Below are 259,326 nucleotides of genomic sequence, written 5' to 3' on the forward strand. Positions count from 1 at the left end.
TAGCAATTGCAATGTTTCCATTAAATAAGAAATAAGAGACAATCCCCTTATACGTGGGAGCAGCTACATATACGACATTTTGGGGAAATGACAGCAAATGACATCATTTTTTATGCTGTGAGAGCTCTGGAGAAAAAAAACAGAAGAAAAAACCCCCATCATCCTCCTACCACTTCCTGTTGTCATCTTCATCATTTTTGCCAGTAGTAACATCACATTACTTATGGGATCCAAAAATACATCTATTTCGATACAGCTGAAAAAACACCTCATCTTAGCGCAAAACCGTTTTATCAAAAATACGCCTTTTGTTTCTTAGAGCGTGTTTCTGTTAATTATTTTCATAATTTCAATTTGCACAATTTTATGGTTAATGGAAACGCAGCCACTGCTGTGAAACATAAATGCCACAAGCACAGGTTTTCTGGAAAACCCATTTTTTTCAAACTGATCTTTAACTGAATCAGAAGATTTGTTTTCTTAAACATACAGCGTGACACAATTCAAATGTTGTATTTCGGTTTTCTGGGCACCTTTTATATGAGTTTGTAAGAAGTTAAAATTAACAGCGTCGCTTAGCTTTGTTTGCATATTTCAGATAAATAATTTCTTCAAGACACGAGAGACATAAGAAAACTATGGCTGGAGAGCAAGACATTAGTGAAAACAATCTAATCAGAACCATCCTGCTGAGTCGTGAGAGGAAAGACGGAACGAGCAATAAGCAAATTAGTGAGTCCCCAACTGAACGGTCATCTGATTAGTTTACCCCTTAAGCCTCATGTGATCTCTCTGGGTCTTTGTCTTTCATTTCCGCTGCTGGTCATCTGCTGGCAGTGAACACTGATCCACTACACTTTCCTGCATCCCCCCAAAACTGGTGCTCATAATGTGACTAGCATGTAAAGCTCAATGTGGAAGTTCAGATAACACATTACAGAGCGGCAGAAAATAAAAGCCTGCTGTACCGAAGACAACGAGAAGATCTATGTCCTCCTCTGTATGGAGAAGTCGATTTTACTATAATACTTCACTGTTCATCCTCTGGCAGTGAGACACATTGAATCAAGAAGATTTAGAGGGAGGCTGACTGATTGCCTCAAGAGCTTGAGTTAGACTGGTAATAAAAATGTTCACGTCTAATGTTCAAACTTCATTTAATCAGAAATTTATTTCAGAGCCAATGGACGGCCTTTACTACCATGAAAATGATTGAAGCTGAGCCAGAGACTCTTTCCTCCCTGAGTAATGGCCTGAAGTACGTCCACTGCTATCGACTTTATCCCAGCCCCGGATTCATAGAGCAAATACCTCAAATGAACCGAAGTGGAGACGATGTCACATCCTGTTTCAGTCTGCCTTTAGGTTCACCCAAATTACACACATTGGATTTACAAAAAATGAATCTACTTAATGTAAACCTGCCAATTAAAAAAAAATATATATTTTTTTTTTTCAATAAGTTTTTGCGCCAGCATGATGTGATTTGTCGGCTGTATTGAACTGCAATGGAAACGTGATCAACAATCGGATGTTGGAAGTGGTAGGAGGATGACGGCACTGCATGTTTTAATGACTTATCTGTTATGTTCTGTATTTTTCTGTGTATTTATTTTGTGTTTCCATGACTTCTGAGTTTCCATGTTGTCCTGTCTTATCCTTTAATTGCTCCCTGGTGTGTCTCGTTTCCTTGATTACTCCCTCTGTATTTAACCCCACCTGTGTTCCTTGTTCCTCGTCGGGTCCTTGTCGTTTGTAGTGTCAGTCTGTCTTTATGTCGCTTCGTTTATCCGGTCGCTACCGGCGTTGAGCCCAGGCTTCCGCTCAGTCGTACTGCCAGGTTTTGTGGACTTTGTTACTTTCTGGATTATCACCATTAAACCATCATCTTCTCATTTCAACCTGGGTCTCAAGCATCTGCCTCACCACCTCATCCACCAATTCATGACATTATCACATAAACAAGTTCATTTACGTGGAATTTCATTACGTGTCATATTTATGTACATTTTGCTTTTCTCACATTAGCAGAATATTGACAAAGTTTTGTGTACATTGGAATGTTTATTAAAAGTACTTAGAGGCGGTGTGCCGTGGTGGCGTAGGGGATAGAACGACCCACATTTGGAGGGCTTGAGTCCTCGACGCAGGTTCGATTCCCGGACCCGGCGACAGTTGCCGCATGTCTTCCCCCCTTTCCTGTCAGCCTACTTTCATATAAGGGACACTAGAGCCCACAAAAAAAAAGTATTTAAAGGGTTAACTCTCCTGACAGGCTGTTCACGCTTTAATATGTTATGTAGAAAACTTAACTATTAACATTTGCAGTCTGTGTTTCTGCATTCATAATCAGTTGTATTTCGGTTCACAACTTTTAACATTACCTTCATTCTTCAAAATCTTACTGATCATGTGGGACAACACAAAATGTTCAATGCATGTTAAAAATGTAGAAAATAGTCAGGAAGCCTGGAAGACCCGGTATTTTTACATTCCTACATGCTAATCTGGTTTTATCCTGGTAAATGTAGTGAAACTATCCTGTTGTGCTTCCTGGAAAAGTTTTCTTTAGTTCACCTTTTAGTTGAAGACTTTTTTTTTTTTATGACAAAAAGTACATTTCTTGAAATGTCACCAGACCCATCCATCCATCCATCCATCTTCTTCTGCTTATCTGGGGTCGGGTTGCGGGGGTAGCAGCTGGTCACCAGACCATTGGTCAATATAATGGATTAGCTGTGGAAATGATCCACTCCGCAATGGTTAGAGTTAACACTAAAGCTGAACCAAAGACATGAATGAATCTTGGGATTAATACAAACTTTACAGTATAATTTCTATCTAAAGAAAAAAAATTAATAAATAAACATATTGTCATTGATGTAACATAATTGTTAGTAAATGTTAGGAGGCAAGCTTCCAAACAGCATTAAGTGTTCATCACCTGGAGATCATGTCCTCATTTTTCTTCTTCTCCTGAATTATTTGCTTCATAGCATGGTGCTTCTGACTCACCTCAGGAATAATAAGACTTGTTGGTTGCTGGTTTCCAGAAAGGCTGTGTGTCAGCAGTCGTTAATTAAAAATGCTCCATTTTGGGCCACCTACCCCAGCAGCCAGCAAGAGAAAACACTCTGAATGAATTAGCACACCCAGTCCTGCTGTTTCACTGCCACTCATCAGGAATCACAAGGAACTCTTAAAACAACATCTGCAGGTCTGGGTAAAGTTAGCAATGAAATGCATGTTTAAGAATCAGGCAAACACTCGGTGGTAGCATTTGAGTAGTTAGTTGCTTAGAAAAAAAATTAAAAAAACAAATGTCTGATCTGTGACTTGATTTAAAAAGACTTTGTCCTCAGTTCCCCTGTCATCTGAAATTCTAATGTCATATCTCTGTGTCACATACTTTCATACGCAGCCACAGAGCACACACAACTTCTGCTGTTTAACGGTCTTAACACCAGTGTGACCGTTGTTCACACTCAGGCTCACAGGAAGTACTGTTGGTGGGTGAAAGTCACGACCATCTGCCTCAGTGCAGAGTGGCAGAGATTGCTGGGCTGTTATTTCAGACAGCACGGCCTTGGAATGGACCAGCAGAGCCTTAACTTTCACCAACATGGCCGACATGATATATTAGCCATTTATCTCTGATGAGCTCCAACTCTTTGAGGTTGGAAGGTGTTCGTTCGCTCCCACCATGGATTCTTTATTGGATTCAAGATGAAACTCCGGCTGAGTCACCCCAAAATATTAACACTGTTTCCAGACAGAAGACAAAATGATGAAAATAAGACACACACAGACAGGAAACTAGAAACAGACTAGCCTGGAACTGGTCAGAGAGGCAACAGTAACACTAGCTGCATTTCCATTAGCCATAAAATTGTGCAAATTGAAATTAAGAACATAAATTTGTTTAATGGAAACACTCCAGCTTGAAAAACGTCACGTTTTTCAATAATAAAAACTTCTTGCGTCAAGATGAAGTGGCTCTTCAGCCATATTGAAGCTAATTGAAACGCAAGTTCTGTCTGAGCGTCCACACAAAAAGGAGTTATAGCATTATTATTTTCCAATACAGCTGCTAAGCTTTAGCTCACTGATATATTGCTATCCATCTTTGTTGATGCCAAGTAGGGTATAATGCTAACCAGCCAATAGTCAGATGTTGAAGTCTTAAGACCCCACCCTCCTCATTTGCATAATGAGGCAGAAATGCATAGTTGAAAGTAAAAGAAGGAAAAGTAAAAGGAGGAGACGAGGCAATGTAAGAAGAACAAACACTAGTATAAGGGAAAGCAATATATATATATATATATATATATATATATATATATATATGTTTTTATTTGGTCCTCCATCTCCAACAGCAGCTAACTGTAAATCTAGTCATGCTGGTTGGTGCAATACCTCAAGGTAGCACATTTTAATGGGTAGGGTGTTTTGTTTAAATTATGTAGTAAAAGTGTAGACCAACATTACCAAGAAGCAAGAACTGAAAGCTCAGAAGTAGTTAGCACTTGCAGAATGCAAAAAAAAAAAAGCAACTGTGAAAACAGACATAAAATGGATCAAATATCAGGTCTGCAGCTTTGACCATTTGATGCTTCCACAGTGAAGCTGCAGCTGTGGTAGTGTGAATATTTTAAATCAATTTTATGCATCTTCTTTAGATTAAAATTTAAATAACTGAAGTAAACCTTTTGAATACTATTAAAGGTAAATAGCGATGCTGGAGTCTTCATGATGGGAACGCTGGTCTTTTCCATGGACATGATATTAAAATCCTTTACATGCAGCTTTTCAGTGGGACACAGACAGTTCTACTTCTGTTTAGCTAACAATCTAACAACACAGTGACATGGTTGGAAGTAACTGTTTTCCTTCATCTAAGCAAAAATGTTTTGGTTGCAATAGTTGCATGAAACAGGAGGACGTGTTGCCTACACCTCTAATGACAAACTGCTACATTTCACATAGTTCTGAGGTTTTCATGTTGTAAAATTCCTGCTCTGAATTTAATCCAATTGGACTGACAAACATGTTTTTTCATGATCTTTACTTTATGACATCACAAGTGGATTTACCTGCAAAATGACCAAAGTGATTCCTCAGTGCAGAATCCATTCGTTCTTCTCTTCATCCCAACAGTTCTGGCTTTCTCCTCCTCCAGGGTCCACCTGAGACTTTGGGGGCGTTTTTACGCCCAACAGTTCACACTGAGCCCAGGAACATGTAGTTTCAGCCACTTTCAGTGTCTGATTGGCATGTTTCGTTGTTTTTTTAGTAAATAAGCATCTGCTAGAATGTTTTGCATTACAATTCTCCCACTGGGAAAAATAGTAACAGCTTGATACAGAAATATTTTTCACAACTTTTTTATTACCCATGACTTTCTTCCTCAAACATCATCTCTGAGCTGCTCTCACTGTCACTGAAGAAACGCAGCACTCCTGACCAAAAACAACCAATGTTGCTGCTCAATGTGCTAATGGCAGAAAACATTACGGGTTCACAGTTACAGGAGCTCTGGAGGAGGACTCTGATGCTGGGGCAGCTGTTTGCACTCCTTCAGACTGGCGTTTGAACAAGAAAGACAGAAAGTTGCTGTTCGTTGTTGAAAGACGGAAACAGAAAGCGCAGTTTGCTGCAAACAGTTAGACGATGTCAAAACCGGCTTTGAATCAACAGTCATCATTTTGTCTTGAACTGTCATGTAAATCTCTATCAAATGGAAGTTTGTGGTTGTAAAATGAAAATGATGATAACAGCATGGATAGATGTGAAGATTTAATGTGGGTTCATTATTACTGACTGAAATGGTAAATACACAGAATTTATGAATAAATTCATACACCGATTAGCATTGGTGGCTAGCTTGGGCTAGCTGCCTTGCCCAGGGGCACATCAACATGTAACAGGAGGAAGCTGAAATCAAACCTTCAGCCTTATGGTAAGACATTTGATCTACCACAATCCACCCAGTATGCCTTTTGTTTTTCATTGTTTATTTTTAAATAAATGTAAAAATCCTTTTTAGCTGTATTTTCTGGAAGTTCTGAAGTTGATGATATGTTGGAGGCCACAAATGGTCACAGTGTGAAAGGTGATGTACAAACTGACACACATGAGTCAGGTGAAATCCATATCAGCAGTTAAAAGTGACCTGCTGCGTTAAAATCATGGCTAAACAAAGTTGTGTCATGACTGGCTGTAATTGAGGCTGCAAATTCAGAGCGTGGCACGGTGTCAATAAATTGATCGCTGTTGATTAACCTTTAACTCTGTTGTTCATAGGTGTCAGATGCGTAGACTGGCTTTAAGGAGAATTGTTTTCCTGATGCAGCTAAAAAGCAGCTTCATAATTGTGACTGATAGAAATATTTATTGAAGTTAATCTATTCTTGGCAGCATGATATTTCTGGAAAATATTGTTGTACCATTTAGCAAAGAAAATGAATGAATCAATCTCTTGTTTTAATTTGATCTCAGCAGATGCATAGTGTGCATTAATTTAACTATTTTAGGCAGATTTACACATGTGGACAAATGTTCACAGAGTTTGGTGTCAGTGTCAGCTCATTCAAAGGATGCTTTCTTCCTCAGGATACACAGAGAGATCAATATCCTATCAATGAATCCCACTTGGGCTTTCTGTGTTGTATTTAGATACAACACATGCTGGATGTGAACGTAGCTCAGATCAGACAGTAGAGAAAGAAAAGGCAGAACAGAGTTCAAATCTGAGGATATTTTTAAAAAATGATCCCCTTTAACATATTAAAGGGGCAATATAATGTGTTTTTTCAGGGACAAAGACATTTTTTAGCACAATCAAGAAACTGTTATTTTCAATTGTAATAAAAATTATATATATATATGTGTGGAGGGGGGGGGGCGTGGGGGGGGTGTTTGTCTGTGTAACTTAAAAGAAATTTGACTTTGTAATTTACTACCTTGAAATTGGGCCTCTGTCTCTTTAAAAACTCCTGCTCTTTCTGAAACTCCACCCTCAGGAAGTCATCACAACATGGCTCCTCTATTAACCCTTTAACAGATTTTACCAGCGTTGCTCTGATAATTAGCTCCTATAATGAGCTCAGCAGTTCCACTAGGTCTTTGCTAACTGCTGCTGACTAGTCTGAAGGAGCTGAGTGGGGGGAGGACAGCTCTGTGAGGCAGAAACTTAGAATCTTGTAAGCTACAGCTCTGAGGAGGAGCTGTGTCTTGAAGGCGGGGCTAGGTCCCCCCAGGTATTTCACACAGCTTAATGGTGGCCATGGCAGATTATAGGAGTAAAGGATTTCTCAATTGCTTTAATCTCCTCAGAATTTTATTTGATGAGGGGATCAACTTAAAACACGATGTAAAGCTCAAAAAGTCAATTTACCTTCACTGGCAATTTAATGTGACAATACAGGAAATAAAGATTTAAAAAAATCTCAGCTCTGGCTGATAGAATGGACAGGAAATGTGGTTTTATGTAACTTTATGTAACGACTTGACTGAGGATAATATAATATGTTGGTGAACTGAAATATTGAGTTTATACAACTGGGATTTTGACATGCCTGTTTGTTGCTGTTTTTTAAAATTATATTTCATTTCATTTTTTTTCCTACAAAATAATTTCCTGCCTCCAGCCGTTTCATTTTGTCCTCCTCCTTGGTTTCTATTGTAATGGTGTTGAATCTAGCAACTTCTCCATGCCTTTGATTTATCCTAAATATCTTCAGTGTGAGTCAGGGGTTACATTTGCCTTCTCAGAAATGACTGGCACCACAGGAACGAATGTCTGACGCCAAAACCAGAAGAAAACAGGAAAACAGAAACCCAACCCACTCCTTTTAGTAAATGAGTTGACAGCCTCGTCCCAGGCATGTGCTCCCGTCTGAAATGTTACCAAAGCTTCTGGAAAGCTTGACTGAGTTCTGTCAGCCCTTTGATTCACACACTGTGGAGGAGGTGGGGAAGCAGATGAATGGTGCTTGAATGAGTGGGTGGGGCAGATGTGAATGACTCCAGCAGGATGATTTCCATGGCAAAAAAATGACTCATGTTTATTCTGGACAAACAGCCAAAACATGCAGCCAAAAGGCAGGGAGTAGAAAGACTTTTGTTCTGTCGCCGTCACATTTAGGCCAGTATGTAAACGAAGAGCTGCTCGGGTGACATTAGTGGTTTCAACTGCCAGCGTTCACTTAGTGATGACATGTGAGCACATTTCATCTCTCCGCCTGCGCGTGTAAATAGTGAGTTTCATAGCGAAGAGAAGGCACATCTAGAGGAAGTGAACCAACCGCCAGCGGGGCAGATCCATTTGAAGTCAGGCATCACAGTTAGAAGTTCTCCAAAAGTCAAACAAAGAACATCCTCAGTGTGATAGTTCTGCTGTGCTGCAGGTGTTCACCTGCTGGCCTTCAGGTCAACACAGTAACCGACGGTGAAGTTTGTTCCTGTGCAACTGCTGCTCCTGCTGCTGAGGAAAGCAGTTCATGTCATCTCTGTCTGAGCCGGAGACACGTTTAGTCACGAGGTTTGATTTAAAGAAACAAAACCTGCTCAGGTGTGCAAACATTTAAAGGCACAGTTCACTCTTCATATTTCAGGTCCATGATCCCTTCCCTGGTCATACTGTGTTCGTGTGAAACATGTTGAGCAACTGTAACTGTTGAAATAGCTTTTTCTATCAGCTCTCTACTCTGGGTAGTAATGCAAAAAGTCAGATATGTATGATAGTCATGGCCACACCACATTTACTAAGCAGCAATTTCTCTAAAAATAAACTAACTCTATTTAGTTAACCCCCAAGGCTTCCAGCATAAAGGGCTGGTTAAAAAAGCTCCCAGTATTTGATTCTTATCAGGCTGAACTGGATCTTCTGATCACAAACCAAACAACACTGGGTTGTTCACATCACATTCACATGCATTTTATTTAAAGTTAAAGTCATTTCTTTTCACTGCTGCCTCCAAAGACCACTCTTTCCTCTCTGCCTATAGCTGATACTTATATTAGCATCGTGTCACCTGACATCTGGCTGCTCTGTGTGCTGACATCATCACAGCTGACCTCCAGCGGGCCGTGCGTTGCAGCGTCCGCCCCAAATCCACGCTCCGGGGCTTAAAAGTTATCAGTGGATGTCAGGCTCTGTTTAGAAAAGAAATCAGGCTTTTTTTTTTTCTTTTTTAAGAAAACAAACACATTCTTGGCTGCTGTGGGGACAGAGGCAGCTTAAATGTCGATTTCCTGTTTGTGCCATGTTTGTTGTTCTTCTGTAAAGTTTCAGATCTTTGCTTGGTGGCTCCCACTGCTCACTGCTCCGCTTTGGTACAAACTTTGTTCGTGTGACATGGAGAAGTAGAAACCTCCAGGCAGCAGAAAGAACCAGGAGGACGGCTCCGCCGGTCGCCTGGAAGACGGTTTTTATATGCACACATACAGCAGCAGGACGTCACTCAGACTCTACGTCTTAGAGTCTAAGACATCAGGAAACACACAAATGTTGTGTGCTAAAAAAAATAAAAGAGGGAGTGAAAACCGACTGGAGAATTCTGCCTGAAAATAGTTATTGCATATTTTTCTACTTCCATGTCTTCAGGGCAACTTCTGCTATCTTACCGGATGTTCAGTTAAATTAAATTAAAATATATATATTTTATTCATCTTGAAGGGAAATGTTGTAACTCATATTTTTTCAGAGTTATTGGAGATGGTGATGGCTGTGGGCAGGACAGAGCTCCTCTAGCCGTCTGTATTACTGTGACTCTGCAGAAACCTCTAACTAAAGACATTCTGTTTTCCCAAGACAGTCTCATGAAGAGGATGGTCAGGGTTGTCCATAATTTGATGTAAGATCATATTTTTTGCATCATAATCTCCAGAGGTTCCACAGTCATCCCCAGAACAGAACCAGAGCAGAACCAGAAAAGAACCAGAAAAGAACCAGAACAAAACCAGAACAGAACCAGAGCAGAACCAGAACAGAACCAGAACAAAACCAGAACAAAACCAGAACAGAACCAGAGCAGAACCAGAAAAGAACCAGAACAAAACCAGAACAGAACCAGAGCAGAACCAGAATTCTTTATCAGGTTGCTGAGCTTTTATAAATCCCTGTTTCTGATGCTGCTGCCCCAACAGACGACAGCATCTACAGCATCTTGGTAGAAACCCTGAATGATCTTATCATCCTCAACAAGTCCAGTCTGCTCTGTTCCTTCTTATAGATGCTTCACTGTTGCGTCTCCAGTCCAGGCTGTTGTCCAGATGAACACCAAGGTATTTATATTCCTCGACCACTTCCACTTCTTGTCCCAGAATGGAAATATGGTTTGATCTAACTCTGTTTCTCCTGAAATCTACAATAATCTCCCTTGTTTTGTTCACATTTAAGATGAGATGATTGTTCCCTCCCTGACACAACGCGCTCCACCAGCTCTCTGTGCTCAGACTCTTGTCCATCTCTGACACATATGGCAACTACAGAGTCATCTGAGTATTTCTGTAGATGAGAGAAGTCAGACTTTTGCAAGAAGTCTGATGTGTAGACAGTGAAAAGGAGTGAGGAGAGTACAGAGCTCTGTGGTGCTCCTGTGTTGCTGATTACCTAGTTAGACACTCAGTCCTTCAATCTCAGTCCTCTCATAGATCCAGGTGATTGTTGAGGCATCTGCCTGTGTCTTCTGGAGTTCCTGACAAAGCAGATCAGGCTGAATTGTATTAAATGCTCTGGAGAAAACTTGGACATTTCTGAGTTTCAAAAGTAAAAGAAAAAATGATTTCCAAGTTGCTGCGACAGACTGGCGACTTGTCCAGGGTGAACCCCGCCTCTCGCCCGGAACGTTAGTTGGAGATAAGCACCAGCAAAACTCCTGACCCCATTAGGGACAAGAGTGTTAGAAAGTGAATGGATGGATTTCCAAGTTGTTTTTTTCAAGAACATTTCTGAGATTAATCTTAAAAATTTTTTTTAAAGTTTTTGTCTGGTAGAAATTTAGTCTTTTTTTTTCTAAAATATTCCTGATATGACATCATAAAACTCTAACTCAAAGGAGTGTTCAGTGCTTTTAGATCTGAAACTTTTTGAAATTCTGACTGCAAATAGATATCAGAAATAATTCCCAGAATGTCTTCCTTATTTATCTCCTCTGTTAAAACCTGTAGGACTTCATGTTTTTCTTCTGATAAAAAAAACTAATACTAGATATGTTTATAAATCTTTATTTGTTTTTTTTTTTGTGGAGGAGAGATTTAAAGAAGCAAAGAAAAGCTTGTTGATCACTGAGAGAGAGAGAGAGAGAGAGAGAGAGAGAGAGAGAGAGAGAGAGAGAGAGAGAGAGGGGGGGAAGAGAGCAAGAGAGGAAACTGCATGTGAGAAATCAGCAGCACACACACACACACACACACCCGGAGCATTAACCATGCTCACGAGAATCTGAAAGAAAGACAGAGAAGTGAAGGAAGAAGGCAGAGGGAGGGGAAAAGGCAGGTTTAATGAATTCAGGCGAGAGGGGAGAGATGGAGCGTCTGCTGAGGATCCAGTGGCCGCTGCTGCTGCTGCCGCTGCATGTAGCTGAGCGTTTGCAGTGAGGACGTCTCTGTGGCTCGCTGGGAACCAGACACCAGTCCTGCACAGCCACAACTCCGCGTCTGTGAGACACGGGCTGGAGGACTGCCTGAGCCGGCAGGGCAGAGACCGGGGATGGTGGACGGTCTGGGCTGGGATCAGCAGAGCCCACAGGTAGGACAGACTCCGTCCCTCCGTCCCTCCGTCCCTCTCTTTCTCTCTCTCTGGTGTGGAGGAGCGTCCTGGTTTCTCTCTTCGTCTGCGTGTGTCATCGGATGTTTGTTGCTGTTTGACTCTCGTCCGGTTTTGGCTTGCTTTGACGCATGTCACATGTTTTGTCTGAATTTCTCCCTCGTGATTCTTAAACTTACATTTTATGCTTCCTTATCGCGCCGTTTTGTGAAGTCGACGGGTTGCTGCTGAGCCAAGCAGCATTTCAGCACATGATGCGATCAATACTGTAGTCTGATCAGCTGGTGTTTAATGAAAGCAGCAGACATTCCCTCCCTGGGTCAGGTCACACTTTGCCAGAGAGAAACATCTGGTCAAAGACATCCTTCAGTCAGAGCTCCCCATGTTGAGAGGAGGCTCATTACTAAGAAATGATCATGAACAATGAGTTCATGATCAGTTCTGAACTCATTTCTGAACATTTTGCATCCACTTCAAGCTAATTCTGACTGTAGTTGTTTTGACCAAGAGCTGCACAGTCTTACACTCTTTAATCCCAGCCTGCTTGATTCAGAGCGACGGTTTAGTTGGAGGCAGCCGATGAATTTCCTCTCACACACCTAATCACATCTCATAAAGCAATCCCCAAATGTCACGGTTGCTGTTTTCCTGGACGGAGCCCACTCAGTGGATCGCCGTCCGACTATTCTGTGTGGAAACACGATCTGTGAGCTGGAGAGGACAGAGCTGAGTGGAGAGTGGATGTGAGCAGGGCGTGTTGGGAGGATCATTTAACTGCACTCTGAACATGTGGCTCACGCTCTGAGTGTCAGGATGGGACGCATGCATCGGTGTGCTCTGCATGGGCCATGCGCCTGCTTTAGGTGAGAGGACTGGACCTGAGCATGCTGCTGGACCCCTCTGATGATGAGCCACCAATCAGGACGAGGCTTAAGAAGGAAAAAAACAAAACAAACACGGCAGTTTGTCTGGATGAATACTCACTTCGCTTCCACAGGATGAAACACGGAAGGTTCTGTCAGGAGACCAGAAACTCACTGACTACTGATCCACTCTCTCAGCAGAGATGGTTGCCTTCCGGGGCTGTTTGAGCCCTTGTGTACCGTATTCTGTGTAATCAGGACAAAAACTCCCGTTTGTTTTTGTTCTCACTGTGATTCAAACAGAACCAACACACTGAGCAAATGGCTGCACCCGACAACTATCATGGAGAAACAGAAATGTTTTTGCTGTCATCATTCAAGTGGCCAAGAAAACAAAAAAATCTGCCAGGAAGTAAACTTAGTGTTTGTGTTGGGACAAAAAGCCCAAGGCCGAAGGGGCAGTATTATGTAAAATCTTTTTCAGCTCTACATCATGTTATGATATTATTCTGTCATCAAAAACCTACCTGGAGTTTTGCCTTAATTATTTCATGCATGTTTGAGAAATCCTATAATCTCCCATGGCAACCAATCAGCTGTGGAAAACACCTGGGTGGACCTAGCTCCGCCTTCACAGCACAGTTCTTCCTCAGAGCTGCGGCTGCCAAGCCTCCGCCTCACACACCCCAAATCTCCCCCCACTCAGCTCCTTCAGACTAGCCAGCAGCAATTAGCAAACACCTGGCGGGACTCATTATAGGAGCTACTGCTCAGAGCAACGCTGGTCAAATTTATTAAAGGGTTAATGGAGGAGCCATGTTGTGATGACTTCCTGGAGGTGGAGTTTCAGAAAGAGCAGGAGGTTTTAAAGAGACAGAGGCCCAATTTCAAACCATTAAATTAGGAAGTCAAATTTCTTTTAACTCATATTTGATCTATAGCAGTTTTGTAACAACTAAAGTTAACATACAACACTGACAGATGTTTTGGTGAAGATCCGTCTGATTTTGTTTTTAATCACAAGATCCCAGGTCAGGTGTCCAGGCAAAGGGTTTGGGTTAACATTTGTTTCACATGACAGAGATGATTAATCATAGTCTTGTTATCTCATGAAAGGTTTTTAAAGGATTTAAAGCAAAGTACAATATTTGGACCCAAAACACAGAGTGAACATGGACAGGTACTGTGCCTCCCAGAAGTATTCACACATTTTAAACATTTGTCCCTTTCCAGCACCAAGCTTCAGCGCATTTTATGTGACAGAGCAAAATAAAGTAGCACAGCTTTGGGACGTGGAAGGAAAATATGAATTATTTTACAAATAAAAAATCACATGTCATGCAGTCAGTACTTTGTAAAAGCACCTGTGATTGTAGAGACAGCTGCACTGCGGTGAATGCAGCTTTAGAACAGAAATGTCATGTGATGATCTGATTACATTAATCTAAAAACAATACTACTGAAATAGTTTAATATCATCTATTTATAATAGTATGTTACAGTGTTAACATATATATAGTATATTATTATTGCTATTATTGTTGCTATTGGTAAGCTTATTTTAATATATTTTTGGAAGGTTTGTGTGAGCCTATGCATGTCTGACGCCTGAATTTCCCCTCCGTGGGACAATAAAGGCTATTTATATTCCTATTTGATTTCTATTTTTATTTCCACACTTTAGATTCAGACAGCCAGACATGCTGAGGGTGATGAGAGAACACATCTCAGTCCTTTCAGAGTTACTCTTTTCCAAATCAGCTGCTTCATGTATTTCTAAAATTTTTTAATGAGTTTCAGGATCAGATAAAGGCTGAACTTCCTGTTGAGTGTCAAGTGGTGAGATTAAATCTAAAGTAAAACCACACAGAGATACTGTGATGAGCTGAGGTGCTCAGAATACACAAACACGGAATTTAAGGATTTTCTTCCATTCACTGCCTGCATGTTGGATCTGTTTTACACAGCTGGTCCTTCTGCATGTGTCGCCGTCACAGTGGGATTCAGACAAACCTCATGTCTGGACAGCAGATTGATAAAAATTGGTGGTTCATGAAAAATATTTCATTGTATCTGCATTACCTTTATGATTCTTTTTTTCTGACTGTACGAACATTGATCATTGGATCACTGCCTTCAGAGAATGTTGATGCTGCACATGTTTACAGAATATTTCTATAATTTTAGCAGAAAGTTTTTAATCCATAGTTTCTATAATTTAGCAAATCTTATTTGTCTTACTTCCTTCAGTATATTAATTTTTTTTTGTCCAGCTGAACAAAATGAAACAGTAAAAATCCAAACAGCTGTCATCTTGTTGAGTGGTGCCAGTTCCCTTATAAATTAGGTCAAATTATGATTCATTGTAATATTAAATATACAGTATATGCGTACAGTGAAAAACATGGCATGTCCCTTCAGAGAATTTGATGAACTCTCTCAGGACACACTGGGGGCGTTTCTATAGTAACAAATTGCAGGACTGGTAAGCTAGCCACTAGCATGATCAACACATTGAACTGGTTAAAAGCAAACATACAGCAGTGAGCATTAGCAGGAAAAAGAAGCAGTCTGTCTCAAGTAGAACATGTTCTGTATGTCCTCAATGGGCTGCCGTCTGTAAAGTTACACAGTAAGAAATGAACAGAAATGATCTGGGTTTTTTAGCCTGTTAGAGAGTAAAAAAAATGTGGATGTTAATTTTTTTAAAATAATACTTTAACCATGTTTTTCATACATTTAGAAACATGAGTGTTCCAAACTAAATATTTCATTCACAAGCTAATTCAGAAGCATTTACTTTTCATACTAAATATATACTTTCCAAGCTAAATATTTAGGTCAGACCTCAATAGTTGCGAGCTGAACATTTTTGCTCATATTTATAGATATTAGTTTGAAAATTTAATATTTAGTTTGCAAGTGAAATATTTAGCTTCTTAACTAAATATTTAATTAAAAAGCTAAGCATTTAGTTTATAAATTAAATATTTATTTTGGAACTCTGTATTTACAAATGTGTCCATAACATGGTGAACATATTTCTTTGTTCTGTATGATAAATTATTGCTGTTAATTTTATACTGTAACTGTACAAGCGGCAGCCCAGAGTTCTGCTTCACTGACTACGTCCAGCACAGTTTGTCAAGCAGTTCATCTGCCAAAAAGCACTGACACCGATTCTTCACTCCATCAAAAACTGTGAAAAAAAAAAAGATTAATATCACATGGAGCCAAAAATAAGCACAGGGAGGAACAATGGACAGCTGTGTGTTCACATGACGGATCCTAATGCTTCCTTAAAATGTAGCAGAGTCTGTTCTTACAGGGACTTATTTTGTAGAGACGCTGTGATGGAGTTGATGTAAAAACCAACAATACTTTAACACACTTACATCAGTAGTGTTCTGTGAGAAGCAGTCTGCCCTGCCTCTGCTGCTGAACAGGCTTCATACATGATTTTGTAGTTTAACATTCAGTTTATCTGAAGCACATGGAGACCTTAAGGTGGACCTGACTCAGATCCTCCCAGCTGCCCTGAGCGCAGACGGAGCTTTCTGTCGGCAGTAATGCTGCTTTAATGGAGCTTGATGACTTGTGGAGTGAAAAAGGCAACAGCAGAAGAACAGCAGAACACTCTCAGCTCCGAACTTATGCAGCGTTTTATGACATACCAGATGTGCTCAAAATAAAGTTGTTGTTTGAACACATTAAGCCTTGATGAATCAGTCGCCCGTGTAGCTCTAGTGCTGCTTTTAGTCCTCCATTCTGATGGAGATATTAATTACATAAATTCTTTGTGTTGATGTCTGATGACATCACCAAAGTTTGGTGTCACTATATAAAGCTTTCCATTTCAGCTGTGATGTTCAAGCTGAATGTTGCTTTTCTTAATGATCTGGAGCTTTAGAAAAGTTCTTCTCACATTTCAGCACAGACAGGATCCAACTGAACACACAGACACGTACAGGACCTGATCCTTCCACTCTGAACCGGATCACTGAGGACTTGTGGGTCGATAAAATGATGGCAGAACAGGACGGCTGAGAGGACTGTCTGATTCTAGTTTGGAACATTTAAGAGCTTGATTTGGTTTAAGAAAATTCTACTGTATTTGCAGTTAATTCCTAACAGCTAACAGTTTTTTTAAAAACAGCAAAAATATTCTTTGAAATTATTTTGTCTTCAATCAATCAATCAAGTATGTTTGTATAGCACATTTCAGCAGCAAAGCACTTCACATCATAAAAAAACCAAAATTACAAAGTTATGAAGAAACAAATGAACAAAACAGTCACTGGCCTCGTTTTCTTCAGTAAGCCAATCTGTTGGTGAGATGACGTCACATTTATGCAACTGTTCTTTTAACTTTACTATTGAAAACAAGCAGCTCAGTAGCTGATAAACTAATAACGGTAAAAAGTAAAGCATCAGAAAACTTCTGATATTCATAGAACAAGAAGAAAAAAATTGTTTTTCTTTTTCTTGCTTCATTTCCTTCTTTATGTCCATATGTCAGTTGGAGGTTCCTTCTGTTCTCCACCTGTGACCTTGTTACACCTTATTAAAAATAATAATTAAAAAAAATCAAGATTACTATAGAAATATGATGTCACGCTTTCTTTTCTTGTTTTATGTAAGTCATTACCATCAACATCAGTTTGAGTTATTTGAATGATAAAATCAAGAATTGATTTTGACATCAAACTGCAGCAGTGCTGTATTTAAAAAAAAAACTGAATTGGTGTCAGACTGTTCTATTCAATTTATGTGGAAACAAACTAATCCAAGAATTCAATTTACTTCAACAATACAATACAATTGATCTAAAAAGTCGACACATTTCTGTCAGAATACCAAGTTTTCATAATGCAAAAAAGAGACAATTTAAAATTATCATTTTTTTTAACCACCATAATTTAATTTCGATTCAAGTTTATTCATATGATTCACAACAAATCTTCAGCCATTTCATAAAACAAATAGAACCAGTTTCTGTGCAGGACTATAAACTAGATCTGAACCAATTGCAGCTTTTTGGCCAATCACCAATTACAAATCTTTAGAAGGCCTGAACTGCAGATTCCGATTTTGACCAATACCAATTGTTTTTGTCTGAAATATTGCTAAATGTAGCAAGAAAGTCGCAGAAGTTGCAGAAGTGCATGCAGGCATGTTGCATGTTAACTGCAAACAGACATGACCTGATGTCAGTCAGATCTCTCTCACAGAGGCTGATTTTTAGACCTTTGCTGAGGTAGATGAGATCAGGGGATAGAGTGGGCTTCAGGGATCAGTGATTGGCCGATTACTGATCTCCCAAAATCCCAAAATAAATCAGCCGGCTGATAAATTGGTACACCCCTAATATAACATCAAATCAGTTCATTCCAAACAGATAGACTCACAGTGAGTTACTTATGTTCCAAATCAGTATTTGTTCTTAAACAAGTTGAGGTCGTTATTTGTTGTTAAATAGTCTCCCTAGAAACTCTTGCCTATTCCAACCCTCCTCCTGAATGAGCATGTGGAGATGATGGAAAGTCACCTGAACTGACTCATTATCTTTACCACAATCCCTTCTGCAGCTGCAGTGGGAGGGAAAACAGGAAGAAACTTTCAGCAGAACCAGACTTGATTAGAAAACAAACCCAGACACATAAAACTGAAAACCACTGACCCAGGAGAACTTTACATCTCTCCTTTACTACTTAGGGCTGGTCTGCATTAGCAAAGACAAGAAGGGACGATGTAGAGGCTCCAGTGGTGTCTTTGGTGGGTTTATCCAGGAGAGAAATACAGCCCAGTAAAATCTGCAGAATGAAACAGCACATACAGTTTGTCAAGGCATATTATCTGTAGGAAAAGAAACATGATGTTATTGGTATCAATAGCTCAGCCGATTCTCCCTCCAGTCACAGCTGGGCCAGCTGCAGCTCCTCTGGAGAGAGAAGCAGAGTGAACATAAAGGAAACAGCAGCAATATGTTCAGATGAAGAATAGTAAGAGTAGAAGAAAAAGGAGCAGAGTGAGGAACAGTTATCACCATGTCTTCCAGACATGTCCTTGATTGGACATCAAGTTCAGCTAAAAACCAAACCAACCTGAGAAGGAATGACAGCGAAACAAAGCAGCAACAACCCAGGTACAGCAATGGGTACAAAATAAAAATGAAGACTTTGCTGATTCTCCTCTGGGAGAAGTTTAATGGCGTCTCACATTTCGACTTGGTGCTGTTGGTTCTACACAGAGAGTTCTCCACATGGATCAGACTGTAAGAACATGTCCTGTACACGGCCTTAACAAAGTTTCACTTTTCCTCGCATAAACTCAATCTTTTTCTTGATTTTGAATGCATGTTTAGACTCAATTTGATGCTGACAAATAAATTCCTCCTGATTTTTTAGGACAAAATTGTATCATATTTGAGGGGGCGTGCCGTGGTGGCGTAGTGGTTAGCGCGACCCATATTTGGAGGCCTTGAGTCCTCGACACGGCCGTCGCGGGTTCGACTCCCAGACCCGACGATATTTGCCGCATGTCTTCCCCCTCTGCTTCCCCATTTCCTGTCAGCCTACTTGTCATATAAGGGACACTAGAGCCCACAAAAGACCCCCTGGAGGGGGTGGAAATAAATTTAAAAAAATTGTATCATATTTGAAACATTTTATAATTTCATCCAACGCCAATTCCCTGAAATACAGTGATCCCAGATTATGATGCTGCCCCTACCCTACTTCTGTCAAGGTTTTCTTTCTTTTTTTTTTTTTGCAAAAATGTGAATGTATTTAAGGCCTAAAGTACAAGTGTGTTTTCATCAGACCATCGTCCTTAAAGGTGTTGAAAGTTCTAAAGAGTCTTGGATGTTTTCTTTAGAATAAGAGGCCAATGCCTTCATAATCCAGGTGTGGAGTGAACTTTTGAAGAATTTTGATTGTTTTTTTAATAGCTTTAGAGAAACAGTCAGGTTCTGTTGAGTCAATGGAGACGTGCATGAAAAGACACAAGCAAACCTGAGAATAAAACCTTCCATTGAAAGGACAAAACAGATCTGAATGTCAAAGGACTAAAATGATCCAGTTCTATTTTATTCTCCATCTTCTGAGTTTTTTCGGATCAGATTTTCTCCTTGTGCCTGCTGTTCTCTGTTATTCTTGTTGTGTTTTAGTTTCTCTGTCATTTCAAAGGGAGCACCTCCCTCAGGATCCTGCTCCATAACACACACCGTAAGATTCTCAGTCTGAGCAGGAGGCATGTAAACGTCACACCGCCTGTCACTCTTCTTCTAATATAGTGGAATTAGTTGTTGTGGAGAGTCTGGCCTTTCCATCCCTTTCCCAAACCCCCCCTGAATTTTACACACAATCACCCAGTTGCCATGACAGCCATTCCTTCCATAAATACTCTGGTATTTGTGAGGCTCCATCTCACAAATACCACCGGGTGGAGAACAGAAGGCCTCGTGTGAGGCAGCAGAGTTAATCACAGATCAATTGGCAGCATTCTCATGGTTGGAGGGTTTCTGATTCCGCTCAGCGTGGCGTCCATCACACAACAGAGATTTCCTTTGGATCTCTTCTTGTAAACTCCATGGTGTACACCTGCTGCAGGCGAATGGCCATTGCAGGACCAGAGGATGACTAATCGCCTTCATCAAGTTACAGGACGAGAAAACACCTGAGTTGTTAGAGAAAGCATTTAGAGTGAAAAAATATATAAGTGGAAATACTGAGAACGGGAATAGGATGTAGTATGAAGTAAGTCTTTGGAAGTCCTCACAAGAGCTCAGCACCAGTTCTTTATGGTCGTGGAAGCTGAACGGGTTCTCAGGTTGCAGGTGATATCAGAGGCACAAACACCATGTGGAAGAACAGCAGGTTGATTCAAGTCCAACAGAACACCAGCGGCAGGCCCGGCTCCAAAGGTTTGTGATACATGATCAGCTTGTTCTTAAGGTTTCCGTTTGTCATCGCATTGATTTTAAAATGTTACTGCTCACTTTTAAAGTTCTTAAATGTTCTAGCCCCAACGTGTCTATGTGATCTCCTTAACATCACAGAGCAGCTGCGGTCAGCTGGCTGGTTTCTCCTCGATGTTCAGAGACCCGAAACAAACGTAAAGGTGGAACCTGGAACTGCTGCTGCGCAAGTTACTCAACAGGTTGTTGCTAGGTAACCAAGGAGCGAGCTAGTTGATGCCACAAACCTAGCTTAGCTCGCTGTGAGAGGTTGAGCAGATAAACCCTTTCCTCTGCCTACATCCCCCAGAATGCTGTGCGGTTCTGGATTGGATTTCAGTGATTATTTTACTTATTGGATATTCTATCAGATCTATTATCTATTGATATTGATTGTGTGTCTATTGCTACATATATTGTTGTTGATTTATTATCCAGCCCTAGAGTTTATACCGCTCAGATCATTCAAATATCAGCTAAAACACATTTTTCTTTTCTGGTCTGTGATTGATTCTGTTTGAGATACTTCATAGTTCTTAGAAATCTCCATTTACTTTCATTACTGTTTTACTCTGTTTGCTGTTTTATGATTATTATTGTAATTGTTAAGCACTTTGATCAAGTGTTCTTTTTAATGTCTATTCAACATTGAATTGTAGTCCTGTTGGGACTTTGGATGTAAAATACTCCCTCACTTTAAATGTATTTATATGGCATATTCAAGAAAAATAAGTCTAATTTACTAAATATGTCAATTTAGTTCATTTTCATCAAGATCTTGTGTGTTCTGTGGTTGGCACTGTACACTAAAACATTACATGACTGTACTGGGCTGAAAACGGCCCACTTAACATAACCAAAAGTGGTCAAAATGATCATAAAGCAGTTCTAACTGGGTTGTAATTTTAGAACCAGCCATTTGCTTCTTCTGGATTTTACAGGATGAGAAAACACCTGAGTAGTTAGAGAAAGCATTTACAGAGAAAAAATATATTTTTGCTTTAATATCTATGCAAAACCAAAGCCTTGTTACTCTGCCCTTGGCAGCAGCATCTGGCATCAGAAGTTAAAAACTGGAATGACTTCATCATTTTACTTCTACTGTTGATCCCATAAGAGCATACATAAATATGAGAACGTTCCAAAATATGATTAAATACGATTACTGTGAGCAGTTAAGCTGTAAAAGTCCTACTTTGTTAATGTTGCAGGTGATCTGAAGAAGCCTTTTTAAAAACGGATTGGTTTCTTTCAGAGCAGCATTTGTGTTTCTTCAGCCTAAAAGGTACTTAATTTTTTATTGCTACTGTGGCGGCACTAGATTAAAATCAGGAATATTGTGTAATTTAAATTTCTGGACCCAAATAAGTTGCTCCACAGCGCCACCCTGGGACTTTCACCCAGGGAATATTACCTTCTTCTTAAGGCACACAGGTTCGGTCATGCATCGATGGACACATCCGAGACAGTTTCAAATGTGCAAAAAGCTGTTTATTAAATTCTTTTAAAATACTCTTGTTTTTAAAAGCAGTTCATCCTAACAAAAAAAAAAAAAAAAACTGAAGAAAACAGAAGAAACTACAGTTGCTGAGGTTACCGGCAGAAGGGGCCACTATAGGGACGGCATCCACCAAACAAAAACCCTTTAAAGCACCAGACGCAGTGAGACAACCCAAACTCAGGAATCACGGCACACAGAGGAGGGAGACACCGTCACCACACCAACACCGGACCTCAGCAACTGCCAACGGAAAAAGACAATTAATAAATGCAACAACCATAAACTTAATACAACAAAAGAAAAACAGTATCAGCCCAAATAAATAAATAGTTATATAAAGAACCAAAAGGGACTGGAAACAAAATAAAGAAAACATAGAAAATGCAAGTTAAATTAAAGCTGCAAGCAGCCTCGAGCGGCCCTCGCAGCAAGCGCCGCTCCGGCCTATTGGCCACCGCGGGGGTTCCGGCCACCGCAGAAGCTCTCGCTCGGTTTCCAGAGCCGCAGCCCGCTCCCCACCGCGGAAGCTCCGCCGCAGTTTCCAGCACCGCCGCCCGCCAGCCGCCGCAGAAGCTGTCGCGCATTTTCCCCGCCCGTCCACCGGGCGACACGCGTGAATGCGTTCGGCGGCGGTGCCCGACGACCGTCGAAAAATCTGGCGCAGATCGGTCGATGCGTCGAGGAGATACGGCCCATGTATTAACTTAGGGGGCGCAGTGGAGCCAAATTACATCTCAAACCCGTCGGGCTCTTTAGAGGTGAACAAAGGTCATACATATCCAGTTTGGCGCCAATCGGATGATCTATGCATGAATAAGAGCCAAACGTATGCATATGGCGAGGGACTGATATTCGCCATTTGGCCACGCCCACACGGTTCAGCCAGCAGCGAGCATTGACAGAGTTTATCATCCGAATCATCTTGATTAGGTCAAGAGAGCCATAAACGGAGCTTTCCAAGGAAAAAAACGGCACTTCCTGTTCTGAGGGGGCGGGGCTTAGATGACGTCATAATATGATGACATAGGGTCGTCAAGGATCCCACCAGGGTCACTCGTGCAAAGTTTGGTGCAGAAGTTATCGACCGTTCACAGTAAAATACGAGACTTCCTGTTGTCAGAGGGCGTGGCCTACGTGATGTCATCATTTGACCATTGGATATTATTCTACACCCGAGGATGATCAATATCTCAAACTTTGGTGTCTCTGTGATTTTTTGTGTTAGAATTACAAATTATTTAATTTTTTCCTCTTTAATTCAACATTGAACTGTCATTCCGTAGGGCAATGCTGCCCTCTGGTGTCGATTTACTGAAATTACTGAAATAGTTTAATTATTTCAGTAATTCGACACCAGAGGGCAGCATTGCCCCACACATGACAAAATAATCCCCTTTGTAATTGACTGTGTAACATATTACACAGTCAATCACAGGGGATCTTTGAGCCTTGCTAACCCCACTTCAACATGCTCCAAAACTCACCAATTTCATAACTTTAAATTAAACATGCCTTATGATCAGACTGACCGAGTTTGAAGTCGATCAATCGAAATCCCTAGGAGGAGTTCGATCAAATGCGAAGGCTGTAAACGTCAAAATTGAGGTCAAATGAACTTCAATCTAAAATGGCCGACTTCCTGTTGGGTTTAGAGCATGGCTCTAAGAGACTTTTTTGTACGTCCCGACAAGATACACATGTGTACCAAGTTTCGTAATTCTAGGTTTAAGCATGGCTTGGGGCTGTTCATTTAAAATACTCTAGGGGTCGCTATAGAAAAATTAGGCCACGCCCACCAAATATCTCTATGGATTCCTGTTCGGGGATGGATAAGGATCCATCCTAGTGAGTTTGGAGCAGCTCACCCCGAAACTGTGGAATTCAGAGCCAAACGAAATTCGACGGCGTTCGCAACGCCGCCACGCCCACCTGCTTCATCGCAGCCGGTCGGGGTTGGAATCCACAACACACCAACATGTCTTCTGTCTCTGGACACAGTTTCATGTTGATTAGGTCAAAGGGCTAAGATAGCGACCGTTCACAGTAAAACATTACACTTCCTGCTCTCAGGGGGCGTGGCCTACATAAAAAAAACATTTCACTGCAGGGTATTTTAGGACACCCGATGTCGATCAATCACTGAAAGTTTGGTCCCTCTATGTGTTTTTGTATAGGAAATATAAGAGGTTTTTGTTTCATGGCGTGTAGGTGAACTTTGACCCCTGCTAACCCCCCTTCAACATGCTCCAAAACTCACCAATTTGATAACTTTAAATCAGACATGCCTTATGATCAGACTGACCGAGTTTGAAGCCGATCAATCAAAATCCCTAGGAGGAGTTCGATCAAATACGAAGGCTGTAAACGTCAAACTCGAGGTCCAAAATGGACCTTCAATACAAAATGGCCGACTTCCTGTGATACTTGCACTATGACATTACTTGTAAATTCTGAGCGTGTTAGTGAGCTCTACAACTGTACCGAATTTCAAGTCTCTACGATGAAGTAAGTGAATAGCAATGGGTCTTTTGAAAATTGCTAGGTGGCGCCGTTGAGCCAATTTGTTTGCGATTTTTGCGGCGACCTTAAAATACGAAATTTTTAAACTCCCCGTATGCATCCGCCAAGTTTGGTGAGTTTTTGAATATGCTAAAGCCTCCAAAAAGGCGCCTCTTTGGGGGGGCAGAAAAATAAGAATAATAATAATAATAATTAAAGCTGCAAGCAGCCTCGGGCGGCCCTCGCAGCAAGCGCCGCTCCGGCCTATTGGCCACCGCGGGGGTTCCAGCCACCGCAGAAGGTCTCGCACGATTTCCAGAGCCGCAGCCAACTCCCGACCGCAGAAGCTCCGCCGCAGTTTTCAGCACCGCCGCCCGCTAGCCACCGCAGAAGCTGTCGCGCATTTTCCCCGCCCGTCCACCAGGCGACACGCGTGAATGCGTTCGGCAGCGCTCCCCGACGACTGTCAAAAAATGTGGCGCAGATCGGTCGATGCGTCGAGGAGATACAACCCATGTATTAACTTAGGGGGCGCAGTGGAGCCAAATTACATTTCAAACCCGTTGGGCTCTTTAGAGGTGAACAAAGGTCATACAGATCCAGTTTGGCGCCAATCGGATGATCTATGCCTGAATAAGAGCCAAACGTATGCATATGGCGAGGGACTGATATTCGCCATTTGGCCACGCCCACACGGTTCAGCCAGCAGCGAGCATTGACAGAGTTTATCATCTGAATCATCGTGATTAGGTCAAGAGAGCCATAAACAGAGCTTTCCAAGGAAAAAAATGGCACTTCCTGTTGTGAGGGGGCGGGGCTTAGATGACGTCATAATGTGATGACGTAGGATCGACGGGCATACCACCAGGATTACTCAGGCAAAGTTTGATGCAGCTCGGTCAAAATATGTGGAATGTAGAGGCAAACGTATACGAACGGCGTTGCCGCCATTGAAAACACTTGGGACTTTAAAGCAAGCGAGACCAACTTCCTATCTGTCATCCAACACAGAATCAACTTGATTAGGTCAAGAGAGCCATAAACAGAGCTTTCCAAGGAAAAAAACGGCACTTCCGGTTCCGAGGGGGCGGGGCTTAGATGACGTCATAATGTGATGACGTAGGATTGACGGGCAAGCCTCCAGGATCACTCAGGCCAAGTTTGATGCAGCTCGGTCAAAATATGTGGAATGTAGAGGCAAACGTATACGAACGGCGTTGCCGCCATTGAAAACTCTTGGCACTTTAAAGCAAGCGAGATCAACTTCCTATCTGTCATCCAACACAGAATCAACTTGATTAGGTCAAGAGAGCCATAAACAGAGCTTTCCAAGGAAAAAAACGGCACTTCCGGTTCCCAGGGGGCGGGGCTTAGATGACGTCATAATGTGATGACTTAGGATTGACGGGCAAGCCTCCAGGATCACTCAGGCCAAGTTTGATGCAGCTCGGTCGAAACATGTGGAATCTAGAAGCAAACGTATGGCATCGGCGTTACAGGTCACTTCGCCACGCCGCCACGCCCAGCTGCTATCTCAAAGCCGGTCGGGGTTGGAATCCTCAACACACCAACATGTCTTCTGTGTCTGGACACAGTTTCATGTTGATTAGGTCAAAGGGCTAAGAGAGCGACCGTTCACAGTAAAACATGACACTTCCTGTTCTCAGGGGGCGTGGCCTAAGTGATGTCATCATTTGACCATATGGTATTGTAAGCCACCTGATGTCGATCAATCACTGAAAGTTTGGTCCCTCTATGTGCTTTTGTATAGGAAATATAAGAGTTTCGTGTTTCATGGCGAGTAGGTGAACTTTGACCCCTGCTAACCCCCCTTCAACATGCTCCAAAACTCACCAATTTGATAACTTTAAATCAAACATGCCTTATGATCAGACTGACCGAGTTTGAAGTCGATCAATCGAAATCCCTAGGAGGAGTTCGATCAAATACGAAGGCTGTAAACGTCAAAATCGAGGTAAAAAATGGACGTTCAATACAAAATGGCCGACTTCCTGTGATAGTTGGCTTATAACATTAAATGTAAGTTCTGAGTCTTTTGGTGAGCTCTACATGTGTACCAAATTTCATGTCTCTACGATGAAGTACGTTCATACCATTGTGTCAACAGAAAATTGCTAGTTGCTGCCGTTCAGCAATTTTTTTTGCGATTTTTGCGACAACATTAAAATTCAAAATTTTTAAATTTTCTAGTCGCCACCGCCAAGTTTGGTGAGTTTTTGAATATGATAAAGCCCCCAAAAAGGCTCCTCTTTAGGGGGGCAGAATCGTAATAATAATAAGAAACAGTACAGATACAATAGGCCTTCGCAGCGCTTTGCTGCTCGGGCCTAATAATAATTAAAGCTGCAAGCAGCCTCGGGCGGCCCTCGCAGCAAGCGCCGCTCCGGCCTATTGGCCACCGCGGGGGTTCCAGCCACCGCAGAAGCTCTCGCACGATTTCCAGAGCCGCAGCCAACTCCCCACCGCAGAAGCTCCGCCGCAGTTTCCAGCACCGCCGCCCGCTAGCCACCGCAGAAGCTGTCGCGCATTTTCCACACCCATCCACCGGGCGACACGCGTGAATGCGTTTGGCAGCGCTCCCCGACGACTGTCAAAAAATCTGGTGCAGATCGGTCGATGCGTCGAGGAGATACGGCCCATGTATTAACTTAGGGGGCGCAGTGGAGCCAAATTACATTTCAAACCCGTCGGGCTCTTTAGAGGTGAACAAAGGTCATACATATCCAGTTTGGCGCCAATCGGATGATCTATGCCTGAATAAGAGCCAAACGTATGTATATGGCGAGGGACTGATATTCGCCATTTGGCCACGCCCACACGGTTCAGCCAGCAGCGAGCATTGACAGAGTTTATCATCCGAATCATCGTGATTAGGTCAAGAGAGCCATAAACAGAGCTTTCCAAGGAAAAAAATGGCACTTCCTGTTGTGAGGGGGCGGGGCTTAGATGACGTCATAATGTGATGACGTAGGATCGACGGGCATACCACCAGGATTACTCAGGCAAAGTTTGATGCAGCTCGGTCAAAATATGTGGAATGTAGAGGCAAACGTATACGAACGGCGTTGCCGCCATTGAAAACACTTGGGACTTTAAAGCAAGCGAGACCAACTTCCTATCTGTCATCCAACACAGAATCACCTTGATTAGGTCAAGAGAGCCATAAACAGAGCTTTCCAAGGAAAAAAACGGCACTTCCGGTTCCGAGGGGGCGGGGCTTAGATGACGTCATAATGTGATGACGTAGGATTGACGGGCAAGCCTCCAGGATCACTCAGGCCAAGTTTGATGCAGCTCGGTCAAAATATGTGGAATGTAGAGGCAAACGTATACGAACGGCGTTGCCGCCATTGAAAACTCTTGGCACTTTAAAGCAAGCGAGATCAACTTCCTATCTGTCATCCAACACAGAATCAACTTGATTAGGTCAAGAGAGCCATAAACAGAGCTTTCCAAGGAAAAAAACGGCACTTCCGGTTCCCAGGGGGCGGGGCTTAGATGACGTCATAATGTGATGACTTAGGATTGACGGGCAAGCCTCCAGGATCACTCAGGCCAAGTTTGATGCAGCTCGGTCGAAACATGTGGAATCTAGAAGCAAACGTATGGCATCGGCGTTACAGGTCACTTCGCCACGCCGCCACGCCCAGCTGCTATCTCAAAGCCGGTCGGGGTTGGAATCCTCAACACACCAACATGTCTTCTGTGTCTGGACACAGTTTCATGTTGATTAGGTCAAAGGGCTAAGAGAGCGACCGTTCACAGTAAAACATGACACTTCCTGTTCTCAGGGGGCGTGGCCTAAGTGATGTCATCATTTGACCATATGGTATTGTAAGCCACCTGATGTCGATCAATCACTGAAAGTTTGGTCCCTCTATGTGCTTTTGTATAGGAAATATAAGAGTTTCGTGTTTCATGGCGAGTAGGTGAACTTTGACCCCTGCTAACCCCCCTTCAACATGCTCCAAAACTCACCAATTTGATAACTTTAAATCAAACATGCCTTATGATCAGACTGACCAAGTTTGAAGTTGATCAATCGAAATCCCTAGGAGGAGTTCGATCAAATACGAAGGCTGTAAACGTCAAAATCGAGGTAAAAAATGGACGTTCAATACAAAATGGCCGACTTCCTGTGATAGTTGGCTTATAACATTAAATGTAAGTTCTGAGTCTTTTGGTGAGCTCTACATGTGTACCAAATTTCATGTCTCTACGATGAAGTACGTTCATACCATTGTGTCAACAGAAAATTGCTAGTTGCCGCCGTTCAGCAATTTTTTTTGCGATTTTTGCGACAACCTTAAAATTCAAAATTTTTAAATTTTCTAGTCGCCACCGCCAAGTTTGGTGAGTTTTTGAATATGATAAAGCCCCCAAAAAGGCTCCTCTTTAGGGGGGCAGAATCGTAATAATAATTAAAGCTGCAAGCAGCCTCGGGCGGCCCTCGCAGCAAGCGCCGCTCCGGCCTATTGGCCACCGCGGGGGTTCCGGCCACCGCAGAAGCTCTCGCGCGTTTTCCAGAGCCGCAGCCCGCTCCCCACCGCAGAAGCTCTGCCGCAGTTTCCAGCACTGCCGCCCGCTAGCCGCTGCAGAAGCTGTCGCGCATTTTCCCCAAATTACATCTCAAACCCGTTGGGCTCTTTAGAGCAGAACAAAGGTCATACATATCCAGTTTGGCGCCAATCGGATGATCCATGTGTGAATTAGAGCCAAACGTATGTATATGGCGAGGGACTGATATTCGCCATTTGGCCACGCCCACACGGTTCAGCCAGCAGTGGGCATTGACAGAGTTTATCATCTGAATCATCTTGATTAGGTCAAGAGAGCCATAAACAGAGCTTTCCAAGGAAAAAAAGGCACTTCCGGTTCCGAGGGGGCGGGGCTTAGATGACGTCACAATGTGATGACGTAGGATCGACGGGCAAGCCTCCAGGATCACTCAGGCCAAGTTTGATGCAGCTCGGTCAAAATATGTGGAATGTAGAGGCAAACGTATACGAACGGCGTTGCCGCCATTGAAAACTCTTGGCACTTTAAAGCAAGCGAGACCAACTTCCTATCTGTCATCCAACACAGAATCACCTTGATTAGGTCAAGAGAGCCATAGATGAAAGTTTCCAAGGAAAAAAATAGCACTTCCTGTTCTGAGGGGGCGGGGCTTAGATGACGTCATAATCTGATGACATAGAATTTTCAGACATCACACCAGCATCACTCAAGCCAAGTTTGGTGCAGCTCGGTCGAAACATGTGGAATCTAGAAGCAAAAGTATGGCATCGGCGTTACAGGTCACTTCGCCACGCCGCCACGACCAGCTGCTATCTCAAAGCCGGTCAGGGTTGGAAACCTCAACACACCAACATGTCTTCTGTCTCTGGACACAGGTTCATGTTGATTAGGTCAAAGGGCTAAGAGAGCGACCGTTCACAGTAAAACATGACACTTCCTGTTCTCAGGGGGCGTGGCCTACGTGATGTCATCATTTGACCATATGGTATTGTAGGCCACCTGATGACGATCAATCACTGAAAGTTTGGAGTCTCTGTGACTTTTTGTGTTAGAAATACCAATTTTTTATTTTTTCCTGTGTATTACAAAATCGAAGAATTTCATCTGCAGGGCAATGCTGCCCTCTGGTGTCGAATTACTGAAATAATGAAACTATTTCAGTGGCCAGCAGAGGGCAGCATTGCCCTACAAACGACGAACATGTACTGTTTATTATGTAATTACACAGAAGATCTCTCTAATTCATTCTGAGGGGGCGGGGCTTAGATGACGTCATAATATGATGACATAGCATTGTCAGGCATCACAACAGCATCACTGAGGCCAAGTTTGGTGCAGCTCGGTCGAAACATGTGGAATCTAGAAGCAAACGTATGGCATCGGCGTTACAGGTCACTTCGCCACGCCGCCACACCCAGCTGCTTCATCGCAGCCGGTCAGGGCTTGAATCCACAACACACCAACATGTCTTCTGTCTCTGGACACAGTTTCATGTTGATTAGGTCAAAGGGCTAAGATAGCGACCGTTCACAGTAAAACATGACACTTCCTGTTCTCAGGGGGCGTGGCCTACTTAAAAAAATAATTTCACCACAGGGTATTTTAGGACACCCGATGACGATCAATCACTGAACGTTTGGTCCCTCTATGTGTTTTTATATAGGAAATATAAGAGTTTCGTGTTTCATGGCGAGTAGCTGAACTTTGACCCCTGGTAACCCCCCTTCAGCAAGCTCATACAGTCACCAATTTGATAACTTTAAATCAGACATGCCTTATGATCAGACTGACCGAGTTTGAAGTCGATCAATCGAAATCCCTAGGAGGAGTTCGATCAAATGCAAAGGCTGTAAACGTCAAACTCGAGGTCCAAAATGGACCTTCAATACAAAATGGCCGACTTCCTGTTGGGTTTAGAGCATGGCTCCAAGAGACTTTTTTGTACGTCCTGACATGATACACATGTGTACCAAGTTTCGTAATTCTAGGTTTAAGCATGGCTTGGGGCTGTTCATTTAAAATACTCTAGGGGTCGCTATAGAAAAATTAGGCCACGCCCACCAAATATCGCTATGGATTCCTGTTCGGGGATGGATAAGGATCCATCCTAGTGAGTTTGGAGCAGCTCACCCCGAAACTGTGGAATTTAGAGCCAAACGAAATTCGATGGCGTTCGCAACGCCGCCACGCCCACCTGCTTCATCGCAGCCGGTCGGGGTTGGAATCCACAACACACCAACATGTCTTCTGTCTCTGGACACAGTTTCATGTTGATTAGGTCAAAGGGCTAAGATAGCGACCGTTCACAGTAAAACATTACACTTCCTGCTCTCAGGGGGCGTGGCCTACGTAAAAAAAAAATTTCACCACAGGGTATCTTAGGACACCCGATGACGACCAATCACTGAAAGTTTGGTCCCTCTATGTGTTTTTGTATAGGAAATATAAGAGTTTTCTGTTTCATGGCGTGTAGGTGAACTTTGACCCCTGCTAACCCCCCTTCAACATGCTCCAAAACTCACCAATTTGATAACTTTAAATCAGACATGCCTTATGATCAGACTGACCGAGTTTGAAGCCGATCAATCGAAATCCCTAGGAGGAGTTCGATCAAATACGAAGGCTGTAAACGTCAAAATCGAGGAAAAAAATGGACGTTCAATACAAAATGGCCGACTTCCTGTGATAGTTGCACTATGACATTACTTGTAAATTCTGAGCGTCTTAGTGAGCTCTACAACTGTACCGAATTTCAAGTCTCTACGATGAAGTAAGTGAATAGCAATGGGTCTGTTGAAAATTGCTAGTTGCTGCCGTTGAGCAATTTTTTTTGCGATTTTTGCGGCGACCTTAAAATTCAAAATTTTTAAACCGCCTAGTCGCTTCCGCCAAGTTTGGTGAGTTTTTGAATATGATAAAGCCCCCAAAAAGGCTCCTCTTTGGGGGGGCAGAATAATAATAATAATAATTAAAGCTGCAAGCAGCCTCGGGCGGCCCTCGCAGCAAGCGCCGCTCCGGCCTATTGGCCACCGCGGGGGTTCCGGCCACCGCAGAAGCTCTCGCTCGGTTTCCAGAGCCGCAGCCCGCTCCCCACCGCAGAAGCTCCGCCGCAGTTTCTAGCACCGCCGCCCGCTAGCCGCCGCAGTAGCTGTCGCGCATTTTCTCCGCCCGTCCACCGGGCGACACGCGTGAATGCGTTCGGCGGCGCTCCCCGACGACTGTCAAAAAATCTGGTGCAGATCGGTCCATGCGTCGAGGAGATACGGCCGATGTATTACCTTAGGGGGCGCAGTGGAGTCAAATTACATCTCAAACCCGTCGGGCTCTTTAGAGGTGAACAAAGATCATACATATCCAGTTTGGTGCCAATCGGATGATCCATGCGTGAATTAGAGCCAAACGTATGCATATGGCGAGGGACTGATATTCGCCATTTGGCCACGCCCACACGGTTCAGCCAGCAGCGAGCATTGACAGAGTTTATCATCCGAATCACCTTGATTAGGTCAAGAGAGCCATAAACGGAGCTTTCCAAGGAAAAAAACGGCACTTCCGGTTCTGAGGGGGCGGGGCTTAGATGACGTCATAATATGATGACATAGGGTCGTCAGGGTCCCGCCAGGGTCACTCGTGCAAAGTTTGGTGCAGAAGCTATCGACCGTTCACAGTAGAATTACAAATTTTTAATTTTTTCCTACATTACAAAATTGAACTCTGTCTTTCCGTAGGGCAATGCTGCCCTCTGGTGTCGAATTACTGAAATAATGAAACTATTTCAGTAATTTCAGTAATTCGACACCAGAGGGCAGCATTGCACTACGGAATGATAAAGGATCCCCTTTGTAATTACATATTACACAGTCGATCACAGGGGAACTTTGAGCCCTGCTAACCCCGCTTCAACATGCTCCAAAACTCACCATATTGATAACTTTAAATCAGACATGCCTTATGATCAGACTGACCGAGTTTGAAGCCGATCAATCGAAATCCCTAGCAGGAATTCGATCAAATACGAAGGCTCTAAATGTCAAAATCGAGGTCAAATGAACTTCAATCTAAAATGGCCGACTTCCTGTTGGGTTTAGAGCATGGCTCCAAGAGACTTTTTTGTACGTCCTGACAAGATACACATGTGTACCAAGTTTCGTAATTCTAGGATAAAGCATGGCTTGGGGCTGATTTTTTAAAATATTCCAGGGGGAGATGTAGAGAAATTAGGCCACGCCCACCAAATTTCGCTATGGATTCCTGTTCGGGGATGGATAAGGATCCATCCTAGTGAGTTTGGAGCAGCTCACCCCGAAACTGTGGAATTCAGAGCCAAACGAAATTCGATGGCGTTCGCAACGCCGCCACGCCCACCTGCTTCATCGCAGCCGGTCGGGGTTGGAATCCACAACACACCAACATGTCTTCTGTCTCTGGACACAGTTTCATGTTGATTAGGTCAAAGGGCTAAGATAACGACCGTTCACAGTAAAACATGACACTTCCTGTTCTCAGGGGGCGTGGCCTACGTAAAAAAATAATTTCACCACAGGGTATTTTAGGTAACCCCATAACGATCAATCCCAGAAAGTTTGGTCCCTCTATGTGTTTTTTAATAGGAAATATAAGAGTTTCGTGTTTCATGGCGAGTAGGTGAACTTTGACCCCTGGTAACCCCCCTTCAGCAAGCTCATACAGTCACCAATTTGATAACTTTAAATCAGACATGCCTTATGATCAGACTGACCGAGTTTGAAGCCGATCAATCGAAATCCCTAGGAGGAGTTCGATCAAATGCAAAGGCTGTAAACGTCAAACTCGAGGTCCAGAATGGACCTTCAATACAAAATGGCCGACTTCCTGTTGGGTTTAGAGCATGGCTCTAAGAGACTTTTTTGTACGTCCCGACAAGATACACATGTGTACCAAGTTTCGTAATTCTAGGTTTAAGCATGGCTTGGGGCTGTTCATTTAAAATACTCTAGGGGTCGCTATAGAAAAATTAGGCCACGCCCACCAAATATCGCTATGGATTCCTGTTCGGGGATGGATAAGGATCCATCCTAGTGAGTTTGGAGCAGCTCACCCCGAAACTGTTGAATTCAGAGCCAAACGAAATTCGATGGCGTTCGCAACGCCGCCACGCCCACCTGCTTCATCGCAGCCGGTCGGGGTTGGAATCCACAACACACCAACATGTCTTCTGTCTCTGGACACAGTTTCATGTTGATTAGGTCAAAGGGCTAAGATAGCGACCGTTCACAGTAAAACATTACACTTCCTGCTCTCAGGGGGCGTGGCCTACGTAAAAAAAAAATTTCACTGCAGGGTATTTTAGGACACCCGATGACGATCAATCACTGAAAGTTTGGTCCCTCTATGTGTTTTTGTATAGGAAATATAAGAGGTTTTTGTTTCATGGCGTGTAGGTGAACTTTGACCCCTGGTAACCCCCCTTCAACATGCTCCAAAACTCACCAATTTGATAACTTTAAATCAGACATGCCTTATGATCAGACTGACCGAGTTTGAAGCCGATCAATCGAAATCCCTAGGAGGAGTTCGATCAAATACGAAGGCTGTAAACGTCAAAATCGAGGAAAAAAATGGACGTTCAATACAAAATGGCCGACTTTCTGTGATAGTTGCACTATGACATTACTTGTAAATTCTGAGCGTCTTAGTGAGCTCTACAACTGTACCGAATTTCAAGTCTCTACGATGAAGTAAGTGAATAGCAATGGGTCTGTTGAAAATTGCTAGTTGCTGCCGTTGAGCAATTTTTTTTGCGATTTTTGCGGCGACCTTAAAATTCAAAATTTTTAAACCGCCTAGTCGCTTCCGCCAAGTTTGGTGAGTTTTTGAATATGATAAAGCCCCCAAAAAGGCTCCTCTTTGGGGGGGCAGAATAATAATAATAATAATAAACAGTACAGATACAATAGGCCTTCGCAGCGCTTTGCTGCTCGGGCCTAATAATAATAAACAGTACAGATACAATAGGCCTTCGCAGCGCTTTGCTGCTCGGGCCTAATTAAAGCTGCAAGCAGCCTCGGGCGGCCCTCGCAGCAAGCGCCGCTCCGGCCTATTGGCCACCGCGGGGGTTCCAGCCACCGCAGAAGGTCTCGCACAATTTCCAGAGCCGCAGCCAACTCCCCACCGCAGAAGCTCCGCCGCAGTTTTCAGCACCGCCGCCCGCCAGCCACCGCAGAAGCTGTCGCGCATTTTCCCCGCCCGTCCACCAGGCGACACGCGTGAATGCGTTCGGCAGCGCTCCCCGACGACTGTCAAAAAATCTGGCGCAGATCGGTCGATGCGTCGAGGAGATACAGCCCATGTATTAACTTAGGGGGCGCAGTGGAGCCAAATTACATTTCAAACCCGTCGGGCTCTTTAGAGGTGAACAAAGGTCATACATATCCAGTTTGGCGCCAATCGGATTATCTATGCCTGAATAAGAGCCAAACGTATGCATATGGCGAGGGACTGATATTCGCCATTTGGCCACGCCCACACGGTTCAGCCAGCAGCGAGCATTGACAGAGTTTATCATCCGAATCATCTTGATTAGGTCAAGAGAGCCATAAACAGAGCTTTCCAAGTAAAAAAATAGCACTTCCTGTTCCGAGGGGGCGGGGCCTAAGTGATGTCATCATTTGACCATTGGATATTATTGGACACTCGATTATGATCAATCACTGAACGTTTGGTGTCTCTGTGAGTTTTTGTGTTAGAATTACTAATTATTTAATTTTTTCCTCCATTACAACATTGAACTTTCATTCCGTAGGGCAATGCTGCCCTCTGGTGTCGAATTACTGAAATAATTAAACTATTTCAGTGGGCAGCAGAGGGCAGCATTGCCCTACAAACAACGAACATGGACTGTTTATTATGTAATTACACAGAAGATCTCTCTAATTCATTCTGAGGGGGCGGGGCTTAGATGACGTCATAATATGATGACATAGCATTGTCAGGCATCAGACCAGGATGAGTCAGGCCAAGTTTGGTGCAGCTCGGTCGAAACATGTGGAATCTAGAAGCAAACGTATGGCATCGGCGTTACAGGTCACTTCGCCACGCCGCCACACCCAGCTGCTTCATCGCAGCCGGTCAGGGCTTGGATCCACAACACACCAACATGTCTTCTGTCTCTGGACACAGTTTCATGTTGATTAGGTCAAAGGGCTAAGATAGCGACCGTTCACAGTAAAACATGACACTTCCTGTTCTCAGGGGGCGTGGCCTAAGTGATGTCATCATTTGACCATTGGATATTATTGGACACTCGATTATGATCAATCACTGAACGTTTGGTGTCTCTGTGAGTTTTTGTGTTAGAATTACAAATTATTTAATTTTTTCCTCCATTACAACAGTGATCTGTCATTCCGTAGGGCAATGCTGCCCTCTGGTGTCGAATTACTGAAATAATGAAACTATTTCAGTGGGCAGCAGAGGGCAGCATTGCCCTACAAACAACGAACATGGACTGTTTATTATGTAATTACACAGAAGATCTCTCTAATTCATTCTGAGGGGGCGGGGCTTAGATGACGTCATAATATGATGACATAGCATTGTCAGGTATCACACCAGGATGAGTCAGGCCAAGTTTGGTGCAGCTCGGTCGAAACATGTGGAATCTAGAAGCAAACGTATGGCATCGGCGTTACAGGTCACTTCGCCACGCCGCCACACCCAGCTGCTTCATCGCAGCTGGTCAAGGCTTGGATCCACAACACACCAACATGTCTTCTGTCTCTGGACACACTTTCATGTTGATTAGGTCAAAGGGCTAAGATAGCGACCGTTCACAGTAAAACATGACACTTCCTGTTCTCAGGGGGCGTGGCCTACTTAAAAAAATAATTTCACCACAGGGTATTTTAGGACACCCGATGACGATCAATCAATGAAAGTTTGGTCCCTCTCTGTGTTTTTGTATAGGAAATATAAGAGTTTCGTGTTTCATGGCGAGTAGCTGAACTTTGACCCCTGGTAACCCCCCTTCAGCAAGCTCATACAGTCACCAATTTGATAACTTTAAATCAGACATGCCTTATGATCAGACTGACCGAGTTTGAAGCCGATCAATCGAAATCCCTAGGAGGAGTTCGATCAAATGCAAAGGCTGTAAACGTCAAACTCGAGGTCCAAAATGGACCTTCAATCCAAAATGGCCGACTTCCTGTTGGGTTTAGAGCATGGCTCCAAGAGACTTTTTTGTACGTCCTGACAAGATACACATGTGTACCAAGTTTCGTAATTCTAGGATAAAGCATGGCTTGGGGCTGATTTTTTAAAATATTCTAGGGGGAGATGTAGAGAAATTAGGCCACGCCCACCAAATTTCGCTATGGATTCCTGTTGGCGGGTGTATAAGGATCCATCCTAGTGAGTTTGGAGCAGCTCTCCCCGAAACTGTGGAATTCAGAGCCAAACGAAATTCGATGGCGTTCGCAACGCCGCCACGCCCACCTGCTTCATCGCAGCCGGTCGGGGTTGGAATCCACAACACACCAACATGTCTTCTGTCTCTGGACACAGTTTCATGTTGATTAGGTCAAAGGGCTAAGATAGCAACCGTTCACAGTAAAACATTACACTTCCGGCTCTCAGGGGGCGTGGCCTACGTAAAAAAAAAATTTCACTGCAGGGTATTATAGGACACCCGATGCCGATCAATCACTGAAAGTTTGGTCCCTCTATGTGTTTTTGTATATGAAATATAAGAGGTTTTTGTTTCATGGCGTGTAGGTGAACTTTGACCCCTGGTAACCCCCCTTCAACATGCTCCAAAACTCACCAATTTGATAACTTTAAATCAGACATGCCTTATGATCAGACTGACCGAGTTTGAAGCCGATCAATCGAAATCCCTAGGAGGAGTTCGATCAAATACGAAGGCTGTAAACGTCAAACTCGAGGTAAAAAATGGACCTTCAATACAAAATGGCCGACTTCCTGTGATACTTGCACTATGACATTACTTGTAAATTCTGAGCGTCTTAGTGAGCTCTACAACTGTACCGAATTTCAAGTCTCTACGATGAAGTAAGTGAATAGCAATGGGTCTGTTGAAAATTGCTAGTTGCCGCCGTTGAGCAATTTTTTTTGCGATTTTTGCGGCGACCTGAAAATTCAAAATTTTTAAACCGCCCAGTCGCTTCCGCCAAGTTTGGTGAGTTTTTGAATATGATAAAGCCCCCAAAAAGGCGCACGAAGAGGGGGTAAGAATAATAATAATAAACAGTACAGATACAATAGGCCTTCGCAGCGCTTTGCTGCTCGGGCCTAATAAGAAACAGTACAGAAACAATAGGCCTTCGCAGCGCTTTGCTGCTCGGGCCTAATAATAAACAGTACAGATACAATAGGCCTTCGCAGCGCTTTGCTGCTCGGGCCTAAATATCATCAGTACCAGGTGTGGCCCTCTGGCCACGCCGCAGCAGGAGGCGAACTGGGCGCGCCGATGCCGCCCTCCAAACATCACCTTAATCAGGGCGTGTAGCCGCCACCACAGTCCGACTTTGATTAGTACGTGCAGAAATCCGGGAGACAACAGAGCAGCAATGGTCCAAATATGGGGAGACCTATAAAAGTTAATTAGTCACCGTTTCAAATAGAACTGCAACAAACTGGAGCTTACAATGAGCGTCAATTCCTTACCTGCCAATCCACACAAACGCGCACACACACACTCGCTGAACGAGGAAGAGGAGGAGAGAAGCAGTAGCGTTTCACACTTAAACTTAGATTTTCTGACAAATAACAATAGTGCAGGGAGAGAGGAGATCTACCACAAGGAAATCAGAGCAGCATGCACCACACTTGGCGATATGTTGCCTTTTTACCGCCAGAACCCAAGAGACGCGGGCCGCACAGTGGGATCATGAGGAAGATCTGTCTCCGACTGGACGCAGCGGCTTCTTATATACCACGCCCACTTTACCCAACCGGAACTTCCAACTTGAAACTATTTGTGTAGAAATATGTATATTTCTATACCACTACACTACTTTTATCGTTTTCACGATAAATCCCATATAATATTGTGATAAAATTTTAAGATCATATCCACCACGGTTATCCTACGTTGGATAACAATGTCTGACACAGAAATGGGATATTTTATTCATTTATATGGTAAGAAACCGTTAAGAAAGCCACAGTGAAAAGGTGAATTCACACACATGAAGACCAGAAACAGGAAGAGGCAAATCTTCAGGGCAGGGCAGCGGATGTGTTGTGTTTTTATAGTCGTTGCCTCCATGTGATGGACTCGTGTGAAGTGGTTTTCACTGAAGCTTATTCAGTGAAAACACACACTGAAGAAAATCTAAGACATTTGGTTGAGGACAATAAGTGTGAAACTGGACATGAGTCATTCTTGTTTGATGGAAGGTAACATCGGCGTGTGCTGCGTTCTTTGGTCTGGTCATAAGGTTTGCCTCAATGTTTTCTGATCTGTGTTTCTTCCTCATGCTTTTTTTTAATCTCAGTATATTTGCTGAGGGGCAGCAACACTTTCTCTAATTTGTGTAAAACAGAATATGTGAACTTCCCAATTGTAATATGTGTATGCATTAGAGTTTCTGAGGCACAGAAGGTTTGGGGTGAAATGGGATCTGAATGTTTCTGGAACAATCCAGCAGCTTCAGACTGACGTTTCTGAAACTGGATCGTTCTCTCGCAAACAGACCCATTAAAGATCAACCACCAAACACTGAATCACATCAGACGCAGGCCGCTGTTGGAGTTGTTCAGCAAGCTCAGACACAGTCATAGCAGCATGTCTATATTTAGAATTGCTTGAGACTTGAAGATTATCCCTGTGGTGTAAGTGACTGATGTTTGACACAGGAAAACTGCAGCATGCTTCCATTTAATCATTCGGCTGCAAAGTCCTCCAGCTTCCTGCAGCAGATATCTGCATGCTTGTCCTGTTCTGAAGTCCTGCCGGACCCATTCTGCTGCCAGCTGAAGCTTAAAGCAGCTGGTATATTAGTGGTATTATTACCCAACAAGAGGAATAATAACACCACCTGAACTTTTTTCATATTACAACCATAGTTTTATTCGGCTTTTATTGTCTAAATTGGTGTGTGACGGCATAGTGGAAAGATAAAAACACAACTTGTTTTCAAACCTTTTATGAAAAATAAAGAAAACATGAGTGCTGCACGTTTATAATAAATCCCAGGGCAAACATTTACCAAAACATAAGTGAACAAACCACATAATGAAGTCTACAAATACCGCAGAGATGAGGTAAAATAAAAGAAAAAGAAAAGAAAAGCAACAATATCCGCAGAGCTGCCCAGCCCAGAATTTCAACATACACCGTAAATAAAAAAAAACAGGTGATCCAACTGTAAAAAATGTAGTTAATTTGTAAAAACTAATCAAGTTACGTTTATCCAAGCAAATATATTAAGTTTATGTTGTCATGCTAAACAAACTTAAAGTAAATTTGACAAATTCAGTTTTATATTACGGTACATATAACAGTTACCTCTTTTTTTTTTTAAGTTGCGGCTCCATTCTCTTTCTTTACTAAAAGATGATGGCACAGCTGCAGACATGGCCACTAACTGACATGTTGGGAAAGAAAAGCAGCCAAAAGGCCCAGAGTGACTGGAGGAGCTGCAAACATCTGCTGCTCAGGTGGGAGTGTCTCCAGACAGGATCACTGGACTTCAAAAATCTGTGGCAGACTTTGTTGAAAACAAAACATACATCATTTTCTTTCAGCTTTGCAACTCTGCACTACATGTGTTTCCATAAAATACTAATTAACACACTGGTGTTTGTGGTTTTGCCTGGCGCTGTAGACTCATGACTTCCATGTTTGTCTCTGAAAGCTGGGTTCCTGTCTCCATCTATAAGTCCAATTCTTATTTCAGTTTTATTTTTGTATGATCAGTCTTTTCATTCAGCTGTACAGCTTTCTGCAGCAGCCAGGCTGTGATGAACTAAACTGTAATAAAGCAGTCAATAACCATCTCCCTGGTTCAGCCTGACTTAGGAGATTTTTCTTGATGCTGTCCCAAGAACCATGAAAACTGGCACAAAATTACCAAAAACTAACCCAAATCCGCTTTTTATTTATTTTTTTATTTTTTTACTGGGCCAGAAATACATAAACTTTTATTGGCACAGCGGCTTTTACAAGCATGGAGAACAAAGCAGACAGAGTGAATATAATGTGACACAGAGGAGTAAAAAACACTCTCTTCTTCCCTGTCTCCTTCTCTCCTGGTACAGATGGGCTCTGGGAGTCAGTGCGGCTCGTTAAGCAGCACAGAGACAGCTCTTCCCCACTGGGACCTGGTCACTTCCTGCTGGATCTTTATGATCAATTAAAGACACTATGCAAAGGAATAACTGTAGAGATGTGAATTTGTGTTTTTATCGGCACAGAAAGAAATGCTGAGTTAAAGTGGATTCAAAATATTAAAAAAGTTAGGCCCAATGCAAAAATCTTACCTCTACATATCAGTAACATGTTTCAATGACTATTAAAGTCACTAAAACCACAACATCTAACAAACTTGTCTGCAGTCCAAGTTTATCTCCCATTGACAAAATATGATCACAATTAAGTTTGTATTGAGGGCTGGCATGTTGCTGTTCTGCAGTATTTCAAAGTTGCATTTTAAAAACCCCTGAATTTACCTTCCTTCCAGTGGTGGATTCTAAAATTCCCAATGTAAGATAAAGTAGCAGAATAACTCTGGCTGTGCTGACAAACACAGCCAACTTCTTCTCCCACGCTTACAAGATTGATAAATGGGGTCTTTAATTAACTTCCAGTCATTAAAAGCATGGTCGCTGTGTTTCCATTAACCACAGAATTGCGCAAATTGAAAATGCAAAGATAAATTTGTATAAAATTTCAGCCGAATCAAAGTAGATGTATTTCGCAAAACTGCAATGGTAACACTGTTATCTCATCACACGAGCCTCATGAGCAACAGCCCGATGTAACTACTGGTGAAAACGACAAGGAAGCCGACAGGAAGTGGTAGGAGGATGATGGTGTAAAAAGTTGCGTCATACTGTTGAATCCATATCTCTTCTGTAAAATTGCCACTACAATTTCCCCAAAACGGCGCATCGGTAGCTGCTCGCAAGTCAAAAGGGCTTGTCATTCTAACGCCTGAATAAAATTTCAACAGAGACATTTAAAAATGCCTCTATTGATACTTTATGACATCTTCATTTTTCTCTCCTTGAGCAGTTTGTCCTGCAAATGCTAAACTGCTTCTGTTTCCACAAGTGACATGTAAGAGCGCTCTCCCATCATTCTTTCACCCAAAAATGTAGCAGCAGTGTCTGTGTACTGTCAGAAAGCTTCTGCTGTTTCCCATCAGGCAGTCAGGATAAGAGCCTTATTCTTACAAACCACTGCTGCTCAGACAGGGACAGGTCAATGGAGTGGAGGTAGAAGTACTCAGTAAAGGCTGAATAATACAGACACACTCTGTTTATCTGAGCATTCCCTGCTCTACACCACTAGAAGCTGTGCTTTTATAGACTCACGAAGCCACTGCTTTATGTTGTCAGTTATTCAGAAGCCGGTGCAGAAGGTTAAAAGGGTTTTAAAAAGTCTGTTAATTTGTTTTTCTAAAGCACTTGAGAGATGACAGTAACAGTTATCTTCCTGTATGTATTGCTTAATTAAAATCTAGACCTCTCATTGGGAGAGACCTTATTTATTATTAACATAATTACTTTTCATGATCCTGTTTTTTCATGAGACGGTTACACTCAACATCGACATAAATGTCATAAAAATATCTGTGTTCATTGGTAGATACATTTCAATGGATGGATGGATGGATGGATGGATGGATGGATGGATGGATGGATGGATGGATGGATCTGGGGTTTAAGCTCGGTGTTAGTCTGTTTTCCTGTTCTTATTCCCTCTGATGCTCCCAAACATGTTTCTTTGCATCATCTGATCATATCATCTTACACCAGATTGATCAGAGTGTTTCTCTGCTTCAGGCTAAATGTAAAGACAATGTAAGATAGTAGGACTGATGGTCTGTGTGTTTTCAGGTGACTTTTGGATTGTTCTTAAACCTGATGACCAAATTCATTTCATTATGGGGTGTAACATGGCCTTGAGTTCAGTATTTTGAACCAAGGATCTTAAAGTCTTGGTTCCTAAAGTCTGTCCCAGCCTCTGTATTTCCTCTTCAATCTTCCCTGAGCTCCTTGGGTTTTGCTATTGTTCTAAGTACATGCTGCTCTTGCAAAGAAGTTCTTTTTATGCTTACAATCAAAAACTTCCAGCTGCAGTCCACCATGATCATTAATGAGAAGTTCATTCTGACCATTGGAGAGGAAAAATAAAGCTACATTGTGTTTTTCTCTCAGTTAATTTGACATGTTGTGGGTGATGATCATCTGTTCCTACTACTTCTCCACTTTTTCAGTTTTTACTTTCACCTTTTCGTCCTTCCCTGCTTGTGTCGTTCACAAACTCAAGTAGAAAGCAAACTTCTACTTTCTGTAAACATATTTCAGAGAACTTCCTTATCACCTAATCCTTTTTTACATTCCTGCTTGTTTGCAACGCCAACTGAGAAGCAGCCATGTTGAAGAGAACATAACCAAAACAATTCCCTGCTGCTTGGAAATCACTCCCCGTGCGTTACACCTTCAGAGGAAACAGACGCAGCACAAATCTTTATCAGTGCACAGTAGTGATCTCTCTGTTTCACTCTGCTTCCCGTTGTGGTGAGCTCCAGTGACGTCACGGTTGCCCGGGCAACCTTGCGAGCAAAACAGAATCCCTGTCCGCTCAAAGGGGTGGCCCCACACGCTGGACGGGCGCGTGCCTCCCCTCTGACTGTCAGGCCCTCTCCCAGTGTACTACAGACCTTCCCTTTTGTTCTCTTTGCATGAGTACATCACTAAACATGTGCAGCCCATTAGTGCCTGTTTCCATGTAGCCCAGCAGCGAAGAGAGCAGCTGATGAAGGAGAGCACATGAAAGGGAGAAGTAGGACACTTTTTCACGTTTAGAGCCTGCTTCACAGTAAAAGGAGTGACTGGAGGTAACGTCTTCTGTTTTTGTTCTCTAGAATAAACACTGGAAAAAAAAAAAAAAGCAAAGCTTCTGCAGACGGAATGTGATCAACTACTGGCAGGACATTAACCAGTCCAGGGAGACACAGGTCATGAACTTTCAGATGAACTGAACTTGTGTATGAGAAAATATTACAGTACTGATTATTTCCTTGTTACATATGAAAAAAACAGTATATTTTATCCCAGTTACGTTTGGCACAGTTGTCTGAATCAGCAGGGATGGTGTGATATCTCATAGATAATGCAGAACAATTCCATCACGGCTGCTTCTCATGACTCCACATTCTAAATTATCAAAGAAAGGGAAGAAATGCTAGCAGTTCTAATGCCCACTGCATCACCTCCTCTTTCAATCTGAATAGGTTCACAGTTTCATATCAGGACTGTTAAGTGATTTGGTTAGCCAAGTTAAAGCAACACGTCATGGGAAATTAGTTGAGTTGTGTCTGAAAATAGCTGACCTGTACTGTCCTCACTTTACTTCTAGGAACTTGGATAAGTTCACTGACCAGCTTTTAGACCTGAAAATGACCATACTTAGTCAAAAGACTTATAAATATCATTGAGAACAGGAGGGGGGAAGTATGTATTCCTCTGCTGTCTGACAGAGTGAGCTGGTGTCCAAGGGAGTTTCTAGTGACACCTTTTGGACTTAAGGGGTTTTAGACTGAGGTTCTGTCTACAGCAAGGTGGATCAGTGTTGAAGTTTCCTGCTCCAGTTAAACCCTACATTTGTTCAGTGTTTGCTGAGAAAACCTGATACTTTTAAAACTCAGTTAGTGTTGTGTGTGGGCTGGGCTGACAGAGAGGAAAGTTCTTACTTCCTGTGGTAGAAACCACAACAGTGGAGTCATATTTTCGGGTTTTTCCTCGTCTTTCTTGTTCTGAGACAACACAAGACTCAAGAGCCTGGGGTGAAACTTTAGCCTAGCACTGCTTTAGTCATGCTCAGGACCTTTCTCTTTTGAATGTTGATGTTGTTAATAATATAATAATCAGATTTTTATTCTGCTTGCCACATGGATCCCACAGAGCAATTGGATGCAAAACCAGAAGAATATTGAATTCTGGACTCACTCTGTGTTGGTGGATCAATCTGACTTTTAACTGACCATGATCAACAAATTCAATCAAGATTCAATTAATTGATTCCTTCAAGTTTCAGGTGCCAGAACTCTGCGACTGATGTAACTTCCTAATCTGTGGAAAGGCTGCACATTCCTGCAAAAAAAGTTTTTTTTTGCAGGAATGACAAATAATAACTACCATGGTTGAAGTTTTGTCTTGGTGCTTTTTAAACAGCTTGTTCAAAGAAACACATCCATAACTAGAAAAAGGGACAGACTGTCTTTTCTTGAACTTTGTTGTTTAAAGGTGCAGAAGGTCGGTCGCTGGTCTCCCATTACTAATTTACACACAATTTAAACACAATCAGGGTCTCCCCTCTTGAGCGAGACCCCAATTTCTTATTAAACTTTTACAATATGTAATTAAAGAAAAAGAAAAAGCCTACATTTTAATTGGACCTCAGCAGTTTGCATGTCCTTCAGTTGACTTTCTGCAGTGGCAGAAAGGAGCTACGTCTGCTCTGTGATGCTAGCAGAAGAACAAAGTTTCATTTGCATAAACTGCCTGACCAGAAGTGAGCGATGTTGAGTGAAGCTAAGTTTAACACTAATACTTTCACTCAGGACATTATGAAGCAATTTATCATTGTAGTGATTCATCTGAAAATGAAATCTGTACTATTAGCATAATGTTAATTAAGACGTTTTGCTAGCAGCCAGGGTTATTTGCTGCCTTCCCTGACAGCATGTCACTGACTACACTGACTTCACAACTCATTTTTATCACGTCAAAGTGTTCTGGCACTAAGCTCCTTGTGTTTTATAGTTTAATAAAATGGCTTGAAAGTGTTTATCATGACAGAAGGCTTGTAAGTCAGCTACGACAGACCTCTTTAAAAAGGCAGGTCACTGTGCATTCATTACATCCTTTAACGACACCGAGTGTGTCAGACTGAGGGCTGAAGATAACGAAGGTAGAACCTGACAAAACCTCAGGGCTAAATGTGTTCAATTCATGTGCAGGTATAATAAAACATGACAGGCAGCTCGGAGCGTAACAGACAAGCAGAATATTTGTAAAGTTTGTAAAGTAAAGTTTGAAAGCATTGAGAAGAGTCAGCACTCATACAATCAGTACACAATGGTTCAACCCAAAGAGTGATAATAAAAAAAGAGTCTCATCTGCATGTCAACTAAAAGAGCTACCACTAAAATAAAACATGGGGAATGGCAAACATGAAGAATTAATTATGCCTGCGCAGTCTAATCGCACACTTAGATCCAATTACCAAGCAACTAATGCCCAACCTTTCTGTCCTGGGATTAATTAAGTGCCTAATGAGAACACGATAGGTCCTACAAGGTAGGCTGGACAAAGGGAGGCTTAGAAATATTTAGATGTATTTTGTTGAAACATTTAAATGATGAACCCTGTTAATTCAGACATTTAGTTGTTAAAAAAAAAGAAAACTATTGTTAAATGCAACAGCAAGCGCTCCAGCCTCCAGACGTGTCTATCGCTGGAAGGTTTTGATGGATCAATAGGAGCCGAACTGAACGTCATCAGGAGGCTGAGAGCAGCACGTGCTCTTCTCACGCGCTTATCAAAAAAATATTCACTAAGATCCAAAACACTTAACAAAAGGTGTTCGAATTAATGACCCAGAAATAATAATCTCAGTTATTATTGTTTCAACAAGGTGTTGCGCAATTTTGTGAGTTTCGGTACCATAAACAATCAAGCAAAAAAAAAAAATAAATAAATAAATAAATAATGAAATAAATGAAATAAAATGAAAAGGCGACTCAAACACCGACTCTCTGACGTCACTACCGTGAACAGGAGTTTAAATTAGCCAATCAACCACCTCTGTGTTCAGGGGAGGGATTATTAATAATCGCAAAGTAAATATCAAGCCTGAAAACGTAATATGGTAACGGATTGAATGTTTGAATGTTTTACATTTTAACGTAATCTCTGCTCGTCTTGCGGGGCTCAGGCGGTTGCCACGGCAACGGGTGTGCTTAAACGCTTCAGAGAAGAGAGTAAAAAGGTAGGAGTGGTTTTAAGTTATCATCTGTTCGGGTTGTTTTACCTGCGTTCACCTTTGTTATGGCGCTGTCATTTCTGAACCTTCAATAAAGGACAAAAATTGGACTAATTACCTCGTTCGTTTGCAAGTATACGTCATTCAAACATCAAATAGGACGAATATATTTCATGAAGTGTTTAACAAACAAATGGCTCCTACCGCGATAATTATGTGAGCTTAAATTAATTGTCTAATATTGAAAAATAATAGTTTTGGTGCTCTCTGGCGTCTTGCTTTGAGCACAGAGACACAGAGGCACTTTACTTTTCCTCTACCAAACGTGCTATTGATTTCCGTCTCTTATTTAGTGGAAATATTGATGTTGACTTATTTCAAAATGAAAAGATTTTTTCAACCTACAAAATGAGGAGATGACATTCACAAAGGACATTGAAATTCGAATTTAATATGTTTGTTTCTTGTGCCTAGTTATTGTTTGTTACTCTTATTTTAATTTTGTTTCTTAGGTCTAGTTATTCTTTTATGTTAGATTTATTTCCTAGTCCCCTCTGCCACTTTCTGCTCTCTCCTCTCACACCTGCAACCCGTTTCAAATCAGCCATCTGTTTCCTGTTCAGTATACTGATCAATCTCCTGAGTACACATACAACTCATTCTCAGCTCCTCCTTGCTGGTTCCTCCCGTCTAATCCTGTTTAATTCAGTCTAGTCCCAGTACTTCCCAGTTATTTCTGGTTCCTGTTGTGTTTGTTCTGCTCTGGCTCCTTGTGTTCTCCATGGTTGTTAGTTGTAAACTTTTCTTTTTTTCATTCTTCATTAAAACTTCAACATGTGCTCTACATCCTAGCCTGCTGCACGTGGATCCTATACCAACACTCACCATGACAGTTTATTATGAAATATAAGTTGTGATATAGAATAATTCAGTGTAGATTTCCAAAACAAGCTCTGTTCATGAGGAAGAACACAGCTCAAGTTTGACTAGTTTAGGTCTAGTTTAGTTTCTGATCTAAAGAGTTTCAAATTATAGCTGTTTATTCAGTTTGGTGCTGGGATTAAGAAGTGAATGAACTCTTAACTGTGGTCAGCTGCATATTAAAGTCAGCAATAATTTGTGAATTGTTTCTTTCTTCAATATAAGAAACTCAATTAAAACAAAGACACATTATGTCAAGCTTATAGTACGTACCTTTAAACCAGGGCCAGATGGAACAGAGGTTATTCAGACAAATGAGATGTTTCACAGCCTAAGTCATTCTGTTACTTGATCTTGTGACCTTCAGTCCCATGAGGTGCATTCAGTCTCTTTTTTCATTACTTAGTTTAAAGGGGCAGTATTATGTAAAATCGACTTTCATGAGCGTTGCATCATATTATTCCCTCATCAAAACCATACTGGGAATGTTTCCTTGATTTTTGTATGCATGTTTGAGAAATCTTCCAATCTCCCATGGCAACCACTCAGTTGTGCTAAACACCTGAGTGGGTCTAGCTCCTCCTCAGAGCTGCAGTTTCCCAACTTCTGCCCCCACAACTCCTCCACTCTGCTCCTCCAGACTAGCCAGCAGCAATTAGCAAACACCTGGTGGGACATCTGGTGAGTTCATTATAGGAGCTACTTCTCCATGCAACGCTGTTGAAACGTTGTTAAAGGGTTAATAGAGGAGCCATGTTGTGATGACTTCCATAAGGCGGAGTTTCAGACAGAGCAGAAGCTTTTAAAGAGGCAGAGGCCCAGTTTCTATGCATCAAATTTCTTATAAGTTGTGTTTGATATTTACAATATTTTAATAACAATTTAAGATAAAGTAGTTACAAGATTGTGCAATGAAATGACACTATGTGCCTGAAAAATACATAATCCTGCCCTTTACCAGATAAAAATTATTTTGAAATGTAACTAGAAAAAAACCCATGAAAATGGAGAAATAACTGAAGACCCTTTAACAATATATTGTGTGTAAAATCATCTAGAACTGTTCAACTATGTTCACTGTCCTTTCTTTAAATGAGCTGTGTTACATTTTCTCATCAGAAGAAATTGGAAAGGAAGATGTTTAGAAACACATAAAGTCTGAGCCTTCGTTTACAACATTACAAATTCATGCATTGTATTTATTCCCTTCATTAAATTCACACAATTCTTTTCCTCTCTGCAATTCCAAATGTAATTTATTTATTTATTTTTTGTAACAATCTGCGCTCGGATCAGTTAGAAATAAAAACATTTCCGACCACATTTGTCTCAGCTGAGACTTGTTTCTAAAATTAACTTGCTGTTATTCCCCTGGTGCATGCAACTTAGTCACCCATGCTTTTATCTCCTCCCACCTGGAACTACTCATACGTTGGCATCGGTCGAAACTCCTCCTATTTCCAATTAAGAGAGAAAACACCAGGGCCAGATGGGTCAGGGCGCCGAGCTCCATCCCGTCAGCCATCTTCTCTCTGGGAACCTGCTGCTCTCACAGGAGGCTGATGGCTTTGGACGTCAGCTCCTTCTTTTAATTTGCAGATATTTTTGACTTATCCCAGCAGTAGAAACAGAGGAAGAATTAATAACAGTAGTGACAAACCTCTACTATTAACTTCCCAGTAAATGACTCCTGTGAGGCTGATGTGTGTGCAGCCAGTAAGATTGCACAATAACACTTGGATTTTTCTCCTACTTTTACATGTTCTTAGAAGCAGCCCTGGTTATCTGCCTCTAATAGTTTTGTCTCTCACATTTAAATTAATCTTTTTCCTCTGTTTAGTCCTGTAATTTGACTGTATTTTGGTTGGAATTATCCTTCTTTCTGCTCTATATTTTTGAAAGCTGCCTTCTGAAAAGTTGGAGCAGCTGTTTTCTGACTACTTAATCAGTTAATGAAAATGAGCAAAAGGAAACTTACAATTAAAAATAAACATAACAGAGACACAGAGAATCTAAAAGAATCAATACTAATTTTTTTTCTATGTCCACTCAGGAGGCAAATGCAACCTCAGTCAGATTTTTTTCTTTTGCCCACATGTAACAAATATCTGACTTTTCTTGTCAGTCTGAATGTCCAATTGCAATCTTTTCACCCCCCTCAAAAAATCCACTTTAAGCCCGTTTTAAATATGATATTAAATCTGACACGTATCCTATCTGTCACATTTCATCTGACTTTTACATCATTAATGTGGAACACGCATCATCATTCTCCATGAGAAGAAGCCAGCTGTAGTAAATTAGGATGTAAAGCAGTCTGTGACCCAACCCAGTCCCACCATTCCTGGTTCTGCACAGACAGACGTCTCCACAGAAGCTGCAGTCAATCTTCTACAAAAGGCCGTTACTGTTAGTTGTGTTGTCTTTGATTTTTATTCTTACTTTGTGATCCATAAACGGCGGCCATGATTCTTACTTCTGTAAAGAGAGTGCTGCTGTGTGACGTCTGCGTTCTTCTTCTGCGCCTCCGGGTCGCTTTGGGCTCGTCAGCCTGTTTGGGTCTGATTGTGGTCGCAGTTACTAAGTCAGCTTTGTCTTATTTCAAGTGTACTAACATATTTGCTTCAGAAACTAGACCAAAATATTTGGTAAGATTTTGTGGTTTGTAGTGAACAGAGGTGTGAACAGGCCCAGTGTATCAAAACATGCTTCTCAATTCTTCATATTTATATCCACATAAAACACATTTTTCAATATCTTAACAAACGTGACAAAGACAAGGAAGTGAGAGCAAGTGAAGCACCCATGCAAAAAGCAGCTTTATTTTTGACACATTACTACATGTCCAGTGCTCTAGGAGTCACAGCCCCAATTATTATAATTCATTTCTAGGATGTGTGAAGCACCTGTAACGAGACACCAAAGAGCTCTCAATGAACAAATGACAGGCAGCCTCAGGGCATGAAAGAGATGCAAAGTGGGATGCAAAACAACAAAACAACCACAGGAAGATGTATCACAATGAAAATTAGATAAGAAGTGACTAAAACAGGACAGAGATGTAATAAAGAGATTCAAACATACCACAAAGATGAAAATCTCACTTTTTATGCAAATACAAAACCACCAACTAAAACAAGCAGAAATACTGAGACTGTCTGTGGTTACAGTATGCTGAGCAGGTAAACTTTTACATCTCTGTCTACCATATGTCATGTGCATACAACAATGTACGCTTGTTTACGCTGTTATCAGAGTCCATCTGTAAATATGAAATATGTGGAAATAATAAGTTAGATACAATGCTTCATTGTTTGGTCTTTTTCTGTTCTTCTGTGTTTAGATCCTGTCTTCAGTCTGTTTTCCTCTCTTCATCGTCCACATCTATCTGAACTGGGATCAACTTTTTACAGTCTTCTTCTGTTTTTGTCTCTTTCCTATTTCCTTTTCTAAAATATGAGCAATCTTGACTAAGGAGTGTTTTCTTCATTCTTTTGTGGCCCCTGCTCCAGGTCAGCCCTGCTGGGAAACGTTTATCCACTGAGTGATGAGGAGTAATTACACACCGATGAATCTGTGGACCTGCGCCTGACCGGACTTTATTGTCCCTGCTGCAGTGATACAAGGAACCTGAAGCCAACATATATAATTTTTTTATACTTTTTGGGTTTTTTTACATTTTGGTAATCGATGCCAACCTAAAAGGATTCACCTTCAGCTTCAACCCCCATCTGTATATACGACCCCCTGTAACTGTAAAACGACAGGGACGATATCAGAGAACTTCTCATTTGTCTTTTTACCCAACTCGATACGAGGATAACCATCACCCCTCCACCCCCAACCCAACACAGACACAGGGACTGGTGGCACTTGATGTAGAGACCATAAAGAGCTGCTTTCAGGAAGCATGGGAGAAATGAGCTGGGTGTCTCTGAGCCCGGCAGAGTTCAACCAGCTGCAGCAGTACACCGAGTGTAAGTCTCAGGCTACACTTTGATTCATAATGACACACGTTTTTCAGCTTAAAGCTGCAGTATGTCACTTTTATAAGAAAGATACATATTCGTTAAAACTGTCAGGCTGCACAGCGCTCCCAGTGCTAACCAGACTCTATCATAACCTGACTGTGGTTGGTTGTTTTTGGTCAGGAGTGGTGCGTTTCTTCAGACCGCAACAGTAAGTCAGGGAGGAAATGGAGATCTTTTCACAATTTATCTGTCTCATATTAAACTGTCACAACTCGGTAATAGATTAAGACATATTTTTTATAAAAGCTACATACTGCAGTTTTAAAGAGATTTTTCTTCCTTTATTACACTGACGTTGATCATTTTTATCATTTAATGTATGTCATCTCATCATCTGTTCTAGTGTCCATGTTTCTTCGCATGTAAGTGAAACGTGAAGAGATTATGATGCAGAACGGATTTATGATTGAATAGTTGGTTTTTACAGTTCACTTGTTGTAGCAGCTGATCTGCTAGAGTGAGAAACCCAGCAGTTTATTATTATTATTATTATTATTATTATTATTATTATTATTATTATTATTATTCAGCATTACTTCTTTGTTGTCATTATATGTCCCCTTTTGTTTGTGCATTTAAAACCAGTTTGAATTGATGTTCAGTCCTGAAAGTTACTGCGCCGTTAATAAAAAAAACAACTTCTTTTTTTCCTTCACTAATCCTAGATTTTCTGATTGGATGTGATTACTGCACCTGTGATGACATATGAATTAAGCCCTTTCAGGTTTTGATTACATCCAGGTATTTTGAATTGGAGCGTGCTTCAGGACACCACTTATCAGCCTGCTGGATGAGTTTGTGGCTTTCTGCTGTCTGCAACATTTGTTAGTCAAAGCAGCATCAGTCCATGTGCTGCTGTCGGATGATAGACAGAGTCACGCAAGCTTCCTGCTCAAGAAATACATTGTTGTGCACAAATTATAGTTTTGCAGACTCCAGAGAACAAAACCATTGGATTAGATGACTTGGAAAAGTATTCATATAGGTTGAACTTTTCCACATCTTGTCCAGTTGCAACCAGAAACGTCAGTGTGTTTTATTAGGATTTTTATGTGACAGACCAACAAAACGTACAGCACTAGAGTGAATTTGAAACAAAATGAGACAAAAAAAATTATACTTACATTTATAATTAAAAATAAAAGTGTAACACTAAAAAGTGCTGTCACAAAAAAAATCTGATGATATCTGAACAGAACAGCTTCTACCACCTCTGATGTCTTATGGCTTTTTGTTAACTATGGCTTTCTTCTGGCCATTGTTTATTATCCAGGTAGTTTCTGATGGAAATCAGTTCTGCTATATTTAATTTTATAAGCTGCAGAATGTAACTTGTGTTTTTACATATTTGTTAAAACTGTCTCTTTGTGGTGACAGTATAGTATGAGATACTGTCTCATACTATAATCGAGCTCTTCTGCCTTCTCCCAGTGGTAACTGTAGAAATACACCGATAAGTTAAAAACAACCAATTATAGCCAGGAGGAGGATCTTAGTGCTGTCAATCAGCTTGTATATGCACAACTCACTCACTCTCCCTTGCTAAGACTAGTTAGCAGGGCCACTGACGATGGCGGATTAATAGCTTCCTGGAACGGTAAATGGTTTCTCCGTGTAACATTATTGACACTCAGACCCTCCTGGCTTTGATCGGCTGTTTTTGACGGCAGATGGCAGTGGTAGCCCAGGGAGAATCCGAAAAAGATTTATTTTTGTCACAGATTATCTGTTTCATACCATACTGTAGTGATATATCAACACTTTTAATAATTATGTTTAAAAAAAAATTAAAAATTTAAATGTACTTATTGCAGCCAGAATGAATGGAATGGAATAAATGTGCATGTTTAACTTCTCAGATTTGCAAATGGGTTTTGTTTATATTCTTATTAATTCCAGGAAATCAGAACTACAAATGTCCTTGGCTGTTTTTCTGAAAAAGAAGAAAACAACAACAAAAAAACACATCATTTCACAAGTATGTCTGCCTGAACTTTTTAGCAAAGCCTGAAGATGAAGCATCAAGACCATTGCATGTATAAAAACTACAAAATGTTGTATGAATGAATGAAGGGATGAATTAAACCACAGAGACAGCAGAGTCCAAATACCCTGGTCTGGTAACATGTCTTTATATCTCAGGTTTTTGAAAATGCTGCAGATACCCACATGAATGAGGAGAGGAGAGCATTGCTCCTCTGATGTTCCATGTTTTAGATTTCTGTCACCCTGGTAGTGGCAGAAATGGCGGACTTGGCTTCCAGCATGTAAAACGACAGTCAACTAGTTAAGATACTTAGCTAGTCTTGGTTGGTTCTAATGGTTGCTGTGGATAATGGTCTGTTTGTGCTCTGTAATTGACACATGATCATAGGAGGAGGTCATTATTATGGTTAATGTTCTGGACAGATGCTGTGTGTGTTTGTGTGTGTGACTGTAGGATTAGCATATAAAAGTGAGAGGGACACAATGTCCTCTCTGGCTAACCAGGGGGTGACTCAGCAGTTTGCTTCATCTGATGTTCCTGTTTATCAGGGGACTCATTAAAGAGGATGCATCTTTACTCAGTTTTATTCAGAGACCACTCTGCCGTGAAGAGAAAAATAATAATTAGTTTCTCTTTGCTTTCATCCTCAGACTCCACAAAGAAGCTGAAGGATGTTCTGCAGGAGTTCCACAAAGGAGGAGTTCTTTCCAAATACAATCCAGCGCAGGTGAACAACTTGTTGGTTCCTTTTTTTGTTCTGACACACACAAAAAAAAACATTTTACCGTAGAAGATGCAGTTCATTAAAATGCTCAGTCATCCGTCCCTTTTTCAGTTGAAGACAAACCCTCAGAAGCAACTGTTGATGTCAGCAGATCAGCGCTGAGCTGGACTCCATCTGGAAATCATACTGAGGAAAAACTATTGTCTCATTAGAGTCAGACTTTTTTTTAGACTTTCAATTTATAAGACAGAAGTTCTATCCTGTGCAGTATGTGCATACACCTGCAAATATGGTGACCTACTGGTGACTCAAGCCAAAGCAATCATCAAATTATAGTTCCTTTGACCCGTCGACCTCTGGTCTACTCCAACACATTAGTCTCACAGATAAAAGCTGCTTGACTTGACAGATACCTGGATGAACCTGCGGTCTGCAGCTCCTGGTCTGGAGGGCCGGTGTCCTGAAAGTTTTTGATTTGAGAGTTTTGGAGCAGGAAAGCGTCCAAAAGTTTCAGGAAACCAGCCTTCGAGGCCTGGAGTTGCTGATAACTGGAATACACTCTTAGATCTGCTCTGTCTGAAACTACTGCAAAAAAAAAACTCATCAGAATTTGTTTCGATTTGTTTGTGATTCATACCTGTAGTCTCACGTATTCTATTTCCTGCCAAAGCCTTCTCAATATTTCAGTTAAAACTAACAGTCTGACTTGAGATCTGGCACCATAGAGTTTAACTTTCTGAGACCCAACCACCACCTGGCACCACCGTAATGGCCTCTGCCGTATAATCCACACACACACACACACACGCACGCCCACACATCCACATATGTATACATTGCTTACATTGAGTTTTGTGGAAAAGTGTCCCCTCTGACATCTGTTTTTCCTTTTCTTGTCCCACTTCCATGTCTCAGATCATCAAGAATATGTTATATACTAATGTTGGTTTTATTTATTTATGAATTAACATTGATTTATTTATACATTTTCTTCAGCTACACAAGCCTCACCATTGACATTAGTCAGCTTTGAAAGGTTTAGTAAGACTTTTCTAAGGCTGTGGAACTCCAGCAAACACCAGTAACTGGGACTAACTGGAATACAAAAACTTCTCAGAGAGTGCATCATCCAGCAGGTCAGAAGTGACACCAGAACAGCATCTATAGGGTGAACTTGTCTAAGTTAAAGTCAGGGTTCAGTATTTAACAATAAGACAGAGAAACTAGGCAAAATGGCCTCCATGGGAGAGTTTCAGGTCAAACCCCCTGATGATCAATCATACTGAAGCACTTTGGGACAGTATTCTGTCTGGAGAGACGAAACAAGAGTGTTTTGGAAGGCAAACTAGCACATCATTTTAGAAAAAAGAACATTGTATAAATTTGTGGTGGTAGAGTGAGGGCTGCATTGCTGTTTCTGGGTCAGGGAGACACGTTGTAACCACTGAATGATGAATTCTGCCTTTTACCTGGTGATTCTGCAGGGATCCACCTTCAGTTCATGATCTTAAGCTCCATTAAGATCGTAATCATGCTGGTGATCCAAAGCACACCAGCACATCCACCTCTGAATGCTCAAAAAAAGAAGGAAAAGTTTAAAGTATCCTGAAGAAAATTGGGTGTTGAAAAGATCATTAGTTGAAAAGATTAATGTTTTAAAAATTATTTTGATCCAACAGGTGAACTATTTTAGATATCACCCACTACAATCTCAAAGAAATCAGGATCACTTCCTGTGTACAAATAAAAACATGACAATGTTTTACACCACAACAGGGCTTGCTTTTCCAAATGTTGAATAGCACCACTCTGCGTCTTTGCTAAAACCAATTATCTAAATTAATAGATAATTAAGAAAGGGGAAACTCCAAACTGGGTTGAAAATGAGCAAGTACTCACAGAACTTCTCCCAAGAAAGGCTTTTATATCCCAAACAGGAGGAAAAATCCACAAAACCCACAATTACTATTTACCAGAGAAAGTTGGGGTGTGCATCAAGTTACAGCCAGCCTTACCAAAGTCACCTGTCTGGAGTAATAAGTTAGTGAAAGTGGGGAGAAAGACTTTATACTGCATAACATACATTTATAGGATGATGAAGAAATGAGTCAAACTGGTTGATAAACGAGGAATATTTGGTTCAAAATGTGCCCCATATACGAACGCAGTGGACAATGGTTCATTTAAGAGGAAACTTTCATGGGGAGGCAGACATGACACAGAGCTGGACCCTGTTGGTACCTTCAATGTAACGGGCACCTTTCTGCCGGAATATTAAAATCAATATTTTCTGTGTAAAGCTGCATACAAAGAAGAAACTGGGCATCCTGGATAAGGAGACAGAAGTGGAACTCCTGCTTGTTTCTTAATCTGAACCTGTTACTTTCTTCTCTTTTGCTATTTGCTTTGTTTTCTTTTCTGACATATTAGAAATTGCATTGGGGTGGTCAAGTCGCAAACACTGATAAAAAGTGAGGTACAGAAAGAAAGAAAGAAAGTATCCTAGTCGAAATTAAATTCAAAGTCCAACTGAGATGATTTGGCATAACCTCAAACAAACCTTTTTATGTGGCAGAACTAAGATAATTTATCAAAAAGTGTTGAACCAAAATTCCTCCACACTTGCTGTGTTTCCATTACAAGTGTGTACAAATCTTTGTCTATATTTTGTTAATGTTAAAGGAGCACAATTTCACAATTGCGATGTTTCCATTAAATAAGACATGAAATTAAAATCACACATGAATAAGCATGTTCATGTGATAAGTCATTCAAATTACAGCAGCAACAGATGTAAACAGTTACATGGTATAGTGTATATTCATAATTCAGCCGATCCTAGCGTTCATTCTCTGTCAGCCAATCAGAGGAGATATCGGTGTCTTATTCAGGCGTATAGCAACAAGCCCCGCCTACTTAGGAGCGGCTATGTATGTTGTGTTTTGGGGAAATTGTAGTTTGTGATTTTACAGACATGTTATGGATCAACAAGTTAGAATGACACACAACTGAACTGTGTGATGCTGTCAGAGCTCTGGTGGAAAAATGTGATTTTTTTTTTATTGTTGTGTTTCCATCAAGCACATTTATTTTCAGAATTTCAATTGCTGCAATTCTACGGTTAATGTAAACGCAGTTAGTGAAGTAAAAGACTCATTTCTAATTGGTGCAAATGCTTGATGAGCTGCGGTAAGTTTAGGGCATTACTTTTTTACTTAGGGTGCGGTTCATCCCATAAGAACTGAAATAATCATTCAACACTGCATTCACCAACACATAACCATAGCAGAGGCCTTCTAACTGCTCCTGTTGACTTTTTCACACCGAAAAGGTCTGTGCATCTGTGCCAAAATGAAACAGATTAAATGAAGCATGTAAATGTGTCGTAGCGACCCCCTGGGAAATATTTGCAGACTGGCAGCCATGTGTAGAAGTCCACTCACACGGATAAGATTAGACCCAGACATAAACACATTTTCCAGGGGGGACTACATTTTCACAATTGCATCTGGGTACACTTAGATTCTAAGACATCTAAGGTAGTTGTGTGTGGGGAGCGGGGAGTGTTTGAGGTGGCATGTTGGAGTTATTTCTCTGAACCCACAGTGCTTCTTCATGATGGACAGCACAGTACCGCCTCCTGGTTTGCTTGACCAAATAAGGAGAAAGCAGAGATATGAATAACGGCTGGCAGAGCTCTGCAGCTCATGGGGTCAGGTCAGCGGGAGGAGCATCATCACCACTGTGTGTCCTTCTGTGACAGGTGTCTCTTACAGCTCGTCCTAACTTTTTATGTAATAGAGATTTAAGTAGACACGTGTGTAAAATTAAAGCAAGAAGTAAAAGTGAGGGTTACACAGCATGTCATGTTTCACTGAAATCATGGAAAAGAAACAATGCAAGTGATCTGTACATCACTAGGTTCTGAAGTCATTTTAACCTTAAATTTTAATTTAAGCATAGAAAACGCACAACAGATTCCACTATATACAATTGGAATCCACACACAGTTCCCCTGATGAACAACAGGGGAACAGTGTAAGGGGGAAACTAAGTACACCCCGTGGCTGATTGTTGAACCATATTTAAGGGGCATTTCCAACTTTTCCCAAGTTCATTTAACTCCCACTGGAGCTGTGGGGTCAAACTGAGATCTGGACTGGTGTGTTTGGGATCATTTTTCTGTTCATGACAGGACTTAGCCAAGTTTCTAACTTGGGCTGGACGACATGTCTGTAAAACTGGTCACGATAAGCGTTTCATATGAGCTGTTTCGATATCAATAATTACTCATTATTGATAATTGTTCGTCATTCAGTTATTTGTTTTAAATATCTAAAATACCAAACTGCAAAACTAGTGGCATGATTTATTCCGTTTTCACTCCACACTGTAGTTTATTTTTCAGCAGTCAAAATGACCTTCCATATTGTGTCATTGTACAGACATTTGTGTGTAAAGAAAACAAACTGAAGTTAATCTTTAGTGATGTTGTCAGAGCATTCCCTAAATGTTTCTCAGCACTTTAGATTAATATATGGCTTACCTCCTTTTATTGTAGCAGCACATGTATTGATATATTGCCATATTTACCACCACTCTCTCAAATTCTTGATATTTAGCTCTCAAGCTAAGAAAACAATGTCTGTTTGTCTTAGATATTAAAAGTACAGCATCACAACTGGAAAACAGTTGGAGTTTCAGTTCATGCTTTGCTGGTCATGATTTTTGTGGCTCTAACATTTTTTTGTAGCCTTGAGAATGAGAACATCACCATGACTACACACACCATCACCCCCATACACACCATCACACACCAACACCACCACACACACCATCACCACCATACACACCATCACCACCACACACACCATCACCACCATACACACCATCACCACCACACACACCACACACACCATCACCACCATACACACCATACCAAATGGAAACTCATAAGACAGTTGTGTGGGTGCCAGGATCAACTGGTTAAGAACGTATCCGTCTACCTCTCAGGTAGATGGATACGTTGTCAAGTTACAAAGGACCTCTTTTCATATTTCTGAATCTTGGTTAAACATATCTACATTTCGATAGATATGTAACATCTAAAAACTAATTTTAGAAATCTAAGAACCTTCCACTTTCATACCAAATATGTTCCAATGTCCCAGACTTCTTATGCTAACATAAGCTTTGTTACAGCGTTTTTCCAACCATAAATAGCTGACTGTCATTTCTTATTTGCTATATTGCAGTGAATGTTTCACCCAGAAGCAGCCATAGCCATTCTAGATACAAAGGAAGTGGCATGAAGCTGCTCTGGTTTCTGAGTGTAATGTGTGATGGCCTTTCCTGCATGCTCAGCACCACATGCATCTTCACCAAAACTGTCCACACACACCAAGTAGCTAACTCCCTTCTCTTGTTCTACCCACTCCTCCCTCCCTCCTGCTGCTCTCCACTGCTAAACAGATGCAAGATGTTCTGAACCAAGTAAGCCCAGTGCTCTCTGCATGCTGTGTGGTGTCTGTGTGGGCAGACTGCATGCACATCCTGTCCACTAACATGACCTAATCCTCTTACCCACCAGCCCCTGTCACAGGGCAGTAGGCCTCTGTACATGGGGGCATTCCTCTGTACATGGGGGCATTCGTTGGGTTTGGTTCTATTGTCCAAATGCCCCTGGACAGGAGGTTGTTCTGCACCTCAACTCAAATGACATTTTGCTGTCTGTGTTACTTATTGTTGTTTTTTTTCACAGTAATAATCTTAAATCATACATTTACCTAATCAAGGTGTCTAAACCAATCAGGACAATAACTTGAAGTGAAATCTCCACCACATGCTCTCACTCATGTGGTGTGGTGTGAGCTTCCCAAGAATTCAGCTAACGTCTCCTGCTTCTCTGTTCCCCTTCAGCCCATTGACTATGAGGGCTTCCAGATCTTCATGGACACCTACCTGGAGAACAACATTCCAGAGGAACTGTGTCAGCATCTGTTCACCTCCTTCAAGAGCAAGACGGGGCGCTGCTCTCCGGACCAGCCTCAGGCGGGATCCAGCTTACTGGGTACGCTGATGTTTATGTAGCTGTAAGGTCCGACCACTGGAAACCAGCTTGATACTGTGTCCATGCTGTGTTTGTGTGCACTTCTAGGCAAACCATGAGCAGGACTTTTTCTTTGAACTCTGAACTGTCCAGTAGTGTAACAATTAGAGTTGTTGTCTGAGTGCCAAGGAGAAATGCAACAGATTCACTTTCACCAGTGGAGCATTAAAACTCCACATGAGATCTATTGATATCTGTTGAGATAAATGTGTGCATTACAATGCGTAGAATAACATTGTAATCTTTTTCAGACTGACAGATGTCAATGATTTGGTTTCTCATCTTAAAAAGCAACATTTGATGTTGCTTTTTAAGATCTCCTGGCCTACTTTCTGCAGTCAGACGCGTTCTGTTTATGGGATGTTTGTGATTCTACAGTTCTGGCATTAATCAGGGGAAGTGAATCTAGAGAAATCGAGCTAAAACTTGATTAATCACAGGAGGTTAATACAAGGAACACAATCATATATTTACACCTGACTGACTTCCTTTGGATAACACATAAAAATTTACTGTATTTTGGAATTGAGCACATCGTGTTTGCCTTTTAAAACTTGTCAGATGTTAAACCAGTCAGATGTTCTGAAGCATCTAAGTGTGACAAAAAAGAAAATAGTCTAAATAATGTGTATAGTTTCTGTTCCCAAATTATTTATCGTACAGAAAGTGTTTGCAGTGCTTGGCTTAAGGTTTTACCTCTCCATATTGATAACTAGTATTAATATGTCTGAGGTAAAGCATTGAGACTTTGTTTCCAGTAAGATTACCTCTGGAGCTATTGGTGCTGAGTAAGCAGTATTATTGCCTCCTGTTTGGGAACAGAGCCAACTGAAGTCCTAATAAATTTCTAGCTCAGCATGTTGACTCAGAGTTGGGGCTGCCAGTGAGAGGGAGATTCCTCCTTACCTGATGAGTTCAATTTATCCTCAAAAACTCTTCTTCTTCCCCAGGCATGAGACCACACAGCATGTCTTTAGATGATATTTTGTCGTCATAACTGCTGCAGTGTCGTTGATTTCAACACAGAATCTACATGTCAACCTCGTTTGGAAATGAGTCTATCTTACTTCCAGTCACTGGGCTTACATCGCCTCATAGCTTCCCAAAAAATGCATAAGTGCTATCTTATGTTTAAACCCCTTAGACTTTTTCACGCCTTGTCACATTAAAACAAAAATCAATATACTTTGTTAGGATTTAATGTGATTGACCAGGTAGTGCATATTGGGGAAGTGGAAGGAACATGAAACATGGTTTCATAAAAGGAAGTGGAGGGAAAAGGAATGTCTTCTGCATCGGTTAACATGTTTATCCTCACAGCATGATGCTTCCACCACCTCTTTCACCATGGAGACCATGATTATTCTGCCTCATGTCTGATATTAATTCCTCCCAACCACAGCATTTACCACGTAGGGTTCTCTGATTAGCTTAGCTGAATGGCCATATCTTGATAGTTCCCATTTGTACTATCATCTTTCAACATCTGGTTGTTGATCACCTGGATTTGGTTTCATAATTCCAATTTGCACAATTATGTGGTCAATAGAAATGCAGCTGATGTAATATTTTCCTTCCATTTCCACAGCTACGCCCTAAAACACATGACGTTTGTGGTGGTAACAAGATGACATGTGATAAAGCTCAGATACTTTTGCAAGGCACTATGGATGAGCAGTGACCCATGTCTGTGGGTTTTATCACCAAAAACGTATTAGTCTCAGGCTCCGCAGTGACCGGGGCAGAAGCACATAAGAGGACAGACATCTCAGCGCTCTGTGTGAACCGTCTGGCTCTGCGTTTCCACATGGATGCTGCGTGGGCCCGAGCTCCAGTCTGCTGCTCCCTGCAGAGCAGCTGAGGACACAGATGGACTGCTGAATTAGAAACTAGTTCTGTTCAGAAAAGTGAGAAACGTGGCTCTTATCATCCCTGTGTTAGGTGGTAGTTAGGGTTGTGTGTGAAGTCTCCAGCACAAAATCTGAAGATCCAAATTTGGCTTGAATACTTTCATGTTTTCCCAGGAGGGCCAAATTGCAGGGAAGCCATTTCTTCTTTTTTTTGTTCAGTAAGTTTTCTGAACATCCTGCAGCAGCAGACATTTCTAATCACTGCCTTTACATGAAGCTTTTGCTGTGATTTGGAACTAAAAGTGTTCACATACATCATGTTAGGAAAGGACTGAGCACATGTTTTGTTGATTAAAGTAATTTTTGTGATCAAAACAAAGTATATATTATCACTAAAATAAGTTTGTTTGTTTGTTGTTGTTTTTTTGGTAAAACTGATTTTTGGAGGGGAGAGGGGGAATCACCACTTATTTATTTTCAAAAGCTGTCTTAGGCACAAAAGAACTCACTTTTGTCAAAAAAAAAATCTTTTTAGGTCATTGGTTTAGGAAAGTGACAATATGTCAGTTTTAGACACAACAGTACCTCTAAATGCCCCTCCACCTCAGAGCTGCTGTAGGAGCAGAAGGATCTCCAACCCTTCAGAGGAAGTCATGTGAACATGGCATCAGATCTGACTGACCGTTCACACTGCTATTAGGCTCGTGAAAGTACTTTAGAAACTGACTTCAGCAGGTTTCTGCTGCTTCAGTATGGATTGTTGTTCAGGCTCTCAAAGGAAGACACCTCAGAGTCAATGCTGACACCTGCTGGTCATCTTCTAGAAGTATATTTTCCTTCTTATATACAATTGGTTCTGGATCACATAAAAAAGTATGGACATGTTTTCACATTACTTTTTTTATTTTATTTTTCCTGATATCGAAACATTTTTCTATATGGCTGTTTTTCCTGTTAACATTTTGCCTTTGTTTTGTTGAACTCCTGAGCAAGAGCTCAGTGTGCCTTTTTAATTGCCTTCTCATTGTCCACTTATATTGTTCATACAAGTAAAATTAATCTAAAAAGATCATAAAAAGCATGGCGTTCTTTTTAATATCCATCTTTGAGGCAGCTGAGCAGCCATTTAAAAATAAAAAACAGTCCAAAATGGGGCTTTTATTTTGGTGAGCTCAGCGCAGCCTTTTAGAAACTCCTGCACTCTTTCTTGGCGGTTCGTCACATCTGCTGCTGTTTTTTTCTTTCCTTGAATCAATGACTGACCACAGACGCACGTTCCATTGATGCAGGCATCTCAATTCAGACTGAAGTGGCCTGTGCCCCCATTACAGGTACCGCAACAGGCCACCGGCTTGTGTCGCCATGGTGACACCGGCTTAACAGGATAAGAGTTCTGCTGGCTCCCTTGGTGGTTGTGTGTTCTTGTGTTTTTGTGAGTTCTTGGCACAGTGCCTTGCAAATGTATTTCTAGCCAGTGAATTGTTTGTCATGTTGTAGGGTTACAGCCTCACACCATTTCATTACATTTTTCTATGATAAACCAACACAAAGTGGTGCATGATTGTGAAATGGAAGAAATATGTTTCCTGGTTTTCAAAATGTTTAACACATAAAACATGAGGCATGTTTTCAGATTGAGTCCCACTGAGTCAGTCACATGTAGAGCTTTCTGTTGGGGTTTGACTATCAGCTGTGCTCATTTGGACACTGGTCTTCTTTTCAGAATAGTAGAAACTTGGACAGATTGGCTGATGAGTGTCTGTGAACAGAAATCTTTTTGCCACAGATTCAGAGTCTGTTCAGCGTAGTCGTAAGGGTTTTCGTTTTCATGAAGGTCATGAAGAGTTGATGCCATCATCTGCAAAAAAATAAAATAAATGTATTGTTATTAATGAGAATGGTCTGGATCCCAGACACCAAATATCACAGCCAGGAAGACCTAAATCATTTTTTCTGCATTGCATTTGTGGAGTACAGGACTGATAGTTGTCATGTTGACAGGTTCTCTTGGCTGCTTCTCTTATAAATGCTCCTCTTCTCAGTTTGGGTGGATGTCCATGTGTTGGTACATCTACAGCTGGTCGATTCTCTCTCCATGTGATGGAGATGATGGATTGATCAGAACTCTGTGAGATGTTCAGGGCCTGGGATATTGTTTAGAACCTAGCTCTGCTTTGAACATCTGCATAACCTCCTCCCTGACCAGCTACTTGGTTCTACTGGTTACAGAACATGAGAGATGCTGCTTGTTCTCTAATGTTCTGTAACCAACAACCTCTGAGGCCTTCACTGAGCATTACGGAGATCAGCTTGGATGGACTCCGTTTATTAATTATATGACTTTTGAAGATTTCTAAATGCATCGGATGCACTTGGATTAAATTGATCTTAAAACGTACATATGCCATGATTTTTATTTTTTATTTATAGAAAATATTTCAAAATATTTAACATTTGCCTTCCACTTCACAATCGTGCACTTCTTTGTGTATTTAATTCAATTCTATATGTTTATATATCGTCCAATGGACAAAAAAAAATGTTTCAAGGCATTTTATTACAAAAAAGAAATACATTTACGTACATAAAATCCATTCAGTGAACATTCAGCACATTTATTCCAATTTGCTCCTCGTTATGAAACAATGCTATCAACTTCAGTTTGTTCGTCAGATTTGAAGATTTGAGCAGATTGCATTAGTCACTTAGTTTGGATCATCCACCTGTGACAGATAGCTGGTTGCACAGTGTTAGACTGTGCTTTAAAGAGACAGAGCAGACACACAAACACACACACACACACATACAAAAAATAAACAAACACTAATGCAGTAACCCAGGAGCACTTTCTATTTTAAAGAAAAACTAAAGAGTTAATGACAGAAATGTTCCTAAAGTAGTTTTATCTTGGACAGAAACAGTGAAGCATTTTGTCTGAATCAGCAGTAAAATCTATAGAAAGAGACTATGAACATTTTGGCAACAATATCTCCACTGATGGGTCCCGCCTGAGGAAGGGGTCACAGGCCATGTGTAAATGCTTGTGAAAGGAAAGGAAAAGCACTTTGAGAAATCAAATGGCAGATTATGCAGAACTGGAGAGTAGTAGGAGAAAATATAGCAGAGGAAGGAAAAGTTCTCCATCATCATATCCAAAGAAATTTGTGGTAGCAATGTGAACGAATGGAGAACGGACCATGAATACTTTTGCAAGGCACTACATTCAGCCTGTGGATCAGTGGGTGGCAGTGTAACAGTGATGCTGTGTAGGTGCTCTGGCAATAATTCAGTATTTTACCTGCTATTCATCCAATCCCATCCCCTCCCAGCTCTTGCTTCTTTCATTTTATTTTCTTAGCTGCTGTTGTGAAGTTTAATGTTAGCTTTTACTCCTCAGAGCTAACCTCCTCTCCTGAAGCCTGACCTCTTTTATATTTACTCTTATGACTGACCTAATCAGGGATGAATGGGAAAAGCATCCTGTCTGCGATGGGCCTACACACTTCGGAGCACTCCACTACGAAGAGCGCAGCGGGCTCTGGAGCCACTACGTCCTCCTCACAGCACTCAGGTACAGCAGTCAACACACCAGGGGGTCCCCATCAATCACAAGGAACGCAGGTCCAACCTTCAGCCGCCTCCAGCAACGCCCTGATCCCCAAAGCTAGTTCTTCCAAAACTCCTGGATCCCCAAACCTCCAGTCAGGTGAGCATGACTACAAGGTGCTTCCTTTAGTCTGAAAATGTAGCATAAAACAGCTAGCTACACAGTCTCTCAGGTTACTGTGTCTATTCTTACTTTATAGTGTTTTATATTGTCACCTTCTTAACATAATGACCTATGTCATTTTTTGCCTAAAGTTCTGAGAGGGTGCGATGGAATAGCTTCCATCACTGCATCCGCAGCTTTGCATTGACATAAAGCTGCGGATGACTACAAAAGTCTTTGCAAGAATAATTTCATAAACAATATGTCACTTTTTAACATCATAAAATGGCAGCTGACTACCGTAACTTGACTTGTTGCATTTAGTAGCAGCAAGTCTTGGTTCATCCTTTCACACAATGCCGTATTGTTGTGTGGCCTTACTGCCCCTTCTAGTCCTGTGAATAGTGTCTTGTCGGCCCACTCTCCACAGCTCTGTTTCGTCTCTACGCTATGCAGAGCTCACACCTCTCTAAAGCTGTCACACTAATGCCTGAATGTGTAATTTACTGCTGCTCTCGCTCTACGCGCCTCATTAATTGAAGCAGAGGGGCTGCATCACAGCACAGACAGTGATGGATGCCGCGAGTAGCTTTGAAGGTTTGTGTTGTGCGCCAACAGAGGAGAACAACTCTGAGAAGCAAGTTTCCCTGCAGAAGAGCCCGTCGCCTCAGAAAGACTCCCCACAGACGTCCCTTCAGGTGGTCTTTCTTAAGGACATTGTCTGCTACCTTTCGCTGCTGGAAAGGGGGACGCCAGAGGACAAGCTGGAGTGTAAGTGGCAGTTCTCTTGCTATCTAAAACACACCCACAAAATTCTGTACTATGCAGGAAACACTGTCCTGTCACTGATTCTGTTGGCCTTGCAGACGCACACTCCAGCTCATCGATGAGCTGTGGTCATCAGGAGCTCCTGATGACCTTACATCTGAGATGGGGGCCAGACTTTAAAACGTAGCCCAGGGTCCCAGTTTTGGAGAGGGCCCAAAGATCTTTCCTTTCTTTCTTTTTGGAAAAACTGTTTTGCAAACATTATCTTTTATATAAAACTCATAGACCTAAATCATGTGAGTTGTAATATTTTAGGATTTCTGTCAATGCCAAATAAAGTGGACAGATGATTATTAAATAGAGGATATATTAAATGTACAATATGTCAAGTTCAATCATGTTTATTTGTAAAGTACTGTTCAGCAACAAGGCTGTTCAAAGTGTTTAACAGCCTAAAACACAAAAATACAAAGTCATGAAAACACCACACAGTCAACAATTGAGAAAACCAGTAACAAATATTACATTTTGATGAGTGACATCATCAAAATCAACAATACACATCAAATATGCTGGGCAATGTTTCATTTATTATGGTTCAAAAGCAGCTCTGAACAGTTGGGTTTTAGTCTAGGTTTAAAGCTACTCAGTGTTTTGGCTGTTTTGCAGTTTTCTGGAAGTTTGTTCCAGATTTGTGGTGCATAGAAGCTGAATGCTGCTTCTCCATGTCTGGTTCTGGTTCTGGGGATGTGGAGCCTTTAGTGGATTCACAGCACAGACAACAAGGGCAGATTTGTCTTCAAATGTGTTTGATTGTATCTGTTTGTATTCTCAACAGGATTTAGGCTTTTTGTTAATACTATTATGATTCTAATTTTGTCAGTCATAATACTAGAAGAGGAGAAAAAAGATTCTGTTTTAAAAGTTTCTCTCCACAAAAATAAAGTTGGATTTGTTTGAAAACGGGTCAGTTAAACCAACAGAAATCAGATGGACAGACAGATAGATGTTAGATTTACATTCAGGAGGCAAAAAAATCTTTTATTATTATGTATTAATGTTATCTTTCCCCTGTGTTGTTAAACTTGTGATTTTGTTTGTCCATTGTTTGGGTGTTTCTGGACTTCGTTTGAGGCAGCGATAACTGATTTTTCAGTATAATTAGACGTATGAAGCTCAGCTCCTTCCTCCCTGGAGCCTCGACTAACGCCTTCCTCATGGGGCCGGTCGCTGACATGCCTAAGCCCTCCTGAACCCGACTGACTTCTGTCTGAGGCCTTGTGACGGGGCTAATCTCTGCGCAGGCACTCTGGAGCGCTCTGCGCTCTGGAGCGCTCTGCGCTCCAGAGTGCCTGCTGGAGAAGCGGCACTCTCCACATCTTCAGAGTCCAAAGGAAAAGGCTCCAGTTTCTAACAGGGTCTCTGTTCTTGTTTTCCCCCAGTCATGTTCCGACTGTACGACACAGACGGCAACGGGCTCCTGGACAACTCAGTGAGTGGATAATCTTGTCACTGTCCTTCTGCTCTGTGTCTGTTGTGTGTGTGTGGGGGGGGGGGGTGTCTGCCCCGAGCACCCTGCAGCTCCAGGAATAGAAACCTGAACACCATGTGAACTCTGAATGTTTACATAAGATCTTTCTTAATGGATCTGGCTGGTTTAATGCGAGCCGCTTGCTGAAGCGATCACATAAACGGAGGAAAATGTTGCACACTGCAATGAAACGATCCCAGCGGCGGCAGCGTCCGCACTGAAACATAGAGACCAGGGTGAAGGTGCAGGTTTTCATGTGTTTTTGTTTGTCCAGGAGCTGGATCACATCATCAATCAGATGGTCCACGTGGCCGAGTATCTGGAGTGGGATTCAACAGAGCTACGGCCGGTCAGAAAAAAACACACACTTCACTGCAGCAGGTCCAGGCTCTGTTTGTTTCTGAATACCAGCAGAAGCATCAGCTGATGCATTACAAGAAGCTATAGGCCCACATGAGCCTTATGACAGTAAAATATCATGATTTCGTGCACTAATATCATGATATTAATGCCAGCATTTAATAGTGTCATGTATGGCATGTCACTATTATAATAGTCACAATCTAATTTCTTTTAAAACTAAAAAGCAGTAAACAGTAAATTCCTGCTTCTAAAATATCATTGCAAGTCCAATGATGTCTAGAGTGTTGACAGGAATTTGCTTCAGATATTCATCACTATTGCTGCTGAATTCAGAGGTGTAAATGCTTATTGTGCAGAATCTGCTCCTGTAAAAGCTAACATTAGCTAGCCTGCACTCTGCTCTGCACTTTTAGAATCATTTTGAAAGAGAATTGCCTTGAAGTCGCAGTATGTAACTTTCATAAACAATTTTTTTTGCACAGTTGTTAAAATGGTCACTATCCTACATTATAACATGAGACAGATAATCTGAAAAAATGGAGCTCCTCTGCCTCCTCCCTGTTGTCATACAGCCACCTGCAGAAACGCATCGCTCTGTCAGAAACAACCAATCAGAGAGCCAGGAGGAAGCGCTGTCATTCATGCTTGTGTACAAGCTGCTCATACCCTCCCCATCGCTCTCTGCTATGCTACAGCTAGTTTCCAAGGGCAGAAATGAATGCTAAGGCTAGTTAGCCTGGCCACCGATTAACAGTTTTCCTCTAATAGTAAATTGTTTCTTTCACAGATTATCTGTATAGTGTAACAACATGGTGACGGTTTTAACATAGTGTAAAAACATATTGCTTATAAAGTTAGCTACTCCAGCTTTAGAAACAGAATGGTTTTCCCTTCTCCTTTCACAGCACCTCTGTCAGATTGGATAGAAAACATTTGTGACTATCAGTTTTTAGTTCTTGTCTTGTCTGGACTTTGTCTAGGCTGCTCTAACACATGAGTACTTTTGGATTCAAACCGTTGTAGCTCTGGCAGTATGCCCTGATGGCAGATTCATCTCCACACCAGCCCCAGGTTTTCTGCATCTTCTGTCAGACTTTCCTCCAGTGTTTCCCCCTCAGTCCCATCAAATCCCATCAGCCTCACCAGCTTCCAGCATCCGGAGATCATAATGCTTCACTGTAAATCCTATCATTGCATTTAATTGAAAAAGATGAGTGAATGCAACTTGACTCTGGTCAAGGTTTCACTAACATTCATTTAAACTAACTCCAGAGAATTTTTGGGTGCATTAACGAATTACAAAGTTGACCTTAACCAATTAAAATAAGTGGATTTATGTTGCTTGTTTCAGATACTGAAGGAGATGATGAACGAGATCGATCTTAACCAGGACGGGACGGTCACACTGGAGGAGTGGATTAGAGGAGGCCTCACCACCATCCCTTTACTGGTCCTGCTGGGAATGGACGCGGTACGTTTTGCTGTCACGTTTCAATAAAAAGACATAAAATAATATGACATTTACAACAGACTTATCTTCATTGTCAGCCATTTGTCATCTGGAATGTAAAACTTCTAAAATGAGTCAACCGTTTTATTAGCGTCAACTCTTCCAGATTTGTGCTCTGCTAAATGAGAAGAAAATGTTGACATGATGCCTTGTGTCCTGTTGGTTTTAGAGTCTCTGTTTGTCTCGACCAGGTGTTACATGATAGTATTGAATGCCCAGAGAAGGAGCTGAAATAATTCTGTGTTCTGTTGTGATACGGCAGAACATGCAGGAGGACGGGCAGCATGTTTGGCGTCTGAAGCACTTCAACAAACCAGCCTTCTGTAACTACTGCCACACCGTGCTGCTGGGCGTCCGCAAGCAGGGCCTCTGCTGCTCCTGTGAGCCTCTCTCTCACCCCATCACTGTCCGTCTGCGTCTCCTGCTGCCTCTTGTCTTTTCCTCTCTTTATCTCCTCCTCCATCTTTATCTCCTTCACTTCCTGCAGCCAGCTTAATTCAAAGTATTTTATGCTTTGTGCCTAAATGCTTTTGACTCACTGTTGCTTTCAATTATGCGTCCTTGCAACCATCATTAGAGAAGGATCAGCAATGTGATTATGTGTATTTTCATTATTGAGTTTCCCAGGCTGTGCCCCTAGGGCCTATGAATGCATGCACTCACTTACTGTCTGAACTGATTGCTAATGTGGTCAGCTGTAAATGAAATTACCTCCCAGCCATGTTGGATCTGTGTTTGTGAAGAGCGAGCCCTGGCTAATGCAGCAGCTTCCTGTCGTCCTGCAGCATGCAAGTACACGGTGCACGAACGCTGTGTGTCCAAAAACATCGATGCCTGCATCAGCACCTACGCTAAGTCCCGCAGGCACACCAATGTAAGTGCAAACACAACGTGAGAATAAGTTTGTTCTGATGGTTCAAGAACCATGAACTCTGACTTGCTTCTCAAGGTCTTGGGTCCCAGATGTTTCTGAATCACCTTGGGACATTAAGTTTAACAGCAATGCTGTCAGTTGTGGTTGATAGCAAACCCAGAATCTATGCTGAATCTATGTCAGTGTGGCCTGGCCACTGCCTTCCTGTGCAATTCCCTTCGATTCTTACCTCCTTTCAGTCCTCCGTCTGGGATTTCTCCCATTGACTTGGATTCCCCCTGTAGAATTTCTACTGGGTCGATCAGTGGACAGAAGGAGAAGCTGTGAACAATAATGAAATTATAGTCTGCCGTGGTTGTAGTTTGGTAATAGGAGCAGAGGAAGTGAATGAAGCCATTCAATCTGTGTTGGCCACACTTTCAAATATTGAATGTTTTTGCCAGGCTAATGTAAGTGGGCAATGCCACAGAACATGGCCTCTTCAAGTGGTGTGTGTTTGTAAAGGCCATGAAGCTGTAAATGGAGGTTTGAAATTTGCAGTGGTACTGTCTTTTGGAAAAACCTTTAATGCTTAGACTGTGAAAAAAAAGGTGTGGACAGCTGCAGGGTCAGTCTAGCTACAGATTAGCTAAAAATGGTTTGGGATCCTCTATGAAACCAAACACTCTGATCATTCGATTGTATGTCCTAATCATCAGATGGTTAATTATAGTGGTATTTTGCCAAGTTAAATGACAGGACCATTTGGATTTATTGAAAATGTATAATATCAACTCAGTTTCATTACGTAAAATCGTTTGATGTCAGTGTGGCCAAAATGCGGTGGCTCCAAAAGGCAGTGAGTCCTGAAATCATAACATTTGCGATAACGTAATGAGTCATCATGTGACTGTCTCTGCTCTGCTCCAGGTTATGCAGCATGTTTGGATAGAGGGGAACTGTCCGTTGAAGTGCGAGCGCTGTTACAGGAGCATCAAGTGCTACCAGAGCCTGACAGGCCTGCACTGTGTCTGGTGTCAGGCCACGGTGAGTCGCCCACCATGTCGCATTCTACTCTAACACAGGCCTAATTAGATAAACAGGAGCATGACCACTGCCCCCCAGAGGCAGATAGAAGCAACTACAGATGCAATGTAACAGAAATTTGTAGAAATGTTGGAGCATCATAAACATTAAAGGTATGTGTGTAATACCAAAAGCAAAACTGCTTATTTAGAGAACGAAAAATGAGTTATCCACCTTTAACAATATCATACTTTATCATGCTACCACCCTAAACAAACTGCCTTACATGATTACAAGGAAAATAAAACAACAAATGAGTAAAAATGATTACTTTGCAGTGGAAAAGTAAGTCTTGAAACACAGGTGATTTTTTAATTATGTTTTTTATTAATCATAGACAGCTCTAAACAAATGGGGCTTTCAGCCTTTAATTAGAGGAACTCTGTGTTTCAGCAGTTTTGCAGTTTTCTGGACATTTGTTTCAGATTAGAAGAGCGTAAAAACTGAATGATGTTTCTCCGTGTTTGGTTCTGGGAATCCAGAGCAGACCAAACCATCTGAAGACTGATACAACGACAACAAGAGAAGACTTAGAGGCACACACAGGACAGTCTAAACTTTGACTAGGTCATTCTAACATATGAATATGACTTGATCTCACGGTTCTTATAGCAAGTATTATTACACCAAAAGAAATACAGATGGCGGTATTGGTCAGTTTATGTCAGGAAAAAATAAATAAATAAATAAATATATATATATTCTTTGCTGTCGATAAGGATACATTTTTAGTCAAAAATACAAAATATAATTAATAAAATTTTGCGCATCACATTTTTTTATACTCCCCTTCAATTAAAAAAATATAATTAAAAAAACACAAACCATGACATTTTAATCTAGAATGTCCGTATTTAATATGATAATAAAAACATTGGAGAGAAGTCCTTATGGTCATGCCTGGGTCTCCATAGTTTTTGCAGATTTCTGGTCTTTCTTCTTCTGTGTGCCCTGTATGGTTTGTAGCAAACGGCGCTACTTCTGGCGTTCACTTAGCCATGGTTCAAATTCAAATTTAAACTTGTTGGTTTCATAAGAAAAACTTCTGTAATGTTCTTTAGTGGTATTTTTCGGTACCAATATTACCTAATAATTAAAATGAAGATAATGAGGAGTCTGCTTAACTAGTACAGACAGAGTATTCTTAGCTCATTTGTACATTAATTAAACTATAAAACTGCTGAAGAGAATTTAGTGCTGAGAGGAGAGTCCACTTGGCCGAGGCTCCACCATGATGATGTAACAGTGGCAGTAAATTCTGAAGAGCTCAGTTTATGAGCTATTTTTAGACATGGAGACAGGCTAGGGTCATACCAGAGTCATTGAGCTCATCCTCAATAAATAAAGTCAAATAAAATGACTTTATTTAGCTACGTCTAAAACAAACTTACAAAATAAGAGCGAAAGTTGTTCAGAGCTGCTCGATCTTTATTTTTAACTCTACCTTCGCGTTTCACATGTGTCATTGCGTCCTGGTTCCACTAGGTGACACTGTTGTCCGTGATGTGAGGTAAAAGTTTAGACCAAGCAAACCAAACACCTGCTCCTGCTTCAGCATGGCGCGCGGGGCGTTTTCATCGACCCTCCGTGGCTGATAAACCGAGCAGCCATGCTGTCACTTTGACTGACTGAATGACTTAACGCAGAGTGTCAGATGGAAGACGCCTACAGTCCTTATGGTTCTCCTTCTCCTGTCCACCGCAGTACCATAACAAGTGTGCGTCCCATGTGAAGCCTGAGTGTGACGGAGGGAGCCTGAAGGACCACACCCTGCTGCCGTCATACATCTGTCCTGCGGTGCTGGTGAGAACCGTTCCGCTGTATATCATGAAAGGAGGGCAAGAAAAACTTTAACTGTTGCTGCAGAGCCAAACATAGTAAAATACAGTCAGTCTATTAAAAGGTGTAGGTTTTATTTGATAAAATGTGTTTATCAGGGGCAGATTCTGGTTTCCTCATGTAAAAAAAAAAAAAAAAATCTGAACTCAAGTCCAGAAGTCTAAAAAAAAACAACACAAAAAACGTACAAACAAGAATAATGTGACTGTTTCATATTCTCTCCAGCAGGGGCGCTGTAAAACTAAATTTGCAATTTTGTTCTGTGGTGACTAATTCACAATTCAGGTCATGTTGTTTACCAAAAAGCATCAATAACAGAGAACAAATATGGGACAGATTGAAAATACTAAAAGTGCAAAACTCAGACGATACACTGAAGAAAGAGATCTGAGCTCCAACTTTAGAAGAGACGGGTCAATTTGTTACATGTAATCAAGTTAGTCAGATTACATTTGTTTACATTTGTTTAACATGACAACTTAATGAGCTTGTATTTACTTGGATAAACTTGGTTTGATTACTTGTTACAAATTAACTTAATTTTTTTTAAGTTTGAACCTCCTGTTTTCTTTTTTCAGTGTAGAGAAAACAGGAGACACTCCAAACTCCTGCAGGACTTTCTTCCCAATATAACTCTGATTTGATTAGAAATCAAATCAGTCAAAGCTTAAGCAAAATACAATTAGTTGTAGCAAATTAAAGTATTTCTTTAAAGTTGGTTCAAAAACTGTTTTCAGTTCAGAGTATCTAACTACTCTCGTACTGTAGACCATTGTGGCCTTTCAGTACATTCATACGAAAAAAAAGTCATAGAAAATCAAATCAGCAGGATGTTCTGTGCCAGTCCGTTCAGCGGTGAGCGTTCAAAGTGAACGTCTCAGCAGCATTAAACAGCTGCAGTCATCACAACTTTCCTCAAACATCTCAGGATGAAACTTGTGACCACCTGCCTTTCATTTCACGCTGGCTTTTGACTCTATTTCTGGACTCTGCCGTCAAACCTCCTCCATCCCCTCCAACAACGACACATTGATTATATGCATGCTGTTTATCTCATCATTGGAGATTTCATGCCTTATATCAAGACTCGGGCACCTGCTGACCCATTTACTATTTCCTCCACAGTCCGTCAGCTCTTCTGTTCTCCACAGGATCGTCATTCCATGGCGAAGCACCGGGAGAGCGACTCCACTCCCAACGCCAGCCCTGACGACGCCAGCAAGACATTTAAGTTCCCTTCTGTAGACAGGCAGGCACTGCAGGTACTCATCTTCACACTGGTTGGTTGAAGGCAGGTAGCAGGTTAAACAGAGTGTGTGTTTCCTGCTTGCAGATCACCCCTCTCCCAGGAACACACCCCCTCCTGGTCCTGGTCAACCCTAAGAGTGGAGGGAGGCAGGGGGAGCGGTGAGTTTGACCTCATCGCCGGCGGCCATGTTTCCAAATCTAACACGTCAGTTTATTGGTGACCACTGGCAAACCAGTGTTACTCTGTTTTACTGCTGTGTTACTCAGTCTGTAACACAGCAGTAATTAAACACGCCTTTTATGTATGCATACTTTATGCATACATAAAGTATTCAACCCCATCACCACAAAAACACAAAATCTTACCAAGTCATCTTTGTCTAGTTTCTAGTGCAAATATCTTATTACATTTGAAATGGGACCAAACTGTGGCTCTGAATGTCGCCATTTAAAGGTGGAGTGCTGGAAATAAAGGCTTTTATTCTCGCCTCATTTGCCACAAAGCTCCCAGCAATCATGACCAATCAGAACCTGCTGCTTTTCTTTCTAGCAAGCGTGTTGCCCCGGCAACACACTTTTTCTTACTGTACAATGAGAAAGCCAGTTATTCTCTATCAATGGGCAAATAAGAGTAAAAGAGATTTACCAGGACAACAGTTGTTCTATTTTTATCTGTGAAATTTTCATGACATTTAAATAAGTGCTTGCCCTTTAGGAAAAAAAAAATTAACAGGAAATCTCAGAAAGAAAAGAAAAAAAAAAAGCCTACCGAGCAACACACTGAATCATTTGTTATGGGGAGCAGACCATAATAAATAATGTCAGTTCTAGTCATAATAGGAATTCCTGGAAGAAAACCTGTAAGAGGCTGCAGAATACCTGAGAGAGGGGTCAAAGTTCACCTTCCATCACCCGAATGAATTTCATCTAATTAAGGAACTGACATTAATTACAGTCCAGTGCAGTGATACAGCAGGAGTGATAAATGTGTGACATATTGAACAACCTGCTGGGCTTCATTCATCTGGAGTGAAACAGGGAAACACAAACTAGGGTGGCAACGTTCCGAACGAAGCACGAGACTTATGAAACAATACTGTTTGGTCAAAAGAGACTAAAGTTACCTTCTGAATGTGTAGGATAATTTAATTAATCACCATGTCACTAAGTTAAAGAGATAGATAAAATACTCTTATTACTTTTAGCCTCTCCCCCATCCACCCTTTTTCTTCTTTTTATTCTCTCTGTTCTAGTTTGTATGGTGTTTTACATGTAAAAAAAAAAGAAAGAAAGTCCGAGATGCTGTGTAATTATGCAAGATGTATATGATGCTAACAACATTATGTAATTTATTGATAAACAAATAAGAAAAGACACCATAGTTGAGATGTTCAGCCATAATGCACACCAGCATGTTTGCTGGAAACCGAGCAACTGTTATGTATAGTGGTGGAGGAGTGATGATGTGGGCTGTGAAAGAAAAAAAACTATGTTCATTAACATCAATGAACTGAAGCAAAGTAGTAAAGACTGATAAAGTCGTGTAAAATGATCATGAATCACAGGATGGGCTTAGCTTGAAACCTTTCTGTCCGCCCTGCCTGCACCCAGACTGCAGAGAGGGGGAGAGTGAGAGTGGTACTACTTCAATATACTTTTACTCAAATGAAAGTAAAAAGTAGTTGTCCAAGAAGTTATTCAGGAAAGAGTAAAAAAGTATTTTGTAAAATGGCTACTTAAGTACCGAGTAACAGAAGAAGTCATCAGATGGAGAAAAATTTACTTTAGTGCACAAATTCTGTTATTTTAGGGAATGTTGATGAAATAATTAATACATGAAGCAACAGTAAAATAAATTCAGGCAGAAAAACTTTTCGAATCTTTTCTTTTTTTCTAAATAAAACTTGTGAAACTAATACTATTCCACAGGTGATGTGTGTGTGTGTGTGTGTGTCGGGGGTGGGAGGGTGTGTACTCATAGTGGGTAGAGAGGTCAGAAATTTTAATCAAGTAAAAGTAGTGATACTTCATAATAATATTACTCAAGTAAAAGTAAGACCTACTACTGCAATTACTACTAAAAGTAATTTTTTTTCCCAAAACGTTACTCAAGTAAACATAACTGAGTGAATGTAAGTTACTACCCACTTCTGCTAAGCTATGAATGTACTAATGTTTGTGTTCACTTCATCATTAAATCTACAATAAATTTACTGCAGCGTCTGATGGCAACAAAATGTTGCACGTCCAACAATTCACACAATGCATCCAACCAGCTTCTTATAATTGAATATTAACCCAGTCATTTACATCTGAGCTAATATTTGTGTATAGAAGGCTTAATCCATGTTCCTTCATGTTGTGGTTTTTCTCCAGTGTCCTCAGAAAGTTCAGGTACCTGCTAAACCCCAGACAGGTGTACACACTGGAGCACGGAGGCCCCATGAACGGGTGAGTCTGCTACAGTCAACTTTACATTGTCTGTTTATTGCTGGTTTACGTTTACCATGGCGTATTAAGACCATTGTAGATAGAAAAAGGAGGAGTAAATTTGTGAATAATCTCAGAAATTTTCTAGAAAAAATCTTTAAACTTTTGAAATTCAGAAATTTCAGATGTTTTTTTCTAGCAAGTGTCTGAGATGAATCTGATAATGAATGAGTTTTTTGGCTGAAATTTACTTTTGACTTTTTTTTCCATCCACAATGGCCTTAATGCACCATCAGGAAATAACTAAAGTCAGCTTTCTAACAATTAGTAGTGGACAAAAGAAACAAAACTCTTTTTCAGCTGAAGGTTATATTGTGTAGTGAAGCAGATTTAGGAGGTGAGTGCTGAATCTACAGTTCTGTTCCCTCCTCGCTCTGTCAGGTCAGACTAATCTGCAGTAGGTTGAAGAGGAACGCCGCGTTACCGCCGTCGGATTGTTTTTACCTCTTAGTGCACACAGAGACGCGTGCATATGTGAGAGCTGAGCACATGGTGTACTTTGAAATGAATTCTGGTGCCGCTCTGCGTAGCAGAGAGGCTGTAAATGCTTCACCTTAAGGGCGTCTCACTCAGTCACGACAAGCAGAGCTACTGCCCTCTGGAGCCTCGTGTATGAAGAACGACTCGGTGACGCACGCAGCTCCCCAGGAGATAAAAAGTGCTGGAAAGATACACGTGCCATCAGACATGAGGGCTGTGCTACTCTGATAGGTTATTGGAAGATTCTGAGTGGAATGTCACCGCAGGTCAAGAGAATTATAGTTAATCTGATGTAAGAAATGTATTGTTATGTGGTCACTGAAAAGACATAAAAAGATACTTTCAGGATCTGAAAGCTTTGCCCATCATCTGTCGCCATTAGTGAATTTTTATATCAATATAGGGTTATTGTTAGATGAAATCAACTTAGCAGAGCCAAGATCTGGGTAAAAATGATTTTAGCGTGAGGAAAGGCCTGGCTCAATGCTCAGCTGGATGAAACAGCAAGATTCCGTTTTCCATCAAAACGTTCTACAAAAGTTCAACATCACTAGGTGGTGTCCAAAGTATGGTGTGGGGGCCATTTGTGGCCATTGAAATGGTTTTGCTCAACCCCTGATCACAAGTCAAGAATGGTAAAAAAAAAAAAATTGGCCAATAAAATTGAAAAAAATGGGGAATGTAGCTGTTGCTGGTGGAGCTGAAATTTGGTCAATCAGACTTGAATTACAATTTAACAGTGTAGAATTCATTTCTACGCTGCAGCTTTACCCTGGAGTCTCAGTGGTTGTGTCATTGTCTGTAGAGCTGGTCAGTTTGTCCTGGCATTCTGTCTTACTGGCCGCTCTCTAGCTGCTGTTACTGTACGAGGGTGAAGTGGAAGTGCTGCTCTGGAACACATAGAAATGGAAATGAGCTGTGCTGTGACAGAGCGCGCTAACCCGTCACCAGCTCAACCCTCCACAACTGTTACCATGGGTTCCCTAGCAACAGGCTCAGCAGACTCTGAGGTGAGAGTTGGCTCATTCTCAGTGATTTGTTTTAGGAGTGCAATTAGCTTTCTGTACTGTCATTATTTTAATGCTCATAAAATCCGTTTAGATTTTTGTTGAAGCTAATGCATCTGGGATTAATAACTTTCTGGATAGGCCTGCCACAATACAGTAAGTTGATGCAATAAACGATAACATTGTTGTTTTTGAGACCATTTTCAAGCAATAAATTGCTAATGGCATAATAATGCAAGTTTGCCTTCTCAAAAACCAGTAAACTTTAGTTTTGTAAAGAACACCTCACGCTGGAACTGGAAGACATTTGAAATATCCAAAATTAAACACAATGACCAAGAACAATAAATGAAACAGAAATAAAAACCACACAGATCTGAAAACATAAATGCCAATGCATCTGGGATTATAGATTATAAAATCTTTGTAAGCAAAGTTGCCCTTCAAAAAATCTTATCATCTGAATGGAAGTTATGGAGCTCATTTTAATTTGACCATCTCCTCCACTTTGCTTTGCTCTAAATTCTCTGCATGGCCTATAGAGAGCGCTGTTTGCCTTACATAACATTCAGGCAACAGGAACAGCAACACATGAACACACACAAAATTAAGCTTTAAAAGTAAATTCTTAAATACGACCAGTTGGACATTAAATCTGAACCAAGGGGATCACAAGGAGCTCATCCTGTCAGGGTAGGTTGGAAACTCCTGAGGTGTCATTGTTGCTGCTGCTTCAGGCTACGACTGGAAGAAAAACAACAGTATGTGGTTGCTACACCGCCACGCTGCAACTCTGTAAATGTGGCACTGTGTGGTTTTTGTTTGTTTTTTGTTTTTTTTTACCACGTCTTTATGTCAGTAACCCTGCTGCTTTGGCCGCTTGCCTCAGTTCACATGAATAAGGGCACTTATTCACTCTGCTCACATGGCAGGACTCAGATTCTGAATGCACTCCAACTTCCTGGGCCTCTCTGTAGGACTGAGCACCAAATCACTGCTAAGCTCCTGATAAACATATAGGCTGTTTAAATATGAATAGATGCTCACAGGTCGGACAAGATGAATAATGGCTGAACATTCGTTGGGAATAGTTAATGAGCATATATAAATGGAAACTTTGCATTTACGGTAGAAATTGGATGTTTACGTACACTGCAAAAAAAAACAAAAAACTTTTTTCACTTTGGATGTTCTCTATCGCTGGATGTATGCCCTGGACAGGTCACCAGTCAACTGGTGCTTTCACGCAGCACATGCTAAGCGCGACTCGACTCAGTTCTCAGGGATTTCCACTCTCAACCTTTACATGGTACCGGCCCGTTTCAGCTCCGACTTCTCTGACGTCCCAAATTCTGACTGAGAACACGACGACAGAACACTGCAGGTCACTATTTGGTGGAGTCACTGGTTGGGTCACAAGATAATGAACTTTATTTAAAAAGTGACAATGTTCAACTAAAACAGAAATGTCACCATTTGATGTGCTGCACCAGAGTAAAGCTAATTCACATCTGTAGCCCCCTGACTCTCCACAAATGGATACAAGACAGAAAACACAACACTACAACTCGCTTTCTAATCACAACACACAAACACACGCACAGAACTGATGACTGTCGCACACACACACACCCGCCGTCATCTAGTTAATGTTCACATTCCTGAGTAGTTTTTAACAATATCTTAATCAATCAATCAATCAAATTTTATTTGTATAGCACATTTCAGCAGCAAGGCATTTCAAAGTGCTTTACATCACATCAAACACAGAAACACAATGCAACATGGAATCAACAATCAAAACACGACATTAATTCAGGTTCCATCAATAAATTTGTAATTGATTACGTTTCAAATACAATCATAAACAGGTGGGTTTTTAGTCGAGTTTGAATCCATAGAAGGTTTTACCTGTTACACTCCTACTGTGTTATATGGAGCAAAATACCTGTTGCTATTTTTACTCCCACTCACAATCACACAGTTTAAAACGATGTAGTCAGCATTTTAATGGGCTTCTGGCACAAGGCTCCATATTCCTCTTTCACGTAATTTCGAGCAGGGACTCCGCCGTCCCTCACGGATTTTTGTGCAATTCTATGGTACCTGTTAGTGTCTAGAATTTACAGGGTTTCCTTTACGCGCAGTGACCCTCAGTCACTCACCGTTTTTCTTTGTTTTTCTTCTTCTTTCTTAAAAACCAAAAAAACCAAAAAACTTGAGAGCTGCAACGCCTCAAGAAAAACTCTCCCAATAATGCAAGGCTGAACAATATGACTGAAAACATGTCATGATAGAAGCATTTCTTATCAGCCAATACTGACAATTATTGATTCAGTTTTTTGTTTCAAATGTCCAAAGTATAGCCAAATTAGAGACAAGACCTTTCCTTTTTTATCCACAAATCCCACCACAACGATTTAATAAAATGCTACGATAGAGATTATTTAGATTATTTTCTTCAACTTTATTCAAATACAGAAGTTTATGTACAGTACAGACCAAAAGTTTGGACACACTTTCTCATTGAATTCAATGAGAAGTTGTGTCCAAACTTTTGGTCTGTACTGTACATTTTCTTAGTATTTGATTTTTTAAAAAGGTCCTTATGTCATGTATTTGCCATCTATTACCTGCTATAACAGGTGATTTTTTTGTTGTTTTGATTTAGTGCATATTGAAAGCATTACGCTGTGGGTTGTTGTGGACTTAAAAAGATCTTAGAATCTTCTTAAAATCAGATTATTAGTTTGTCCTAATGTGTGAAATCTTAAACTGAAACAGGTGTGCTTTCTTTTCACCGTTAGTGTTAAGCTCTTTTTGTATTTTTAAAATCTGATTTATAGAGAAGCAAACCACCTGAAAAGCGTTAGCTCTCTACAGCTGTGTCCAGTCTGGTGGAGTGAGTTGTGAGTTTCCTGCATGCTAAATGCCACTTCTTTAACTGCTCTGGAATTTCCCAAGTTGTTCCGAGTTTCGTCTGTTACATCCTGTTAGAATTGAGGCAAAGCCGTGTGCAGAGGGCCTGAGCCAGTCTGGCTCTGAGTGAGTGTGCAAATTCTCTGGCATCCTAGAAAAATGAACTTGGTGATTTATTTTTTTCTATAGATTTTTGTCCACCACCTTTAAGAGTGCTGAGCGTGTGGACTAACTGTAATCATTTTACTCTTCACCTTTTTTGTTATTGACATTTCTTTTTGGCATTTTACCAGCCAGTCATCTGTTTTTGCACATGAACGCCCCTAGTGTGGTCTTTGTCTCTTTGTCTTTTACAAGGTCAAACGGCAAATAGAGAAAGAATCTGAGCTGCTTTATGGTTTTGAAGTTCTGGTTTCGGTGCTAAATGCTCCTGTACTGTTCAAGTCGTTTTGAAGAGAAAGCGTGTCTGTATGGAGGCTGGTGTAACGCCACACCTCCCATCCCCAACCTGTTGCTGTGCACAGCCAATCAGCGCTCTGAGAGTTTTCCACAGTCGTTTTACTCTATTCAGATCAGAACGGCTAACTGACAGTGACAGTCTATATGAAAATGACATTAAATACTTGATCTACATAACACCATAATAGCTGTAACAGTGAATATGTATATTTTTTGCAGCAATAAGAACAGCTGTGGGGTTTGTCTTTTATATAAAATAAATTACATCTTGTTATGAAGTTTTGCTTTAAATGAAATCCAGTAATACCGTAGAACTGTAACCCCTGATATGTGGTTTCAAGTTTAATGAAAAGGTTTTGGGTTTAGAAGCTGTTCTCACTGCTGACATTAATTTGTTTGAGTTTTTATCAGGTTATTCCTCTTCACATTTCACATTTCAAAAAGCTCAAAGTTAAATGAACATTAATTAATCTAAGCTAATGCAACAAACTTCATGAGTCCTTTAAGGCTTTCCTTCCTGCTTTGTGACGGCCTGTGCTGCTGCGGTTCTGGACAGGACCGGCCGGACGTAAGGTCCGAAAGGGGCCTGTGGCCCTTTCAAAGCCGGCTGAACAAAGAAGGCAGAGGAGGAAAGCTTACGCCTGCAGCTGTATCCCCACACACATTAAGGGTCCCTGTGAAGGACACACACTCACACATCAGCCTTTCTTCATTAGATCATCCAGAGCTTAGAAATCCCTCAAGAAACACAATCAACGGATTATTGACCTGTAAACAGCTTTCCTAATCCATCTGGTGGTAAGAATTAGGGAACTTTCCCCTCCTGACTATATGTTTGTGGACCACCTGTTTCCTGCATTTGCTTAATTCTCCCGGATCTCCTTTCCATCCAGGCTCAACTTTTTCCATGATGTCCCAGATTCCCGGGTGCTGGCCTGTGGAGGTGACGGTACGGTGGGCTGGATCCTCGACTGCATCGGTACTGAACATCTGACCTCTTGATTTAAGACACCAATGTGTTTTGACAGGAAACATTCAGCATTAGGCCTCCTCTGAAGGCAATAATCCCATTTTTGCTGTTGGTATTACAGATGAGATTAAAATTGTTTTGCCACTGTGGAATAATAATCCATCAGGGCAGGAAGCTCCGTCAGTGTTTCGACCTTATCTTTGTGTGTTTTTAGCCAACATCGTTTTTGCCATCATGGTCGATTCATGGAGGGGTGATTAAATGACAAAATAATTACTGTAACTTTAGTTTGTTTAAGGTTTTACTTTCAGTGTCACACATCACTCGCAACAGAGTTTGACTCGTCTTCATCCTGCTTGCAGATAAGGCTAACTTTACCAGACACCCTCCAGTGGCCATCCTCCCTCTGGGCACAGGAAATGACCTGGCACGATGTTTACACTGGGGAGGAGGTGAGAACTTCCTCAGATTTTGTCATTACTGTAATGTAATGATATCTCCATATCGGAGTCCATTTTTAAGTCATATTTGATATACACATCATTTTCATAATAACTGAAGGTAATGTAGTTGCTTGATTGTGCTGTAAAACGGCACCATGTGCCTGGAAAACACGTTACTGCCTCTTTAACAGCTTGAATAAGAAACTGAACTCGAGTGCATTGTTTAATAACTAGAATCAATTCTGAATGTGGATTGAAATGAGTTTTTTGGTAAGTCCTTTGAGATGATGCGTGTAGTAAATTGGTCTTATATATTCTAAATAAACTGAACTGAATTGAATCCAGTAATATTTGGGATCTATCAGGTTAGGTCTGTCATACATATACTGTATTGTTTTCTCCACTAAAAACTAACTGCTTATTTTCACATGCTGCTCAGCCTGATCTGCTTCAACCTTGAAAGATGATCCGATCAGCAGAGCTCCTCAGTCCCCTGGAACTGGAAGCTTAATAACAACATTTTCATAAGGCTGAGTAAGAGCTGGGCTCATCTTCCCAGCAGCAACAATAAAGTAGTCACAACCAAGCTTTCATATAACAAGGTCATGGTTCTGTGATTAATCAACACAAGGCAATGAATTTACAGTACAAGTGCTTTGTGTGTGTGAAGTTTTTAATTTAGCCATAACAGCTCCCACTTTCAACTTTTTCATTTCCTGGAATCGTGTTCTGAAGCCTTTCTAGAAACCACTGTCAGTCTGGGAAATGTTTCCCTCATCAGGATCATCAGAAAATATGAACAAATACGTGCTCCCGTACATATTTCTTCCATTTTTACTTATTTCAGATCATCTAGTCTATCTATGGTCTCTTCCAGGAATCTGGGTTTTGTCTAACTTCCATTCTCTTACCTCAATGATTTTGAAAAACAGATATTTACATACACTGAATAAAAAGACAAAAAAAAATTCTCACTGTGAAGTAAAATCATTTCTTGTTTTAGCTTAGATAGAATTACCAAGATAATTTTTATTTGCTTAATGCTAGAAAACTTGGTGAGAGAAGTGATTATGCACTATGGACTGATGTGTGTAACCATATTTTGTCCTCTTTTATCAGTACTCCAGTAAGCTGTCACTGTTTTGTCTTTTTTTATTTATTTATTTTTTGCTCTATTGTTTGTTTTTTGGTTTCTTTGGTTGTTTAACTCTGAAAATTATAAATGAATTTATATTAAAAGAAAAGTTTTGGGATTTTTTTGGTAACTTTTCTTAAACTTAAAAGTTTGCAGACATTGGTCAGTATGAGAACTGTGTTTTTTAAATGTATGACTTGGGTCAAACCTTTAGGTTTTCACAATAGTTTGCGACTGTCTGACATTCTTACATTGCCCAATTTTTTTTTTTAAGTGGTGCTTTTCTACCAAACTTTCTTTTACTTGTGTTATTTCTTTTCCTTCCTGTGTGGCTGTCCTGACAGGCTATGACGGCAGCAGCTTGATGAAAGTTCTGCGGGACATCGAACACAGCACCGAGGTGGTACTGGACCGCTGGAACATCGACATCATTCCTGATGACAAGGAGGAGAAGGGCGACCCCGTCCCTTACAGCATCATCAACAACTACTTTTCTATAGGAGTGGTAAGGCAGACTTTACTTCTGCTGCACATTTTCTGTGTCCTGTTTATGCCGTAATCATCACATGTATTCATACTTTAGTACACTGGATACTAAATAGATGTTTCTAAAAAGTATAAAAAGCAATGATGATTTTCTTGGCTGTGTAACAACAGATAAAATAAATATTGAACGCAGCTTTCTTTTCCTTTTCCAATTAGACAACTGAGATCAAATTAGGAGAAGTCTAAGAGAGCTTAAGAAAGACACAGCAGATACTGTTTTTCCTATGAAATGCAGTCAGCTGTTATGAACACTAAGCACACTCACTGTACAACCCTGGACTGTTCTCCAAAGCCCAACTGTAAAAATGAGGATAACTCTTCTGAACTCTGGAAAAGCTTCTGCAATGATCCGACACTTGGCTCAACAGAAATACGTTGTTGGAAACGCTGATTTGAACTCTGGTAAACGGCTCCAGATGCACTTTGATCTCGTCATGAAAACTTCAGTAGAAACTTTGTGAGACAGATGAGTTGATCTGTGTGGATGCACACAATTAGTTGAATCGTCTGTTGGTTTCTGTTTCCTCTGGGGCATGTTTGATCCCTTAATTGGAGGAAAAGAGCCTGTTGCCAGGTGACAGTTGCTTAGCAACCATTTTATGCCATCTTAGAGATGCTTTACTGGGGCCTCAGGGACATTTATGCAGGTGACAAACAAGGTGCTTATGAAGTTATCACAGCGCAGCACAGCTCTGCTCTTTTAGCCCCACTAGCTGCACAGGCCTGAGGAAGTGGTGGGTAGGTTCTAGGTTTTCTTAATCAATCATTTCTCCTTCTTTTGTCTTCATTACTCTTGACTGTATTTAAGGTATTGCCTTCACTATTTACTATTTAATTATAACATCATCAAGAAGTTCATGTGTTTCACTAATTCAGTGTTTTAATTCAGAAAGTGAAACTCTTATAAGAGATCACAGCATGCCCTTTGGTAGTTGTTGCAGAAAGTGAAGTCTCTGCTGGGCTTCCAAGCCGTTTCTGTGTGAGGACCAGCTCAGCTTCAGAGCAAGGTGGATTCCTATGAACCACAAGCGATCCAAGTGGACACCGTGTTCAGTAGAAACGGCTGGTGAGGAGAATGGTGAGGAGACTCGATGGTGGGGGGTTGTTCTCCTGAAGTCCATCATCATGACTAGAGTCTTGGGCAGGTTAATCTACAGGAGGTTCTGACCACACAAGTGCACCAGCCAATCCACATCCTGTCTGGGTGCAGACTTATTGTTGTCATGAATCAGAAAAGTTAATTGCGCTAAAACTAAAGTTATGGTATTTAGGACCGACTTTCAACCACGTGTCGATGAGAAAACGTGCTCTTACATAGTATGTTGTCCTCAACAGAACCAGATTAGTAATACATGCATACATGTACTGTTGGTGGAACTGCTGAAGTTACTGGCAGTGACAGCGGCGTCATGTGAGTACAACAGGAGGCTCATACACACACAGGTCTGCCAGGTTGCAGTCTTCTGTGTAGAGAGAGAGATGAGTAGGGAGAGAGCACACCACTGGTTTGGATGGTTCTGGTCCCTGACCATTACCATTCCTGTTAAATAAGAAACGCAGTTAAAACCATACGTGAATAAGTTTGTTCACGCGATAAGTCATTAGAAAACATACAACACTGATCCTCCAACTAGTTCCTGTTGTCGTCTTCGTTGTGGTGAGTGGCAACATCCTGTTGTTGATCATGTGACTCGTATGATGCGAAAAAAGTGTTTGCATTGCAGTTTTGCGAAATAAACCAATTTCCATATGGACAAAAAACACCTGATCCTAGAGCTAAAAGTTTATCAAAAAATATGATTTTTTTTTTTATTAGCAGGCTTCCGGATGAATTTATTTTCAAAATGTCAAATTGCACAATTATGTGATCAATGGAAATGCAGCTTCAGCGCCTCCAACTAAGAACTCAGGGAAGTAATCGTGGCAATGAGAAATTAAGAAGAAATACCTTCTGATATTTATTAGTTATTGAACTTTAGAGAAAGCGACTGAGTGGTGGCAGACAGCAAAACAAACTCACCAAAACACGATACAGAATCGAGAGTGAAGCACTGAGGCTGGGTGGGACTGATGTTCATTTAGGTCTGTGTGTAACTCTAACCTTGTGTGGATTCGAGAAAAACTTTGTTTATGGAGAATCAGGACTGTTTAATATGACAAGTATTTCCTGTGTAGCCACATTCTGACACAAAGGAGCGTATGTCATTGTGTGTGAGCATGTTTTGTTTCTTTCCAAACCTGATCCAAGGAGCCAGGAAAAGCCGTACTGTTTGATTTGGGTTTATTCTGAGTCAGCCTCACAATCATCTTCCCACTAATCTGCTGCTTAAGCAGTCACAGTGATGTAGGCTCACACAAACAAACAACATATTTGTGTCCCAATTTTTTAAAAAATGCTCTCAAAATAATGAGAACATGTGAAACAGGGACCAGAGCGTTGCTGGATTTGGTCTGTTCAGAGGACAGCTTGATGTGAGAAAGTGCTGACTTGTGGGTTTAATGTAAAGGTTCTCTACGTGAGGCTGCATGCCAACTTTGACTGTGCCAAACTTGGCTGCAGATTGCTGACCCTCCAGGAGCCGCTGTGACAGATGGCTGAGAGTCTATGTGCACACGGCACCTGAGCAAACCTGACTCTGACTCACATCGCTGATGGCGCCGTTACTAAGACCTCAAATCTGCTTCGCAAACCATACAAGGCCTGTGTTTCCTGCTGTCCCATCCCAGACCTTGCTGCTCGGGCTTTTGGTTGCCACAGCGACAGGAGGCTGGCAAGGCCGAATCTGAACGCTTCCACAGTCATCTGTCCTTTATCTCACTGACTTAATTGTGGATGACACAGTGTGGAGCATGTGGCCGGCTCAGCTGAACCGCTCAGAGCTGTAAATCAGAAGGTGAAGTATTTTATTTCAACCTATGAATGCATCTTACCAGACAAAAATCAATTTTTGGATTCTCCATATATGACTTTCAGGTTTTTTACTACTTCGGAAAAAGCTTTAAGCTTCTCTAAACTTGCTTATGTCATCAATCATGGAGTTCATCTACTGTCTTGGCAACCATTACTGACTTTTCTAACTGGGGTTGCTTAGAGAGGTTATGAGGAGACAGGATCCAACTTTGTACAAGTCCTCTGTTAACAAGAACAGGTTCTATGTTGGTCTAAGATGTGCTATCATAGTTAAAGTTGAAGCAATACATCCAGTCCATCAGACCAGATGATACTGATTACTGGGATTATGTGAACAAAATTAGAATTTAAAACATTTTTTGCTTGTTTAAAGAGACAGTGTTATGTATTCACCAGGGATATAGTCATATATTAGCACAGTTATGTAACTACCTTCAGTGTTATAAAAATGTTGTATATACCAAATGTGACTTAAAAGAAATTTAACTTCATAATTTAACACCTTGAAATTTGATCTGTGTCTCTTTAAAAACTCCTGCTCTTTCTGAAACTCCACCTTCAGAAAGTCATCACAACATGGCTCCTCTGTTAACCCCATCTATCAACATTTCTACCAGCATTACTCTGAGCAGTAGCTCAGAAAATGCGCAGTTCCACCAGGTGTTTGCTAGTTGCTTCTGGCTAGTCTGAAGGATCTGATTGGGGGAGTCGTGGGGAAGGCTGCTCTGTGAGGCAGAAGCTTGAAAGCTTGGAAACCGCAATTAAACACCACTTCACTTCTTACCTCAAAATAAGACTTTCAAATATGCAACAGCATGTCAAGCTTATTTCACTGAAGTTCACATCCTTATAGTAACAGCTAAACTTTCTTTGACAGACAGCATGGAATGCTGTCAGCCTACTGGACAGCACTTTACAAGGCAGACCTCACTTTGTAGAGAAATATTGGCACATTTCATTACCATGTCACCCCATGTTGAACAATAGACCCTGATGCAATACCATTCAAGAGTTCAATTCACAACTCGCATCACAAACTAGGTGATTTTTTTACAACCAGAAATATTTCTAAGCATCCAAATTTGTTTTTCTTGTAAGTGCAGAAAAAGTGCAGTAACCGTATTTCAGCCAGCTGACCTGCAGCCGGTGGGGAGGGGCCATGAGCAGAAAGGCTTTACATAATAAAATGGTAGATTATAATTTTTTAAAGGGGACCCATTATGCACAATTCATATTTTGCATGCTTTTGTACTTCCAATTGAGTTTCTTAACAGCCTAAGCAGTTAAACAAACACCCAGCCTCATTTTGGAAATAAGTTAATGGATTTTGGTGCCATTTCAAAAAACATCACAAATCAGGGGGTACTGCTTTCAACTAGCAACCCAAGCTCCAGCACATTTTGTCAGCTGGTTTTACCACTGTTTGGGCTGTACAGTGGCTGCAGGAAAAGATACGAGTTTTGTTCTTGACTTACCATCAACAAACGACTTTCTGCTTTGCTGCTGGTTGTGCTGGAGGTTCCTCTTCTGCTTTTCAAACCTGTGCGGTTGAATAATTGCAGACTAAAATGTCATTTTCTAGGAACTACTGGGCTACAAAACATGTTCAGTAATAAACATGTTTTGTAGCCAATAGACCTGTCCTAACCTGTACAAGGAAGCATAACAGGTCACCTTTAGCCTTACAGAGTTTGAATGAAGGTTTTGATCATGTAAATGATCAAAATCACAAACGCAGCCTGAAGTGTGCATCAACGCTTCCACCACAACGAAGCAAAGGGATGATCTGATGTTGAAGAGATCAACCTTTCAGAGCTCCCCAAGCAAACACTGATAATGTTTTTATTCTGTCTTCCATTTTCCCCTAATTAGTTCCACTCAACACACTTGTATCGCTTCCTAAACACTTTGACTTCACCTTTGGCCTGGAAACTATCTGAGAGGAGGAATCGGGGAGAAGGAAATGACACCATGTCAGCAGCTATGATAGATGGGACCTCATGTTTCAGAGAGGAAGCTGACCCCAGGCTGTCAGTGTGTTTATATGTGCCTGTATGTCTCTGCTCCTCGCTGGATGTGTGATGTGCTATGCTGTGGGATCATTCCCAGTATTAGTGACCAGTCTCTGCTGCCTTCCCTGACTTTGGCATGTTTGACTGGAGAACAGTCAAACATGTTCTCCAGGTTTCACTGGAGAACATGTTACCACCAGAGCAGATACAAGGATGTTAAGTAGTCTGATATTAACAGCAGTTTATGGAGTTTAGTACACATAAAAAGTCATTGTTCCATATTCCAAACTGTAGAAACTGTACAGAGACGTGTGTGTGCGTGTTGGGGTGTGTGGGCGTGATTTTTATGAGATAGAGCAGTCCTGGCACTGCCTGAAGGTCAGGGGAAGTATCAGTGACAGGAAGCCAGCTACTGCCAGGTTCAGGCCAGGTTACTGCCGTAATGAATGACCGTGCTGAGTGACACCTGGCTGGTCCTAAAGACACGAGGTGCAGCGTGCACATGCTTTGATACACAACCTCACACACACATTAACGCACAACGAGAGAGGTGTTAAAAAGCAGAGAAAGCTGGCTGCAGCTCCTAAATATATTCCTATCAGGTAACTCTATATTATCAGGGACAGAGAGTGACCCCAATGTGTTTTTTTCCCAGTCGTGGATTGTTATGCCTCAGTTTTGGTCTTGGTGTTAGTCTGGTTTGACAAACTGGGTGAAGGCTGGTTCAACACTATAGCTTTTGTCAGAATCACAAAAACTTAACTCCCTTAACAGTCCAAGACCGAAGCCTAGCCCAAGACCAGGAAAAAACAAGTCGAGACCCCAAGACTGGTCCTCCATCCGTGGTACATAGTGACGTGTAAACTGTTTACCAAGCTGCTTTGCTGTTTATTAACATTGATCTGATTGCTTAATACTAGGTTACAGTATATTGCCAAAATTATTTGATCACCCACCCAAATGATTGGAATCAGGTGTTCCAATCACTTCCATGGCCACAGGTGTATAAGATGAATCACCTACACATGGAGACTGTTTGTACAAACATTTGTGAAAAAATGGGTCACTCTCAGGAGCTCAGTGAATTCCTCCGTGGAACTGATAGGATGCCACCTGTGCAACAAATCCGTGAAATTTCCTCACTGGGTCTTTCCTCCCGGTGGGACGTGCCCTTAACTCCTCACCAGGGAGGCGTCCTGGAGGAATCCAAACCAGATTCCCGAGCCACCTCAACTGGCTCCTCTCAACGTGAAGGAGCAGCGGCTCTACTCTGAGTCCTTCCCAGATGACCGAGCTTCTCACCCTATCTCTAAGGGAGAGCCCATATACCCTACGAAGAATACTCATTTTGGCCACGTGTATCCGCGACCTCGTTCTTTCAGTCATGACCCAAAGCTCATGACCATAGATGAGGGTAGGAACGTAGATTGACCGGTAAATCGATAGCTTCACTTTTTAATTCAGCTCTCTCTTTACCACAACAGACCATTATTCTCTGTCTTTACTTTGTTTGCTGTATTATTTTTTATCCCTGCTCATTTTTATTAGCAGGGACATTAGCAGGAGAATCTGTGCTGGCACCCTGCCTGCCTCTGCAGGTGTTTCACTTCTCTGCAACAAGAGGAATCAGAGTTGGCACAAGACAGGTGGATGAGTGTGATGACACACATCTGTTTGTTCACGCTCACATCGGCGCTCTGCCTTGCTCTGTTCCAGAGTGGTGAGATCTCACAGACATCGGATCTTAAAATAGAGCGTCATCTTCAGTTTAACTGAGCCAAATTTGATACTGGGTCCTGTGGCGAGAGTAGACATCACTGCAGGCTAACTTTAGGCACAGCTATCCATCTTAACACCTCACTATTCTCAGTTCTCTTGCTTAGGTTACTCAAGATTTCAGACACATCCAAAGCATGCACTTGATTAAAGGGATAGTGCTTACAGGCAGCAGAAGAAGGTTTTCTTTATATTTGGTCTAAAGAGACGGACGTATATCTGATGTTTAGGAAGAACCAGATGTTTTTGTTCATTGAGGGACATGAAGCAGTTACTCTGTGCGTTGTGGTGAAGTGGTCCCGCTCCATCACATGAGCCTCATCCAGGAGTTACATCTGCATTAGCCACATGACGTCCTCTGACAACTAGTGGATTTATAACTTACAGCAAGTCCAGTGGTTGCTTATCTGTGAAAAGCACATTACATCCTCAGGCCTGGGTGCAGCAAAAGCAGCTCTGGTCCAGCTCAGGGCCAATTAGGCCTGCTGTGTTCAGCTCATCCCATCCACTGTGAGCATGTCTGTGTTTCCGTTGCTTGACTTAGAAGATCACAATGGATTCTGTTCTCTTCGCAATGAGTCAAAGTATTGTAGGACATCTGCTGAGTGACAAATCTTGTATTTTTATATGATTTTTTTGTTTTTGGTTTGTGCATTTTATTGCACCATTAGGAAAGAACTCTTATGATGTATTCATACCAGCCCTGTTTAGTTCAAACCCTAGTTTGTTTGTCTAGATCAGGGGTGCCCAAAGTTGGTACTGGAGGGCCGGCATCCTGCATGTTTTAGTTCTCTCCCTGGTTCAGCACACCTGCATCAATTGATGGCTCATTAGAGGCCTAAGGAGAACATTGACATGCTGAGGAGGTTGTTACCTCCTCTAGGGAGAGAACTAAAACATGCAGGACATTGAGGGCTGACTTTGGGCACCCCTGGTCTAGATGGTCTGGTTTGTTTGTGGAGGTGTGAATGCACAATATAGTTCTGAGGCGAACCAAGAGTAAACCGTGGTTTTCCTACAACCCAAGGTCTGGGTTTGGTTAAAATGAAGTCTGGTGAGGTTAGAATGAATATGTGAACGCCAAGAGGACCGGAGATTGCTCCAAAAGCAGGAAGAGGACTATAGAGAAGGGCATTCTGGGTAAATACAACCAAAACAAACACAAGAGTCTAACAATAGAGGTACAAATGGCATGTTACCAAAGATCAATAGAAATCACTAAAATCTGACGCTACTCCATATTCGTTTATATTTTGTGAAGAAGGCAGTTGCACTTTTCTTTGGAGGTTTTCATGCCCTTTCTTCAGTAGTTCTTGGTGCAGTGCCATGTCATGTGGTAGATATCAGCCAACTGGTGAGAGTAAAAGTAGATCTTGGTCTCAAGACGTTTTTTCTGCACCCCTGATCTAACTATTGGATGTCATTAAGGCCTTTGAAGAACTGAGCCTGTATCAAAGAAAAATGTTAATTGTTGAATATGTATGATACTGGAGGTGTTTTCTCTTTGTGAGGTCAGTCTGAGGCTGCTCTGGTGACTCATCAGGCTTACATTCACCCCTGCCCCAGAGGTCAGAGGTTAAACACATGGGAGGAGGAGGTTAGATCCCATCGGAGCTGCATTCAGACCAACCTCTGACCTCTAGCTGCTGCTTTTAACATTCCGTTGTTAGGAGGAGTTTACCAGACCAATCATCTTTGATCAACTTTACAACAGAAATGCCACAGTTTTTTAGGGGTTTATTATCTTTATGGTGAATAAAATCTTGATGGCTTTAAGAGCTCTTTCTGCACAGCCGTGTTCCAAACATTTACTGCTTAAACTGCCAGGAAATTTTCCAACTGGTTTGTTTGTGAGTCACTAAGTGAAAATAACCAGAAACAGTTCTTAGTTTAAGTTCATGTTAATTAAATTAATTTGGTTCCTTTAATGATTTTTTTAATTTGTGGAGCCATTATACGACATATTTGGGTGCAAGTGGAATGTTTTGTGGAGTTTAATCCACACATGCTCAGAAATATACATGCAGACTCATGTGAATGGAAACCCATACTAATATCCAGTAGCAAGTTGTACATTACCCATTGCTTCTGACGTTGATGTTGCGGGATATTTCTCCACTTTTCTCAGGAGAATTGCTAGAATTGGTACGTATTGTTTGGCAAAGTCAAAACAGTAAAATATTCTTTCAGCAGGCATTGTGTGCAGCACTAAAAACTTCTTGACTGAAAATCTGTTGTAGTCCTAGAAGTGTCTGGGATGATGGTTTCTGTACTTTAGTCCAAAATCATTTGGTGATATTTGGGCCTTTACTTTTAATTTAATGCTCCTACATAGCAACAATAGCAACTTTGAATCTGTCAGAGTTTATATGAGTTCCATAAATTCCATGGACTGTTATTGTGGAGTCTCATCAGGTTTTTTCTTTACAACTGCTGCAGAGTTGTCAAAGTTTTGTCAACTATAGCATTGCATAGTTTCATACTGTTTTGCCAAATCTCAGCATAGCATGCCGCAGACACCAGGAATTCACTGAGGTTAAAGATCGCAGCCAACCATTAATAGCTTAAATCTACGAATACTTAAAACCCCTTCTAAAACAAAAAGCTTAGAACTGCCTACTTCCTTAGTTCACACACCAAATATACCTTAATATGCATTAATACACACAGTGGAAACGGTCTTTGCACTACCATAGAAGTTAATGTCTTCTGTACTATTGGTCTTAATGGAGCAACTAATTAATGGCAAGGATAATGAATGGTGCTCCTGGATTGGCTGCTTTGTGGCCATGCTGTTTGAGACGCTATCGGCACCAGGGTGTCAAGTTGCTAATGTTGTCTCCTGTTCTTCACACAGGATGCCTCCATCGCCCACCGCTTTCATCTGATGAGAGAAAAACACCCAGAGAAGTTCAACAGCAGGTTAGTGGATTCGATCTGGAGCATTGATACGGGAGTCCAAACTGCTTTTCACTTCATTTGGAGCACTGTGGAATGACGACTTTCTGTGACTTCAACAGAAACTCGTCACTTCCTCTGTGTTGTCCAGTCGAGATGATGTTCTCAACTAAATATGAAATCAGGCTTCTGGTCTGGAAGTCTTGAGAGTGAAATAAAGATAGGCTGTAGCACATATGACACAAGTGGAGATTTGAGTCATCCTAATAGCACAGAAGTAGCTTTAAATGGCCAGCCATGAGAGCAAGTACATAGCAGTCTAATTAAAAGTTATATAATGTTCCAAGCTGCCTGAGGAAGGTCAGGGCTGAGAGTCACAGTGATCCATATAGAGGATGTAAAGAAATATCTGAGGAAGGACAAGCTGCAGAACATACAGTTACCCTGCAACAATCTGTCACAGTAACAGCTTCATCAAGTCACACATTTTATTACTCTGGTGTTTCAGACTAAACTTAAAAGATATGAAACAGAATGCTGTCATTTCAGATTTCTTGTTAACTCATACTGGTTCCTCTGAGGACCAATAACAAATACTAGATTTCAATATTTGTTCTAAATATTTAATCACTGTAACATATTTCTGTATGTAATTGTATTAATCAGGTGGTGTTAAATTAAACTAGCCCAGACGTTTTTATACATTTTTTTCTGTTTTGCAGAAAAAATAATCTTTACATAAAGAAACGTTCTGTTCCAATTGGTCCACAAAGAATTTTATTTTGGAAATATTTAAAGGAAGTCAGATGTAAATAATCCCCTTACACCATAGCTGCTCACAGTGAGCATCAGTGTTTAACTTAACTTCCTACTTTACATTTAAATAAACAGGAAATCATATAATGGCTTGAAAGACACAGCAGGCCTGTTGATGTTGTTTTTGTAAAATAAATTCAATCATCTGCAAAGTATTATAATTCAGATTAACATTATCACTACACATAGTAGAAAATATCAGATCTAATCAATGCGTGAAGTGAGATATTGCTTGTGTTGATCATTCAACAGACCAATGTACAAAAAGAATAGATTGTCTTTAGCCTCTTGCAGTAGTTTTTGTTTGTTCATGTTTTGGTTCATTTTTAAGTGCAGATTTCAAAAAGGTCAAACTTACTGACATTTTTGTGATTACGTATAATTTGATTGCATAATGAATACTCAACAGAAAATACCGTTTTGAAAATTTAACATCTCTGGAGTTTTCTCCCAACTTTTGCTGTCGATGTTTTGTAGACTTCACATGAGTTTGAAAGGCTAATAAATAGGTCATAAACACAAAAGGTAAGAATCTTCTGTCTATAATTTTAGTATGTTTTAATTAGTTTTATAAACGCACAGTATAGTTCCATCTAGTTAAAGTTATTTCTAAATTAATTACTGTTTTTATTTATTTCAGTTAACAAAAATGTTTTCTCAATTTTATTCTGCTAGCTTTTGTTAACTGTAACAACCCTGGATAAAATAACCAGTCCATTGCTAGGCAACATAGAGACAAACAATCCTGCACCCACCACCATACAAGGGGCAATTAGGGAACCTGTTAACCCAGCAGTCATGTTTCTGGACTGTGGGAGGAGCTGGAGTACCCAGAGAGAACCCACGCATTCACAGGGAGAACAACATGCAAGCTGTAGAAAGACCCAGGTTGGGATTTGAACCCAGGACCTTCCTGCTGCAGGGCAGCAGTGCATTCTACATACAAAGAACACAGATAGATCAATGTTAGAACAAGTTCAGTTCATTGAGCACCAGCTCAGCATTTCAGCAGTTTTGCGGCAGAAAGCTGCTGCTCCAGCTCTTGATGTCCTTCTGCTGACAGCAACACTTTACTCCAGTTCATCACCTTAACTCCTTGGTTCCCAAACATCCCAGCTTCCGACCCACAGGATAGAAAGTAAGAGGGTCATAACTCTGACTCTTAGTAAAACACACAAGGATTTTTGCAGAGTCAGTAAAGAATCAGTGCGATGATAACACAACCAGCATCAACAGCCAATATACTGACCAGCATGTTTCTTTAACTTAGTTTCCGGAGCTGATTTTTTAAAATCTTTTACAACATTTCTAAAATGCATAAGCTTTCATCATTGTTGCTATGTAGCTTAATTTCTAAGGATACCCTAAGACCCTAGACTTCCATATTCATGACCCCAAGTGGGGCCTTGACCCCAGCTTTGGTAACTTCAACCTTAACTGACTGCAGTTACAAAGCGTAGTCATCTTCCAACAGGAGAGTGAAATATCATAGCTTGTTTTGAATGCCGGTGAGTCCCATAGGAGCCTGTTGTGTTCCATGTTGTCATCATGCAAACAACACGGAACACAAAGCATGCTGCTGTTTTCTTCCCAAGTTAATTAGTCTGTGGAAATTAAAGGAGAAGAATGAGACAAGAGAAGGAAGAAGAAAAGGAAAGCTCCGTAGTTTCTTCTTTAGCTCTGAGGGATGAAATCATGACGTGTGTTCTCTGCTTGTATCTGCTAAATGGTTTAAAGATGTGATAAGGAGAATGTGGCTTACTTAACACATGTAACTACACAGATTTAAGATGATAAGCTGCAGAGCTCTGTCATTAATGAAATTGCTGCAAATGTTTACTAAACACACATTATTGACATCGTGTTTCAGAAAATAGCACCAACTGCCTTCTGTACAGTGTTTACAGTAAGCCAACACTGGGCCCATTGTTCTGCCAATAGAGCAGAGAGCTGACGGACAACTGTGACTGTTTTATTAAGACCTGACTGATGTTTTGGCTGGGAACGGTTCCCTCCACTTTGACAGTGGTGTGAACTGAAACGAGTCAGTGTTCAGAAGGAGCAGCTTGTCCTCTGCGGGTGCACATGACAAATCACCTTTGACCCCTGAGAGAGGCCCACGGCTTCATGTAGCACTTAGCTTTATTGTCCTGGCCGTCACTCAGCGCTCCACGCTGCCAGCATGGGGGCTCCTCACAGGCACTCTGCTGCTCTGCTTCTCACCCCCCTCTAGTCTCACCCCTTCCTCACCCAGGGGTCTGTTGGGACAGAAGGAGTGTGACTCCTCACACCCGGCCTGTAGAGCTCAAAGAGCCACTGCACACTAATGACATGTCACATGGAGTCCAGTCTCTGTTTTATACAGCTTCTGACTGCAAGTGAATGCATCAGTTTTAATGGAGGACAACATAGTTTAATATTAAACTGCAGAAAAGTACTTTTTCCCAGTTGTTAATCAAGTACGATAATGATCAAATTTTTATTTTCAATAACAGATGTCTAATGTTCTCATCAAACTTTGGCATATCTGCATTTCAGTGTCTTAGAAAAGTTATGGTTGATAACATCATTTCTTAAACATGCATAAAAAAAATTAAGCCAACTCTCGAGGTATGTTTTTGAAGGTAACATGATGAATACTATTACAACATGATGTAAAGCTCACATAAGTTAATTTTACAATATATTGATTGAATTTATTTGAGTGATGTGATAGGAAGTGTGTTATTTTTCTGTCCATTAGAGCAACTGGAGTTTCTGATTAACCGAATGTGAATTTAATTCCTGATCTTATCTCGTGTCACTTTGTGAACACTCAAAGGTTAGAAGCTAAATATGAAGCTCTGTGATGTTTGAAAGTGGAACAGGAGCATGCAGACTTCCTCCCTCCCTGCACACGTTTAACCCCGTGCTGACGTAGCGCCCGACACAGACTCCTGCTGACGTCCAACATGGGGCGGAAATGTTAGCAGGCCTGACCCGGCAGAGCGGGTGGAGTGACCTGGCGCCTCACCCCACTCCAGACCAGGTGCAGGACAAACACAGAGCAATGTGGAGCCGGCGTCTGGGCAGGAGGACAGACGTAATGTGGCTCTCTGTTCCATCAGGCTGTCAGTGTGTCTGCACAGCCAAGGCTCTGAGTGAAGTGTGTGGAAGACGACCTTCCTGCACAGAAACCTGCCTGAGCTCAAATGTGCGTAACATTTTGTCTAATGTTAGAAAAAAAACAACTAAACTTTACAACGGCTGTTTCCATTAGATAAGAAATGCCATTAAAATCACACATGAAGGAGTTTGTTCACGTTAGAAGTCATTAAACATGCCTCGCCATCATCCATCTATCACTTCCTGTCTTCTTCTTCTTTGTCGCCAGTGGCAACATGTTGATCATGTGACCCCCAAGCGTTCTTGCCTTTGCAACTTAACACTATTGGAGCAGTTGGACTTGAAAAACGAACAAGCAGAAATACAAAAAAGCAATATAAAAAACATAAACATCTCTGCTCTGATAGCAGTCATGGTCAAACAGTAAATATGGTCACATTTATAACGTCAGTGACACATTAATCAATCAATCAATCAATCAAATTTTATTTGTATAGCACATTTCAGCAGCAAGGCATTTCAAAGTGCTTTACATCATTACAAACACAGAAACACAATGCAATATAGAATCAATAATCAAAACAAAGCATTAAGTCAAGTTCCATCAATAAATTTGTAATTGATTACGTTTCAAATACAATACTAAACAGGTGGGTTTTTAGTTGAGATTTAAAAGAAGTCAGTGTTTCAGCTGTTTTACAGTTTTCTGGAAGTTTGTTCCAAATTTGTGGTGCATAGATGCTGAAAGCTGCTTCTCCTCGTTTGGTTCTGGTTCTGGGGATGCAGAGCAGAACCAGAAGACCTGAGAGATCTGGAAGGTTGATACAACAACAGCAGATCTTTAATGTATTGTGGTGCTAAGCTGTTCAGTGATTTATAAACTAACAACAGTATTTTAAAGTCTATTCTTTGAGCTACAGGGAGCCAGTGGAGGGACTTTAAAACTGGTGTTATGTGCTCTATCTTCCTGGTTTTAGTGAGAACGCGAGCAGCAGCATTATTTGTTGTAAACTCTTATGCGCTGACCTCTGAATCTCTGCTTTCCAACGTCCAACGGCAAATAAGCAGAGTTTGCAAATCTCCACTTTGGTCAGAGTTTTTATTTTGAAGCGTTTTTATTTATATAGCCGGGGCATTTTGTCCCGGAAGTATAGTGTTGCGCATTCTTCCTTTGCCCATATATGGAAGACGCTGTGACAGAGCACAGCTGGTTCATTAGCCAGACAGGTAATCAGCAGTTGCATTTAAAAGCAGGTAGATCGCTGAAGAGATCAGATCCCAGGCTGATGATTCCTACAGAGGAGAGATACTTCTAGCGAGTGACGTACAGAGCACCATTGACTGGTTTTGCTTTAAAGAAGGTTGGCCTGCTACTGTTTCAGTTTTTGCTTTAGTTTAGAATTTCTTTCCTTTTTTGGGGTTAGTTATTATTGATTAAAAGTATTTTCTTTTTGGCTAGTTTTGTTGAAGGAAGGGGAGTTTTTATTGTCTAGCCTTTTGGCTTGTTTTAAATAATAAAAAAGGACCTATGCTGTCCCTGGGTCCCAAGCTATTTTATTCAGATTGAGGAGACTAGTGGAAGGGGAGTTTTTCTTTCCTTTGCTGTATCACCAGGGCTTTTTGTGTGAGTGTGTTTTTGTTGGGGAACACTTAGGTGCATTTAGTTGTATTTGTGTTTTCTTATTATTCCTCCCCCAAACAGTCTGTTATTTAATTGGGTTTAATTGTCTCTTAGCTTGAGGTTTCCAGGGCCATCATAGACTTTTGCTTTTAATGTGGTCAATTTTGTATAATAAAATAAACTATCTCTGTCCAAAGGAACTCATGAAATTAATAAACTGTATTTAATTTGCAACAGTGCCTCTGATAATTCTTACAAACATATCTGTGTGATCTGGTAAAAAGAGGATTTAAGGTTCTCCACACATAACAGAAACTATACCCCCAAGGTCACATTTATATTAACCAGAGTTTACACATTGGTGAAAGGCCAAATTTGTCATGAAGTGGGTTTGGTGATGAGCAAGAGTCTCGGTGGAGGCACAGGGTGAAGTAGAAGAAAGGATTTAAAGTGGTCAAAAATCCAGAAAAGCACTCAGACACAACAGAGAGGCAGGTGAGCGACAATAAGACCCGGTCAGGAACCGACCGCCCAGGTGGTTAAATACGGACACAAATAATCAGGAAATGAGGAGCAGCTGGAACCAATAATGGTGAACAACGTGACACAAGGAGGGCAAATTAACCGAAATACAAACACTCAAACAAGATACTCACAAAATCATGTAAAAATCTATTCAGTTTCATATCTGACTAAGGCCTAAACATTACCTGTTGCATAATATAACAAAACAGAAAATGTTTCCTTCCCAGCAATGATTTCTTGTAAAATGACCTTAATGGGAAGTTCTAAATAAATTAGAGCTCCTTAATGTCTTTTTATCTTCATTGCATCACACAAGGTCAGCTGCTGGTCTAGCAGTTAAAACATTTCAGAACGGATCTGGTTGGTTGGATATGTTTTTGTTATTTTTTTGTTTGTTTTTTTCGAAGTACATTCACAGAAATGGCTAATGATGAGCTACTTATTTAATGACCAAGAGCAGCGGATTGGCATGCAGACACTGCTGATGCTGGAAACACGTGTGTTGCCATAACAGCCATGTATACTGCGGGTGCCTCCACCTTGGAGGAGAGAACACAATCCTCAGAACATGAACACTTTCTACAAGTGTCACACCAAACGCCGAACACTTTGGGATTGCAATGTAAACATTTGTTTTGTGTAATATATAACCGCAATATCTTCAGCACAACTGTTCATTTTTCTGTCTCTAATTGTCCTACTTTCTCTTTCACCTTAATGCCTCCCCAGAAAGCTGTGCTGCTGTCAAATCAGAGGATTAGAAGCGTAGTTGAGATCACAATTAGGAACAGTTGTGATTCTTGGCGAGGCAAACTGCCTAACCTCATTAAGCCGCTTCCACTTGAGACCATCTGTAAAAAATGCAATTAGCTCATGTTTTTCCCCGTCTCCTATGCACAGTGAATGCAACAGGGAGGCTTAAGCCATTCTGCCATCACTCCCATGTTTCTGAGACAAAACTAATTCAAACCTGGGGCAATAAGGATCTTCAATAATCTTTCAAAAAACACCCAGTGAGAGGAATGATGCTTTAATCTCTCATTATGACCTTCCAGTGCAGAGCCCCTGGCTGTGGTTAGCCACTCAGTCCCAGAACACATTTGGTCCGTTAGCTTGCTCTGCAGTAATGCCTTGTTGTTGTGAAAACACTGTTCAGGTGCCTTAGCACAGCTTCATTAATCCCTAATGATTAATGAAGCATGACCTCTCTACCTTTCAGAGTCCCCTCAAGCTCCTCCCTTCATGGCTGTTGTGAAATCGGGGTCAGTGAGGTCAGTGAGGTCAGTGATCTAGATTAATTCATATGGACATCAGGTCTAAGTTTACCAAAGGAAGGTTCTGCGTTACATTGGAAACCAACCACAGATGAATGGAGAAACTGAGTCTCACACAGAATAACGGGAGTCATTTCAGGATCATCCAGTTGAAGATTTAAGATTAACACTTCTGTGAGTGAACAACACAAACTCAGTACCTCGCAAGATTTAGTAAACATGTATTCTTTTCGCATATTCTACTTTAAACCAAAAACCTAGGTGTATTTTAACTAGTGCACAGTGGTAAAGTGGACAGAAAATGTTACATTTTAAACATTTTTACAGATAACAATCTTTCAAAATAAGAATTTATGTTTTAAGCTCTCTTTACTTTCTACTTAAGGTGTACTTATATGTTTTAAATTAGTGTTTTATATTTTTGTTCTTACTGAAAAGCATTAAAAATAAAGTCTTGTGACTTCTGCTTGACCTTTGGTAAATGCTAACATTGTTTATGTACCAGGAATCAGTTAGAGGTGATGATGTGTCAGCTTTTGAGTCATTTCTCAGCGGGATATTTTCACCGTTACCAGAAATTAGTGCCAAAGGATAAGAGGAGGAGAACGAGTACAATCTAGGAAATGGTAATTAGTCTTCATATAATCACAGTTTTCAGGCAAGTAAGAAAGGAGAATGTTTGACATTACCTCTGAAGCAGGGATGTCCTGTCAGTTTTTTTTTCCTAATAATAATCACAGCCATTTAAAAACAGACTTTTGCGAACATAAAGTTCTGTCCGATGCTTGAAAATGCTGTGAAATTTTGTGCTTTCTTGTCATTTTTGTTACATAACACTGACGTTCCCAAATCTCCAGTTTTGTATTTCTGAATAGCAACGTACATTTTGTTCACACAAAAACTCAGCTTTTTGCCACTGTCTACGGTGCTTTGAAGTTGACTGGTTTGGTGAAGGTCTAGACTACCAATAGAATCTGTCTGTCCTCTCTGTTTTGATACAACTTGTTGATCACTTGGTTTGTAACGCAAGTTCGCACAGTTCAAGGAAAATTAAGTGAAACCCAAAATACCGATCTTGTGCTTGTGTGTTTGGTATTGGAGGGGTGTGATTGTTGGAGATTAACTCCAAACCTTTTGCGCCGTCTGGCAAAAATTGGATTGGTGCAGATTTTGATGACGATGTGCACGGTGCCATAGACCGGAGACGAAAGCAGTGTAAATCGGGGGTTGCACTTTTACAGTGAGTAAAATATTGTCAAAGATATTAACAGTAAAACATTCCCTAATGGTAAACAAATACCAGTGCCTTAGATTAATGCACAATTCCCTGCCTTACTATCGTTTTCCTGCCCTAAATGACACAAATCTCAAAGAAAAAGCTGGTAGATCTCATTGGAACAGACAACACATCTAGCTGCTGATGTCTGTATGTCCCTGGGTAAAAAACCTGTTTCCTCTGAATCTGGTAGGAGTCCAGAGCCAGAGGAGCCACTCTACTTTGTTTCAGCTTTGTAGAGGGGGGTCAACCTGTCTGTCATTCATTATGGAGCTGCTAATGTCTCCATCGTTCGAACAGCAGAGACCTCCCAGGTCACATGACTCCCCTCCCCCACTGGGCATTCTGAGCTGTCAGAAAACGTGAGATGACCCAGAACCATGACGGGCATCTCTGTGTGACAGCTGTATACTAAATAACATCAGGGTCACAAAGCTGCACATGGGGGCTGAGTCAGGACGGTGGTTTGTCTCCTAACGCACTGTATCTTTTCCTGACCTGCAGAATGAAGAACAAGCTGTGGTACTTTGAGTTTGGCACCACTGAGACCATATCCGCCACCTGCAAGAAACTCAACGAATGCATAGAGTTGGAGGTGAGTCAGAGTTCCTTCAAAACATGAGCAGAGACTAAGTGAAGAAAGAGTGTTTTAAATAATCTGGGCTTGGTTCAGAAGATCTCACAGGGTCTTACGGTCCAGTCCCACCTAGAGCTGTGGATCTGTTCAGGACGGCCAGGCCAGGCTGATGTGATGGCTGGTTCTTTTGCCAAAGGGGACTGAACACAGTCTCTCCTCTGCCTCCTGGTCTACATGGAGCTGACTGTTTCTGTTCAGCTGTAGATGGAATGAACTCGTGGTTCAACGGCCTCATTTTCCTGTCCTTGTTCATCTAAGAAGGCAGGACGCCATTTTGCCAATCTGTCACCGTAATTAGATCAACAATAACAGACAAAATAATCATGTCAGCAGTACTGTGTCCTCACTCATCCGCCTCCATGGGAGTCTGGGTGTGCTTGTTGTTGTCTCTGACCCAGCTGGCACAGGTAGTCCATACAAATGTGGTGCCACACCATGTGCATGACTTGCTCACACTTGCTGTATGAAACGTGTTTGCATCTTCCACCATTTCCTAACAAAGAGCTGCGGCTCTCACACAGTGAGGCCGTGTGCAGCCTGATGAAGGTCAGAATCTGATGGAGGGCCTGAATGCAAGGCTCCAATCGCGCATTTAAATAAATGCGGTCTTTCTTTTTTTCTCTCTCTCCGAGTTACCCACAGGCACATTTATGCTCAGAGGTCCTTGACATTTAATTATGCAGAATAATTTTCCCCCAGAACAGGAGCGTAGATGTGACATGTGAAATCGGTCCAGGTTGCCAGTCAGAGTGCGGCTCAAGCTGCTGGGGCTTGTTTGTGCTCTGTCTGGTATGACATGACACATAAGATCTCAGCGTTCCATGTTAGTTCAAGCCTGACCCTTCATACAGGAGCTGAGTTTACATTACAAATGTGTGCAAAACCTGGTCAGGATTCAACTAATGTCGAATAAACACAATTTCACAATTACAGTGTTTCCATTAAATGTGAAAGCTATTAAAATCACACGTGAATAAGTTTTGTTCACTCGATAAGAAACATGCCATCCCATCATCCTCCTACTACTTCCTGTCTTCTTCTTCAGTGGTAACTGAAGAAGAAGACAGTGGTAACATCCGGTTATTGGTCATGTGACTGGTACGATGTGGAAAAATAAGGGTATCCATTGCAGTTTTGTGAAATTAAACAATTTCGATTCGGCCAAAAATACTCGAAAACAAGTTTTTTTCTAAATTGTCATGTTTCCATTAAGCACATTTATGGTTAAAATGTCAAAATGTGCAATTATATGGTTTATAATCTACCTAGACTATTTGGTCTTTACTGAGACCTATTATATTTACAATTATACCTCAAGGGTACAGAAAACATACCATCTTCACCATTTAAAATTAAAAACGATTATCCCTAACTCTAAGTAATGGAGTACATTTACTTGAACCCTAAGTAAGCCTTGTTTTTCAGTGAAATGATCCTTCTAAGGTATAACTCTTAGATTGCACAGTTCTGGTGACATGCTTCAGGCACTGATGGACACAATGACAGCAAAAGCTCCACTTTATTGGGAACAGTTTAATCTAGGTCAGACAGGTCAGGGTCAGGTCTGTGTGTTCAAGTCAGGCCGATGGGGCGGTTCCAGTCCTCAGGGTCCGACTGAGGACTGGAACTCGTGGCTCAGTCACAAGTTCTCTGCTTCGACAGAGGGGTCGAAGCGAGAGAATCTGAACCCAGGTGGGGCAGGTCAGGATGGGGATGTGACGCGAGGCTGACGGTCCGAGGAGAAAACAGACAGTGATCCGCAGACAGCCTGAAGATGTTACAGTATTTTCTTTCACAACAAGCTGACAGTGTCCAGGAGGAAGATCTGACCTTATATGGCAGCAGCTGCAGATGAAGGTGATGATGGTCAGGTGTGAATGGTCACAGCTCAGCAGCAGCTGTGATATCTGGAGCATTTCTGACCCACTCTGATTCACATCAAGACTTCAGTTTGATATATATATATATATATATGGTTGTTCTCAGAGAAATTTTGTTTCCAGTGGTGGACAGTAACAGAGTACATTTATTTGAATATGATACCTTAGTACATTTTTGAGTATCTTGACTTTACTTGAGCATTTATTTTTTTGGAGAATTTATGATTTATCCCTCCACTACATTTCTAGGAAGCCTGTTGTTACTCGTTCCTTTTGGGTCAGCGTAGCTTTGTTCTCTGCTGTTCCTGTTCTCCTTTACGGAAATGCAATTATCCACACACTGTGCTCCACACAAGAAGATGGACCAATCACAATCACCTCTCACACCTGGGATTTGGAATTACATCATTCTCATTAAGTGTGGCAAGCTTCTTAGCTTGATGTTTGTAGACTTCTGTGTCTATGTTGTTAGTTATAGATACTGTTGTTGTTTTTGGGGAGAAAAAAAGGGTTGTTTTTTTTGGAGTGGGGATGGGCAGAGTGGTTCTACATGGCAGTTCATCATCAGGTGATTTCTGCAACTTAGAAGGTTCTGTGAAAACACTGAGGAAACTGTCATTTACTGTCATTCCTGCACTTTATATTTTATATTTAGATTTATATTCATATTTTATACTGTATTTTATTTTATTCTGGAGTCACGTCACAACATTGGAAGCTCAAAACACTGTCCTGAGCCGTATGCAACGAAATTTCGTTCTGTATACACCCTGTGCATGCAAAATGATAATAAAGTCAGTCTAAGTCAGTCTAAGTCTAAGTCTAACAATACAGTCATGCACTGATAATAGAAAATATAATTTAGACTTTTGAATACTTACGTATTTTCAAAAGTACTTTAGTATTTGAGTAAACCTTTGATGGTGCAACTTTTACGTATAGTCGAGCAATGTTGATACGGCTATCAATACTTTTACTCAGGGAATAATAATCATAGTATTATTGTTAATAATAATAAAAATAATGAAATGTATGTATACACACTTAACATGTAAATCTCAAAGTGCTACAGAATGACAATAAAAATATGAACAAATGAAAAAATAATAATCCGACTCTGCAGTACTTTGGTATACAGAGGAGTTCCTGAGCAACTCAAGTGTCCACTGTAGAATAATGTAGTCTATGGTTAAACTGCTGCTGGTGTTTTGATGTGTTGCTTTGTTTTCCAGATGGTGTTTTAGTGCCTGTTGGTGATGTTTTCCAATATCTGTACGACCGTTTTGACAATGGATTATATATTTGTCTGCTTCATTAGCTATAATTTAGACAGAATTAAAATGTAACTGCTTAGTACATTATGTTGTTTGCTGGCCACCAAATAAATGCATTAGGAGGATTTCCATTATAGAATTTCTTTAAATCAGTTTTAGACTCTGGAGCTGTTTCCTCATCTAGCACAGAACGGAAAAATAAGCCTTCGATTATGAAAATGAATGTGTCGTATTTCTGCCTCCGCAGTGTGACGGGATCGTCCTGGACCTCAGCAATACATCCTTAGAGGGCATCGCTATTCTGAACATTCCCAGCATGCACGGTGGCTCCAACCTGTGGGGAGAGACGAAGAAGAGGAGGTCCTACAGCCGAATGAGCAAGAAGGTTGCAGACAAGATGCCCAGCAGCACCGTCACAAACCCTAAACAGCTCAAGTTCTGCGTTCAGGGTGAGTCACTGAGGGCGAAGTCCAACATGGCGGCTGGGACTCACTTCACTCTAACTATAGATTTCAGTTAGTTTATGTTAAAAAACAACTCCTCTCAATTTCATCTACAAATCTTCAACAATTATCAACAGCAAATGCTAAACGTTTTGTTATTGGTCGATTGACACCAATCAGACCTCAATACACACTAACGCTAACATTCAGTCACAAAAGCAGAGCTTGATTCTGTTTGAAACCTCTTTTAATTTAAATAGAAATATTCCTCCTGTCGGGTCTTGAATAAAAGTTTCCAAGCAATGAAGAAATCATCAGTAAATGCAGACAGTTAGTCAGATGTAGAAGCTGGAATGTCAAGGTGATTAAAAGAAAAATGCTGAGCTGTTGCCAGGAAACTAAGATACAAGAACACCCATCATCTATAGGCCATATTCATCAGACAGTAATACAACAGCCTCCTGGAACAGGAAGTGATGAAAGCTGATGTCCATGAATCTATAAAATAACCTCCAACGCTGCGTCACACGACAGCGTCCTCAGTAAACAGTAGGTTACATAAGAGGCTGTGTAAACAGAGACGCGTTTTCTGCTTTGCTGTTCAGACCTGCCTGTGGAAAATCCACCAGAAAATGTATTTCTAGCTGCCTTTCTAGCAGTAAGTAGAGCAGTTTAGGTCATGGAACAAATAAATCAAAGGATTAGGTTTTGATATTAAAATGTGGTAAGAATTATTCTATTTATTTTTGTTTTTGTCATTTTTAACCGTTCGATTAGGAACACACAACACGGGAATAAAAACAACAAAATCTTCCTGTCAATGGCAAGAACACGTGTAGAATGAAAAAAATGTAGGCAGAAGCATGTGTGTTTTTTATAAATACAGAATCATTAAAAATCAAAGCAGTAGATTATTTCCTGTATATGTTTCTAAACATATCCCCAGCTAAAAGAAAACATGATCAAACCTAATGGTATTACTTTAAGACATTATTTTTACATTAAAAGTCCAAAAACACAGTTTTAACTCCTACCTACAATTATTACACACCTGAATCCCTCTAACAGAAGTACCTTTATGTTTAATATTCATTATGATCTTTAATCTTTTAAATTAACCATTCGCTCTTAATTCATAATTTGTTTCTTTAATTGTGAACCACTTCTGTATTCACCTTGGAAGAAGTTTATTATTGGCTTTGCTCATAGTCAAAGTTCATAGTCATAGTTCTGAGCTCTACTAAATCATAACATTTTATGCAAAACTATGAAGTTTAGAGCTGATGGTGAGACTATTAAAGAATCAAAGTATTAATCTGGAGACTGGAGGAGAGCACAGAGGTTAAAAAAATAACAATTCTAATATCAACAAAGGAAAATATTTTGTTTTATGTTTGTTATTGCTTGCTTGGCACCAATAGCACGTGTCATGACCATGTGCTGCAACCACAACAGGCAGATTTTACACCACTAATTGAGAACAGGCACAGCCTATTTTCATGTGCATGTCTTGCACAACATGTCATAAACCATCTTATAATCGGTGGTTTTCAACCTTTTCATTGACTTTTTATTGATTTTCACAATAAAAAAATCGGAGAGGCTGCTGCAGCTGTGGTCAGAGCAGCTGAAACATCGGCCATTAACTTTGACTCAGTTCAAAACAGAGTGCTAACTTTATAAAGCAAAAGAGTAACTTTATCTGTAAGATTTATGTCAGTGGAAAAAAACTGGAATCTTATGAATAGTTCAATATATAACAGATGTATGTGTGGTTGTCTTGGTGTTGGTTTAGACTAACTTAACCCATCCCTCACTCCATTTATCTTTCCTTGGTGGCGATACACTGCTGATTTCTTTAGTTGTGTTTTCTGCTCCACAACCTGACAGTTTAATTTCCATAATCCTTTACTCAGCGTTGGCGATATGTGTGTGTGCGTGCGTGTGTGTGTGTGTGGTGGTGGGTTTCTAAAACGGCGGCCATCATTGCAGCTTTCAGTGGGAGTCTGCATTTGATGGCCACCAACAATAGAGAATAACCCTCTCCATGCTCACACCAAAGATCTGTCACTGCATCTGCATTTCAGCCGAGTGTACAGAACCTTGTTTCCATGGAGACGATAGCACGATGCCAAGGCAGAACCCAGAGTAGAGGCAGTCTGAAAACAGTTAGAGGAAGGGTGAACTTCATAAAATAACCTGTTGTTATTGATTGTTTTGTGCTCTTGCTTGAGCTCACTGTGGTGTTGGCAGCTTTAAAGCAAAACAGCACAACAGAGAGTTTAGAGCAACATCTTCTGCTTTTAAAGTCATATTTTTTCATTGGACAGCAGGGATTGTTCAACAAGTTACTGTGAAACCAGTTTCTCCACTCTACAGAAATGGGTTTGGGAAATTACTTCACTAAAAATCCTTCCATCCATCCATCCATCCATCCATCCATCCATCCATCCATCCATCCATCCATCCATCCATCCATCCATCTATCCCTCCCTCCCTCGCACACCCACACCCACACACACACACGCGCAGACCGACCGACCTTCCCTTGTAGGGTCAGAGGGGAGCTAGACGTCCAGCAGGACACAGAGCAACACAAAGACACACAGACAAACAGCCAAGCATACGCTCCACTTAGACATCAGTTAACCCAACAGTCATGTTGGCAAACTGCATGCAGTTTTCAAATGTTTTGCTGCAGAACAATAATGCTACCGACTGCGCCATTAGTTAAATATCCAGTAGTGTGGACTGTTTCCACCTGCCTGCCCTGACTGTAAGTCTAAATCAGTTTTGGCAGTTCAATAATTAACCAAACACTGAGGTTAGACATATTTTCTGTTATGACTGTTTATCTGGTTTGAACTAGAATGGATGTGTAATAAAAACAGTTATTCTTTGCCATCCATTTCCAGAATAGAAGTTATATGTTCAGATTTTACTCTTCATTCTTTGTCATTTTCCTGCTTTACCCTGAAACCTCTGGCACTTTGACTAGGTATTCAGAACAGAAACCAGTTCATCTAATGGTGCTTGTAAGAACCTTTGGTGTTGTTGACTTCATTAAGTTGCTGAACCAAGTTTGAATTCCTGACTTAATTCCAAGACAGAAGCTTCTAAATGAAGGAAATCTGAACTAACCTCTCTTTTCTGTTTCTCATAAAACACTAACTGTGTCTCCATTGATTGTAAAATTGCACAAATTGGAATGACAAAAATAAATTTGCTTAATGGAAATGCACCGGGGGGGGGACCAGAAGCAAAATTATTGTATTCGCAAAACTGCAATGGATACTTTTTGCATCACAAGTCATATGATAAAGAGCCGAATGTTACTAACGGTAAAACGGGTGGAAAACTACGACCATGAGCTGCAGCAAAACTTTCTGCTGTTTCTTGATTATTATCTAAAACTAGAACTAAGCGGGTTAAACTGGCCTTATTCAGATTAACTTCCCTGCATATAAGTGTGTCTTGATTCTCCCCAAACTGGATTAAGTGAGTGATTGTGATGGAATCTTTTCTGCTCCCTCGGTTTGAAAAGCCTCTCATGGTAGTGGTGTGTTTCTGGTGGAAAGCCCGTGTGGGTGCTCTGTATCCGTGCGTCCGCGTGCCGCCATGTTTATCGTACCGCTAACCGTTTATGGCAGCTGCTTTCTCTGGCACTATAAACTAAAGCTTTTAAATCCATTTGCTGCAGATAATGCAATCAGCTCGAGTCGCAGGGAGAATGAAAGAAGCTCCAGGCACTCCTGACCTCACAGCCTCTCTGCTTTGGGTTTGCTCCACACAGAAAACAGGAAAGTCCAGCCTCAGCATCTGTAGCATTATATTTAAATACACCCACCATGAGGCTTTCAAAGGAGCAGCAATGAGCTGAACCACAGCAGAGTTTCTTGGTGTGTTTGCAACGTTTCATGGAAGTTTGTGAGATGCAGCAACTCGAGGAATTTCTAAAAATATGATACATTTCTATACTATTTCTGCAATCTTTGAAGGTTGCAGGGGACTGGAGCGACACACATACACACTCCGTGTTCAGTAAGCTAACATGCATTGGACAGTATTTTGTATGATGGAAATGTGTGAATGTGAATGCACTGAGAGAAGTTGTGAACTCCACAAATAAAAGCCCCAACAAGGATTTAAACCTTAAGATGTTTTTTCTGAAAAATTAAGCTATGATGCAAAGTTGATTTGAATTTTTCTTACGTTTGTGATAGAGAAAATATTTTCATAACAACTGAAAGTAACATTGAAAAATAATTCCATTTTTATGCTCAACTAATCTGGAGCAAGCTTCCTGGAAACTGCAAAACGGCCGAAACACTGAGTTCCTTCAAATTAAGGCTAAAAACCCAGCTGCTTAGAGCTGCCTTGGAGTCATAATAACTGGAACATTTATTCATATATTTGATGTGTATTTGCTTAATAATGTTGATGATGGATTTTGAGAAAATAATGCATATTGATTGTTCCATCATTGGTTACTGTATTGTGTTTAAAGCTCATTGAACCACCTTGCTGTTGAGATGGGTTATACAAATAACACTACATTAACTTGTCTGTGGTAGATAAGTTAATCTACCACATAAATTATTTTATTAAAATAATAATTGTATTTATTATTTATAATAAATAGAATAAATATAAAAATATTTCTTTTATTTATTATAAAATAAATAATTGCTCTCCTTTAAACTCATTTCTTGGTGCTGCAGCCGTTCTGCTCATCGTCTCCTCCCACCTCTGGAGTTACGACCAATAGGGTCACTCCATTTTTTTTCACCTCGTGACTGTAGACTATGATGCGGTTGTGTCCGTACATGGTAAAATCATCGTGGGCAAGTGGTGTTATTGGGGTAGGCTCATTAGCCAGTGCTAAAGGCAAAGCTGTGTCATGATTTTCTTTGTGCTGTAGAAGACTCTTCAAAATTTGCTGCAATCAGGCCATGTTCAGAGAGCTCAGCGGGTCTTCATCCATGTAACAGGATGTCTTGCATACGTCCTCTGATCTGCTCACACTGTGCAGTGCTAACAAATGCCTCGTTGCCTCATTCACATGAGCAAACCTCCATGTGAAGAGTCAGCTGAAGAATGAAGATGCTGACCACAATCAGCACTGCTGAACCTTTTCTGTTCATCCTTCTACTGGTGACGTTTTTAATCCCTTCTTTATAATCCATCCAAAGAAACAAAAACTTGGATATGAATACTGTTTGAAAAGTAACAGCGTTTTATTTCCTTGTTTACCTGGTATTGTGAGCAGATGTGAATCGTTAAATTTAAAAAGTGAGACTTCTCATTGTTTCACACAGCTTTTATCGTGCGCACCGGTTTCCTTCCATCTGTATTTCCTTCGGTCACATTTTCCAAGCTTTTTCTGCTGCAGATGAAACGATAAGAGTTGCAGAAAAATAAAACATGGGACGACATCACACTAGCTGAATTTTATTTGGCCATGTAATTGCAAAATTTGACTATTTGAAATTTTGTTTTATTAGTAGAAACACGGCAATTAAAAAAAAAAGTTTTTTTATTTAAAAAAAGTTTTAGTGTGTTTTTCTGTTTGTATCAAAACAGGTTAATTTCACATTAACCAATTAATTATTTATCTTTTTTTCTTATCACATAAGTCACATGATCAACAACTGGCTGTTACTACTAGTGCAAACCATGAAGATGACAGGAAGTAGTTTGAGGATTGATGAGACGGCACGTTTTTTTCAATGACTTAAAGCATGAACAGTCTTACTAACGTGTGATTTTAGTTGCATTTATTTGATAGAAACACAGGAATTGTGGGGGGGGGGGTTCACATTAGCAGAATATTCATAAAGTTTTGTGTCCATTTGTAATGGAAAAACCGCTAACGTCTAAGAGATCTTCACTGAAAACAGACCAGCCACCATATTGGCATTATTCAAGTAACTGGCTTGAAGTTAACGCAGAGGGTTAGTAGATGTTGGCAGAACTGATGATGTTGTAATCACCAGCCAGCTCCGCCTCTGCACATGTTTTTATGGTAGGACACACACACACACACGCCCACACACACAGCACTCCTCCACTCTGTCTCCTCCATTTACACAAGTTTTTATTGTAAGAGAACCAATGTTAACATTCTTAGAGGATTATTTTAGCTAGCTTCCTTCTTCTCTTCATCCTGATGTTCATTTCTCTGGCATAAAAGGCTTCAATAGCTCATAGAATTACTCATTCTAGATTCAGACATTACACACATCTTAAAGTTGTTTTTCTATTATTATTTTTCTTTTTTTTTAAATGCCAAAACATACTCACACATATGTCATAATGTAATCAAGCATTGACACAACTCTGGTGCCTTGTTGAAAAGAACTGCAGTCATTGTAACATTAAGGAGGAGTCACTCAAACAAATTTCTGAAAATAACAACAGAACAAGTCACACAGGAAGTGTATTCAACCACATACTGTATGTGAATATATAGGAAATATGAAATGTGTTAGTTTTGGGAGTTAGTGAGAAGTTAGTTGTTTTCTCGTTTAAATTTTTCTATCTCTTTTTCAAACCTACTGAATCTTCTAGGAAGAACGGCAGAAAGATGGGAAAAGAACTGGGTCTTATGGATTGTTCAAGAATTTTTTTTATTCTTTTGCAAATCTGACATGTTTCTTTACTGCTCTTCTCATCAGACAAGTGCACCCAGATGCTGTCGCGTTTTCTTTGACACCGACTGGTGATGGAGGTACAAACGAGACCAACTGCATTGGTTGCATGAAGACTGGAAGCAGTTTGAGGCAAATTAGTTACAGTAGTCCACAGGGACGTCTGCTGTGCAGAACTGTCCAGTGATCTGGTTTTCTAATGTGTCAACAGAGTTTACAGACGTCACAGAGTGTGTGTTCGCTGTGTGTGTCCGGAAAGCAGTTTGAGTGAATTCATGGTGTCATGAGTAATCGGTAATCAATCCAGTGATCAGAGTTCTGGGGTCCGGTTCTGACGGCCTCAGTGCTGCTGGTGAAACATGCCGTCTCTGGGACATTCTGTCTTCTCTTGGTGACTCATTTCTTTTCTCTGTCTTCTCCACCCTCACCTTGCCTTCTTTTGCTCCTCCCTCCCCGCTTGGCTCCACTAAGCCCCGCCCACTCTTCCTAGCAGCACTCCCACCGAGTCGCACAATAAGGGAAAGCTATTTCAGTCGGGTTCCATCAGGAAGCTGTGTATTGTTTTCTCCTCACTCAACAGAAACAGCAGAACTATAATTACTCTGATCCTCCCACACCCGTGTGTGTGACCAGGAATAGTTGTATGTGGAACTGCTGTGTGGATGGTGGGAAAGTGATACGGCCACTCAGTTACTGAGTTGACATCCTGTAAGAACGCCTGATCATTGCTGTCCACTTGGGTCTCATTAGCTTAGGCATTTCTGAAAGACTCTTTAATTTCACCATTTCTTTCTCTCCAATGTGGAAGAATTCTGCCACCGATGTGGGCTGAGGTATTTCATCTCCGCAGCAAGTGGCGCATTTGGTGTATTTCAGTCCTGGATCATAGTAACACAGTGTTCTTTGTCACGTCGCCAAGTGCGCTCCCCTGTACCTTTCCCTCTGCCAGGGCTGGCAAGGTGAGTTGCAGCTCTCTCTGACCATCTGCTGGGACTCGGACCACCCTGAGACAATAACAGGCAGGAGGAGGAGGAGGACGACTGTGGGTGGAGGAAGGATACACAAATATATCTGCTCATAATTATAGACTAACACCTCATGCTGAGGCACAATGAAAGCAGCACTGAGCTCTGAACTTGACTCAGCTTTCAGTTTCTAATTACAGGCCTTGTTTATAATAGCTCGTCACTCGGCTGAGCACCGAAAGGATGAGTTTAGACTAAATCAGCAAACCTCGTTTGAATGGTGATTTGATCCTGGCTTATTGTACTGTCACTCTGCATTCTCTGGGATTAAAGATGAGACCTTACTTTGATCAGTTTCAAATCAAGGATGTGTAACTTGCAGCTCTGGATAAAATGAAGAGACCACTGCACTGAACCCCATTGAAATCTCATGGTTATTCCACCAAATATTGATTTCTGATCTCTTTGTGAGTTAAAACATTATTGTTGTCTCTCAATGAATATAAACTTGTTATCTTTGCATTATTTGAGGTCTGAAAGCACTGCACAGATATGGAGGAGCAGGACTTTCTAATGCACGCTGGAGTTCATAGAATTAAATGAAAGCACAAACAGAATTACATCATCTGCAAATAAGAATGGGATCATAAGGTGCTTTCCTTCACTATGCCTTGAGATCCTGTGTAATAACTTGTCATATAGGACTAACAACAAGTTTCAGCTCAAACCCAAACTACTGTAGAAGCAAACTTGACTTTGCGCTAAGAATGTGAACTCAGGTCAGTTGGGCGGTCGTTCAGACAGATGGTTCGTCGTTTAGGGACTCAGGCGGTTGGTCAGATTGGTGGTCATGAGGGGGCCGGACCGTCGGTCAGTTGGTCGAATAGACGGTCGGTTGGTCAGATTGCTGGGCAGTTGGTCAGTTGATTAAAGAGACAGTCTGGTTAAACCTCTAAAAATGGAAAATTCCAATGAAGTGAGCTCTCAGTTATTTCCTGTACTCCTTTTTTATTTTAAGTGTTCTGAACTGTTGTGTGTATATTTATTTTATCTTATGCGAGATAAAAGGTTTTGTGAATATGCTGATGTAAACCATATAATGAGACATTACCCACAGTGGGTCCTTTACTCAACAGTAAGAACAGTACAAAACTTGGTATTTCAGTTAAACTGCAGGATTTTGCATCAACACTTGGAGTTAGTCCTTACTAAACTCTTGGTCCACTTGACACTTTGACCTTTTTTCTTCACCTGTAATCAAAATGAAGGACATGTCTGATTTTTGAGCATTACATTTTTAAAAACCTGATTCCTGTCTTAAAAAAGAACACATAGTAAAATCTTTTTTCTATATTCTGTTTTCTATCTTTCTATACAAAAATATAGAAACATTTCAAACCTGAAGAACATTAAAAGCAAATTCCATTTTTTTCATTTTCTCAAAGTCTAAGTAAAAACCAGAAAGCATAATACTCTGTCACATCTCTGTGTTTCTATCTTTTCATTTAGCTTTAGTAAATAATGCTGCTGCATTTTCCACCAATGTTATGCTGTAGCAGAAACATTTGATCATCAGCCAAGCCTTGCTGCCACAGATGGTTTTCACATGTAGAAAAATTCGCCAGCATGTTCCTTCCAACTCCACATATTATTGCTACTCTGTCACAACAATAATCAAAGAACAACCTTAGTCCTGCTACATTATGCAGAAGCTCCGTCTGCGCTGTGGATGATGACTTGACTGAATCATATCCAGCCTGACCTACTTTGTGACTCAGTCAAGGCAAGATCATTTTAAGAAACATTCATACACAGGGTTATTTAAAGTGCTTTAAGGGCAAAATAAACACCTGATGTATGAAATATTCAAACAGGCCATCACCTGAAACAAATACAAAGTGACACAAAATGTCAATTTTAAGCAAATAGAAAGCTAAAGCATGACAGAAGCGACAAAGCGATCTTCTACCTGCATGGGAAAGCTGCAGTAAGCAGTAATGTTTTCAGTCCTGATTTAAAATAACCAGCAGTTTCTGTCATGACTCATGCTTTCCCTTATTTACTTCCTTCCCTAGGAATAGTGTGAAGGGAACTCTTATGACCGGAGCATTCTGCACAGTCCAGAGCCAAACTGTACTTTGGCCCAAGCAATCAGGACTTCATAGAATATTACCAACATTTTTGATTCAGTGCTATGACTTAAAGACTGGTGACTTGGTGTTGACTTCTTGTTTCAGGTGTTGGTCAGGACTACAGCAGGGTGACTAGCAGCAGTTGACTGATTCTTTACAGAGACCCATAAAGATACCATTACAATAACTCATCATACTGAACATAAAAGCCTCACCAGTTTTTCTGTGTCTCATTCTAATAGGAAATCATTTATTCTAGAAATGCTTATAAGGTGGTACTAAGTGGATTTAATGAAATAACTTACTGACATCCTTGTTTTGCAGCGTTTAGAAACATCAATGTTTGAGTTCTAATGTCTAACGTCACATTTGTGGGATCAAACACAATAACTTTTTGTTTCTCTACCTTAAAGTGGTTGGAATTCTGACCCACCCTCCCATATTTTTTGGACCCACTGACTCAGTGACTGTAGTGGACTAAGGTCAAGTCAGAAATATCAAGTTGTAAGATACATATCAGCATACATGTCATAGGTGATGTTTCAGTGCTCTAAATTTTGAATAAAAGCAGCCTGAGACTGGAGCCTTGAGGTTCCCCACATGTGATTTTTGTTTCTTCTGATTTAAAGAACATTTTTGCCAAATGACACAAAGTAGTTCTGGACAAGCGCGATCTGAAACAGAAAACACCCAAGAATCTCCATTCCCATCATTTCCACTGGAGGTGTGTTGTCCAATATTCCACATAGTTTCATCATGTATCATGGGCTCCACGTTTTGTTTCTATGGTGATATTGAGTAAGGTTTGTTTTGTAAGGGAAGATGCTGCTTTCGGTAACGAGATGATCCGAGTTTTTCCCTTCATTTCACCTGAGTTTTACTTTATTAGCCCACAATAAAAGCTCCATCTATTCCTGATCAGGGTGATGTGTGTATCACCTGGTTTTCTAGATTTAGTTTAGTTTTTTGTTTTTTTTTGGAAGGGTTGCATTTGTAGCAGTGGCAACTATGAACATTTTTGTCTCCTGATTGGATTCTGTGTGATTTCTGCTTCCTGCACAGCAGAGAAAATAAACCAGCGCAGCAGTAATAATTCTTGCTGCCCGCTGCTTGGCAAAAAGAAAAAAATAAAAGTGTCATCCCATCCCAGAATGCACCATGACTGCTTTATGTAAGAGGCTGTTCTGTTCTATTCTTAGCTCCACCTCAGTGAGAAAGTAACAGCGCTGGCTGCCTGAGAGTCCAAAGCACAGAGATCTGATGAGGTGGGAACCATCGGCCTCGCACGCAGGGACACGGCCAGGACGGCGTGCCCATTTATGGTGCTTGGAGGAAGTAGAGGTGTATAGGTGGGCGTGCGAGGGAGGGGGGATTTATGCTTCACTGTACAACAGGAAAAGAAAATATAAATAGCTCTGCTTTACAGTCCTAAAAATAACGTGTCACACTCATATTTTGCCTCGTCTGTCTTCTGACCTGTAAACTTTCTCAGACTGGCACAGAAAACAGGACAGAGCTCCTCCATTGTCTCACTCCAGCTGCTGTCCCTCTGCCTCTACCCCCCCACACCGCCCGTCCTCATCTTTTACTCTCCAACCGTCCACATTTTTCTTAATGGACGTCCAATCCTATTAGAATTAGTTCGCAGAAAGCTCTGCAGAGACGTGGGGATGTGTGCCACAGCAGCATGCAGCCCTAGCATGGCGCAGGTTAGCGAGCATGCAAGCTTTGTGGTGTAAACTGTGAAATGTAAAAGCTTCAGATGAAGATCATGCTGCCCGAGATGTAAAGGACTAAAGAAATGTTATTACTGTGCAGACTTTGTAATGATGGAACGACACATGTAGAGAGTCTGGACTGTCTGTAGCCACTGCTAACTGAGAATCCCTCATCGGCTGGAACCACCAAGTCATGACATAAACCCTGTTTATGTCAGTGTCATGTTTGGTGTGTAAAAACAGTGAGGTGTAGTCAGTTTACACTGATGGATGCTGCAGTGCTCTTTCACTGTGTTCTGTATGGACAGATGTACCATAACCTGCAGGGTTTTCCTGTATTTGTATATTATGAATAATGTTGAAAGTTGCAGCTCTTTAGGTTTGGGCTACATTTGATTGATTGATTTTTACTGTAAAGATTTTCTTGTCAAGAACAAATGATGTATTTATCCACAAATTAGAGTAGAACTTTTCAGCTGTTTTTCTTCATAACAGTTAAAAGAGAAAACAGAAATTGTTTTTTACAAAATCGGTGATTACAGAGACTCAGTGACAGAATGCCTGATAATCATCTCACTGTCATGCTTGGCGACTTTAAAAGTAAAGTTCTAGACAGTCCCTCCAGGATGTCAGGATGCTTTTTTTGTGATATTTGTGGCACCTGTTTAAAAAAAATGTGGTCAAAGTTCCACATTTCTTAAGCTTTATTTTGCCATAACATGATCTTACAGAAAAAGTTTATATTTCTGCAAACAACATTTCCAAAAAAGAAAGGAGATGAATACATGTAATGTTTAAAGTGAAATAACTTTCTAATAGAGCACTCCATACAAATCATAGATTGTGACCTGAGCAGATTTCAAAGGAAGCATTCCATCTTAGTCATTCAGGTTAACATGAACTGTGTATGTGGTATGAGCAAAAATGTTTGTTGTAAAAAAAAATAAAAATAAAAACGGCAACTGTTGAGTTTAGTGTCACACATGGTAAATGTTGCAGAGTTGGCTTTCAAGAGAGGTCATGAAACAGGAAGTTAAATCAGAAGGGGCCTAAGAGGATTGATCAAAATTCAGCTGAGTTTCCGTGATTGGTCAGAAAACAAGGAAATGCAGGGAAAGTTAAGGTGATTGGTCAGATTTGCAAAAACCTTTTGAGGACTGGTGAGAATTGCAAGTCCACCTAAAATTTGTGACTGATGAGGGAATTTGCATTAATAGTTGCAATCACAAACTTCCTGGAGGGACTGGATGGTGTTACAGATGAGATCTGGATCTCCACTGGGTTAACCTGGTTAAATAAATGGAATATTAAAAATATTTAAAAAGAAAAATAGTGTCACAAGCAGTTACCAAAGCACCTGGAAATGACATCATAGATATATTTGTCTTGATTTACAAATATATATATATATGTGGTATATATGCCAGCACATTCCAGGGGATTCACTGTTATGAAGGCCGGATGGTTGAATTATGCAATACTGGAGAATGCAAAATGAAGACATTGTGCAGTTTGTGTGCATGAATGTGTTTTGTTGTCAGTAGCGTTTTGAGTGAAATTCTCCATGGTGCCATATGTTTGCCTGGAAGTTGTTTAAATGTTCCTTTCAAGTATTCTCTGTTTCTCTGCGTCTTAGAGAAGGAAAGCTGTTTTCCATCTCCTCAGATCAGTATTTCCTGTTTTTCTCCAATTTCATGACTTAATATCAGCACTTTGTGTTTAGTAACCCTGGCTTTGTTTACATAGTTGCTGTGTCGTTGCACTTTTTTTTACATTGAGGCAGAAAGAATCTTTATACAAATCAGAATATTTAATGTCACATTCTTTCATTACTTCGGTATAGTTGATGTTGGATCGTGTTAGTTAAAGTGAAGTCACGTTTGAAGGTTTTAACATGTCATTCTTTTGAACAAAACGTGTCTGGATAATTATGCTATGCTTTAAATATCTGTCAATAAATAAAAATATTGTCAAAAAATTCATTTATTTCAGTAACTTCATCTCTTGGTAAAATATCTTATATAAATTAATCCCACACAGACTAGATTTGTTCTAGCTTTTATTTTTGGTAACTATGATGATTTTCTGCTTACAGTCCCAAAAAATGAAAATGTTTAACGTGGGCCTAATGCAAAGTATGTTTAATACTTGTATTAAAGGTTGTTATTTTCAAAAAGTACTTTTAGTTTGACAGAAAAGCCTCATTGGATCATTATCCTAACTTATTAAATATGACTGTTTTGTGTAAAGACAGAACAACATTCCAAAGGAAATGAGTGATATACTGGATAGTTTTCCCAAAAGCAGACAACTGACATAAAACACTAAATAACAACCAACTTATTGCTGTTGAAGTTCAGCCTTAACTCACTCTCTCTCTCTCTCTCTCTCTCTCTCTGCCTCTCTCTCTCTCTCTCTCTCTCTCTCTCTCTCTCTCTCTCTCTCTGTTTTGCTGTTTAAATCCCTGTCTCTGTGCACATGCTGGGGTTTTCTCTGGTGCTTTGATTTTCTTTCCAAGTTGAAAACATCCAATCTATGTTCTTATGTTTTAGTAATTTATTATGTTGTTTGGCCATTTTTACTAGAAGACTCTGCAATATAGCTGCAAACATGAGCCATAATCTGACCATATATTTGCACAATTTGCCATTCCAAAAATACATTTGCTTAATGGAAACACAGCAATTTAGAAAAGAACTTGTTTTTCTGCACAACAGTTTTGACCCTAGAATAAGGTGGGGGTTTTCCATCCATAGCAAAATTGGTTTAGAAACCCTGACTCTGGTGCCAGCTCTGGCACCAGAGAAGAAGACGACAGGAAGTAGTTTTAGGACCATGCACTCATTTTTTTTATGACTTATTGCGTGAATAGACTTATTCACGTGTGATTTTAATGGAAACTGCACAATTGTGAATTTGTGCTTTTTCAACATTGGCAGAATATTGACAAAGTTTTTCTTCCATTTGTAATGGAAACACAGATAGTGAAGTTGCTTTGGCCTTTCATATGTTGCTTGTTCTATTTTACTGTGCCTGTATGTGGGCCCTCAGGGATGAGGTTCAATTGAATTGAACTGAATTGAATTGAGGCACTTTAGCCATCCAGGACCAGATTAGTAAGGTTAGCAGTGCAGCCCATTAATTACAGTGCAGTGCTGCTCGTTCCCCCTCCCACACTTCACACCTACTAACAAACTCAGCCCTGAATCTCTCTTGGTGACTCAGAGGCATAAACACAGTAGATCATATTCAGTCTAGTGTGTCTTCTGTAGGACTTCTTCTCTGTCCAGAGACCTCAAAGAATTGCTTGTATGTGGTTTGTTTCCATCAAACATCCCCACATACCAGCAGGAAGCCATATATTTCTGATATTATCAATCAATCAGGTTTATTTGTAGAGCACATTTCAGCAACAATGCAGTTCAAAGTGCTTTATATCATAAAAACATAAAAATAAAAAGTCATAAGAACAATCACTTATTAAGAAACCAGTAACAATTATTACATTCGAGTGTCAAAATCAATCATCGATACACATCAAATATATCATGATTATTATCAACTATTCTGGTGGCTAAATAGACAATAGAATAGTGTCTAGTTAGCCACAAACAAGTTAACTGCTAATGTAGTTAGCTTGTTTAACATGCTAATATTTTAACGCACAGGCTTCTGTACTTTGAACATAGATCTCCTTCTCTGTTTCAGCTGTTTATCTATGAGGACAATCTCCCTTTTTCTGATAAAAGTAATCTCTGAAAACAACTCAAACAAACCCTCATTTATTTTACTGTTGTAGACAAAACAGCATTTAACATATGAACAATTAAAAGACTTGAGCAATGATACATACAAAACCATCAAAAACATTACTGTTACATTCTATTTTGATCAACTGACGGCTTTAATGAGAAAAACATTTTAAAAACTTTAAACAATTAATTTATGGTCAATTCACAGGAACCCTGTGATTAATCAGATTGAAAATTCTAACCGTTTGAGATCCTACTGTCCATTTTAAAACACACAAATCGAAATTAAAACTTTGAAAGAAGTGCACCAGTGTTTCAGTTTTTATGCATAATCTCACAGACCACGAGTAAAACTCTTATCTGAAATATCAAAGAATTAAATGCTGCTGCAAAAATTGTTATCACTTAAACTCATTTTGGTTCAGTTTGGTGTATTTTCATTCTTTGAGTACAATCTAGGTATTCTGAGACAATTCATGCCCCAGTGTGGCCACCGTCTCATTGATGCAGACAATGTGCTAATGAAGTTAAATAAAGTTTTTGCAGTAATTTATGTTTCATAACCTTTCAACAGTGAACCAGTTTAAATATCTGATGGTTGTCTGAGAAGCCGTAAGTGTTTTCTCTCGTTTACATTCCCGTCCCAGTGAAATTCTTTTCATAGCATGACTCAGACTGGTCCTGAGTCCGAGGGGGCGGAGCCTTTTTAAGAAACAATTTCCTTTCCAGAGAAAAGCTTACAACTGCTTCCTGTTTGTGGACTGAAACAAAGCCAGCAGGCCGAGCGAGCTCTGGCATGGTTGGAAAATGATTACCATTGTTCACACTGTAACAGAGACACACAGAGCCAGCGGTTCCAGTCCCAACAGGCTGCAGGGCTAGCTGCAGCTTGTCAGGGTGGCATGCAGTACTGAGACCCTCGGGGGGCTGAGACTCCTGGATGATGATTCCACGCTCCTCATTCCACCTCTGCCTTGAAACAAAGAGCCTTTATTCAGAAAACAACCTCAGATCAAAAAACGAATCAGTGATTCTTCTGTTAGCTGTGAGTAATACTTGCAGAAGACTCGTTCTAAAGCCAGGATGGGACCTCTAGTCATGAACTGATAAAGAAAAATGCTGCTTTTAAAGAAGTCATGCTAACATGATTAGGTCTGAAAGTCAGTCATAGAGTATGTACCCAGAGATACTCAATAAGGGATCAATGGCATCACACATTGGAAATGTTATGGTACTTCCAGCAGATGAATTTTTTGAAGGAACGTAATGTGGTGTGCTCTGAACTAGAGGTCAACGTGATCACAGAGTCTTCCCAGCACCAAGTTCTGGTTTATACTATTGGTACCCTTAGCAAACCTTCTTCTACTTTTATCATGGCAGCATTGATGTAGATTTTAGGGTAAACTGTCTTGCTTTCAAGACCAAGAAATCCAATTATCTGTTTATCTTCCACTTTATCCAGTTAGCATGGACTGCATGATCTGGATGGATTATCCAAACTTTTAACAGGTTTCTTCCTATTCAGCTCCATTTATTTTACCTTAAACTGTGATCAGCTTTTCTTTATAGCTCTGCACTTATGTTACCACTGGTCTCTTGGCTGATTTTCTGAATAATCCTCTATTTGCTTTTGTTTATTTAGGAGGACAGTAATGACTCAGTAGGTTTGCAGTTGCTCCATCCTCTCTCTTCAGACGATTTGTTGAACAGACAACTATGTCATGCTCAGAGCTTGGGATGCTGTTTTAGAACTAAACTCTGTTTTTAAAGGAGCAATGCTACGTAAAATCAACTTTTCTTTAACTTTAAATCATGTTAATGTTATTCCCTCATCAAAAGCTGTTACATCCCCAAGGCAGTCTAGGGGTTTTGGAGTGGGGGGGGGGCTGTAACAATAGATAAGCCAGGAAAAATTAAGAGACAAAACCAGGAGAGTAAAATTAAAGGGTTTATTCTGGGGGATCCAGGGAAAACTCAAAGATGAAAATGAAAACCTACAAGAAAAGAAAAGGGAGAATAACAATGAAAACCAGGGTTTCTAGTAGACCAAAATCCTCATTTGCAGCACCACCAAGCTGCAGCACACATGCTGCCCAATTGGCCAAGAGGCACCGAAAGTCAGTTTCCCAGCTAGTTTTATACTCTGCTCATCAAGAGACAGAGTGAAACCAGCTGGGCCTGCTTAACCCGCCGGAGCTCAGCAGCAACCCGAACTGGGAGGAATCCCACATGCAGCCACCACTGCATGTAACAAAAGCATATCCAGAGTTTTGCTTTGATACTTTCATGCATGTTTCAGAAATCCTTTAATCTCCCCTGGCAACCATTCAGCTGTGCAAAATGCCTGGTAGAAACCAATCGACACCTTCGAGGACAAAACTCCTCTCGGCTCTGTAGTTTCCAAGCTTCTGAGTCTCTGCCTCCCACTCAGATCCTTCAGACTAGCCAGCAGCAATTAGTAAACACCTGGTGGAACTGCTCATCTGCTGAGTTCATTATAGGAGCTACTTCTCAATACACGCTGGTAAAAACCTTAAATTCTGTGATGACATCCTGAAGGCGGAGCTTCAGATAGAATAGGAGTTTTTAAAGAGATAGAGGCCCAATTTCAAGATAGTAAATTACAAAGTCAAATTTATTATAAGTCATATTTGATGTACATCTAGAATTTTTATAACTGAAGGTACAGAGTTACTTGATTGTGCTACAAACTGATTCTATGTGGCTGGAAAACACACTATACTGCCCTGTCAACTTTCATAGAACAATTATTGACTTCTATTGATTAGTTGATTTCCATTTAATTTTATTAAGAGGTATCAGAATAAAGGTGCTTCAGCACTAATGTAGACAACTTTCTTTTCCTTGTAAAGAAAACTTCTTTTAATGTTCCTTGTTCTTCATCTTACTTTACGGCCGTGTAGTTGTCTTAGACAGAGCATTCTCTTTGTGAAGTGCATCTGGGTTCAGAGTCTGGCCTTAAGTTTGGTGCCAAACCACATCGTTCATTCATCAGAACAAACTAAGTGATGGCAGGAAGAAGAAAATGGAGAAGTAGAGGAAACCAAGTCATCTTGGTTTCTGTTGCCATGTGATCCGTTTGCCACAACACTTAGTGTGGCCGAGTTGCCGCCAACACTTTCTGTTGTCACACCCCACAAATTATCACGCTGGCCGAGAGGACAAAACAGTTCTCTAATTTTCAGCTTGAAATTCATCCCGCAAAGAATCTGAAGGAGTTTCTGGGTCCCCTCAAAATGGAGACGTTCAGAGATCACTTATGAGTTAAGATGAACTGCAGTAGAGCATAATCCTCGTGTCTGTAAGCACGCTGAACAGAAACACAAAGCAGGATTGTTTTATACACATTAAAGTTTCAGTGCCAGACTGCTGTCCCTCCTTTCAGCAGGAGAAAGTCAGATCCAGCCTGTCGTGGCATGTCAGGTGTTCTGCACACACACGGAGACAGGGGAAGGACGTTCAGGTGGAGGCAGCGTTATTCTCCCGTGCCTGAAGGCTTTACAGGTGAAGTGTTGCTGAACGCGTGGACTGTTCTGAGGGGATTGTGAACACAACAGATTTACTGTGTACTGTCATCAGAACACATCAAAGTCTGTACTACAAAACAGGATTAGTGGCCTAGAAAGTAACTTAAGGATTAGCTTTTCAGAATTATGAAGGTGTTTTAGTTATCGGCCAGGCTGGGATCAGGACAATCAGATACACAATGATGAAAATCTTCTTTGCCACTGCTGTCAGATTGATCAACTCTAACCCCACTGTTCTGCACTGAAAGATTGTTTTTGCTGATCAGGTTGTTGTATGTTTTTTCATGTGTGTAATCGCTGACTGTGCAGCAAATAGTCTTCAGGGCAATGAAGTTTAACTGAATTAAACTGAAACAAGAATAAAACATGTTAAACTGACATTGGATTGATGAGAGACTTGTGATGCTGAGGGTTTTATGTCTGATCAGCAGAGGAGCTGATCAATTAGAGTCCTGGCATCTGAAGAAACAGTCCTGAAAAAAACAATTATGCCAATCACTATTTCTATCATGGGAGAAGAGGTGTGTGTGGTGGAAGTGTGTGTAAATAATATTGTGTTCAACACCAAAGATGCATGGAGATCCAATTTTAATATCTGTATTGTTCCCGATATTGAAGAATAAATTCTAGATCAGATGATGATATGCTCGATCCATAAGGGCAGATCTATTCAGTCTAGTTCTACGCTTTGTGCACTGAGCAATGTCATGCTTTATTATTAATTTCACATTATATTTAGAATTCCTAAATTTGCTTTCTGAACTATTTGAAAGGTTTGCTGCAGTTTATTTTTACATGTTTGACCAACTTGACTTGTTGTTTTTGTCAGTTTTACTTTCTTGTTCTTCTACTCCTGAACAAATGAACTTTGACAAGAAGAAACATAGAGTATTAAGATTATCACATTGATGCTCGGACATGTTATCAGTGTTTTACGTCAGTATTGTCTTAACTGGACCTCACTCGAATCTCTCTTTTCTTTGGTAAACCCTGTGAATTTCTCTCTCTGTGTTTCTCTGCTGCCTTCCAGACTTCAGTGATCAGCTCTTGGAGGTGGTGGGCCTGGAGGGGGCAATAGAAATGGGGCAGATCTACACTGGGCTGAAGAGCGCGGGACGCAGACTGGCTCAGTGCACCAGCGTCACCATCAGGTCAGCTGATCCTGCCCCCGAACTGAAGCTGTGCTCCTTCCACTGCTCAGCTTCAGCCCTTCTCTGGCACCAGCCATTCTTTGTGTTCCAGTTCAACCACACAGAACATAAAATACATACCTCCCCTGTACATGCAGAGTAAAAAATGCATTCCTTTTGAGGGATTATGTGCATTCATGTCTAAACAATAACATCCTTCTAGCTGATGAATTATATATCATAGCTGTGTGCTTTACAAATCAAGCAGTGGGGACTTTGGACTGACAGGCTGAGGAAGAGTCTATGTTCAGTTTCAAGTCCTGACGTCTGAAAATAGAATGGAAAACCACTGGTTACCCATTAGCTATAGTACCAATGGCAACCAGTGGAGTGCATGGTAATCACTGGCTATCAATGCACTGTATTGAAGTAGTCATGGATAATTAATGAGTAGAGGAGGGACGTGTGTTTCTAGCAGACAACAGATGCTGTTTCCATCAGCAGAGGTTATTGTTCCTGCTGGGAGTTCTGGGTAAAAGGATTTGTTGTTATTTGTAAGGGTTCTGGTGAACGAGGAGTCAAATATGGTCTGTATTGAACTTGTTTCTAGTAAAGTCAAAATAAAAAGTTACTTTAAGTTAAAAATGTGTAACTTTAAAAGTAATTCAAAATAGCAGGTTTTCATCACTAAACTAAAATAATACACTTGTTAAGAGAGCAGTCCTTCAGACTAGCCAGCAGGAACAGCTTCTTCCAATTAGCAGTCTGTCATGAATGCTAAGTGTAGTTAGCATGGCCACTGATGACAGCGGATGATTGGAGGGTTTGTCTCTGATTGGTTACTTTTGATCGTGCATTTCTTCAGATGTAATAGTTGCACTTAGAGGAGGCGGAGGAGCTTGATCTTTTCAAAGATTATCTGTCTCATATTATTCTGTCACGACATGCTGACAGTTTTAGCAAATATGTAAAAACCATATTTTTTATAAAAGTTACTGTACGTACTGCAGCTTTAAGATGGCGTTTCATGCAGAGACCGCAGGGTAATGGTCAGTTTTTCTCTGTCTTTACCAACAAACTAACATAAAGGAAAAACTTTAACAAACATTTAAAAGTTGACTGAAAGCAGTTCTCATTGTTTCATAATATTCATAACTTAAGTTTCTGATAAGGAGTTCAGAGTGGAGGAAGCAACACCGACATACTTCAGATGCGTGTCCACTGTGTGTCAGCGGACAGGACATTGGTTAAGACAGTGGTCTGTGTTATGGTGGATCTGAGGGACCTGGACTCTTGTTCAGTTTCCTAGACCAGAATTAAAAGCGTATTCATCCCAGCCGTTCTCCCACAGCGTGTTTCTTCAGTCACAGAGGCATGCACAAAAGTCTTAAACCAACTTTGGCTGCGCGCGTGTATGTGTGTGTACAGTGGGTTTCAGGAGTGTAAAGAGTGGGGGCCTGTCTGGGATCTGCTCTCATGGGAACAAAGAGAGCAGTGTCTGACCCCGACACTGGGACAGAGTTAACAGTCGTCCCTCTTGCCTCAGAGATGTGTGATATCTGACCTTCATGACCATCGCCCACCTTTACCAACCTCTGCTCCCCACACTAACTCCTCACCTGTCATCCCTCTGTTGTCTGTTTCCAGGACTTCTCGGCGGCTGCCCATGCAGATCGATGGTGAGCCTTGGATGCAGCCTCCCTGCACGGTGAGAGGACCCATTTGTTTCCTCCAAAACCCTTTCATTCATAAATTCCATCCACCCTGACCACTGCTGGTAGCACCATATCATTATTTACCAGTATTTAGTCAAATGGTTCAAAGGGTTTCTCTCAGCTATCTGTTTTACCACATCAAAAATATCAAAGAGAATACAGAGAGGCATCAAAACGCATCCATATGAAGCTAACATGTTAGGAGTACATTATCAAAGCCAAACACATTCTTAGCTAGATTCCGGTAAAGACTTTGACTAAACATGTTCTTGTAGGTCTGATTCTCTGTTCAGTGTCATTGTCCTGCTTGAACAACAATGGTCTCAGACTGAGTGCTGTCCACCCCCATCAGGCTGTCCACCAGCATTTCTCTTACTTTAAAGCTTGACAAGTTCCCTTGTCACTGCATAACAGACTCTCACTGCATTGTCTTTCAGATATTTAGAGGACAACAATCTGAATTTCCTTCCACTTCACAGTTGTGCGCTACCTTGTGCCAGTCTCTCACATAAAACCTCAAATAAAATACATTGAAATTTGGGGTTGTATTGGACAAAAGGCATTGAAGGAGTATGAATAAAGGATGGGGCTGTGGCAGTCAGACCTTTCAGCATTAACATAGCAAGCTAATATAGCAAGCTAACAGAGCCTGTTAACATGGTAAGCTAACAGGCTCAGTGGTGTTCTACTTTTGTCACGTCTGACTCCTTCATACTGCCCATGAAAGGCTTTGACCTCCAACAATGTCATTCCTTCAAATCTCACAGCACATTATTCATCTCACAAGGGGAGATGATTAACAATTAACAATTAAAGTCAGTTAATTGTCACTGTGCAGCAAAGCCTCTCTTGTCAGTTTTTTTTTCTATAAAATTCTAATAAAAAATGACTGTCAGACTAGTAAGCTTGTCAAGCACAGTCCAAGCAATGTTTTTGATTCTGTCATTTTTCTTCTTTACTCCCTCAGGTCATCATCACGCACAAAAACCAGGTCCCCATGTTGCTGTGCCCTTCCCAGAAGACCTCCTTCTTCTCCTTCAAGAAACGCAGCTACAGCCGCGAGTAGGACTCAAACACCCCGACTCAGAAACACACACACATTTAAACGTTACAACTTCCTGCTGCCAAACAACAGCCGTGTTGCTGCCAGGTTGGATTATAGACGTGAGAAATTCATTTTTGTTCCTGAAGTTGGGCGGCCTTTAGACATTTTATTCTCGGAACCTACAGAGGTGACAACGGACGGAACCAACCATCATCCTGGAGTCCGAAAACATCCTTTCCCTCAGCCACTTGAAAACCCGAGTCACACACCAATACGACCCGGCCAGATAAGTTCTGCTGCTCGGTCCAGACGGTCACAGGGGCAGGACACACAACCATCCATTAGAGACTGAAACACTACGACTGGGAGAGAGGAAGGGGGGGGCAGCCAGGTGAGATCCTGGTCCTGGTTGAAGTACCCCTGTGAATAATGAAACAACGGCTGCTTGTAAGAGCACTTGTCTCCGGGTCTCCCCACAGACTCTCATCATGCCACAGCAAAGGAAAAGCCTCATTCATTATTAACTGACTGCGCTTGCAGATTGATGGCGTCGTGGTGTAACAGTGGCCCAAAAAGGACAGAAGCATGCAGGGACCTAGTATCTGTAGTATCACTGTCCTACAAAAAGAAACCCCTTAGAGCACTTTCCCCGGCTGTGCGGACGATCCGGCGGAGGCTCCCGGCACGGAAAACGTCCACTACTGCTACGATATCAGTCTGGACTAAAAGTAGATCATAGAGACAATGTGGTTCAGTCTTGCTTTCTGTTAGAAAAGTGATGCATGTGCTGTAACACTAAATTCCTGATTTCAGTAGAATCAGCTCCTGTGCACAGTACAACACACTTCTAGTGAAGTCAAAAAGCCCTGAGGGCCACTTCTGACTTTTATTAATCTAGTTCAACATCAACAGGTCAAACAAACCTGTGTGTCTATTGCAGGGAGGGTCTCTGTCACTAGCTGCGTTCCATTACAAATGTGAGCAAAACTTTTGTCACTATTCTGTTAATGTTGGGGGGAAAAAAAACATTTTGCAATTGAGTTGTTTCCATTAAATAAGAAACGCAATTAAGATCACAAGTGAATAAGTTTATTCACGCAATAAGTTGTTCAAAAACACGCCACGCCATCATCCTCCAACTACTTCCTGCCATCTTCTTCTTTGTGGTTTTCACTAACAGCAAAATCCTGTTGCTTGCAGTTTTGCAAAATATACTAATTTTCAGACGGCCAAAGAAAAAAAAACATTTCATTCACCCTAATGGCAAAATTATTTATCAAAAAACAAAGTTGACAAGGTTCAAAGTTGGCGTGTTTCCATTAAGCAAATTTATTTTTGAAATGCCAAATTATGTGGTCAATGGAAATGCAGCTATTGAGACTTGACCCTTAGTAGTTGAGTCAACTTTGAGGAAGAGCTGCCAAACCTTCATCGAGGTCTATCAGGAGTTAATGCCATGAAAAAGAAAATTGCTTGAAATGAAAAACGTAGAAATATTAAGGCTTGGTTTGGTGTTTATAGCAAATGTATACTGTCCCGACAAAATATATTAGAAGAGTATGTGCAGATAGAATATGTATATTTCTGGAAACTAGGTCTTGCCCACATATACTGTAAATGTACACATGAATGTCTTTTAATATATTGTTGAAATGTGGCAAGTTTTGTCTCAGATCTCCGTTCCACTGATGCAGTCGCTCTCCAAAAGCACTTTTCCAGTCCGTCTAATCACATCAAATGATATCATCATGGTGCAAAGAAAGTTCACTCCAACTCTGAAGTTTACCATACCAAAACACATTCTTTGCTAGGTTCTAAAATGATTCAAATCTAACCTCAAGTCTGAGAAAACACACACCAGGCTCCACACTGTTGCTATTTATTAAATAAAGATGAAGCTAAAATGGTAAGGATGTGCATAAAAAAAAACTAAAAACTTAGCAGTAACTCAGGAGGCAAAGTAGCAGCAAGGCAGCTGCCAAGTTCTCCAGAGGTGGAGGACTTGGCACATTTACACCAGATGGTCAGAGAAACAGCTAAATAAAAGCAAAGGACCTCCATGATAGATCATACTGTCACCAGTTTGCATGGTGAATGTTAAAGTTCACAGATATACAGAGATTCAACAAGTATGGGTTTCACTGAAGGGATGCAGAGAGAAAGATTCACACCTGAGTGAAGCACAAAACTGACCATGAACTCCACAGCCAGAGGTCAGGTCTTCAGTCTGACAGCAGAAGTTTGAAACTGCTTCATCAACCAAACAATGACTCCAAAACAGCAGCAAATCCACAAAATAATGCCTGCATCGAGTCAAAGTTGCAATGGTCTAGTTGAAGTCCAGACCTCATTGAAATTCTGGGAGATTTCAAGTCATTCAGGAAATTCTAGGTATTTAATCCTGAAGTTTCCTTTTTTTCAATTTTAGCTTCATATTGCTAAAATTGTTAAATATTTTATTTAACAATAAATAAACAATATTTTATTTAATAATAAAATATTGTTTATTTATTGCTAAATAAACAATAATGTGGAAGCTGTGATTATATTTAATATTTTGAGGTTCAATTGAAACCATTGTGAAATCAACATGGACAAACAGCACTGGTTCCCACAGGTGTGAACATTTTCTTTGAGTTCTTTTAAAAAACTAAAATAACCTATTTTTGCTAAATAGCTTATCTAGCTACTTTAAATAGCTAAAATAAGCTAAATGCTTTCTAGCCTTTAGCCTTCCACTGCTCTGAGGATTGACTTTCTTCACTGCAAACTCACGTGACATATTTGCCACTACTTAGGAAACTACTCCTGATAAAATTGTGAACAGAACATCACTTAAAAAATATGAATGAACCCTTTAATCTCCCATGACATTCACATGATGTGAATTGGATGATGTGGAAAAGTGTGCTGCTGCAGGGCAGAAGGAGTCTGAGATGTTCTGATGGCCCAAACTGAGCTCCACTGTAGGGTTGGGCATTTGATGCCTTCACACCCTGACTCCCTTTAACAGCCACTGAGTCCGTGCTCAGGCCAGGCGCCATAGGAACCAGTCACAGGCGTCACTTCAGCTTCATTTTGGAATCTGGGATGATGTTCATCAGTCAGTTACATCCATCTTGGCGGCCAGTTTGATGCTGAAATGTTCCAATATAACAACAGCATGTACAGAAAAGGAGCCTGGGTGCCAGCTGGACTCAGTGGTTACAGAGTGCATGTTTACAGTAACTGTACATTTACTGACAGAATTGTTTTAGATGCCTATATTACAGAGTGTACATATTTGTTTGTAATATTTTATCAAAAGTTAATTAAATCACCGCATGCCTGCTGAGACAAAGAGTGAACAAATCAGAGTGCATAGATCCAACTAATCAGACATATCTCCATTTCTGCCCTAGGTTTATTTGTTGTACTTTCCTTTTTTGTTCTAGCGTGGAGGATCTGTCCGAACAGAAAAAGGAGGGTGCCCACAAAATGTCTGCAGGTCAGATCAATGGCCAGGCAACATAGGCATCCGCTCGAAGGCTGTCTGGATGACTTTCCCATGCATGTCACGACTCATATCTGTTTCTGTCCTTTGTAGCAATCAATTGCCTTAACAAATAAACTGACCCACTCTGTGCTAATGGTCTTTGACAGTCATGTTGATCTGAACAAATGGGGAGCAGGCACTTTTATCAGTACCTGCATGGTTCGTTGTGTGGCATGCTAGCCCTTGTTTAGCAGATGAGGCTGTTCACCAGTGTGATGTAATCTGCTCTGATTAAACCGACAAAATAATCAAACCTGTTTGCTTTATCTGAGCCTCAGTCTTCCAGAGGTGGGTTATCTCTAAAGATAAACCAGCAGCTTCAATAGAGACAGAGCTCTACTCTGTCTAAAGCGCTTCATGCTGACATTAGTCACAATCACAGGTTTCTGTACATTCATCATGCAGGTCACATTCATTCTAGGTTCTTGGTGATCCGTTTCTCCAGGGCAGATTGAATACACAGCGTACATTTACCATCAGGTTTTCTCTGATCCACAAAGAGTCAGAATTGCTCTACCTGCAGGTTCTAAACAATTCATACAATAACTCCTTGACCACACTTTGTCACCTTTCTGGTGTAATTTTGGTTTGATATGTAAGCTTTCCTCTTGACAGAACCAGTTCATGCACCACTCACATGGACAGTGTGTGGTACTTCATCCCACAAAGTGGATAGAATAATTGTAGAGGGTTTCTTCCAAATTATTTATCTTTGCTATAAATAAGCAACTAGATGGTTGAAACATGGGGACAGTTGTTTACGGCACACATCATTTCTGGTAGGCTTCATAGTGTAGCTTCTTTCACAGTCAAGTTGGTGCATTACACACGACACGGCCAAACATTACCGGCTGGAAAGAATCTGATCCAGTTGTTTAAAACTTCACCAGAGTCTATGTCGCCAGCAAAGCAGTTTTTACCAGGCTAGGCCAATGCTTAGCCTGGTAAAAACCGGCAAAAATCATTTTCCCATAATAGGAAACAAAATCCAGTCAATTGTGCCGAAAACACGGCTCAAATATCAAGCTAGAATTAGGACAACATGGGTATGATGTATTCTTTTTTCTTTTTTTTGACAAAATACAATTAGAAGCAGAAAGGTAACGTTCTTTGTCATGTTCTTCATGTAAGTGGTCTTATACAGACGTCACGGAGCCATTACTCACCCTGTAAAGGTAATTACAGCCTTACAAGCACTAGTGTCACATCAATTTTTTTTCTCATTTTACAGAAGTGCAAAAATTCATTACCACCAGTGACCACCAATAGTGACATTTTTTGGTTTCATTATCTCAAAGATGTCGACTGGACGAGAGGAGGACCGACTGCAAGGTAGAATTTCAATCGGGCCAATCAGCAATCAATGACGATTTTCTGCACTGCCTGTGGTTGTAGTTTGGAAACCACAGGCAGCACAGCAGTTAAGAAATTTAAGATAAAAAGTTGTTTTGGTTTTTTGGAAGATGGGGTTAATTTTTGTCAGTTAACATAACTTGACAGTTTGAAAAGAACAGGAGCTTCATTTTTGCTCTGAAGGCTAAATAGTTAGCTTGTAACAGTTTGCTTGGTCTCGTTGCACAAGCTGTGTTTCCATTGGCCATAAGATTGCGCAAATTGGAATTATCAAAATAAATTTGCATCATGGAAAAGCTTGCTTTTTTTGATTAAATGTTTTTGGTGTAGGATCAGGTAGTATTTCAGCTGTACAAAAATTAGTATATCTTGCAAAATTGCAATAAAAATACTTTTTACACATCATATGAGTCACATGATCAACAACCGGATGTTGTTAGTGTCGGAAAAGACAAAGACGACAGGAGGAGGATGGTGTGGCATGTGTTTTTAATTACTTACCGCGTGAACACACATGATTTTAATATGTTTCTTATTTAATGGAAACAACGCAATTGCAAAATTATGTTTTTTGACAATAGGGGAGTATTGTTAAAGTTTTGTGCACATTTGTAACAGCAACACAAAAACTGTTCCCAAATTTATAAGCCTTTCCAAATGGCGAACAGAACAGCTGAAGTGAGTTTCATTCAGTTTTTTTATTCTCCAACTTCTGAGATAAACGGAAAGTAGCAAACCAGCCACAGTCCAATTTGAGGAATGAAAGTTATGACTTACTAAAATAAGGATAAATCCTCCACAGTATTTCTTTTATCTGATCAATTTGCATATTGTAAAATGAGGAAATATGGGCATAGAGGTAACAGTACAGTTCTGTAACTACTAGCGGTCTAGTAGTTAATATGTGCAGCTTTAACCCACTTAAGGTTAAAGCTGCACATATTAACTACTAGACCACTCTCACTCATGAACAGCACTCACTGCTGTCGTTTCAGTATAGATTCAGAGAGTGCTCCTAGTTCAGAGCGCTGTGATCCACAGGGAATCATTAGAGTGACACCAGGATCAACTGAGAGCTGCTGCTGCTCATATGAGTGAAATCATCAAAACAATGGAACCAGAACCAGACACTTCATTTTAATTAGAAAGCCACCCTGTAGATTCAGGGGAGACTGCTGTAAACAAAAGCATCTGTCCTGATGACTTTTTCTGATCTGCTTCAGAAACAGTGTGTTTTTGCTGCGTGTCGTGCCTTTAGGGTCAGAACATCGGAGGGAGTCAAGGGCAGCTCTGCCCCCCAGTTATCCAGAAGCTGATCAAACCGAGAGGGCCTGGAGAATCAATATGTCCAGCCTCTGCAGTCTGGATTTGCCTCTGCAAAGTGTCACCCTCACTGAATGTTGACTGCTGGCATCTCAATGCACTTCAAAATCTGACGATGAACAGAAGAAGCTAACGTAATGTTTTTGTTCCTTTTTCTTCCCTTAATCACCTGAACTAAACAAACAGAATCCAATTACAAGTTGATAGCCATCTTTTGGTTCCACTTAAGCTACATTTGAACTCCAATTTATTTTGGTAAGAGTTCTTGAGAAGCAATCGTAGACGAGTGTGTTCACTTTATGCCAGAACAGAACAGATTTCAGCACATTGGCTAGAAGCAACAATAGCTGTTCGTTCAAACACAATTTTATAAACTTTTGAAACAACATTACGACTACATAACTGTGGTAAAGCTGAATTATGCAACTGTTATAAAAATAGATTTTTTTATGCATTTGTTGAATCTGTCACTATGCCATGACAGTACAGTATGAGAAACAATCTGTGAAAAAAATTGGTTCCTCTGCCTTCTCCCAGTGCTAACCAGAAACAACCAATCAGAGGCAGGAAGCAGGTCTTAGCGCTGTCAATCATCCTCCAGTTAGCGCTGTCTCATATTAAGCTGTCAGAACTTAGTGACAATTTCAGCAAATATACATAAAAAAGAAACCATTTGTAAAAGTTACAGTCAAATTGCTGCTTTAAGCTTTACCAGTCTGTTTAAGGTCATGCTTAACCCTAGACTTTGACTAGACTATCACACTTCTACCAACACAGCTGTGTAAGGTCACCTTTAACAAGAACTAAGCTCAGTTCTGTCAGAATAAAATGCTTGAACTAGTTTTTATGAAGCTACCATATATTGTCCAATTAACAATGTTGATGTTATTGCTTTGCATTTGCAACCTACCGTCCCTGACAGGACAGACGTTAATTGCTTTCTTCAAAGAAGGCAAAAACAGTTTCAAATTCTGGCTGAAAAGTTTGTAACTGCAGTCACTTTTGATCCTCCTGTTGTCACAGTGAGTGTTGCTGAGAGCCAACATGCAGAGGCGTGGCCCACAGGAAGGATGGAGAAAAGGAATATTTAAGGGAATAGGGAGACAAAGGAAACCAGCAAGAGAATAACAGGAGAGTCTGACCTTATGTGACTGAAACCGAGAAGGACAGGATACAGAGGAACTGAGGGAAAAGCAACACTAGAGCTCAAACACACAGAAATGAATGAAGCACAAGCTGAAAGAAAAATAATCAAACTAAACTCAAAGTAACCTTTTGATCATTCTGCATCCTTAAAAATCGAAATGTTGATCATAACACGGTGAAGCATAACAAGGCTGCTTTTTGTGCTTAAACAAAATCCTGATTCTGTTTAAGAACATATGCTGACAAAATCTCTTCATTGAAGAGTGTGTTGCTCCAACGCCTGACACACACCAACGTCTCTTGACAGATGATGAGCGCCAGCACCATGGCTAAATTATGAATATATCTCATGTAATTGTTTACATCTGTTGCTGCCATGATTTTTAATGACTTATCTCATGAATAAAATTAATATCACATGTGATTTTAATTTTCTTGTTTTAATGAAAACTCCACCAATGCAAAATTGTGTTTTTCTACAAGAGAATATAGAGAAAGATCTGCACACATTTGTAATGGACACGCAGCTATTGAAGGTATTGAGGGTTCTGGAATTGGCCCTTGCCCCGTTTTAAATGCGTTCTATAACAACAGGCATCAGCACCATATTTGACCTGGTGGAGCGTTGCCTGGTCTTTCCACACCCACCTTCTCTGTTCACCATCTGGGGTTGGAGGTCAGGAGGAGGAGGTTCTCTGGAGGACCTCTCTATGTGTGGGGCTCTGACCTCCTCCATGTCTGCCTTCCATCATCAGGTCATCACACCCACTACTGAGCACTCCTATGGAGAAACCTTATACACACAACCACGCTCATGCCAGTACACACAAGTGTTTACTCAGGTATGAATTCAGGTATTAACAGATACATTCTGCCTCTAAATATATCTTGTATTAATTAGCACCATGTACGTTTCACTGATGTTGTGTATGCCATGGTTGTTTGTCGCTGTGGTTTCTCATTTCTGTTTTTCTCTCTTTCCACAGGTGTAGAACTAGATTCCAAGTGTGTTTTTGTGTAATCTGTGTATTCCCTTTCTTTTCTGCCTCCGAGGTCAAACACTGAGCATCTAAAGTTCAATTAAAACCATGAGCCTGATATTTCAAGCTATGTCACTGACTTAAAACCCAACATCTCAATGCAAATAAGGAACAACAGAAAACTTTGTTTTATTAGCTCCTGGTTTTTATCATTGTGGGCTTTGGCCCTGATCTGAAGAATAGCAGTAATCTGCAGAACTGGCTGTAGCAGACACTGAATTAGGTGTTGGAAACAGAGAGAGCAAAAAGAGAGATGGTGAAAGAAAGCATTATTATCCAGCAGCCTTTGGCAAGGCTCCTTGGGTTTGACTGCTGGGATGACAAGGCAGGAATTATCTCCCAAAGCGCTATTAATAGGATACGAGTAGCATCTTGTCCCTCAGAGAGAGCGTCCTGCCCCAGAGGCCCTGCTTTTCTATTTGAACTCTTTCTGAAATGTGCATGTTTACAGATGCTTGCAAGCTGGGACAGGCTTGCTGAGACACTCAGCGGCAAAATTCTCATCACTATACACGGCACTGAGGCTGTAATAACGGTAAGATGAGATAAGGAACGCAAATGTACAAGTATGAATTCTGTGCAGTGTTGTGCAACAATGGTTTGATTGTGAGTAACTATAAATGATTGCTTAGGGCAACTAATAAAGTACTTAGTCGGGGAATCACCTGATCATCAGAAAAATAATAGAGAACAGTTAGATGCTGGGCTAACAGCTTGCAGTGTATTGTTGGCTGTGACATGTGGTCGTCCTCAGCCAAAAGCAATGCAGCGGTTAACAGCAGCTATGCGTGGCTAGCAGAGGTTAGCTTGGAACGTGGGATATCCTCTTCGATCTGGTTTCCATGGCATCAGCGCTGATTGGCTGTTGTGGCCAGACTCAGTGAATCTCCGTTTCTCAACTTTTGTAACGAGCATCAGTTTATAGTTGGCAGTCTTGGGGAACCTGTAATTCTAAGTTTCCTTCTGCAGCGTTCTTAATAAAAGCAGGATCAAGGTTTATCCCTTCGGCTGGGAAAAATATAGTTAGCAGACAGTGATCTGTATATATCTTTGGATCTGTTTGTATGATCTTTATGAAAGACCAGTTTTCCACAAGACATGCAGGAGAAGAAGATACTCTGATGAAATAAGCCCTAAACTTCAACATGGACATACTGTCCCCACAGTGAAGCATGGTGGTGGGAACGTCATGCTGTGGGAAGGTTTCTTTTCAGCAGGGACAGCGAAGCCGTTCACACTGACTGGGAGGATTTTTGGATTTTATTGTCCAATTAATACAGCCAAATGATTTAGTTTTAGCAGCACACAGTGAAACATTCTCTGGGTCTGCACTGGTCTGAAATAAAGTTTGTACCTTGCATAATCTTTTCAGAAACCACTCTGAACTGGAGCTTAGTTCACATTTAAAATGAGAAGGGGTTAATCCAGCTTAAAGGAATCCAGGAAAGCAAAGTGGGGCGGATACAATCCAAACCCTACTGTTGTTCAACATTATGTAATGTTGTTTAAATCTCTGCAACTATTTACCCTGTAATTGCTCCATCTGCTGGGTTTGCTTTTCAAACTGTTTATTTATTTTTGAATATGTGAAATTGTTGGAGATGTGCACAGATGAAGGCTGCGCTAAGGTTTAGGACCTGGTTTTTGTTTCTGCCGTGTTCTAACCTTGCTCTGCAACAACCAGGATTAGCCTACATGGCTCCAAGATAACGCTCTTCACTGACCTGGCCGTTACGTCAGTGTCACACTAACCCACAGTAGCGGTCTTGGAAGGAACAAGATTCCTGGGCTTAAAAGCCTGCCTCGTCTTCACAACACTCACTTTCACTGTCCAAACCACCCAGAGAGAAACAGAGAGCAGTATCTAAACAAACAGCAAGTCAGCCGTCACACGTGGCCTATTTATTTAAGGAAAGCATTAAGAACAGCAGCACAATGTGCCTCCATATGGCCACCCACCACATCCGCAGCACCAAACGCCAGCGGACCTGCAGGCTGTTGCTTTTCAGATAGTCTCACTGACTGAGATGTCCTCTGCTATTTACGCTCAGTCGAGAATGTCAGTGGATATTTCTGCCCCCTCTCCTTGTTTCAGCTGATACTGAAAGACAACCTGCTTGCCATCGGCCCAAGACCTATGGTTGACCGCTGAGATTCTATGTGACAGCTACATATGTGACTGTCTCCTTCTACTATTACTGCCTCAGCAGCACTCTCGTAATCGCTACATCATAGCTGCAGGGATTTGCCAGGGATTATAGATTTCATACCAGCTGTTGGAGCCAACTGTGACGTTGGCAGTGAGATAGAGTTTACATGAGGGTTTCCTAATGTGATCAGGATGGCCACTCGTCCATGAACCTCCAACCTTTGGATTCCACCACCTGTCACCTGAAAATATGAGTCTGGTATTTAGGTTTTCCCTTTAACCCTCTAAGGCATGGCGTTGTCCTCAGGCAACAAACCACATATCTGCACCTCACATTGCTCCTTTATTTTATTTTTTGGGGGGCCTCCTACTTGTAAGTTATACATCACTTTTCTTCATGTTTAAATTTTGGGTAACTCTTAACTAAAAATATTTTTATGTCTGTGAGTATGTAAAGAAACATTGTAGATGATTTCAAAACAATTTTATTTATAATTTATATGCTAAAACTGTGTTTTTTTGTTTGTTGCTTCAGTTCAACATTGCACAGTTGGGGCGCTTTGGTTCAGACAATATTATTCTAGTGCATTGATATGCAGTTGATTACAAAATAATTATGACAGCCAATTTTTTAACTTTATTATTGACTAACAGCAACAGGAGATGGATGCAAGATCATTTCATGGACAAAAGATGCATGGTTCATAAATTGGGGTTATTCCCGATGAAAACCTGTACAACCATTATTTCATTGTTTGTTTATCCTCAAAACTACCTTCTGTCTCAAAGGGTGATAAGCTGCTCATCAATTAACAAATGTTCCTATTCCAAGTCAGGCAAAAACTGAAGCAATACTTGCCAAATCCAAAAATATGGGGCTGCAGGGTCATTCATATACCTGGTGCAGATAGTGTTCCGTACAACTTGAAAACCTACACAGGGCGAGTCGTGCAACCACCAGATCTACCAGATATGGGAGCTGGTGGAAATGTTGTTGTTTGCTTGGCTCAAATTCTACCAAAGAATCAGAACTACAAACTCTTTAAAAAAAAAAGAGAGCCTGCAGCCCTAACTCCAGTCACTGATGTGAATCTGGTCGCTACAACCCATAGATAATCAGATAAACAGATGGTGATTCACAGGTATGTCAATAATCAAGTACCAGAAATGTGGTATGCACTCTTTTTCACATCGGCAAGCAATTCCTTCCTGATGTTTTACATATAATAGGGAAAAAACTGATCGCAACATCCTTAGTGATTCTAACTCCACCAAAAGTGCACACATACACACAAATGCTCGTTTTAGTAATTTGCTCAAATGTACCATTCATTAATGAATGTTAGTTGTTTCTTTTATATTTGGTGAGTTGGAACCATGTCTGATTAATTTTTGACAAAAAAAAGTTTTTTTATGAATATAGTTTTTGTTTGATTTGTATTTCATTTCTCATAATCACTGTAGAAAACCTTGCTGTAGCAAAATGTTGCCCTGAGGCAACAAACCCAAATCTGGTTCCAGGAGGTTTTATGTTTTATGATTGATATGTAATTAGGGACCGCCAATCAGGAAAATATTTTCCCCCCCAAAAAATTAATAGCAAGTTCATAACATTATAATATATATATATATATGGATCTGACTGGACACTTCTACAAGAATTAGTCACCTGATCAGCACATTTAAAGCCCAAATCAATACCTAAAGCGCTGTTTTAGGATTCCCCAAGCAACTGTGCTTACAATGCAGAAAGGCTTCTTAATTAAACCAACAGTACTAGGTAAAAATAATGTTTATAGGAAAAACATACCATCAACTCTATAAACTTTGAAAACTGAATAACACAAATTGCTCAAATAGTTTTTCAGATTTTAATTCTTGTCATTTATAGCCTTTGTGTACATGTTATTTCTGAAAGAGTAAACTACTAAGTAGTTAAATATAAATTTCCATGCTCAATACAGCAGCAATGCCGAGTTAGTACAATTATGATCCAATTTGCCGTTTGATAGGACAGAAACCCAGGATGACGCTCGTGTTGTTTTGTAGATTTAACTCCCAGTACGTTTCCACTGCTGCTGGCCCTTTAACAAACACGTCTGGCAGCGATGATTGAAAAAAAAATGTGAATGAAATCCAGCCATTCATAAAAATAGGACACTGCTGTCTCGTGATTGGTCAAACTGCATCTCATGAATAAGTCATAAACATGGGAGACGCTATTGGCTGCGTGTTTGACGGGCAGACTTGACCCACCAATCAGCGTGTACCTTTGCATGCCTCTCGAGCGCAGGGGAAAAGCACCGGGCCATTACAGAAAAGGCTCAGTCAAGTTTTGTGAGTCGGAGGAGAAGCTTCAGTAAAGCAAGTGCGTAGACGGGTTCGCGGCTCTCGACACGTTGTACTTTTATTTGGATATTTCTATTGCATTTTTTCGACATACAGGACGTTTAACATACAGGCAAAGGTAGGCTGCACTGTTTAATTTGCGAGAAACGTGTTTATGAACCTTTTTTTTAGCTACGTAGTTTTTAGACAGCGGAGAGACGCAACGCTTTGATTTGATTTAGATGTACTTTGTTATCGGCTTCTAAAAGTACAGTTTATCGCAACGTGCTGTGTTTTAACTTTGGTCTTATATTTTATATTTTACCAATGTTTCTGTTCGTGTATTAGCTTTGGTTTATCTTTGCGGTTGGGCGGCTGGTTGTGATTTTTGAATTTATTTTTTTTATGAATGGATGGAGCAATGACCCCCCCCCCCCCCTTCCTCCCCCCTCTCTCAGTGATTCCACACGGATAGAGTTTCACTTCATTGAAGAAAACAAGACAGGGTTGGGTGGGGGGAAGGGCGGAGGACAGTAGGTGGTTGTGTGTGTGTGTGTGTGTGTGTGTGTGTGTGTGTGTGTGTGTGTGTGTGTGTGTGTGTGTGTGTGTGTGTGTGTGTGTGTGTGTGTGTGTGCGTGTGTGCGTGTGTGTGTGTGTTGTGAGCAGAGTGAACTTCGGACCGCCACCGTCGGCTTACACATAGAAGTTTTACAGAAGAGGTGACTTTTTGTTGTGTGTGGTTTTTTTTTTAGCTGAATATTAGTTCTGTTCTGTCGCGCCAAGCTGCGACTGCTTTTGGAGACTGTGGCGCACTTTTGATCTTCCTCAGGTTCGGTTTAAAGCGGATGCTAATGACTAATTGTGCTGCTGAGGTTAGTGTGCGATTTATTTGAATAAAGGACTATATTTCATTGTTTTCAATTACTACTCTTGATCGGATCTCGTTTAAAATGAACGGTACTTAGAATGGTCATACTAGATTCACCGCAGAATACAGTTTATGATTTGTGAAAAGCTTACTCATATAAACCCGTTTTTAGACCACCTTACATGGGGTCCTGTTTGTGTTTAGTCGAGCCGTGGAAGGATTCCTCAGATAAGCCCAGTGTAATCCATATCCCAAACAGAGATGAGTAATGCTTTAATCTAACCAACATGCTCCTTGATAACGTAATAATAACCCTTTGAGTGGCTCACCACCGAGCTGAATCTAACTGAGAATGTCTGGAAGCAGCTAAAGATTAGTGTAATGGAAAAGGAGGTCCCAGCTCATCAACAAAGATACCTTTTTAATAAATACCAATCAACAATTCCAAGACTTATCTATATTTGGTAAATTAGCCTGACAAATCTGCGAAACCTTTGTTCCAAACACTCACCTTGTATTTGACCCAGAATACTGCATAGGTGAAGTATTTTTATGCATTGACTGAGATTTTGTAGCAGACTGTAAAGTGTTATGTCAGGATGATGTATGAAATTTAGCAATTGTGCTATTACATAATTACATGACAGAAATGATTTCTTCTCAGAAGGGTAACACCTCAAGGACCAAACATAGAGTTACAAATCCAACAAAAACTTAAGGAATTAACGGAAACTATTTGTTTAATATATCTGCAATATATTAAACTGAATAATTTACAGCATAGCATAAACTGTTGGTCAATGTGTTTACAGACTCATCTGACATCTGTCTTTTTTCTAGCAGGAGTCCATCTAAGGTGGACTAAATGCCAAAAAGTCTTGACATTTTGACTTTTTTAGGTTTTATAGATCAGAAACTTTATTAAAAAGTGATTTTATAATCAGTGTAAAATCGATGCCTGTCACAATAACTAACTTTGCTGAATGATAAATTGCCCCAATAGTTTTCGCAATAATCCATTTATATTGTTTTGTTTGTTTTTTTTAGACCATTTTCAAGTAATATTTTGTTAATAGTATGATAATGCAAGTTTTCCCCATCAAAGACTAATAAAGTTAAATTTTGCAAAGAACACTCCACACTGGAACTGGAAGTCATTTTACATATCCAAATTAAAACTCAACAACCAAAAACAATTAATAATTAAAAAAAAACAGAAACTGGAAATAAAATGGATTATAATGTCGTAAACAAAACTGCCCTTGAAAAACTAGCAATCAGTTTTGAGCTCATTTTAATTCGTCATGCAATTAATTGATTAATTGATCAAATGCGGCAGGCTTGGTAAAATCAATCATTCCTGGTCTGAGTAGAGTGGAAGTAGTGGAAGTATTTTAGTTTCTGAATAGTCCCAATCAAAACTGGACTAAATTCCTTAAAACTGTGAAATTGCCTTTTAATCATATCCTGAATCAGATGAACACATTCATTATAATACTGGTATTTTTTTTTTTTTGTATAATTCACTTCTAAAATACAGTAACAATAATTCTGTTAGATGTCTACAGAACATCTTCTGGTCCAGCCATGCTTCAGATTTTGATTTCCTAATTGACGCTCTCTTTTTTCCCCACATGACCCAGGAGTCAAACTAGTAAAACAATATTCGGCTACTACTGAAGTTCTGTTCTGTGCGTAGTGCGGGGCCCTAGCGTTCTGCTTGGCGGCTGTAATTGTTGCCCAGCGGCCATCCTTTATTCATCATCCATTACCAGGAGACAGAGGAGTGAGTCACATCGTTGCGCTGGGTGAGGATGGGCCAGCGCTACAACCTGGTGAAGCTTGCAGTGCTGTGTGTTTACACCTGGTGCTGCCAGGTGTAACACTGGCATCGTCACCCCATGACTTCCTCAAGCCTTTTCCAGGAGTTAATCAGCCCCCTGACCTGACTTTTCCCTGACTTTCTTTGGTCTGGAGCTTTGTGATGTAGAGCCCGGCCCACATTCTGCTGAGCTGGAAGCATCTCCAAGGGTTTTCACTAAAGATCCTGGAAGCTGATTACAGTGTAAAGGAGCTGCTGCTTATATAAGCGCCTTGCTTGTGTTCCTCTGTTTGCTGGTTAAACACAGAGCTGAAGGAAGAGGGTGGGTTTGTTGTAGCATCACAACAGAACCCAGTAATGAGGCGTCATTCTGCGTGGGCTGAGGTCGTCCGTCAAGGTCAACCAGAGTGCAGAGGAGTTTTGGTACCCGGAGATTTGTTTCACCTTTCTTTGTTTGTTTGTTTTTTTTTTCCAGCTTCAGCGAATCCACACGTGGCTGCCTCCGCCTCCCTCCCACATTGGAACTGCCATCCCACAGATAGCATGGACAGATTCTACGACCAGCAGGTCCCATTCATGGTCCCACCCAGTGTAAGTGGACTCGCCTCTCTGCCAGCCTCTCACATCGGCCCCTTTGGCTGATGGAGGTGGTGTCTGCTGCTGCTTGTGGTCATGGTTTCTGTTCATCTCTCTCAGAATTCTGCAGCGGATGACTTGCCCAACACTCGGCCACTGAACGACAGGAAGAGGAAGTTTGTGGACACAGAACTCGCCCAGGACACAGAAGGTGAGAGCTCTGGTACCATTTTTTTTTTCTTTTTGTTTTTACGTCAGATGACTTGCAGTTAATGTTTTTCTCCCTTTGACTTTCAGAACTCTTTCAAGATCTCAGTCAGCTGCAGGAGATCTGGATCGCAGAAGGTAGGCTCACTCCTCTGGGCTGTGGTTAAAAAAGTTCAGGCAGTGGTTTGAAACATTAAACTTTAATGTTCCAAACCACAACATGCCCAACGTTTTTATTTCTTGAGCTGGCAAGCGGAACAAGAAGAGCAAAGTCCTTGAAAGGATAAATGGCTGACTCAGACCGTCTTTGTCTCTTTCTTGCTTCACTCTTTTACACAAATTAGTCACGAGTGTGTCTCCACTCCGGTGTGTGTGTGTGTGGTTTATTGACATTTGTGCCGTCTTCCTGTATCTCCACAGCCCAGGTGCCCGACGATGAGCAGTTTGTCCCAGATTTCCAGTCGGAGAGCTGTAAGTACCTGGGTCTGTCCCGTCTGCATGCTCGGCTCTGGATGTTTAGATTTCCTCGCCCTCGGCTCCCACCTTCTTCCCTCCTCCTCCTCCATTTTGAGTTTAATCAGCCGAGTGGCATGGGGCATCACATGAGCCAAGGTCCTAATCTGATTTCACACAGTTCCACACTCAGATCCCTCAGCTGCTGCTAGATTCCAGTATTTGGAGCTGCTTTGGAGCAGTCCTCCTCGTCCCCCGGACTCCAGTTGCCCCTCCCCTCTTATAAAACCTGCTTTGAGCAGCTTGTTGACACGTTTGAACCAGAACCAGTGGAGCTTCACTGGCCCTCCTCTGTCGCTCTGAGGCGTGGGAGGTGATGACAGGGTGTGGTTGTTCTGGTTACTAACTAACCTCCAGCTTCACTGTCCTGTTTGTGTTTCTGTACAGCTGCTCTTCCAGGCTGTTTGTACAGGTAGATTCACACTGTATGCAGTCAGCTGACCCCTACGGTTGCCATTAGTTTGTTAACTAATCTAGTTGTTTCAACTGAAATAAATCTGTAGTTCAGACCTAAATATTTAGCATGATAACTAAATATTACGTTAGCAAGCTAAATATTGTAATATGGAGTGGAGTTTTTTGTTTGTTCTTAAATATTTAGACTAACAGCTAAATGTTTAGTTTGGAAATTTTCATGTCTAGTTTGGAAATTAAATATTTAGTTTGTGAATTAAACATATAGGTTGAAACTTTGACATTTCTAAATGTATTAGTAACATACATTAACATGTATGTTACTTTGAAAAATGAACACCTACGTTTTTTTCTCTATTACAGGCTAAATAAACCAAACTATTGCTGTTCATTCTTTATTGTGTAACTTCACAAACTGAATCCCATAATGCATCCTGTCACAGGATTAGTGTTTGCCATCTGTCAATACCAAACCTAGCCCCCCGTCTCTTGGCTGATATGTCCTTTGGAGTGAAGTTTGTTTGTCCACCATGCCTAATCTCCGGGTTACTTCCACCTCGGCGTGATGCGCACACACAGGAGCTCACATGTTCACTTTGGCTCCACTCAGGTCCATCAGCCTGCTGGATAATTCATTCAGCTCCTGCAGCCGCGCTGCTCCAGGATCCAGTTTCTCTGTGGCTATTATGTGGCGCCCCGGAAACTGCAGCCGATCCACGGAGCGCTGCAGCCGGTGTCTAATGGTTACAGCACAATGAGGAGCAAATCATTCAGTGCCATTAGATTACAGCTGCTCTGATTCATGAGTGCTGCTATTGGCCAGCCCTAATGGGAATCAGATGGGAGCTCTGATGGTCGTTGCATGTTGAGCGCAGCTCCTGTCATGCTGTGGCGCAGCGTCAGCTGTGATTGGAGCAGATGATAAAGACCCGCTAAGTGTCTGTCAGTCAGGGAATCCAGACGCTGGCCATGCGTCCATTTAGCCATCAGTCCCCAACGCGCTGCAGATAGCATCTGTTGATGGCTGGAGCTTATCTGATGCTCTCCATTGTCTCCGGTGCAGTGATGTTTCATGGGCCTCCACCGACCAAGATCAAACGAGAGCTGACCCCCACCAAGGACCTGTCCCCCTGCCACCAGGCCAGCAGTCCCATGCCCTACGGAGAGAAGTGCCTTTACAGCTACAGGTATGACCGACTCCGTCTGCAGAGCGCCCAATCAGTTCATTGTCGTCCAATCAGCTCATTCCTTCACCTCTTCATCCACAGTGCCTGCGACGGAAAGCCAACCCCCGGATTCAAGCCATTGACCCCACCCTCCACACCGGTCTCTCCCTGCCTCCCCACCAGCACAGCTCTAACACAGACCTCGCCTCCTCATTGCCACACAGCCAATCAGACCCCAGCACAGCGTGCACTACAGCACCCCCCCAACCAGCAGGCCATCTTGGGGCACAGCCCCCCCTTCGCTGTGCCCTGTGTACCCCTCAGCCAGGATGCTAACAGCTTCACACCTGAGCACAGGTGAGCCCCCCCACTCTCTACCTCGCTGTGTCCTCACTGTCTCATTCCATGTCTTTGTGAGCCGTCCTTCAACACAGATGTCCTCTCCTCTGTGTTTAGGTTCCAGAGGCAGATGTCAGAGCCATGCATACCTTTCCCCCCATCTGAGAGCCAAAGCCGTCCCCGGTTCCTGGCCACACCCCCCAGCAGCACCAGCCTGCCGCGTGACGGCCGCCCCCCCTACCACCGGCAGATGTCAGAGCCTCTGGTGGCGGTGCCTCCCCAGGGCTTCAAACAGGAGCTCATCGACCCTCGGTACAGCGAGCAGGGCGTGCCCGCCATGGTGCCCCCCCGTCAGGCCGCATTCCACCCCATGGCCATTAAACAGGAGCCTCGTGACTTCTGCTTCGACTCTGGTGAGCAGCAGTGCTCTGACTGCAGTCTTTGTGCAGTGGGGGGACTGGGTGAGGAATGTGCCTGTCCATGTTTGGTCTTGGCATCAACACATGACTGTGAGTTTTAACATGCAGCAGCAGCCTGGACACGCAGGTGCTGTTTGTCCCGCCACAGTCAGGTGTGCTGGTCAGGACGAGCCTCAGATCAACTAGTAAATACGTTTCCAACCAGGTTTCAGCAAGTCAAATTTAAGACTTCATAAGAACTTTTTAATGCCACCTTGAAGACCAAAAGAACTATAAATACAGGGATTGTTTGGTGATCCTGCTGCATTACAGTCAAGCAGAGCAAAAATTGTGACATTTCTGGGGTCTCTTTGTGGCTCTTGGCAGCACCTCTATACTCCTCATTGTCATACTGCAGGTGGCTATCTACAGCCTTAGCCTTGGTGCCAAGCTTAGAAGTTATTTTGCATAGCATGCACCCAGCTTCGCATGGCAACACAAGTGAGTCAGTGGCAAAAACTAGCAAATAAATTTGAGCTTCAAGTTGTCGACACACAGGAGGCGACGCCGCTGCCTCTCCATTCATTTCCTATGGAACGTGAATGATGAGGCCACAATAACTTGCTCTCCTACAGGCAAGTGACTGATGACATTCAAGCAGGTGAAATGTTGAGCTCATACACAGACGTGATCATGAAAAGACACTAGAAAGTTGAAAAGAGTTAAAACTGTTGTGGCTGTCGGCATGGATGCAGCCAGAGTGACTGGCGGGGGAGTGTTGGACCCGGACGCCCACCAGCCCAGCTGTTGTTCTGGCCTTGATGCATTTATCCCTCCCTCCTCTTTGCTGAAGCTCAGAAACTTTTCCCTCACGCTGACTGATTTGTTCTGATTTGCTTTGTGCTGAGTGCCTGTGCTGCGCTGTGATGTAATGACAAATCCTCTTATGGCCTTTAAATACCCACGTCACTACAGCGCCGTAGCTCTGCATGGAGGGAGCTCACGTCAAGCTCCTCAGCTAGGAGCCAGTTCTCCTCTCTGCATGAGCACAGCGATCGAGGAAGTAATAGGAAAACTTCAAATTGATCATGAGTGGACAGGAAGTGGTCCTAAAGGCTGGAGGGGAAGCTTCTTGCCAAAAACATGCACTCACCCTTAAGAGGGAGAGGTCTCATGCTGTTGATTGTCATTGAAACTTAAAACAGAAAGGATGCAGCTAATCCTATTGAACTTCACCAGTCAGAAGACATGTGAGAGCTGCTGTGTGCTCCATCTGCAGGTGGTCCTGCACAAATGAAGCCCGCTTCATCTGAGCCTTTAATCCCAGATTCTAAACCTGCTCTCCTCTCTTTTTTGCTTCCAGAAGTGCCTAACTGCCAGTCGTCCTTTGGGAGAGCAGGAAGTTTCTACCAGAATCCCCATGACGGTGAGTAGAGCCCAGTTGTTGTCTGTGTGTGTCAGAAGTGTGTGTTATTTCTTGATGTCTTCTATGACCTTGAACCTGGTGGCTCATGGAGCTGCTGAGAGAGCGCCGTCAGCAGCAACACACACATCAGCTTTTGGCCCCAGCTCCTGGGAAGCAGTTGTATAAACTGCTTAGCAGGCAGTTAGCCTCTTTAGCCTGAATGTACACTCCATCTGATTCATGCTGCCTTTCCTCTTGGTTCATTTCAGGCTACTCCTATGACAGAGATCCACAGCTGTACTTCGACGATACATGTGTGGTTCCAGAAAGACTAGAAGGTAAAAATCTGCTGTGTTCTTCAACAAGCAGCTCAGGAATGAGACTGATACTCAAAGTCATAAAAGACGTCCTGTTCTGGGTTTACTAGAAGCCGTTTGGGGAAGACACTCTGATCAGACAAGGACAAACTCATTAGCATACATAGAAAAAGCTACACCATCACTACACATTATTTTCACCACACCATTGTGCTGGTGGCACCGTCAGACTTTGATCTATGATGGTTTAGATCAAAGCAGATTTATGGGTTAGAATGGTCCCTCTAACAGCACTAGCATCTGGCCAGGGACCCCCTTTGGCAAACCACAGAGAAAGCTACAAAATATGTAAAGAAACATCAACTATTAGAATGTTTTTTCGTGCTTTTGCTGCCTCATACCTTCCTATTTTAATCAGCCAGGAGTTCCTCAGGGCTGATGGACGGTTCCTCTGGTGTCCCCATTTCCCAATAACTAAACTACCCTGAGGGGGAAAGTTTCTTGATGAATTTGACTGGCAGCCAATCAGATAAACGAGCATGCCAAATAACATGTCAATGTATTATTTTTAACTTATAAATCACAATAATAATTGAAAAATATATGATATTAATAATGTGATTTAGTGTTTAGTGTAAAGCAGAATTACAGACTATTGATTTGTACATTAGTATTACTAGTATAATGAAAATGATGAGAACCATGTTTAATTTCCCTCCACCTCAGAATAATGTTCTTCTTTGCGTTAGTCTCCAAACCATCAGATGGAAGTGGTTGTAACTTGTTGGCTAGTGATGAACGGCTCTGTGCATAATGACCAGCCAGTGCATTTTGTTGTCCATCTGGTAGGAATGTCTCACCAAACTGAGATGCAGAACATTTCTGATTCACACTTGCCTCTTTTCTTCTTCTTCCTTCTGCCTCCTCTTCTCCATCTCCTCTCCTTCGCTCTTTCCTCCGTTTGCAGGGAAAATAAAGCAGGAGCCGTCTGCTTACCGCGACGGCCCTCCCTACCAGCGCCGCGGCTCCCTGCAGCTCTGGCAGTTCCTCGTCACCCTGCTGGACGACCCGGCCAACGGACACTTCATCGCCTGGACCGGTCGCGGCATGGAGTTCAAACTCATCGAGCCTGAGGAGGTCGGTGCCTGCTTCCTGCCGCCATGTTTGCCCCTCTACCTGCCAACACCCGATTCTTACATGCGTGTGTGTTTGTGTCCCGATGGTGTGTGTCAGGTGGCTCGTCGCTGGGGCATTCAGAAAAACAGGCCCGCCATGAACTACGACAAGCTGAGCCGCTCGCTGCGCTACTACTACGAGAAGGGCATCATGCAGAAGGTAAAGGCACGTTCCTTTTTCTTCTCTCTTTGCTCCAGTTTTCCGGTCTTCCCATCCTTGAGTTTTCTGTAGAGATGCACTCATCCAACTGAGCATTCAGCTTCTATGTACCATAAATCTGGAACAAACTCCCAGAATATTGCAAAACTGCTTAAACACTTAGTGCCTTTAAATCTAGACTAAAAACCCATCTGTTTGAATTTGCTTTTGAAACATAAAGGATTAAGAATTTAATGTTGGCGCTTTGACTAAATGTATTGTTTCAGTTGTCAATTCTATGTTGTATGACTTTGTGTTTTTATCATGTAAAGCACTTTGAAAGGCCTTGTTGCTGAAATATGCTATACATATCAAATTTGATGTGTTGACCGATCAATATCTGGATCAGTACTAATATTGAAAACAATATCTAGATCAGGTATCTGTATCAATGCAGCAATCCATAAAGGAGGATCTATTCAGTCTAATTCTACATTTTGTTTTCTGAGTGATGTCATGCTTTATTATTATTATTATTATTATTATTATTATTATTATTATTATTATTCAGAAATCCTAATTTGACTTTGTGAACCATTTGACAGAATGTTTCTTGCAGTTTTTCTAAATGTTCGACCAAGATAGTCAACCTGTTGGTTTTTCAGTTTCTTTATTATTTATTCTACGTTGGCTGCTCTACTCCTAGCTGCACCGACTGAACAAATTAAAGCTGTCGCTTTTACATGTTTGAACAAGCTTGGGAAACTATTGGTGTATTTAAGTGTGCCATACTGGTACAGAGTTATCAAGTAAATTTCTAATTCAATTAATTTATGTGTCTGTTTAAAAAAAGAAAAAGTTTTAAGTCGATTCTGGATCCACAGTCTTTCCGCATCGGATCAGCTGATACTAAGCCTCAGGTATCTGTATTGGAAGTGAAAAAAGTGGATGCGTGCATCACTAGTTTCCTGTTAGAATCCTGTTGGGGTCTCTTTCTGCTCACACCCAACATGTGATCCTCCTCAGGTGGCAGGCGAGCGGTACGTCTACAAGTTTGTGTGTGATCCCGAGGCTTTGTTCTCCATGGCGTTCCCCGACAACCAGCGGCCCAACCTGAAGCCGGACGTGGACGGCCTGCCGGGGCTGGAGGACGACACCGTGCCCCTCACCCACTACGACGACGCCGCCCCTTACCTGCTGGAGGCCGGGGAGCAGTGCGGCGCCGCCCTGCCTTTCCCTGACGGCTACGGCTACTAGCCGGCTCGCACGTGTCCGGATGCAAAACACACACGTACACGCAGACACTCCCAATGTTTCTCCTCATGCCAGCTCTGAAAAATCCACAGCTGGAACCTGTAGAGCTGCCTGGAGGGAATGACCTCTGCCCCTGGAAAATCCCTCTGAGGCCTCCGGAAGCTTGGAGGAACCTGCGGCAGTGAGGGGAGGGAGAACTGGACTCCGTAGCTCCAGAGCTCTGCACTGCAAGGCCAGGGCTATCGTTGCCACGGAAACCAAACAGTGAAAAAGTCAAAGGCCACCGTTTTGGAGTGGACTGACAGACCGCGGGAGTGGGTGTCCGTCTGACTTTGTGACAATCTGTATTCCTGGGAAGCAGCCAATCACGAGCTCTGTCCTGTCTAGAGTTGCCTTTCTGGGTTCCCTGTTTTCATGTCTCCACATTCGAAATCCAAGATCAGCGAAAGGGCTTGAATTTACGCAAAGACAAACACTCTGTAGATAGAAGAACACCGTTTAACACTCCGGCTGTTTTCCCGTCTGTCCGGGCCTCAGCAGGCCTCACCGCTCCACTTTGTAAATGTTCTTTACGTCTATGTAAGAGATTTTAATATGCTGAACTCCGGTGTGTGTGTGTGGTTCACTCCATCACTGTGAGAACGTCTCATGTCCAATAAAAATGGTTCCTTTTTTCCCCTAATCTTTCTGGGTGCTTGACGTGTTGGTCGTTCCTCTGATGCACCAGTATGGCAGGGGCATCAGGGCGCTGCATGCAAACACAACCCGGGACCTGGGGTCACCGGCGTCCTCCGGGAACCCTCTGCCACCTCCATCTTTCTGCTTGCTGGAACCACTCCATTGACATATCTCTTTACTGGATCGGGACAAAGAAATTTGTTTATATTCTCTTTTTTTCGGAATTCAGGCAAAGACAAACTTCTATAAAGTATATATTTTTGCTATAAGGCTGCATTGGTTCAGATTTAAATGTGTAAGCTGTACAGTTCAGGCTGTAATGATGTTGCTACTACTGCTGTTGGGCTTCAGGTTGGAGACTGAATGACAATGTGTTGTTTAGCTGTTAAAGCTACAGTGTGTAACTTACAAAAATATGTTTTGTTTTGTGGTTTTTTCATATTTGTTGAAACTGTTACTGTCATGACAGTGTAATTTGAGACGGATGTGAAAAGACTGATCTCCTCCACCTCCCTGACCTACTATTGCTGTCAGCAGAAATGCACCACTCCCAACCAAAATCAACCAATCAGAGCCAGGAGGAGCGCTGTTGATCATCCTCATCTACTTGCTGCTCAATCTGCTAATGGTGGAGAGACAACTTACCATTTATCCGCTGTCATCACTTGCCATGCTAACTAGTCTTAGCATTCATGACAGGCTCTGTTGTGGTGAACCAGTGATAGTGTAGCAGAGCAAAGGGGCGGGGTGATTGACAGCGCTAAGACCCCGATCCTGGCTCTGATTGGCTGTTTCTGACGGACCAGTATGTTTCTGTAGATGACAGCAAGTCCATAGGAAAAAGATTTTCTGTCTCATGTTATACTGTCACGACATGGTGATAGTTTTAACAAATATGTAAATAAATAAATAAAAAACATTATTTATAAAAGTTACAACTGCTTCTTTAAACTAAGAAAGTTGAAAAGGCCAGAAATCCACCAGAGGTGGATGATGATCTCATCAAAGGATCTGTGTTTGTACAGGCTCTCCCTTCATCCCCTCCCCCTCACAATGTGTTTCTTACACTGCTGAGTTTCTGATGATCTGTACTGGGTACAATAAAAGCTCCTTGATGCTTCACTGCCTGCAGAGCTGTTGTTTCGTCTTTTGACCCTCCTCCCCCTGCCAACAGTCAGCTGACTGACTCCTCGGGTCTGACCTGCCTGATTTCTGGGTCACATGCCTCTCCTCACCGCTGCTCATTCATTTCTGGGAAAATGATTACTCTTTGTGGTAGAGCAACGTCTGGTGAGCCGACTGCAGAGGGTAAGTTCAGTTTCAAGCCTAGCTCACACGGTGTCGGACTCTCAGAGGGGCAAAAAGATCATATTTAGTTACTTTGATGCACTTTTATACCTTGTTTTTATCTCCACAAGCACCATAAAGCCAACAAAAAGGGCCAAACATGTTTGGAAGCTAATGAAATATGAATGAGTTGAGTGAGAGCACAGAATAAGCTATAAATATTGAAGTATCAAAAGACAAGTGCGGGTGTAAAAGGAGGTTAAAGAGTAATCTGTTCTGATAGCAGCAGCTTCAGAGGCAGAAGTTAGACACTAACTTTAAAAGGGCAGAGATGGTTCACTAAACCTTCTTCCTTTCATCAAAGGAAGCAACTCTTCTTTTGATTTTGAGCTACTAGAAACAATCAAGTTATAACACTGCTGTTAACAATTGTACTCAAGTAAGACTAACACTACTTCAACATATTTTTACTCGAGTAAAAATTAAAAATAGTTTTCCAAGAAATTAGTGGAGTAAGCGTAAATATATATTTGATAAAAAGACCAGTGAAGTACTGAGTAACTGATCATATAGCAAACATACAAAAACAGACAAAATATAAAGTTACGTGCAAGTTTTTGCAGTCTAAAGAAAACTTGCATGTTTTCTTTAGACTGCAAAGAATGTTATTCTTCCTGAATAACATTCAGGGAAAAAAAATACTTTCAAAAACACTTTTTTAATATTAAACATTACAATTAATGCTTACAGCAGGAAATATGTAGGAATAAGGTAATGTAGTACCAGCAACAATATGTAGTGTTTAGCTTTGAACTGTAGCTTTGAGTCTCAGACATTTTGGTTAAAATATGTTTATCCATCCATCCATCCATCCATTTTCTGTTCACCCTTTGTCCCTAATGGGGTCGGGAGGGTTGCTGGTGTCTATCTCCAGCTACGTTCCGGGCGGGAGGCGGGGTTCACCCTGGACAGGTCGCCAGTCTGTCGCAGGGCAACACAAAGACATACAGGACAAACAACCATTCACACACACACACACTCATCTCTAGGGAGAATTTAGATAGACCAATTAACCTAACAGTCATGTTTATTCTTTCTTAATTTAAGTAACTTGTATTGGAGAGAGTATCCAGAAATTTTACTAGCATTAGCTATTCATAATATTTAGTCAAAAAGTACATATTTTCCAAAAGGCTAGTCAAGTTAATGATCTAGTTACCGCCCACCTCTGGATTGAAGCCAGTGGTCTCAGTCCTCAAGATCCGGGGTCCTACAACGTTCTCTCTGCTTCAGCACCCCTGGCTCCAATATTAACTCATTAGCAGAGCTCTTTATAGTTGACTGCATACTGGTGAGGCAGTTTAGCCATTGAATTCAAGCCTGTAGCACAAGAGACTCTGGACTCTGGATGAATCCAGAAACCACTGGATTTAAGAGATAGACCCACACAAGGTAGAGCAGAACCTTGAGGTGGAAGGAAGTTCTGGTTTGATAGTCTGTCCAAATTGCCTTTTGTTGTAGGTGTGCATGTTGCTTGTTTGTCCTGAGCGTCTCTGTGATGACCTGTCCATGGTGTGACCCGCCTCTCGCCCAATGACCGCTGGACGCAGGACGTTGGAATATGCTTTGATCCATCCTGTCTGCACACCGATGTCCTGCTGGAAGGTGAACCTCTGGTCTCAGAGGTTTTCTCTTGTATTTCTCTCCATCCAGCCTCCCATCAACTCTGACCAGCTTCCCCATCCCTGCTGAAGAAATGCAACTTGACAAAATGACATTGCCACCCCTATGGGTCAATAATGGTACTCAGGGTGATGAGTAGTTTAATACAACAGCTTTAAATCAAAGGCAACCAGATTTTTGCTCATTTTTTTCCCTGAAGATGTTGTGACACCTACCTGGGACTCTCCCAGTTGAGCATCAGTTTTTAAAGCCGTTTCAATGACAATGATGTCTAGATTGTGGACAGAGAGAACTAACTGATGGTTTGAGTGACGGAAGCCATCTTAGCTAAAAGGGGAAAACCAGCACTGAACCAAAGGGGTGGGGGAGCTGTGTTCTCAGCTTTCAAGCAAATCTTATCCTGTTTTCAAAATAATTTCAGAGAATTCATATAATCAATCCCATCATGATTCAAGTGACCAAGGACACAACACACTCCAGACAAAAGACCCAATGAACCAAGAGAGGGACAGGCAGGTTGTTGACTTGCATGTCACCAGTGATATTTTTCAGCCACTCTGTGTAGGCAAGGTTTGTGATTATTTTGGTTTTTCTCTGTTGTTAATTTAGGTTTCTGTGTCGTTTTCAGTTAATTTCATATCTGTTGTCCTGTCTACCCCTTGATTGTTCCCAGATGTGTCTCATTTCCCTGATTACCCTCTGTGTATTTAATCCCACCTGTGTTCCTTGTTGGGTTCTTGTCTTGTCAAGCTGCCTTGTCTAGTCTACCGTCAGTTATTCATTTGTACCAGTTGCTACCAGAAGTGAGCATTAGCCTTCCGCTCATCTGTGCTGCCTGGATTTTTGGACTTTGTGCTTCTGGATTAACATTAAATCATCATTTTTTTTCATTCCAACCTGGTTCCTCAGTGTCTTCCTCACCACCTCTTCACTGCAAATCATGACAAGATCGACTGAGATGGAAAATGTCAGAAAAAATGACTGAATATGGGATTTCCAGTGGAATATCGCTAACTGGGATTGAGGGAAAATTTCTAATTTAGCCAAAATCTGAGTGCAGAAACCCAGTGTCATTTCTTCTTCACAAACTGTGAAGTGTGTTTGCGTGTGTATTTGTTGTAATGTGAACAGCAGCTGAGGGCCGAGGCGAGTCCTGTGGCCCTTCAGCAGGCATCTTGTGATGTTTTCCCTCCGTCTCCCCAGAACTCCTGCTCTGCAGCTGCAGAGCCTGGCTTGTAATGCCACTGCTGCTTCAGTTGGTCATGAAGTGAAGAGCATGATGGCATCTGATAGGCTATCAAAGTGTGTTGACGGCCGCAGCACTCTGCCTGCTGATGAGTCAGTGCCTTATCAAAGTACAGAGAGGAAAAGCCGAGCTGTGGGCTCCAGTAACGCCGCCTGGAAGGCAACGGCCATTGATTGAGAGAGCAGAGTGCCTTGGAATATTATGAAAGGCCTTTTAGTGCCCTCTGGGGAGCTGCCCTGCCCTCATATTGTGTGTTTGTGTGTGAGCACAGTGCTTCTGCCAGCACTCACAACAAATACAAATATTTTATTAGAGCGTTGGTCCATCTGCTCTGAACACTGATGACTGAGGGCTTCAGATCCAGTTTAGACGGACCAGTAAAAGGTCGAGGTTCTTGTAATTGACATCATCATGTGTCATTTTGCTTATTTATTGCATCATCATATAGTATTGGCGTTTGCTACTTTCTGCATAAATGTAACACCAGGAATACATTGGATTCTGATTATGGACAAGTTCTCAGTAACGCTGCTCTCAGTAATAATCAATCAGCTTTTATTTGTATAGCCCGTTTCAGCAACATGGCAGTTCAAAGTGCAGTCAACAATTGTGTAACTGACATTGCATCATCGTGTCATCATCAAAACAATCAATACACATCAAATAAGTTGATCAATGTTCCAAATCTACATAGGTGAGTTTTTAGGAACTTGGTGTTTCAGGAAGTTTGTTCCAGATTTCTGGTGCATAGAAGCTGAATTCTGCTGCTAGTATAATATGTTTCTGTCATCAAAAAAGCAAATATTTTAACAAGAAAAGTGGTCCATTATAATTACAATTTTAACTGAGGCAGTTTTCAAAGTACAAAAAGCTGGATGGTCCACCTGGACAACGCCAATTAACTGAAATGCTTAAAGTACCTGATCCTGGGCAGTGTTTGCTCCTCAGGATCTGTGTAAAAGCTCTCCTGTGTGGGCGGACCCAACCCCTATGGCCCTTACCTGAAGGTCAGGCCTCAGTCATCTGCTGGTTTTTTAAGATCACACCTTCTTTCTTCCAGTTGCTGGATTGTTCTTGACAGTTAATGAAATCAAGCTCTCATCTACCCATTTGTGACATACCTGTTATTCCTCTGTGTGTGACATTGACTAGTAAAACTGTCCAAGGTGTACCCCCCTTCTCACCCAATGGTCACTGAGGAAAAGCACCAAGTCAAGTCTCAAGTCTTGCTCGGCTCTCTAATACCTGAAGAGAATCCTTTTTTTCTCAGATGCATCCATGGCTGAAACATGTTAGGGAGGCTGCCAAGAGACTGACAGTAACATGGAAGGAGCTGCAGGGATTTCCAACACATACCAACTGTGTTCTACATGTGACAACAATCTCCTGTATTCTTCTACTGTCTGGATTAACGAGTAGGAGAAGCCTTTTCTTCTGAAGAAAACATCCAAACCTGGCTAAAATCTCCCAAAACATTTTAAGAGTTTGTTGGACCTAAAGTTGACCTTTTGGTATATAATCCCAAAAGTTAAGTTTGACATAAAAACATCACAGAACAAAAAAACACCAGACACACAGAGAGTAAAGTATAGTGATGGTAGAACCATGTCCTTACTTTAATTCAGATGAATATGATGTTAATTATTTAAGAGAAGAAAACTAAAGTTTAGAATGACGTAGCTGGACCCCAGAACTAAATCTTAAAGAAAACCAACTGACAGAAGAAGGCTGTGGACAAGAGATGTTCCCACAACCTGAGTTTAAAGAACTTTTACCTCTAGAATAAGATATTGTCAAGTCAAAAAGGTTTGAAATTTCTTCAATTGGTGTCTAAGTCCAGGCCTGTTGGTGCATTATGATGAGCAGAACACATCCTGGTTGAAGGTTTAGGTCTGCACATTATTAAAGGAAAGTAAACCAGCACATAATAAATGCTGACACAGCAGAGAGCCACAAGTTTAACAGCACGGATTAAATCACATGACCAGGAGAACCACTGATTCACCATCAAAACGGGGCTGCTCCACAATAACGTGGTTTCACACATATCCTCCAGAAACACTAGGAGACTCACACACTCATTAACGGGAAGAGAACATCTGAACTCTCTCCAGCTCTCTCTTCACACAATGTGAAGGACCCTCGTGAGGCCTGAACTCTGAGGCATCACTGAGTTCTCACAAAAACACACGTACCACCCACATGATATTTCTATATTTCAAAATTTCCTCTCAGCACAGATTTGCTGTGGGCTGAACGAGGCTTCCCTCTAGTGGACATTTTTCATTCCTGCTCACATCTTAGTGCAACACTCATTTCTCAGGCTGAAGAATGACTGAACTTTAAATTCAGCTGGGAAAACACACAAAGGACTTTACAATGTCTCACAGTGTTACTTAAGACAAAAACCCAACTGTAAATAGAAAAAGAATTGGATAAACATTCCTATCAGCTTTCAACAGCCTGCAGAGACACCTTTTGCAACCAACCGCTGTACAAAACATCTCTTGAGGGAGGCAACCAACCTTCTGTGCAGCCCAGACATCCGGCGGAGGAAACACATTCCAGTCAGTTGCATCCAGAAACTTCTTCTTTCAGTCATAAACTAAATTTTCTGACCAGGTGAGGGTGAGAACATAGATCGACCGGTAAATTGGGAGTCTCTCTTCACCTCTCCTCAGAGGTCACTTTGAAAATGAAAGTCATGCTGGAGAGAAGAGGCATTCTACTTGGCATCTCCCCCCACCGTCGCCTCACTACGACATCCAGTCCTGCCCTGAATATTTCCTCAGGTTGACATGATGGATAGTTTGGGATTGGCCAAATAGAACCCTCCGAGATCGGACAGCAGTAATGACATTTCTAATGTCATTGCTGGTGTTTTTGCTCTTCGGCATTGTGTTAACACCAGAGGTGGGTAGAGAACCCCCAAAAAATGTACTCAGGTTAGAGCATCAGTACTTCAACATAGTTTTACTTAAGTAAAAAAGCAGCCGTCCAAGAAATAACTGAAATAAGAGAAAAAAGTATTTGGTGAAATACTTCTTGATTGATGTTATGAAACATGAATCATTTCAAAATTGAATCATCAGAAATTAAATCATCAGACAGACCGAGCCCGGCAAAAGAAACATTTTCCCAAATCAATATCTTTCAATGTGAAACTTTAACAAAACCTGCAGGTGAGTGTCTGGTGAATTTTTGGTGGGAACAAGCTGGCTCTTCATTCAGTTAAGTTACCCTCATAGGGTGGAGTATCCAGAAATTTGACTCAAGTAAGAATAGTAATACTTAAGTCAAATTAAAACGTACAGCATAGCAAAAATACACACTATTTTCCCCCAAAACCTTATTGAAGTAAATGTAACTAAGTAAATACAAGTAATTACTGCCCAACTCTAGTTAACACACACCTGTAGGTTCAAATAAAGCAAACTACCAAAAGTCCTGCTTTGATACAATCAGTCATCAGCTGCAGCTCCGGCTTGTCCTCCCTGCTGATGAACACAAGCACGTGTAGGAGGCAAACTTTTATTTTTGTTGGATTCAGCGTTATCTGTATGATCAGTCACATCATCAGAGAACAGAGAGGTACTGCAGTAGATGAACACGCTGTTCCACACTGGAGCAGAAGCTCTGTTTCTGAATGTGGTGGGCGCAGCGTGGGAGACGAAGATGAAGGTTTTAACTCTTTGTGTTGAATTGCTCCAAACAAAAAGGTTCACAACAAAATGCAGATCTCCCTTATGGTGGCTTACAAGCAGTCTTGCTGGATGAGCTACAAGGTGACATAATGCATTCAGCATTAAAAGCAAAATTATGGACAAAAAAAATGCCTTTATTTATTCAGAACTTGAATTACGCTGTTTATGAAATGCATATGCTGTCTCATTACTATTTCTGGTATTTAGGTTATTTTCTCAAAAGGATCTCAAAACTTGACACCTAACATTTCTGGCCCCAACGCAACCACACCTTTGGGGCAACAGACTACTGGTCAATCAAACTCCGGCCTTTCCTCATTAACTGAGAAGTAGGTCACGCCGGTGTGATCACGTGACCAACCTCGCTTTAGCTTCCAAGCTGAAATTGAAGGGTTCCGCTCCTGCCGGCTTAAACAGCTATTTAAAATGTTTATTTATTTATGAAGACAAAACACCGGGTGACAAGAGTTAGCCTTTACAGTGAAGGTAGAATTAACGCCAAATTGATTTCGTTTTCACCAGCAATGTTGCCGAGTTCCAATAGAGACACTGTGAGGACCACGAGCCCTGCAGACCTGCAGCTGCTGATGAACCATCCCTCGGCTCTGTGTCTGGCCGGTTGGCCCGGTGTTAGACCCGCCACGGTCTACTACGAGGAGCCTGTTCCCTGGTCGGTTTTCAGGGTCGTGGACTGCCCCGCCGTGTTGGCGGCACCTCATCCGCTGACCCAGTCGGTAACACCTCCATATTACTTTTGCGAACATTCGAACGCAAGTAAGTTCCCTGAAGTCACGAGGTGGGCTAAAAGTAGTTTGCTAGTAACAGTGAGGTTATAAAGGTCTGTGGTTTAGTTTGTATCCAACTAAATGTGGTTTCTGTTTACACAGAGGAGAGCCGAAAGCTCCTGCTGCGCAGGTACAGCCATATTGTTCTTCCTATTCTCATAAGGAAAAGACGTGAAGGTTTATTTCTGCTCTCGGCGCAGGTCAGTTCTAGAACTGGTGAACGCTCATCGCTACCTGGCTTTGACGGACACGGAGCTGCTGCACTGGTACCTCAGTCTGTCGGCGGAGGACAGGAGCATCATACTGGGTATGACCTGGAAGCCCGGCGGGTGTACCATACCTCATCAGAAAGGCATAGCATAGCCTCTACTGTCGGTTTAGAGGATTAGCAGAAAAAACTACATTACAACCAGAGTTTGTGGACGTATTTTCTGGGTCGTCTTTGAACGTATAATTTTGGTCCCTCGAAGGTGCAGACTGTGACGCCAGATGTCGACTGCATGTAAAGTCTTATGAAGACACCTCATCATCACCATTCATACACCTGCTTTCAGAAAACAAATGATTAGTAATATTCAAAGGCAGTCTGTAAAAAGCTCAACCACGAGTTGCTCTGGCCTCACCTAGCAAAACTAGCAATAAGACAAAACACTCTCTGCAAATGTTAAGATGACAGTTGGGTTTGAATGTAGTTTTTTTACAATCCCTTTCACACATATATCATTACAATATCAACTTCTGAAAACTGTTTTTTTTACCAACATAGTGCACTAAAGTTACACACACCTGAGTTTTGGAAGTAAAACATACAACCAAAAATCACACACAACTATAGCATGTTTTCTTCAAAGTTTTCATCTGAAGGTTAACTGTCTTTGAAGGAAATAGGCCAGACACAGAGTCATCAATCGCCCAGGTCATGTGCGATGTGCTCATAGTGGAGATCTCACAGTTGCTCAAAAACGTCCCTGTTTGTCTGGTCCGTCCATATTGCTCAACTAATTAAAGTGTTATATCTGTCACACAAATCTGAGCTCGCAATGAGACAGACATGAGAGTATATGATATGAACAAGCACCTGTGATCCTGTTGAACACAGTGTTCTAATATCTTCAAACATTGGGTTGGGTTTTAAAGGTGCAGCATTGACTGGATTGGGTCATAGCTGCAGAACTCTTCTTGTTCAAACAGAAAACCTGAAGTCATATTCTCTACTTTGGTGTCCCTCAAAGTTCAATTCTTGGCCCTCTCCTTTTTTCATTGCATCCTCTCTCTTTAGGGTCAGTTTTGAGAAACCATGACATCCCTTTTCACTGTTATGCAGATGACTGTCAGATTTCTCTGCATATGAAGCCTGTCTGACCATGCTCCACCCAGCCTCTCCTGTGTGTTCCAATAGATTTTGTCTTTTTTTTTTTTCTTCTTCAGATGAGGGAGGCTTTCACTACTTCCTACAGAATCATCCTGGGTTGGCGCTTTCTCAGAGTCATGTTTATTTGAAGCGTAAGTTTGTGGATCTGTGCAGCTGATGAGAGCTTTGCCATCATCTAAACTTGCTCATTCTCTACAGCTAAACTTGGAAGTTGTGTTCACTGCACAGTTACAGCCAATCAGAACTTGTAAGTCACACGGTGAAGCAGCAAATGAAGCTGTGGGCTCCGTGGAGAAGTTATAGGTTTGTGTTGAAACTTTGTTTTCAGGTCTTCCAGACCTGGATCACAGGACTTCGGATGTGGTAATGTGGCATACCCTGGTCTTCTGATTCTGTAGCCAAACCAGGTTAATGCAGGACACTAAAGGCAACATTCAGATTTGAACTGATGATTGACCTGATTATGCAATGCGATGGCTCCCAAACCCTGGTCCTCAGGAACCAGTGCCCTGGATTAGATGTGTTTTTGTCCCAGAACATCTCATTTAAATGACTTGACCTCCTCTGCAGCCATCATGTGCTGCAGAAGCCTGTTAATCACCCTTTCATTTAAGTCAGGTGTGCACCTAAAAGATGTCGACCACATTGTTCTAATATCTCGGTCGGAACATTGGGTGGGGATTAAAGGTGACTGGTTTGGGTCATACCTGGAGGACAGAACTTTCTGTGTTCATACAAAAAACCTTAAGTCCATTTTTCCACTTCTTTACTGTGGTGTTCCTCAAGATTCAGTTCTTGGCCCTCTTCTTTGTTCCCTCCAGCTTCTCCCCTTAGGGCCAGTTTTGTGAAATTGACTCTAAAGGGAGACTGGTATGACCCAAACCGGTCTGCTGCTGCACCTTTAATGATGAGGGCTAGAAACCAAGGTCTGCCAAAGATTGGTGAAATTCCACTGAAGATGTAGAAACTATGCCTCTATAGGTAAAAAATATCAGCTATTAATACTGATATATGCATAACAGAGTGAAAAGCTATTGCCACTTTCAGCAAGTAGCAGTTGTTTTAAATTAAACAGAATTTAAGGGTGTACTCACCCCCACCACGTCTGGTCTGATTTAAATGGACCAGAGTGTGTTTCCCCTGTTGGTCTGGCTCTTTTGTGCAGAAAAACTTTCACAACTTTTTTTCTGATTTAGGTTGTAGTTGACCTGTCAGAAGGTTCATCCTTCAACTAACCAATCCAGGGTTCCCCCCTCCCTTTCACTACAGAAGCGTCTGTGCAAATGTTGAAGATGCTTCCAGGTGACACAAGGGAGAACTTGCCCAAGATGGGCTTTTCTAACAGTGTGACAAGATCTCAAAATCATCTGTGTGAACAGGCCTGTGACAACGCCATGGTCCACCAGATGGCCTACAGCCTCCCTCTCACACACACACTGAACCAGCACATGGTGAGTGGAGTGAAGAGCACGTTTTGCATGCTAAGCAGCCAAAGTTGGTAGTCAGTCAGTGCAGGATGTTTTTGTTTTGTAGGGTTCATCAATGTCTCAGCTGAACAGCAGCAGCATCAGTGCAGCTGTGCCACTCAACATGTACTTAGAAAGATCCAGACAGAGAAGCAAGCCTGAGGACTCGGCAGCATGCAGCCAGGGGGCAGCCTCCACCATCCAGGCACAGTGAGTACACATCACCACAGTTTCAGGTGTCACCACCGTGCCTCATAACTCCTTCAAGTTAAAAAAAAAGTTCTTAAATTTAACTTACTGAAACTTGCAACAATCCTGTTCCAGGCATGACTTTCAAAATGACCTGCTGTGATCATGTTAACCATGACATGTCTATTTTATCCCATCAGTTCCTCTTTCTCTCACTTTTTTATGGCAAATGAACAACTTTTTAGATTAATTTAGATTGAAGCAATTTTTTTAAATTATTAAACCGATATACAGTGAACCCTCGCTATTTTGCGGTTCACCTTTCACGGTCTCGCTGCTTCGCGGATTTGCATTGTGTTCTGCATTCTGATTGGCTAAACAGTCTGTCCGCTTCCTGTCTAATGTCAACAACATTGCGGTTAAATAGGTACACGTACGTAAAACAGTTTGCCATATTTAACATAATCGATGGTGGCATGTCGGTTTATAAGAATCTTTTTGCCCAGAAGAAAAAAGAGCGACAACAACTACCGATAACTATGTTCTTCTCTGGAAAAAGCACACCTGCACCGCGGGCTTTAGAAGAAAAAAAAAAAACCGCTACAGAGCGGAGTCAGGATGCAGCGGCTCAGTCAGAAGAGCAGTGAAATACACGTGAGTCACTATTTGTCCTACTGTACTTTGTTGATTTTTTTTCATAATCATTTTTTATTTTCTCCCGTTCTAATCCAATGGCTCAGGTCGCAGTGGGCGGGGGGTTGCTGATCTACGCAATTCGGGCACGGAAATCCGCCTTCAGTTCGTATTAAAATTATTATTTTACAGTACAGTAGTTATTTGTAAAAAAAAAAAAAAATGTTTATACAGTACATTTTATTTGTTTAACAAATGTTTGGGCCTGTAAAGAGGTTTTGTTCTTTGGTTTCAATGTATTATGGAGTATTTTATTGTATAATAATTGTAAAAAAAAAAAGGTTTCTACTTTGCGGATTTTGCCTATCGCGGGTTCTTTTTGGAACGTAACCCCCGTGAAAAACGAGGGTTCACTGTATTTCTTTCTGCTGGTTTTCACAGAGGATGTGACATTTTAACAAAAATGTGGACTAGGTTTTCAAAGCCATTGAAGATATGGTATAATTTCAGAGTAGGAGATGAATTCTGGCTGAATGGAGCCGTTACATGTTTTCATATTACAGGTCAGAGTGTCTAGTGGAAAACAGCGGGTCCTCACAGCAGCCAAGAGTGGACGCCATGAAGCTCACGCAGCGTTCAGGGGTGGACACCAGCCACACAGTGCAGATCCAGCAGGCTCCTCCTCCTGAAGGTCCTGCAGGAGAAAATATTGTGCTCAGTGGCAAGAAAACAGCAGTCAGTCAAGTGGAGATCAGACAGAGCTCTGAAGATGAAAGGGGTCAGTTCAACTTCCCCATCAAGGATGATAGGGGCAGCCTAGTGTGCTTGGCAGGCAACGGTGTGACACTGCAGAATGCTGGTGCTCAGATCCAGCTGGGCGACCCTCCAGCAGACAACAGGCTGAAGAGCACTGCAGAGAAGTTTACCTCCACCTCTCCCTGTGCACCCAGCTATGACACTGCAGTGAATACTGATGTAGAGAGCTGCACAGCAAAGCAGACCCAAACTGAAGGTCCAAACACATCCGAACATAATGTCATGACTGAGCTTCATATGTCCGATCTGGACTACCTGGCTGATGTAAGGTTGGAACCTCATGTTGGTTAGGACTGCTGTAGATAGTTTCTCACCTTCTCTTTCCTTTCAGGAGTTGATCAAACTCCAGATGATTCAAGAGCACAAGGAGCCAAAGAAGAAGAACAAAAGGTAATGTGTAGGAGCAAGAACTGGTGGTCCCAAATGCCTATTGTGTGGCAGAAGGTGTTAGAAAGATGATGTGACACTGAAAGCATTCTAAACCCAGTAGTTGTGGACCACCAACAGTGGCCTGCCGGTGGTCCACTGACAGGCCACTGTGTTTTTTGTATTAAAGTGGATAGATCATGCTTTTAAATCCTTGCTTTTCACATGTAAATAATTAACTTATGATCTATTTAAAGTAGAACTTAAACGCGTTGGTCTGAATTCCTTGTTACTGGAGCGCCACAGACCCCCCCGTTTATCCCGGTTCTGTTCCCCATACCCTTGTAAGAGCAACTCTTTTTAAATGAAAAAAAGAGAATCCAAGAGCCAATACTTGTTGGCTCTTGGATTATGAGCCCTGCCATAATCCAAGAGCACACATTTTCAGTATGAAAGCAGGATTTCATGTCTTTTGTTCTCAAAACTTTTAATACTTTTGCTTACATTTTTATTTTGAAAGCAGGACTTCATATCTATCCTCTCAAAACTTGTAATGCTTGTACTCAAAAGGAAGGGTGAGGAAAACTAAACATAGAGACTGCTGATTATTAGGTGGAGAACAATAGGTACCTCCTGCAAGGCAATACACTGCTCTCCTGAGCATTGCTATTGCAGGTCCCAGTTGATGCCTGTTTCCCTGAATGTATGTTCCAGCCCTGACAGTGTGTCAGCTGCTCCTAGAATGGACTGCGGCTGTAAGCAGCGCGCCCAGCAGGCAGAGCTGACCCTGCTCACCCTGCACTATGAGCTGTGCAGGCAGCACGTCTGGAGGCTCTACTACACGTCCGCTGAGGGACACCTGTCCACGGCAATGTGAGGAACCCGTAGGGCAATTAATCTCGTTTTGTTTGCACTAAAAGCTTTCTAGAAAAATCCATCACGTCTTTGCAGAGCTGAAGACCCACCACCAAACGTTGTGGAGATCCTGCAGAAGTTGGAAACTGACTATAACCTGACGAAGAACCAGATCCTGGCGGGGGTTCCTCTGGAGCAGCTGAATCCTCTGTGTGTGGAGTCTGAGAAGATCACGGCAGGAGCATGTTATGTCCCTGAACAGGTGGGAGGTTACCCACCACTCCCACCCAAGAGCCCAGATGTCTGGGCTTTGAGAACCTTCCACAGTAACTCTTTCTTTGCTTAGATCCTTGGTGGCCTGCTGGGAAAGACTCCTTCTTGGTAAGTAGACACACATTGATGGAGTTCCAGTTCAACTCCAACAATGAGATGCTGCAAACTTAATTAGGAAGTCAGTTGAATTATTTCTTCATGATTGGAGTAAAAAGACCCTGTGTGAGGCAGATGTTTGTACAAGGCCTCTTACATGGTGAGCTAATAATGTCCATAAAGGAAAAATGGCAGGTGATGATTTTCTAGTGAGCTTCTCAAAAACACCTCGTCATGGAGACGGTGTAGTCTGGGGCTAAAGCGATACTTCAGATAACTTGTGATTAATTGATGACAGAAATAATCGTCAACTAATTTAGTAATTGATTTATTAGCGTATAAAGATTCCAATAAAAAGTAATTTGTTTGAAGAACGCTATTATCAGAGCAGTAATTAGGCCAAAGCTGTATTAAAAATATATTTTTCATTAAAAACAAGCAAAATAAAAACTTAATCATAATCACCAGATCAGCACTAAATTGAGCAGAAAGGGCTGAGCTTTTTACATGTTGACGTTGGAAGGATTTGATCAAGTGTTTGCTATTTTTAAAATAAGATTAATCATCAGGATAATCAATAGAATAATTGATTAATAATGATCATTAGTTGCAGCTAGGACTTCACAATATAAGGCCACGTCATCGTACGATGTGTGCAATATTCATACACTGAAAGACGCAAAGACTGTTTGGAGTGCAATACTTGTTGGCTAATATATTCGGTGCACCTCTCTGATGCTAAGTTCCACCCAGGGGACACAGAAGCATGTAGGAGCTGGAGACAGCGGAGGTCCTGATGGGGACAGACAGAGCTGCCAGGTGTGATTACAGCACACACTACAATGTGCTCCATGCAGCAGCAGCTAATCCCCAACTACTGTCTCTTTCCCCTCCAGAAACCCAAACTGCTCCACAAGGAAGATGAAGAGGATAAGAGAGCTGCAGCTCTTGTACCAAAAGAGCGATTGGTTAAGCAAATGGGTGAGCAGAACCTTTGCACGGCTGATAGAACCACAACTGTAGCTGAATGTTCTTCTGTTTTTGTGCCGCGCAGGCTTTGAGGAGGTGAGCTTTAGTGAGGCGTGGTACGATGCTGAGGAGGACCTGCAGTTGCCAGGACCGGCAGTAGACACGGCCGACAGTAGGTCATTAGCCACAGCTACTCAAACATCATCCATGTTTCATCCGTTTGAATTATGTTTGTGTGTGTTGACAGGTGACAGATCAGTCAGTGGTGAGAGCAGCAGCTCAGTACTCTATGTATCCAACCTGCCTGGTCATGTGACACAGGTTAGTTTGGTTACACGTGCTACTTACTGCTCTAACATCATCAAATGTGGGAACGTGGACGATTTTGGTTAAATCAGTGGTTCCCAAAGATTTTCTGGGCCCCCTTATGGATTACAATAAAATCCCCCCTGAAAAAAACAAAATCAACTGGGCACACCTATCGTTCAATCAGACTTAAACCTATACACATATTTTGTTTTCAAACTCCACTGAAGTTTATTTTACACTTCAGGTTGCAACAAAACACACTACAAACCATCTTTACAGTGAAACACTTTTGTGTAATTTTTCTTTTCATTCATCCATAACCCAGGGGCACCTTATAGGGGGGAAAGGTTATGACATTTCCAAGGGCCCCTGACCAACAGGGGGCTCTTCACAATTTATTTATTTTTTGTTCGTAGAAATAAAAATAAAAAATTGGGGCTGTATCAATTACAAAATTAATCGTATTGTATTTTCAAAGATTGTTTTTAGCAGTAAAAATTAAATGGTACTCCTCCCAGACCAAAATCACACATCCATATTTGCCCTGAATCCCCCTGGATCTGCATGAAATGGTTCGTTCCTGCTTGGAGTGCTTGGCGGTGTTCAGCAGCAGTCAGTAGAAAACAAGAACGACTGTGGCTGATACTATGCTGCTAAGAAAAATAATAGTCAGGTTTAAAAATAAAATAAAATAGAGAGGGAGAGAGAGAGAGAAAAAGGCAAGAGTGTCAATTTATAACCCAATTTTTCTCTGAGAGGTGAGTGGACTGTGAGATTATCCACCATTCAGCATAGTTAGCTTAGTTACAGACTACTGTTTGCCTCCATTTCACTAGCATCTAATGAATTAAGGGAAAAAAAACCAAGATATTCATACATTTAACTTGTCCCTGTACCTTTTACCACTTAACAACAGATGAGTCAGTCAGCAGCAGCTCTAGTCCCTCCTGACCCGTCCTCTCCTAAGTGAAATTAAAGCTGCAGGATGTAACTTTTATAAAAGAAAATGTAAAAAATTTTCACATATTTGTTAAAACTGCCATTATGTTGTGACAGTATGGTAAGAGAGATCATCTGTGAAAAAATCTATTTCTTCTGCTTTCTCAAAGTGGTAGAAACAACCAGTAGAAACAACTCTCCAGGCAGGAGAGTTTTAGTGCTGTCAATCACAATCTCATGTGGCTGCTCATCCTTTCTCCCCCTTGCTCTGTGCTATGCTGCAGCTAGCATAGCCTGTTGTAAATGTTTAGTCTAGTTAGCATAGCTACCAGTGACGGCAGATAAACGATTTTCCTGTAATATGTTGCTTCTCCACTATTAGCACATTTAGAAATGAGTGAATGAAGTTGATTGACAGCACTAAGACCCTCCTCTTGGTTCTGATTGGTTGTTTTGGTTGGAACGTTGCATTACTTTAGCCAGTAATGGTAGCTCAGGGAGGAGGTGAAGGAGATTGATTGTTTTCAGATTTCTGTCTCATAACAAATTGGCACAAAATTGTGACAGTTTTAACAAATATGGAGAAAACATATTTTTTATTAAAGTTCTATACTGCAGCTTGAATAAAATGCAACTACATAGCATTTTTTGAGAAGTCTGGATTGCTTTATGTGTATTTTGGATGTTGCCTATGACTGTTTCTCAAGGGGAGAGACATTTCAGTAATGTAAAACTAATAGAAAAAATTAAGCAACCTACTTGCATACTGTATGCGAACTGTTGGATGTAAAATTCACGAGCAGTAAATATTGTGCTAGTTATCAGTATTGGACCAAAAAAAGCAAGGCAGTTGCAAGCCTTTAAAATTGTGACACTTTTGATAGGTCAGATAGACTCAAAAAATTGTAACAGCAGCTGTGTGAGGGGGCCCCAATTTAATTTTGTGTCAGGGGGCCCAAGATTCCTGGCAGCGCCCCTGTCCATACCGCTTCCCACGCCCCCCCTTCAAAGGCACTGTGCCCCCCCTAGAGAGCGCGCCCCACACTTTGGGAACCACTGGGTTAAATGATCATTTTGAAAACCCCAGTGAGTTGTACATCGTTGTAATGGCCAGCAGAGGGCAGTACATGACCTCTGCTGGTCATGTACTGATGAAGCTGATTAGAAATGAAGCTGATTAGAAATGACATCATGTACAGAGCTGGCAGCCTTAACGGTTTATAGCAGAAAGATATAGAGGCCCCATTTAGACTTCTTCATAAATATTCTAGTCATTATTGATATAGGCGTCTTTATCACATTGGTGGAAAGAAAAAAATAAACAAGGAACAAATGAATAGCTAGAGGTCAACATTTCCTGTTATTCTGTATCACAATGAAACAAACTGCTACAATGTTCTGGAATAGCAGAACATTAGTGTCCCAAAATGTTAGTGCTTCCACCTCATTTTTTAAAGAACTCCAACATGTGAAACTAAGAATCCCTTTTAAAAATGCTTTAGTTTTACTGAACACTAAAATATTTATCACATATAAAAGTACAACAAAACCTAAAAGTGTGTACGGTACTTTCACAATAATCATGACCTTTGTTCGTTTTTATTTTTCCATCTCACAAAAGTCAGTGTTGCGTTCATGTTCCTGCAACTACAGCTGCTCAGCCGCTTCCCTTTAACCAAGATTGACAGAAATAATAATGCACTGCAATAATATTCATGTCCACAGTGTTATGTTGAGATACTGTATAGTGCAGCACTCCAGAGTCTGTTTTGTTTAGAAAGTCTGTCTTTTTCTTTTAAAACATTAGCTGACAATAGCTGCATTTCTATTGACCATATTTTGCCTAATGGAAGCACAGCAAATTTGAAAAACTCAAATTTTTGGATGGAAAAACATTTAGTGTAGGATGGTTTTTTTGTGTTTTGCCTTGTGCCTTAATGAAATTTGATTTATTTCACAAAATGGGAACACGTTACATGAATAGCCAGATGTTACTACTGACACAAACCACAAAGAGGACGACAGGAAGTGATGGGAGGCTTGTGGTTCACTATGTTTTTACATTATTTATTGCGTAAACAGACTCATTCACAACAGATTTTAATTGTGTTCCTTATTTAGTGGGAACACCGGAATTTTTTTTGACATCAGCTGAATATCGACAAAGTTTTGAGCACATTTGCCATGGAAATGCAGAGAGGGGTTCACAAATGAGTGATAATGTAGCTATTTAAACAGTACGAATTGTCAAAATAACAATTTATTTGGATTTTCTTGTTAATGTTGGAGTCATTGGGTGTTGCTTTAAGAAGCAAGATGGAGATTGGCGTCACTGTGAGTGACATGGCTTACCACCCAACAATGTTGGATCCTTTTAGCTTCTGAATCAGACCTGGCTATTTTCAGTTTGTGATGATGCATACATTTTTGGGAGAAACGTTTGCTCATCTGTCCTGCATGTAAAAACCCAGCCACATCATAGTTTTCACAGGTATTTGACTAAAGAGCCTGAAACATGTTTCAGAGTGACGTGAGGCAGTTGTTTGAGAATTTCCAGCCAACAGAAGTCAGTATCTTCCCCTCAAAGAACGGCGTGAGGTGAGCTGCTGTCCCTCATCACTTTTCACTGGATCAGTTCAGCTGTCTGGAAGGTTCCAGGATTTACTCATGGAGGTTCTGTCTCTGGCCGGTGCTCTAGAGTTGCCATAGTGATGGTGGATGGCCCAGAGGTGGCTAAAGCTGCAGTCAGAGAGCTCAATGGTCTTCGACTGCACAGCCGTACCATACACATCAGGCACCTGAGTGGAGCCGCTGTTGGGGGCCACACACCTGGCGCCACCTGGGGGTCCATGGCCCCAGAGGATGCTGACACCAACTGGAGGCTCACTGAGAAAAAGGTAGGGTTCTGATGGATTCCTTCATGCTTTAATCCTTTAAACTCCACTATGTGTTGTATACAGGTATAAAGGAATATAGCAAATCTAGGAAGCAGAGTGTATTCCTAAGCCTGTTGCCATGGGGACACTACCATGCTTCTGGGTCTACACACATCTGGAGAAAGCCAAATGTCCTCACTAGGACTGGTTTTATTTCCTGACCGCAATACTGAGATTTAGACTTTATTATTACACAAAGACACAAAAGTGAATTTGGTAATGAAATGTTGTTGCTTGGCTACCGGAGTACACAGAAAAAAGTGTGATCATATATACATATATGCATATATACATACATACATACAAGAGTAACTGGTGCAGGTGTAAATAACAATAAAAAAACTAGAATAAATACAGGTAAAAGCCAGTAAATTAGAATATTTTGAAAAACTTGATTTATTTCAGTAATTACATTCAAAAGGTGTAACTTGTACATTATATTTATTCATTGCACACAGACTGATGCATTCAAATGTTTATTTCATTTAATTTTGATGATTTGAAGTGGCAACAAATGAAAATCCAAAATTCCGTGTCACAAAATTAGAATATTACTTAAGGCTAATACAAAAAAGGGATTTTTTAGAAATGTTGGCCAACTGAAAAGTATGAAAATGAAAAATATGAGCATGTACAATACTCAATACTTGGTTGGAGCTCCTTTTGCCTCAATTACTGCATTAATGCGGCGTGGCATGGAGTCGATGAGTTTCTGGCACTGCTCAGGTGTTATGAGAGCCCAGGTTGCTCTGATAGTGGCCTTCAACTCTTCTGCGTTTTTGGGTCTGGCATTCTGCATCTTCCTTTTCACAATACCCCACAGATTTTCTATGGGGCTAAGGTCAGGGGAGTTGGCTGGCCAATTTAGAACAGAAATACCATGGTCCGTAAACGAGGCACGGGTAGATTTTGCGCTGTGTGCAGGCGCCAAGTCCTGTTGGAACCTGAAATCTCCATCTCCATAGAGCAGGTCAGCAGCAGGAAGCATGAAGTGCTCTAAAACTTGCTGGTAGACGGCTGCGTTGACCCTGGATCTCAGGAAACAGAGTGGACCGACACCAGCAGATGACATGGCACCCCAAACCATCACTGATGGTGGAAACTTTACACTAGACTTCAGGCAACGTGGATCCTGTGCCTCTCCTGTCTTCCTCCAGACTCTGGGACCTCGATTTCCAAAGGAAATGCAAAATTTGCTTTCGTCAGAAAACATAACTTTGGACCACTCAGCAGCTGTCCAGCTCTTTTTTTTTTCCTTAGCCCAGGTGAGACGCTTTTCGCGCTGTTTCTTGGTCAACAGTGGCTTGACACGAGGTATGCGGCAGTTGAAACCCATGTCTTTCAAGCGTCTCTTGGTGGTGGATCTTGAAGCACTGACTCCAGCAGCTGTCCACTCCTTGTGAATCTCCCCCACAGTTTTGAATGGTTTTTTTTTCACAATCTTGACTAGGGCGCGGTGATCCCTATCGCTTGTACACTTTTTCTGACCACAGTTTTTCCTTCCCTTTGCCTCTCTATTAATGTGTTTGGACACAGAGCTCTGAGAACAGCCAGCCTCTTCAGCAATAACCTTTTGTGTCTTTCCCTCCTTGTGCAATGTGTCGATGGTCGCCTTTTGGACAGCTGTCAAATCTGAAGTCTTCCCCATGTTTGTGTAGGCTTCAGAACTGGACTGAGAGACCATTTAAAGCCCTTTGCAGGTGTTTTGAGTTAATCAGCTGATTAGTTTGTGGCACCAGGTGTCTTCAAAATTTAACCCTTACACAATATTCTAATTTTGTGACACACGAAATTTTGGATTTTCATTTGTTGCCACTTCAAATCATCAAAATTAAATGAAATAAATATTTGAATGCATCAGTCTGTGTGCAATGAATAAATATGATGTACAAGTTACACCTTTTGAATGCAATTACTGAAATAAATCAAGTTTTTCAAAATATTCTAATTTACTGGCTTTTACCTGTACTATACATCGTTAAAATATGAGGCAACAATAAAAGTAAGATTGAACTGTTAAGACATCCAGTAAAGATATTGCACTTGGCATTTTCAGGCAGTCTGAGAAGATCACATTGAACAGCTGGATCTACTGAGGATCACACCACAGGATTTATTAGAGCAACTAAAGCCCACAGCAGCAAACTCAGGATTGCTTTGTGTGAAAACTCAGGGTTGCTTTGTTGCACAGAGCATTGTTAGTTCCTATGCAGACATATACCAGCAGGTGGCAGTAATGAATATTCAGAGTTCTGTTCTGGTCTGCTTTGCCATGAAATAAGAGACTAAGGTTTAAAATGGTTCAAGGGGCAGCGTTATGTAAAACCAACTTTTAGCTCTACATCATGTTATGTTATTCAAAAACATATCTGCAGTGCTGCTGCGATTCTTTCATGCATGTTTGCGAAAGATCAGAATGCAAACAGCGCTGCACACAAACTTCATTGCATTTTGTCCATGATGACGTTGAGGAGTGTTTCACTTATTTGTTGTTGTTAAACCAGTTGTTCTCATTTTTAAACTGTAAACCTGACGAGGATCCAGGCTGGATCACATATGCAGGCTCTCCTTTGCTCGTCTGTAGGTTGCTATGACAACCAGTGTAAAACTGTATTCGTATCAGAAAGGGGTTTCTATGTAGATGAGAAAACAATCCACTTTGGCATGGAAGACTTCAGATCTGAATGATTTCCAGCAGAGAATCTATTCTTGTTTCTGCTTTCACTTCAACCTTCAGCACTTTGACTCTGTTACTGGTTTTTATATGTCACAGTTCTGTTCTTATGTCTTAGATATGAAACCTGCACAATTTTTCTCCAGCACCTTTCATTGGGTTTACAGGGCCAATGAAAATGGTGAATGGAGTATAGATGCATCGATCTGATATTAATATTTGTATTGGCCTCGATATTGGGGAAAACATGCTAGACTAGGTATTGACAATGTGCCCGGTCCATAAAGGCAGCTCTATTTAGTCTAATTCTATGCTTTGTGCTCTGAGCAGCATCATGCTTTATTATTATCATTATTATTCAGAACTCCTAATTGCACTTTCTTGGATCGGTATTGGCCTCTGAGACATCAGGTATCTGTATCGTATTGGAAGTGAAAAGTGGACCGATGCATCTATAAGATGGATAAAACAATTAGACATTCTGAAATAATATCTCGGTTTTATCAGTATTTCTAGCTTAGCTGTAATATTATTCTGCCTTAAATTCACCTTCATCGTTCTGTCTGCCCAGCTGGTAAACCCAGCGGTCCTCAGCTCCAGCATCCAAACCAGGAAGGTGGTGAGCATCTTTCCCACCGCCAAGGGGACCTGCGTACCTCAGCACTTCGGCACCATGGGCGGCCTGGACTCGCTGATGGCCGAGCTCACCCAGCTCCACCCCCATGTCGACCGCCAGACAATCCTGGATGCTCTGATGGAGCTGAAGGCCACACACCAGGGGGTCCTGGCCAGCCTGCCCCTCAGCACCATCAGAGACATGACCTCTGCCCTGCTGACCAAATCGCCTACTGCCACGCAGAACTAAGTGGAAAAGACTGTGCACCTCTGTTCAAGTTGTATTTATTTCCAAATTAGCAGCAACTCTCCATTTTTATTTGAAGTTCATTTCCAGCGTTCATGGGAAATGCTGCGTCTTCATCTTCTGTTGGGTTGCTGCTCTTCACCAGTTAACTGATGGATGTTTGGACCTAATGTTTAGATGTTTGTTCTTATAAAAAGCTCACCCAATGAACAATATTCTGTCTGAAATGTATTTATTTTTTTGCTGGTTGGTTAGAGTATTTTTTAGACCGATAAACTTTGAATTATTTATTTAAAACCTAGGACTTAGAAAGGAAAAACCACAAAAATGCCTAAAAGTCAGAAGTTTGTTATATCAAACTTAAATATTAGTATTGATGTCAGCGATACAGACCCCACATTTACTGGATTGATACCACAATATGCAGCATAGAACAACTCTGGTATGTTGAAGGTTTATGAAACTATTGTAGTATTAAGAACAATCAGAGAATTAGTTTTTTCTTTTTACCATTTAACAATGTTTGCTACTTTTGATGTAGCTTAAGAAATTATTGTTCCTGGAATACAACATACCACCATAGATAATAACTGAGTGTTATTTTCCTCTAGTTCTACATTTACTGTAACAAAAAGGATGAAAAAAAGAAGTTTGACTTAAATGTTTTATATTCTATCAGTACAGTCTTGGGTTGGATTTCAGTTTGGTTTTTTGGGGGTTTTTTTCTTCATGCAAACCGAACACTTTAAATTCATTTCAAAAATACTTTATTAATCCCAAATGGATGCTGTTGTAACTAATTAATTTAGATTCTTCAAAGAGTTATTTGAAGATCGTGATGGCTGCTGGCAGGAAAAATCTCTTCTTGTTTCAGGTTTCCGATATGCTTTTTTTCCGAGCTCCAGCGAATGCAGCATAATCCCTAAAGTGGAGGAGGCGGGGATTCCAGCAGGGACGTAAACTGGACTGGGAGAGCGGATCATTAAAAGTCCGGAGAGGAACACCGCGGTTGTTTTGGAATATTGTTTTGGTGGACATCTGCTGAGCTCGGCTCGGCTCTGACGTCATCCCATCCTCGCTTTGCCGCTTCTCTGAGCCTCGGCAGTGCCATGTAATCGTAAGGGACGTTTGGGAGCTGCTGTCATTTGTGTAGGTTTTGTCTGGAGGGGTCAGGTCAGGGAAGTGCAGAGGCGTCCAAGCAGAAATCTGAGCTGCAGGAGCGGATCGGAGGAACGAATCGCCCCGGAGCCAGAGCGCTGCCTGCCGGGAGGATGATCCGAGGAGACCCCGGCGACGCGGTCGAGGTCCGCACAGATAACCGGAGCGGAGTCAAATGGGAGGTCTGATGGGAAACTAGACACGTCGGCGCGTGTTTTGGTGTGTGAGGGTGTGCTTGTGTGTGTATGTGTTGAGAAGAAAACTAGAAATCTAGAAGCTGACTGGCGGCAACGTGACACCATGTGGAGCCCGGGAAGAGCCGCTCTGTGCTGGATGCTGCTGGAGACGTTTCTGCGCTCTGCTGGAGGTAAGACTGGAGCGAACAGTAGGCAGCCAGTCGGTCTGCTCTGTAGAACCAAAACACACTTACAACCCGAACTAGTCAGAACCACGGCTGGGTTCAACTTCGAATTATTTACCTGAAACCCAGAACTTGTTGCTGATGGGATGTGAAGCGTGGAAACGGAAGATCAATTAGACTTTGAATTTCTATTTTACTAAGCATGTCCGATTCTTCAGTCCTTCTCAGTAAACAGTCATTATCAATATAACATTGTTTGCATAACCAGCTTTCCATCAGATTGAAGTCTGAATTCCTAAACGTTATAACTTTAGTCAGAAGAAAAAGAAAAAGACTTTTCCAGTGGTATGGCTACTTTTGTCCAGGTTCTTGGCTCTTATTGTGGAGAAAATACACCAACAACTTCTGATGAGACAAATGCTGAATCTCTACCGGAAGATGCTGAAGAAGCCACCATAATTCCCAACATACATGTTCTAATTAATGTTTCCTGTCAGATGCAGAGGAACTTTAGGAATCGCATCATTTTGTTTTAACATGTCAACCTGACTGGAGGTTGAGCATGTGGTGCTTGTAGTTGATTGGAAAGAGGCGCTACAGGTACAGGCGTTACCTATGAAGTGGGATCAACACGGGAAATGAGAAAATGTCAAATTAAAAAAGAAATAGATTTGTGAAACATGTTATTGTTCCAAAAGAAGGCGTAGAAACAATTAACTATCTAAAAATAAGAGACGCAGAGTTTGTAAGTAAATTAGATGAAGAAAGGATCTTCATACAGACAAACCATCATAACGAGTTTTGTAAATGAAGCCAGGTTCATTTGGCAGAAGAGATGACCGGTGCAGATTATTGGTCAGTAGTTTGTAGGACGATGCTTAAGCTGCTGCAGGTCCAGAGAAATGCTCGCTAGCCTAACATTAGCATGTTTAATTTCTTTCGTGTGACTTTTAGATAATTCGGCATGAAACATGGCTGTAGTTCTCTGCTCGGACATTATTCTGGGTAAGGAAATGTGTAAAGCAGCGAGTGACAAACAGAGTGGGATCTGCAGCAGCCATTACAGTCTCTCTCTGACTGGTTACAATGCAACGGGAGAAGAACGGCTTGGAGGAAACCTGCATAGTATAAGTTTGATCACTGATTAAACAAATAAAAAAAAAATCAGTTCTTTGTCAGGCATAAATTTATAGATGCAACAGAAATAACTGATGTTGGGTTCAGTGATGATGAATATCAATCAGTCAATCAATTTTATTTATAAAACAATGTTCATACAAAAAGAAAAGTTCTGCTTGAGTTATGAACAGCTAAGCACCTGACAGGGATAATCCTAGTTTAAAACCCTCCTGATTAACATCTCCCCTACAAAATAATTAAAAAAACACTTAAACATCCTCCTGGTGGGTCCATATTTTTACAATAACTGATGAAAAACCCCATAACTGAGCAAATATGTCTCTGTTCTGAATGTACCTAGTAGGAATCCAGCTGCTGATCTTCTCTCCTCAGGTCTCAACATCTGTATGAGCGGCAGCGCCACCTCCTGTGAAGAATGCCTCCTGATCCACCCCAGCTGCGCCTGGTGCGCACAAGAGGTGAGTGACTGTCATCCTGTAGACACCTGCTAGGTAATATGCAGGTTTTCTGCTTCAATAAGCATCTTTTGTTCATTTATCGGCAAAAATATGTTGAGCAAGTATCTTAAACTGTTATCACCAGACGCTGTTCTGCTGTTTATCTGAAACATTTTGTAACTAGTTGGGACATTTTTCCTGGACACAGTGAACACAAAGTCGAGGTTAAACATAAAGTGTAGCTTTTCCGTAAAATGAAAGCTTTATCTAGAAAACATTGTGCAACAGATATGTGCTGTGTTTTGTTTAGATATGCAAAGGCTAGCAGTGGTTCTCTGAAACCAAAACCCTGAAGCACACAGCGTGCTTTAGTGATGGGTTTAATCAAACAGAATGGACGTGCTAGCCACTTCAGTGTCAATATAATCCAAAATGGCCTCCTAAGCATTCAATAACCAGAAATAAAAAAGGACCAGAGCACTTTTTTTTTTTTGGATGAACCAGACTATTACAGGAGGCCACAACTATAGTCATCAACTATTTAATAAAAATTTAATGAAAAACCAAATATCCCCTCTTTACTCTCGTCTGACTTTCAAAAATTGAAAAGAAGTTTTGTTTTGATATGCAGAATAAAGGTTTTATGAAGCTGTTTGGAAGGAGTTTGTGTTCAGCCTTGAATTGTGTAGTTCTGGTTAGATCTGTGTACATATTTTTGATTTTGAACTTGAGATTAATAGATGCGATCTAAAGACTGTGTAAAAACGATAGCAGAGACAAAACCCTTCAGTTTGGATAGCAGAGGATCAGAAGTGGACCTCTGTGTTGTGAGCCAACCATGAGGCTGGGTTACGTTTCCCATGGCAACTGTTTGCTTTTTCTGTTTTTTATAACTCTTCTGCAAAAATGCTGCCATACAAACAAATCAGTTTTTTACATAAATAAGTGTTGTCAGCCACACTGAAGACAAGCCAATATTATTCCACATGGTCAACAAGCATTGCACTTTTTCTTCCTTCAAAATAAGAACCTCAAACATGGATACAGTAGAATGTTGAGCTTTACTCTCTTTCTTGAAATAACCTAATTATTATTTCGACTATCACCTCTCTGAGTCATGATTTGCCATTTAGAAAAGCTGATGGTTGAGCTGCTGTGACCACCAGCGTGAGCTTTGCTGCGTCTGGTCTTGCAGGACTTCGGGAAGCGCCGCTCGCTGACGTCGCGATGCGACCTCAAGCAAAACCTGCAGAAGAGGGGCTGTGAGCCACGCTTCATCGAGTACCCCAGGAGTACAATCTCCGTCCTGCAGAACTCACCGCTGAGCACTAAAGGATCAGGACCGGCCCAGTACGACGTGGTGCAGATCATGCCCCAGAGGATCTCCCTCAGCCTGCGGCCAGGTAAGAACCGGCTGAATGCCAGGAAGCTGCCAGGCGTCCGTCCGTCTGTGGGTAAACAAAAGCTGGCTCCGCCCCTGCAGGAGACCAGACGGCGTTCAGCCTGCAGGTGCGGCAGGTGGAAGATTACCCGGTGGACCTCTACTACCTGATGGACCTCTCGCTGTCCATGAAAGATGACCTGGACACCATCCGTAACCTGGGCACCAAGCTGGCGGAGGAGATGGGGAAGCTGACCAGCAACTTCCGTCTGGGCTTCGGGTCCTTCGTGGATAAAAACATGTCCCCCTTCTCCTACACGGCCCCCAAGTACCAGGAGAACCCCTGCAATGGGTAGGAAGCACGACCAGACGCAACGCAGCACTCAGGATCAGGGCTGGGCAATAAGTCAATAACTGTATTTAAATCAATAAGTGATACGTCTGATTGAATTTCCAATCATTTCACTCAACGCCGATCTAGAACCGCACAGCATTCTGGGGGATGTAGGCAGAGAGAAGACTTTAGCCATTCAACTTCTCACAGCGAGCAACAACAAACTCACTCACTCTTTGGTTACCTAGCAACAGCCTGTTGAGTAACTTGTTCAGCAGCACTTTCATGTTTTCCCACCGTGTGTCATAGCTGCTTAACAATAAAGGTCAAAGGTCATGTCACCAGTTTGGCAGAATTTTAGACATTTAAAACAATAGTAGCTTATTAATAATCAATAGTTATCAATATTGATATTATCAATATTGACCAATTATCAATATTGTGATTTTTCAGCCATATCGTCCGACCCTACTCATACTTTACTTGTTTTGGCCTAAAACTCAGCAGTTTGGTTTTATTTTGGTCAGTCTGCAGCAGACTGAAGTAACAGTCACACCTCATGTTGCTGTTTAATATGATTCATGTATATTAATTTGCTGCAGCTGCTAGAATGAGGCAGAATGAAGGAGAACACTCTGCATGAGCTGGTGATGCAAACTCAGTAAAGAAAGGAGAACAGATGGGTGGGGGCGACACAGTGTTCACCCCGGAGGTGAGACCACCATCACGCATCACTTGCCATCTAGGTTACATCCCCGCTCAGTTGAGTGCGTGCATGTGTGTTTGTGTGTGTGTGAATGACATTGTGCTGACCAAAGCAGCCTCCTGTCATTGCTGTGTGAGTGATACTTTTTTATTTTTTTATTTTTTTGCATTTTGATCATGCCAGTCCTCAGCGCATCACTAATATGTAACATAACTGGTGGGTTCAGGTACGGTCAGGAAAAAACAGAAACATTGTGACTTTATACTTTACATTTAAAATGTAACGCAGCAGCAAATAACACATTGTTTCAAGTTAGCATTGCCATGTTTAGCTTAGAGTAATAGTAGGAAAGTGGCTTCAGTTACTGCATCAGAAATATAACAGTAAGTTATTTTTCTCTTTCTGTAACCAGATTTTAAAAAAAAAATCTGGATTGATACAGAAATTAATATCAGATCAATGCAACTCTTACTTTTTGGTACCTTTTATTAACTGATTTGGATCATCATCAGGTATTTTATTATTTAGTTCTGAAGCCAAAAGTTTTGGGACTTAAAACATAATATTTACTGCTTAGCGTGCTTTTACTGTTTAATTCCAGAGCCTGACGTTCTGTCCGTGTCTCCCTGTACAGATACAAGCTCTTCCCAAACTGTGTGCCCACCTTCGGTTTTCGCCACATCCTCTCTCTGACGGACAAAGTGGACCGTTTCAACGAGGAGGTGCAGAAGCAGATGGTGTCCCGGAACCGAGACGCTCCAGAGGGCGGCTTCGACGCCATCCTGCAGGCCGCCGTGTGCAAGGTGACGCCGCGCCTCCTACCTTAATCTTACTTGGAATGCTCCCAGTGACGGCACAAAGTTGTGTTGGACTGCGCTCGTCTGCGCATTCATGCAAAGCGCCATGGTTACAGACAGGAAGCTGAGTGTGGTGCAGCTGCTGGGTCAGGAGGACGAGGCGCTCGCAGGCCCAGTCACATCCCGCCTTACACCCCCACTTTAATTGTTTTCTAAGGGAAGAGAATGACCTGCCTTGTGATTACCTGGAGCTGCTGTCTTTCAAACAGTTGCTGCTTCAAGGTGGTACTCGATCTGAGGGTCCGATTTAGTCGCAGCACGGCTTCTAGGTGCAGATTGTTTTGCAGGAATACAGAGAAATTCCCCCATAAAAAACTGATCATGTACAGTAGAAGCTTGGAATATAAATGCGTTCAGTGGTTGATGTTGCTGGCATTTTAAAACACAGTTTTTTAGCCAACAGCTGAAGACTCTTTTCACTCTATAACAACTTCTACAAACAAGATTGTGTATTAGCAGCTGACCTGCGATGGCATATAATGATGTTTTTCTAGTTCAGTGACTAGAAAAAGATTGTTTTTATTAGAGTTTCCATGTATCCGGTCACCACACATCCACTCACCAGCATATGTTCTACATTTAACCCTCATCTGCTTTGATTCCTCAGTGAGGCTTCGACTCCCTCAGGTTTGCTTATTTATTTGCCAAACATTAGATTATATTTAAATGCTTCTGCAGCGCTGTTGAGAAATACAAACAGATGTGTTGGGTTGTATTACAAGATTAAAAATGTTTAACATTTTAGGGTCGAACAATATTTTGATTCATAAAGTGTTGCTGTCATGTTCTGTGTATGAACAGAAATAATTACATATGTGGGAATAGTAGATCAGCTGCTTTGCTTTGACACAAACAGTGTTTGATGCACAGAGCAGAGTTTCTTCCAACAACAGTGTGTGTGTTGTTGGTGTTCAGAGGATTCTGATTGGGCCGCCCACCGCTCTGAGAACTTTACATAGAGAACAAAAGAGCTGCAAAAGGCTTCTCTCTGCTGATTGGGTGAAACGCTGTTTCTTTAGCACCATGATGCATTAGTCAGCAGTCTGGGAGCCCTGCCTGTTGTTTCCTGGTGATAATAGCCTGAACTGAGTCTTTTGTAGAAAACTGTGTGTGTGTGTGTGTGTGTGTGTGTGTGTGTGTGTGTGTGTGTGTGTGTGTGTGTGTGTGTGTGTGTGTGTGTGTGTGTGTGTGTGTGTGTGTGTGTGTGTGTGTGTGTGTGCGTGTGTGTGTGTGTGTGTGTGTGCGTGTGTGTGTGTGTGTGTGTGTGTGTGTGTGTGGACTAGTGGTTCTCAGGCTTTCTAGAAAGAGGGAAGGTGTAACTATACGTGACCTTTCAGTAAACAAAACTAAACTGGAGAATAAAATCCTAATCCTGAGTTCTGTTTTTTATTATGTTCAGGCTTTGCTAACCTTTGCTGATCAGCCCTTCCTGTAGCAGCTCCAGTGACTGTAACAGTTCATCCTGCTTGGCCGCGGCCAGCTTCTGACTCTGCTGTGACACCCGCAGGAGGAGATCGGCTGGAGGAAGGAGGCCTACCACCTGCTGGTGTTTGCCACGGACGACGTGCCGCACCTGGCTCTGGACGGCCGGCTGGGGGGGCTGGTCCAGCCTCACGACGGCCGCTGTCACCTCAACGACCACAATGAGTACAGCGCCTCCACCAAGATGGTGAGACAAATCACCAACTCCAAATGAAAGCCCCAGAACACTTCAAAGACAAAGAGAAACTCGAACACCATCTGAAATGTCTGGTTTTAAGCCTATTTAAAACCAGAAATCAATGACTTTATAATCCTTATGGGAGACTCCCAGTTTACCTGGGGTTAGAGACCACAGCTACACACAAAGAGCTAAAATCTGCAAATACATGAGATCCCCTCTGAAAATACTTATTGCTGTCTATTTTATTAGTTCACACACCAAATACACCTTAATATGCATTAATACACAGTGGAAACCATTTTAGTGATGCTGTAGCCAATCACTGCCAAGCAAAAATAAATGATACTTTTGCTGCTTTGCAAATGGCCGTCAGTATTGTGTCCAGCTGCATTGTGTCGAGGTGCTTCAGCTTCCTAAGCTGTGTTTTCTTCCGAATGTTTCAGATTGGCTGCACAAAAAAATCTGCAACTAAGCAGATTTTTCAGGAATAGCTTGGATTTGCAAAATTCATGACGACTGAACCACTGGATGGGGGTCTGCTGCAATGGCATGTGACAGCGATTTAAACACAATGCTTCATATTTATGAAATAAGATAATTGAAACAGTCTGTGGTTGACCTTTCTCTCTCATTGATGTATTGGACTTCCTCTTTAAGACAGGTTCGTGTGTGTTGACATGTTTCTACCTCACTGACCAACCACATGTTGAGTACGGCAGAACCGGTTACCAATATTAAGGTGTTTGTGTATAAAAACCACAAAACTTCCCATCTTACACCTAAACTTTAAAGTCATTGTAATTAAAAGCCAGAGAAGGTTTGTGCCATGTGTCTAGATCTGAGTCTTCATCTTGTTGGTCCAAATTCTGGCTTCAACAGAACAACATGAATAATTATAGTTACTGAGTAGAAGGCAATTAATCTCATTCTCTTGCTTTTTGAAGACATTTTGCTTCTCACCCAAGTTCTGAATATGTTTGGCACTAACAAGCTTGTTGTAGTCATAGCGACCAGACTTACAGGGCCATTGAAGTCTCTAATGGCTTGGTTAGGCCCCGCCCTCTATTCAGGTCAACGTTTGGCTCCTTGTTGCTTGACGATCCAAACATGTTGCTGATGACGCCATGTGAGTGGTTCTGATCCTGCCCTGCTGAACCACCGCCGGTGGAGGCGAGCCAGGACTGCAGGGTCGGCGTTGGAAAGATGGAATCTACCTTTTCTGTTTAATGTTGGTTGGTCAGAGAGGTCAATTTTCACCACTGAGTCACTTTCACACGGAACTAACCAAATGTTCCGTAAGCTTTCAGCACTTCTTCAGGGAAAAAACCTCCCTCGTTCCATTTAAAAAAAAAAGTCCAGGTGTCCCAACATGAGACATTAACCAAACAACGCAACTTCCTAGGATTACAGCAGAAAGTTTCCAGTTGTCTAGAATCATCAATCCCTACCGTAGAAGGTGATGAGTCTACCTCCGTAATGCTCTCCCTGACCCGTCTGCTGTTCGTCCTCTAATGTTCTAACACCTGAAGGCAGAAACAGGACAGCTGGATTTATACTGAGGTTAAACTCCACACAGACGGACTCCGTTTCCTAGCTGGGTGACTTCTGTTCTGATCTGTTGGATTTCAGATCAGAGACACCAAAGCTTCCAGAGATAATGAACACATCACAGTGTGAGACGTAGGAGGGTGCAGCAGCGATAACATCTCCACATTAACTTTTATCCTGAGGTCAAAAGTTCAGAGTGTTGTCTGATCTGAACTGTAATTCATTGGCAGCACATGTGGGTCTAATACCCACAATGCCTCATGATTTTTCCTCTCTGCAGGACTATCCATCCCTCGCTCTGCTTGGAGAGAAACTGGCCGAAAATAACATCTTCCTCATCTTCGCCGTGACCAAACGGCTCTACGTTATTTATAAGGTTTGCTTCATTTCTCTGTGAGCATCCAACAGCATCTTTGTTCTCAGTGCTTTGACACTTTTCTGGTCTGTCTCTATTGATGTCATGTTTTCAGAATTTCACAGTTCTCATACCTGGAACCACAGTGGAGATCCTGGACCAGGACTCGAAGAACGTCATCCAGCTGATCATCGCCGCCTACAACGTGAGTGGAGCGAGCCTGGCTTCCTGTTTGTGTTTGTGTGGGTCTGCTCAGGATGCAGCCATCTGATAAGAGGAGGGGGAGGACAGCTGAAGCAGATTCTTCCTCATGAACCTCACTGTTCTGCTAAAAATGCCACATTTTGCTGATTCTTTTCCATTTACCTACAATATTAGAAACACATGAGAAAATGCAAATATGCAAATAATTCAATTAAGAAAGGAAACATTTTATTGCCTAAGATGCATTAACATAATATTACTTTAGTGTTGCTTGATCATTTGTAGCAGATGATGGAGCTAAAAACACCAACATGAAGAAACATTAGGCCTTTCTGCTGGACTCGACATCTATACAAACCAGGGATGATATGCTGATTATTTTATTGATTACCAGATTAATAATTGGAGAGCAAACAGTGCTTACTAGAAGATTTGAGCTTTTTTTTTTAATGCATAATTTTTTTAACTAGATTTTTTTATCTGAAATATATATTTATTGTCCAGTTTTGGCTTACCTACCGCTGAGAGGGGGGTGTTCTTTCAGTGCACTCCAGTTAACGGTTAATCGATTACTAAATTAGTTGACGATTATTTCAATAATCATTCATCACAATTAACTTTTTGAGCTCTAATCTGGATCTTGGTGTCATTGTGAAGGTAGTGATGAGGTCTCAGCCGCCGATCGGTTCCTCTGACAGGTCATCAGCCGTGTTGGTGATGAAATAAAGCGCTAAAGTTCTCACCACTATCCAGGAGGAGATGTAGGAACCCGTGTGTCAGCAGGACACACACATTGACGCTGCCTCAGCGTGTGTGTCCTGCTGGACTCTGTATTAAAAACCCCAGTTCCTCCAGTGTTTTTCTCTGAGTGCAGCATGTTCCTCTTCTTCCTGTCTGGGCTCTAAATTGAAGCCAGACTCTCATCTGATTGGGTCTTTATGAAACTCGTTTCACGAAGCAGTGCGTGTGTGCAGCTTCGCCTCATGTTTTCCTGCGTGGGCGTGTAAAACGTTCTCCTCAGCCGGGACAAGCCGCCGTTAGCTCTGACCTCTGATGTGTGTCAGAAGCGGGTTCGGTGATCTTTGACACACGGAGGCATTAACATTCCAGCTGCCACATTGTATCAAGCAGCCTGGGATCAGCGGCTGCAGCCACCGCTGCGGCGCTCAGGGTCAGAGCAGGGACTCCACGTCTCCTCCATGTGCGTGGGAACGCCTCTCATTTGTTCTGGGTACAGTTGAGCTGCAGCTGCATGCGGTTGTTTGCAACACTCCACTTGCAGCCTGCATCCACGCGCAATACTCATAGTTGTGGTCAAATTGAGTGTAAAAAACACATTCCTCATGTTTCTTTTCCGCTCTATTATTCACCCAGAGACACGCAGGCATGAAGCAGCAGGATGGGAGCCATGTTGTCAATATTCCTCCACTTCCAGAATAGCTGCTCAAAGTCCTCTCCTGCTTTAGAAATCATCTTGGACGATACGGCTGAAAAACGTATCACAACATGTCAGTCCGTATCGATGATTATTAATTAGTTTTTTATATGAAATATCTGAATTACTGCCAAACTTCCATCTTTTCTCTTTCATCCTAAATTTTCTCTCAAATTGCACACTGCCGTTTTTTATTTTGAAGACTGTGCAAGTTGCTCAATATGTTGTTGCTAGGTTACCAAAGAGTGAGTTAGTTGATGCCACACACCTTGCTTAGCTCGCTGTGAGAGGTTGAGCTGCGAAAGCCATTCCTCTGCCTACATCTCCCAGAATGCTGTGTGGTTCTGGATCGGAGTTCAGTGAAGTTGTTGAATTCTGTCGGATGTATTGTCTATTGATATCGAGTACGTTTCTATCACGATATATTTTATTGATTTATTGCCCAGCTATTAATCATCTATTTCTAACCTTCTTATTCCTGATTTCTTTTCTTTTTTCTCTTTTTGTATCTGCAGAACATTCGGTCCAAGGTGGAGCTGACTGTGTCGGATCACCCCGAGGACATCAGCCTGTCCTTCACCGCCACCTGCCAGGATGGGAAGCCGCTGCCAGGCTTTAGGAAGTGTGCAGACTTGAAGATTGGAGAAACGGTGAGTCCTTCTCCAAACCTCTCACTCACACTCTAAATGTTTTATTATGCAGTGAGCCACAGAGAAACCTCTGAGAGATCTTCCAGCCTGGCAGTGCTTTCTGCTTTGGGGTTATGAAAACTTTATCACTTGCTTCCTCTGGTCACCATTAAGACCTAAACCACTCAGACTGCAGCACAGTCCAAGAGAAATCTCCAGCACAACGACCTGTATCTGATGAATGCTGCTGCTCTGACGATGAAACAAACAGCCTTTCTATTTTTAATTAAACATTACAGGCAGATTATAGCTTATTGTTTCCCAAATTACAGCTTTTGACCAGCAGATGACGGCTAACTGGCTGGCAGGCTACTGATTTGAGTGCATGAGAGTATGGTGTGGTTACAGCTGATTGGTGGCTGGTGGTCTAATTTTTACTTTTACTTGAATGACACAAAGCCTTGAGGTGTAAAATTTCGTTTCATCTTTACAGTTTCTGTGTATTTAAAGAGACCACTTCCCTCTGATTCAGCTGGTTGTGCTGCTTCCAGACCATTTTTACTCTACCTGTTTCACAAGTACTAAACAAGGCTGGAGATGGGGAAGAGGAAGAGGAAAGTATTCAGAGAGAAAATCTTGATTTATTCTAACTTTTTGATTGGTCAGCAGATAAGGTGGAATCACAACAGGAGCAGCTTTGTATGTCATTTAAGTTTTAGAGCCTTAGGCTTAAGCAAATGCTATATAACATGTTTAGTTTTGTGGTGGGGATGTACCAATGTGAATATCTGGGTTGATATTGATATGCACTATAAATATTGCTGTTATGGTGACTAATATTTACCAATATTGTGTTTCACTGCCCATTCAACACCAACTGCACTAGCAGGTTACTCACCACCTTATGCTAGCAGGTTACCAACCATGTTATGCTACTAACAACGCTATGCTACTAGGTTACTGTGTTATGCTAGCAGTTTGCTAACCTTGCTAGCAGGTTAATAACTACACTTTACTAGCAGGTTACTAACAGCGCTATGCTAGCAGGTTACAAATTGTGCTAGCAGGTTACTAACTATGCTAGCAGGTCGCTAACTGCACTACAAGGTTATTTTACACTAGAAGGTTTTTGTACTAGCATGTACCCTCGCAGTGCTATTAGGTTACTAACCATGCTAGCAGGTTGTTAACAGCGCTAGGAGGTTATTTCACACTAACAAGTTCCTAAACATGATATGCTAGTGGGTTACTAACTGTGCTAACAGGTTGCTGTATGCAGGATTCACCCATCAGTTTCCAAACACCTGTTCTTAGCCAGGCTGATAGTGATGTGTCGGTCGCGAACGATCCGGCTCTAAGAGCCGGCTCTTTGAAGTGAACGATTGGAACCGGCTCCACAATGGGAGCCGTTTTAGGATCCTATTTGGGAGCCGGGTTTTTTTCTACAGTATATCGCTGTCTCTCCGCCTCCCTGTCGTTGTGCTTGTGCTCTGCAAGTGCCAGAGCCGATAGTTTTTCCCCACATCGTTTTTTTTTTTGTCCTGCGGTGCCTCGCTGTCTCTCCCCTCCTTCTCCCTCTCCTTGCGCATTTTGCTCTTCTGCCAGTGCTAGAGCGGAGAGTTTTTTTCCCTCGGTCGGTCCACTGCCCTCATGTCAAGCGTGTGCTCCACACATCTGACCAATCACACATAGTTTCAATTAATAATGTGGTGGGAAAACACTGAAAAAAAAGTTTATCTCCACTTTTCTTGTGGAAACGGCAGGCAGTTGGCCAAGCTGTATAGCGTTCGTTGGCAGGTGTTTATGTACAGACACTCACTCAGCGGTCAAGAAGCACAGAAAGAAGGGGAGTCAGTGTGAGAACTGAATAGGTGAAAATAAATGAGTGACAGAAAACGGAGCAAGATTTGGACTCATTTTAATGCTACATCAAGCTCCAGGGCAGAGTGCAGACTGTGCAAAGTCAGCATTTCCGATCGTGCAGGCTCGACAAACAACCTGCACATGCGGACATCACACGCATCGGTATTGCTATAGCATTGTTATGCGGCATTTTTACTCATCATAAGTGATGATGAGTAAAAATCATCACTTATTATTATTATTATTATTGTCAATAATGAAAAAAATATTATAAAATTAGGTTTAAGCTATTAATTAATTAATAATGTCAAAAATATAATTGGGAGCCGAAAGAGCCGGCTCTCCACAGTAAGAAGAGCCATTAGAGCCGCATCTCGAAAAGGAGCCGAAAATCCCATCACTACAGGCTGATCCAACCGGATAGCAATCAGCTATGCCTTTTTGCTAGCAATAACCTGAGCAAGCAGGTTATCTGATCCAACCTGTTTGTTTCCTTTCCTGCTACACTAGGGCAGGAAGAACATTTATGTAGTAACATTTATGTTACTAAATGTAAAAAACAGGAGAAGTGTGTAATAAAAGTAATCGCAGTGAAAAAGGCTGACTGATTACATAAAATATTTGTTTTGTTTTTTTGCACATTGTTATAAAGATGCAGATCAATGATGTTTAGCTTGTTGAAACAAAACTAAAGAAAGGGAAGGAAATGCCTGAATCAAGCCAGTCAGAAGATCTTCAGTGCTGTCATCACTGCTCACAGAAACTTTGCCACCCACTAGAAATCTTTGAATGTTTTGGCTACATTGTTATCTTTCCTTCAGCCTTCAAACTCATACATCTGTTACTAAGCTAGAATCTCTAGATCTCCTCTATTTGCCTGGTGGAACATGCTCACTTCAACCACCTTTTGTGGTCTGAACCTTTCTTTAAACATGACAAACGACTTTCTGCATTCTTAGTAACAAACAACCTGCCACGCCTACCTGTTGAGTGCTCTAAAAACAAAACCAGTATTTCATCTGCATTCAGTCTTTTGTCAAATGACAAAGTGCTGCAGTTTGTCAGCTCAGGCTCCATCATGGTATTACCAGAAACTTGCACAATCTGAGTTTCTTCAGGATGAAAAACTGTTTAAAAACTCTGCCTTTTCAGCCCTAGGTGTTTTTTTTTTTTGCCTGACAAGAAGTCACCAAAATGAGCTTAAACTGATCAGTTTTCACCTATTTTTGCTCCTACAGCACAGTTTCAATCCTAATGCCTGGTCCAGTTCCAAGTAATTAAGTTGTCAGTTCTTTTCCTTTCAATTTAAATCTATCTGATGTTGCCAGATGATTTAGGGGATGTCCTTAAGCTGTGGTAGCGGTTGGTGCAACCCCTGTTTTGTTTGCTGTAGCCATGGGAACTATTGGCATAAATGGCATTTCTACCTGTACTGAAACCCCCATATTTAAACCTGTTGCTCTTGGTGTGAAACCATCATACATAGGAGCTTGTAGATGGTGAGATCTTGCTCATAACGGAGACAAAGCATGTCTCTTTGACTGTGTGGAACCTCTTGTCATTCCTCCGAACCAGTTCACCGGGCTGTTTGTTTTACACCAGGGTTTTGGGGAAGGCCACACAATAAATCACATCACAATTTCCATTGTAATATTATGTTCACAAACAATATCATAGACCTGCTTTCATGCTGTATTTGAGAGACTGGTCAGACTGAACTGTAATGCATTTATATTCTGCAGGACAATAATAGTCTTGGTCTGTTGGATGCCCATTGTTGAGATGCTAAAATGGAGAATAAGGAAATCATGATGATGGGGGGAAGAAAAGAGGGTGAAATGTATCTGTTAATTGCTATCACTTGTTTGACTAAAATCATATGCATATGCAAAGTGTATGCATGCACAAGGTTATGTTTAAGAGCTCATTAGGTTTTGAGTACAATAAAATACCAACTTAATACTTAAATACCTAAATGCTGCAGTATTTATTCTTTACTAATAGTGACAGTTTGTCACCATCAGGACTTCGGCTCAGCCAGAGTCTCTGATACAGGCGCGCCACCAGAGATGTTTTATATTCTGCTAGCACCCAGAACCAGAGGGAATAATTGTCCAAACATGCAGTGACTCAACTAAAAAAAATGATGACCAAAAGTCTACAAGAAAAACAAATCAGAGCTAAACGAACAGATCTGCCCCAGCATGCTGCCGCTCTGAGCAGCTCATTCCTACACAATTGAACCAAATATAAATGTACTAATAAAAATGTGTTTCTGTTGGCATTTTTTGATTCGGTAGACTGAGTCTATTCATCACCACAGCCAGAACCAGAAAATGGGGAAGCAGCATTCAGTTCTAATCTAATCTGGAACAAGCATCCAGAAAACTCCAAAACAGCCGAAACACTGAGTTCCTTTAAATCTAGACTAAGAGCTGCTTTTGATTCATAACTGGGACATTGATCAATATATTTGATGTATATTTGCTTGGTGATTTTGATTATGGATTTTGATAAAATGTAATAAGAATGTCATAAGCAAAACATGTCATAAGAAGGTTTTGCTTGTTTCATAATTTGTGACTGAATTATGTTTTATGGTGTGAAGCACTGCAAAGTGGCTTGTGGTTTAAATGTGTTCTACAAATAAACTTGACTTGACTCTGCAGACGGGAGTTAAACATCAAATGAAATGTTTTGCTGGCTGTTGGCTGCATCAGCTTGGCCGGTGTCTGAGGGGATTGCTGTGCATCTAAAAGGCTTTCATGGTCACTTTTTATTCCGTTCAAGGCTGGGATGAGATTTGAATCTATTGTTGATGTTGAGGAGGGCCAGGCTCTAACATGCAGCCTCATAGTGAGGAATCCTCCTCTCTGTCCCTCCACTGGGATGCTTTATTTCCCTGGACTGCTTTGGGATGGGAAAAACTGGTGAATGAGCCGGACGATTCAGTCTGGATGAATGGAGAGGGGCTCTGGGGTGACGTCTTTTATCCTGCTGGAGGCCAGTGTTTTCTGAGGAAACGGGGCCGCCGCCTGCTGCTGCATCTCAATGGTGTCCCATAGAAGCGGGCCGGACCGGGCCTGTGAGACCGCCCAGCATGAAGGGAATCAGAATGCTGGCTGGGCCGCTTCGCCCTGGCAGCAGAAGCAGCAACGGCTGCTTTTATTTTAATGCCGATGCTTTTTAGTCAAAGCAAATCTGCATCATTTGAGTTTAGTTGCGTGTTGCTTTGTTTGACCTAATTCTCTAGTTTTATAGCAGTTAATTGAATTTAGGGTAGTCATAAGAATTCCATAATTAGAGAGGATGTATCTATGGTTACCCCCCCACCTCACACACACACCCATCCCAACCCCTCAGCCTATTTTTATAACACAAGTTTCTTTAACCCAACCACTTCCTGTTGCACAGACCCACCTCTAATCTCTCTTTCATTAAACCTCAGAGTAACTTGGATTTCATTCTGGTTCTTTATGTAGATCAGATCAATAATTTAAAAACACTCAGATTTTCTCACTAAAGTCTCACTACTGTCCCTGACTGTCTTCTTGCCCCCATCAGCGTGTCACACCCTCTCAGCTCTTTCAATGAGCCACATGACTGTGTGGACCATTCTCCTCCTGACTCACATTTACAGTAAATTTAATTGTGAGCCTCGTTAGCTTGTTAAGCTTCCCGCGTTGGGGCAGAGGGGGTTTCTCTGTGGCATGTGACCAAGCCTCTTCCTGTTCTGATTCAGCTCCGATTGTTTGCTCATCCCAGACGTCCCCTCCCTAATCCCCCCTGGAAACTGCCCTGAAATCTGCCCGGGCATTTAGATCCTGACATCAGAAAAGAGAACCGAGCAATCGGTCACCTGTGTATAAATAAATAGTAGATCAGCATTATGCTAGAATCTGAGAGATTTTATTGAACTGGCTGTCTTTGCTTCAAAGCTTCTGAGCAAAACTGGATTATTGAGAATTTTCTTAGTTAAACAATTAATATTGAATTAGAGCAGCTCCTTCATAGCACAGTAGCTTCCATTAACCACAGAATTGTGCAATTTGAAAAAGAAAAATACAGAATCAACTTCAAAGAAGGATATTTTGTATAGTTTATTATTGTGGAGGACTTTTGGTTCACTCTTTTTTTGGAGTTGTCCTTGACCTTCTGGTTGAGTTGTTTTTTCCCAATAATTAGAAGTTAAGACACATGTAACTAAGTCATGAAAGACAGATGAGGCATGCAGCTGAAAGTTACTGAAGAGAGATGTTATTTATGTGAAGGGATGCACAAATATGGAAATTTGAACAGATGAATAATATTGATGTTATAGCCTATATTTATTGAAGTTTTACATATTTCTCTATCTCTTCAACATCGTAAAATGATCAGCATGCTGACTGCTTCTCTGTTTCCGTTAATCATCCCACAATGCTCTTCTGCTTCTCATGTGTGGCTGAGGTTTGATTTTCATGTCGTTTTGGCCTTAGATAACCTTTTAGGTAATGTTACATTTCTCACAGAGACAAACGGAAGTGAACACAGCGAGGACAAATTAGTTTATGGTCTGTTCAGAACTTGTTCTGGCCTTTTCCTGTGGTGTTGTCTCATATTGTGGAGTTGTACTTGTTGCCAGTGGGTTCCTAGTAGCGTCTCCTGGCTTTGCGTGGTCTGCAGCCGTCTTCATTTATTTATTTTTTCCCGCTTGTGAATAATCTTTCTCAAGGCAAAACGATGAACTCTAAACAGTTTGGAAATGGACTCTGTGATCAACAAACACCCCAAACTCCTGCTGTTATAGAGGTACTCCCAGTGTTTATGTAGCCACGTGTTTGATCAGGTCAGTGTTTTCTGCTCATTAGTCTGTATTTTGGCTTTTGTTTATTAAAAAAAACACGACTACTTTAATTTACCTCATCTTTAAGTCCTGGTAAAACGTAGATGTGTTTTATGTTTGTTTAGTGACACCTAAGCTGGTAGAATGTTTTTTTATTTTTTATTTTCTACAATAACTTTCAGATTTTCCTCACCCACCAAAACAAAATAAAAGATGAAACCCTAAAACCATGTTCTGTCATATAGAACACACTGAGGTCTGTGGGATTTGTTTACTGCTCTCTTGCCACTTTTCTTGACTTTGGAAATGATAAGAAACACTGAATATGTCTACACAGATTCAGATTATAAGATGAATTATTCCATGTGGACAGTCAGTAACCTGATGCCTGGTTGCTTTTTAAGTAAATTCACTGAGTAGAAGTTCTTTGAGTAGCATTATTAACTTTTCTCTGTTTAGAACCTTAAAGCAGAATATTTCTGTATTTCCTCTTACTCACTGCTCAGCAGGGTGTGTATAAATAGGTTCTGTGATACGGATACCAACACCCTTTAATTAGAGCTGGACTCTGCTGTTATCTCAGAACTCTGGTTTGGATCCAGAAACGTCTCTGTGCTTTACTTTCATGACTAAAACCAATATCTGGGATGGATGATGTTTTCTAAAAAACATTCTCAAGATTTCCTTCCTCGGTGTAATCAGATGAATGTTGGTTGTGTGTCCCAGAGCCACACCAACAGGCCAGGGTCACACAGGGTTCACCCCCCACCTTTTTTGCTTTTGACAAAAGCAAAAATGGCTTTCTGCGCTCTAACGACTGTCCTGTTGGTAGGTGTCCTTTGATGTGAGTGTGGAAGCTCGTGGCTGCCCGCCCCGCGGCACCGACCAGACCTTCACCATAAAGCCGGTGGGGTTTAAGGACCGCCTGGAGGTGGCTGTGGACTATCAGTGTGACTGCAGCTGCAGCCGGACGGCGCAGGTCAACAGCAGCCTCTGCAACTCCATTGGTACGGTCATCAAACACACATTACACCCTGGATGACATCACATCCTGCTGCATTACATAACCAGTGACACTGATTTTCACTGAACATAAAACATTTCTGTTAGAGGGGGGTAAATGAAGGAATGTGAGATATGCTACTTAAAGGGGCAGTGTTATCTAACATCAACTTTTTTGAGCTTTTCATCATATTATAATTTTATTCTCTCATCAAAAACACACCTAGTGTTGCCTTTAGTATCTTTTTATGCAACCTTTAATCTCCCATGGCAACCATTCAGCTGTATGAAACACCTGGGTGGACCTAGCTCCGCCTCAATCTCCTCCTCAGAGATGCAGCTTTCGTGCTCCGTCCCCCACGGCTCCCCACTCAGTAATGTAGTTGCCTTTCTTTCGCGTGTGAAACACTTTTGAAGTTTTCTATGATTTTCACATCTATTCCTACAAAATAATCTATTTTGTAAACATTTCATGCTTAGTTTAATGTTGCGCAGGAAGAATAAATTCTCAAAGTTTTTGGGGATTTTAGTTTTACATATAATCTGTTGGGTGATTCCAAAAAATACCAAATATGTTCAGTTATAAATAAACCAATTTTTTTTATAGGAAACCTCGATTCCATAAACCAAGGCTTATTGCTGTTTCCCTTTTCTAAATGGGAATGGTGGGCTGGGATATTCACAGGAAGCTGCTGGAAACGTCTCATCCCTCCAACAGGAAACAGAAAACTCAGAGGGCCTAAAAATGTGATGAGTCACTAAAACAAACGGTTCCTCTGAACCCACTGAAATGGCACCAACACAACGCCATCAAGATAACTGAGCCAGAACAGACTGAGCATCAGGATGATGAAGGTGACTCAGCAGGTTGGAGCTCAGGTCAGTCAGGCTGGATGAAATTATGATGGCGGATAATTTGCAGAAATTTTACAAGATTATATTAAAGGGGACAAATGTAAAGCTGCATTAAAGCTTTACATTAAAAGCAATAAAAGCTAATTGCTTTTCTGAAAAAAAATGTTCTTAAGCTAGAAAAATCACACTTTTACTATTCTAACCAAAGCATATTCATGTATTAGAATGATTCAGTCAAAGTTTAGACCTTCATTCAGCTAACAATTTGTGACAGGCTGTGGAAATGGACCCTCTCAGACGCTCTCCATCTGTTCTGACTCAGTTTCTTGCGTTTTGGAATGAAAACTGGGCAAAAAGTTCAGTTTGTAGATGTTTACAGCAGGTAGAGACATAAACCAGACGACACGCAGCTGTAGCAGACTGAGTCAGTTCTTATTACTCCTACATTTCAAATTTTATTTGGAAAAACTTATGAAAATAAGCATAACAATTGGGCACTTTCTTGCCCTCTACCAAATAAAATACAATTAAAATACAATAAAATACAATTAATTAAGTTTGTGGTAATAATGTGATAAACTGTCACATACCACTGAAATGGTATGTGACAGTTAGCTCACTGCTGCTGCAGTGAGCTAACCAGTGTTTTTCACTTCATCCAGTAGTAGGCAGAGATGTAAAGTAACCTTGTCTTTTTAATAAGAAAAGCACCCAAAGCTGCTTCAGTTAATGGCTGCTTTGACATGATTACGAAGAGATTCTTAGCTGAAATTCAGAGCTTTCCTTAAACTATTTTTTTTTACTGCTTTCTCTTCTAACACTTTCCAACTTGGAGGAAAACCCAGTGACTGAGCGGTACTGATGAGTAACAAGGTCTGAGACTAATCAGGAATGTTCCGGTCTGAGGCAGAAACCTTGAAGATTAGGACGCCTCAGATAAAAGATCATGTCTAAGAAATAGTCCAGTTATCTGCAAAATTCAGAAAAGAAAACAAAAACTACAAAGAAATAGGTTTTTGCATTTAAGAAGCACTGCACTGACTGCTGATTGGAGTGGACCCTGACCAAAGCCTCCACCCTGCAGGCATGTATAACTGCGGTACCTGCCGGTGCGAGCCGGGCTACCTGGGCGCCCACTGCGAGTGCCAGGAGGGCGAGGCCAGCAGCATGTACCTCAGCGCCTGCCGGGAAGCCGAGGGCAAGCAGGTCTGCAGCGGCCGTGGCGAGTGCAGCTGCAACCAGTGCCTCTGCTACGAGTCCGAGTTTGGGAAGATCTACGGAAGATTCTGCGAGTGCGACGACTTCTCCTGCGCCAGACACAAAGGCGTCCTCTGCTCAGGTAGGAACGTCTTTTTCCTTTTACCTTTCAGATCATCATTAATGAAGTTTGGAGCTCATTAGCATTTCCAAAGTTCAAACAAGACCTGAACTATGACCTAAATCCCAGAGGAGTTTTAAAAAGAGGCTTCATAGATGCAGAGCAGAGAGAGGAGGAAGTTCAAACCATTTCCTCCACCAATCACATCCTGTCTCCAGCCTGGCTTTCCAACCATACAGCAGCGGTTTATGGAGGAGCAGCAGAAGCAAATGAGCTGGATTAGCGGTCCATGCTAGCAACTGATGGCGTCCCCATCAGGACATGTTACTGTGGGATATCGACTCTAGTGCCCACTCACTGATCTGTTAGCATGTCGCTACAGTCATACAGCAACTGTCTTCAGATCTCTGCAGAGCCTTCCGACCCACAGCATCACATTATGATGTGTAACCATGGCAACACATCATAACAACCACTTTTTGAAGATACTTTGAGGATGTGACTTGTGACATTTAATTTCCATTTGGGATAAATTAAGTACTTTTTAGTTTAACTGAATTCGGGGTTTGGATTTGTGGAGAAGTGTTGGTGGACTGAGCTGTGGCTCCTCAACTTCCTGATAAACATCCAACCCTTCCTCACTACTGTTTGTTTTTGGAACTTCTTCTGTCTGGTAGACATTCTGCGTGCACTTGTGTGTGTGTGTGTGTGTGTGTGTTATTAGGCCAGCCTCCTCTTCATTCCACAGCTTCTTGGTGTGAACGGAGGCTGTAACTTTCAGGACTGGTGGCTTTGCAGCTGTAGAAAATGATGTTCAGGGATTTGTTGTTTTTCCCAAAGGACTTTTAGTAATTGTTAAATAGTTTTCAGTTGATATTTACTGAACCTTGTAAAACTCTTCAAGCTCTCTTTCCTACATTTTGTCACATTACAGCTGAACAGAGATCCATCAACACTGAGTGGCTCATAAATATCAATTGGAAGGCAAATTTAAAACCGATTGGCGGTTTTTGAAAAGTTTTTAGTAGTAAAAATCTAAAATGCTCATCCATTGCCACAGATTCTTAATTGGATTTAGGCCTAGGCTTTGACTGCTGTTAGCCAGAAAATGCATGTTCTGATGCTAGCCCCGGAGATCTCGTCCTCTGACAGAGCAGCTCAAGTTGTGTGAAAAGGGCTGCTTGGCTCAGAGGATCTGTACAGGGACAGGCAAAGCCTTTTGTGCTCCCAGAACATCGGGTCCAAAACCGCGGTGAGAGACCTCCTGGCTCGTCTCCCCGCCAACTGTGGCTCCTGTCAAATCACAGAGGGGCCTTTGTGGCAGCGGGGCCGGCTCTGGCTGGATCCCAAAGCCCAGTGCAGGCCTGTATCTGTAAGGCTGAACTAAGGGGACAGAGACAGTAGCTGGGTTTTCATTACAAACGTGTGCAGAGCTTTGGCGATGCTCTGCTAATGACAAAAAATCACAACTTTGCAAATGCAGTATTTGCATTAAATAAACAATTAAAATCACAAGTGAATAAATTTGCTCACACAATAAGTCATTAAAAACATGAGGCGCCATCATCTCCTGTCTTCTTCGTCTTTTCCTCCAGTAGTTACATCCTGTTGTTGATCATGTGAATTGTGTGTTGTGAAAAAAGTGTTTCCTTTGCAATTTTGTGAAATACAGTAATTTCGATACCGTCATAAAATGAACTCTTCCTAGCTACAAATGTTTTATCAAGCGCAATTTTAGGGTTTGAATTGAAAAAGCAGCTAAGGCCAAACTCAACTTTTGATTAATTTTGCTATTCACATGGTCCAAAGAAGCACTTTGCTGCTGTATACATCCTGAAGTGGCTGATATAGCTTGAAAAAAAAGTGTCGCGAACAACACCAATTTTGATCTGGCTGAAAACCAATTTGGATTTGGCACCAAAAACTTGTATCAAAAAACGGGAGATTTTACAAAATTGACACGTTCCCTTTTAATAAATATTTTCATAATTCCAAATTGCACAATTTCATGGTCAATGAAAATTCAGCTATTAATACAGACTAACTAGCTGTGTTCCCAGTGCAAATTTGTGCCAAAACATTGTTGATGTTCTGCTAATGTGGAAAAATCAGAATTGAGAAATTCTGGTTTTTTAAAGTTTTTTTTTACACAATAAAACATTGAAAAGCATATCCCACCATCATCCCCTAACTACTTCCTGCCACTTTCTTCTTTGTCTTTTCCACCAGTGGTAACATCCGGTTGTTGATCATGTGACTTATATGATGTGAAAAGTATTTTCACATCCATGCAGTTTTGTAAAATACTCATTTTGAAAAACCATCTCATCCTTTTCCAAAAACTTTTTATCACAAAAATGTGAGTCTTTTTTAAATTGGCATGTTTCCTTTACGCAAATGTATTTTCCTAATTCCGAATTGCACAATTTGATGGTTAATAGAAACACAGCTATAGATGCAGACGGACTGTCTCTTCCAAACACCCATTACAGTCCTGTATCTTCTCTGTCCTCCACTCTGTGGAGCTCAGTGTCTCCCTCAACACCCGCTGCGCCATCTTGTTCATTTTTAAAGAACTTCCCCGTCTAAACCGCACTGTAAAACTAATTTAGTAAAACTATTAAAGTGTGAGTAAAGCCCTTCACCTTGCAGGAATCTCTCATAAACTTGATTGGATCCACCTGGATGGGATCTGCTGCTCAGTCGGAGTTTGTGTGGGAACATTTGCTGCCTGGTGAAGGACCTGAAGCTCCTGGAGCTTCTGTAGAACCCTGACTCAGAGGTCAGAGGTCAAGTTTTAGAATATCATGATATCAGAGATGAACCGATCAGAACACTGTGGCTGACTTTTGATCTCTGGGTTTTTCAAGCTTTCACTTTAACTTTGGTTTAGTTATGAATTACTATTAAGTGCCAAAGGTAATGATTTAACGGGGGTTGGAGGTATTATGAGAAATCAACTTTTTTTCAGCTTTGCATCATGTTAGAATATTATTTCCTCATCATTAACATACCTGGAGTGTTGCTTTGATTCTTCTATGCATGTTTGAGGAATCCTTGAGCTTCTTAAAGAGACAGGGGCCCAATTTCAAGGTGCTAATGTGAAATTTTCCTTTTCAGTCATCATTGAAATATACAGTAGAGCATTTTTATAACTGAAGGTAACATAGTTACTTGATTGTGCTATAAAATGGCACTAAGTGCCTGGAACAGACACAATAAAAATAATTATAATTCATCACATTTATATCATATATATATATATATATATATATATATATATATATATATATATATATATATATATATATATATATATGTGCTCAGTGAATATCTCAGACAACAGGGAACGGAGGTTGAGGTGCCAGAGATACCATCATGGCAGGACAAGCCCCTACATGGGATGTACCACCAGCAAATAACCCAAGTGGCTGATATCAGTAAATCCTACCAATGGCTGGAAAAAGCTGGACTCAAGGACAGCACAGAGGCCCTCATCCTGGCCGCCCAGGAACAGGCCCTAAACACCAGAGCAATAGAGGCCCAGATATACCACACCAGACAAGACCCAAGGTGTAGGTTGTGCAAGGAGGCCCCTGAGACAGTCCAGCACATAACAGCAGGGTGCAAGATACTGGCAGGGAAAGCGTACATGGAACGACATAACCAAGTTGCAGGCATAGTGTACAGAAACATCTGTGCAGAATATGGACTGGAAACCCCGGGATCAAAGTGGGAAACACCCCCAAAAGTGGCGGAGAACGCCAGAGCTAAGATCCTGTGGGACTTCCAGATCCAGACAGACAAAATGGTAATGGCGAACCAACCAGACATTGTCGTAGTGGATAAACAACAGAGGAAAGCTGTTGTGATAGATGTAGCAATACCAAGCGACTGCAACATCAGGAAAAAGGAGCACGAGAAACTAGAGAAATACCAGGGCCTCAGGGAGGAACTGGAGAGGACCTGGAAGGTGAAGACCACAGTGGTGCCTGTGGTCATCGGGGCCCTCGGGGCAGTCACCCCCAAACTGGACCAATGGCTACAACAGATCCCAGGAACAACATCAGACATCTCAGTCCAGAAATGTGCAGTCCTTGGCACAGCCAAGATACTGCGCAGAACCCTCAAGCTCCCAGGCCTCTGGTAGAGGACCCGAGCTCAGAGGATAAGAACCACCCGCGGTGGGTGAGAAGGGAATTTTTTTAAGGCACTTTAAGATGCTTTAACAGAATCAGTCATTTAGATCAAAGTTACCAAGTCTAGATTATCAGGGAATAAAATCCAAATAATTTTCAGTCTGTTCTCTCTTACAAAAACATGTCTGACAAAGCTCAGGGATTAAATACAGTAGATGGATTTAATTTCAACACTGACATTCTCAAACAGCATGACTGCACATGTATACAGAATAATGACAACTCCTCTCCAGCATATGAGTTTATGAACAAAAAGAAATCTTTATTTTATCTGTAGTTTTTATTCATGATGGTATTTTTCAGAAGAAATTGGGGGGAAAATGACCTTCTTGTATTTGATGATGACCAGCTTCAGTTCTGATGGTTGTAAATTTAGCCATCAATTGGTGCCTGGAAAAATAAATAGAACTTTTTTTTTGTTATGTAGTAAGCCTTTTGAGCTAAAAAAGAAAAAACTTTGAACACTTTGCACAATCTCCTAAACCAAAGTCCTTTTTGTCACCAAAACGTTTACTAAACAAGTTGGTGTCACAGGCAGAACTTTCAGCCATGGCTGCAGAAGAACACTGACATCCCATAACAGCCAAAACCACTGGAGCCCACAGATCTGCACCGGGGCTCCACAACTTCTTCTGTTCTTTGGAATTATGTGGTAGCATAAAAGCTAAGCTGCTCACCTCAAGAGGATTGAAGTCTTTGTTTTCAGATGCTCCACTGTGACATCTGAACTTTACGACTGAGCAGACAGGAATCTGTTGGCGTTTTTATCAGTCCATGATAACGAACAAACAGGATGTTGTTGATTGGTCAGTGTGTTAGCTGGCCTAAATAATGCCATGCATCATTCATGGATGACTCACCTTCTGTCACATCAGATTAGAGTCGACTCGACCACCTCGCCTCAGTCCTTAACATCCTTCAGAGCCGTGTTCCGGGGTTTGAAGTAACAAAACCCCTGAAGTGTTAGTCACTGTCTTTAGTTACCAGTGAAACAAATATGGACAAATGACAACCGCAGCTTACCCCCAAACACACATGTCGAGATATGTTCGCTTACCCAACATATGGAGGATTCGTGACCCGCTTTTATTTACAGTGTTGCTTCATTTCGTGTTTGACCCAGTTTGGGTCAAGTTTCAACCGTCACCCAGATGGTCTCACATTTGATTCCAGAGCATTTTAGTGTACAGTGGAGCTCATGTTGACTTGATGGCATACAGGATTTGGTAGAGGGAGATTACAGAAACTATTCTACTTTGATCACATCTGTCTGAACACCATCGTTCCAGAAGTCTTGTGGTTCACTCAGATGAAGCTTTGCCAGCCTAGTCTGTGCTGTAGTATTGTGTTTAGAGAAAAGAGACTTCTACCTGGCAACTCGTCGAATAAGCCAAACCTTTTGAGTCTTTTTTTCTTTAGTCATGTCATGGGCGTTTAACATTGACCATGCTAAGGCACGCGAGACCAGGATGGAGCTCCTGTCTCTTTTCTGGAGTTAATTTTCTGGTCTGTTCACTCTGCTTTGGCTCCATCTTTGTTTAATAAATGACAGTGTGTTGGTGCTCTGGCTTTATGGAAAGTGTTTGTTTTCATTTACAGCAGGAAGTTAATATTTCTCTTAAAACACTAAGATCTAAACTTTGATTCTTTCTGAGGAGGAAAAAATATTCCAGATGATTCTACTGGTTTCTCTATGTATTGATTTCTCTTATAGGAAGAAAAAATTATACTGTACGGCAAATATGATGTGTCATGACACTATAAAGGGAGATTGGGATGTATTTCGAATTACAGGCAGATGTTCTGTAAAGTGATGTTCTCAGGATTAATGCTCAGGGTAAAAACCCTCTGTTACAGAACCTGTGTGTGTCAGTCAAGCAGAAATGTGTGGTACAGCAGTCGGCTGTGTTCCCTTCTTCAGTCTGTGCCACGCAAGCAACTTTCTCTACTTGAACGACTTCCAGTCCTGTTTGTTGTTTACTCTGAATGAAAAACACCTTTAACTCTGACACAAAACAGGAAGAGGCTCCACCTACTGGAAACGTTAAGTATTACAGTCAACCTGCAATCTTTTGCTTTAAGAAAAAAAGAAATCAGATTTCCCCAATGCTGTAAAAACAATTAATGAATCATCAGTTCTCATTAACATTCCTCTCTTTGCGGTTGTTTACTCTCTGTGGTTATCTGACTCATGCCCCACCTCTGGAATCAGTAAATCTGGACATCCGAGTCCAAATGTCCCTCTGACCCACATCTCCTCCACAGCTGCTTCCAAATAATGATCTAAGAGGTCCGTGGCCGCCTGTTGCCAGAAATAGCATGTCTCTACTTTGCAGATCTACACGAACCCCTCTTTTACCTCATAAATAAATCTGATGTTCCAGAGCTGCGTGCTCATAATCACATGTGTGTATCCCTACAGGGTAAATGGGAACATGTGTGTTTATTCATGTTCGTGCAGAGGATAGCTTTGGCTGTGCTTCACGCTAAAGAAAACAGTCCAGTCCTGACTGGGAATGTTTTGTTGGCGAAAAGCAAGAATTGAACTTTTTTTCACTCTGGGTTTAAGAGAGTCCAGGAGGAGTCGGGCCTTCAGGCTCCATGTTCACCTGAGTCAGCTTCTGAGATCTTTAGTTCTGAATTTAACAGTGAGGAGAATCCTCACTGTGATGGAAGTTCTGTAACATTTAGAGGAGAGGTTAACATCAGTCATCACCATGGATTCCACTAAGTAGGGGCCAATCTGCAGTAAACAGCACTCAGGACTTGCAGGAAGAGTCATAGCTAGAGATTCGCCAACCAGAGATTTGTGGCCAAATTCTGATGACAGATTTTGTAAAACTCTAAACCATCATTCCTATTTTAGCAAATTCTTGTATATAACTGCCTCAAGAAAATGTTTACAAAAGTATAACACAATAATTTCTGAAAACCAGTCAAAATTTACAAAGTAGTCTGTCCCAGAAAAGTCGTCAAAGTGAGCTTCTCTTTAAATAAGTCAGGCCTCATTTAAAAACATATTGTATCTTCTTTCATTTTATCAGTGTGTAGCACATTGCTACAGAAGAGCATTGCTATCATGCAGAACAAAAAAAGTCAGAGCACTATCACGTTATAATGTGATGCGTATCTTGTTTAAACGTGATAGTTATCTTAAAACAAGAGAAATTGCACCTAGATATCCAGCTTACCAAGCTGCTTGTTCTTTCAAAAGTATTAGATATGCTCCACAGAAAAATCTGCAAATAGGAAAATTTTCCATCAATAATTTGGCATTATGCTCCACAAAAGAGCTGTGATCTATACTCATATTAATTAGCACTGCTATTGTGTTAGCAGAGTCAGCATTACTAACTGTAAGCATAATTTTTCCATTTTTAGTCCCTGTAGAGTTAGTAGACCTTGAGAGGTTTCTAACTGTCGGCCTACATTTCTAAACCTAACATGATCAATCACAGTTACATCAGAAACTACTGAGGTGTCACTCACCTTTTGGCTTAAATAGCACTCTGATGCCTTGTTTACACTAAGCAGTGCCACACGGGTCGATAGTTGATATCCTACAGTATTTTATATATCTCTGTTGTAAGAGCTGGCCATACAACCACACCACTCCTCTGCCCTCTTTAGCTTTAAGGTCAACAGGACAGTGGTACAGTTAAGGTGGAGCTACTGGTGTCACACAACAAAGTCCATTGACTGCTTGCGACAATCATAAGGCCATATTAGTGCATCACGGTTGTGTCGAGCTAGCATGACGCAAAGTTAGGCACTTGGGTTGAACCCCGCATGCATTGAGAGTGAAACTGGTGGTGGAAAGGCTGTCCTGAATGTGCCGGACCATAAAACAATCACACCAAACCATATCCACCGCTGGCATACTGCTGAGTGGAAACAAAGGATTTGTGCCACCTTGCTTATGTAGCAACTTAGACTTAGACTGACTTAGACTGACTTTATTGTCACTTTGCATGCACAGGGTGTATACAGAACGAAATTTCGTTGCATACGGCTCAGCAAGCTGTCTCTTCCTCATACAGACACTGTCTTCACCGGTCAGTAACGGCTTCTGCACTGAAGAATGTTGATCATGCACGTTACTGATCAGAAAGACATCAGCTTTTAGTTCCATATCAGCCAATCACCAGTCAAGGCACCAGGTAAACACCAAGAGCCAGTGTTTACTGTCTGTAACAAGTTAGTCCTCTGCATTTTGCTGAGCTTTTACCATGAATTTTGACAACACATCATTTTTACATTAGATAGTTACCCGGACTGGTGTCCATTTTACAACAAGGATTCTTTAATTTCGCTGATAGTGTGACGCAAAAGCATATGGATGAAAAGATTTACATCATAGCATTTGCTGCATAGCTCAGGCTGTTCCAGTCAGAAGCTGCTGACACCACTGATATGTCTGTTTTGATAATCAAGTGAGTTCTGGATCTGTGTTGGTTCCATTTGAGGAATAGAACGGGAAGTGAAGAGAGGGGAAGGAATACCTTTCCATGACAGTCCACAGCTGTTTTCAGAGATGCCTGTGAAGTCCACAGTTCAGTCTTATGGAGGCCCCCAGAGGCCCCCAGAGGCTGGAGCCTCAGCACCTGATGGACATCATCACAGCCTAACATCCTACTGCCGTTATCTGTGGGCTGGAAAGAATTCCAGCTGTTTTTTTCATGTTCAATCCACACTAACTACGTCTCCATTACAAAAATTCCACTACACAATTAATTCCATTAACTCAGAAATGCAATTAAAGTCGCACTTTGATGAGATTGTTTTACGTGATAAATTATTAAATAACACTGCACCATCCTCCTCCTACCACTTCCTGTCGTCTTTGTCTTTTCCACCAGTAGTAACAGACAGTTTTTGATCACATGACTCAAGTGATGCAAAAAAGTGTTTCATCACAGTTTTGTGAAATACATTAAAACTACCTCATCCAAAAAGCTTTTATTGACGAGCGTGAGTTTTCTCGAAATTGGTGTATTTTCATTGAGCAAATTTATTTTTGAGATTCAAATTTGCACAATTATATGGTCAATGGAAAAGCAGTTATTATGCTGTAGTTCCAACATCGCGTTAATGAGAAAATTAATAAAGAGGAAGGTCTGAATCCAGGATATGAAATCAGCTGGAAAGGTTAGAGATTCACTGGTCATAATTTCTTTGACCTACCAATTCTGATTTTGGGCAATTCCAATTTCTCTTTCAGATCTATAATATAAGAAATTCAATATTTTTAACCTCCTCTGACATCGTTGTTAAACACTTCACTTACACTGAAAATATCTGACATTCACTTTGCTTCCGTCAGTAACAGCATCCACACAGAAGAGTGTCGTGGCGCTTAGTATGGCATGTTATCTGAAATTGGAGAGAGATCAGATTTTGGTTCTAGTTGCCGCTCACTGTTCAGGGTTGCTCAAGCAGAAAATGGTCTGATTCTGGTCAGCAGCTGATTTCTAATTAATTTGCATCTCATCATCTCAAAAATGAGACGCAGCTTGCATGATAAGGTTCAGGTGTGGAACTAAAGCATGTATGTATGCATATATATGTATAAAAAAACCAGTCGGTGCTGGTCGGAATGAATTCTAATGTCCAAACCCAGGCTGCTGTTTTTTTTTTTCTTTCAGTCACTGAGCAGCAGCTCTGTGAGGCCAACATCAGCAACACTGAGCTCAGGGAACTGAGACGCATCAGGGATTAATATGTCCCAGAACAGGAAGTCAGTGTTTTTCTATCCTACGATCAGACCGATTTTTTACTTCCACATTCTCCAAACTGTAAATAACTTTAGAAATAAGAGCATAGAAACTCTGCACAGAGGCTTCTTGCATATCTGTCCTGAGTATTTAGGTTGAACTTCAGAGATGTGAGCAGCTCCAGTGGGATCAGAGCTTAGCTCCGGGTGCCACAGTTAGTCAGAATGGGCTTGGTATGCTGCTTGGTTGTTGTTGGCATCACCCAAGGTCATAGGACGAGTTTATGATCTCCTCTGGCTTTATGGGTCTGCAGTTTTTAAACCTGCAGAATGTAGAGCTATTTATAGTTTTGGCTAACAGTTTTCTTATCCAAAACGGTGCTTGAAAGTTTTGCGCACTCAGAGCCTGGCAGTACGTTTGGTCCTGGTTTTTTTCTAGGTTTGTTTATGGAACGATCACAGCATCTGTTAGTGAGATTTTATGTGATAGACTGTAAAGCCATACTTTATAGAACAACAGTCCATTGCTAAAGCTGCAAGACTAGAAGTATGTCTGTTTTCTCTTCGTCTCTATCTTTCTCTCACTCTATCCATCTAGATCTATCAATCTATCACACCATTTCTCTCTTTATCTAAATTGTAAAATTTTTAAAATTAAGGTTGGGGGGCCCACACAAAATCTTTCAAGGGCCTCAAATGGCCCTTGTTGGCTGTTTCTCTGAATATAAATGCCTGCCACACCTTTCAGGTTTTCATTCGAAGGACACTTTGTATCCTGCGATTATGCACTTCTTTGTCTATCACACAGAATCCCAACGATACATGGCAGTCTGACGTTGGAATGTAACAAACTGTTGAATCCTTTTGAATTCTCTGTAACTTTCCACTGCGCCATTTGGTTAAAACCTTTGGAGGTAAGGAACTAACCAGCTCCAGCTATGGGGTTGCGTTGTTGTGTTTCTGGTGAGTAATGTCAGTGACAGTCCGGGCATGCTGTGATTCAGACGCTGAGCACAAAGCCGAGGTAAACAGTTTTTGTGCCTGCCAGCTATGTGCCGTTGTTGCAATCCAAACCTGCCTGCTGCCACTCAGGTGCTCTGCCGCCTGCAGCCACTGAAGGAAGGAAGGAAGTCCTCAGCTACAGAGTATCGGCTCCTCCGTTCTGATCATGAACTCTGTTTGGCTCTGCTGGAGGAGCAGAGCTTGTTTCGGCCTGTCGATTTTCACCAACCCACATTTTTACAGCTGCTTCTCTCTCACAGAGGCCCATAAAGTAACACAGAGACAGACGTGTAGCGTTGTTTTAGCAGCCATTTAAACGGGAACACGTCTTCCACAGACATGGGACATAAAGTTGTTGTTTAAAAGTTTAATTGGACTATTTGTCTTGGTGTGGTTTAACATGACGGGGTTTTGTTATCACTGTGGTTTTCAGATAACAAAGTTCCTTTTAGCAACTGAGAGAAAGATTGATAGTCTGTAGAAGCTTCATAAAAGCTTAGCGTGTGTGTGTGTGTGCGCGTGTGTGTGTATGTGTGTGTGCGTGTGTGTGTGTGTGTGTGTGTGGGAAGTGCTGTTGTAAAGCTGATCTTGCTAATAACTGATTTCATCCAGTTGGTCTAATGTGAGGTTTGAACTATTGCCAGCTTGTAACTGACGGCCACTGATGCTGCTGTGACTTTCTGACGTATATTCATGTGAAACAAGGAAACCTGTCATTGATCAGGATGTTTTGCTGAACAGGAAAGTTGATTCCTCACTGATCCACTTCTGTAGGACCTAATTAGTCCCTCACAGCTGGTCCTTTGGCCCACATTTCTTCACAACTTTGCTTCAGATCATTGACGTTTCCAGCAACAGCTTCTTGATGTGGTAGAGTTCTGAATGTTGGGTCTTTTCAACTCCACGATTGTTTCTTCAACTACTGTATACTAACGTTGCTCCCATTATTTATATTTCCCAATTTTCTATTCTGCTTTGCACAGAAATGCGCCTCAGCTGGTGCCTCCTATCTTTTAGATGGTGTGTTAATAGAATCAGATCATTATTTGCCATGGAAAAGTTTGGAGTCACTCTTTTCATTTGCTTCTCTGATACTTTGCAGTTATCAATAAATTGTAAAAAAATTAAGTGCAGTTAGTGTGCAGTTCAGTGATGCAAATCACACTATTTTATGCGGCCGATGTTTTACACAAGCGCATTGCAATTTTTTTTTTTAAGAGCAGTTTTTGTGTTTGTGGAGCTCAGATTGCTGTGCCATGTCGTCTCAGTCACACCTGGCTTAATGAAAACGCAATGAACAGTTTTTATTGGCACTTTTATGTTATCACAATAATTCCACAAAATATTCTGCTAAAACTTTAAGACCACAATTATGCAAAGAGTCGACTCAGTGACTGTGAGATGCCTGATCATTATCCCACCTCCACCGTGCCAAGCAGGATTCTTACTGAGTGGTTTAGTTTCTACAGAGCTTCCTCAGCCTTACTGCTGGGTTCTTTCAAGAGAAAGGTTTTACCCTGAAAGTTATGGGCTTGAAGTTTTATCATGATATCTTGTGATACTAGTATGATAAAGTGACAAAAAGAACTATTCATTGCTTCTTTTTAGGTAACTGTGACTGCATGGCAGACACAAATGCTGCTCTCCAGAAACATGCCCCTTTGTTTTCAGGACCCCAGTTAAATACAGAAATGTGATTGGCATCAGTAACGGCACACAACCCCTAACCCATTTAACCATGTTTTCAAATGTATTAATAATTACTTTCATTGAACAAACAGTGGAATAAATAGTAAAATTAACAATACTAATAATATGGACAGTTTGGGGGGATTAAATGTCAATGTTTGGAAGTTATTGTGACAGCAAATAAAAAGATCTAAGACATATATCACGATAAATGATACGATAAATTCTCACCTTGTTTTCTGTTTTTCTAACTGTCCTGATGTGGCCTCCTGTATTCACTGTGCTAACTGAGGCCTGCAGTGCATGCTGGGAAACATTTCATAAATTGACAATGATTTTCTCCAAGTTGTTGGAACACTGCAACACAAAACACTTTCTTAGATCTGATCGGCGCAGTAAGGACAGACACAGTCTGGTTCCTGATATATGAATAATGTACTGGTGTATTTTTCCTGAGTTTGCCCTTTTTCAGATATGTTGACACGTTGTTTTTTTTAAAGAACAGCTAGAGCTGTGTGTTGGTCATCATCCAGACTGTATGTTGGTTTCCAACAGGAAGTTCTCTGTTCCCTAAGTGAAGGTTTCACTTCTCCAAGCTTTTTTTTTTCACTGTCAGTTTCAGAAGTGAAGTGTGACAGTGATCCTCCTCTATGGCTCCGATACAGACACATCCGTGGGTTTTGAATTCTTATTTATGTGTTGGTTCATTTGTTTTTAGGTCATTTCCGATCATTTCCAGAACAGAAAGAGACCAGAGTTAGTTTCTAGACAGACTCTTCAAAATAAAAACCGTTGTTGGTGTATTGCTTGTGAAAGTGGATAAACAGACATGTCTGTGAAAATATTTTTGCTTTTTATGATTCTTCTGATTTCTTTTGTAAGGACATTGATGGAAGAAAATGTATTCATTTACTTTCCTACCTGTGGTCATCAAATTGTAGAACTTCTTTCTTTGACAGCAAAACACAGACTGTCACTTACATTCTTGACATTTATGTTCAGTTTAATAGAATGAAGAGTTTGAACTTTTTTATTTAGTGTAGTGTTATTTCTGCTTGAATCTCATTCTATTTCTTAAATTTATACTTCCTTAGAAATTAATTTTTGATCTACTCTAATCTGCTGTTATTTTTGTCTCTTTCCAATTCTGATATTTCAGATATGTACTTAAATTGAGGAGTTCATATAATATTCTCAATTTGACTCCCATCAGATTTTGAAGTGTTGGCCTTGAAAGTAGGGTGGGCATTTGTCGTATTGCTTTTTAATAAATTGTGATAAATTTCTTTGTATGATAAGATTGTTGATTTATTGTCATCATGATAACTTCCAATTAATGTTTAAGTCCCCCAAAGTTGTTGGGATTATTAGTTCTATGCTCCTTCAATAAAATTGTCAATAAATTTACATTGATTTGAAAATGTGATTAAATGCAGTTACTATGTGCAGTAGAAATCATATTTCTTCATAAGACTGTTGTCTTAAAGATGAACATTAGAAATGGTTTTCAGGAGCAATATTTGAGTGTGAGGGGTTCTGACTGGTGTGCCATGCAGTCACAGTGACACAATTAAATAAAACAAGTAATAAATAGTTCTTATCACTTTTATTATTCTCACGTTATTACCACAAAATATTGTGATATAACTTGAAGACTCCATCAATTAGCCAGACTTGAAAGCCAAAGGTCAAGTCAGAGAAGCTGAACTGGTTAATACGTTAGAATAAATAAAATATAATATAAATATGTTGTCCTTGAAATTAGACTTGAAGTCTCCTTTCTGTCTTTTCTTTTTTTTTTAAATCTATGCATGTCAGCGCCAGAGTCCTGGTAGGCCGACAGCGGGAACGCCGCATGTCTCTGTCCGGTCAGAGCAGAATATTTTCTATCCGTTTGTCCCTGAAGGATCATTCCTCCTTAATGAGACAAAATCAGAGCCACATTATGTCAACTTGGTGGGGTGTTTTTCTTCAAGTCCTGTCTGCGAGCGGTTTATGGAAAAAGCGTCTGTTTTTCAGCTGAACTCTGGCTGTCATCTGTCCAGGCTGGCGCAGTCCCTCGCCTCCTCTCGCTGCCATGCCAGCATCTCGTTCTGCCTCCAGTCTTCTGGTGCGTAGTTGAAACATTTCTGTGTGACTTGGCTACAAAAGTGTAGGAATCTCTCTCAGTCCCTGGAGGGTTGTGCCAAATGTTTTTCTCTATGACCCTTCAACATTTCAAAACGTCCTCTTTTAAGGAGGAAATGGTCTTCATTCCACACTGCAGTCTGGAAGCTGTGATGGGAGCAGCTTTAACAGAACCTTCTTTGCGTGTTTTTTCCATTTCAACCCGAAGCGAGACGAAGATTTAGGGGCCGGTCTAAGCCCTTGTCTGAGCTGTAATCTCCTCCCTCAGCTCGCTGTATAATTTAGTGTTTTATGGAGACATTGTTGTTCTGTCAGGCTGTCATTTCAGGGGCTCCTGCCACAGTATGAGCTGCCTGTCAGCGTCAGGGAGGGGCAGCCGGGTCCGTTTGTTTAGTTCGTCTGCTCTGAAATTAATGTGCATAGCTCTCTGTCATTTGACATTTTTGTTTTGTTTAAATAAAGTCAGACAGAAACAAACACACCACACATCCTGTATGAGCCCATTAATATCCTCAATGCTGCTCATGATGTGGGAAGTCTAAGTACATTTTAGAAAACGTCAGCTTTTGTTTGTCAGTAGGACCAGAATATGTGCAGTGAATTCAACAAACGAACAGATAGTGAGTATGTGGAGGCATCATTGAGCTGAAAAGTGATACCTGAACTCTGACCCCACACCTTCAGAGGAGTTGAAAAGGAGTTTGTTTATTTAAACAAAGCAAAACAAGGAAGGATGGACCAATCAGGAGGAAAGAGGAAATTCAAACCATCTCTTCCATCAAACATAGGATCGTATCCCCTGCTCCAGCGTCTCTCTGCTCGGCTTTCTTGCCAAACAGCCACACAGAGATTTAAAGTAGCAGTTTGTAACATTTTATAACAAATGTTTTTTACATATTTGTTTAAACCTTCACTATATTGTAACAGTACAGCATGAGACAGATGATATGTGATGAGATCGATCTCCTCCACCTCTTCCCTGAGCCACCATTATCATCTGAAACCAACCAATCAGAGTCAGGAGGAGGGGCTTAGTGCTGTCAATCAGTCTCACGCTGCTCAATGCGTTAATGGAGGAGAAACAACTTACCGTTGCAGGAAAACCATTTATCCACTGCCATCGGTGGCTATGCTAACTAGCCTTTCCCAGAGGAAGGGCCTCCATCATTCAGTCCATATGGAACATGTTTTAGATGGTGAGCACCTCTTCAGTGATGCTCAGGCTAACATCTCTTTGTCTCTGCTCTGTGTTAATCTAATCACATTGGTTCTGTGTGAGTATATGTGTGCAGGTTGTTTTCACTTCTGCTTCTTCTGTGTGTTATCTGAGTAGCTGCTGAGGCCTCACAGCCTTCAGGATGACCGTTGAAGTGCCTTCACCTATCAGTCTGGTCAAAGTTCTGTCTGGCACGCTGCAGCTGGCTGCTGTGTTGGCCTTCCAGATATTGATGCACTAAAAGTATTCACACCTTTAACTACGTCTTCCTCCCTAAAATTAACAAAGTTTTCAACTTCTAACTGAAAATGAAGAGCAAAGGAGAAACGGTGAAGTCAAAGCTTCATGGGTCCAATAGAAGATGGAGTTTCAGTAAAACTTGGACTCATCAGTCTCCTCCTGGGTACTTCAGTGGTATGATCTATGCTGGGATATTTCCCAACCTGCACCTGTTGAACTAAAGACTGGAGAAAAGATTGGGCCCATATGAGGAAACATTAAAATACTCAGAGTGAACAGTCGGAAGTAAATTAACCGTTTGACAAGGTAGGGGCTGTTTTTCTCCTGCCTACTGGTGGATCAGTGTAACTTCGTGTTTGTTTTAGAATATTTCATTTTAGATTTTTACATCTAAATGGTCTTTTCCCTATAGTGGACGTGGGATCTACTTCCTGCTCAGCCAGGTCCTTTTAGCTCTTCTATATGTTCACCATAAATTACCTGAGAGTTGCACCTCCCAGTTCCATCTTTTGCATTGCTCAGAATCTAAGTTAAAAATTACCAAAGAATCAACGTTTGACCTGGGACTTGTCTTCCAGTTGAAGGATTCTTCAGTAGGTTTTGTTTCTGCCTGGTGCTGAGAAGTTAAAAATCAATGTCCATTCCTGCAATCTGGCAGAAATAAAGTGACTCCTGTTTACACTGAGCCGGTTTTCAGTGGAACTGTAACATTTTTGTTGCAATCCAGTCGTTTGTTTACATGTCTCTGGTAAGGACTCGTTTAGGAAGTGCTGTTACGATACACAGCATGGAAGCCTACTTGACAAGCTATCTTTAACTTGCAAGCAAAATGAACAACGTTTTTGTCACTGGACCAGAGATTTTAGTGCTGAAATTTAATACAAGAGGTATCAAGTTCCTAAATATTGTCTTGTGAAGCACCAGTCCAAATTAGCAGAAGGTTTTCCTCAGATAACCTCAGTGAACTTTGACACGAAGCAGAGATGTGCAGAAATATGACATGTTTTGACAGATAGATGGCTAGAAATGGACCTCTGGTCATATTTTCTACCTTATTCCAACAGTTTTACTCCAACATGCAGAATGTTCCACAGGAAAGCCTCCCCAAAAACGGGCTGCTTCTCTCTTCGCTCTCCCTCTTCTCTCTGTAACGTTTTGAGTCACCCTGGCGAACGCTACAACACCACAAGCATTTCAAAAATCCTCTACAGCTTTTCCTTAGAGCAGGACAGAAGGCCAAGATTCTGAGTGGGACTGGAGAAGTTGGAGGTTACTGCCTTCAGTTTTTCTGCACACACACACACACACGGACACACACACAGCGATTAGAGCTCCCCTGCAGGAAGTGTGAGCTCTTCTCATCTGCAGTGGGAACCAACCGACCCAACATCCAGACGCTGTGCTAGCTGCCACATCACACCAGACGATCTGCATTCCTGATGAGGGTTACTCAGTTCAGCACGATGAGCTAAAACTTTGTAGACCAGATAAAGACATTTTTGCACATCCACTCTTCACCCCGTTGGTGCACATGTTTTCTTCAGTTGTGCACAAGTTTGACATGTTGGAAATGAACTTTGAGAACCCCTTTTTTGCAACTAAAGTGACTTAACAGCTCATTTCCCTTTTTACATAAGCTCCAAATATTTGCATAAGCCTGTGTACGTGTGCTTTTGAAACCCATGCTGCGTCTTGGCAACAAATATGCATTCCCAGGCTGCAGCAAGAAAACATGAACTGGATTCTGGTCCCATAACTGTAAGTTTTTACGCTGGCAGTGTGACTTACTATACAGGCTGTAAGTCAGTTCATGGCTACCTGATAACTCAGCAGGAGGAATGCCAGCTACACACTAAGAAAGGATTACTGCTGTCTTTGGTGTTGGAGCTCTTCTGTAACCCTCCAGCGCTGCAGAGTTTTTCCCATGCAGGTGTGCAGCTTTCTAATGCTGCTTCCTGTCAGCTGCAGTTTACAGGATTACATCAGAAGGACATTAAACCACACAGAGGGTACAGAGGCAATTTTGTAAGGTTTTGAACTCTCCAACCTAGGGATGGGCAATAAATTAACTAAAGTTTAATTAAAAAGATCTTCAAAAAAAAAACTTCAATTAATTAAAATGATTAAACTTTTGCAAAATCTGAACTGTTTATCACTGATGTACTCCTTCAGTTTCCGTAGTTGAGTGATGTCAGCCACCCAAACCTTACATTGTAAAAACATAAAATCCTACAAAGTAATTTTGGTCAAGCTTCTAGTCAAATATATTGATATACTGAAAACTCTTCATCAAGATATAGGAGTTTAAGTCAATAATTCCTTAATATTGATTTAATATTGATTTAAAAGAGTACTATTTCCTTTGGCAGATTATTTCACTTTTATTGTGGAATAAACTGCCAATGGTACAAGTACATTATCATCAATATTAAGAAATTATTGCAGCTCCTATATTTCAGCAAGTTTCTATATCTTTATAAGAAGTTACTTATAACTTCTTAGCTATAAGGAACTACTTTCAGTACTGTTCTTATTTCAAATGCATTAATTTATTTTTGCTAGAAACTAGACCAAAAATACTTGGTAAGATTTTGTTTTTGCAATGTACCATTTTGTTTCACAAGTATGTTTTACAGATTCTAGCAGATTTTTGACTTTTAAATGTAGAAATGTCCTTGCTTTTGCTATTTAAAAAAAACAGTTTTATGGTGGATTTATTCAGTTTTCTTTATCTGCAATGGGCCTAATATGCTGTCATACAAGCTGGTGTGATTCATGGGATGCAAAAAATATTTTGTGACATTTAACAAAGTTGATACGTCTGAAAAACCACAAAATCTATCACAAATTTAGATTTTTAGTTTTTAAATTGCCTTATTTTCATTAATCAAATGTATTTTTGAAAATGCAGAAGGCTTTTGTTACAGGAGAATCTTCTGGTTTGAGCAATAAGCATTAATAATAATAAGTGAGCAATAAGCATTTACCTCCATGCCAAGTGGCAGCCATGCTGGTCAATGATTGAATGGCCTAACAGAACGATGGTATTTGTAGAACATCTCGGTGTTAATTAACACTTAAAAGAAGAGCTGGAAACAGAGCCTGAGGTCTGTGAAAGCGGCTGGATGCCGATCACCTCCCCCACACGTCTAATAAGCACTGCAGTGTTTATGGACTGCAGGGCTGCTAGCAGCTAGCCTCGACTTGTCCATGTGAAAGCAGCTGAATTTGCACTCCTTTCATCACTTGGAGGCGTAAAACCTCATCAACCTTCTGAGTGCCCAAACAGTCATTTAAGGTCACATTCCCAGCACTGGTGCCATTAGTCAGCCACATGCCGCTCACCGTGGCGGCCTCTGAGCAAAGACTGGGAGTGGTGCAGCAGACTGCCACGTTAGAAAATAACACAATAATGGGCCCACACTCATTTTCTCCTCCTGAAATGTGCACAGCTTTAAAGTTTTGGTGCAAAACTAAAGTTACGGCATGTCTGAGATTCCAGACAAAATATTGCTTAACGTTGACCACTCAGCTGATGATCAGACACAATAGGTCCTGACACCAAGGAGTCCCTGACCTCTTTGAGAAGACGTTTGTTTTTCCTCCTCTCTGCCCTGCGGCTGAACTCAGTGACTAAATGTTCTCAACGTTTAGGAAGATTGTTGGACAGAAGCAGCAGCCACTCCTAAACTGTGATTTAATTCACAAGTGATCCACATTATTATCGGCACTCCTCTATTGGGTCAACCTTCCATGTCCAGTGTATTTCTAAGTTCAGGATGTGGAACTTTGGGAACTTTTCCCAAAGTTTAATGTGTTAAATCTAAATCCTTATCCAGCATTGTAAGCTTCTTGTGTGACACAGAAGAACTCAGAAAGTGACTAATAGAGAGTGAAGGAAATCTGTTTACACCAGAATGAGAATGAGAAGGAGTTCTTGAAGAGTCAGTATTACGGAAAATTTACCTTTTTTTTAGCTTTTCATCATGTTCTAATGTTGTTCCCTTATCAAAAACAATCCTGGAGCGTTGCCTCGATTCTTTCATGCATGTTTGAAAATCCTTCAGTCTCCTTTAGATGGAGCATGCATTGTTGGAACAAGTTTGAAAGAGATCATCAGGCTCTGTGTCTTGGTGAATAATAGCCCACCTGTAGGTGGTGTTTAATGGAAAAATAACAGGGTGTTGCCCTTCACCCCATAACCAACCAACAACCACCACAGGCCTCCAACTGGACCTCAGCACTGGGAGACATGTGGAAGTAAAATCTCTCCAATGAAATGAAACAAATAAGCAAGCAAAAAAACATGAAGATTGCAACCTTGTTAAGCTCAGATATTATTTTTTAAGACATATATATTATGTCTTTTAGTTATCTGGAACAAAAGCTGTTTTTAGCTTTCTCCTGATTGTTTGTTATAAATGTCATCAGCTGACAGTGTTTGTTATATAAGCCAATAAGATGCTTTTTATTCCATGGTAACGGAAAATAAGCTAAGCCAACAAATAATTTTAACTTGACAACAAAGCACTTTTTGCACAACTTTAAGGTGTTTGCATGATGGACGTGCCTTCTTTAACACTTCCCTCTCTGACTCTCCTGCTGCTTCCGTGTCGTTCCAGGTCATGGAGAATGCCACTGTGGGGAGTGCAAATGCCACGCCGGCTTCGTGGGCGACAACTGTAACTGCTCCACAGAGATGTCGCTCTGCTTCTCGGACGACGGGAAGATGTGCAGCGGGCGAGGGAGCTGCGTGTGCGGCCGCTGTCAGTGCACCGAGCCGGGGGCGTTTGGAGAGACCTGCGAGAAATGCCCCACCTGCCCCGACGCCTGCGGCACCAAAAGGTGGAGCTCACACACACACCGAAACAAAATCTACACTCAGTATACCGCTATGACATCAGGAACTAGTTTGATCAACAGGCAACAGGAGTGAAATATTGAAATAAGCGTCCATCTGAAATAATAAACCCTGTAGACGACATAGGCAGGATTTTTCACAATTTTTACACTGAATAACTGGCAGTTACTGAAAGTTTAAATAGTTTTGAACAAAAGCACTCTGTCATCATCACACATTTACCCCAGAGCAGGTTTAGCAAATATACATAATTTAGATAAATTAGAATTATAATTAAATGAATTTCAAAGAGGAAAACTGGTAAAAATGTAACTCACCTAAAACAGAAGTTCGGTCTGATTTAACTTCAGAGAAGAATAACTGAATGTTCATTTCATATGCATTTGGTCATTAATATTTGGCCAAAATGATCCATTAGTGAAATGTTAAAAACGTTTGTTCTTTCTTTTAGAATAATTTTAGATATTAGAGATATTTTCTGGATTAGCAGTAAATTTGTACTCATTATTGTGATGAGTTTTTATATGTGAACTTTGACCTCCCCCCTTCTTTGCTCCAGGGAGTGTATCGAGTGTCGGCTTTTCAACTCGGGGAGACTCGCAGACAACGAGACCTGCCAGCGCTTGTGCAAGGATAAAATCATAACTGTGGAGAGCCTCGGTGGGTAAATACACACACACACACACACACACACACCCCTGCGCACCCCCACACGCATCCTTGTACTTCTATCAAACTTTGTATTGACTTCCATTCATTTTAGTACCTGCATTTATGTCTAACCCACACATTTCCCCTAACCATTACTAACCATTACTAGTATATTCATAACCTTAACCAACACATTTGAACCCAACAAGTAGAACACATTCCAACTGGGAAAAAAGAGAGAACCAGGAAAATGTCTTCATCCTCCACAAATGACCTGCCTTTGTTGGTGAAAGAAAATGGTTATTATAGCCCTCTATATACAGTATACAAGTACACACACACACACACACGCACACACACACACACACACACACACACACACACACACACACACACACACACACGCCATCTAGAGCTATAGAGAAACAGTTTTTGTTTTTGGATCTATCGTGGGTAAGTGCAGATTTATGGCTGGTTGGTTGGATGACGTTCTTATTTGCCTCTGGCTCTGCTGTTGCCACCCTGTATAATGCTACATTCACTTTGTGCTTAGAGGCTTGGCACTGAGACTGCAGAGAGTGAGAAGATCAAAGCTGCTGCCAAGAGTCACAAACACAACCCAGAAATGGCTAAAGCTTCCCAGAAAACAGTCGCCGCCGCTGCTACTAGCACTGATCTAAGAGCAACATTTGGTGTGACACAAACTCTGAAGTTGAATGTTTGGTAGATTTTAAACACAGTGGTCAATCACCAGTCTGACATACTAAAGGTGTTACCATGGAGATGAATACAGTTGAGAAAGAGGAGAAAAGAAGTAGAGCATGGAACCGAACCGGAACAGAGAGCCATTACAGCATGACCACTTCTAACACTATTGCTAAAAGAAACATCTGACAGGTTGCTTTGGCTCACTGACCATCACTGAGAGGAAACTGACCAGGAAATTCCAAACAATCTGTAAGTGTGTTAAACCACACCTTTCTCAAACAAGAGTGAGAATGTTCTGGTTAAGATAAGGTAGAAATCCCTGATAAGCAAATCAAGCCCTGTTACTGTGACTTTGAACTCTTGAAAGACTCAGTTGACTGCTTAATGTGAGGCTACATGTTTTTCATTCTCAGTGACCATTATGAGGTCAGTTCCATGCACGCTCACTTGTAAAGCAAAGAACATATAACTGTGCCTGTTGCTACAACTCCACTCATTTAGTTTGGCTCTGCTTACAAATTTAAGCATAAATACGGTCAGCACTTGGGGGAAATCAGCATATTGTTGTCCAAGTAACAGCTTATTCCACTTAAGAGTAAGCTTAAGGGCACTATACTCCCTCCACTATGTAATCCCCCAGAATGCATCTTGATCAGGTGTCCTGATGTCAGTCGACTCCTTTTCAATGCAGAGGAGTTTCTAGTTCCTGGTGGATGATGGAGCTCCTCACTCTGTCCCTAAGGATGTTAATTCTACCCAACTGCATCTGGGATCTGGAGTTTTTCAGGTGAGGGTTGGGAGGCAGACTGGTGGAAGGAGAGCTCTGTATTCACCACAACGGGCCAGAACAACGCCCAGACTCCAACAAACAATGCTCCAGTCCGTCGATGCATCTCTCAGTCTTGAAGATTTTTGCCCAGTCACGGTTTGTCCTTGCTGCTCCAAAGCCAATATGGTGACAACTAAATGCTGATTTTTGGGATCTAAAGCCAGTGGGTGACATCACTGCGGCTGCTTCCATCGTTTACCGTCTGTGGTTTCTTCCTAATTTCTAGCAGGCTTTTAGTGGTTCAGCCTCTAAGTTTAGCTATCGTCTCCCCTCATCGTTGGTCTTTTATTAAGATATTTTTATCCCCAACTTCTATGTAGCTGTGCTGTGAGCTCATAGATACATACAATAATAATATGATCACAATGAATAAAATCAGAGCTGACTGTAATCTGAAGAAGCCTAAGACTAGAGCAACTCGATTCTCAAACGTCCCGCTGACCACAACACAAACATGTTTGCCGGTTTCTACAAATGGAAAATAAAAAATTCACATCTTCAAAGGTTTTCACAGCCTTTGTTAAGTACCTTGTTGAAGCACATTTGGCAGTGATTGTTAGTCTTTTGTGTATTTGAATGGGGGTAAGTGTTTAGTATGCTTAATACCAAGCACTGTGACATTTATAGCCTGAGCTAATTTGCAGTGCGTGTCACCAGATGGACTTTTAACCACACAGATGTATGACTATATCAACAACAGAGTAAGAAGTTATACCTTACATCATCCTAGAACTACACAGTAAAACAATAAAACAAGAGAGCACAATGTGAGCAAAACCAGCAGGAAATTATTATGGCTGACTGTAACCATGACTACAAACCTGCTTCCTTTTAAGATGCTCTTTCTTCCTCAGTTTAGAAATGTGCCAGTCAGAAATCTGTTTCCAGTCCTCATGTGAGGAACTCCACATATTGATGGCTTTCACAGCCTCAACACTTCTTCAGGATGCTTCTAGAAACCTGTCACAGCCTTTGTTTAGGCCTTTTCTCTCCTCCCAAGCTTAGTCATATGAACAGCACCGAAAGACATTTGTAGCTCTTCCCAGAGATGATATGTTCCATTTAAGTCCAGGTTTTGGCTAGGCCACTGAGGGATATTCGCTGAAGCTTGTGCGTTCTCTCATTGGTTTAGTCTGAGGTTCACAGCATTCTTAAAGAAACTTTATACATCTGGTTTCAGACATTTTACCCACTATGCAGACTAGTTGTGCACTTTCTGCTACAAAGAAGCATCCCCACCGCATAATGAGCCACCACCATGCTTTACAATGAGGGTTGTTGTTCACCAGGTGACTAGTTCCTGTTTCCTCTCCAGGCATGATGCTTGGAGTTCAGTTCATAATGTTCTATTTTGGTTTCACCAGAAAACCTTTCACACCAAACTTTTCTGAAAACTATTCTTCTTCTGGTCTGTCTTCAAGATGCTTCAGGAAAGTTCAGCCATGTTAGCATGAAGCTAGAACTGGTGGAGTGTGTTACCTACAATCAACCGTCCGTTTCGTTCTCTTAACTTGAAAAGGGAAAACTTGGATTCCTGGTCATCTTCTGACCAAGGCCCTTCTTCATAGATAAACACTTCTGGTTCTAAACTTCTTCTATTTACTAATAATGAAGATCACAATGACCTTCAAGACTTTCAATGCTTTCTTTTTGCATCCTTGTCCAATCTATTCTCAGATGGCTACAGACAGTTCTTTTTACTTCATTGTTTGGCTCGGTTAGTGGATCTACCTTGTAGTGTTTGAAATAAGACAGAGACTTTGGTGTTAGCCTTGGAATTGTAACTGAGGACAACAATCCACGAGTCCTGCTGGCTTTCTGACTTCCAATTGGAACACTGTGAATTTGGAGGAGATCCAAGTTAAAAAAAAACAAAAGTTAATCACTTCTTTTTCCCTAACTTTTCCCTAAATATTTCTCTGACCCAGCAATAATTCTCTGTCTTGAGAAGCTTTCAATCCATACAACGCTACAGTAGTTGGAAATCAATTTTAAACATAGCACAGATATTGTGTGAGTGTTGCTCAGAGGTAAGAACGAACCTCTGCCAGTGCTGCTTTAGGAGGATAAAGTGGTCTGTGGTGTGTAATCAAGAGGAAAGGTCACTAACCCGAAGCAAACCTTAGAGAAAAAAGATCCAAACAAACCCAGTGACCCGGCCATCTGGGAAAGCGGAGAAGTCCTCAGGAATTCTTTTCAGTTCCTTTTTGTTAAAGTGAGACGGTTTTGGTCGTGACCGTTCCGTCCAACTAGAGCTGACTGATGAAGCCGTGTGAGTAAAATGTTGAGGTGCACCGGTTAGGATTTTACCCACCAATACTACTCTCACTCTGGGTTCAGACTCTGGCCTACTCTGATTTTCAAGTTATACATCCACACTTTTGCTTAATTGTTAATTTAAACCCACAATTAAAACAGCAAACAGCGACAATAAAGGCTAAAATGTTGTTTTTAAGGGCGTAACAAGATCTTGTGATATTAAAATGCTGCAGTATTTCTTGTCTCACAAAGCTCCATCCGCCTAAGCTGTTGTTATAAACACTGGATTAGAAGGGGAGTGCTTTACAACTTGCACTCCGTGTCTAATGAAATAAGAAAGCATGTAGATCTGGACTTGTTGTCCTGCTGTTTCACAGTTGACAGGCAGGCTAGCAAGACGCGGTTACATAAACACCAGAGGAGCCTTCAGAAGTGTTTAGAAAGTGTTTATTTGCAGCAGTTTTGGTTACTCATTAGAAAAATCATATTGTGACACAGAGACAGAAGAAATGTGATTTTTAAGCACCGTGAGAACAACATAGTCAGCTAACTGTTAGCCACTAACGTCGCTAAATTGGTGATTTAACTTTTAGCTTGAGGAATCTGGTGAAACATGCAAACATATTAAACTGATTAAACTTGAACATGGACACTGCAGAAAATATTAACTAGTCAATCTGGTTAAATATTCCGTATAACATGGTTTGGAATTTATTAAACTTTTACCATTTTTATTTCTAATTTGGAAAACAATGTTAAAAACTCACCTGGTCTGATTCTCATGAACCCAAACTTCTCGTGAGCTGGTTGTATTTTTACACCTTCAGTAGTTTGGAATCCAACAGAACATTAGTTTACAAGCTTCTTCCCAAAGTTTATGCTATAAAACTTTATTTTAAGATTTTCAGTAACTCTCCAATCACCCTTCAGAGCTGATCATCAGCTGAGTCTCTGCTCAGCTGATTGGTCTGTTACTATTTAGTTGATTTATTATAGTTGAGCATGAAATTATACATTCAGGATAAAAAAATTTTGCCCTACTTGTGACAGGGATCTCAGAAAAGTGAAGTAAGTCTTCAGTCATGGTTCCTTTATTTTTGGAAGGCCTGATGAAGAGTTGCCACACATAACCAGAGAATATTTTCCTGTTATTATATTCCATATGAGTCTCTCTTTAGTTGTGCCGTTGATGTGGCTCAGGCTAAAATGAAATGTTTTCTGCAGACGTCAGCCTTTCCTAGGCCTTAAATATCTCCAGCTTTTATCTGATGTGAGATCTCCCCTTTATATTCCTGTATCCACTTATTAGCATCAACCAGTATTTTCAGCTTTGATGTTCAGAATGTACAGGTATCCTGGGATCATGGGCTTACTGGTAAAGCTGTGGTCATCTAATGAATCTCACACAGCCTATTATTTGCTAAATAGTTAGATCTCAGTTAGATCAGTCTGCATTCAAAGACATCACTACTCTCATCCTTACCATATCTTGCAGTTTTGTGGGATGTTACAAATCTGTTCCTAACTGGTGAAAAGTGGAGCTTTGTGAAACATCCTTGTTGCTTTCTCAGTTTAGCGAGCAAGTCCTGGTACACTTGTGTCGGCTCTGAATCAGTCAAATTCTTACACGTTTACTCTGTGGCAGTTCAAATTGTAATCCTTAAACACCGCAGTAAGTTCTCCACACAGAAAGCACACAGCTTTGCCGTCCGTTTCAGCAAATAACTTTTTAGAAGCCTATACTTAAGTAAAAACTCTACATCAGTTTGTCTTTTCTTAAAGGGACAGTATTATGTAAAATCTGCATTTTTCAACTTTACATCATGTTATAATGTTATGCCCTCATCAAAAGTGTTACCTTGATTAAGAAATCCTTCAATCTCCATGGCAACCATTCAGCTGTACAAAATGCCTGAATGAACCAATTTCTACCTTGGAGATGCAGCTTTAGAGCTTCCGCCTCACAAAGAACCCCTCCTCTTCAACCCTCCCACTCAGCTCCTTCAGACTAGCCAGCAGCAATTAGCAAACACCTGGTGGAACATTTGCTGAGCTCATTATTGGAGCTACTTCTCAGAGCAACGCTGGCAACATTGTTAAAGGATTAACAGAGGAGCCATGTTGTGATGACTTCATAAAGGCGGAGTTTCAGAAAGTTCAGGAATTTCTTAGACTCCCTGGCCCAATTTCAAGGTGTTAAATTACAAAGTTCAATTTGCTTTAAGTTATATTTAACATATACAACATTTTTATAACAACTGAAGGTTACATAGTTACTTTATTGTGCCATTTTATGGCACAATAAAGGGGCAATATTAATATTGCCCCTTTAATGTTAGCTGACATATTCAGATAGTAAAAGCTAATGTCTTGAACGCTGTTCAGCACATTTGCTAAAGGGGTTATGTACACTGGTAATGTTGGTAAAGCAGTAGTTGTATTATTATATTTTACACCGACACAAAGTAATGAGATTTACTCTTCTGCTACAAACTCAGTCCAAGGTAGTCAGCAGGTCTGGTTTAGAAGATGGATTGAACACTCTGAGTTGTTCAAAGCTTGGCCTATTTATTACATCATGAACAAAGATGTCAGGTGTCCCACTGCAGACCCTCTCATCAGGTTAGAAGGCTTAATCCGTTCACACTCAGATCCTCCACAGACCTCATTCGTCACCTGTATCCACCCACTGAGCAAACACACCTGCTGCCAGGCTCCGCCCCTCCATTCTGTATTCTCAGTAAGCCAGTGGGTGGAGCCTGAACCCGGCTAGAGCAGAGCAGAGTGGAGCTGTCTGATGTCCCTGGCCTTGTCCTTCCATTCCTCCCAGCGGTGGCTGGATGTGTCAGGGACGTGTCAATGATCCCACGTTGGTTCGTGAGCTGCGTGGCGCTCGGCTGCGTGCCGTTCAGAAACATTCCACTGCGACCCTGCTTGGCCCCGCTTCCAAGTCTGACGTGTCTCTTTGCATTCCCCGCTACTCCAGCCATCTGAGTGGCCCTAATGGACTCCACATGTACGCTCTGGATACTTTGTGCATGAGATAGAAGAGGAGGGCCGGAGGGAAGGAGGGAGGAGGAATGGCCTCACCCTCCCTCGTGAGGTTTGGGGATAGACTGACTGAAAACGAGGGCATCCACAAAGTCAGCGCCGCCATCAGGGAATGAGGGCCTTGTTTGGTAAAGCTGTGACCTCACAAACCATCAGGCAGTGTTCAAGAATCCTCCTTCTCATTTATTCAACACTAAAGGTGAAAAGAAAATCATAATTCCCAGTCCTGGGAACTCTGAATGGTTTCAAAAATCTAGAAGAAAAAAAATCTATTTAATGCGTTTAATTTGTATGTCTATGTGTCTACTATTTGTGAGTGCACTTTGTATTGCTTTACACGTCCACTGGGCCACCGGAGAGGGCCGTCTCACTGTTTGTGTATTTTGAATAATTTTTTAAAATATTTTTTTATTTAAGAAACAGCTAAGGACGCAGATAAGAAACCTAAATACTGTTTATAGAAGTTACAGAATTGTATCCACTATTTTTGTTTAAATATAAACTGATGGAATTTGGAAAGAATGAAGTAAATGTTCTGTTTGTTTACACCATACTCTCCTCTTGTCACATCATTTAAACAGACTCTCTAGACAGTCTGAATAGAACAACTGGTTTCTGAATTAAAATTTGTTTCTGAATCAAATCATGACCCTAAAAATTGGAATTGAATCACTAGACTGAAATATTTTCATGTCTCATGTCCACAAATCAACTAACAAACCAGAAACCTGCTTCTACTAACATTTGCCATGAATGAAACCTTTTTTTCAGCTTTTTGTTTTGATCTTGATGTTTTCAATTGATTTGATTTCCTCTATTTATTTTCTGACGAGTGAAACTCCTGTTCCTATCTTCCATTACTGTGCAGAAAACGAGGACGATACAGCGGTGCTGTGTGTGTATAAGACGGAGGACGACTGTGTGATGAAGTTCACGTACCTGGAGCACGTCAGCGGACGCTCCATCCTCACCGCGCTCCAGGAGCCGGGTCGGTGTTTCACTTCGGTCAACTAAAAGTGAATGAGTTCTGTTTTGGGTTTTTTTTTTCCTCTTAAATGTTTCATATCCTGAAACGACCTGAGTGAATATGGAAAGCAGTTTTCAAATCAAGATTTTATTTCTTAAGGGATGAAAAGTTTACCGAACCAACCTGATTGTATGTGAAAATAATATTTTAATTTCTGATTGTTTCACCATTTGCCTACTTCATGTTGTCTGGCAGGGTCTACTTTTAAAAAAAATCCTGCTACTAACTAGGCTGTTATTTACAGAAGAGGATTAGAGCCACTGACAGAAAAAAAATAACTCAGACTTTTTTTTTTCCAGTCCTACAGTTGAAACCAGATATTTACATACACCAAATAAAATGTTTTGGTTTATTTACATATGCCAAGTATTATTTTTCTCACTGATGGCTGTGAAATCAGACCAAACTTTTCTTGTTTCAGGTCAGCCAATAGAAATAATTTAGGTAAATCTAACTTGCCTAAAAATTTTTGTCTGATTTAACTTCAGTCAGTGAGAACAATTTTTTTTTTTGGTGTTTGTACATATCGGGTTTTAACTGCCCTTTTTACCAAGACTGTCAATAAAGGCAGCATTTCCTTCAGACTGGACGAACGTAAAGGAAGCTGAATGAAAATGAGTCTTTGTTTTAGCTGTAATTATATGTAAATTATTTAAGTAATACATTATATGTTTGTAAAAAAAACGAAAAGAAAAACATTTCTTGCGTGTTCCATCTGAACGTCTGCAGGGATGATGCGGACGGCTGCGGTTGAATGTTATACAGAACAAAGATGCAACAGTTCATCTGGTGACCCGGAGTTCACATTGAAACTGGAACAGAGATCTGAGAACGATCATCTGAACCTGGGCTGTAGTTCTGTAGTTCAGCACATTTTAACACATTTACTCAGAACCAGGATACGGTGCCAGCAGGGAGAGCTTTTACAAATATCTTTAAAATGAAGTAATTTGATGAAAGCAACAATTTTTATATGATCCTCTTTAAATGAGCAAATCCAATCAAGGAAGACATCTTAAAATAGTTCATCTTGGATTTTAAACTGAGTTTAGGAGTGGAGAACTGATGTAGAACATCTGCTTCAGGTCAGGTTGAAACTCAGAGTTTCTTCAAAAAAAAAAACCTGCCAGCAGTTAAGTCTGTTACCGTGGTGATGTATTCAGATTTTTCAGCCTATCGTGAATCTAAACCTGACATCTTGTCTTTCTTTGTAACCTGTTTGATTGGATGACTCCTGTCACAGAGTGTGGAGGTGGTCCGTCTGCCTTAACGGTCCTACTGGTTGTGGTGAGCACCATCTTACTGGTGGGAGTGGTTCTGCTGGCCACCTGGAAACTGGTCATCACCATACACGACCGGAGAGAGTTCTCTCGCTTCCAGAGCGCTCGGGTCCGCGCCCGGTACCTCATGGTAAGGAAGACGTCCTCAGTCTTTTCTAACATAATTAGCTTTAGCTAGCATGAGCTGCTTTCTGACCGTCGTGTTGGTGGCACCCAGCAGCCAAACAGTCTCTACCATGTGGATGTTCATGTCCCATTTACAGTAGAGTCAACATCCTGAACTTAGTGCAGCTTGATTAAAATTTGATAAAGCTGTCACCATGTTGTAACAGTTTATTAGACCGATGATCAGTGTAAGAAAACTGTTTATCCACAGTCATCAGCGGGCATGCTAACTAGCCTTAGCATTCATGGCAGGCTATGTTGTAGTAAACCAGCTGTAACGTAGCAGAGAGAAAGGAGGAGGGTGTGAGCAGCGTGTATACAAAGTGATTGACAGCACTAAAACCCTCCTGCTGGCTCTGATTGGTTGTTTCTGACTGGTGTCTTTCTGCAGTTAGCACTGGAGAGGGCCCAGGAGTTTAGTTTTCTTCACAGATTGTCTCATATTATCCTGTCACGTCATAATAATTATTTTGTTTTATTTTTATGCAGGAATCGTACTTATTGATCTTTCTTTGTACTTGGTGTATTGTATTATTTGTTACTTTTTTTAATGTTTTTTTTTTCCAGGCATCCAACCCTCTGTACAAGGACCCCATCACCACTCACTTTGCAGAAATGGAAACGTTTGAGAAGTCTTTTAACGGCGGGGTCCACTGATCCCTCTGCATGGGGCACGGCAGGACCGGTCCAACACACAGACCCCTGAATGATGGAGGACAGCAGACTGAACACACCCCTCCCTCCCTCCCTCTCTCCGCTCTCCACCCGTCCACGCTGCTGACAAGCGATTCAAACGAACCCAGAAGACGTTGAGTCTGTCGTATTTCTGTTCCTGAGGAGATTCAAACGGACGATTAAACTCGGAGCGTGGAGCAGACTCAAACTGTGGATGTGCAGCTTACACAAGATAAACTCCTAACTCCAACCACATAGAGCAGCATGTACTGAACAGGATATTGGCTTATATTTCCATATTTTCAGAAATACTAAAGACACATTTGAGAAATGAGCTCTTCACTCAGCAGGACTCTGATTTGCAGCATATTACTAGCTTATATTTCTAAAGAAGGTTGTAATGATCATTTGATACTACTAATATTTACTAAGCAACAGATGTCTTACCTTTATTTTGCACACATGGTGTTAAAATGTCTAATTCTGTAAAGATTTGTTTGGGTTGATCACATGATGCAGTTTTACTCTCTTCTGTTAATGTGAACAGCAGGGTATTAACAAACTAACACCTGGACATGAACAGACTGCACTCGTGTCCCTCTTGTGTTGTCGACGGGAACCAAACTGCCTCACCTCGAGTTCAAGAGAAGCTCCAATCAGATTTTAACTCCCAGTTTTTCTAAAGCTTGATCTGCCGACACCAGTTTGACTGAATCTGGGTTCCCTTTAAGAACTAAAATACACAAAGATTTATGATGAGCATTGAACATATTTTCCTCTTGCCTTCCTGTTGTGATCATGTCGTCTACAAATGAGGAGCAGAGGTAATGGCCAGTCAGAGAGTTGATGTTTTAAACTGGCTGTGATGTCTGGTGTTAGCCATTCACCAGTTAGAATGAAAAGTGAAACCTGAGCACCGTTGCTGTGCTCCACTCAGCCTTCCCGTTACTTACTGACGTCTTGTTCTGTTTCAACATATCCTGTAAAACGTCTCCGCGCCTCTTCTGACTTTAGTTTGAGCTTTCTTCGCTCAGCAAAGGACCCAGTATGGTCGACCTGAACTGTTGACTCGCGGTCACGTGGTTTCAAAACGTTCTTTTTCGCACACACCCTTCAAAGTCCACAAGCCGCACCGAGCCAAGTGAAACCACTGTAGGATGGTGAACACAACGATCATGTCAGAGAGGATTGACTATTACAAGTTCACAAGTTTTGGAAAAAATAATGACTGATGAGCTGCAGTATCTTTATTTCGCATGCTAACGGGGGGAAAAGAAAGATGGGACTTTTACCCATTGTTACATGTTTATGTACTTCCTCAATACCTCGGAAGATCAAATCCATCCAGCTCTCTGCCTGAAAAAGCAGCTTTGGGAAGTTGAGTAGTCAGAGCTACACAACATTGCTGTCCCAGTGCCTTTCTGCATAAATAACCAAAAAATTCTGCTCTGCCTGCACAGTGCAATGAAAAGTTTGCCAGGAGGGTTGTGACAAAGAGGGGTGCACGACAGCAGACTGAGAACAAAATGAAGGTATTATCATCACACAATGGCGACAACGAAAACTATTGGTCCAACCACACAGAACCTTTAAGAACAACCAGAGAGTTCTCCTTATCGACCTGGAAGTGTTTACTTTTAGTGTCTTTACAAATGGGGGGGAAATATGGGACTTTTAAAGTTCTAATGGCCGGTCACAGGTTTGCCTGATGATTCTGGTCACCAGAAGAACTCTTGGTGGATCTCTAGGTCAGAGCAACTTTTTTGTGGTTACTGAAAACACATGCTCTATTATTTTTAAAAGCTGAGTCATTCCCAGTTGATTAAGTGTGAGGACCGCTCTTCTTTCAGTCCTGTTGTGACTCATCTACTTGGAAGGGAGGGAAGGTTTGGATTTTCTCGTGAATTATTGACACAAATTGCAATCAAGACCCTTTGCAGAATGCAAATTACAGTGGACAGAGTGCCTAGAAATGCTTTGCTTCAAGTCTTGAATCCATTTCTCTTGTCTCTAATTGACCATCCTACATAGAGTCCTGCTTACAGATGGTGTGCAAGTCAGAACTTGCACAAACTGATGGGATAAAACCTTTACTTTGCCCAGGGAATCTTCTATTACAACAGCAGCCTAAGATTCTAAATGACTCACAGTGAGAAACACAGCCAAGAAAACAAATTAGGTGCCTAGTTAATCCAAAAGGAATCCTTTGATGTGGTTGTAATTGGGTCACCATGTAGACCAGCGTCAGGACATGTTAATGAATTAATATCTAAGGAGCTGAAATTACTAAACTGAATGCAACAAGGTGTAAATGGTTCCAACATGAGTTGACTTGTCATGTTACAGGAGGTTCCAAAGCATCAGTCAAAACAGTGAGTGGAGGTATTGCTGTTGAAACACGTTTGACAGCAATAACAGCACCATTAGGTTTGGTACGGGGCCCAGTTGGGGTTTGGTATGGGGCCCAGTTGGGGTTTGGTGTGTGGGTTGTCACAGAGGAACCAGTGGGTGTGTTTGGGACACGCGTATCGTCTTCCACTGTGTTGTAAAGAGACAGCCTAGCAACTGGGCTTCATGTCAGTTTAAACTCTTAAATATTTTCAAAGATCATTATTGTGATTTCATTTTAATTCACCGTGCCACTATATTGTGTACCTTAATAGCAGAGATCATGTGTATCTGCATTTCCATTACAAATGAGAGCAAAACTTTGTTTATGTTCTGCTAATGTTGAAAAAACACAATTTTGCAATTGTGGTGTTTCTGTTAAATAAGAAATTAAATTAAAATCACACGTGAATAAACTTGCTCACGTGGTAAGTCATTAAAAATCATGGCAGCAAGAGATGTAAACAGTTAAGATATATTCATAATTCAGCCATGGCCTAGTGCGCATTATCTGTCAGCCAATCAGAAGAGACGTTGATGTCTTATTCAGGCTTTGGAGCGACAAGCTACTTGGGAGCTACTTGGGGGCTAGGCATGTCGCGTTGGGGAAATTGTAGTTGGCCATTTTACAGAAAAGTTATGGATTGAACTCAATATAATGACACAACCTTTTATGAACTGCGATGCTGTGAGAGCTCTGGAGGAGCCAGCTGCACATTGTCCAAAAAAAACAAACTGTCATCCTCCTACCACTTCCTGTTTGTCGTTTTCGCCAGTAGTTACATGCGATTGTTGATCCATGACCACAGCCAAAAACACAACCTCATCCTACTCAAAAAAACGTGAGTTTTTTTCTGAAATTTCCTTGTTTCCATTAAGCCAATTTATTTTTGTAATTTCAATTTGTGCAATTTTCTGGTTAATGGAAACACAGCTGGAGGTTGTCACTGATTTGCTGTTTAAACCTGTTGACAGTTGTTGGTTTGTACTTTTTGGATAGAAGAAAATTAATATGTAGTTAATTAGTTGAATAGATCCAGATTTTATTCATAATTTTTTGGGGAGATAAAAAAGAGCTTTGTTTGCAGTCCTGAATGCAGAGATGACTCAATGTTCAAACAATTATGTTGTCTTTTTCTGTGCTGTCATCTGTAAATGTCTTTCCATTATCACCAGCCTTTTGCATGATAAAGGATGTGGTGTTGTTGCTGAACTTGTACAGCTAGCTGGGTGTTGTTAGCTGTGTTTCCATTACAAATATGCACAAAACCTTGTCGATAATATGCTAATGCTGAAACACATTTAAAGTCACGTGAAAAGTCATTACAAAACACCCAGCACCATCATCCTCCTGCCACTTCCTGTCGTCTTCTTTGACGTTTCTGCCAGTAGTAACGTCCCGCTGTTGATCAAGTGACTTGTGCCAAATGAAAAAAGTGTTCCCATTGCAGTTTTCAAAATACATCTATATGGCCAAAAAACAACCTCATCATAGCTCAATTTCTTTTTTAAATTCCCTTATCTGAATTAAGCAAATGTAATTTCATAATTCCAATTTGCACAATTATATGTTCAATGGAAACACAGCTGTTGTGTGGGAGGGGGCTTGTGAATATTACTTGAGAGTGCCAAATGGATGGCTGTGTGTTTTTATTAAGAGTTGGTCTCCTGGAACAGAAATGTTCTTCCTGCAGGGTCCTTGAAGACATGTCCACATGTTGATGTAACAATAAACGGCTCAGTTCAAACACTTGTTTGTCTTCCGGTTCACATGTTAGAGATATGAGCTTCATTTTCCTCACACTTCATATTTGTGCAGCTCTATTAAAATACACACGGGTTTATGGTTGGAATGTGATAAAAAGTGAAAGATCTTAATTTATTCCATTAAGTCCAAAATTAATTCCACCCCTGGCAGATTTAGTCAAAATTATCTTCACTCGATTGAAATGAGAGGCTGAATTTGAAACCCTGCACACTGCCCTCTTGGTTTAGAGAGACTTGGTCCCAGAGGAGAAAGGCTTTAATCGTCCATCGAGACAACTGTGTGCTGATGAGGAAGAGGAGGAGGAGGAGGAGTGACAGCCAGTTCAGAAAGAGTCGACCGAGGCAGAAAGCGGTTTGGCAGTGGGAAATTTGTTGGAAGTCAATAACTGCAGCACAGAGCAGAATCTGACCTCATTAACACCATCAATAATTTTAATGATCCGTCAGCGCAGAGCTTAGGGGAAGGACACAACACCGACTCCAGACAAAGCTGCTAACAATGTGGAGCATGTAGGATGAGGTTATTATTATTAATCTTCATGCATTTAATTTTTCTCAAAGCTTTTTTAATTGTAATCAATTCTCTCTTTAGTTTCCATTTAGATCATGAGCTCAAACACAAACTGTCTTTTAAATACTGTAGATGATTTAACTAGATCACAGACATCAATGGTTCCTGGAGCCTTTTATTAATAAAACAAAATTAATTTATTGTAAACTACTTTGAGCTATTATTGCCTTTTCCTTTATCAGGATGACCTGTGTTCTTTCTACAGAGGGAGCAAGAAACAATACACACACTCTACTGAATCTTCTTGTGTCCATCCTCCTCTGTGTGTGTGTGAGTTATTGCAATGTTCTGCCAGCTGACATCACACTCCCAGTTTCCTGTCTTGCTTGCTAAAATATATATTTTTTATTTTTCAGTTCCTTTTTTTTTTATTGGAAAACTTCCCTAGGCCTGTTTTCTCCTCACAGCACCTCTCACCCTGCCGAGACGAGGGAGGAGTAAAAATGCCCGGTTAGAATACTAAAGTTTTACATAATAGCAAACAGAGAAATAAGTCAGTAAAAATGTCAATTTTAACAAAATGAAGCACACTTGACTTTTGACTCAAGACTATTAACTCAACTGTATGACAATCTACAACAGATCCAAGGTTATTATGAGTTTAAAAAGGATTTGACAGTCAGTTCAGAATCAAATGCTCAAATACTGAATCATAAATAATTATCATCAGCCCCATTATAGCAGAGGTTTATGTCAGTGTTCTGCCGCAGTGATTGTTCATCAATGCCAAAGCGGAAACGCATCAGCAGTCGCCAGCAAATATCACTGCCTGACAACCTGGAAAGGCTTACAAGGCTATTTCCAAACAACCAGACGTCCATTAATGCGAAAGAGGAAACCGAAACAGGAGTGTGTCCCTGCAAACCAATGTTATCATAGTTAACTAAAACTACCTGAATTAGATGAACGGTCACAAGGAAATAAAACTACATTATAATGAAAAATTCAGAACAATTAACTGTGCTGCAAACTGCAAGTCACCTGCTACTGTCAGTCATGGTAGTGGAAGGATGATTTGGACTGATCTTACAGCTACGTAACCTTGACTTTTCAGTCATTATAGTTAACCATATAATGACTGAGGTCATCTGTCTGATTGCTAAAAACTTTCAGGACCTGCTACAGAGCAGCTAAGGCTTATTGTTTTCACCAAAACCAAAGCAGTCATCTTCTTCTGGTCTCAAATCAGTGAGCAAGTCACCAAACTGCCTAGGTGCTGTAGCCCAAATCATTACCCTTTCACCTCCGTGCTTCATAGTCAGCCTGAGATGATTGGGCTGAATCTTTGTCTTTGCTTCACACTTAGACAATCTGCTGGCCAATTTGTCCAAACAACATGTTTATCACAAAAATCCTGTTCCAGAATCTGGTGCAATAGTCTGTTTTACTAGCTAATTGGATTCAACTGATTCTTACCTGAAACAACCTGGCATATAGAAAAGTCACCAGTGAGACAAGAAAGTGCAGAGAAAGCAGCTTAGGTGTTCAAATTTCACAAAGGAAACAATGCTCCATCTCAGTAAACCTAATGGGGTTTTTCTGTTCATTAGGAATGAAGAGGTAAACACAATTTACCCACAATTATTACAGAGAAATACACAGTATTCTACTTCTTTTTTAACTAATTAATACAAAGTAATAAAAATGCTAACTGAAGTGTTCATTTTTTCTGTTGGTGTTTTTGCAGTTCAGTTCAGATCCAACACAAAGCTCAGCGAACCGTTTAAAGCAGCACTCTAAGCTGCTTTCAGCTCCTGTGCAGGAACAGTAACGTTACTGTCCACCTGATCTGAGGCCCAGTCCCACCCAGCCCACACGGTTCCACACAGGCTGTGTGTTTATTTAAGCCACCAGGAAGCTGTGCTGTTTGAACTGTGCCAGAAGCAGCACTGCTGTGGGGAATGGAAGAGAAGTGAGCTCTGATTGGTCGCTGGGAACCTCTTCAAAAGCTCAGTCTGCCAGCTGCTTGTTGCAGACAGGACTGTGTAATGTGACAGCGATAGGTTCCACTGGTTTTCATTTATGCTGATTGAATTGATTTGTGTGCATGTCCTTGTATTTGATACATTTGTACATTGTAAGGAGGAGCTTTTTCCTAACACATATGTTGTGGGGACCAACTGCTCCTTATAGGTCCCAAACCCTCAACCCCACGAGAAGTAGAGCTGTTTTGGGTCTGGGGTTAAGTTTAGCACTAAGGTGTGAATTGAGTTTAGGGTTAAGCGTGTTCTGGTAAGGTTTAAGGTAAGAGTCGGGGTTAGGCTAAACTGATGAATGGAAGTCAATGAAAAGTTTCTGTGAAGATATAAAGACGTACTATGTGTTGGTACGTGTGTGTTTCAGTAACTTTGAAAGACGCTCCAACATACGGGGTGGCCACTACTGGCAATAATTTTATAGCCCCCACTATTAAGTCATCTGCTGCCCCCTAGTGGCTGTGGTGGGCGCCTAAGGCATAAGTAGGGTCACTAATGTATTGTATGTGGTTGTTCACTGGGAAGCTATAACATTGTTGCTGCTCTCCACTGTGTTTGTGTTTCCTGTCAGGTTGTTACTGTAAATAAGAACATTTATTGTAGGAAAAACATGAGACACTTTAAGGTCAGCCTCACCTCTGGCAGACTGTTCCAGGGCAGCTGTAGCTACAAACCAGCAGCTTGTCACCATCGGTGTGTGAATGGGAATAATTGGATGTAGTGTGAAGCGCCTTGGAGACCTCTGAACCTGATAAAGTTCTAAACAAGTACAGCTGATTTAACATTTACTTGATTGTGATATAAAAAGGAACTATGAGCATGGAAAATACATAATAGTGCCCCCTTAACAAATAATTGGCAAAGCATGATCTCTGCTGGAGAACTGGAGATAGAGCTATCAGTGTAGCCTTTTGGATTGGCTGGATTATGTTAGCTAAACGTCCTCACAACATCACACCTTGCTGGCGTCCAACTTGAAGCTCTGTACTGGTTACCGGTCCACCCATGAGACCATCCATCTGGTCCGTCTTGAGTCATTAGCTGAAGGGTTAACAGAAGACAGTTTTTCAAAGATTTGATGGATGAAATTGTCTTCTGTTGACCCCTCAGCTAATGTCCAATTCAGTAACTGAACAAGACATTACACCAGCATGGAATTTTAGCAGTAGCTAATCCTAAAGCACTAAACCAACTTGGTATTTAGCAACAGCTAATGCTAAAGTACTAAACCAAACCAGTATTTAGCAACAACTAAAGAACATCTTTAATTTATTTCACATCTTTCTGTTGTATTTTTGATATAATGTATCAGTATTCTGATGGACAGTCACTTGGTCTTTTTGATAAACATCATCTTTAGTTAGCTGAACTTTTTGCACTTCTTTTAGATACAATCTTTTGTATGTCTTGAGTCCTGCAAGTGGGAAATAGTAGTAGTAATAGTAATAAACAAAGAACGTTTGTTTCATAGTATTGTTAATTTAGAAAAACCAATAAGACTAATTCTTCATTCCATCAGATGAGGTAACCATCAGTATAAATATAGCAACAGAGTGACATCAGTGAAGAGGAGCAGCGGGAAAGTCGTAGGTTTGGTTCTGAGGGCCGGCCGATGGATCAAAAGCAACATATTGTAACTGGAATCCAGCAGCTGTTACTGAAGCATCAGAGAGGAACTTCAGGGTCATCACGTTTCCTGAAACACAGCAGAAACCGGTTTGATCAACGCTTTGAAACTTCTGCCAGTCAAATCTACACTTAGCAATAAAATGGAACTTAGTGTTTCTAATTTGCGTTGGGGGACCTGCAATGATTGTTTGTCTACAGTATGTCTTCTCCTGTGATACATTGGCGGCCATCTTGTCCGTGGGAAATTTCTGAGGTTGAAAAGTCAAAAATTTGCTAGAAGAAAACTAAACTTTGAGATTAATCTCAGAAATTTTCCAGAAAAATAACTTGGAAATCAAGGTTTTTCTATAAAGTTTCTGATATAATTTTTTTTTTTAAATCAGAATAATTTAGACTTTTACAACTCAAGAAAATTTCTGAGATTTTTTGGCGGAAATTTACCTTGTTATTTTTTGTATCCATAATGGCCCTAATCGTAGAGATTTTAATGTCAAAGGAAGGTAGGTGATTTTTCCTGCTTCTACAACTCTAGAGGGAATCCTAGAGCAAAGAACAAACCTGCAAGACTGATGATCCAGTGTGGTGCATGTTGTGCCATATGAGGGAAATAAAAAAAGGGTTTTTGAAAAATTATTAAAATTGTAATATTAAACAAACAACTTAGCATGTGTGTTGAGTTCTAATATCCACCCAACATTTTAATCAAATAGAAAGACTACATTTAAATACTGTTAGGTTATCAGTCATTAAAATTCTATTTCTATCTATCTATCTATCTATCTATCTATCTATCTATCTATCTATCTATCTATCTATCTATCTATCTATCTATCTATCTATCTATCTATCTATCTATCTATCTATCTATCTATCTATCTATCTATCTATCTATCTATCTATCTATCTATCTATCTATCTATCTATCTATCTATCTATCTATCTATCTATCTATCTATCTATCTATCTATAATATAAATATATATATGTAATTTTTTTAAAGATTCCTTTTTGGCAGAATTTCTTTTTGTTTTCCCTTTTAGTCTACTTTAGGTCTGTATACATACCTTTGTAAATCTGTTTGCTAATAAGTATTTAGATTTTTTTCCCCTCTTTTTTGTATTTTATTTCATTATATATTTTATTTCACACCATAAAAACTCTGATAATCCCAGTTTAGGCCAGTTTACTCTTGCAAAAAAAAAAAAAAAAAAAAAAAAGATTCATCCATAAACAGACAAAAAAGTAACTATGGGTGATTTGCTGCTGCTGGCTAATTTTATAACCACATTTCTACACATGAGGCTAAATAGATGCAGATGATAAAACGGTGACAAAAAGGGAAAAAGAAATCACACCATGAAGAAAACTTAAACAGGTTCTCTGCAACCTTTCTTCTCAATTGAAAGTCTTTCAATTGAGAAGAATTCGGCTATAAGTGTCACAATTTCTTTCATTTAATGAGAAAAACATGATTTGAATGAACCAGCAGTCACACAAACACTTCAGTTTAACCAGAGTTCAAACTGTTTCCTGTCATGTATAAATGATGGCAGCTCACCTCTGCTGATGATGTCACCTGGTAAATTGTCACCACAGAATCTGGAGAAAGGTATAAGAAAAATTATAAAAGTAAAGACAGGAATGCCACTGTAGGACAGGAATTTATGTTTTTTACATGTAATATCTGAATATTGTGGCAAGCATTTGTGTTCAGTAAAACTACCTTTCACTGGCAGATCATTTCACTTGTAACACGACATTTTCCCTTGTTAGAAGTGAAAAAATCTGCCAGTGGCACTAGTACTTTGAATGAATATTATTGACTTAAAATAAGGTCCCATATCTTGCTGAAAAGTTATGTGTAAGTTAGTTTGGTCTTATTTCAACTGTATTACAATGTTTGCACCATAGACCAAAAATACTGGGATTTTGCAGTGTGATGTTTTTTCCCTGTTTCCACACAGGTTAACTGCTGACACTCACCTCCCAGCAAAGCCGGACACATCGTCGTAGCTGTCGTACACCTCCAGGTAATCTGCCAGGCAGGACGTGTCTTCCTCCACGTCCAGCTCCAGGAAGTGGAGGCGAATCCTTTGACCCAGGCGCACTCGGATGTGCCAGTAGCAGATCAACTCGTCCTGGTATTCGTCAGGGAAACCGGGCGACTGGATGATCTTCTGCTGCTCAGTCAGAATGCCGCCACACTCCTTGGCTGTTGGGAACATGGGAGACACGATGAAACTACTGAAGACTAGTATCTTTAGCAGTTTCGCTGCAAAGAGGATCTTTTGTTACGTAGTTTTTTCTTGAGAAAGTTTATCACTTTGCCTGTGTTAAACTTGTACACACTTGTGTTGGGACTGTTTCTTTGGAATATAGAGAAATATTCTCGGTTACTGAGAAATGATTGCTTCCTGGAGGCGTGGACTCCTGGTTTAAGTTTAAAACATTATCTAACAATTGTTAATGTTTGCCCTTGACGTATGTAGTGCGCTCCTTAGATGCTATGAATTAAGCTTACCAGATGTTATCTGCGCTGTAAACAACCATTCTCCATTGCAAAGAGAGAAGTTAATTCAACATATGGAAGTATGGTCAACACATACCAGGCTTTGTTCACTTTCATTGCTGCCTTTGCTAAAACGACAGACAGACTACAATTCAAAATTAGAGCAGAAAATTGACATCATTGTTCACAACTTTGTCTGTTCACTGATTGGCCTGGTTCAATTTCTACTGGATGAATCCAAGTGAATGAGAGAAAGCCCAGACTGTCTGTGAAGTGAGATTTGAATTGAGGTCAGGAAATGCACTTCAGGTGAGAATCAGAGCTGCAATAGTTGAGTTTCACCACTAGAGAGCGCCTTTGACTTAGCAGAATGAATGCAGTTCTAGTGCGGTAGGGTCAAGGAAGTTTTATTCAGCTGTTTATTTATTTTTCACTTAGTTTTACTGAGACATGATGTCATTTCCACATTTTGAATAGCCTTAAAAAGTTAAGCCTCTGTAAGAAATTATTCCAATAATCTACAAGATTTGGGAAATAAAAAAAAGAGTCTCATATCAGATTTTTGATGTGTTTTTCTTCAGTCTTGATTAAACCAAAAGTATTTTTGCTCATTTTTCAAACTTCTTTACCTTTAAAAGTGATAAAAACTCTAAACAGCCCAGAGGCCGCATCTGGACAGAAGGAGCTGACAGAAGGGCCAGACTCTGTTGAGACAAACTCTGGACTTTTCTGAAAAGCAACAAAAGCTTCACTCTGAGGGGCGTGCTGTGGTGGCGCTGGGGGTCAGCATGCCCCACGCTTGGAGGCCTTAGTCCTCGACACGGACGTCGCGCGTTCGACTCCCGGTCCCGACGACCTTTACCTCATGTCTTCCCCCCTCTCCTCACCCTCCTTCCTGTCTGCCTACTGTGGAAAAAATACAAGCCACTAGTGCCGCAAAAACTCTTCGGAGAAAAAAAAAAAAGCTTAAATCTGTAACTAGATTGCAATTTCAGTGACGTTTTTTTAAGTTTGAAAGCTTTCAGCAAAATGTAGAAAAAGATCAGAGCAACACAGAAAAGCTCAAGACCTGAGCAGCAGTGATTTCCAAGTAGGGCCTTCAGTCAGCAGGTAAAGTGTAAAAATGTGAGTAAAAGCTACATTTTCACCCTTTTTTAACTATTTTTAAAAAAAATTTTGCCACTAACTTCCTGTGTAATGAGTTTAACTACAGTTATTTTTAATGTAGACTTCTCTTTTTATATTTGAGAAGAGTTTTTAAGAACATTTAATTAGTAATTTGTGGTTATCTGTTTTATGTGAACTGTAAATATCACGTGACACAGAAATCCATTTTATTTCATCAACAGCCTTTATTCTGAGCAGGATGGTAGGCACGTCTCCATGACAACAACTACGTGAAAGCTGGTTATGGAAAGACTTGCCGGGAAAAGTTTTTTATGTTCTGCACAAACATGCATACATTTTTTTAATAACTAACTATTTTATCCCTTATATAGTTTTACATTTATTTAGAGAAATGTGTTTATGTGAGTGAAATTCACAAAAAGAATCATCTGAATTAAGTAAAATTAACATTTATTGGAAAATTGCGAAATATGAATGTTCTTGCTGAACATAATGATTCTATAAATATATTTTTGAATATCAAATATAAATATCAAATACCCATGTGCACGTGTTGTGTGCATTAATAGCACATTTAGTGCTATTTGCAATATAGAGCAAAGAAAGAAAATCAAAATGTAACAGGTGAGAAAATAAAGTGTATATGAGGTGCTATGGAAGAATTCAAAATCCTTTGCTGCACCATTAAATAAATATAACCACACCAGAAATTATTCCCTGTGGGTATTAACAATGATTATCTCTCTCTGGAGTGTGTCACTGGTTCCTAGTTCATCCTCCAAGTGTCACCAATCAGCCAACAACTATAAAAACTTCTATTGTTGTGGACTTAGCTTTGGAAACTTCCACACTCAGTAAAGCATAGTTAGAGCCCAACTCGTGTGAAAAAGAGCCAACTCTGCTGCACATCAGCAGCAGCTATCGTTGCAAACCAAAGGAAAAGCGATTTTTTGCTGTCGGCCATGTTGGTAGGATCACTGGTTTCAGGTTTGTTTCATCGTGTCAGGGGATTGATGGCTGCATTGTCAGTGATCGGTCCATGAAAAATTTTTTTTATATCGATTGTGTGAATATAAACCTGAACTGAGATTTTGAGAATTTGCTACAAGAGCTTATTGAATCTGACTGGGTGAATACAAGCTTCTGTAAGCACCGACGGTTTGGCTTGCGTCCTGTTTGTGGGTGTGGAGACTTTAAAAATGATTATGTGTGACTTCCAGTCAGAACTTGCTCAGCTGCCGCTCTAGCAGTTTATCCAGCTGCATTTTTTCCTCCTTTGCTGGTTTACTCTTGGTCTGAACCACCATAACTCATCGGTGGGAGTCAGTTTGTGGTTTTGAGTCAGAATGTTCTTCTTCATGTTGTCTTTATCACTTCTTTTACGTCTGACTTGCGTCCAGAGTGATGACAGCTTCCTGTGGTGACTCTGTTTATGACGTAGGAGTTTCCATCACTGAGACTCTGAAGTTGCTCAGCTAGTAAAAGCATTAACGTTAATAAATCTCCCCCATTCATCTTTAAACATGTTGTATGTAACTTTTATATGAAGAAATTAAAGATTTTTTACATAAAACTGTCAGTATGTTGTGACAGTATGAGTCTGATAGATCAAGATCAAAATCAAGATCCTCTGGCATCTCCCAGCACAAACCGCAGAAACACACTGCCCTGTCAGAAACAACCAATCAGAGCCAGGAGGAGCACTGTCAATTAAGCTTGTGTATGCGCTGCTCACACCCTTGCTCTCTGATACTCTGCAGCTTACAGAACCTGCCATGAATCCTCGTGTTAGCTAGCATAGCCACCAGGTTTACTGGAATGGTAAGCCGTTCCTCCGCCATTATCACACTGAGTTTCCTATTCAGTTTAATCAGTAAAATTCAGTTTTAACCCAAATAGAAATATTTTTTTAACAGATATCATTCAGCTAAAATACAATTAAGAATCTATGGCACTACTTTAAAATTAATGTTGACAGATGGTCTTCCGCAAAATAGAGTGTACATGAGCAGGATTGACAGTGCTAAGCTCTGATTGGTTGATTTTGGTCTGGAGCTGTGAATTTCTTCAGACAGCAATAGCAGCTCAGGGTGAGGGTGGAGGTGGAGGAGATCGATGTTTTCACAGATGATCTGTCTCATATTATAATGTCACGCCATGGTGACTGTTTTGAAAAATATGTAAAAAAATATATACACTGCTCAAAAAAATAAAGGGAACACTTAAACAGGTGTTTAACACTTAAAGTGTTCCCTTTATTTTTTTGAGCAGTATATATCATTTTTTATAAAAGTTACATACTGCAGCTTTAAAGCAGATTTATGATCAAATGCAATCCATGTCAAAATTAGCTTCATGTAAAAGAGAGACACCATGTTTCTTTTTCCTCAAGATAAACGTTTATGGCCTCAGCATGCAGGATGCCTTCCTGGAACATTTGTGCTTTAGGTTATTAAGATGTTGTTCTAATGAGTAGATCATTAGAACAACACTTATTTATTCCTGCAGTGCAGCAACAACACAAATGGGCTGTTGACCTTTATGAAACCATCGTGTTGTGCTCAGCTTGTCCTGATAGCCCCACCCATCTCTTCACCTTCTACACTGTAATGATGAAGCTTGAGGAAATAATGGAGTTGTTTTTTTTTCCTTTACAAAGTCTGAAAGTTTGTGTTGTGCAATCGTCAGCCATGCTGAGTCAGAACTTTGTAGATGCACTTTTCATAGCAGTTACAGCTGCAGATGTTTTGGGTTTATGTTTCCTACACCTTCACACACTTAGTACTAAATAATTTGACCTTTTGTGTAAAATAGCTCAAGTTATTTTAGATCTAATGTGAGGAGAAAAACCTTCACTTCATCTTAAACACAGCGGTGGTAGCGTCATGCTGTGGGGCGGGTTTTCTTTAGTACTGACAATGAAGCTAGTTAAAATGAAGATGGATGGAGTTAAAATACAGAGGAGAGAGGCATGTGGGGTTCAGTTATGTGAGAGTGATGCAGCAAAGGATTATGGGTGTTTGACTAAAGCAGAGAATCAACTGAAGGTGGTGTGGTCGCTTTTAAACCATGTCGTATGTGGATGAAATTATAGATGATGCAATAGATATAAATATCGATCATCGGCTATAGCAGCAGTATTAAAATCTTCATGTCGATATCGATCCAAGTCTTCATACAGGTACATTCCTGGTGGAAGTCTCAAAACATTTCTGTTTCCAGATTGACTTTGTTTCAGTAATTTTGATGCTCTGATTCTTTCAAACATCTCTTTTTAAATGCTGTTTAAAAATGCATAACTTTGAAAAGCCATCAACATGTGTGTGTTCTCCTTTCAAACTTCAGCATCACACTCATGAATAACTTTGGCTTCAAAAGATTTAAAATCCCCGTTAGAGCCTAGCACTGGGTTTTAAAAATACACGTAGTTAAAAAAAACTGCTACGGTAAAAAAAAAAAAAGTCTCCTTTCAGCAATGTTAAAATTATGATTAAAGTAAAGCATTTACTCACAGTTTGGGTTGTAGCAGTAAACATCCCATTTCTCACTCTTGTTCAGCCTGTATCCATAGTCAACGATGCCGACTCTTCCAAAGCCGCAGTTGGCCCCGGCCTTGACGATGGGGTAGCCGACACGTCCTCTGTCAAACCAGCCGGCGGCACACACATGGAAACCTGCAAGTGAGAAGAAACGCCATGTTCTGTTCAACAGCACCACTGGTCACACACTCAGAGCTGACCATCCAGAACTTTCTTTCAGAATCTCCAGCAACACTGCCTGGTTTGAATAGTTTGTGAAAGTCTTTTAGAAAGCACCTGAAGATTTATTTGTTCTTCTTCATGGAGACTCCAGGGGTTTAGATCACAATCAGTGGTCAGCTATAAAACTGACCTCCTGCAAGGTTGCCTTGGAAACCTTGAACTGTAGCCACTGAGAAGCAGGCAACCAGAGGATTTGACCCGCACTCTGAAAAGCTGCTGGTTTCTGCTAACCCAGCTCTGTGTCACAGCCAGGATTTGAACCTCAGACCCTTTTTGCTGTAAGAAAACCTAAAATAGATCTTTTTTTTGTCTTCTGTATATTCCATTTCTCTTATACACATTTATTATATACCACAACTCTTACCAGTATCACACAGTCACATAGCTCTTGCTTCATCATAGGAACATGTGTAGCTTTAAGTAAATAACGTTCCAGCATCACCTTCGATCAAATGAGGCAACACTTTTATTGTCACTGGTGAAGGTTCAACTCCATCTAACATAAAGTCATATTCAATCAATTAGAATACACACCAGATTAAAGGTTTTCTTTAAAAATAATAACCTCTAAGCCTGTATTAAACAAAGTTTTCATTAATCCCATATTTGTGTTTTTATAAGTAGTTTTTGATTGGTGTGATGTAATATTAAAATTTTAAATAGTTTTCCCTAAATGTAAGCTGAAAATCAACATAATCAACAGAAGCAACACAAACATAATCTATATAATGTCTCATTTAGTCAAAATGTTCCAGAAATAAATTGACTTTTTGACAGTGTGAATTTTACACCTTTCATCCCAACATACACACACCATTGAAAGTGCACCATGGAGGTACATGGTGTTTCATACAGAATGATTGATTTCGTCATGTCTGAACCCATATGTGATATCAATATGAGGGCATTGAGTGACTTGCAGCATTCATATTACTATATTATGTTTAGAAAATAAAAATCAGAAGCTGCAGTTCAGACCTTTGCAGGAATCAGATAAATAAACCACAAACTTCTGGTGCATTTCTTGTTAAAACTCTCCACCTTTGACCCAGTACAGCAACCCATGTATTTGGATTAAGAAGTTTAACCCAGCAATTTCTAGAGTGAACCTAAGACCATCTTAACAGGATTTTATGGTTTGTTTGAGATCTTTCAATATCAGCCTTGGCTCAGGACTCTGTTGCACTCTTGGAAAGACACTGCTTCCCATTAACCTTTAACCTCCTCCTTCGAGCTAAAAGCATTCCAGCAGTTAAGGGTCGTCTTGCATCACTACTGTTCCTCCATCTGATGCCTTTTAAAGAGCAAGGAGAGAATACACACCACCAGGGGAAATCAGGGGCGGAGGAAATCAGTGTTGTTTTTACAGCAGAGGAGCCTGGTTTGCTTTAAAAGACATTGAAATGCAGGCGCTGATCTGTGAATTTGCGTTGTGATTATGAGTGAAAAGCTACAGACCTATTTGTCGCGCTGCCTCCAGTTGATCGTAGGTGGCCAACGTCCCTCCCTCGTATTTGCAGACAGCCTTGGCCTCTTTGTACGTCAGCTGATACCTCCCTTTGCGTGACTCCCGATGATAAACCCCAGCTGCTTGTTCTGTCAGAGAGAAACACGACCTCTGTCTGGGCTTTTACATTAATTATGTTAAAAAAAAATTTTTAAAAAGCCCTGTTGATGAGTCTGAACCAAACCAGTTAGTACAATAAAACACATACAAGAACTCATTTTCCAAAGAGTCATTCTCATGAAGTGAAGTGTGTGGGAAAGTCAGCAGTGTTTAGAGAATTTCTTTTTTCCTGAAGAAAAAAAACTACTTTGATTGATGTAATAGTTGTGAAAGAAGGTTTCAGCTGGGAAGTTCCTTTGCTGGGGAATCTGAGAGGTACGAGGTGAAGTCATTTCCATGTATTTACAGGCCTCATGCAGCACAGCCAGGCTATAACACACTGATTGGCACAAACTGCTGGACACTTTCATGCTCCATTAAAGCCTCACAATCAGCCTTTAAATGAGAATAGCTGTAGCTGTGTTCACAAAAGCAGAACATTTCAACAAAAACATGAAAATAACTGTAAAAAATAAAATAAAAGAGCAATTCACAAGAGTAATATCACTGATGGCGAGATTTGTCTGATCGGTTTAATTAAATTCTCTACCTCATCACTGAAGTTGAATAATTTCCAGGCTACTCTGTGAAACAGATATTAGATGTCATTGTCAGGAATCAGGATGTGTTAGTTATATTTACCCAGCCATATTGAGTTATGAAATATTCCATTTCTGAAGCCCCACGACTGTGCCTCTTTCAGCAGTAAGACGAGAGTCCAGAGTAGAGCCCAGACGTGCATCCTGTGGCTGACGGTGTGCAGCTGCTCTGTGCAGATGTTCTCTGTCGTTCTGTCCCCTGCTGCTCTGCAGCCGCTGCCTTTTATACACATTCCTGCCTCCCAGGGGAGGTGGCAAATATCCAGCACAGTGAAATAATTAAACCCAGCCAGGGTTCTTTATAGCTACCCTGTTTGGATATTGATTTATTTAATTATTTTATTTTATTTGACCTACATAAAGATTAGCGCTTTTACTTATGTTTTAGGGAAAGTGCTGTGAGGGGGTTACACGAGGTAATCCTCAAACTCCTAAAGTGTGGCACATTTAAAATAACTTCTCCTGCTGTTGCAAATGAAACTGAAACCTGTCCGACCTCAAATCATCTCATTGTGTTTGTAAATAATGTGCACAGAGAACCTTTTTTACATGAAATGTTTTCACATATTTGCATAGACACTATGTCTTCAGGATATCATGAACAATTAAAAAAATTAAACAACCAAAAATCTGAATTGATTAACATGTGATGGTCACTAATACATTTGGCTTATCAGCGCAAAAAATTGTGACAGCTTGTAATGAATACGTTAATATGTTGTTTTCTATTAATATGTCTAATTTTTGTACAGGATGGAGCCAAATCATTCCGGTCGGTGGTTCCTTTAAGCTGTATTATTCTGCTTGCATCTTTTGTTGTTCTCCTCATTATTTTCTGTGGTAGAATAACTAATGATTAGTATTTCCAATGAAGAGATTCAGGCATAGACATAAGCTAAATTGACAAAAAACCCTGAATGTTTTTAGTTTGTTCAGAGGGAATAATGAAAGACCATAGACTAAGCCAGGTGGAACACAGGACTATGAAGCTGGAGACCCTTCCATTGTTAATGTAGAGTGGTAACTGACTGGCTGGACTTGAGAAAAACTACAAATTTTTATTTATTTATTTTTATGTTAAAAAATAAGTTATGACTTTTGCATAACCAACCTCATTCCTGTTTGCAGACTCCTTGTTGTTGGTTATGAGCACTCAGTTTGTCATCCACAAGCTTGGTGGAAGGCAGGGCAGTAGAATGTGTAGAGTAGGGGACTGAGCACACAGCTTTGAGGAACCCCTGTGTTGATGCACATGGTGATGGAGGTATATGCTCTCTAACAGGTTTTCCTGCAGGACTTCCCTGTATTTAACTCCATCAATTTTCCCATCATCTCTGACAGTCTTCTTGTTTCTTCTGAAGAAATGCATCCTGACAGCTTGATGCTGCCACCACCGTGTTTCACCACATGGATGCTGTGGTCTTGTTGATTGACGTTGCAGAAGGCGACATGTGGTTGCCACCACACTTCAGGTTCTTCTGCAAAGGCCAAAATCTTCAAGGGACCAGGGGATGATGTGGGAGTTTTTCCAAGCTACATTTGTTGTGCTGCCTGTTTCCATTAAATGTGTAAATCCAGGGATGCACAATATTATGGGAATCGGCCGATATTAGCTGTAAAATGTAATATTGTACATCGGCCATTCCATCAAAATAACTTGATATAAAAGCTGTTTTTTTTCTGACAATCCAGTGAAAACGATGCCTGCACACAGCATGTCAAATTTGCGCTGTTTGAGTGTTGCCACTGTCTTTGAGAGAGCAAATGTCATGAATAAATTTGACATTAAACATGATAAGTTGAAAGTGTTACATCAGCTTCCTTTTTAGCATTTGCATTTGGTAGCAGGCTATATTGACAAAGATAATGCAGTATTTTAATTCCACAGTAGAGAAAGCCACACAGTTTCAGTAAGTAGGTGTAGGAAAAAAATATCGGTATTGGTATCGGTTATCAGCCAAATGAGTTTTAGTATATTGGCATATTGGATATCGACCAAAAATCCAATATCGTGCATCCTTAGTTAAATGCGATGCTAATCTTTTACTCTGAACAACAAAGTATTGATTGTAGCATGCAGAATGACTAATAGGACAGAGAAAATCAACATGTTGTTTATCACAAGAGGCTCCAAATTTGGGGGCGATAGCAATGATTCCAAGAAACTCCAGGGAAATTGTGTTTCAGCAAAGAACAGTGGCAGATGTGGTTCAGCCCCCCTGCACAGTTTGTCAGTTTAACGGACCATCGGGGAGCCCAGCATGTAACTCTGAACGTGAATAACTCCAGATGGTCTATGTCTCCTACATCCCCAGTTCCAAGGTAAATATACTGAGAAAGAACAGGCACCAAGCTTTTATGGTGGTTAGAAACAAAAATGTCTTCATCCTTTATTTGCATCATTATTACAACATTTTGAGATTTTTTTTATCTCTAACTATAACTTTTTTTTCTCTATTGAACAATAACTAAAAAGCAACAAAAAACAATAGAGCAAAGGTTATAAAAGAATTTGCTTTAAAAGAAAATCCATCCATTTGCAAATTATTATTTTATTGTAGGAAAACATTATTTATTTATTTTTGCTATTACTGCAAAAATTTTAGACATGAAGCACTTTCAGGTTTAAAGTGAACCGATGGAACTAAAAAGCTGCATGTCAGCTGTCACATGTGATATTTCTCTATGGGAGAGCACAGACAGACATGCAGATGGCTGGGTGGTAAACGGTTCTGAATTGGTTCCAGATTGGAGGGGAAATGATCTGGGCTTTCTTAACTCTCTGAGACCTCACCCAAAGAAACCCACGCATGGAAAGTCCGTCTCAGACGCCGTCATTATGACATACTGGATATTAAAAGTCCTTTTAAATGGAGGATTCATCATCGTTTCCATGTGTCCAATAAGAAAATGAGGGCTGTGCTGGGAGATTTTACTACACGGCAACTTCTACTTTTTATGTTATATTATGTGCCTATGAACTCGAACCAAATGAACCTGCTTGGGATACACACGAAAGGTTGGATGTTGTTTTCCTGCAGCAGAATGTGAGCCAGACCGTCTCTCCCTTGTTTTGCATCCCTTATCCTTTGTATAAAACCCATGTGTTGACTCTGCCTCGGAGCTGCTTCATTATTTACTGTTTTATAAACTCTCTGTATTGTGCACAAAATACAGATAAACCTGATTGAGTGATTTTTAAAGCTTGCACAAAAAAAAGAATCAGTCATATACTGACATCATATCTGTCCTGAGGTTAATAAATGTTGTGGAAAGGTTAAAGTTGAGCCCAAATATTTCTTGAAAAAGAATCAAAATGTTGGCAGAGCCTGTTTTAATTGTTTAAATCAACCTGAGAAAATGCATCCAGTAAAATATAGAGAGATGTTGTTTTTTTGTATAAGCATTTATTTCTTCTAAGTTGGATCTAAATCAAGTTTATTTTTATAGCAAATTTTAGAAACTAGGCAAATAAAAAGTCATAAAAGCAACAATGACCAACTGAGAAACCAGTAACAAACATTATATTTTACATTTTGAGGTCCATCATCCAAATCATCAACACACAACATGTATTTGATGTTTGATGATTAAAACCCAAAATTCTGAGATATACCCAACAAGATTTTAATAGAGAACTGTGGACCAGAATGCATGTCCTGAACATTAAATGAACTCAGATCTGGCTGGGACTCCTTTTGTGTGAATTACTGCGTCAGTGCAGCGTGGCATGGAGACCATCAGCCTGCGGTTTTGCTCAGGAAGCCCAGGTTGATTTGGTAGCAGCCTTCAGTTTTCCTACTGGCTAACCGGTGAAACCGTGATCATCTCAGCAGGTATTGGTTTCTATTGCTGGATAGAACGGTTCAGAGTTTTGCTGGAAAATGCAACCAGCATCTCCATAAGCAGAATGCCAGCAAAACAAAGCATGAGGGGCTTGAAATGAGGGGCTTGAAGAAGTCTAGATTTAATGAAGTCCTGACTTTGGACTTCATTAAACACAGCGCACAGTTGATGTGGCTCCCCAAAGCCATGTTGACTGGGAAAACTTCTTTTTTAGCCCAGATAGGATGGTTCAGATGTCTCTGGTTCAGAAGTGGCCTACTGAAAGGAGCGTGACTGTTGTAACTTAGTGACAGTGTGTGTTAGCTGCTTGAAGCATTGACTATACTCCATGCCCTATGAATCTGCCCCTAATGTTTGAATGAACTTTGCTTTATCACCCAAAAGGAGTGGTGAACTTTTTCCAACCACGTCTTTTTCATTGATCATGTGTCATGTCTGACTAGGTTCTCTCTGTCTGCTCTTGCCTTTATTTCCTGTTTTTCTCTCTACTTCCTCTTGATGTTTCCCAGGTCAAAGTGAGGTCACTCTCTAAAAAGAAAACTCAGTTGAATTAAATAAACGGAGCTATGCCCATTTTAATATAAGAGTTGGAATTTCAAACATAGCACACTGTGCATTTTTGACTGGCTAAAGTCAAAAATGCCCTGTTATGCTTTTTGTGATGCACCATAACAGGGCTGAGAATTTGTGTATTTTGTATTTGTGTCTTGTGACTGACAAGTTGAAGTTTTAGAGAAAAATCCTAGAGGGGTTTTGTTCACAAAGACTTTTTGTGAAAAGTCCTTGTGAAAGACGCTTTCCAGTCTTTCACAAATACAAACAGCTGTTAGACCTCTTCAGGTTTTTATGTACAAGACACAATTTGTCCTACACTTGCAGTTTTGCCTCAAATGATCCAGAAGTAATGGTGTAAAACAATGACCACCTGCATCAGAACAAAGTATTTTGTGAATATTTGTTGTTGGTTTTGCTCTTTCTATGTTGTCAAATACTGAAAGTCACCTGCCATATCCTAATGTCATTTAAGGAGCTTAGTAATGTGAGAGTGAACAGACCAACTTTTTCTACCAATTTGCTCTTTTGTGAACATTGTTTAACATTGTGAAAACCAATGAAGAAGATGGGAAATGTTGATTTAATATGCTAATTGAGACCAGAGTTTATATGTATTGCTCTGTTGATTTTGACTGTTTGTTATGTGACTTCAGTGAGGGATTGTGGGTTAACTGTTAACCATTTAGCATTGTTCTTTTAGTGATCAGTCTGTTCCTGTTGCTCTGTGTGTTCATTATGTGTTATGTGTTTTAATCCATCCAGCAGTGACCATAAGTGGATAAAAACATCCACTTATGGTCTTATTGACTGTAAGTGGTTTTTTGTTGGGGTTTTTTGTCACAAATGGGTTTCACTCCATTTGTGTTGATCACAAACATAGCTTCAAAAACGACATCTGATGGTTGAATCATGAGCTACAACAAAGGCTCCACTTCGTTTCTCTGTAGCTGTAAGGTCCTACACAACAGTACTTTGGTTAATTATCTTTGATGATGTGTCTTACAGGTAATAAATGTTTGTTCCACAAAACAAAAGTTGTGTAATTTCGAATTCAACTTCTGTGTGGAAACTAAGACTACTCCTGCTGTATCAGTCAAAATGAGTTAAGTAAAGCAAAATTCAGTGATTGCCACAATAACAGAAGTTTAAAAGAAGAGTTGGAGCTGCAAAGTATAAATAGAATTCTATATAAATGATCTAAATCAATATAATGAAATATTTTTATGTCTGCATTAATCAACACAGTTAAACTTTTTTCTTAGCTCAGCTTAATTACATGAACACAAACCAATGAATTAGATCAGAGCTAACCAGACAAGGTTGGAATTGTCTGATTTGGTTATGTTAGTTACACATAACTTACTTAGTGACATCTTAATAACCAATTACAATTATACTAAACATAACTCAGTTTTGTGGAAATTTTTGACATAATCAACTAAACTGAACAAGTTATTTTTGAGTGCATGGTTCCAAGTGTCAAATATTGAGTTAATCAGTCCTGTTGAGAATAAATAACTCTGTGTTTTCCTCTATCTCTTTTAGCTATTTGCATGCTCGTAAACACATACATGCATTCACATAGACCACATGCGCGCAAAGCTAAAGGAAATGACACATTAGGAAACGCCCTCTTTAGGACGTAGCTTAGATAGAGGCTAACAAAGGGAATTATAAACTGTTGTTCGGTGCCACTTTGCTCTTCTAGCCCAGAAGGACAGCATGAACAGGGGACCAGCTGTATTTTGGTATTAATAAATGGGATTCATGAATTCAACTCATTGTCTCTTCTTCAACCTCATACAGTAAGAACCTAGCTGGAGAAATGATAATTCAGTAAACACAGGTAGACTTGACTGGAGGTATTGGCTGTTATCCTGGTTACTGAATTCAGATGTTAACAAAGTCAAGACTGAGAATAACTTAAGGACTGTCAGTCATTTTAAATGATGTTGTTATGTAAGGTTTAATGACCAAGGAGGAGCTCAGGCTTTCCTGCCACCAGTTTACAGACTCCAAACAAAGCCAGAAGATTTTGCAGACAGTGTTTGTAAAAAAGGAAAAGAAACAAAAAGAGAGAAGTGGTTTAATAACTCATAAAGGGCCAGTAGAGGCTGGGTTGTAACATTTATATGATGTGATACAGTGTAGGTTTAAGCATTCCATCATATCCACTAAAGGATGGCATTTATTATGTTCAGTAGACATCTCTTTACCACTCTGTCTAGAGGTGGTCAAGTTGACAGACAAAGCTAGGAGATTACTGGTCTTGAGTTGGATGTGCAAAGTGCAAATACAAAGAAAGCTCATGAGTCAGATGTTTAACTTAATACTGCAAAACATTGCCTGAGATTCTGATTTACTGGTATAGACAACCAGATGCTGTGTGTCTCTGTGGGATAAGCAGCAGAGTGGGCTGGGATGGTTAAACATTGAGGTCTGAGCCTCAGTAAACACAGCAGGGTTGTCTTGAGTAAATGTTCTTAAGGGCATCTCGGCTCCCAAGAGAAAATCTGAGATCATCTGCTGGACAACAGTTCAAACAGGTAGTCATTTTATTGAAGCTCTAGGCAACACATAACACGATTACGCCTTTGTAATTGACCTCTGAAAAATTAGACAACGTGGATCAACTTGTCTCTATTTGATTGTCTAGACATGTCTGTTAGTTTGAAAATGATCTGAAACAAAACAGCATGTAAAAACTTGAGGTATCTTACTTTGTTTTCTTCGAATAGCCATAGGTTGCTCCCCAGGGACCAGATCTCAGGCTGCTCTTATTCACATCAACAAACTTGATCTAGGGTAACCAAGCACTATGTTCTATTTTTTATCTGATAATACTGCAATGTTCTCTGTTGCAGATATCCAAATGTTGAACTACTCCAAATAACTAGGCAGCATTTGGGATTCCTAGTACAATAAATGGTGGCACAGTAACAGACAAGACACAAGGAATATGTTGTTGAGGAGCTGAAGAAGACAGAAGGCAGCGCTAAAACTATAAACTACAAAACACAGCATAAATTTTATCTTTGATGTTTTTTTTAAAGTTATACTAAAGTCACATCCCGTTTTGTGTTTGTAAAATCAATATTGTGTCTTGTTTTCTGAGTTTTAGGTAACTACGTCTGTACAGTCAAGAAGTGTGGAAAAGGTGAAAGGGTATAAATGCTTTCTGCCACTAGAGATAAGCTTTTCTTAACATTAAGACAGATTTATTGCAGGTTCTGTTTCCAGAGGTTTTATTCTTGTCTTGCTTTTTGCCTGTTGGAAACATGAGACAGACTGAGGTATTCATATGCATGAATGTTGCTGGAGTGGCAGAGCATATGGCTTTAGGGGAATCATATCCAGCATGTTGTAACTGAGCTGCTTCTCTAGAAACCCTGGAAAAATGCTGCCAGCGACAGTAATTACTGCTCAGAAATGATGAAGCACAGTCAACGCACATGTCTTACACATTTCTTGGTAAATGTTGCTTTATTTGGAATCCCAGAGAATGCATGTATCTGTGACTTGCACCCACAAATCAAACACATCCTGCAGAATAACACCAGACGGATAGTAACATGTTTAATGTTACTATGGAGCTGTCACTGACCTTGCTGCATTTTACTGAAAAGCTGGGAGTGTTGGCAGGGCATTTCCTGCTGTGGTGGTTGCTGTTTGTTGTAGTCCATGCATATGTTTATTAGTTGTTGCACATCACATTTAGCACTTTCTAGTAAATGTGATGTGCACAATCCTTTGAATAAAGGATTCTGAAGAAGTCCAACTGCGAAGAACTAACAATAAAAAAGCTACAGCCCTTTGGTAGTGTTTAAACCAGTGGTGGGCAACTCCAGGCCTGGAGGGTCTAAAAGTCTCCTGCAACTTTTAGATGTATCTCTACTTCTCAACACACCTGAGTCAAATAATGAGGTCATTAGCAGAACTCTGGAAAACTTGACTGCACTTAGGAGGTGATTCAACTATTGGATTCAAGTGTGTTGGACCAGGGAGACATCTAAGAGTTGCAGGACACCGGCCCTTGAGGCCTGGAGTTGCCCACCCCTGGTTTAAACCCTCTTACCTTTCAACATGTCGTCATGATACAACCAGAAACTTCAATGTACTTTGGTATTTTTTGTGGTAGATTGACATAAAGTAGAACCTTTAAGTTCTGGGCTGTTTGTGTTTTACAACAGCCCAGA

The 259,326-nt window shown here is 41.0% G+C and overlaps 5 protein-coding genes across 11 annotated transcripts; 4 read left to right on the forward strand and 1 right to left on the reverse strand.

The window, feature by feature from the left end:
- The first annotated feature begins 11,380 nt into the window (after positions 1-11,380).
- Positions 11,381-132,695, forward strand: dgkg (diacylglycerol kinase gamma). Of its 3 annotated transcripts, XM_023336820.1 has the most exons (27): positions 11,381-11,749; positions 51,780-52,244; positions 54,936-55,012; positions 60,482-60,502; positions 60,929-61,079; positions 64,237-64,299; positions 66,429-66,674; positions 67,296-67,448; positions 68,888-68,937; positions 69,251-69,325; positions 70,691-70,810; positions 71,112-71,229; positions 71,635-71,723; positions 72,633-72,749; positions 74,493-74,591; positions 75,779-75,889; positions 75,961-76,034; positions 78,252-78,326; positions 84,124-84,209; positions 84,563-84,652; positions 86,123-86,283; positions 95,881-95,945; positions 105,043-105,133; positions 108,577-108,778; positions 128,568-128,688; positions 130,315-130,375; positions 131,350-132,695. In XM_023336820.1, the coding sequence occupies exons 2-27, from the start codon at positions 52,178-52,180 to the stop codon at positions 131,446-131,448; spliced, it is 2,682 nt and encodes an 893-aa protein (XP_023192588.1). In that variant the 5' UTR covers positions 11,381-11,749; positions 51,780-52,177; the 3' UTR covers positions 131,449-132,695. The 3 variants fall into 3 exon arrangements, with proteins under 3 accessions (XP_023192588.1, XP_023192589.1, XP_023192590.1); XM_023336821.1 differs by lacking the exon at positions 60,482-60,502; XM_023336822.1 differs by lacking the exon at positions 64,237-64,299 and having other exon boundaries at positions 11,382-11,749.
- Positions 132,696-144,305: 11,610 nt separating this feature from the next.
- etv5 (ETS variant 5) lies at positions 144,306-156,697 on the forward strand. Of its 3 annotated transcripts, none has more exons than XM_023337252.1 (13): positions 144,306-144,440; positions 147,467-147,582; positions 147,688-147,778; positions 147,865-147,912; positions 148,195-148,245; positions 149,765-149,888; positions 149,970-150,224; positions 150,324-150,619; positions 151,968-152,030; positions 152,279-152,347; positions 153,294-153,463; positions 153,560-153,667; positions 154,667-156,697. In XM_023337252.1, the coding sequence occupies exons 2-13, from the start codon at positions 147,535-147,537 to the stop codon at positions 154,895-154,897; spliced, it is 1,554 nt and encodes a 517-aa protein (XP_023193020.1). In that variant the 5' UTR covers positions 144,306-144,440; positions 147,467-147,534; the 3' UTR covers positions 154,898-156,697. The 3 variants fall into 3 exon arrangements, with proteins under 3 accessions (XP_023193020.1, XP_014326594.2, XP_023193021.1); XM_014471108.2 differs by having other exon boundaries at positions 153,560-153,661; XM_023337253.1 differs by lacking the exon at positions 144,306-144,440 and adding an exon at positions 144,988-145,173.
- A 7,253-nt stretch (positions 156,698-163,950) lies between these two features.
- On the forward strand, positions 163,951-179,247 carry rbm44 (RNA binding motif protein 44). Of its 3 annotated transcripts, XM_023336519.1 has the most exons (20): positions 163,951-164,266; positions 164,380-164,407; positions 164,478-164,584; positions 165,706-165,780; positions 165,848-165,896; positions 165,978-166,012; positions 166,919-167,100; positions 167,183-167,325; positions 168,501-169,017; positions 169,085-169,143; positions 169,834-169,992; positions 170,071-170,236; positions 170,321-170,355; positions 171,087-171,162; positions 171,240-171,324; positions 171,398-171,484; positions 171,560-171,633; positions 175,085-175,158; positions 175,259-175,457; positions 178,742-179,247. In XM_023336519.1, exons 1-20 carry the CDS (start codon positions 164,017-164,019, stop codon positions 179,033-179,035), a joined length of 2,694 nt encoding a protein of 897 aa, XP_023192287.1. In that variant the 5' UTR covers positions 163,951-164,016; the 3' UTR covers positions 179,036-179,247. The 3 variants fall into 3 exon arrangements, with proteins under 3 accessions (XP_023192287.1, XP_023192288.1, XP_023192289.1); XM_023336521.1 differs by having other exon boundaries at positions 164,176-164,407; positions 164,483-164,584; XM_023336520.1 differs by lacking the exons at positions 165,706-165,780; positions 165,848-165,896; positions 165,978-166,012.
- Positions 179,248-179,896: 649 nt separating this feature from the next.
- itgb5 (integrin subunit beta 5) lies at positions 179,897-233,306 on the forward strand. The gene is made up of 16 exons (XM_005805289.2): positions 179,897-180,557; positions 182,064-182,149; positions 183,324-183,531; positions 183,612-183,861; positions 185,184-185,352; positions 186,914-187,075; positions 188,898-188,993; positions 189,088-189,177; positions 191,127-191,261; positions 198,761-198,935; positions 200,870-201,124; positions 221,912-222,134; positions 222,710-222,810; positions 230,517-230,636; positions 231,919-232,085; positions 232,688-233,306. Exons 1-16 carry the CDS (start codon positions 180,491-180,493, stop codon positions 232,775-232,777), a joined length of 2,394 nt encoding a protein of 797 aa, XP_005805346.1. The 5' UTR covers positions 179,897-180,490; the 3' UTR covers positions 232,778-233,306.
- Positions 233,307-240,749: 7,443 nt separating this feature from the next.
- Positions 240,750-250,922, reverse strand: tnfaip6 (TNF alpha induced protein 6). The gene is made up of 6 exons (XM_023336472.1): positions 250,773-250,922; positions 249,983-250,120; positions 248,276-248,437; positions 243,110-243,338; positions 242,685-242,725; positions 240,750-241,193 (listed from the first exon to the last, which is right to left on the reverse strand). Exons 1-6 carry the CDS (start codon positions 250,870-250,872, stop codon positions 241,057-241,059), a joined length of 807 nt encoding a protein of 268 aa, XP_023192240.1. The 5' UTR covers positions 250,873-250,922; the 3' UTR covers positions 240,750-241,056.
- Positions 250,923-259,326: the final 8,404 nt, after the last annotated feature.

This window comes from Xiphophorus maculatus, chromosome 7, assembly GCF_002775205.1.
Source record: "Xiphophorus maculatus strain JP 163 A chromosome 7, X_maculatus-5.0-male, whole genome shotgun sequence".
NCBI lineage: Eukaryota > Metazoa > Chordata > Actinopteri > Cyprinodontiformes > Poeciliidae > Xiphophorus > Xiphophorus maculatus.

Coding starts and splice junctions, on each gene's coding strand:
- tnfaip6 (XM_023336472.1), bottom strand. CDS start 250,872: ATGCACGTCTGGGCTCTACTCTGGACTCTCGTCTTACTGCTGAAAGAG. Junction 250,121..250,772: donor TCATAACTCAATATGGCTGG/GTAAATATAACT, acceptor TCTCTCTGACAG/AACAAGCAGCTGGGGTTTAT. Junction 241,194..242,684: donor AGGTGACATCATCAGCAGAG/GTGAGCTGCCAT, acceptor GCTGTGTTTCAG/GAAACGTGATGACCCTGAAG.
- dgkg (XM_023336820.1), top strand. CDS start 52,178: ATGGGAGAAATGAGCTGGGTGTCTCTGAGCCCGGCAGAGTTCAACCAG. Junction 86,284..95,880: donor ACTACTTTTCTATAGGAGTG/GTAAGGCAGACT, acceptor TTCTTCACACAG/GATGCCTCCATCGCCCACCG. Junction 105,134..108,576: donor ACGAATGCATAGAGTTGGAG/GTGAGTCAGAGT, acceptor CTGCCTCCGCAG/TGTGACGGGATCGTCCTGGA.
- rbm44 (XM_023336519.1), top strand. CDS start 164,017: ATGTTGCCGAGTTCCAATAGAGACACTGTGAGGACCACGAGCCCTGCA. Junction 165,897..165,977: donor GTTACAGCCAATCAGAACTT/GTAAGTCACACG, acceptor CTTTGTTTTCAG/GTCTTCCAGACCTGGATCAC. Junction 175,458..178,741: donor GGAGGCTCACTGAGAAAAAG/GTAGGGTTCTGA, acceptor CTGTCTGCCCAG/CTGGTAAACCCAGCGGTCCT.
- etv5 (XM_023337252.1), top strand. CDS start 147,535: ATGGACAGATTCTACGACCAGCAGGTCCCATTCATGGTCCCACCCAGT. Junction 148,246..149,764: donor AGATTTCCAGTCGGAGAGCT/GTAAGTACCTGG, acceptor TCTCCGGTGCAG/TGATGTTTCATGGGCCTCCA. Junction 153,668..154,666: donor GCATCATGCAGAAGGTAAAG/GCACGTTCCTTT, acceptor GATCCTCCTCAG/GTGGCAGGCGAGCGGTACGT.
- itgb5 (XM_005805289.2), top strand. CDS start 180,491: ATGTGGAGCCCGGGAAGAGCCGCTCTGTGCTGGATGCTGCTGGAGACG. Junction 201,125..221,911: donor CAAAGGCGTCCTCTGCTCAG/GTAGGAACGTCT, acceptor GTGTCGTTCCAG/GTCATGGAGAATGCCACTGT. Junction 230,637..231,918: donor CACCGCGCTCCAGGAGCCGG/GTCGGTGTTTCA, acceptor CTCCTGTCACAG/AGTGTGGAGGTGGTCCGTCT.